A 288358-nucleotide genomic window follows, 5' to 3' on the forward strand; every position below is an offset into this window, starting at 1 on the left:
CAGTCTGGCCACACAAAGCAAAACAGAAAAGTTTTCCAGGAATACAATTAATATTTGAAGCAAGAGAAGTCATCAGTCCTATCACTTATCTTCCAGAGGGGTAAGAACACAGAGAGGTAAGATACTTTGAAAGAAGACCTTGTGGTTGACATAGAAAGATGATTACTTCATGTTGTGCAGTTTCCCCTAGACCCCTAAGATAAAGCACTGGCTACTCTGTTAGGGGACTTTTGCTTATTTCTCCCCCCGCCCAAAAAAAAAAAAAAAGGAAGCCTTGTCACTATTTGTTTATGGCAGTTTGCCACAAGTTGCACAGTGCTGTTTCTTATTTGATTATGGTTGGCTAAAAGTCAACTTGTACTTGTACTTCTGCCTTCTGTAAATCTTACCTTTGTAATGATACAAGTACATGCTTTGTCTGGTATCTATAAATGGAAAACAACAACAACAATAATTCAGTGTCTAAGTGATCTTCTGGAAACCATGCTCTAAAGTATTGTGGCTTATTATCAGCTAGGAAAATTGTGCGCAAATAAAAGCACGGCTAAAACTTGTTCCAGGATTCTACCCCTTATGCCGGCCAGCCAAGAAAACAGATTGGATGGTGGTTTTGGCTTGGTTCACATGGTGAGGTGACTGGTGAGAAATCATGTGTATAATAGCTCTGCATAATTTGCAGGTTCCACAAGGATCTATGTCAATTTGGGGCATAAGTGGATGCACCTTGCTTTGAAATGATCTTTTGAGGGTCATGAGTAGTACCTGTAGCCCAGCTTCTTGCACTCTGAAACTGGTGCTGGTCTCTGGTGACGACACTGGATGAAGACAGCCGCTTCTCTGATGCAGCATCATTCAGTCATCCTTGCATTCCTAGGAGAGTCTGTGACGATTAGCTGAGCATCTGTCCTTGTAACTATCCTGCGTTGTCTCATCAGTTGTCTTGCTGCAGCTCCACTTCAGGCCCTGCTGTGGCAGATTGCACAGCTCTGGTTCATGCAGACCTCAAACGTGTCCAAATGATTGTACTAAGTGCACGTGCAGGTGGCACCACAGCCAAGTTGCTCATCCTTCTTACTGCAGAATCGAGGAAGATTTACCAGGGTTATTCTGGAAAGTCATCGGGTTTGACCAACCTCTCAGGCAACATCAGCCTTTCTTTAGCACACTTTTCATAACGCCACGGGATGGTTTGGGTTGGAAGGGGCCTTAAAGACCATCAATTTTCAGCCCTGCCATGGGCAGGGACACCTCCCACCAGCTGAGGGTGCCCCAACCCCGTCCAGCCGTGGGCGCTGCCAGGGATGGGGCACCCGCAGCCCTGGGCAGCCTGAAAAGGGCCTCGCCGCCCTCGTGGCCAAACATTTCTGCCTAGGGGCCCCTCTCCAACTTGCTCACAGCCCCCTTTACACAACGAGAGGCTACAGTAAGGTTTCCCTGAGCGCTCTCCCCCAGCCTGGGCAGCTCTCAGCCTTTCTCCTCTCCACTGTTGCCTTTTCATTCTTTTCCCCAGCGTGCTTCTTTTCACCAGCCACAACCTCCGCCGGTGCGGTGCGCGCCCTCCGGGCGGCCAAAACCCGCTCCAAAAACCCACGAAATGGGCAAAAGCGAGGCCGCCCCGGAGCTCCCCGTCAGGCGCGGGGCGGGGCGGGGCGCGGGCCCTGCCCACCCGCCTCATAGCGCGGGGCCCGCCGCGGCCGTGCCGAGCCCGTCCTGCCCGAGGGGAGGTGAGCGGCGAACGGGGCCGCGGCCGCCTGAGGGAGGGGAGGGGAGGGGAGGGGAGGGGGGAGAGGGGCCGGGGGCTCGGCGCCCCCCTGCTGCCCCTCGGAGAGGTGGTGCCCGGGGGGCTGCGGGGCGGGTGGCGACGGGTCGGGTGCTGAGGGGACCCCGCGGAACTTCGGAGCCGGGTGCGGGGCGGGGGGAGCCCGGCCGCGTTTGGGTCGCTCCTGGTCCGTGTCCGTGTCCCTGTTCCTGTCCCTGTCCCTCCCTGCTCTCGGGGAGAAGCCTCCCAGCTTCGTCGTTGGAGCCGTGCCTCCGAGCCCGGCGGTCAGGGCGGGGATGCGAAGTTCCGCGGGACGCTGTTTGTGCTGGAACTGCCGAGCCGCTTCTGAGAAGTGTTTGCAGAGCCCTCGGCGGTGCCAGCTGTGATTTCCTTGAGAGCCTGGGAACGTTTTAAAGCTGCTCTGACGTGCTGCTGCTGCTAATTTTTCGAGAAATTGAAAGGTTCCTTTTTTTTTTTTTTTTTCGACTGGTGTTTTTAAGCCTCACCTTCTGTTTTTTGTACCTCATGACAAACGCCCCTTGTTCCTTCAGCTGGGTGCTCTGAGGCCGGCCGGTGCCGTGTGCTGCCGCTGGCATGGCTTAGCACCGAGCAAACTTGAAGAGGCCGTGCTAACATGTGGCAAGGATAACTGTCAAACAAACAAAAACCCCACAGGTATTCGTATTGGAAGACTTGAGGCATTTACAGAAATTGAGTGTGCCAAAGGAAACGTAGGAAAGACGTCCCGGTCCTGTGGCGATGGGATTTTCACGTGCTGCGTGAGGAGCAAAAGGAGACAAAACGCGGCTCCCGCAGGAGCAGCGCTGGGTCTGGAGCTGGTCCTGGTCCTGCTGCCCCTGTGTGCATTAGGGCACCCGTGTGTGACACCAGCACCCACGCTGCTGTGTCACCTCTGTCCCTGCACGTCCTGTGCACCTGCTTCTGGCCGCAGCCACCCCCTCACCGCCCCAGGTGTCACTCGCTGTAGCTTTGCCCCTGGGTGTATTTATTTCCAGCAGCAACATCCTCTCCTTTACTTGTGTGCACATACACGCAGAAATATGTGCATGCAAATAATTTGAAAGCAGCCTGATAAAGCGAGGTAATGCTGACTTCTGGCTGCTCGTCTCCGTGCTCAGCACGGTCCCCAGGCACACGTCGCTGGTGGGTGAGTGCAGAGGGGTGAGGGGAACCTGGAGGGCAGAGGTGCGTGATGTTGGAAGAGCCGGTGGATGTAATTTCTAAGAGGGAATTAGAAAGGCTAAACCACAGCGGTCAAGTTACCGCTACAGTGTGATAACGTGTGTGTGGAGGTGGGGGTATGGCAGTAGTCTTGTTCAGGAATGTGAGAAAAGAGAAACCGGCCAGCAGGCTGGTCGTGGCTGGAGTGGCTTCAGGGGGAAAGTTGTTGCTGATTTCACTTTTCATCTGTATTTGACCTATATTTCTGCCAGGAACCATTTTTGGATTACTGCCTGTGGGATAGACTCAGCGGGGAGGGATGGTAACTGCTTAAAACATGAAGGAGGGAAGACTGCTGAGGACCCAACGTTAGCAAAATATGATGAGGCTGAACCAGTTCAAAGCTACATTGACAGATACTCTGGGTACTGGTGGCAAGAGTTGGTGACTGGTCTGCCCCTCATCTGGGGGGTTTCTGAGAGAGTCTGGGGACAGGTATTTAGTATGAAAAAGTGCAAAATCTGTCACCTTCCTCCTGATGTAAGCGAGTCCTGTGTGTGGTGGTCACAGCCCTGCCCTGGGGCCAGGAGCTGCCTTCACCTGGGGCTGCTGGGCAGTGGGGCTGGGAGCAGGGCTCCGTGCTGCTGAGGGCTGGCAGTCTCTGGCGAGTAGAAAAGCAATGAAATGTTCTGCCTTTTATTTTTTTTTTCTCCTCCCTGTGCAATTAAAAAAAAAAACAGAAAACAAAAACCCCAAAATAACACACACACAACTCTTGATTCCAGCAACAGGTTGTAGTGGAGAACAAAATGGATCAGCTTGAAATACGGGAGAGAACTGAGAGATACAAAGTGGTGTTTGCATGATATGTTACTCCACAGCATAGCTCAGATAAAATGGAAAATAGGAAGCATTCATCTGCCTGCTTTCTCTTTTCTCTCGGAGCAGGGTAGACGTAGTTGTTTTGCTTCCGTCTGTCTCAGTCTAGTATTGTCTTTCCACCGTGTAGAAGGCAGCCCCCTCGACAGCTCAGTAATCTTAATTTCCTCTGCCTCCTGACCAGCTTGTTTCCGTTCTTGCTGTTTGGCTGGGCTGTCTCTGGGGGCTGCAGAGGGGAATTCGGAGCTGCGTGAAGCAGCTACGCCTCGCGCTGCTTTCTGCTCTTTCAGTTGTGTAATTCTGTTCCTCTGAGCCGCCCTCTGCTAGCGAGGAGGTGGGTTCAGGATTCTTCCCTTCTCATCGTTCCCAAGGGGCGTGCGGATGTACCTTGTGTCGTGTAGCCCAGGTTGGGAGGAAGAGCGCTGAGGGAGGCGCTGAGCGGTGCCTGTGCAGTAACAAAGACGGTGCTGCGCACAGCGGCGTTCAGCGCTCCCTGCTGCAGCGTGGCTCCTTGCACGGCCTCCCCTTCCTGAGAACAAACAGCTGCCTCTTACGTGGAGCAAGGTTTTCTGTAAACAAGCGTGAGCAAGCTCACTTGGAGGCAGACTTTGCTTTTTCCCCACTCAGCTGGTTACTAAGAAAAAAAAATGTGAAGGGCCAGGAGCTGGAAGCGCTCCGTCACGTGGCAGCACCTTGGAGCACCGGGCCAGCTTTGGTGTCAGCTGCGAGGTGCAGCTGGGAGAGGACCCGAGCTGATGCGTTCCCTCTCTGCGTGGCGCAGGAAGGCACTTACTTGGCTTTCATTTCTGTTATTTGTAGGCCATGTGGAATGCATTAAAATGATGCTTCTGTTTGCTCTGCCCCGGGGAAGCTGTAAAACACCATGCAAGTCAAGTTGCATCTTCTCTGGTTTGGCCATAGGGCTTACGGGAAAATGGGGCATGGGTTCTGCCCTGGGAGCCTGACCTCACACTAATGGACAGGGTTTAAACAGCCTGAAATACCCCATCCCACTTCTGCTTTTATTCCAGTGGTTCTCCTGACGCTATAATCCGACTGATTTCAGAGGTTTGCTCGTTCTGTATTTGCGCTGGCCTGAGGCTGTTGCACTGCTGCTTTTCTCATTGGGTTAATTTGAGATAGAGATAAATAATAAAGTAACCCAAGACATCCTTTTTAACAACTGATTGAGTTTCTGGGGAGTAATGACACTGGTGTTAAGAGGTTGCTGCATTATGGATGCAATTTGGAAACTGAGTAGCAGCCTCAGTAGGGAAATGGACATAAAATTTGTGACCCACAGCGTGTTAGGCTCCGTAGTCTCATCTAACGCTCGCCGTGAATTCTGCCTTTCTCCAGGGAGGAGCTGGAGAGAGGGTGAAGGTCTTGAGCACTGTTTAAATACCAGGGTGATTCAAGGGCAGTAAATGTGAGCGTGGCCTTTGGGTTCCCGTGGGGCGGTTCTGGGGATCATTCTGCCTGCTGCCCTGTGGGCAGGCATTTCACGGAGCAGCTGGGGCTGGGGAGGTAAGCTTGGGACTGAGCTGCAGCCTGCCTTCGAGAGGTGACCAGGTATTGGAGGTGAGAAGGCACTGAGCAAACAAAATAACCTGCCGTTGTTTTGTGTACACCCCTGGGTGGCTTTCCACTGAGAGCGCTGCGGTGGAGGAGGGCTCCGGTACAGCGCTCTGGAAAAAGCAGGGACGGCGGCGTGCGCCGCGTTGCGTGGCCCTGCTCCTTCCCGCGATGGCTGTGTGCCCGATCTGATCACAGCACGCTCTGTGCAGGGCAGAGGAAAGCAGAGAGCCTTGACCCAGCGCTTTTCCTTGAATATTAAACCGCCCTGATCCTTTGCCACGCCTCATGGGCAGCAGCCGGCTGGAGGCGGCAGGGCGTTAAGAGCTAAGGCTGAGCCCAAGAAAAAAAGCCAAGTCCATGCTGCTGCTGCTTAGGGTGGGACCTCGTGGGCTGCCCACCCCGTTGACTGCTGGCATAAGGAGCAGGTAGGCTGCAGCACTGGGGGGCTGCCAGCATTGCTTTCCCCAGGCTTTCCAATTCTTTGCCGGTGCGGTTTCAAAGGCTGCCCGGGAAATAGTCATTAAATCTTGCCTTTCTAGCTGCGGGGAGGAGTCTTGTTTTGATGTTAGTGCACATTTAACGTCTGCTTTGCATTGCACAGCCAGGCAAGTTGACCAAGGCACTCTAGCAATAGGGACTAGATTGCTTTATGAGCTCCTGCCCTCCTGGTGATTGTCTGGTGGCTTTCTCTGCGTGATACAATTTGAGAAAGCTGGTCCGGGGCATTTGCTTCTTTTCGGTTACATCAGCTGCTCGATTAGAATAAACCACAGTCGTGACTGCAACTTCTTGACAATTACTTGAAAGAGGAAATGTAACTGCTTAAAAAAAAAAAAAGCCACAATGCAAGAGAATGTCCTGTTTACAGAGCTTATACCTGTTGCTGCGGAGTAAACAAATGATCTGGGCTCTTTTCACCCGGCCCACAAGGCAGGGACGTGCCCAGCCCGCCGGCTTGCTGCGGGTGGCAGCCGGGACAGGCAAACTCTGCTGGGCTGTGTAGATCGTGACTTTGTTCCTTCAGTAACTGGAGTAAATCTAACAACCAGGATTGTGAAATGTGGCGATTGCCTTTTCAAGGAGCCTCTTCCTGATGGAGACTGGTAGGAGTAGTTCTGAAAGTTTTTCATGTGTTGGCTTTTTCTTTTCACCAGTAGAGGAAAGAGTGAATAGAGCGAATATTTGTGTTTGCTTTCTGCTCTGTGGTGTTATGGAAAGTGTCTGCAAAGTGATCTTAGGTCTGAAAAGTTTCTAATAATTATGCATGTTTTTTCCATGCAGAGGGGCTGCCTTTGCAAGGTCCTTTCCTGTTCCAAGGACCTTGGCAGGGTCCTAAAAATTACTCTCTCGGACACATAGAACAAAGGTTCTAGCTGATAAATATTAACTTCTTGTTAATGTTCCATGCAACTCCATTGTCTTCTGCTTATTTTTTTTTCTCCCCCTTCTTTTATTTTTCCCAGTGCAAAATTTAGGCCAGAAAGGTCCCTCCTGGGGACACGAGATGTGATGCGATGTCTTTTACCCACAGCAGCAGGACTTTGGGAGAGGCAGCTTGCTGCTGGAGCCAACCGGGGCTGCACCTGGCAGCATCCCGGCGTTACGGTGTTGTTGTACTGCTGCCTACGTTTTCACACGCTGACCTCTCCCACCCTTCCGTCCCTTTGTCTTTTCTGCAGCCAAACCTGTCCTGGAAATCCCCCCAGAGGGGCAAAATAAGGAGCACGGGTAGTGCAGAGCTGTCCTGGTGTTTACCGCAGCCCCGTTGGGAGAGAAGTTTTTTGCCGAACACTCATGAGCCTGGTCCAACAGGGATCTGGGATCTAGTTAGATTTGTTCTTAAGCTTCTGGTGTGGCGGGGCTGCAGTGCTGCCTCCCTCACTGGCACAGACCCTGAGGATCAACTTTCTCCCTGCTGATGTGGACCTGTGCAGCCCGGGATCCCTTGGCCACCAAGACTAGGGTGAGGCCACCAGACACGCGCGCTCACGGTTTCCCAGTGCCGTGATGTGACTTGTTCTGGGCTTGTGGCTTGCTCTCAAGGCAGGCAGATGTGCGAGCTTACCTGAGGTTTCCTATATTTGTAACATCAGGCTTCATGCAAAACGTTGGTCTGGACAAAATAACGTGCTGCTTTGCACTTCCCTGCCTTTGTTTCCTCACTGCTCTCAAACATCTCTTGGATGTTGCTGGGTTCCAGGCTTGCTGCAGGCCTTCACACACAGTGCCAAACACTCATGGGCAGGAGGAGCTGCACCCAGCACTGTGTGCACGGGGCTGCTGTAGTAAAAAGCACCCCAGCAGCCCTTTTCTGCTGGCTGCAAGTGTGGCTCCTGCCTGCTTGCCAAAGCGAAGGCTGTGTGCGGGTCCCTGCCCTCAGGGCAGGGTGCGCTGGGCTGCAGGTCATGGGTGTCCAAAAAGATTTTCCCCGAGAGCCCTTTTGGCATGTCCCGTGCTGTGGATGCTGTGGGTTGCTTATGGCTGGGCTGCTCGCCCTGCACTCTGGGTGTGTGTGGAAGGCTTGTTTTGGGGCTCAGCTGTCCCTGTGGGCAGCCAGCCTTCTGTCTGAGCCCCCTGCTGCCTGCACCCTGCCCGCACTGCCCAAGGGACAGGGATGGGAGATCTTCCCATTGCAACCTGGTCTCAAGTGACCCCAAAGCAGGGAGTCAGCTCTCCTGCAGTAATCCGTGGGCTGTTCCCTGCTCAGTGCATGTGGTTTTCTAGGTTTGGATGGTTTATTGGCTTCTCCCACCCTGGCACCACGTTAGCAGGTCTGGTTCCTCCGCTGTAACTGGCGTGTGGGGCTGCACGCGTGGGGAGGTTGCTATCTGCTCCCAGTGAGCAAATTGGGAACAACTGGCTTCTTAAGGGCACGTAACTGCTGGCATGTGGCCGGACGGGTGAGCTCAATCAAGAGTGTTTCATAAAGGCACTCCCAGCAGTTGTCCTGTGCAGTGTTCACTCTGCTTGTCTGCCTGTTCCCTCTGTGCTTGCACTGAAGTCTGCTCGGCTCTTTGGGATAATAACTGCTTCAATATGGGGGCTAGCAAGATTTTCTGTTAAATTTGTTCTTTTGTATGGATTTTTATCTTCCTACCTGAAGGACATACGTGTCAGGATTTGTCTGCTTTTTCTCTGACTGTATCAGTTGATGCTTTTTAATCTTCTTTACTTTTTTTTGTACCTTCCCTGAAAAGCATGTGCTGCCTGTTCCCCAGCTTTGTCTTGTTCGCTTTTGAGCATTAGCTCAGTAGGCATAAATAACACTTCCAGCATCTGTGATTCTGGACAGCTCTGTCCTGTTCCGTACGTTTCCAGCACATCACTGGAGCCGTGGCTCTCAAAATCAGAGCGTGGTAAATAGTTTTGTTGATGCGTAAGTAGACATGAAATCCACATGCCTGTGCTGGCTCTGCGATTTTGCAGGCTGTAGAGCACAAAACCATTCCCTTTGTCATTGAACTGGCTCTGAATGCAGAGAGTGGATGTGCTGAGCAAGAAAAACTCGTTTTTGCACGCATGGTAATCCGAGTGAAAGCAATGAAACTTCTGCAGGTCCATTTTGTCATCAGTCAGATAACAGCGGGACACTGCCTACAGGAGACCTACTGGACTCCGGACTGCCAGTACTGCCAGACAGAGTTTTGAGACTGAAGAGATTTCTTTTTCTTTTTTCTCCCCCCTAGAAATCTACAGGGTGCTATCAGCTGTGTTTCCCAAACTGTTGGCCAAAGGGATGTGGCAGAGGATTTGTATAACACCTGGGTCCTGAAGGGCTCAAGGTGTTTATTGAAGTGGCTGCTGTTCTGAAGCAGCCTGGGAGGCTGTGCGCAGTGGGTGTGTGCTGTGGCTCTGTGACTACTCATATAATCACAGATTTGATTACCCCACATAGGCACTACCTGTTTGGCAGCGCTGTGGACCACAAAGATCCATCGACAGCAACAGCTTGCTGTGAGGCTGGTGGTGCTGCCCAGACAGAGCTGAGGAGAGGTCTAGCTAGACATAAGGTAAAATGAAAATGGTTTCTATTTTGCAAGTGGTTTGTTATGTATTTTTAAAGAAAAATAAGACTTGTGGAATGTGTGTATCTCTGTAGTGCTTGTCTTGTAAATTTTAAATGAGCTGAGACAATTTCAGCCTGAGAGCCAAGAAGGAAGCATGAAGTGCTTCATCAGTGTTACCAAGTTACCTCCTGGTGGAGCACGAGCTGTATTCCCTGACCCAGAGCGTGAGGATCCGTGGCCTTGATCTACTTCTCAGCAAAGAGCATGGGACTGCTGGCAGGGAGTTTCGTGGTCTTGCAGCAGGCACCTTGGCACCTTGCTGCACCTTGCTGCTGCTGCCTGGAGAGATGGTGGCCTGAGGACTGGAGGTCCTGGGAAGAGCTCAGCCTGCAGTGAGACCAGCTCTGGGTTGGAGCCGGGTGCCACAGTTGGATGTCATCAGCTGGACGGAGCTCTTGGACTTGTGCAGGTTTTTGTGTCCCGAGGTCTGTGGGGACGTGGCCAGTCCTAGCGCTGCTGCTGCAAAGCGCTGCTACAGGAGCTGAGGCAGCGAGGACACCGAGGTGTGTGCCTCAGGGCCACGTCGCAAAGCTCTCTCGGACCTGGGGCAGGTTCACACCAGCCATTCCCCACTCCTGCTCCGAGCTGGATGCGCCAGATCATCCCTTGCTCTTGCACATTGAACTTTTTAAGCCTTTCCTGGTGTTTTCTGACCTTCTAATTTTTTTTTTTTCACTTGTGCTCTGATTGTTCCATGTTCGCAGAACTGTTAGCTGAGTGGGAACAAGCCACCATGAAGCGTGAGTGTTCTGGGGGGAGCAGGGTTCCTGTTCTGTTACCAGCCCACTCCTCTAACCTGCTGTGTTTGCAATGAAGCGTAGGGTTGTGAGGCGCTGAGACTGGAGGGTGATAACAGAAAACAGAGCCAGGCCTGGCAAAAAGGAGTCTGGGGTCTGTGGGTGCCTTGAGGACTGAGTCATTTGTGAGTGGTTTCTTACTCTGTGCCCTACAACGTGCCTCTTGCTGTAATGCTGGCAGATGGAATATCCTCAGAGGAGTATTTTTTCCTTTGGCAATACTTGTGTGCCTCATAAACTTCCATGGTTATAGAGCTCTCTAATGTGATCTGTTTTTTTCCTGTTGAAAATGTTGATTAGGGAGAAAACAGTGAACTAATTGTTCTGAGAAACACTTGAGCTACATAAATATTTCAGGGGATTTCAGTAGCCTTAAAAGGCTCAAAGTTGCACATGAACAAACTTACCCGTAATCGTGGTTGAAGTTTTGTGATGTGAGAAGGCTGAAAGGAGAACTTCTCAGAAGCACGGAAGGATTTACATATGTATAACCAGGCTACGACAGCACGACACTGCGTAAGGCCATTTGCCTTGTAGATGAGCGCTAAGTTGCTCAGACACTTTAAGAGAGATTACTCATGTTTTGGTATAAATATTTTCAGCTGAAATGAAATAAATCTTGGAATAAACTCGCATGGGACGTGCTGGATGGGAGTAATGGCAGGAACACAGCTTCAGGCTTGCAGAAGCCCTTCAGGAAGAGCTGAGCTGCAGAGCTCAAAAGCAAGTGCTGGAAGGAAGATGCTTGCTCCCTGTTCAGCCACGTGTTGTACTTCATCTGGGAAGGGCAGAAGCTCAGCACTTTTGATGCCTGTTTAGCAAGAATAGGATGAGATGTATTAAATATTGCCTCTGCTATCCAAGAACAAAGTTCTCAGCCTTTGTTAACTGAGGTGTGATGGAGGGGGCAAGAGGCTAGGCTAGTGTGTGAGCAGCACGGTGGCACTTTGCTGGAGACCCTGAAACATTGAATAGATAATATCTGGGCTTGGTCCACACAAAACCAGCTAAATCATTGACGAGTGGATTCTTTAGAAGCATTTAATACTAGTAGGGTTTATTGTCTAAGGAAAAGTAATGGCAACCATTCAAGTGTCAAATCGGGGGTGATTTAGAAATCCGAAGATGTTTTAAAAGGTCATAAGGTTTTTCTTTGGTAGTTGGAAGTTTAAAAGTGGGGGAAAAGAACAGAAAGAAGCTTGTAGCCCCTTTTTCTGTCTGTCACCATTTGTGACTCTTCTGGTTGAAAATTTAAGGCTTGATTTATGAATAAGCCTGCACCCTTCCCTGTGTGCTGCTCTGAGCTAATGCCTCTATTGTCTGGTGTGTATTATGCCTTTCCCTTCCCTTGCCTTTCCTTACCTTATTTGCTAATCTGTCTTCTGAGCTCTGTTCTTTCGTAATGTCTTTGTAAGAGGAGCTTCCCTTCACTGTCCTCTAAGCAGATGTTTATTTCATGTGATAGTTGAGCTGTGGGGCTCTTTGCCACAGGATACTGTGGGTGCTAAAAGACTGTGTGGGCTCTGGAGGGATCTGAAAAAATTGATAGGATGTTGTTAAATACCCCTGTGTCACCTTCAGTTTAGCATTTGTTTAAGCTGTACACCATGGGATGCTGGAAACATGTTGAGGGTAAATACCCGGTGTGCTCACCTTACGCTTTGACCTAGGTAGCCACAAGTGTCAGACTGAAAATCTTCTTGCTGTTCCCTCTGTGACTGCAGTCTCTGTGATCTCTCTTCGTTTGCCTTCCCTTTATTACAGCCTGCGTGAGACACCCGAAGACTAACTTCTGCCTGGATAAACCAGCTCATACTGTTGGTGTACTCCTGTCGTGTCCTTGGCTCCAGAAGAGTGGCTGGAGCAGAGCTTTGGGCGTTGATGCATGTGCTGCTGCTCTTGGCCTGGCAGTGATTTAGCAAGTATCTGGGCAGCTCTGTGACACGGCATCACTGCGCTGCTGCAGAAACCATTGGGTTTGTAGGCTGGCGGTTCACACAGAACAGTTGGCAGGCTGAAGGGGAGGCAAGGTGCTGGATGTCACACCCTGGGCTTTTGCTGGCTCAGCGTCACGGTTTGGTAGTCCAGGAATGGTGATTTATGACCTGCCAGCAGTTGTGCCTCGGACTGGCTGAGGTCTGCTCCTTTGGCTTGCCCCAGCAGCATGCAGGAGGGCATTATTGTTCCCACCGTGGTGGCTCCCACCTGGTGCTATCATGTTTGGCTGGTGAGAGGCTGCGGTGTCCTTCCCAGGTGCAGGCAGCCTGCAGGCAATGCAGGGCCAGTGCACACATCTGCCCCCCAGACGTATTTCAGGCACAGCGCTCTGTAACCCGGGGATTTGCATGAATGGATTTGCATGAGCAAGGGAGTGAAGCTGCATGCACAGCCTTCAGACTTACCGTGGGTTTGGATGCCACCTCAGAAAAGGTTGCATCGCCACTGCGTGATGCAGCTGAGCAATGGAGGTGCCTGTGCTCACCCCTCAGGAGTGGCTTTCTGTGTGCAGGACTGGCTCACGCCGTGCAGACAGCAGCTCAGCCCCTTCCAGCCTTAGCTTGGCAATGCCAGGGGCCTGCTCTTTGCAGCGCTGCAGTATTTTCCCCAGCTGATGAGGCAGGGACTCTCAGAGCTGCTGGGGCAGTACCTGCTGTGTTCATGCTTTTCTTGTACTGTTCTCATGGCCTTGTACCTGCAGCTGTGACAGCACAGGTATGCTGAGTGCTGGTGAGATTCACCCTTCTTCCTGCTGTCCCTGCCTTGTCTTGGACAACTTGGTTGTACTACAGCAAAGCAAAGTTATTAGCATTGCAGGTAACAGTTATTTAAATACTTACCAGTAGCCAATGTGTGTGTGCAGGCACTGAAGTCAGTGGGCAGCACTTGCTTCTGATCAGCATGCACCAATTAGCATGAATAGTAACAACCAGAAGGGAGTTGGAGCAGATTCCAACAAGAAGTGCATGTTACTGGGGGAAAAGCATGGCATAAAATGTCATCTTTGTCTTTGTCCTTGCCACTAGCTGCGCTGGGGAGAGTGCCCAGAGCAGGATGTTCATCCAGGACCTGTCGTTGCTCTTCCGAGCTGGCCATGAGCCAGGGAAAGTTTTCCATCCCCCCAGTTCAATACTTTGTTAATTTGTGTGCTCTTCCTTCAGGCAAATCTTAGTGAGTGCTGTCACCTGTGGCAGCTGGCACACTCAGCTGGGTACAGCTTCCTGCGTGTGCTTGCAGGTGAAGAACCCTGGCTGTCGGTGTGCTGGGCAGTTGGGAGCAAGAAGCTTAAGCAGTATCAATCCCAGCGAGTACTGGCTTTCCAGCAAGAGAGGGTCTTGATTCCCCAGTATGTTCGACAGAATGACACACGGGGTATCACTGTATGGCCTTCTTTATAACCATAAACCAGTTGAAACGTGTACTTAATCCAACTGTCTGCTCTGATCCTTAACCAAAATGCATTTTTTAAAAAGTAGATCTGGCTGCTTATGTGAACAGTGCAAAGTGGTGACCTGTAAGAAGTCCTCCTCTGTACTTCATGGGCTGCTGCTGCTGTGGTTCCCCTGCCACCCCTTTCTGTGGCCTGGGCTGTGTGGGGCTGCTTTGTGCTGCCCCACCAGCGCTGCTCCAGGACTCAGCGAGTCCTGAGGAGCACGAGGGCAGCCACGGCATTTGGGGAAAGGGTGCCAGCTGTTGGGGCTGGCTGTGAATAGCTTTTGCTGCTTAAACTCACCCCTGTTCTAATCCAAACTAATCTGCATGTGTAGATGAGCACTAGGAATTTTCCTAGTTGTATTTTGGTTACCTCATAATTAGGCTTTTATTGGACGTGGGGACAGTTGGGCAATGTCCTGGCTTCTCTGAACTGCCAGGTCATCACTGTGCACGCTCTCCTGCATCCTGCTGAAACCATAATGTTTATACCATACTCCTCTGTGTTGACACATCACACGTGTGTCGCAACTGCTCTGCGTTTGTGTTAATTGAAATGCCAGTATTAATTGTGGAAAGTTGGTCATAGGCAAGGCAAGCTAAGCTGGAAAGGGAAGCTTTCTGACCCGGCTGTTTCATAATTGCGTGTTTTGTAAGTGCTGAACTCTGTGACGCAGGAGGATCGCGGTGATGCTCTGCGGCGGGGGGATCCTCCCGGGCTCTGGGGTCTGAGTTAGCCTCAGCTGCTTTGGCAAGGAACTGGTCTGGTGCTGCGGGGGAGTCGGGATCAGGTGCCTGGGAGAGGTGCCAGGTACTGCTTTAAAAGAAGCGGGGCCACCGCTGGGAGCTCAGCGCCCTCACATTCATCAGAGCAAGGTAAAGGGAGGAGCAGTGTCCGTGTGCCTCTGCTTTCAGTGCATGAAGGTGAGGGATGCGCTGCTTGGGAAGCGTGCTCTGGAGCAGGATGGGTCTCCAAAGTATTGCTTGTGTTGTGATGCCTGGTGCGTGAAAAGGAAACTGTTTGTAGACAGGTTGCCCAGAGCCTGGCACCCTGTCCTATCCATTCTGGCTTTTTCTGAGGCAATTCCTTTAATTGAAAGTCAGACTGGATTTTCTTGGTGGTGTTGGGGTGCCGTTCAGAACAGTTAACTTCCCCCATACAGCTATATTTGGGGTACTTTTAGTGGTATGGGGTAGATTTAAAGCAAAATTGAAGACCAATGTATAGATAAATAGAGAAATGATAGTGGCACTTACATGCCACCAACCTTCTTATTTTCATATCATTTTCATGGAAATATTTATATTTTCATAGAAAATTTTCATATTATTTTCCTGCATGTACTGCAACTTGTGCTTTGTAGGTCACCAGTTACAGATGATATTCTGAGTTCTTTGTGTAAACATTGGCCACTTTTTCTGAAAAAAGTGTGGTTTTAAAAAAAAAAAAAAAGCTTTGAAATGCTAAATTAGCCCATTACTTCCATGATGCTTCCAGGGTGTATTTAATTTATATTTTAGAGTGGCGCATTCTTACAGCTTTTAAATAACAACAAAAACAAATCTGTGTTGCTCAAAGATACGCACCGCATGTTGAAATACGGGCAGACGTAAGGCTAGGGTGGCGTGTGGTCAGAGCTTCCTGAAGTAGGGAGCCTGAAAATATCACCACCTTGCGTCACGTTGCTTTCATTCTGCAAGTGCTGGAAGGTAAATATTTTGCTGGCTCGAGGAGAAGGCAGATACTGTCTTGAGTGTCCCTCATCTCTGCTGTAGCCTCAGCCTTGGGCAGCAACGAGGTGCTGCTGTAGAGCTCCGGCTGCTCGGGGGAGGCCAGCTGGGGTGCTCTGTTGGCTCTGCGTGGGGTTCGTGCCACGTCCTCATCACCATGGTGAGGTGGAGGGTTGTGGCTGGACCGGAGGGATGGAGGAAAGCCAAACGGGGTGGGAGATGCTGGGCTGGTGAACGATGTGTGCAAAATAGGTGTGCTCAGCTAGTGACGAAGAGGGGAAGCTGTGCTGCTGAGGAGGGCTTGTAGCGAGCTGTCTGAGGGCGGTTCTTGCATTGCAGGGCTCAGTTCAGAGCCTAAGACAACATCAGAAAATCCTCTGTGAAAGCTCTTGGTAGCTGCATTTGGAAGGCGAGGCTTGCAGGAGAGGGGAAGGCCGGGAGGCCTGGGGATGCGGGTTTGGGTTCGGGCATTTGCTGGTGGCTTCCCGTGTCAACGCGGCCCAGCCCCGGCGTCTCCTCAGCAGCGCTCCTGCTCCTTCAGGAATGCCGTCAGGTGAATCCGTGCACGTACAACGTCATGGTAACAGATAAGCTAAAATAGCAGTCCTTGGTTAAGCCACAGGCTTCCTACAGCCGCTTGCCAGCACCTGCCCTGTCCCTGAGCTGTGCCCCTCGCTGCGGTGGGCGGGCGGCCTCCAGCTGCGGCCTCCACGCGTCCGCCCCCACAGGGCTCCCGTCATGGTCAGGGGCTCGTGGGGCCGAAGTTACGAGGCTGTTCATCTGCCAGGGCTGTGGGCAGAGAACAAAAGGCTATTTGTACAGCGAAACAGTGCTTCGTGTTCCACACCACGTTTTAGTTTGTGTCTACAGAGCAGAGGACGCACAAACTATCATAAATGGGAACAGTCGCCTAAGTTAGCGCTCTTCTAAATCCTTTTAGCCTGCTTTGTTTGTAAATATTTGTGGCTCATCTGTGTTGTAAAGAAAGGAGGGAAAATTCTGCCTCTCTGCCCTTGTTTTAGGATGGGGACCGACAGCACTTTGTGGTTGGCTTGACTACCCTGCTGCAGACGGGGGAAGAGATCTGCACTTTGCTCATCACCTGACGAGCTGCTTTATATTTAGATGAGAGAAAGCGTGTGGTTCTGTGAAAGCTGCGTTCTCACTCATGCAAAAGCTCAGATCAGGTGCTGAGTTGTCAGAATGCAGTTTTAATTGTTCATTTTTTTTCCTGCAACTTCTTATAGTCCTGCAAATTCATAGCATGCTTTCATTGACAACAAGATGCCCAGAGCAGAGGCCTTCTAAACTCTGATGAGACTTCCACGTACAGCCAGTGCAGCAAGCCTTTTTCCAGGAGGTTTGGAAAATCCCATCCCCTTGGTGTTATCCTCTTGGTCGCAGCTGAATGTTGGCCGTAATGCTGGGCAGGGCATTATTGAGTGGATTGCAAATGCCATCCGTATTTAAACAATTTAAAGCCATGCTTTTGTTTCCAGCTGAGCTGTTGTGCTTGAGAGCAGGGTGGAAAGCTCAAGCTGGTACACGAGGGAACATGACTATCCACTTCCACCTTCTCAGCACCCTGAACAATTAAACATAAAAGCCTTTGTTCCCTGGTGACTTCATTCTTAAGAGGCCTTTTTAATTTTAGTTATTAGTTTCGGGAAGAAGTAATGGGAATTTGTCATTGACAAGAAGGCTTCATGTCAAATGTTGTGTGAGGGATCCACTCCATAATTCATGGGCTGGGGAGTGTGGGTGTGGAAAGGAGGGTGCAAAATGGTGATGAGAGATGGCAGTTCAGTGAGACTATTGGCCCTAAAGACAGCTTTTCATGCCTTCGTGCTATTTTCTTGACCCAGATCACCACATATTTTGCTAACTCATCCAGTTATTTTTAGATTTTCTTAAATAAGAATGTGGTGGGTTATAGGTTAATTTTGAATTGCTTATTCCCCTTCCACATCGGAAGGGGCCTTGCACAGTAATAGCAGAGCAGTGCTGATTTACTTCTCTTCTATCTGTCCCTGCTTACACCTGTAAGCGTATGCAGAAGTGCTGCTGTTTCTCATGGATTCTGGGTTTTGCGTGCTGTGCGATGAGCCATGTGTCACTGTTGCTGTGCTGAGAAAGGGACCTTCCTCCCCTGCTCTAGGACGTGAATAAGAGGAAGTCTGGCTTGGGTAGTGGGGAGTCCAAATGCACTCACAGAGTAGTTGTAGGAAGACCATAGCAGACGTAGGCCCCCAAAGCACCCTGTGGTGTCTGCCAGGTCTGCAGGCCGGCGTGTTCACCTCCGTGCAGTCAGCCACTGCCTTCCAGCTCTGCTGGCTTCACACATTCCCCATCCCTGGCAGAGTAAACTAACTGTCTGACCCCAGCTGAAGTGAATTAAAGAGCACTTGTGTCATTTTCATCTTCCAGTCGAGCTGAAGGTGTTACAAGCTGTGCTGGAGGTGTGCTAATAGCTGGGCAGCAGCCACAGTGAATGAAGTTAGCACTGGTGATTGCACAGTGAAGATAACCTCCAGCAGTGGAGATGTAGCCTGTATTCCTGCATTTCTTCTTGTGGTGGTTCTTTCTTGTAGCACCTGTTTGTGTGCACTTACAGGAGGCTTTGCAGTGCTGTCAAACCTGGCCTGCCTGGGGCACGCTGATGCCTGATGTTGGGGCTGAGCTCTGCTTTGGGAGCCATTGCCTGCAAGGGAGGCAGGAGGAAACAAAACACAATACCTCGGGTTAGCTGCAAAGTGATCTGTTTTCAGTGGAGCTGCCTTCTACAGTTTACAAAAGCCGTGAGCTCTCTAAAAAAATAAACAAATTGAACTCACTGACACAGAGCAGGAGATTTTGCTGCAACTATGTCTGCATGTACGTCTGCAGGAAATGAGTCATATTCTTACAAAATCCTAAGCTGAAGAATTTGTGACTTTATATGAAAAATTCCATTCTGGGCTAAGTCAGATCTCTTCCTCTCTCTAGGTTTTTCTCAGGCGTCAGGAATGTCTTCTGACACCACTTCACCCACCTTGGAGCAGTCCTCCTCCTCTGTGCACTCACCCAGTTCCCTTCATTTGCCTGAAAATCGCAGGACAAGAGATCGCTCCCCGTCTCCCATGAGAGGGTACCTCATTCCCAGTCCGCTGCCCACCCGGCGGACCAGGACATTTTCAGCGTGAGTATTGGGGAAACTGCATTTAGTAGGCACAGCCAAATGTTTGCTTCTGGGCAGATTGCTTTCACCAGGGTGAAGGGGGGGGGAGTTTGTTGTGTCTGGAAGATGCTTTGGAATTTTACTGCTATTTTCTTCCCCCCCCCCCCCCAGTATTCTAATCCTACTAGATTTGTTAGTCTAAATTGCCTGTAGTTCTTCTACACTCTGTTTGGGTAAAGAATATTGGAAGTATTTTCCCCTCTTTAAGACTAGAGATTTAGAGGGTGAGGAAAATATACTGAGGCTCTTCAAAACAGATTCCTCTTAAGTTTTGCTCCACTTTGTGCATTGAGCTGAGGCTCTTGGTGGACCAGTTCCCATCATTCAACAGTGTTTCTTTATCAGCCCAACCTCCTCCTTTGACCTAATCTCTTCACCACCCCTGAAGGATTAGTTCTTTCACCCCTGACACCTGTGCTGCCATCAGTCAGGGCTGGTTCATGACCATGGCACTTGTCAGAGGGCTCATTTCTTTTTAATGCAGCTTTAACATCTGGGGTTTGTTCAAACAGACATGTAAAAGAATGCATTGGTTTTCAAGATATGAAGGCTAATCTCTTTGATTCTGTAAAATTATGTAGTTTCTCGTAAAACAAGGTGTGTTGCTATTTGCAGTCATTAGAGATGGTGATCCTACAGCAGAGGTAAGCTTTCCCCAAGCTTTCTTGTCTGCAGGTACAGCGTGAAGCTCTGGTCAATCCTTTGTGTCTTTGGCACAGTCCTACGGTTACCTCTGTGTATGGGTGGTCTGGCAGTGCTCAGTGAAACATTAGAAACAAGATCTCAACCCAGCAACTAGCCTGTTCTGTGCTACATAATTTAGTTGGCATGTTTATTTGTTTTTTCCCTCTTTTTTTCTCCTTGCAGTTTTACCCAGCTTTTTTCTTCAAAAGCGGTATTTAAAAATGTGTGGATAAATTTCAGTGATGCTTTGTGTCATCTCTCTATTCAAAATGAGGTGAAAACGCAGCAGCAGCAGAAGAGAATTTTACTTTGTTCTGAAAGGCTTCAGATACCATAAACTTTGTAATGAAAGTATATTGCTGAAAAGAACATAATGGACTTGATAATTGGGATTGACCTTAAAAACCAGTTCCAGACTAGCTTGTCTCAGTGGTGTTACTGATGAACTCTTTGTTATTCTTCTGAGTTGTTAATCTTAGTCTTGTTCCTACAAAATTAAAGAATTTGGTTATTTTGCTCCCATAGTTCTTTAATCATTAATTAGTGTAGAAATCTTGCTGTATTTGCTAGCCCTGAAAACCAAAATGCTTTTTTTTTTTTTTTTTTGTAGTCTAGTCTTTAAACAAGAGGCTTAAGTGAGCCCTAGCCTCACAGTTGTATGGAAAAGGCAAATGTGCCAGGCAGTGGTTTATTATTCAGTGGGATTATTTAATTTTGGTTCATTAGCAAGTGTGGGGTCTTATCCTTCACAGTGCTTTGTCTCCTTGAAAGATGCAATTGAGCTTTAATGGCTTATTTAGGGCAGTGAGTGCTTTTCTGTGTAATGAGCACTTGGGGGGGTTCAGGTGTGTCGACAGCTTTATAGAACTGGAAATGAAATGATTTAATGGAAATTTAACCCTTTCAACTCCAATTTCTTTAATGTTAATATAACTTCTGCAGCAGAGCTGGTTTTTTGTTGTTGTTTTTTAATTATTTAAGACTTCAGGAAACTTGAAACCTTATGGAAGTAATCTCAAAACTGTCTCAATGCATATAACCAGTAACACCACAATCTCTTACTGAGGGTTTGGTTAAAAATGTCCCACAGAAATCATCTTCTAACATGGAAGTAACTTACTGGATAATCATGTCGCAAGAAGGTCCTGATTTAGTAACTCCTCCGTGTAAACTATGTAAGATGTCTAAGACAGTTGGCTTTGTTAATTATTGAATTTGGATCTCTGAAGATTCAGTATATTTAATGGGGCGGGGGGGAAGGGATTTAATCACACAATTGTCAGGATGGGTTCATGTAAGTTGTTTTTCTTGATGGTGGTAAGTCATCCAAAGGGTTTGTCTAAAATCAGTGTCATCTTAAACACAAGCCTCATGACAGTGGATTAAGAGATCAGCCCTGAGTATGGGTGTTGTCCATACCAGTTAGCCTGCTGGAGTCAGTAGGAGGTGAAATACTGACTTCACTGATCCGAGTTTGGCAGGATAGCAGCAGACATTGCCTGCAGAAGGGTGTGCGTGTACTTATGTACATACATACAGAGACATTCATGTGTGCCTTCATGCACTGCATTCTCTCCATAGCACATGCACACGCTTATTTGTAAGCTTCTGGAAGTGCACACAGCACCCAGATGTACACTGGACTGCCAGAACTCCTATAATATATAAAATGCTTACGTTCAGATACGGTGTCTGAGAAAAGGCAGGACGATGCAGTAGATGGACTCAAGATGGCAACTGATGGATTATAATTTTAGCCAACATCTTCATCGCTTTTATCCCACTTTCAAAAGGCTACAGGCAGAACGTGTGCAGCCTGACACTAGTGAACAGTTGCTGCAGAGGAACACACTCACTGGGGGGCAAGCAGGGACTTGGCTGTGCTGCCTTGCTAGACATGCTGCAGCTGAAGCTGTCACGTCCCCGCTCAGCAACAAACCACTCTGTCTGCTATGTTTTTGCAGAACTGTGAGAGCATCGGAGGGCCCCATCTACAAAGGTGTCTGCAAATGCTTCTGTCGCTCCAAAGGCCATGGCTTCATTTCCCCCGCAGATGGAGGACCTGACATCTTCGTACACATTTCTGAGTAAGTTGTCCGGGTCACTGAGGAAGCTGGAGCTCCAGTTTGCCTTGATTATGGAAGGCTTGTGACACATCACGTGCCAAGAATGGTTTGTAATCTGTCACCCTTATCTTAGCACAGAGCAGTTCTGTGGATGTTACGGAAAAAGAACAGCATAATCTCTGACTGCCAGTACTATTATAAATCTGTTCAGTTGAGAACTTGTAGATGATCCTGTTAGATCTCTTAGAATAAGCTGTGTGATTTCACCCAAACAAAGAAGCTTGCATTTATGTGAAGCAAATCATCTAGGCCGTACCCTGCTTTAATTTAAAGTTTTCTGACACTGAAAATTCACTTTTTACTTTTGCACTGCTTGTATCATTACTAAAGTAAAGGTTAATTACCTCCACTGTTAAGAAAAGTAATTTGCCTAGCTTCAGTCTCAAGCAGTTTATGGCTAAACTTTCTCTGTTAACAGGTTCATTAGTACCCCCGCTTTTTTTCCTTGAACACAGATTTATCACTTCTGAATATACCTTCTGAAAAATTGAACTTTTCAAGTTCCTCATTTTTTTTCTCCAGTCTAAAACAATCTTTTCTTTTCTAACTGTGCTGCAGGATTTAAATATCACTTAAAAATAATGAATATAAATGTATGGATAGTTTCAGGATACAGAGATAAAAATCTCTTCCACGCTCCTGCTCTGTTTCTCTTTCTATATGTCCCATAATAGCATTAGCCCTTCTAATCCCTAGTCTTCTGCTGAATTGCTTATCTGCTCTGACCTCTGCATCCTCTGCAGTGTGAGAGTTTGGTGCAGTCCCAGATGCAGTCTGTCATCCCCTGGCAGCAGGGTCTGCATTCCTGGCTCCCGGATACATGACTTCATATTTGGTTGCACTGCAGCACATCTGACTGGAACAGGCCCTGCTTGCCAAGGCATCCAGATTGCTCTGTGACCACGCTGTCGTCTTTATTTGTTTGGCTCATCTGCAGCATTTAGTAGACAATTTTATATTTGTTTCCAGATTGAGATGTTCACCAGCATGGAGGCTGAAACTGTTTTCTGCGGGCCTGTATTAAGATCACTGAATGTTTATTTTCCAGTAACCTCTTTTAGATCTGTCACCATGTTTAATCTGCCTATTGCTTACTATGTTGAAGCTGTATAATCCTCGTTTTTTGTTTGGAGTGGTTATCCGGTGGTAAGTCAATAGAAGCCTTACCAAATTATCCAGGTGGCCCCAGTTATCTTTCCTGCTCATGTGGTTAGCATGTGTCCTTTGAGCACGTTGGCCTTCTTCCAATTTTTCTGAAATGTTTACTGCGTGATGGACCATTCTGGGTACACGTGCTGCTCCTGCTCTCAATCCCACTCCATTTCACTGTTTCTGTTTAAGACCCCAGCATGTCTCCTATGCTGAGGACCTATATGACTTTTTTATAAAGGTTATTTTTTGACTGCAGTGCTTTCAGTGGCCTGTGTGAGAGGCCCCATCTCACAGGTGGCCCCTCTTGTGGGCTCTGCTACTAACCGTATCAATCCTGGATGCTTTCAAAACGCTTTGACTCTGAGCCATCTCTATACTATATTTAAATGAATATGGCCTGGATGTGGCGTGCCATCTTTCCCCTTTCTTCCACCCAATTGATCTATCCTAAAAACAGTATCGAACAAGTCATTGTGGTTGTAAAAGTTCATGAGCAATCGCACTTCTTGATGTATTTTCAGCATGTTTATTTTGCTGACGTGTGTCGTGTTCTCTGTTTACCCTCACTCGGCCATGCCCTCAGCCTGCCCCTGCAACAAAAAGCTGGAGTAGATAAAGGATGAGGGGGGGAGAGCTGATGCATGGGCAGGGCATGGCAAGCTCCAGCTTCAGCCTAAGCTCTGGCTTCCCAGGTCTCAATTTGGTGTCCTAGCCCTCAGGCCATGCTGCTTCTCTTCAGGTTTAATTGCTTCATTTCAGTGTAATTCTTGTGCTGGTGGAGAACAGCCCGTCTCTGTGTCACTCTGTACAGAGCAGGGCATGCTGCAGTTTTTCTGTAGCACAGCAGATCCCTTAAAACAGAGCAGGGGTCTTCTGTTTACCATAGATGAGAAGATTGGAGGGGACCTCCTCTGCCCTGCCTGCTGCTGGAGGGTGCATGTGCCTTTCTGGCAGATGCATTTCCCAACCTCCTCTTAACAATTCCAGTGATGGGGTCCACTGCCTCCCTGGTTGATCTCTTCCTATAAAGAACAGACCTGGTTCTTAATTGTTTCTGATGTTTAACCTCCCTCTCCCTTGCTTTATGACCCTTCACTCCTTCCATCTCCATAGCAGGTGGATGATGTCTTTCCTCTTTAAGCATATAATTAATGCGTTCAAAGACTATTTTTCTTGCTCTTTCAGAGATGTTTTAGCAAGGTAAGTTCATATGAATTTTGTAAGATTGAAGGATGCACTTTATGCAAGTCTTCTAGGCTAAATTCTCCTCCTTTGAAGTCAACAGGATTTATTTATTTATTTATTTACATTGAACCAGGACCGGGCCATAATTTTTAGGATATTCTATATAGGAATAATTGCAGAGCTTAGACTCAAACATAGCTGATGTTTCTGCCTGAACATGTTATTACAAAGTGCTATCATCAAAGTACTGAAGTTTTCAGCACGTTATTATTCTTTAATTACTCTGAGTGTGTCTGAATTAGTTGGAAACAGCTTTTAGTGCTAGAGGGTGATGGTATCACTGTCTTAATTCTGGTGCAAGGTAGCACTGGAAAGATGAATTAATAATGTCTTTCATTTCAGTGGAGTTCACTGTGAGTTAGAAATGTTGCTCTTTACTAATGAGAATTGCTTTTTACAGCAGCATGCTGTAACCATCACCGTGTCTCGGGAAGACTCCAATGACTCTGTGCATAGTGTGGGTTTTGAGATACTGCTTAGGTTTGTCATGCAGTGCTTTTCTAGGTGTTTTCCGAGGTTAAACCTGGATGTGGGATAGACATCAACCTGTTCACTGTCTCAGTGTGTTATAGACATCTACTTGTGAAAAGAAAGAGGATTGTTTCTGCTGAATCAGTTCTTCCTGAAAGCTAGGATTTCAGGAACATGATTACAATGGTCTGCCAGTTTAGATCCAGTAAGATTGTGAAGAACACAGCAGAGGGCTCTATGTTGTGGTGATCAGTGAATGCTCTGAGCATCAGGAGCAGCTGCCAATCTTGCAGGTTAATAAGATTTTAAACATAAAAATTTAATTTGAAAGAATAATTTTTTCCCCCTGAGCTTTGGGAAGCAAGGTTACACTTCAATGGAAATGCCTTCTGTGAAATGGAATCTCTCTTTCCCATATCTTACAAAAAAAAAAGGGGGGGGGAAGCTAATTATACTTAACATGATGTTTACATTTCCATAAATGAATGAGTGTTAGCCTAAAAATAAATTCAAGCATGTGTGGCATGTGGCATTCAAACTCTCGCTCCTTCATTTGGCATTGCAAAATTTTTAGTTTCAGTATCTGCTGGAGTTCAAGGTGAATACTGTGCTTCTGTTGTGTGGGTGTGGTTTATGAATGGAGTCTGCAGCAAAGCTGTGTTACTGGGGAGCTGGATTTATCGGGTATGGGGAAATACAGCCTAAAAAAGTCAGTTTAGAAAGCAATTACTGAAGGGGTTTTGTCAGTGTGGCTTTGTCTGTGTTAACAGATAGCTCTGAGGAGTGGAGAGAAGAACTGTGTTACTAAAACCCAACCCAGACGCTGTGTTGGGCTGGTTCCCCTTTGAACTGAAGAGGTGCAGCTACACAGAAGTGCACGGTGAGCCAGGGCAGCCTGCAGTTCTCTCGAAATGCCATTGTCTGCGGGGGGCAGGTGGTGGCATTTCCTTCCAAGCCTTCCTCCTGTGGCAGATAGTGAGGTGTGGTGGCAGCTCTGGTGACAGTCACTGCAGGCGGTGGCACTTCCCTGACAGCACTCGTGGCACCTCTGCAGGCTGGTCTGGGGATCAAGCATCTGTGGCTGGAAGTGCACCGCAACAGCAGCGCTGACGGTGCTCCGATGGGCAGATTGCAGCCAGCTCTCGTGTACTGACGCACATGGCTGCTCCTCTGCACGTCCTGGGGCTGGTGCCGTGCTGGCGGCGTCCTGCCCCTGCCAGCCAGCTGAAGGAGCAAGCCCCAGGCTCATTGGTGCTTCCTGTGCTATGTGCATGTTGAGTGCTGCTTCCTTGCACTTGCTGGAAGAACTTCTCAAGTTGGTACAAAGGGTTGTTCTAGGGAAATGTGGGATTTTTTTGGTTTTATCGTGCTCAGTTTAGTACTATGCCCATCTCCAGAACAGAAAACAAAATGTGCCTGCTAGTAGTGGATGTAAAACCCCAGCTGGCAGCGTGGGGATGCAGCAGTCACTGAGATTGTCGTTCAAGATAACGGCGCTGGAAGCAAAGGAAAATGAGTTCACCTGGTGTAAATTTTTTTGGTAAACCCTTTAGTAAATTTTAAAATAATGTACATGTTAATCTTAAGGGTCTTCTCCAGCCTCTCTGATGCTGTGCCCCACTGTCACTGATCTGATGGTGGTATTGTAGTGCCAGTGCTGAGAACTGTACCATCCTCAACACCTCGCCTCCTCTGCTGGTGTTTCATGGCTGCAGTAACTCAGCTCTCACAACTACTTCATGTTTTGACCATCACTGGAATGTAACCGCCCCTGTGGCTTCAGTTTCACTCTTCATACACTTCCTGCAGAGGTGGCATGTTTCTGGAGAGCAGGCTGGGGAATCCCCTGGGTGGTGGCTCTCAAGGTTCCCCGCAGCTTGTGCACCTTGGGGTTGGGCTGCGGGGTGGAGAGGGGCGAGTTGGAGGTGCCTGTGACAGTAGGTCAGATGATGTGCTTTTGGGCAGCACACAGGAACCGCACACATCTGCTTCCCCAGTGTGTTTGGGGGTGAGCACGTGCAGGAGTCTCGTTTACCCTCGGGGCCTTCGCGTTAGGCTGGGATTTGGCCTGGAGCCTGTGTACCTGCAAAGGCAAGGCAAGGAGACAGCAGCAGAGAGCAGCGAGGAATTAATGACCACGCTTTTTAAAAAAGGAGTTTCATTTGAAAAAGTGGCTGACTTCTTGGAACAGGAGAAAAAAAAACACGTGCAGTGCTTGTGGGTTTTCTGCAGTTTGCTGGAGCTTGGCTCTGAAGGGGAAAATGCTGCATTGCAGAGAGGCCTTCAGGGTGCCCTTCAGGCCACTTTCCTGACCCCGTGTCTAATGATGGCTTTGTAGAATTGGCGCTGTACCTCCCCCAGGGCTTCGCTGCACAGCACCTTTGGGTCCCTGGAGAGAGGCAGCGTTTGCTGTGCTTTGCTCACACGGTGTGCTGTGACCTCGGGAGAATATGCTCCTAGGGCCCGTAACTCGGGAGTACTGGGGGAAAAAATAAGCACAGAAATGGTCTCCCAGCGGGATCCCAGGTGGAGATACGGTCCTGTTCTGCTGCATTTGGTTTCTGGCTGTGCTGGAGCCATGCTATCAGCAGCGTCTTCCTGCAGGGAGGAACCCAGCTGTGTCCTGGCCACTGTCCCACCGCATCGCAGAGCCTGGCTGTCGGAGCTGCCCACACCCATGGAGGCGTCTTATCGCACTGCTTGTTTTCCTCTGACTTGCCGCCAGCTCGCTGTGTTTAATGCACAACATCAATGCTGACATCTTCATGCTGCTGCTCTCCTAGTGGGGCGTAACAATACGGATTGGAAATTAACTGGTAATTAGAAACAAACCCAGGGCTGAATGTGAGCTGAGGGAGCGGACCCGTCCAGCCCCTGTTCCTTTCCTGGGAACGAGCAGCGGCTTCTGCTGGCTGCAGGCAGCTGTTCTGGGGCTGCTGGGAAGCCGAACCTGAGCTTTCAGGTTTCCTTCCAAGTACTCAAGGCACTCGATGACTTGCCTGCTTTGAGCACACTTCCTTCCTGATGCGCTCCCCTCCTGGTGCCGTGCTGCCACTGTTGAAGTGCCTGAAAGCAGTAACTTGTTTGCTGCAGCACAGCAGCTCTTGCTTGGGAGGAGTTTGGATGTTAACAAAACACGGGCAACCTTTTCCTTAGGGTTCCCATCCACCCCCAGGTTGGCTCAGGAAACTTGCATGCTGCAAGGAATGCCAGCTTGGTGCGGCCACAGTTGTAGCACAGCCTTTCCAGAACCTCCACCTGAGTGATGAAAGCCCTGACAGGGAAAGCTGAGACTTACACTGCCTGCAGGCTGGGCAGTGCAGGAGGCCGTAGGTGCCCGAGGATGGAGCCTCTGGTTAGTGAGCACAGAAGACGACTGCATCCAGAAGCCAAAGCCCTGGTTAAACGGGAGGTATTGCTGCGACAGAATCCAAGCTGGATGCTTGTAGGAACAGGTGTTTTCTATACATCTAACTGAGTCCTGGTGGGCCTCTTTGGAAAGCTCTGCCTGTTGCGATCACCACTTCCTTCTTGGTGCCCGGTGGGCTGCTTGGTGTTGAACTGGCTGCTGAGTGGGCATGGAGGTGTAACTGTCCCCAAGCATGGATTCAAAAACCATGACTGGAGATCTGAGTGGGGAGATGTGGCAGCACCTGGGAACATCTCTGCAGTGGGCCAGATCCCCCAGAGACCAGGGCAATCCTATAGGCGAGACCTTGGTTGTTTACAGCTGGGATTCCTCGGTGCTTGGACCTCTTTCACACTTGTCTGTCCCAGCTATGAGTGTGACTGGTGGGTGAGAGGCAGCCGTGCTCCTGGTTTGCCTGCCTGCTGCCTCCTTAAAGTCATTGCTGGCATCTTTGATACCTGCCGAGACTGCACGGGAGGGCATTCAGGATCAGTAACTCAGGATGGTTCACTTCTGTTTGGGTCTCCTGTTTAGTAAAAACACAAGAGGTCTGGGAGGCATGCTGAGGAGCGAAATGAGCTTTGAGAAGCCGCCAAAATAACGCAGCCCGTCGGTCCGTGGGAGCTGGCTGCGTGGTGTGAGCTGTGGCAGCCTCGTTGACCAACACGGCTCTGAATTCCCTGAAAACTTGTGCTCGAAAATGTTTCCATTTGACTTCGTCTTTGTCCCAGAGGGTTTAACTAGTGCCTTGGAATATGAATAACAGCTGTGAGGAGGAAGAGCTAGAACATTTCTTATTTAGGTAATTTCCTAATAACCTCCCAGCTCCCTAAAAATAGCGCAAGATAAAAATGCTCCACCGCACCAGACTGGCACTGAGCTGGGAAATGGGAGTTGCTGGATAATCTAAAGCTTGCTGTATTGTGTCTCTCTCTGACACAAACATCAGGAAAACATTTCACATTTTTAGCTTAATTTATCAAAGTGTCTTAAAGTTCCTGGATACATCAGTAGGCATTAGTTTGAATAGGAATATGCGTACAAGTCTCCTAATGCATTTGTCTTTAGATCAACATTAAATAGAGTAAAAATAATTACATGGATATAAAACATGTATTTGTAGAAAAGATATAAAATATTTCATCAACATATAACATCAAGAAGTCCATGTTTAATTTCTTCTAACTTGTCTGGGTAACTTACATTGTGTACAGAGCAGCTGCTGCAGACAGAATCTGTTCCAAGATCTCTGTGTACGTTCCCCAATCTCCCCCAGTTCGTTACCTCCCAGCACTTAAGGCAATTGCTTCCTGATGGAGGATCTTCCTGCAGCTCTGCCATCCAGTGTGGAGCTCTGCCATCTCATCAGCTTTCAAGTGCCATTACAGTGTTCTTTCTTGACACCACCAAAAACACTGCGTGATCTGGATGCTGTTCGTTCCTGCTTCTAAGCATCACTTAGCGATACTGCTGCTGGAGCCAGCCTGCATGTACCCAGTACCACTGTTCCACAAGCAGCATTTGGTGGGCAAACACTGTGCTCTTACACTGTTCACAAACAGGTGTAATCAGGCTGCAAACCAAGACTTTTGTCCTCTCGCTTTTCACATGCACTGGGGACAATGAGTTAATCGTGTATTTGGTAGGCACCAAGAGTAACGAGTAGCCAGAAGGCTGCAGGAAAAAAAAGGATGTCTGATCTGTGGGAGACAGGCATAAAGGCTGAAAACAGAGTATGAAATTAAAGCTGCTTGTGTGGCCACAGCCTTCTCACATAGCTGTGCAAAGGACAGTCCTGGTCTTGATCAGGTCGAGCAAAAAAAGAGACAAACTAGGGGATGAGAAAAAGGAGTGTTGGGATGGAATGAAGGTTTTATCGCAAGCTTCAGTCTCTTGTAGTGTCAGTTTGAATAAGGTAAGAAACCAAGAAAGGATCTGATGCTGTCAGAATACATGTAATGCTTAATCCTGTAAGAAGTGCTTTCTAGTGGAGAAAAGTGTATTTTTCAGGGTAATCCTTAGGGCTGTGCATTTTTCAGGGCTAATGTGACCTCACAGGTGAAAGGAACAGCAGTAATTAACCTCATGATTCAAGCTTAAGAATCTTGGGTCAGAAACTTGCCTTTTTTTTTTTTTTAATGAGTTAATGCGCTTTTTATTTTCTGTGCAGACGAGGTACAGTAGATGATACTCCAGCCAGTGGTCTAACAACTGCCGAGGGATGCGGTGGCTCTCAGTGACAGCTGAGAGCACAGCCTCTAGTCTGGCTTGGTCCCATTGCTTTTCCTCTCCCTGACTGCAGGCTGTTGTATGTCAGGCATACCACTGCTGTGTGCGTACCAATTTGCTTGTTCTTATTTTCATGGAAAAAACAGCACCACTTTGGTTACCAGGGCACCTGCAACCCCTTTCTTACCAGAGCTCATCCTGGTATAAATTCATATTTCAATTTCAAGCCAAACGCATCCCAACAAAAGCCACGTCACTTTTAGCTCTTGAGCTGTAGTCCTTCCTCACTTGAATATTCAAGTGATATCTAATTGCTTTTTGTTTTTTTTTTTTTCAGGAGCTTAAAACACTGTCCTTATGTATGGGTATGTCTCTGGCGCTTCAACAGACAGCGTGACTCCACTTTCCTTCTCGCTTAGCCCCACCTACTAATAGCTTTTGCAGTTTTCAAATGTTTATATTGCTAACTGCATCTCATCCTGTTTTACAGGAGCTTTTAGAGAACATGTAAGGTTCCTGTTTGTGAAAAAGACTTTTCAGCCAAACTTCAGATCTTTTCCTGGGCAGGGCATCCGTTTTGTTTGGTTCCTGCAAAGCAGTGACTTCCGAGCTTGCTGCTTGCTCTGCGTGTTCATCCTCTGTGCAGGAATCAAAAGTGAGGCTCGGGGTTGTGGGGCGGGCAGCCATAACATCAAGAGGAGACGCTGCTTTAGCTCCAGCTTCAAGTAACAGCTCTGCCTCTGCTCCCTGAAATCCTGTCTGCAGATGGTCCTGCTGCTCGAGGCCAGATGAAGAAACACGTTTTGTTACAATTTGTTCCAGTGGCTCAGCTGCACTTGAGTCAATGCAGACTTTCTGCATCGGCTCGTATTGTCTACACTCATTACAGCTGAGCTGGGAGATGGTTCTGTTCACTGTTTTTTGCTAGTCCGGTGTTTTTTTTGTGTAGATAATGCTTTTGTGTGGTAGTGTCTTCCCCAAAAAAATGTTACCTTGCTCAGGTGGGACTGCTGCCCTATATGGGGTTGTGTTGTGTGTTACTGCTCATGGCAGTGTGTTTTTAGCTCAAATAACAGCAGTCCTTTGGTTTGGGGGACTGAGGGTTCATTCATCTGTATGCATGAGCACTGCAGCAGCATGATGCACATGTAGCTGATGCTCATGAGTTACTGCACTCAGAACAATCAAGTGTTCATTTGCACTTTATTTTTCTCTAGTGTTCATGTTCTGTTTGTGGTGGTGGTGTCCTGGTCCCTGCCTTTGATGCCTAATTTGTCTGTCACAGGGGTGCAGGATGGCTGGGCAGGTCTGCCTGCACTGGGTTGGCTCCTTGTCCCCAGGGTATTCCCATGCTACTCGCAGGGCTTCAGGCTGCTGCCATCAATGCTAGGCTTTCAGGTCCCAATTAATACAATATGTCAGGAACGTGCTCTCCCTCACCGAACTCTTAGTTTGTGTTTTAGCTGTGCTAACGCGGAGCAGCAGCAGGACGCCCAGCCTCTGACACAGGACAGTCCTTGACTTCATCTGTGGCAGAAACTGTCTCAAAGGTCCTGCCAGGACTTCAAGGCCAGCCAAGACATTGGGGCACGTTTCTGTCTTGCTCTGGAGTGCAGCTCATGGCTTTATTGCTTTTTTGCTGCTTTGCAGTGATCGGTAGTTGAGAAAGCATAAAAGAACCGCATGGCAATGGGGCATTGCCTTACCAGGATTGAACCTACTGGTTCATTCAAGAGATTCAGGTGGGAGATATTGTCATTTCTCTACATGGAATTCCAGTTTTAGTCAGGGCTTGACCCTCTCCTGCATCTCTTCTTGAGGTTTCATTTCCACTTCTCCAGCTGTTAGACAGTACAAGTAACCTCTTCCCATCCTTGCATGAAATCCTTTCATTCAAAGTCAGGGCTAAGCTGCAGAGCATAGTGGCAAAATCCTTTGGCAGTAAGAAAGGTTAATGAACCTCTGCTCCGAAAAGGATAGTCAGTACTGGGTGTGCAAATTCTTCACGGCTAAAAGAAATATCAGACCTGTTAGAAATGCGGTGAGGGTTATAGATAAAGGCAATAACTGAAGGAGATGGACACAGCAAGAATCCAGAGGTGGGAGCTCGACCATGGTGTGTGCAGTGTGATGCAGGGCTGGGCTGAAGGCTGGCCAGGGGACTTTGGAAGTAAATAAAGGTCAGCCAGATCAGCCTTTGTGGTAAGGAAAGGGTTGTCGGGACTGATGAAGGAGGATTTATCTTGGGTTTTTGGTAAATATTTTTTCTGCCTGCAATTTACTGCCTCTTTCCCAGGCACCACTCTGAAGAGTTCAGCTTAGGACGTGCCCTCCTGGGTCTGATTCCTGCAATCTGGAGGTTAGTCCAGGGAGATAGGACCTGAGGAACATGTTTCAAAGCACAGGCCTTGGGAATGCCTTTAACTTCTGCAGCTGCAGTGACAGAAGCATTTACAGGGTAAAATTCCTGGGTGCTGTGAACATGCCCTCAGTGAAGGCAAATAACAAACACAACAGTCCAGTCCTGACCTAGAAGACCTCTTTTTTCTTCTCCCTTTCTCTGGACTACCCCCCACCCCTCTCAAAAAAGTACACAAGCAAGTCATGTGCACAAGGCATCCAGATTTTATATTTAGCATGTTATCTGTTCACCTGGCCTGTTCTAGCTACAGATGGTATGCGGTGCTGCTGTGAGATGCTGAAAAGCCTCTAAACAAAAAGAAATCAAGAGCCTGTGTTGTCAGAGAAGGGAATCCTGAGCACAGGCTTGTGTAGGTATATTTAAAGGAGGGTGAGGTAGCATCCTGTCAAAGGATTGTGAAAATGTGGTTTTGGAAGGCATCTCTCCATGTCTGCAGTGGCACATGCTGGGATTTTTATTAAAAAGCTCTGATCTTGAACAGGGAGGTGAGGAAGGCCGTTACCCTTCGCGGTGCTGTCTCCTCAGTACGTGACTCTAGGTAGAAGGTGCCAGCCTTTCTGTCACTTCCCACTGTTTCCAGATAAGATTCAAATGCAGTGACAAATGCAGAGTGTGAGGTGTCCAGTACCGCACCTCCTCCAGTACCCCACCTCATCACACTGGGAGAGGATTGGTAGAAATGGGCGACTGGCTGCTGGAGGAGAGCTTTTTTGGTGGCACACATCAGGGCCACAGAACTAATTTAATTATTCATTTATTTCCCAGCAAGTGATTTTAAGTCATTTGACGCTGTTGTACTTGGGCTTGCTTTATTTTTTTTAAACGCCCCAGGCAAACCGCATGTGATGGGGGAGTAACCTAAAGATAAAATCAGTGACTACAATTGAACAATCTTTCTTTAAAAAGGAGGAGGGGGGAAAAAACAAAACAAAACGTCATAACCTTAAGAAAGGGTGGGGGACCAACTTCCTATAGTTAAAAAACAAAAAAAAAACAACAACAAAAAAAAAACACACACACGCACAAAAAAACAAAAACACACAAAAACAACAACAAAAAACAGAGATCCCAAAACAAAGCACTGAACAGTGTCAGCCCTGCCCCCTAGTGCTGCCAATGAGTAAGAGGTTATAGGAGCGTGTGAAGGTGTGAGTTTCATAGTAGTATTGTCCAAAGTTGGGTCCAGTGGATTATTTTTTTTTTAAGTCATATTAGAGGTTGTATGTAAAGTTGTTTATTATTTTCTAATCTGGTGTTGTTTGCAGAAATTTCATAGGATTTTACTGTGAGACAACCAAAATCAACCTCAGCTTTGATGACTGAGGGGTTCTATTAAAACAAACAGAAAAGCTGAAGTATCTTAAGCACATACAGCATTTGTGGTGATAAAACTTTAAGTAAGCGGGTGAGTTATGATTAACTGAAGCTTTCTTCCCACAGCATTGAAGGCGAGTACGTTCCCGTGGCAGGCGATGAGGTCACCTACAAGGTGTGCACCATTCCTCCAAAGAACGAGAAGCTTCAGGCCGTGGAGGTCGTGATTACCCACCTCGCCCCAGGAACCAAGCACGAGACCTGGTCGGGGCACGTCATCAGCTCCTGAAGGCGTCCCAGAGGCAGCGCCGCTGCTGCGGACACTGCCTGTGTGGGTCACTGCTCGACAACTGGCTGCAGGGAACCTGACCTAAGAATAGTCTAGGTACTGTGCGGGAGGAAATACTGCATTGTCAACAGCAGCAGCAGTAGGCCAAAATTACCATATTTACAGCAGGCCTGATTTTAAAATGAAAAAAAAAAAGGCAATCCAGATGGTAATGAAATGAAAAATACATATATTAATGTGTTCATAAAAATGTATTTTAAAGAGATTTAGTTTATGTGCTTTGAGGGGGGTGGATTTATTTTTTCCTTTATCTTGTGAACCAATTCTAGTGAATCCCCAGGGGAGTCAGGGAGAGGTTTGAAGGAGAGCTCTTGCAGCACACAGCCACAGCAGAGGTGCAGGTCCAAGGCCCCATGGGTGCGTGAGCACCGTAATCCTCTGAGCTGCTCTTCTGCAAGTGTTAGAGCATGCTTACTGCTGCAGCAGAGCTCGAATGCCTTGGCTTTAGAGTGAGCAAGTTGTTCCTTGCTGTCAGTTGTTTTCCTGATGGAGGGAAGCTCACAAACAGAGCAGCTGCTGCATGGTGGAGAATCTCCATCTGGTGGTTATGTGCTCTTGGCCATGGCTGGGTGTCCTTCAGGTGCAGTGTTTGCATATGATCTGTCTTCATAGGTGTGGAATTTTGTGTTTTTTTTTTTTTTTTTTTTTTTTTTTTAAAGAAGCCTGGATTGTTTGTGAATTTACTTTGGTGCCTTGATGGTTGATTAACCTGATTTTATAGGCCAGTATTAAAAAAAAATTTAAAAAAATTAAAAAAAAATTGCTTTAAGGTAAGTGGTAGAAAGCTGTAGTGTAGCTTTGTAGCCTCTGGGTGTATCTGAATTTATACAAATCTGAAGCTTACCTTCTTGATTGCATATAGATGATGAATGTCTGCTAGGGTTTTTCACTCGACAGACAAAATAACTGTACTTCTGCAAAGCAAGTTATATGATTCTATGATACGCTGTTTAGCTCAGTGTATACTGTGCAAGTTACTTAACAGGCTCAGCTGCCTGGGCAACGTAGATTCTGCAGCCGTGTTTTCTTGGAAGACTTGCTTGGTATGATGTGATATGGTCACCCTTGCCCTGATGCTCTGCCTGCAAGATTTCCTGTAGTTGATGTGCAACTATACTGCTCCCATTTGCCTTCCATACCTTTTTCCAAATGAAGCATCTTTCCCTTTTGTTTCCTACCAGCGGATTTTTATTGACTTTGCAAATAATAATAATAATAAAAAAAAAAGAATAAAAATAGAAAAAGATGGCATGCTACTCTTCTGTCAGTTACATGACAGCGTCACTGCAGTTGCCTCTTTGCAGTTTTAACAATAGGCACTTGCTGTCATGAAATGTCTCAAGACTCTTTCCCAGCAGATGAGCTGTTCCAAGGGCTGACCTCGGAGCGCTCAGCTCCATGAAGGTTAGTAGCTGCTCTGATGGCTTGGTTTACTTTAAGCTGTGCCTCTATTACACTGTAGTGTATACTAAGGCTGAGCCTGCAGTGCTGTTTTATTTGTTTTGTTTTGTTTTCTGACAACATGACTAACTAATGGTGGGTTTAACACTAACTTGTGGAATATCACACATTGCTTCCTTTACAATAAATGCGACCATTATAATGCTTTAATATATGTCTTCAGTCTGCTCTCTGCTTAATCTGTATTGAGGACAATTAGCATTAAAGACAGAAGAGGTGCCAGCACATGCAGACTGGTATGATCAGGTGTGTTACCAGAAGCATTAGGGAGGAAGTTAGCAAGTTTTCTGGCTGTGTAATCTATTATCCTATAATATACACTACTATTTCTGCAAATACATCTTTATATAGTATTTAATATTAGCTCTTATTTGTACTAGCATACATTAGAGGGAACACAGAGGATAGCCTGACTGCATTGACTGAACCTTGGGGGATCAAGGCCAGAACACTGCAGAAGGTGCTCCCAAAACAAAGCAGTCAGCAGCCAAAAATGCTGCAGCAAAGCTTTAGACAGCTTTCAGGGGCTGGGACCCAAGGAGCTGCTGCCAAAGGTGGGAGGGATTGTGCATGTCCTAGCTCTGTAAGCTCACGCTAGAGAAAGTACACTAGAAGCAAGGGACTATGGATTATTTTTTTTCCTCCTCCTGATAGATTGGTTGCTTCTCAGCTGGCAGTACAAGAGGCTGACAGTAACCTTACCTACTGGCAATGGCTGCACAGGACTAGCAAGGTAACTGCTATGAGGGCATGTGCACACAGACGACCATAATTGAGATAGAAAACAAAGATGGTGTTGATCCTGCACAGTGTTTTGCACAGGTTTTTGCTACTATAAGGAACAACGGTGAAGTGACCCAATAATTAGTTGAATCACACTTGTGTACATACAAAGCAGCAAATAGACTCTGGTCCTCTTTTAAAGTCTCTTCTTGCACTACAACTGGGTCTGGTCCAGCATCTGCTTCCATTAAAATGGTTGAGGCTGAATTACCCTAGGGAAGTATGCATGTGAAAAGTGTGTTAGAAGGCTAGGTGTTTTCTGAGGAGGGCATCACACATTCCCTTTCTCATCCCTGTGGGGATTTTATTTTGTACACATTTTTTTTTTAACTGTTCAGTATCATACAAACCTGACATGCGAAGGATCTGATTTAGTCATTTAATTGTACAGACAAGCAATATACAACAGATCTGCTTAAAATATTTTATTTGCCAAAATGACAAATTGTTAATTTTTTTCCATGATAAAAAGATTTTTATTCTCCTTTTCTAAATCAAACTGTTCACACAAGAGATTACTTTCCTAATTCCAGATGAGAAAAGTAGTATTAACAGTTACACTGATTGTCATACTTCAATTTGAATTTTATTTGAAACATCTTATATGTCATTTATTTTATCGTAGCACTAAAAATCTCATCTACTCATAAAGTCTCCCAGGAAAATCAGAAATGTAATTAGTGAGAAAACTGTATTTTGCTACTGTGCTCAAGTTGCTTTAGTGATAATTGTTTTTTTTTTCTCTACTGCAGAGTTAAAAACATCTGCAAAAAGTATAGGTACCGTTAACCATGCTGTGCCTTGGTACGGCAAGCTGCTGTCCTGAGGAGGTAACTAGCCCCGGCTAGTCCCGTGGGAGTAGACTCAGCACACTGTCTGACCAGAATATGTATGAGGTCAGGGACTTCTGGCTCAGTTCTGCCTTTCCAGCCCCAGAAAAAAACCCAAACCTATCTTTTACTCATCTTCCAGTTTTAAACAAGAAAATCCTAAGTGTCTTATAATTCATGTTTTCATAGCACAAGGAAATATTTAAAAATAAATCAAAACGTTTGTTTTCTTGAATAGCAGCTTTAAAGACAAAACTAGGTATAACGCCTTATGGGCTAATTTTAAGGCTATTAATTGACACCAGACAGATTACTTTGGGAGAGGGGACGGAGTGAAAGTGTAATTAATTAGCTAAGGATTTTTAGTTTTTTCCCTTTTTGTTTTTTTTTTTTTTTTTAAACCAAAGTGATGAAAAATACAACGCCGCGGTTCTTCCTTTCCCCCTGCACAGATGTATAAAGCATTTTATACTGCCAAGAGTATGTCAGACAATGCATTAACATAAAGGTTTATCATCTTTTCATGTCTTAGACTCCTGTAACATTAAGCACAAAAGCAGCAAAGAGTCAATTTCTGCTATTCCTAAGCATAGTGTCCTCGCTTGCAGTCCAAGCTAGTAGTTGGTCCATGCCTGTGGAGACTGTGCTGATGCTAGTGTAGGTGCACGTTACTCTTACCAGAAATACCGAGTTGTTTAAATGAAATTAGTTACCGTTCCCAAAGTAACACTTCACAGGAAAACACATGAGACACAATAAACCCTTTTGGCCTAACTGGAACAAAATCAAATAAAAAGAATAAAATCACAACTAACCAAAAAGTATTTTTTCCAATGGAAACCATGAAAGGATGGTCCTAAATGAGCTGTACTGTACTCTAACAGGTTGGAAAGGTTCGCTTCAGTTAAAACACTTCCCTTTGGACCTGCAAAGCACTTGTTATTTATGACCAGTTGTGAAAAACATATTATAAAATTAAGATGTTTTGAGTTATTAAGCTGTCTTAACCGTTTTGTAAGCATGAAGTCTAAAAGAAAGTCTTTTACTTAAAAAATAGTTCTTCACAGATTCTTCTTGTATCCTGTGGGGATGTGACACTGTGGCCTTGTGTCCTGGAGTCTGTGAAAATTTCATAGTCATTCCCTCCCTGAAAAGAGAAAAGGAAAGAAGTAGAAGAGTTTTTAACATTACTTAGCTTAACATATACACAGCCTTAGGGTGGAACAGGAGCACATAAAGACAATGCTGAAAAGACTGAATCACATGCCGACTTAAAAGCTTTGCTAATGAATGACAATGAGGACACCTTTAAAATAGCTACCTTAAACAAACTGAAACATTAATCAAACTGAAATGTAGGTCTGATTTAACTAGTGCCTGGTACTAAAGCAGTCAGGTTACTGCTGCAGTACTCTGATCCTGCTAGCTCTGCAGGGGCCGTTACATTTGGAACCGGTTACCGGGGGGAGGATGCTGATGAAAGAATCAGTCTTGCCTAACTTAGCAAGCACTCAGCAGTAGCCCGATTTCTTTTTGGAAACATAAGAGCAAGTAGCATAACTAAACAATTTGCAGGAAAATTTTATTTGAGGTTTCAAACAACAACAAAGAAGTTCCCTTCAGGTCAATTTCCAAAAGAGATGGCCATTCTTGTAAACTGAGGGCCAAAAGTCTTGCCTGAGATATCATCTTCCAGAAAGCTTTAAAAACAAACTGCAAACCACCATTTTGTGATTTTTTTTTTTTGCATAACATGTTTATATTACCCCTGTGCTGAAACTTCTGCAGAACATCACAAACACCTGCATGAGAACTTCCTTACCCACACATTAGTTGGCAATGAAAGAGTAGAACTCGCAGTCTAAGTTTAGCCAGGGTTTTAGTTTTGTATAGCAAACCAGTATCAACTTTTAAAAATTGTTTTAAAATTGTTTACTTATCCAGGTGTTAAGCTTGTTCCAGAACAGATATTTATAACTTACTTGCATTATCCTCTTCCTTCCAGCTTGCTTTCCTTCCTTTTTAGCTACATGACTGTTAACATTGTTGATCCTTTGCTACTGCAACACGTTGGCCTTGCTAGCTACTGGTCTGATGTGGCATTTGTAACCGGCTTCTAGTCACAGGAGAGTGACGAAAGGCTCTTTCACAGCTGGCTGAGGTGCTGCCAAAGGTGCTACCACCTGCGTGAGCAGAGATCCCCGAGAGCAGCAGCTTCATGCTACCGGAAGCGGTATCTAATTTTTGTACATTGCTTGCCACACTGCTGCATAGTGAGAAAACAGCAACTCCTGCTACTTCACAACTGAAAATGCTGCACTGGCAATTATAGAGCTTAGGGGCAGCTGATTTTAAACCCTACACCAGAGGGAAAGCTGTTTACTTTTGCAGCTGGTGTCAAGTGGGGCGGGATGACTTAATACAAAGCCTGTATTTTTCTTATGAAAGCTTGGCTTTTCTAACTTTATAAAACTACAACATTCTTTGTAATTTATAAAATTGTAAGTTCGTACAGAACTAATCCTTTTCTTGTGCAGCTTAGCCTGACACCATCCTTTGGCCATGTGCAGGCAGCCTGAATTTCATCCAAGTCCTTGTGCTTGCTACTACCCTTTGCTAGATCTAGTCAGTTCTCTGCCTAGTATTTTCAAAAGCCTGTGAAACAGCCTATTGTGTACCTCTCTCAGGGATTAGATACAAGTTCAGTTTCTCAACAGGGGACTGATAAAGTGGTTAGCAAAGATACCATATGAAATTAAATGGAAAATAAATGTTCAATAATCACCAGCCAAGAAAAAACATCCATCTACAGCAATCAAATAGGAGTATCAGTTTTCAATGGTCAAGTCATCTGTGCTTTCTAATGTAATTACAGAAGCACAATTTAAAAACATATTCCAGTACTAACTCTGTTAAGCACACTCTGCTCACTTCAGAAAACATGAAAAATCTATGCTCGTAGCTATCTCCCAGCATTATGCTGACCAGTACTGCGCAGCCAGTTAAGCACAGGCCCACGTTTACATACATATTCTGAATTCAGTTCTTGTCAGGCGTAAGGCAAGTGATTAGAACCTACAGTCCTTGCAGTTTAAAATAGCTTCTCTGAAATGCATATACAAAACAATATACTCACTGGCATAGTCTTATCTCCAAAGAAATAAATTGTCTCGTATCCGTCTTTGGCGATGATTCCTAAGCAGTACCTCTTATCCCAGCCATCTGGGAACACATCGAAGCTTATCTGGCCTCCTAGGATAGACATGAACCAAGCAATCTTTATTATAAGAACACAGTTGTTAGGAGACAGTGAGGAAGAACAAAACTGAATAACATTTTTAGTAGAAGAAACTTTACAGAAATGCTACGAGACCCTGGAATTTTCATAAAGTATTTTATAGAAGTCTTGGCAACTTCTCAAACACCATTGACTTCTCTAGAACAAATTGAATTTTTTTTTTTTTTTATTATTTTAAAGTTACATTTAATCTTTTGACTTTTGGAAGGAAACCACATGACTAAATACAGCCATTGCTTACCATACAGTGTCTTCATCTTGTAACTACTGAGAAATAAATGTGTTCAGTGTCCGAATCAGAGAGATTGCTTCATACTGAGATTTTTCTGTCTCTGTGCAAAAGCTTTTTAAGGCTTTCAAAATAGGAAAAGGAGGAACTCAACCTAACAGGTCACTGACTATCAGGGCAACATTTTTTACTTTACTACTACCAATGCTGCACTGAGATTAGATCTTAGATTTTCTTTTTGCAATGTCAAGGACTAGGACAAAATGTCCCAGTTCCAAATCTATGGACTTTATCAATATATAAGCGTATTTCCCCATTGAAGTGAGTGTCAAAAAGGTATTTACAGCATGCTTTAGGAGAGCAGTTCACTTCTGCATTAGTGATTTAACACTATATCAATAATGTCACCCATATGTCTTTTATTGATTTGAAAAAATGATTTAAAAAAGTGAAAGGCAAAATTTTTGTAATATAGTAGGGGGGAAAGGGAAAAAAGAAGAAATATAGGAAAATTAAGTCCACCTTATTATCACTTTTTTTTTTGTTTGCACTTGCTTTTGGATTTTTTTCCTCTCCTTCCTCCCACTCAACGCAGCTATAGAACTAAAGAACCACGGACTACTGAAATAGTACCGATGTATTTCTGATCAAAATTGATGAGCAACACATTTAAAAATGAGCAGAATCTGTTACACAACTAACATTGAAAGATAACAAATTGATGACAGGCAATGACGTTCTTTGTTGGTTTCACTTAAAATGCACCAAATGAAAACCTGAAAGTAAAAAAAAGCTGTACTGCATGCAGTGAGGGGATGTGATTTGTTTTAAATGAAATTTAAATGAAATGGTTTTCAATTAAATTATTTCAAATGTGATACCTATAGAAAATGTGAGGCCTTTTCCTGCAAATTCTCTTCGTAAATCAGCTACAAATTTCTCTCTTATATGTTCCTTCTGTTTAAAAAAAAAAGGGGGGAGGGGAAAAAAAACATCAGCTATGTGTCGTGTTAACTCAGGAATAAAAAGACAATCAAAAAAAACCAAACCCACCCTCAAAATACCCAAAGCTCCGGGTATCAGGACTAGTGTGACAGAGCTACATTCTGTTATTACTGAAAGCGTGCTGAGAGTATTTCCATTTTAATCTGTTACCAGCTTGTATAAAATAAGAGCAAAACTTGACATACATGCTGTGATATTTGCATTTTTATCTGAAAATCTTAGGATGCTAAGGAGTTATGCCTCATCTCCCAGCAGAGTTCAGTTTTGCAGATGGGGTGACAGGCACAGGGAGAATGGTGCTAATCTTCTGACACCGTGTATTTCAAAAGGGTATTTTCAGAATGCCTCGGGCTCTGTTAACCCAGTCACAGGCAATCACTGCTTTTAAGGAGGTAGATTTCAGTTTTTGTATCACATCAGAAGCAGTTGTTATGGTGTAGCAGGGAACAGAACTCTGATACCATGGCTCAGATTCATTTTGACCTCCCACATTTAGCTGTGTACAAAGGAAAATAAATGAGAGCAAATAGTTTGATCTTGATTTTTAAGTTCTGCTTTAAAAGGCTTGGAGAGTTGAGAAGAAAAGGAATAGTTTTATTGACTTGAGTGGATGGAGGCTGCATATACTACAGAGTGCTGCAGTTAAGTATAGTTTCGTCTATGACAGGGTTTTTCAGGAACACGTATGTGGAGGTAGGATATTCAGTACCCTGGACATAGGGTTAAAAGAAACATGAGCCAAGCCCACCTCTTCTGCAAGTCATCTCAGTTAACTATTGCAACAAAAAACTAACTACTGTATATATTTTCTGAAGTCTGGAGAAGGAAATTAGTTAAAAACACACTGAAGAAATTAAAATGAAAAAATGAAATACTGGACAAAGTATAGAAGTGGTTTTTTTTTTATTTATTTTTTAATCATAATCTGGCTATAACTGCCTCTTCCAGAAGAGTTGGATATTTTTCAAGAGTTGTACCTCACCTTATCAAGTTCATAGAACTCAATTCGTTCTTCCTGGCTGCAGCTTCTTCCAATGGGGGACACGTTCAACATCCCGTTACGGAATTCAATAAAAGTGCCCCTGGAAAAAGAAGTGATTAACAAGATAGAAAATAGATGAAAAATTGTTCAAAACACTGAGTATCATGATGAGGTTTCATTTATTTCTAAGAACAGTGGGAATCAGAACAGTGGGGCTCAGTGAGAGCCTGTCTCCTTCAGGCTCTCATTGTATGCATAAAATAAATATAGGACCCAGCATTACTGGCATGAGGGAATCTTTTGGACTTTTATTTGAATCTAGCAACTACTAAATCATCACTACTAACTTTTAAAGGCATGATTTGTTTTAAAAATGTGACTGGAGCATCCTGCCAACCAGACGCTCAGCCACTAGTACACCAGCCTGGCATCTGGCAAAAAAGAATCTTGGCAGAGTTTCTAACTAGCCTCACATGTGGGAGACATTACTGACTCAAGCAGCTGCAACCTCGCAAACACACAGAATTGATCTTAATTCATACTTCTCATCTCTGGAAAGCGTTATGCTGCTGAAGTCCAGACTTATCAAGGAATACTCCTACTCAAAAATTGAACTTCCTTCCCTCTCAAATGAGTGATCAATTGGTATTTCAAATTCTGTAGATTTTTTTCAGCCTTTTCAATCATTTTCACCTGCTCCACTTGGGAGCTTGTCTCTGTATGCATAAATTTATCTCTGTTTCGTATCTACAGTGTTCCTAAACCACAAATTACTCATTTTTTTTAAATGAGAAGTCTGCTTTACATCCCGATGCTCAACACTATAACATGGAGAACATGGTGATCCCGAGATGTGTGTATGCACATACCTTTTCTTTGGCAGTTTTATCTTTGCAATATAACTCAGGCAGTAGTTGATTAGATCTTGAAGTATGTCCTCACCCAGGTGACCCTGAATGTTCTAACAAAATAAATACCATTTAACCGAAGGTCCAGAATATGAGATTCCAAAAATGAATCACACAGAAAACACAGATATTAGATAATCAGATATGGCTAATACCACAAAGAAATATTCCTTCAATAAATAAGTCTCAAGTGAGGCACTCATGGTACTAACTTAAGGATCCCATTTTTCTTTTTGCTTACTTTGTTTTGCTTTGTTTTTTTAACCATAAAAACAAACGCTCGTTTAATATGCTCCCTACTAGTACCTGCTTTACAAGGAAACATTGCCAAAGAGAGCAAACCTAGAAAGCCAACTGCAGTTAATGGCTGCTGTAGCCATGCATGAAGAATGGAGATCGTGACTGCAATAAACTGGAAACCACCTCTCCAAGTCAGCGATTTCAGCCAGTATCTCTTAAATGTTTCATCACTATTACTTGTTGAAACAAGGTATGTGACTAAAGTATCTAGAAACAGTTGTTTATTCCTTTAGAATGCCTTCTAGCATATACAGTGTATCAGAATGTATGCTCTGAATACTAAAATGTACCTACATTAGAGTTAAAAGAAACTTTCTAAACCCTAAGGCCTAACAGCCTAGGCTAGGAAGTGCCAGCTTCCATAGGAACTCCAGGGGCAGAGGCCTGGCCACGTGTCCTATAGCTGAGCTGAGGGAAATGCTGTTCCAGGGTTTTAACTGTTCTTATCCGGTCGGATGTTCCAGGCTCCAGATGTGCTTTTGAGAATACCAGAGAGCGAACAGATCTGCTACAGAAGTAACATACAGAAATAGCAGAAATTTTGGCTTAATGAGGGTGATTATAGAAGACTGCACTGTAGCAAGAAAGCAAAATCCTGTTTAGAAAATTTCCCCTTACTGGAAATTTCGCACTTACCTGCTTGCTGAAGAATTTCCCATCTTTGTATGCTACAAGACCATTTTCTGGAAACACGTAGTCAAATTTTTCAACCACTACAACCAAACAAAAACGTAGTAACTTATAATTTCCCCTATGTTCTTCACGTAGAATTGTCTTACATAGGTTAAAATGCAGCAAACATAGATTATAAAGCGTGAAGGACTCAGCAGCATAACATCAAGCACAAGATTAAAACCACTGATTTCTCTCCAAGATTAGCACGCGCCTCAAATCACATTAAAGTCTTTCAGTCATGTTATTTCTATTTTTGCTTAAAGTCTCTTCTTCTCCTGCAAGTACGTTCATTTGCATTAAATGCAAGGGGCTGAATATGTCAAATACTGCAAAAACTCGGCACGCAGCCGGGACAGACAACAAATAAAATACTACTGTTTTAGGCCTGTTTTCTCAGTGGTACCAACCTACAGGAGATGACAGAGTTGTGAGAATCCAGCTGCAATGCAAAAGGAGATGGCTTGCTGGGGACCACTCCTACACCAAACGAATTCTGACTTACGCAGGCATCACAGGCATCAGTGGTGTCAGTTAAGTAAAGACCATTCAGGAGTCTCTCCAAAGACCAACGCAAGCATTTATCTCTGCACAGTAACCCCACTGCTAACGACATCAGGTCCTCCAGGGACGAGCTAGGACGGAGGAGCCCACACACGTGTGTGCAACGCGGAGTTACATCTCAAGGCACCAGCGAGGTGGGTGCCTTCCAGGCACTGTCACAGGGTCGGGGTTTCATTGTTCGTAGCAATCCCTTAGGAACATACGGGAATGCCTGCAGGACACAGACACTGCCTGCAGGCTGTAAATGCCTGTCAACAGCTGCTCATAAACCGCGTGCAACGTGTGTTAAAGGAAAGGTTTACAGCCAGGAAGGAGGAAGACGAGCAGGGTTAGCATTTAACCTTCAGGACTTCCTTCTGAGCAACCCCGGGCACCACATTGCGTCAGCCCCCACCCATCCTCACCGTCCTCGCCGAGCTGCTCCTTGATCTTCTCGAAATCCGAGCCTCCCACGACCCCGACTTTCACCTTCTGGCGCAGCCTCTGCAGGAACTCGGCCATCTCAGCCGTGATTTTCTAGATGCCAAAACAAAGCAGTTCGGTCTGTCAGCGCCTTGCAGCGCCCGCTAAACCCCAGCACAGCGGCGCAGAGCTTTCAGCAGAAGCGAGGGCGCCTCTCGAGTGTTGCCTTTGGCTTTGGCAGTGAACGCGGCCGGCAAGGAGCCGAGGCAGCCCGGCACAGCCCGGCCCAGCCCGCCCTGCCCCAGGGGCCCGCCGCCGGTACCGGGGCGGGTGCGGCCCCGCCAGCCCAGCCCGGCCCCGGGCACTCGCCTGCCGCGGCGCCGTGAGGGTCCCGTCCACATCGAAGAGGCAGAGCGCGGCGCGCTGCGACGGCGCCATAGCGGCACGGGAGGGACAGGAGGAAGCGAATCCGCCACGGGGCCGCCGGGAGCTCCCCGGCCGCCTCCCTCCGCCCCTTCCCTTCTCTTCTCGTCCTTCCCCTTCCCCTCCCCGCCTCCTCCCCCTACAGGCGGCGGTGCCATGGCGCTGGTGAGCGGGGAGGGGGCAGCGCTCGGCTCAGGGGGGAGCGGGGCGGCGGGGCCGAGCCGGGGGGGGCCGCGTGGCCCCGGCCGTGTCACGGCAGCTTTTGTCCCCCCTCAGCCGCAGGAGGTGCGGGTGCGAGCCCCCCTCCTGCCCGCCCCGCGGGGGGCTGAGCTGCGCGGCCGGGGCGGGTGCGGGACAGCCCGGGGGGGCTCGCGGTGACCCGCGGGGCCGTTTCCTTCCAGGCCGGGCTCTGCCGGGTTCGGAGCAGCGGCCGCGCAGCGCTGCCCCTGCGGAGGTGCCTCCAGGATGGGCTCCGGGCGAGCACGGGGGAAGCAGCGGCCGCTCGCCCTCCCCGCGTCGTTGGCTCCCGGCTGTGTGTGCAGAGCTGGCGGATCGGGGGCGTCGCTGCCCGCCCCGAGGCGCGGCGAGTGGCAGCGGCCGGGCTGTGCGGGGCGGCTCCGGCTGCTGCGGTCCGACAAGCGGCGGTAGCGGAGGCAGCGGAGGAGTTCACAGTGGTCTACAGGTTCCCGGGGATCAAGTACTGCCGGGCGCTGTCCAGGCTGAAGCTGCTGCAGACCGCGACCACCCTGGCTGTGGTGCCTCCCGTCTGCTACCTCTATCTGCAGGGCCAGGCTTCCCAGACCGTGCTCCTGTATACAACCGGCGTTGCTTTCTTCGCTGGTGTGATGTTGTACGGTATGAGCTATTTTTTCAGACGAATTATTGGATTAATCTACCTGAGTGAATCCGGCAGAACAGTCAAAGTGGCCCACTTGACATTTTGGGGAAAACGGAATGACATTTACTGTCCCATAGAGACAGTGATGACTTCGGACGAAGCTGGAGATGTCAAAGGGGAGCTACTTCTCCAGTTCAAACGATATAACAGCAAAGATACCTTGTACTTTACGACTAAATATGGCCAGGTTGTGGACAGACAGAAGTTCAGGGAAATATTTGGAGAACTTCAGTGATACAATAACAAATTCCTGATAATTCTGCTTGTTGCGTTGTTCCTTGTGCTTATTCTTCTATGAAGTCTTTGATAACCTGACATACTCGTGTCATTTTCCTGTGTGACGTCTGCTGGTGAGTGTGCTCAGCATGGGAAGTAGAAATGGTAGTGAACAATCCAATGGATTAAACATCTTTGTAGCTCGTTTATGGTGTGAGCAGATCACTTCTGTTTCACAGTGAGTGTGTGCGGTATTGCTGTCACACTGCTGTTCTAAGAGTTACAAGCTCACGTGTTTACAAGCAGTAAATTATACATATAATACTGCAAAAATTCTGTCAGATTTTGAAGTCATTGTTAAAGAAATGATACATTGACCAGCTCTTAGGAGTACACAGGGACAATGGCTGTGAGTCCATCCTCAGGGAAGCGAACAAAACTTGGCAGCACAGGGGTGCGTTGTGCTAGACGAGCTGATGGTTCAGTCCTGATGTAAAATTAAGGACTGGGACAGCACTTCAGGAGCCTCTAACACACATTTATTTCCCAGTGAAATACGGGAAGAACGTCCCTAAGCTATGATGCTCTGAATTACAGGGACAGCGTATGATCAATCCCTTGTTTATTTATTTTTTTTGATTTAGATCCTAGTAACTGCAACCTTTATAATCTGGAAATCTGGAGCTACTTGTCCTTCTTTGCATGTATTCATGTTTATGCTTGTTTTAGGTTGTATGTATAACATTTAATCACTACTGTCACCACTGCTGTTCGTGTTAACAGAGTTAAATCCAGTTGGAGGCCAGTCACTAGTGGAGTCCCCCAGGTCTCGGTACTGGGGCCAGTCCTCTTTAATATCTTTATTGATGATCTAGATGAGGGGATCGAGTGCACCCTCAGTAAGTTCGCAGATGACACCAAGTTAGGTGCATGTGTCGATCTGCTCGAGGGTAGGAAGGCTCTGCAGGAGGATCTGGATAGGCTGCACCGATGGGCTGAGGTCAACTGCATGAAGTTCAACAAGGCCAAGTGCCGGGTCCTGCACCTGGGGCGCAATAACCCCAAGCAGAGCTACAGGCTGGGAGATGAGTGGTTGGAGAGCTGCCTGGCAGAGAAGGACCTGGGAGTATTGGTGGATAGTCGGCTGAATATGAGCCAGCAGTGTGCTCAGGTGGCCAAGAAGGCCAACGGCATCCTGGCTTGTATAAGAAACAGTGTGGCCAGCAGGGCTAGGGAGGTGATTGTCCCCATGTACTCAACTCTGGTGAGGCCATACCTAGAGTACCACGTTCAGTTTTGGGCCCCTCGCTATAAGAAGGACATGGAGGTGCTCGAGCGAGTCCAGAGAAGGGTGACCAAGCTGGTGAGGGGTCTGGAGAACAAGTCCTACAAGGAACGGCTGAGGGAGCTGGGCTTGTTCAGCCTGGAGAAAAGGAGGCTCAGGGGCGACCTTATCGCTCTCTACAGGTACCTCAAGGGAGGCTGTAGCGAGGTGGGGGTTGGTCTGTTCTCCCACGTGCCTGGTGACAGGACGAGGGGGAATGGGCTTAAGTTGAGCCAGGGGAGGTTTAGGTTGGATATTAGGAAGAACTTCTTTACTGAGAGGGTTGTGAGGCATTGGAATGGGCTGCCCAGGGAAGTGGTGGAGTCACCATCCCTGGAGGTCTTTAAAAGACATTTAGATGTAGAGCTTAGGGATATGGTTTAGTGGGGACTGTTAGTGTTAGGTCAGAGGTTGGACTCGATGATCTTGGAGGTCTCTTCCAACCTAGATGATGGTGCGATTCTGTAACTCAAGTTCCAAAAAACTGCAGTAAATGTTGCCAAAAATTATCTTAGACTACATGAATTCAACAACCTTCTGTTTACTACACCACTGATAACAGTTTAGCCTGGGAACTCAGTCCTTTAGAGCACCACTTGATTTGTTTGCTCACCTGGGAATGCTTTAACATGGACAGTGCCCTTGCCAAATACCCTTCCACTTACTGGATTTGCAGACCTCCTTCCCACCCCCAGGCTGATTTTACCTGACATGAAAACAGGTAAGACAACTAAAAGCTATGTTGAATTAAAGCTGAAGATGAAACATGCAGTTTGTGTTCTCCCTAACTTGGAGCTTTGATCACCTCACCATGTGTCCTCAAGGATGTTGGTTTCATTCTGTGGTGTTAGCATGATTCCTTCTTTGCCAAAACCTCCACAGAAAAAAAAAGAAGCAGGATTAAAACCTGAGAATCAAATCTGATCACTTTTAACAGGTAAGATTTTTTTTTTGAATTGTTACAAGCAAGGTAACGCCTTACACCGCTCTTCTAGCTATTACTTCATTTGGAATTATGGCAAATAAGCTAAACTTCACAAGAGCAAAGTCTGGAGAATTCTTTTCACTGTTTCTTCCTCAGGCCTATTGAAACCTCTGTCTCTTGGTGGATCAGCAGATGCAGGTAAGTAAAATTGGCATTATAACACACAGGCTAATCATCATTTACTATTTACTCAGGTTAAACTTCTCCTAATGGGGCCCTTATTATTTTAAATTTTGGCTAATACCAAGTGGTGCAGCAATATCAAAAGGAAAGTAATTTTTCCTTGGCTTTAACACTATGGCAGCGAAATACAGGTTGACTGAAGTGGATTGCATGCATATAGCAAGTTTTCTGGAGGTTTGTCTATCTTCGTAAGAATATATTTAATAAGCACTAGTGATTCAGTTTAGGCATATGCTAGGTTTAAAACAAAGAGTCTTGAAGAACTTCAATTATAAATATTTTATTTAAGAATATTGATTACACATGAGATGTCTTTTTTTTTTATGAATCTGTGTGCAGTTACTAGTTACACCATGAAGTGTAGTTAAGTATTTGTTTAAACATTTATTTGGCACTGTCCACAGTATGCTGTAAACAATATTAACTTTATATGCTTCAGCTGCAGTGCTCTCTATGTATTCTCTAACATGATTTCATCAATATGTTGTACACAATTATACAGTTACTGAGTGTCAGTAAAAATTATAAAAACACCTAGAGTATTCATAATAAAAGTGAAGATGTGGTAAGACTTCAAATTACTGGACCTTTGCTTCTGTAGAAGTACAAGACTTGCTAGAGACATTTACTAAAACTACTGCACTGATATGTTGAACGAACTAATTCCCAGAATGTGGTCAAACACAGTTCTTGTTTTGACTTTCCTCTTGATGATAATACTCTTATGAGGACAGTGATGACAGTGAGGTTTTGTTGAACACCAATCCACCAGTCCTTTCTCCAGATTTCAACAACCTCTGTTCAAAAACCTGCCTGGGTTCTGACCAGCTGGTACCAGAATTCTGGGTTCTGCAGAGAGGTTTATAGAAATCCCATTATTTCTAAGCTAGCAGAAGTCAGCTTTCTTGAGTTGTCCAATACCAGTACTCAAAAATAGGAAAATGGGAAAACCATGATTAAAACTTACCGGAGCAGGTAAGAAACCTTTCACAGTTTGGCAGCTTTATTAAACATATATAAATCCTTTAACTGCTCTGTCTCTTATGTACTTAAAAATTGCTGATAGGGCAACTGTAAAGTCTAAAAGTGGTCCCTCTTTTTTGGTGCATAAATACAAAAGTTAAACTTGCTAAGGAAAAGTCAGATGCCTGCTAGCCAAAGAAAGAGAAGGGAAAAAAAAAAAGCACCAGAACTAGGTCAAGTCAGCCTTAAGCAAATAGTAAAGAGATGTCCAGAACAATTCTCTGAAGAGGATAAAAGTAACAAAGTGTTGCAACTTTTTCATCTTGTGGCTTTCTAGAAGACTTCTGAAGCATCAATAACTTAAGAGTAACCTATTAGAACAACACAACTACTTTGCATTATAATGTGCAGTTAGGACTAGGCCTTCACTGTAGTGGCACTGATGTCAGGTAATGGCTAAGATCAAGCAATTCTGCTGTAGTTCTACAACAGCCTTATTAATGTAGAACTTGTAATAGCTAAATTAATGGCTCTTATGGCATATTATGGGCAAATGGTAAAATAAGCCCAAATAATTTGAGATTGCTGACAGAGATAGAAATAATGTGCTTCACACAATTCTTTAAGCTTTGTCAAATTACATACATCTCAGTATAGCTTTCTCTTCTCTAATTCTAAGAGAAGTCAAGAGTTTTAAAATCCAGGACAAGGAGGGAAGGACGTCACTTCCACCCATGGCACCGCACATGTGGCTGCGTGCATCAGTGCCTCTCAAGCAGTATGTATAGGCTAATGGCTAGGTAGAGCAGTGTCATGATCCAGGTGGTATGGCAGACTTTAGTATTCAGGGGAGTAAAGCTTTAAATTATTCTGTAAAATATTGTACTTGGCAGTGGTGGAAAGCAAAGCTTTCCCTGAAACACCTCTTTTGTTCTATCTACCATTAGAGAATGGCACTTTCTGCATGGCAGGCATGTGGCTTTTAGTACTTGTTGCTGCTTCTGGACACAAGTAAAGCTACTGGGATTATCTGTGAAAACAGACTGTACCAGGTCGTATTTAGACAACTTAGTCAGGGCCATGGATGCATGGAGGACTCTGCAATTAATAGGACCCAAGGATGGAGGGCCACCGCTTCTGTGCACAGTGTAGGACAGCTGCGGGTACCTGCTGGTGACCAGTACCAATACTCTGCCTGGGTCGAGTTTGCATGGAGCAGCTTGCCTTGGGCAGCATTACAGACAGAACACAACCCTTAGTTTATGACTTTACACTTATCTTGTAAGTGGAGAAGACATGAATTAATGCAAACTAATCTCATAATCAGTTAGTTGTTCAGTGTAAGAGAACGGCTTTTTACTTGAAGTTTGCTAAGATGTCACTGAAAATGTTCAGAAAGAGGTGTGCATGGTGATCCTTGAAGATCAGCGTTGGACGAAAACGAATTGATCTGTCACCACAGCCTCCCAGTACAACACCTAAGACAATAAGAGTTTCTTTAGTCATTTCCACCATTGTGGGAACTGCATTTTCTGAATATTTGGCAATGTTCACATCACTGGGGAGGGGAAACAGAAGCTTCCCAAATCACTCCTAACCATACAATCACACAGAGCATCATCAGTTGGTGTACTGTGAAGCAAATGGCTCTACCTTTTCTCTCTGCTGGCTTAGTTTTCAAGAACAAAATGTTACTGATGTCTTACACTAAAATCTCACTGCACAGTAGTTAGATGCATCACACCTGCTTCTTTCAAGAGATGAAAGTAGCAAAAACCTGACAGCTGCTAACCCAGGACCCACAGTTCAATTCAAAGAGGATACTAGGCTTCAGAGCATGAGGTTCCCCTCCTGAAACACAGGCTTGTCTACAGCCCGTGTAGTAAAAGGGGCAGGCAGTTGTAGAGCCCCATTTTAGGCAACTCAATGTATTTTGTTATTAGGTATTACATAAAATTCCACCTCCTCCCTGTGTTTTCCTGTGTGACAGTTAACTTCATTTTTCTAGACATGAGCCATGCTGAGGTTCACTGCAGAGGAATATTAAAGTGACATCAGAAATATATGCCCTGCACAGGCCTCTTTAGTAATATCAGACCAAAAGATAAAGGTGCATGTACATGCAACTGACTGGTTTAAATGTTCATGAAAATACATCTATTTCCAGAAAAGCCTAAACACAGTTTGTTTATAATTCACTTTTGTCCTTGGATAGTGTAGTACACACAGCATACAAAAAAAGGACAATTTAAAGCATCACATATCCTGTTTGTCCTTTGAAGCTAAACTACACACAAATTGCCTTACCTTTGTTTCTGGCTATTGTAATTAACTTGTTTCTAGTTGCATCATTTGGAGTGTCAAATGAACAGAATGTTCCTCTTCCTCTAACTCTGCTGATAAGATGGGGGTAGCGAGCCTGCAAAGAGAGGTGAGGATGTATGCATGGCAGCTGCTGCAGTAGAGGGCACCAGGTGGCAAGCTCTGCCAGGCATTCTGCCACGTGAAGAACCTGCTGCCTCCTCTGTTTTGGGGGAGTGGAGCTATTGCGCACTGTCTGGACACCTGACACAACCTTGTGTGTTGTTTGCCCCTTTCTGACAACAGTTTGCGCAGCCACAGACTTCAAGTGTTTAAAACTGCATGAGGTCGGATCCTAACTGATCAGCAAATTTCCCCTTATCTACAATAAGCCTTCCAAATGTTTACCTGTAAATCCAGCAGCCCGGTCAGTAGCGCCTTCCCTGCATGGGCTGCATTGTTTAGGAGGTCTTCTCTTTTAATAACCTTAATGACTTCAGCAAGCATAAGGTTCTTGGATGGATCTCCAAGCCAGGTGTTAAAAATCCGATAAGGCTTGAAAAAGGATGGAAAGAGAGTTGCGGAACGTGTTAACAGGAAAATCACTATAATAAAAAAAAGCAAGCCATCACACTGGTCATGCAACATCTGGTACAGCTAAAAGCATGCACTAACCTCACCAAGTCCCCTTTTTTGTTCTAAGAGCAAAATACAGCTGCCCTGCTCAGCAGAAACAAAGGGCAAACAACTGCTTTATGTTATGAATTTAGTGCCTTCTATTTTGCTAATCTGACATCTCATTGAAACATGGCTGTAGATGGTGTTGAAACCAGCATCATCTATACTGGTTTTGCATTCAAGCTTTATCTTTTCCCATTTAGTTTCTTCATTTATTATATATAAAATGACATTACGATGAAGAATAAGTCTTGATAACAATTCAAAATGCTTACATATAAGCTCTGAAGATACCAACTTATAATACGGAAAAGGTAAGGTTTTATTCAAATTGTGGCTGGTTTCCTATTGAGGATTACTTCAGCAGGCTAAACTCAGCTTTCCACTCTCTCCCACCAGCTTTATGACCTTTGTGACTGAGAGCAATCAGAATAAATGTGAGGAAGTAAAGATGACTCTCATGTAAGCACAAAGCAAGTATCTAAGAAATAGCAGCTCCATCTAGCTGAACCTGCATTACTGAAAGAAAGCTTGCCTCTTCCATGGACATTACAGGTACCCAATGAAGGGGGCACCAACTAGCAGAAAGTTCAATTTTTCATTGAAAACTCTTACAGCATTTGGCCTGAACTCTTCTTTGTGGAAAAATCCTCCTGTCATCATCTTCTTACTAAATGTTACCACATCAGCTGGATCATCCAGGCCCCAATGTTCATGGGCCCAGAATTTTCCGGTGCAGCCACCTCCCGTCTGCACCTCATCCACCAAGAATGCACAGCCATGCTGTGGAGACAGATGGAAAAAGCAGGGGACATGAGTATACACTTCAAAACCAAAAATACCTCCCCTAGTGAAATGATGAATACAAGTCAATTACATTTAACATCCCTCCTTCCTCCGCCTTCACTGCTCCAAATCTCCGCTCCTCAACCACAGACCAATGCTGCCATATTTATTGTGCATTAGATTGCACAATTAGGAACTCAGCTATTTTTTCAGAAAGGCAACAGAAACATATTTTCGACCTAAACTCAGAAGCAAAATACATGTTTTTTGTATGTATGAATATGTGTGTGTGTGTATATATTTTTTTTTTCTTTTGACACAGAGATACCTAAAAACATCTGAGAGGAGTCTAGGTGGCATTGTCAAAGCCTCTGAGGGAAGTAGAACCTCATTTCCAGGAGTTTTGTTTGTTTTAGATGAGAAATCTGAGCTTCCAATCTAAGTCAGACATTTGTGGCGCAAAAGTACTACCAGCAGCTGATATGTTCAGTTTAGGGACCTAAAATGATACCGAAGGAACAGCCTTTTCAGATGAGTCTGCTGAAGGAGCTACTCATTTTAACTGGCTTTTTTTTTTTTTTTTTTTAATGTGAAGGACAATTTTGTTGAAGCTGCAGGACGAGAAGATCAAACTACATCATGACACTGTCATTAAAAACAGTTGCTAAGTACTTTTTGCAGATTCACATTTTAGATAAGACAAACCTTTTCACTTCACCTTATTTATGATATCACCCTTGTATGAGCAGCTGTTAACAATGGGAAAAGTTGCACTTTTCCAAAGAGAGTTTTCCAAATATTACCTATTCTTTTCTCTGTAAACACACATTAAAGCTTTTGATACAGATGTTTGAGGGGAAAAAAGCACAGTCTGTCTTACTGAAGGCCACTGCTTCTAAATAGGTAAGTTCACATTCTGAGTATCAAGGCATCTGCCCTTTTCATTGTTTTATTGACACATTGAAACTTACAGACAGACTCAATTTGTTTATAATTGCAAAAAGACCTGAAAAACAAGTATGTCAAACAAAAATTACACTTACCCAAACCTTCCTCTTCTAAAATTGTTTTAACCCACCTCTACAAATTGGCATTATCATTTAAAGAACACTACTATGAAATCCAGTGTAAATGAGTCAGAGCAATTTCTCTGTCATTTAGACAGTAAAAGAAAATTTAGTGGACTGAGGAAACCACTAACTGTGCACCGAATGTAAGAGAAACCACTGTGCTGACTCTAGGAGTGGCTAGTATCTCAGTACACGCACGTAACTATCCCAACTGCTAATGAGGAGGCTTGTGAAGCTCCAGAGTGGTGGCAGAAGAAGTTTCTGGAGACAGGAACAAATAATTTCATGTTTAGCTACCAGTGAGTGAACAGTGAAATATTTGATTACCTTTCTGGCAATATCTCGTAACTTTCTGAAGAAGTCATCTGAGGCATGATTGTCCCCACCCTCTGACTGTATTGGTTCTATAATGATTCCAGCCACAATCTTCTTCTTTTTCCTGTACTTTACAATCAGATCTTCCACCTGTAAATCAAACATTTATGCTACATTCTCCTTTCTGACATTCTGACATTTCTTTTCCAGAATGATTAAACCTCAGCACCAGCACGTCAACTCTTCACATTTATTTCTTGCTATAAAGGTGCCAGGAACCACAAGGAATCCACAAATACTTCATCCAGGATTTAACATTACCCTCTTGTTCCTAAATAATGAAATTTAAACCATATCCTGAACCATATTGTAACTAGTTGCGTAGTTGTCTACGATGGTGTGAAAGGTCCAGCAAACTTCAGCTGAAAGTACCATTGAATCCACTGCAGTTTGCTGTGCCACTGCTGTCATTCCACCTAACCTATATTAAAAAAAAAAAGTAGATTTGGTGTCAAAACAAAACTCATCTAATGTATTAATGAATGCAATGTGGGAAATTTGCCTTTTCTAATCACTCACTTAAGATACTTTAAAATTAATCAGATGAAGAGGTGAAGAAATCCTGTTGCTAATAAGGGGCTTTCAGAGAAGTTCTAATTAACCTTGTAGTGCCAGTTGCTGTGATTAGTAGTGTCATTTGTATTTGAAATACCACTTACAGCTTTCAAGGCCCACAACCTGTGTAGGCTGTGTAAAGTAATGATTTCCAAAGGGAGTCAGGAAGCAAATTTACAGACTTTCAAGAGAGTGTTCAGCTTTTTTTTTTTTTTTTTAATAATGGCTTAACATTTGTGGATTGGTTTTTACATCCCACTTTCCTTCCAGCCCAATAAGCTATTGTGGTGCGAACACAGGAAAGCAATTTGCTGTGCTTTCAGTTTTCCCTGAAGTTATGATGCAGGTTTGAATGAGAAGTCTCTCCAATCCAGCTTTGTGCAGCCATCCACGCAGTGCTGCTGAGCTCCATTCAGCACATCACAGCCCACTCCTCGGTGGTCAGAATGTTCTAGATGGCGCACTGTTTCTGTTCCAGCCACAGGGCACATCATGCCTTGCTCCCCAAAGCCCTCTCTCAAGAACAACCCCTTGCAAATGACAGATCCTAGATCCCTGGAAGCCCAGCAGGGAATCCCATGGTTCTGGTACTTGCAGAGTGTTTGCCTCCCTTGAACTTGGTTCTGCCCACCTTTCTCCTGTGCTAGGGAAGGCTCTGAATCTCTGCCCACTCACTCCCTGCAGCTGTAGGCAGGATCAGAGCTCTACACCAGAAAGCTAACACAGAAAACCTGAAAAAAATGAAATATTGGTACAGGTTCTCTTTGCAGAGTATTATACGCACTGAGCTCTTAGTCCACATCCCTCTGCAAAATTTGGCAGGCTAATTCACTGTGATATAACAAGCAGGTGAAATTTCACTTTAGTATAATTCATGTAGACCTTAATTCACAGTAAACTGGCTGTTCTTCTGAAAAGCAAGGACAAACTTCTAACTGTAAACAACAGTGAATGCTATTTTAATCACATGGTGTTCCAATCCCTGAAAACATTCTTTTAGTGAAAAGCAGCTAATCCTACTAACACTATTCATCATTTCAAAACAAAATAACAGAAAGCTGCCAGTGAATTTTTACCTCCTCTAAACAACGGGCTTCTTCCTGTTGATTCTCTTTCACAAAGTCTTCCAGAGGATACTTTAGTCTTGGAAATGGAGCAATAGGCCAGTCCAGCGATGGAATGTCCAGTTTGTGAATTGCTTTAGAGTGAGTTGTAGCTAAGCAACCTAAACCCAGAAACACAAGAATTAGAAAAACACCTGACTAGGAACAATACAGGAAAAAAGCTACCAAGAGGTGAAAAATTGCCTGACACCAGGACTTTCTCAACTGCTTTTCTTTTTAGGAAAAAAAAAAAAAGTCTGTCTTAATTGTTCCAGGTTTTTCTTTTCTGAAATATTGACGAATAAGATTTAGTCGAACTTAAGTGGAGTGCTCTAACTTTTCAGCATCACTTTCCATATGTACTATTCCACAAGGACAAGGGAACCTTTATCAATCTGAACAGCAGTGCTTAGTCTAGAGGGTTTCACCTGTTTAAAGAAAACCAGGTGCACAGCTCTCAATTACACACATGTTGGGTAACATGTTTGTAACAGGGACTGATCCAATATAAAATGGTACAAACGGGTGACATCACATTTTTATATTGTGGTAATTTTACCCCAGGAGTGAGGAGGGAAGGTGCTGCTGGCAGTGCTTTTCTTACCCATGGTCCTGCCGTGGAAGCCGCCCATGAAGGATAGCATAGCGTAGTCAGGGCAGCCAGGGGGCTGAAAGCAAAGCACAGTGGTCAACATGCGGGGCCGCAGGTGAGCAGTAGGGCTGCTGCTGTATGCGGCCCCCTCAGACACCCTGCCCTGACAGGGCTGTGGCCCCGAGAGGGGCATGGGGTTGGAGCCAAGCTGCTGCCCCCCACAGCCTGCCCACAGGTTGCCTCTTCAACATCACCATCAAAAACTGTTACGCTGACACATTTAAACAACACATTTGTCATCCCTTAAGATCTTCCTGACCTCCTGAAGCATATCATTGGTATTAATGAATATTTGACAATTTATACTGATTTGTAGTATTATTTTGCACATGAACTGACACGTCAGCAGAACACGGAGTACAATGCACTTTTTCTACAAACTATGAGCACACATGTACCGCGTGCCCAGGGCGTGGTGCTGGCGGCAGGGCCTGGGCCGGGGCTGCCCCATGCTGGACACAGCTGGGCCCAGCTGGCTCCAGGCCCCGTAGGGCACAGCGGAGCCCCTCGGTGCTGCCACAGGGCACAGGTTTCAGTCTGAGCAGAGCTCTCCTGGCAGGGAGAGGAAAAAAGTGCCCCAGAGAAACCATGCCTGAGACTCACACTGCAGCCTGCAGAAGACCCCAGCCAGCTACAGGCTGAAAGGTCCAAAATTTGCAATTGGATTCTGGGGAATCACTCCAAGAAAGGGGGATGAGCTGCCCTCTGAAAATTGCTCTTGCCCCTGCAACTATAAAGCAAACTCGGAGAATTAGCTCAAGTAGGAATCCTAATGTTTAGATAGCTAAACTTGGACAAAAAGTGATCATCAGTTTCACAAATCTTTAGTCATCTCACAAAATTCCTATTCCTTCGGGTCAAGATGTGCCATCCAGGCACAGCCACCTGTCTGACATGGCTGAGTAACAACTTTAAAAAGTAATTCTGAAGACAAGTAAAACCAAACCCTCTTCCTCCACATTTTTAAAGCCGAATGAGTTCCCTAACTCCATGCAAATGAATGGAATATGTTTCCCTAGACAAGTGAAAGAGTCAAGCTAAGACCAGGAGGTTATTCATTTCTAAGATATGTATCTCAAAAAGAAATTAAATTCACCATTTTCTGCTATTGCTGTATGTAAGATTTGTGACTGGCAGGAGCAAGACCACCTCAGTTGAAAGTTTATAGGATTTCAGATTTCTCAGCTGCATCTCAATTTCCTCATCCCACCCGTTGTTAACGGTTAGTCAAATTTTAACTGTCCCCCTGATGAATGTTAAGCCATAAAATTACAGCTTCTGGAAAAATAAAAAGGACTGTTAATATTTGTAAAAAGTTGCATGTAGTAATAATCTCTATGGACCCATCCATCACTTTGTTCCCTTTCTAGTGTCATTTCATGAAATAAGGGAGATCTTCCCAAAATTCACAATTAGGAAGGATGCAGAAGAACACTAGCAGCTGGTCTTGAATATTTCGGAAACGGTCTGTCTTTCACTGTTTTCTGAATTTACAAACCTTCAGGATCAGAAAGCCAATTTTCCCCCCAATATTCTTTTATAAAACCACAACAATGTTACATGCATAGGTGTGGTAAAAAAACAATGTTACCTGGTTAATCATGCAAGATTCCAGTTCCTCTTTTGTGACATTATTATGGCCCCTCTCCTTGTTCTGCAAAAAAGCAAAAAAACAAAAACAGTTATCCTTTAGTTGTAACCAGTAAATTTTTAGCTGAGTCACAAACTAATAATTCTGGTATTCCAAACTAGAGCCAATGAAGACGATGAGAGTGGTTCCTATGACTGCAATATGCATTTCATAATACAAACTATTTCAGATAAATGACAGTTTAAGATGTCGCCTCGACTATAGGAGAAAGAAGACCATTTCAGGGAGGGAAGTCCCAAGGAATACATGAGAATTTATTTTATTTTTTAAGTTAAACCATTGCTGGAAGAAGAGGAAACAGATCACACTGCACAGGTGATCACATGGTTAACCAAAGAAAGGATAAACAGTAATGCTACATACATTTTCTTTATTTTGTTTATTTTTTCATTTCTAAAGTTGTGTCAATAAGAATTGAAAGCTTAGATAAAAACTTTTAAATAGATTCTATACTATATTGAATAAAAATCACATCACAACCTGGAGAGCCTCCAAGCCTTACTCTGTTTTATAATAGCAGTCATGATAAATTCTAATTTCTACATACACCCCCCCCAAAAAAACAACAACAACAAAAAAAAAACAAACACAACAAAACAAACAAAAAAAACAACCAACCAACCAAACAAACCACTTTTAATATTTTACTCACTCTGTACCACATAAATATTGCTTTAAATGCATTTTCATTTGAGCAGGATCCACAAGACATGGTAATAACCTGTGGCAGACCCTTAGGAGCCACCTGTCAACAAAGAGAGCAAATTACTCCAAAATACTAAGCACAGCTATAGTGTAAATTGAACATATCATCAGTTTCAATATAATGGGAAACCAGTCATGCCTGGGATGAAGAAAACAGATTCTAACTACACCTGACGAAGCTCATCTCAGTTTCAGCCCCCAAAGATCTTCCAATTTACAACAGGAAAAACACACTCAACATATTCTGCTATCTCTTATGAAAGCACAGTGAACAGAATTTAGTGAAAATGCAGTGTGTTATCAGTTCTTGAATCCACACTGAAAGAGGCAGTATCTGTACAAAGCAGACACATCACCCTCTCACATCTGTCAATTCAGAGAAAAAAGGTTCAATTTCATCACTTGCTGGTTCCAGTCTCTTGGAAGAGCGAAAGCAGGTGGGAAAATAGATAATCTGTAATGTTCCTTGTTAAAATCCATAACATCCTTTGATATACCCATGTCCCTAAACAGAAAATGTGGCATCTCATCACTGCTATTTCAAACTTACTGATAACAAAGATTCCTTCAGCCTTTCTGCAAAGTTCTCTGGAGGTAAAATCCCTAGGGCAGGTCTGTTGACAAAAGTGCTCTACAAAGACAAATGAAAAGATGTTATTTTTCAGTATTACATGAAAAATACTGTGTTGATATCAAGGCAGTTACACTGAATTCTAATTACAAATACCAACCAGAAATTTGTAGTCATGGCACAAAGGGTTTTAAAACCAGGTGATACTATAATGTCTTAGATCAAGTTTTTCCATCTAGTCATTTCATATTTTATTCTTACAGGGCACCTTAGAAAAGGTGTATACTAACTGGTAATTACATTTCCTCTTCAATATTGCTGTTTTAGTCACCCAATCTCAATTTTCCTTATGCACAGGAAATATACCTTAAAATCTTAATTAATTGCCTTCAGTTGGAGTAGCTAGATCTAAATTCAATTAAAGTAACAGCACTTTCTTCATTTTTAGGCTTCTAATAAGACTATTTCGTAACACTGTGGTTATAAACATTCTCCAGATACTATTACAATGGTATTTGAGGGAACAAGACCAACATAGACGTAAAGGATAGGGACTACATCTGAGAGATAACGCACATGCAACGATCAGCAACGCCAACAGTACAAGAAAATAGATTCCTGACAAAAAACTTGTATACAGCCATGCTGTCTCCCTTCTGGACTCCTCTGGTATGTGCAGCAGGGGGCAGGGTAGCAAGATCGGCAAGAAGCTACCTTGCATGCTGTTCTCTCATTAATCTGCAACGGGTGTTTAATCAAGCTCAAGAACATTGACCGTGATATATCCAGAAAAGTTGGTGAAGATTCTTTTCAACCATGTACTGCTTTCGTGAAGCTTGCTGATTTGCACTGGAAATTTTTCCAGTTAAATGTTTTCTGTTCTAGTGCCTTCAATTTGCACAGTCACCTTTCTTAGTGCCTCAGCCTGAATTTTAGGTACATTCATTATTATGGTGCATTACAATAAAAGATTGCCAGCTTGTCGTTCAATAGTATTCATAAAATCAGAGAGTTGCAAAACACCTCTAAGATCATGAAGTCCAACCATTAACCTAGCACTGCCAAGTCTACCACTAAAGCATGTCTCTAAGCACCACATCTACACGTCTTTTGAATACCTCCAGGGATGGTGACTCAACCACTTCCCTGGGCAGCCTGTTTCAATGCTGCACAACCCTTTCAGTGAATATTTTTTTCCTAATAACCAACCTAAGCCTCCCCTAGTGCAACATGAGGCCATTTCCTCTCATCCTATTGCTTGTTGCTTGGGAGAGGAGACTGATCCCCACCCTGCTACAACCTCCTTTGAGGTAGCTGTAGAGAGTGGTAAGGTCTCCCCTGAGCCTCCTTTACTCTAGAATGAATAACCCCAGTTCCCTTGGCCACTCCCCATAAGACTTGATGTCCAGACCCTTCACCAGCTTCACTGCCCTTCACACACTCAAGCACCTCCATGTCCTTCTTGTAGTGAGGGGCCCAAAACTGAACACAGTACTCGAGGTGCAGCCTCACCAGAGCTGAGTACAGCGGGTCAATCACTTCTCTAGTCCTGCTGGCCACACTATTTCTGATACAAGCCAGGATCCTGTTGGCCTTGGCCACCTGAGCACACTGCTGGCTTCTTCAGTGGCTTATATGCTCACCTCTTCTTTTTTCCTTTCCATTTCCTGATTGAGGCCTGACCTAGTTCAGGTGCCACCACTACTGAAATAACCTCCATGGCTGCAATGTGACCCCTCCTAAAAGTGCATTCCCACAGCCTACCCAGCTGAACTCATGCCTGCTTCCCGGAATTCTTTTCTCCAAACTAATCAGTCAGCAAAACTGAATCTGTGCCACTGCGAGGGCCTTGGTAATCACAGAAGTGACTACAGGAACACAGACTTCCAATACCTAGTTGAAGGTTATGGAGAAGATGTAGCGCGGCTAGAAGCCCTTCATTGGGAACATGAGAGGCAATGAGCATAAGTCAAACCATGAGAGGTACTGATTGGGTGTAATGAAAAACTTTGTCAGGAAGAAGACAGTGCAGGTTGCCCAAAGAGACTGTGCTGTCTCCCTCGGAAGTTTTCAGGCTCCTGGGTAAAGCCCTGAGCAACCCAGTCCATCTCCCAGCTGACACTCTCTGAGCAGGAGGTTGGGCCAGAGACCTCCTAAGTCCCTTCCGACTTGAACTGTCCCACTGATTATATGAACTGGTCACGTCAGGATTCACACCTTAGAGAAAGATAATTTTGGTGTTAGTGAACAGCAGTTGGTGGAAGGCTGAGCCTGCTGCCCACAAAAGTGGTTTTCAGGAAGCTCTGGAAAAGTTCCCCTTGGTCTCTCCTCGGTCCACTAATGGAGATGAATTTGCTGTGCATATGCATTTAATTTAAATGAGGTGTCATGGATTAAAATTGCTTTATCATTGCTTTGTAGGTAATCTAATTTGCTTCACAATGTGCTACTTTTTATTTGAAACTACATTTGCTCACAAAAGGACAAGCTCAATAAGTTTGACTACTGCAAAGCATTATTTGCCCTCTATTTTTTATTTTTAGCAAGTCAACATTGAAATTACAGGCTGAGCTTTGATGACTTAAGTCTTTATGGGTCTCCAGAGGGGACAGACCTCAACCCAAACTTTTACATATTTCATCATCCTTCCATCTTTTTCCTTACTAGAGGTACTCACTCAGAGCACAGTAAGATCTGTCAGAGGTCATACCGTACACGTATGAACACGTCATCAGAACTCTTAGGCATAACCAAAAATCACACAAGCTACAATAAAGAGTGAGCTAGGACTTGGTAACTCATACAAGTGTGTTACTTCCAAAACAGTATTTGTTTCAACAGACTCAAGCTTAAAAAAAAATCATGACGTTACTGGCAGATATCCACTAAGTTTTTAATACATATGAGAATTCTTACTTTTTACTTCAGTTTAGAAGGAAATTTTCATATAAAGTTAGAAATATGAGAACATAAATCTGTCATGAATTTGATTAAGGGTTGTCACAGTCAATTGACAACATTTGCTGTTAAGCAGAAGAGTGTATTTTTCCTTTGTTGTTTATGAGATGCTCAGTACTGAGAAAAACAGAACATTGACATCAAGCTGCTATGGTCTCAAATGAATAGATAAATATTCTGTTCTTTATAGCTGGCTATAAAGAGGGTACATGAAGCATTACAAATAAACACCCCCTCCCACCAAATCTCTTCAAGAAAACACCAATTCCATTGCTAACAATAAACAAGAGCCCTACATCAGTGTGTATTGCTGGAGAAAAAAAAGAAAAAAAAGTATTTTCACAGCAAAGCTGGTGCTTTATCTGGACTAAAGGCTGCAGGAAATCATAAGCGTGCCATCAGGCACAGACAGTTTTAGCACCACCTTCTCCTCTGCATTAATGCGGGTTTCAGAAATTGGAATGGGGGGTACTAATGTTTTTGATGCTTTTATGCAGGTGAGATGGGTTTTGGTTGCACTGTGCATTTTAGACTTTGGAGGTAGCTGTTTTAATGCAGGCTTCTAGCTGCCAGCCTATTAATTTCCCTTTTCCAGCAGACAAATTAACAACTTTTTTTTTTTTTTAATTGTGTTTTAAATCTGACTTTGCCTACTGTTGCATTATAATGAAGGCATTGTTATCTCATCAGTAATCATTTTTATGAGTTAACATTAAGCATTTAGAAATATTAGTGCTTCCGTGATATCCAGATCTGCCTTTGATAACTCTGGGATTTCCTGCCTCAGTGGTGGATTTTTTTATCTTTTATTCTTTAAAAGAAGTATTTTGGTTCTGGGAAAGGCAGAGTTTTTTCTCATCCTGAAGACCTGAGAACTCTCTGTTAAGCAAATCAGCTCAGGGAACTCAAGTGTCTGCACTTCTGTCATGTGTTGGCTCAAGCTTTGCACCCTTCTGGGGTGAGCCAGCAGGCTCTTTAGGAAGGGAAATGAGAGGAAAGTGACCAATGAACAATGTGACTTGAGCAATGCCTTGCAGGTAGCATGGACACCCATTCCTGGTTTGCAGGACCCGTGGCTAACTCCCTGAAAGACAGCACAACTACCAAGGATGTATTGAATTTTAGCCAAAAGCCAGTGCAGCTCAGTTTTGCATGGCTACATTCCAGGTTTTCAGTTAAATCTCATCTCTGTGCACAAATATCTAGGTACCTTATACATAAATTATTGTGTAAAAAAGTTATAATAAAAAAAAAAGCACAAGGTGACTATGGAACTTCTGTCCAAGAAGTGAAAAAATAAGGCCTGAATTAGAACGTAACTTTATTTCAACTACTTCTGTAATTCAATCTAGGTTATTACCAAACACTGTCAGTATAGCTTTTGTAAAACATGAAGATACTTTATTTTAGAAGCACTTCCTCAGCTCTGAAATCATCCTGTTGCTGTAGTCCAACTATTTTAACTTGTCAAGGACATGTCAGTGGTTTAGTCAATTTAGTACTTCAGAGATGTGAACTAGCCACCACCTCCCCTGCTCCTCCCCAAATGAAAACAAAACAATACCAAAAGAAAACAGCAACAAAAAGAAATAAAGAAATGGAGCATTCCAGATTTAAAGTGCCATTTTCATATTCAGAATACTGTATTCTCTCTCAAGGACCTGTGCTTGCTTTCAGCATCAAAAACCTTCAGTCAAGAGCATTGTTAATTAATTGGAAACACTACGCTCAAAGTATGACTTAAAGCTGTCTGCAAACGTATCAAGTGCTTGCATCACCCAAATGTTTACTTCTTATGAAGCTTCACATACTTTTTGACATCTTAAACACTACCAATCTCTTTTCGTCTAGTGACAAATAACAAAAACAGTTCCTACCGTTCTTTAAATTGAGTCATTAAGCGTTGATTATCAACTTAAGAAAAATTGAAGACTGCCACAAGGAGGGAGGGGACGCCTTCAGGTACTTAATGTCTTGATTCACTTACCAAGTTCTGTGGCTGCTGTAGAAGCTTTATCAGAGAGGGATGGCTGTAACCTAATTAAACAGAAAAAAGAGAAAACAGTTGTATCTGGTTTGTATAAACTAATGTAGAGAGTAACCTAGAGAATAACCTCATTCAGTTCTTAATTCAATTTCTGTTTGACTTGTGTGTGTTTTAGCTATCAATAATACAACTTCTTTTGAAGAAGGACAAACCTCGTATTTATCAAAATGTATTATCTACAACTTCAGAACAAATTTGGTGTCAGGCAATAACACAATGAAATTTTGTATTTACATTTAAAAACTGAACAAAAAAAAATGAACATGATGTAGATTGTTGGACAACTGAAACATCAGTTTCCACCAAATATTGCAGGTCTGGCATTACTAAGTTAGCTTGCTCTTATTTCTTGGACTCCTGTGTACAGCACAACACCAAACCTCTCCTCTTCCTCAGCTGAGGAGAAGCCACTTCTGGCCAGTACAGCCTCTACAAGCTGTAGTTTCCGCTGGCTGTGGTACAGAGCCATGCCTGTGCTCCCGCTTGAAGCAGGCTGCTTACCATGCCTGCTCACATCCCCCTGATCTCCTTCACTGAGCTCTGCCCACCCAGCACGCATTTCAAAAACAGCTTCTGACAGCCGCCACAAGAGGGGAGCTCCCTATGCAGCTGTGTCTGTTTACAGTAGTCAGTACTAACTACATTTCCAGTCTCAAACCATTTTTTACCCTTCTTGAATATCAGATTGATCAACCCTAGGTACAACAGCAGCTTTTTTCCTTCCCCTCCACTGTGGGTTTTTTTTACTGATTGGATTTTTCTTCATTGTAAAACTTTTTTTCCCCTCTTTTAAATATTAACTAATTTCCCAAAGAAAGTTCATTTAATAATTCTAATTTCAATGCATTATAACATATCCAGACACAAAGTTAGTACCAAAATATCCGCCAGGGCTCTTTGTCCCTCAGCAGAGCTAGGTGGCCGCGCAGCGGTGCTGTGCTCAGGGATGGATTTCATCACCGATGCGTGCAGTGAGCACATGTCAGGCAGAGCCAGCAGGGACAAGCACTGGACTCGAGCAGAATTTTGCCTATGGTCTGACAGCACTCCGGGACATTCATCGTTGCCATCCTCTGTAATGCTATCTGAACGGCCCCTCTACACAAGATGCTGTCAGACTTGTTCTGAGACGTGCCCGTACTGGTCTTTATGTTATCTGGGCTTACATACACACATACATATACACTCACATCCATTTGCACCCATAGAGATGCATATTCCTCTCCTGCACACTGCAGATGTCTATGCACGACCATGAACAATCTGACCACAAGGAGAGGTATGTGGACAGCCACACACAGGCAACCCAGAAACTTGTATTTTAGTCCTGGCTTTCATTACAGTTTATGTTGAAGTATCTTTTTCAGCTGTAAACACCTAAAGCTCTACATCATTTCCCATAATGTGAGTTCCTCATGAGAACGTATTAAAATGTTAGGATCCAACTCTTATGACCTCAGTGAGAATGAATTTAGGGTGCTCGTGCAGGCTCTGTCGGTCACCGAACGCCGAGCTGAGTGTAGCCCAGGCCCGGTGTCAAGCAGTGCCAACGCTGCAGTTCAGACTGTGGGTAACTCTCCCAGCTGACACAGAAAACGTCTGCATTTTCTTTCCAGAGGAAAGAAAGGACCCTCCATTTAATAGCACTTGTCTTCTCTACACAAAGTCTTTAGTTTTCAGCACATCAGGACCTTGGAGGGATCAATTCTCATCTCTCAGCTACAGCCAATGGCCAGGTGAGACACCGAGTTCAAAACTGCTGCAACTTCCTAACCACATCTCTGCCAATGTGAAACCCCCTTGAACTGTCATTTGATACTTCCTTGGTGCCCTTTTCCTTTGGCTTCTCCTTTTTTTAAAAAAAATCTTTCTTCCTTTCTTATGTGACACAAATTCTCTAGTTCCTAATACATGAGTACCTCACCATCAACAATCAATACTTGCTCTATTTTCTTCAGCATGTGGCCAAATGTAAAGCAAGTCCACCGAAGGGATGGATTACAGCAGACTGAGACCAGTGTAAGAGAGGATCAGACCCTTTGTGGTGCTTGCAATTTTGAAATAACAAACATCAACCATCAACATATATTTTTTTTCTTTTAACTTCTGATTACTTTCACTCATTTGTCTTTATTCATCCTGCACTGGCTGTTGTCAGTATACATTTCCAAAGAAAATATATCTGTCAATGTATTTATATGGAGGAAGAAACAAAAATCCACAACTTTCTAATATTTTTATATTTGCAGTACTTTACCCTGCATTTCAAAATGTTGAAATTATCACTATGTATTTTGAAAAAAAAAAAAAAAAAAAATTAGTGACAGTAAAAGAGCACAAATGAATGAAAACCATCTACTGTACCTAGGTAGAAGCAACAGCTTTTTTAATTGATTGAAAATAAAAATGCGCTGTTTTTTATGGTAGCAGTTAGAGCTGTCTTCTAAAATATCAAGTGAGTTATTACATGAAAAATCTTAAATATGATGCGAGGAGTTTTTATCTGTTAGCACTTCAGATTTAACAAGACAAAAGTGCTTAATTTATGCTCTGTGGGAAAACTTGCTTACTTAAAGGTAAACCAATGTACCTGATGCAAAAACAAACAAAAAACAGCAATGGAACCCAGAAAAATTTATTATAGGCCTGATTTTTAATTTATGAAATGCCAAGGCCACTGACTAGCATCATCTTTTACATTCCCTTGTAGAAACAGTTTGAAACCTCATCTTCCCTACTGCTCAAGAAGTCAGCTCTAATTTTATTACAAAAGCATATCACATTCCTGAATTCCACATTCTAGTTGAATGACAACAGCCCTTATCATCCTGTCTGAGCAGCAGAGCATATGGCTACTATGTTAACAAATAAATTTTACACATTCCCTTCACATGTTTTAGTTCAAAATAAAGAAATATCCAGTATGTTTTTAATTGCACGTCATACTGAAAACAACAACAACAACAAAACAACCAACTGTTAAAATTAGTAGGAAGATAATATAAGTGGTTATTTGGACACAGACAACTAAATCCACATTGCACCTGCTGTCACGGGAAGAATTATGCTTAAGCTAGAGGGAGTGATCCAGCTGAGAGCTGTGTCATTGAGAGCTGTCACTGTGGCTACAGCTGAGAGCACCTTTGAGAGTATGTATTCATGTTTCAGAAATCTCCAAATTAAACTTAAGTTTGTTATAAATAACTACCATTGCCTAGATAGCTTAACCATTAATTCTAAAACTGCTTGTAAAAATGTGAGATTCTGCTGGTGGTGGTGCGTTTGAATGAAGAACACGAGATTTTGAAGGAGATACCTTGGTATTCACAGAATCACAAAATCACAGGAGATACCTTGGTATTTCCTCTTATGCAACACAAATTCGAGGCTGCTACTACCCATAACTGTCTATTTCCATCCACACAAGATGCTTTTGCTTCCTTTCTCTTATCTCATGCCAAGTGGCTCAGTCTTCCTCCTCCTAACATTCCCTGTTCCACTGGAGCATTATTGTATAGGCCATGGTAAAATAAGAGAAAATCCTTGAACCCTGAGTATCTGAAAGAGTAGGTCAGTGGGTAGGAGAATGCTGAATTGGTATGTGGGCTTATATTCATAAAACTAACACCAGAAAGAACTAATTGGTTAAGTAACTATTCCGTTAACTATTGTGTAACTATTGTACACAAAGTCAAAAAGCTCTTGGGCTAAGACAGCAGTGGCTTGTAGCTTTATGACTCCAGTCCTAACTACTTTCCTATAAGAAGTGACAGAGCTGGCTCTGAGAGAAGGGCACCCACTTCATCAGTGTTGCTGTGTCTCTCAATCAATGTGGCAGGAAAGAACATATCCTCAGGCTCATGAGTGTCCCTGCCTGCAACAGGAAAAAAAATGCAGCCTGCTAAATTAATGAGATGGAGGAAGCCCTAAGAAACCATTTGAACTGAACACCAGGCTGCTGCCAGCAAACCAAACCACACCTCTCTGAATACCAAACCACACCTCTCTGAATCTCCCCAAACAACAGACCTTGCCAACAATAAAAAAAAAAATTATTTCATTTGCTCTTCCAGGCAGTTTGCTAGTAAACATACCTTGCATTTGGCTCCATGGGGTTTCTAACTCATACACAGATGAGATACAGATTAAAAGGAATATGTTGTGTTACGATTTCCCAAGGAAACAAGAGGTAGAAAAACACAACAACAAAACAAACAACAACAACAAAAAAACAACTTTTGTTTGCTCTTTCAGCATGAAACAGTCCAGAACACCTTTGCCTAGAGGTTTTTTTTTTTTTATATATACTTTTTATCTCTCTACACAGTCATGTATTACCTTTCACCCTCTACTGATAAGTATATTCTAGTGTACCAAATCATTATTAAATCTTCTGGAGTTCAGACAGATTCATAAAAGATTTTATTGGATTTACTTGTAGAGATAAGCACAGGCAACGAGCAAGCACATCTGAGAACGTCAGCTCACCCAGAATTCCCAACATGATTTTCTTTTGGTGTCCTAGTCTAGAACCTCTGTCACCAAGCTGCCTCTGCAGCTTCACATAGCTTCTCATTCCATTCAACTTAAAAAAAATAATTCTGTGTGTTCAGTCAGATTTAGGTCAGCCTGTAAGTATTATGCTTCCATTTACTTGTTGCTGCACATCACAGACCCACTACCTGAGAAGCCATATAAAGCATTGTACTATAGCTCTTAGGTGACTGAGGAACGTGTCACCTGAAAAAAAAAAAAAAAAGCTTGTCTTCAAGGAGGAGGAACTAGATGGCTTAATTGAAGATCAGCTATATGTACTGGAGTCTGTCATGTCCATGTCATAAATTTCAACCAACCAGAGAAAACTGCAGAAGCCTCAGCTGTCACATCACAGGACAAGTATACCTATCTCAAGAGAGTTAATAGATCGCAGTTCAGTTCTGGTCACAGATTATATTAAAAGCAAATCTAATAATGCTACAGATGTTAAAAATAATTTATTTAAAGATAATGTTAACCAAATCAGGCATTACTGCAGATTATTAATATTACATATTACAGTGATGACTGTGGTCATAAAACAGATCCTATTAACAAACAATTGTTGCTAACTATAGTTTAGATAAGAGGAGAAAAAAAAAATAAAATAAAGAAACAGAAAAGCATTAGCCATCAGCTGCTTTAACTTACCATTATGCTAAAACTGTCAGAAAAAGCTACATGGCATTTAGGATGCTTAAACACTGAGTTGTTCAGCTATTAATAAATAGCAGAATAACAAATAGCTGAACATATTTTTAACAAGTTTTGCCCATTAGGAAAATATTTCTTTCCTCTTGTGGATGCAAGAAGATGAGTACTGCTGACCCAATTTCTAACCTCTTAAGAAGATATTCGTCCATGAGTAAGGACTACAGATCTCAACTATTTTTCATTATAAAAGTAAGGAGACTGAGAGCTTTTATGTGTACCCAGCACATTTTTATTTTTATTTTTATTTTTTAAATTTGTCTTCTCTCTTAGCTAATACCAGTGCTCCCAATACTCTGTGAGCTTTACTAAATAAGTAAAAATTGGACAACTGAAAGACCTGGCCTGGAGGGAGAAAGGGGTTCTAAAGCTACTGGCTCTAGACACTGCTTATCAGAAGTCAGCTCCTTTTGGGGAACAGCCCACTGGACACCCTGATAGTTGCAAACCAACAGATACCATCACACATTAGTAATAAATTTCACTTAAAATAATACTAGTGCTTAAATATTTTATACACAAAAACTGTATTAAAAGAGGCATGCTTGTACCATCATGAACTAATACATCAGAAAATCTCAGTACATTGTCTATACAACCTTCATTTCATTCTTTTGGTGTACTCACTGATTTGCCTTTGACTAGCTGATTACAGATGAATTTTTCCAAAACAACTTTTCTTGTTTGAAGAATGGGAGGTCTTCGAAACTAAACACACTTCCTTTCCTAGATCCCTAAAATCCAATGCCAGTTAGATGAGGACTGGCATACAAGCATCGTGCTTCTTGGTCTCATTCCTGTTTCTACATTAGTGCTGACAAAATTTTCTCAGTGTATTCTCTAAAGGGGAAAAATATCTAGAAACTGTGTTGATGAAAATTAGCTACAAACATTAAAGAGTTCTGAAATTATTGCACATTTCTTAGGGTGCTACAAGAGAGCAAACATATTAACTGTCTGCAGAGAAGACTGGGATAGTTGAAAACCTATTGCAATCTCAAGGTCTTAGATACCAAAAATGACCTAAACATCACTAAATTCTCTTTCCCAAAAGGGAAGTCCACAGGGATGCTTTTGAGTCATCATTGTTTCTATATATAGCATAACATCTACTTTTTAAACTAAAACAGTTCTGCTCTTTTTGCTTCTGCAGAAATACATTGTTAAGCAACTGAGAGGAACCATGGAACAGCAACAAACAAACTAAACACCTACCAACACCTGTATTCTTTGCAGCTGGGACCTACATCTCTGCCCATGGTTTTTTCTTCTTGAAATGCTCCACAAACATCAAGCAACTTTCCCAAGTACTTGTTAAGTCTCTTGTTTGGTCCTTGAGACCAATTAGCCTGCCACCCCACCTTTGCTTGAACTCTGCAGCACAGGTTCAGTGTTTGGCCTTGTTTCACCTTATTGGATTCCACATAGCCAGCTTCTTTTTTTCAGTTCTTTTGAGACAAGTATGTTAACTAAAGTGCAAAACATGTTTTCATGTTAAAATCATTAAGTTATGTTTGTTATATTAATGTTTAAAAAAAGTAACAAACTATTATAGAATCACAAGGTATACAAATGCAAGCACAGACAGCCTACATTGTGGAATTGCATATATAGATTAAAATTAGTATTAGAGCTTCTTCCAGATACCACTCTGTGCTCCAAGTGAATTTTAACCCCATCTCCCCAGCTACTAAAAAGCACCACTGCATATTACATAGCAGTGTTGTACTGATTACAACAAGACATAAATTGTGTCAGCTTTGTGTTTTGTTGTTCATCAACCAAGTTCTTTGGTAGTGGCTGAGAGAAGAAAACAATGGCTTGAGGACAAAGCAAAGCATTGGTATAGCTGTTTCCTACCTATTGGGATGGATGAAATCTGAGAGTAGAGATCCAGCATGCGATTGCCATCTACATCTACTAGGTAGTTCCCTCGGCTCTCTTCATAATTGCAAAAAAAGTGTACAGCTTCTGCATTCTTAAAGAAAAAACAAACAATGAAAGCTTTAAGTAGCAGCAGTGTGGAGGAAGCAACAGCAAAATTCGATAAAAATATCTAGTGATAAAATGTAAAGACACATTATATCCATTCCATGGAATTAACTGTACAGCTATTTTTATAGAGACTGTTAAGAATCATCTGTTCTAATGAAAAAAGGAGGCAAAAAAACGCACATTTCTAACATCTATCAGCTAAGTAATATATAATGACTGAACAACTCGGAGTGAATAAAATAATTCTGCCAATCCTCAATAACTAGGTAGTTTCAGATCTGAGAATATAACTTAGTCTTCTTTATCCAGTGAACCTCCACATGATGCTTGCAGTTATATAAAAATACAGGCTGACAGCCTTTTTTTGTTATGAAATCTTATTTTCAATAGTTTGTGAAGGAAGTTAAGGGCAAGCACGCACTTTGAGGAACTGCTTGTCTTGGGAAGGCAATATGCACTTAGGTTGGCATACTTTTAAGACCAAATATACTTGTGTTCTCACTAGCTACTACATAACAACTCAAAAAGCACATAAACTGTTTAAGTAATTACAGAGAAATCACTGATTCTAGCAAAACCATTCTGCTGTATTCAAAATAGACTAGATTTTATTCAAATGCACACATATACCATGTCTAAGCATTCAAACCCAATCTCAGTCCTCCACCTTATTTTTTTGAATTGAATTAAACATACAAAACAGGATTTTAAAGCAAGTTCTGAAATCACCGGATGGATACCTGCCCAAACTCAGAAAATTTGACAAATTACCTGAATTCCATTCAGCTGTTTCATTAATTCCTGCAGATAAAATATAAAAATAAAAAATCAGCCCCAGGTATGTAATTACCAAACACTGAAGAAAAACATGTTTCTTTTACATGACCACAAAAATTGTGTGCAAAACTTGCCATCTTAGATGCTTCCCAGGCAACTGCACTTGCCACGTGAATTTTCATAGCATATCTTGCACACATGACACTTAAATTGTTACAGTGGCATGTTGAGCTGCATGAGCTGCACACACTGTTCAATTATAAATCTTCAGAAAGGAAAAGCTGCCTGTCCTATACTGATCAACCAAACTGAGAAGAAAAGAGACAAATGGCATATGTACAAAACATATGCGGACGTGATGCTGGCACACTGGTTCTAGAAATACAGTTTTAAAAAATTATAAAATCAGTTTCTTAACATCAAGACTAGCTATGCCAATTGTATTTGTGTTCCATCCAAATTCCTGTGTTTTGCAGAGAGCTTGCAAAGGAGGCAATATGGAAATTACTGAAGAGCAATTATTTTGACACTGAAAGCATTTTAAGTGCTTTAGCTCTAAAGCTTGTTAGCTTTCCTGTGCTAACTGAACAGCTTCCGTATAAATACTGACTCTGTCAGAGTAAAATTGTCCAGCAAACTGAAACTTTTGATTCATTTCAAAACCAAAGCATTATTTTACATCATAAAGTCAACTAGGTTGCTCTTTTTCAGCAGGAGGACAAGTAGCCACGTCTCTGCACCAGGCAGATGAGAAGTTTCAGCAACTTGATGCTCTTTTGTTCTCAGTAACTTCGAATAGGAAGTTGGCAGTTGAAATTCAGGTGAAATTTAGATGTCTCTTTGAGAGAGGAGCAAGACAGGCTTCCCCCCTTCCTAGCTTTTCACTCTCAGCATCTTGATAAAAGTGGGCATAGACTGTTGTAAAATGATATTTATTCATATTGGATTTAAAGTTTGGAATTAAATTTGTTCTCTAGGAAGTTAAACACAGCTAAAGAAAAAATATACAAGCCATTATACTTTGAGAACTTACTCTAGATCGTGGTCCAGGAACTTCTGTCTTCATTAGAGGTCCATCATAATCAAAATCCACATCAATTTTAGCTGCAGCTTGACTGATGTATCTGTGTCCTGTAGGAAATAATGAAAACCTGAGTACAGACCATATTTTTTGTGTTCTCCTTCAGAATAAATATCCATACCTTATCTGACTGAGAACACTTGACAGATGAGACCAATTACGTTGTGCTGTCTGAAGTGAACCAAATACCTCATCTTTGACAAGTGTGAAATAAAACTAATACCAGTGAGGTAGCTTTAAAAAAAAAAGAAGTGAAACGACAACACAAGCCTAGAAAAACAGGCAAATCCTACTGTAAAAGACACGAGGACTAAGAGCACATCTGTTTCCATCTCCACTGGTAAGTCTGCTGATACACCTTGAGCAAGCCTTTGCTGGGAATGCCCCATTCCTACGCAGCGAAGGCTCACCACCAGTAACAACCAAAAAGCTTCATTGAGTCCACTGGTAAACAGCACTGCAATGTTCTGCAATAGCTCCAAGAACACTGCTTGGAAAATATTAGTGCCTCAGAAAGGAAAATAGGTATGTTTAAAATAAACTGAAAATCTCATGTGAATCCAGCATCTTGCACTGCAGCTCTGAAACCCGGGTCAAAAATAGCAACACAACTTTTGCTCTGTCCTATGCCTCGGTTGCTGTTCTTTATCCATGTATGTAATGGGGATATCACAATAAACTTTATATCCGTAACAAAGCTAAAAGGCAAAACCTCTTGAATTTCATCAGTAACATGCTCGGTTCCCATTTCTGAAGCAACTGTACCACAATGCAGTGTTTGGGCATAGCTCGTAAGAGAGAAAGCAGCTTTACAAGTCATCTTTACCAACACTTCAGGATACAGCCTTTCGAATAACGCAGAAATGTTACACGATATCGGTGGGGTTCAGCCAGCAGAGCTGGAAAAGCAGAGCTGGAAAAGCAGCTCTCTCAACCTTGTCATCTGAAATCTACATGTACAAAGCTCTAACCCCTGACCCCGGCAAGTGTCAGTGCCCAGCCACAAAGTCATGGCAGCACCTTTCGGTTCTCCAGGCTTGTTCTCTCCACCCAAATTGGGGTGTGTGAGAAGGCCAGAAAGGAGCAGTCTACATCGATTAGAAACAGATAGGGCACAAATAGCCTGTTAGCTCAGAGGAGTGCTGGATGTACAAAATAAAGAGACAGGCCTATATCCCAGTACCTGGTTAGCAGTGCTAGCATGTGCACACAGCAGTCCCCACAAACCAGCACCAACCCAGTGCTGGAGGCCGGAGTGACAGTGAGACCCTGCTGAGTGCATCTGGTCCCTCCCAGCCCTGGGCTCCCTACACGCCTGAGCGGCAGAAAGAAGGGAAGTGAAGGACGTGCTTTGGACAAGCAGAGCAGAACAGAACAGAACAGAACATGCTTTGCTTACTGCCATGCAAAAGGGAAGCTGGGGACACGGCCTACCCACGCCACCAGGCTGATGTGATGGGGAAGTGTCAGGAAGCACCATTTCAGTAATGCTAAGCATCCATTTGGAGTACGTGTATGTTCCATTCAGGGGTTTAGGGGATAATTGCACGTTTGCAACAGAGGAAGTACAGACTTGATGGCTTTACTGAGGCGCCCAGCAAGAGACTATGAGCTAGCTCTGCACACTGTGACTAAGTGCTGGACTGAACTAACCGTCTGACAGTCCTGTGACTTTTATAATCAAGCACCTGCAAGGCCTCGCACAGCACGGTATCAATGACAAATTGGTCTTAATAAACTCAACTTAGGGGCATCGCTCCTGCAGCAGATTAACACTTGAAAGATAAGCGCATCACCTGTTTTGGGCTGCGACGGGCATTTTAAGATGGTGCAATTTGCAAAACCTCACGTGAAGATCCTCAGCTCCCTTTCTCTCAGAGGAAGGCCGAGTTGCAGGTCAGAGGGGTGATGGGTGGCTGAAGTAAGGTGACAGAAGCACCTCTGGCAGCGCAGTGCTGGTACAGCACACCCCATGTCACCATCACCCCTGAAAGGCAGGCACCAGGTGAGGCAGGCCGCGTCCATGCAAGCAAAGGGCAGTGGGACATCCACAACTGCCCCTCACAGCCACAACTTCATTTAAGAAAATCACCAGAAGCGTTCTTGTTTTCAAATGATGGTTGTCAAATAAGTATTTATCAAAGAAAGAGAGGCTATGCTTTGAGAGTGCTCAGCACTGCTTTGAACATCGCTGTTTGGCCAAGGTTTGTAATTGTGATTAGAGACGTTGTCTTTGGATTTGGTAAGTCCAGGCTGAGATGGGCACAAGAGGCAGTGGGCACAAACCAGAGCACAGGAGGCTCCCTCTGAGCACCAGGCGGCACTTCTGTGCTCTGTGGGTGCTGGAGCCCTGGCCCAGGTTGCCCACAGAAGCTGTGGAGTCTCCTCCTTGGAGGTCTCCCAAAGCTGCCTGGACACGGGCCTGGGCCCCCTGCTCGGGGTGGCCCTGCTGGGGCAGGGGGAGCAGATGAGCCCAGGGGGCTACGAGTGAGAGATGTGCCAAGCAAGGCTGATTCTGAGAAAGTTTATCTGCAAAATCACAGCCCGTTGGAAGTATCTCTAGCTGAGCACTTAAACTCACTGCTCATTTTGGGAAAACTTGGTCTGCAAAGAGAAATCTTCTCCCCAGCTTTAATTCCAAGTGTTATATCTGAGATGCGTCACTGCCTCTCCGCGAAGCTATTAATAGGTTTTGTTACAGCAACACCACTTCATTTTTGTGTCATTCTGTTTAGCATTCATGTAAATTGCAGACTGCATGGCAACTGTTCCGCCAGAAAAAAAAGCTACTGCAGATAAAAGATCAGCAGAAGCTACATAATACAGAGCCGATTAAGCTGCGGATCCAGTAGGCAGCTTACGAAGTCTACAAGGGGAAGAAAGAGACCCCACCAACCCCTCCGTGCCCCCAGCTCCTTCCTGGATGGGAGATCACAGCAAGCCAGCAGGAACATTTCAATTTTTTCTGCATCACCCAAGCCCCCGTGCTCTTCATCTCCATCCCTCCCCTCAACAAGCTCTGCTCTCTCCCTCCTATGGAAGAATTTACTGTCCCCCTGCATGTCACAGGGCACTGCAATATCCCCCTCCTTTCCTTTTAACCTTCTTTTCTGCAGAGCGGGGCTGGGCCCACAACTTTTCTGGGCATCCCTGTGTCGTATGGTGCAGATGGAGGGCAGGAGATTCACTTCCCTGCCCTCTGTTCTCTTCTCTCCCTTACCAGGCTCTGTGTGCTGCTGTGTGGTACAGGGGAGAGCACCAAGAGAGGCACAGAAAACCCAGGGCGTTTTGGAAGTCAGCAGTAGCATAAAAGATATGGAAAAAAAAAAACTGGATCTGATGCATTTAGAAATATAAGCATGAAAAAAAAAATGGACTATTTCAGGTCTTTAAATGTAATTATTTCATGGTAGGTTAATCTGCTTCAATAAATAACAGAAAAACAGCATTTAGTTTGTAAACCTTATAAAGTAATAAATAAATAAAAATCTAATGAGCTTTCAAGAAGTACCACCAATAACCCTTCTGTTGGTGTTCTGTGCAGGTATTTTCTGCTTCAAGTACTCTGAAATACCTGCACAACAAAGATTTACTAAGGTTTATAATGTTGCCCAGTAACATGCCAAATAGAACAGGGGTGAAAGGGAAATAGCTTTACAGTAAGACACAAATGTTTTATTGTACTCTGGTATTACTTTGCTGGTGTTTTTTGTTAAAGGTGTGGAAGCACGTTCACTTATCTCGCACTTGATGCTTTTGAACTATGGTTGCAGGGTGTGTACAAAGCAAAAGGAACACACGCCTGGAACCCTCTTTCTAACTAGTCATAGCCCAAGCTGCCATTTCCCATAACAGATGCAGGGAACTTCATTTTAGCTTTTACATTTTGTCAGGTTTAAAGCTTTACCATTATTTTTGAAAGTTTGACTTAAACATACTTGTAAAATGAGTTTTCCTCCAGACGTAAGGGAAAAAGTGAACTTCTTTTAGTTGTTTTAATAAGCCAAAGTCTTTATTGTTATTTCATTATTACAAATTCTGTGGCCCCAAACTGTTTTCTGAGTCATTTAAAAGAAAAGACTTGCTTATATTATAGTCATGCTCGACTGCAGGTCAGTTCATTCCTCTGCTGAAAAGGAGCTAATAGGAACATGTAATTCAGGGTGTTTCTGCTGGAGAGCTCTAGACCCTGTTCTCTGCAGTGACAGCCTCAGCAGGGAGTTTTGAAAAGCCAAAACACGCAGCACGTATGAGCCTTACTGGGAGGAACCTTTTTGACTTGTTCTGCAAACAGCAAATGTTGCCTTCTTCTCCAGAACTTTCTCCAACAAGAACTTTTCTCCAACTTCCTCTCTGCTGAAAACATATGGCAAGTACACTTTTGACAAGTTTGACAAAGCTGCACATCCAAGACAGGTGAACTAGGACCCACATGCACTTTCCTCTTCTTCCACCATCGCCAACGTTCCTCCCATTTGGAGCATCAGCTGCCCATCTCTGGAAATCAGGCCACATTCCCTGGGCACTAACACCTATCTCAGCGTAACAAAGCGAGTCGGCATTAGGAAACCCTTCCAAGACTCACAGCCTGTAAACAAGTCTATCAGTAACGTGCACGTGCAATCTTCCTGTTAGGGGAAACATTTAGCACACTGTATTTCTGTGATTTTTAAATAAAGACTACTTTGGGGAGAGGGCAACCAGCCTCCCAGAAATGCTCAGTAGAGCAGCAAAGACCACAGAAGCTAGTAGCATCATCTTTTTGCTGCTCTTTATGCAACAGCCTCATCTACACTGATATTTGAACTAGATATGTGTTAAAGGCACACATGAGCGATTAAAAATGAGCAGAGCTTTGCTGTGTGGTGCTGCATCAATTCACACTGGCACAGCTTGTACCTGTCAACAGACGGGTTTTATACACAGCAAAGGTTGCTCAAGTGAAACTAAAGCATGCCAGTCTTCCCGAAGAAGAGTTGCTTTAAAGATCATTTTTATTATATTAGTGGCGTTGGTCAATTTATGAGACAGATTACTTTGTTTTAAACAGCTTTCAGGAGCAGCTTAGCCAAACCTCAGTTACTTTCAGGATGTCAGTGAACCAGAGTCACCTAAAAAAGGAGCAACACAAGTGATCTTTCAGCTGATTCACTGATACAAATTTGATTTATACATTTGCTTTCAAGAGCCCACGGTGTGTATCATTTTATGAACACCAGTATAAGGACAGCTTTACCAATTTACTGGTCCTTGTGCTTGTCAAAGGGTCATTCCACCTCCTAGCTCAGGCTAATGCTATGGTTTGAATCTGAAGGAACAGCCTGCCATGAAGAAAACGAAAATGGCTTGTGTTACCTCATCCTGCCAACACATTGGGAAGGAAGGGATTGCTGTGAACAGGCTCTCTAGGCCTACCTGCACCCAGAAGTACTGCTCACTGACAGCATGTTAACTGGTGGGCCTGGACCCAATCCTACACCTGAAATAGGATTTTTCATTTGAAGGAAAAAAAAAGTTGTGATCACACGTATGGCAGATGGCCCAATCTGTCACGATAAGCAGCAATTGTGTGCATAACCAACACACAGCATGTTTCATGGGCACAGAGAGACACACATCATATCTGAGTGCATGACCAACACCATGGTGCACAAGCACATCTATCGTTATAACAAAAGCAGAACTATGTAAGGTAGCGTTCCTGGGAAACCAGGTGTCCTGATGTAACACAACTCAGCTTAGCAGGTAGAGAAGACTGAAGTGCACAAGTAATTGCAGAATAAACTCCAAAAACTGCACAAGTCAGTAATGCCCTGTCCAACGAATGGAGCTCAAGTACTCTGCGAGCCTTGCAAGTAAATCAGTAGATCAAGTAAATCAGACCACTCACTGCAATGCATCCCTAGTTAACTGTACCATGTCTGCTCAGCTGGAATTTCTCTCTCTCGAAGGCACTGAATGTATGTTACAGCTTGGATCGAATTACTCCTGTTTGACTTTTTAATGTCAAGTTACTCTGCAACAGAAACTCTGCAAATGAAGCTACTCCATTTTGGGACTGATGAATTCAGGTCTTGGTTTTGAATGCTCCACTTTGCATCTCCAGAATATATAAGTGACAGATTCTTACCAGGTCCAAGCAAATATATATATATATATATATATATTTATTTTTTTTTTCCTAGATGTATCAATATTTATGCTCTTGAGCCAATGGACCAACTCAACCTACTGACTTTCTGTTGAGGTCTGTGATCAAACAGCAATGGAAGAAGAGTTTCTCATGGTATATTAACTTAGCATAAGAACAGGACCAAATAGTATGACTCTTCCTAAAAAAGCATTATGAAGGCTTTTAAATTACATGTAGCTAATAAGACTGAACAGAGTATCTCTTAACATCAAATCAAAAGTCAGAAAACAAATGATGCATGATTAATGAACCTAATTACCAGAGACCACATCAGCTAAATGACTTGCAGAGAACTTTTGACCCCTCTCATTTGAAGATGGTGGGTACAACAAATTAAATTCTACTTTTCTTGCTTCTGGCAGACTCTTCAAAGCTCTATACAACATATAGCATCCTTCTAAACACTTGAGTGTTTAACATCAGCAAATTATCATTCTTCCTTTTCATGTAACAGGATGTCATCATTTGCCAGCAGACAGAAAAGCTCGTATTTCAACTCCTGTTTTCTAAGCTATCTTCATCACTCACCAGGTGTCTCACTCAGCAATTTTTAATAAAGAACCACATTGCTATAGCAACATAATTAATATAATTACACCCTTCTAACATTTGGTGATGTTAGCAGTCACAAAGAGCGCTACTGTTAGCAGGTCTCTGGTGTAAGCAGTGATCTCTGACAGGTAGGTTTACCAGAGGCCTAGGAAGTACTTAGACCTCTGATACGCTTGACCAAACCACTCTCTATAAATACAGTTCCTGAACGTACAACAACTGGATATTACCTGAGAGAAACTCCAGAGGAGGCACTGTAATTTTATCAGTGTAATTAAGAGGAAGAACTATCCTAAGGCAAAAAAGAAAAGATAGAAAAAATAAATGCTGACACATTTCTCAAATTCAAACGTTTTGCTGTGAAAGAGTGTAGAATGAAAGATCCCCAGTCCCAAAGGAGGCACGTTACATGTGCCATACACTGCTGCCCTGTACAAGTGCAGAAAGGCAATTTCCCATGCGTGTCTGTAACTTCTACTCCATGGTGTCTCCCAAACCTCCTTCCAGATTGAATTTTTGGAGCATGGAGGCCCTGACAGCCTAATGTAGGAGGACTGTGATTTCCCCCAAATACTATTTTAGGTGTTGCAAGTATAATCTGTTACTAACAGCTCTTGAAACGCAATGGCAAAAGCCCAGGCTAACTAGAGGTGTTTGGAAAGCGAACATTGCTGTTGCATAATATTATGAAAACTGAGACTGCTATTTACAGAGTGCTTATGCTGTAAAATCAGAAGCTGCTCCACATGAGACTGACTGGGTTTCAGGACTCCCACATACACACTGGAGATTTTATGGGAAAAGGATTCTCCAAAGACCAAGACAAAATCTGAAAACAAAGAGGGTGAACAGGAGTGGAGGCTCCCAAAAGAAAGCGCAAGAACAACTCCCTCCCCCCAAATGCACCATAATCCCAAATCAACTCTTCAGCACTAATGGGAACACCAAGCTGCTAGTTGTCCTGCAGAACTTGTGATGTGAATCAGCCATAACATTGTGCCTCATTTGCAGCCCAGCAGACCACAGTAAGTGAAAGTTCATCAGGACCCCTCTAGAGATTAACAGCCACAAGAGAAAACAGCCAGCATTACCATGGCTGCCCCGTGTGGGACAGAAGGAATGGGAAATTAGATGGGGATGTCATGGGCCTTACTTGTCCTCCTTCGCCTTAAGGAGCTGAGAACTGCTGCCCAAACTTGGCCTTGCAGCTCAGCCTCCTGGCCAGTAGTTGTCCAGCCACCATTTTTTAACCTGAGCATTGCCATGTATCTCAGCTTTCGGCAGAACGTCTGATCAGGCTGGGAAGAAAAGGTTCCTCAGGCTAGCAGGAGAGGTTGCACCCCAGGTCATCAGCAGCTGGTTCTCAGGGCAGCAGCTGAAGGTGACCTCAAGTTTGTGCCCTCTATCACCCAGAGAAGGGATATGATCTTTGCTTCTCCCACATATCCCTCAAACATATCCAGTTTATTCTCTCTACTGAAAGAGAGAAATATTATCTGGATGTAAATAAGGTTTGCGTTAGGCAGAGCAAGACCTCAGACCACTTCACTTCTTGTCCTGATTTCCTAGGGAAACTTCTAATGTATAAACAGAATTAAAAAAAAGCAGTAAGTCATAGCAAGGATTAATACTGGAGACAAAAGGATTAGAGTAAACCGTTCTCATGGTTTTCCAACCTCAGATAACTGTGATGGGGACAAGTCAAGAATGAACATGAACATCTCTCAGTCTTCACTGCAGCATGCCGGTGAGATAAGGTGGTATTATTCTCTGAAGAGAGTGAGGAAATAGGCTGAGATATGTGAGGTATGGCCTCAACTAGAGTTAGTTCACCTAGGGCACTGCAATAAAAGTGCTGAGAAACTGGAAGAGAACAACTGGATCTATGAATTAAGATTGAAATATTATTTAAATCATTTGAGACAGAAGTACAAGGTTTTGGGAGAGGTAATAGGTTTCAAATATGTAGAAGGCTGCTGCTAAGAAATAATAAACATTCCAGCTTCCAGGTCCACTGAGGATAGGACAAATAGTAAGGACTTGACTTTTCCTGTTTTTGAAACTTAGGTTAAACACTAGGAAAAAAGCTCTAAAGATAAGGGCAATTCAGCAACAGAGCAGATTGCCTGGGGAGGCTGCAGAAGCCACACCGCTGGGGGCTTTTAAGAGCAGGTCAGCATCCTGGAGGAGCATGTGCGAGCACTAATGGGAACTGATGCCTCCTTAAGGCAGAAGACTGGCCTTTTGGCATGCTTTCCAGTTCAAGAATCAAAGAAGAATTCAACCCCTCAGGGTAATCAGCAGGAAACTGAACCGAGATCTCTAGAGTCCTCATAACTGTGCTGCTGCTCTACCATCTAACAGCAAACTATGATTTGGCCCACCTCTGAAGCACAGAAATGGAATAGTTTTCCCATCAGACACAGCCGATCAAACCAGAGGTAGCACGAAGTGAGGCTAGTGTGTGATTCTGACTGTCAGCCCTAATTAACCTGCAGCATGGAGACTGCTGATGGCAACGCAGCTGTGACTGCAGCGCTCAGCTGATGATGTACACTGAGAAACACCAGTATTTCTTCAGCATCAACTGCCTCTCCTGGGCTTGTCTCGATGTTGCTGTACTGAGAGCACTATGCAGGACTATTTGTTAAAAATATATATATATATATATTATGCTAGCTACTCTGTCTACCGATGTTCTGCCACCTCTCAAATTCTATTAAACCGTACCTTAGATAGCAAACTATCAAGTACAAGAAATACATACAGACAACAAATTGATACCTGATTACAGCTTATTATTATTTTTCAGGAAAGCATAAGGACTCCAAATTATTACAGGCTTTACATGTATGGGGAAGATTTAACTTGTATGTTACATCGATACATTTCACTTAGCTTTTGCATTTTAATCAGCTTAAACAATTTTCAGTTTTCGTTTTGTAGTTATCTGGCCATGGACTAGCACTGTGTTAGGAATTAGAACACCACAAGCAATGGTCAAGTAAAGAAGATTCTCCTCCCAGATGCTTAACTCTTATCCCACATTCGTTAAAAGATTTGAGGACTTGAAATCTATCTCGATTAGAATTAAACACCATCTCCCACATACAACCAGAGAAAAAATTCCTAGAAATATTTTGATTAATATTGAGTTTAGTTTCCTTTGTTCCCATGTGTTTTACAACAGTGAATGTGGGTACAATTCTCTGCCACAGTGAATGCAAACTTGCCAACATCCTTCCCTTTTCACATGCCCCTTTTTTGTCAGAAACCAGCATAGTTCATGCTCAGGGCCAGCACAACGCTACCACCCACATTTGCTTTAAAAATAAGAAATAATCAAGGAGGAAGACTCTCTTTCTGTAAATAAATTTATAATAGATTCAAGCTGCGCGAATTATTGCACTCAATGCAGACACGCAACTGAAACATCACAGCCCACAGAAAGACTTCTACCAAGAGGCAAGCTATACTCTCCACCTCCCCTTTGCAAACCCTGCCATTTCAGTATCTCACTGAGAAAAACAGCAGACCAAATGGCACTGCAGGAATTTTGTGGGAGTAACGTATGAGGAGTCTTTCTCAGTCTGTACAGCTCGGAGTTTGCATGCTCAAAAACATGTCGGAGGAGAGCACCCTGAGGCAGAAATTGGACATCCCCCTCTGCATCTCCCTAAAAACAAGCAGCGACCATCAGTGCTGCAGCCTCGGCTGGTACTCAGCAGGAAAATGACCCGAAGCTCACATTTTTTCTACAGCTGTCAGTCTCCTGCCTATTGTGTCAGCCAGGAACGTAGCAGGCTAAAAAACTACCATAAGACAGTTCCTTCTGGTAGGGGCTTCTGCTTTTGCTCCATGTTTTATCTCTGGAGACATGCACCCAAAGCAGCATGCCAGCTACACAACCTGCCAACAAGGCCCTCCATCCTTTGCTATAAGCCTGCTTTTAGCAGCCTTTCCACTTACACGTTTCCGAAAAGGATGGCCTGATGGGGCCCAGAGTTGCATTTCTTTTGTACTGCTGCCCTTCATTGCAATGGTGAGAACAGAAGAGCTATCCCACCTGCACTTCAGGGACCTCAGGTGCACTGCACAGCTGTAGTGATTTGTCTTCCTGGGCAGGGAGCATCAGGAAGTGTGCAAGATGCTGGGAGAGACAGGGAGTGTTAAGTGATAGCGAGACAACAGATGAGCTCAGAGGACTGGCAGCTGCTGAGGGCTTACTTGCTGCAAGCACTTTCCATTGGCCACTATCGACCAAACGATCACCGCTCTTGCACAGCTCGGGTAATCAGTGCATCACTCCCATACATAAAGGGCATCCAGTCCTGAAACACTGACCTAATACTTTTCCAATAGCTACAAGACCAAACGTTCTGTTCTTTAGCCAAAGGTCAGTTGCTCCGCAAAGTTTATTGTTTAAAAGGAAATCATTTTTTTTTTTTTTAAATTTCTAAGCAAATGGAGGGGTTCTGTGTTTGCACGGCAGTGGCACAAGGAGCACACTGGCTCAGCAGAAGGCCTAGAAGAAAAGAAACATTAATATTTACTTGGTCACAGAAAAAGCCATTGAGCCATACTGTATTCAGTGTAACAGCACATAAAGTGGACGCTAGATCTTAAGTTCAACACTTTGTCCAAAAAGACCAAAAGAAATTTGCACTTTTAAAGCATAAGACTGAAGTTTGCGCATGTATTTCATGAGACTGGAGGCTCAATGTACATGTGCTAACCTAGGAGCTGGGGTCTAGCAAGAGCTTGTCATCATACACTTAGGAGAAAACAGCCTGAAGCTGTGGGTTAGGCCTTTATTTTACATTAGAGCTAAGTGCAGGCAGAAAAATACCCCCACCAAAGGCCACCTGTTGGTGTCAGTCACACAAAACCTCCCCACAAAGAAGACAGGCAGGGGCACGCTATGATGGCAAAAGGTGATTTTGATGGATGACTTTTTCACCTCTGCACCACGTAGCATGAGAAAGTAGCCCTGTTAGAGCAGAGTTCCAAGGGCTGATGAGCTTTGTTTCGTTTAATAATTTGCACTGTAAACGTGCTGAGTCCTTCAATTTGCCAAATTAAAAAACAAACAACAACCAACAAAACAAAAAAAAAATCACATAAAAAACCCCACAGCATCCCTGTGTGCCACTTCTGTACTACAACTGCATCACTATCCGAGATGCAGAACGCAGTATCGTTCAAGTTTTGAAAGATGCAGCACTAGATAAACGCCAGCAACTTTCAAACTGGAATCTTCTTCACTAGCATAACATGAATGCTACCAAATACAAACCAAATAGTACAAAAGCCACTTACCAAATACAAGCAGCCTGGAGTTCTGCTGCAGACAACAGCTCAGCTGACGACTAAGCAACATTGACGCCATTTTATGTTTTCTTTACTCAAAAAGACTCTATCTTGAGGCTGATGTTCTGGAAGAAAAAAAAAAAAGAAAAACATTTATTCATGTCCCTGTGGATGCAGCTACTGTGCCATTCATTTCAATTTCTCCTTTCGGTATCAGGACTGAGACCTGAGTCTGACACTAGGTCCTGTTAAGGCAAATGACTACCAGAGTAAATTTGTAACTCCCAGCTTCAGTGGGGCCAAGAGATAAAAGATCATCATTTAGCTTCCCTTCTTCGCTTGCTCATTGACTTTCTGCATGCATGTTAGACTAAGTTAATCATTTAATTTTTTTTTTCTTGTCAGTCTCTCAGGACAATGTGTTACTTAGACTGAACCTATGTTCATGATAAAAACTTCATCTAAACCAAAAAGACAGCATGAGAAACATTAGAAAATAAAAGAAAAACAATTATTTGAAAACACAGTTTCTACCAAGCAATCTCATCTCTCCAAAGACAGCCTGTGAGAGCCGGGGTTGTTCAGCCTGGTGAAGGCAAGGCATGGACCTGACGGAGGGCGCAAAGAGAGTCAGGTACCTCCCAGTGCTGTCCAGTGAGAGGGCAAGGCAATGGGTGAAAAATGAAATACAGTCAGTTCCACCTAAACCATAGAAGAGGTTGTGGAGTCTCCCTGCTTGGTAGTATTCAAAACTCAGCTGGACACTGCCCTTGGCCATCTGCTTTGGGTGGCCCTGCGTGAGCAGGCCTCAGAGCAGCAGGCCTCCAGAGCTCCCTTTCAGCCTCAGCCAGTTGGCGACTGCCTCAGCCAGCTGTATCAGAATGACTTTGTCAAGTCCAGTAGCACGGATGCTAATATGACTCCTTTTTCATTCTGGATTACCTGCACAGAAAGCCTGTCTGGAAGGCACAAGTAGATAGAAGAGGTTATTAAATTATTATCTATGATACAGGTTCAATTCAAACCTTACGCTTCAAAATCTGGCGTGTTCTACCTAGGACTTCACAGGCCCTGCTTGTCTGTGCAGAGACCGTGCTGACATTTTCCTCCTCACTGGGTGCCCCTGTGCCCCCAGTAGCGGCAGGCCATCTGCTGGCAATGGATCCAGGCTTGCGGTCCAAAGGGGACTGTGGCCACCACCCATACACCTCCTGGGAAGAGCTCCATGGAAAGGCGCTGCTCCTCCCGCAGAGCGAGACCACAGCTCCCTGCCAGCATCCTTCTTGTGCCCTTGGTACAGCACGCAAACACTCCTTGGGCACTGGATGCAGGGAACACACCAAGCTGCCATGGCAGGAAGCATCTCTTATCCCACAGTAATGTATCAGAAGTTTTATTTCTGTATCATCTTTAGTCAACACACCATTTGCTTTCCTTCACACTTCAGATTTTTCAGAATTGGCAAAATAAAGCAAAAAAAGACATCCTCACCTGCAGAGATCTATTAATTCACAGACAACATTAATACTTTGGTACAAGGAAAATTCCCTGTGCCTTCCCAGACCACTGACGCAGCACTTGGTTTCTTGCAGTTTGCTCTGAGTTCAATTTAAAAACTGATGTATTTTGTAATCTGCCAAGGTGAGCAAACACTTGCACAACGTTTGTGCGCAGTCTACAAAAAGCTTGCTCAGCTTTGTGAGGTTTGGAACGTAGAAGGAACTAGACTTATGAAAATCCCAATACCATGCATTTCTTATCTCACAGTCATTCTCCGGCAAAAAACAAAGGTGAGTCTGAGTCAGTGAAATCACCACAGTGGAAAAAAAGCTGCTAAAGGGCCAATCAGCCCAGCACCTCTCACAATGATTAACTACCTTGACGTCCTCTGCTCAGAGCTACTCACCTCCTCTGTACTCCTGCAACCTTCAATTTCCTCCTTAACTTTGCTCTGCAAGATTTAGAAGTCTCCAGGAGCCTGTTAAAAGCTAACTTGAGCACAGCTTTGCAGGAGCCAACAACTGGAGCAGTGCAAACGTTCCTATGAGAAAGCTAAAACGTAACCCACCGTGACTCACTTTGGTGTTCCGCTTCCCTTTAGAGTCATCTCCTGTGGGTGTTTTGCTACAAATTGACTAGTCTACCTCGTCCTTAATGAGATGTCTCTTCACATCCAAATCAAACCTACCTTCCAGTCTCACCACACCATCCTATCTGTCAGTGACCAGGTCTCCTTCAGCGATACCCCCTTTCCCTTTCCTAGGCGAGTCATCTCCTACGTGTTTGCTCCTAGAACGTTACTTTACCTTTCACTTCTATTTAGAGTTTATCTAAAGTCCTTTAACATTTGAAATACAATATTCATAAAAGGCTCAAAATTACATTTTGAAAAGGTATTGGCTTTCTGAAGAAGTCATAGAAAATATTATTGCAAGAGGTTTAAAAATAAAGCAGCTTACCCCTAATTTTCCTTGGCAGCTGTTATATAAAAAGTTTTACCATTTTCCAGTCCAGAGTCAGAATAAATCATGTAATATCACATTTGAGCATAACTAAATTCAACTTCTTTTCCATCTCCGTTAAGTGCACAAATTCTCACTGTAGATTAGCTGATATGACTGGGACATTTGTCTAAACACGTGTTATTTGGTTGCCATAATAACCAATTGAATTTTGCCTTCGTAATCCATCTCTTGATCAATTCCCACTGGCCTTGCTTGTTCTAGCGCTGCAAGCAGCAGGGGCAGAATTTGGAAGCCAGCAGAAATCAGTGCTCGTGCACGTGCCAAAGCTGCAGCAAAGTGATGCTCCATCAGCACTGCTGCTCCGCAGCAGCTGCTTACAGCTTCAGATGTGTTAAAATCTAGGCAAAATACGCCTGCCAATTTCAGATATCAGATTGTAAATGGGATGTGACAAACAATTTTTTTGATTAGCTTTACAATTAAATGCTAGCTACCTTAGATTTCAAAGAAGTGAGACTTTTCCAGAAAAAAGATTCACAACAGTCATCTTTAAATATTTTTCCTCTAATGGCAACTGACTGAGCTGGAGGCTAGAGCTCACTATACACAGCAGCTATTCTGAAGTGAACGGTAAATATATCAATTTTGCAGATATTCTGGGTGTTACATATAAACTGTGTTTGCCAATGCATGCGTAAGTCACAAAGTTGCATTCTTTTAGTAAGAAAATATATTTTCAAAGAAGCAGCTCCATTAAGTCTACAGAGCACATGAAATGGGGATACATGGATTTTTTTATGCATACAATGTAAAATTGGATGTATTGTTTTTAAAACAGCATCTGCTAAAATTATGTACTAAGTGATTATTTCTGACAGGCAAAATTAGTTACCAGGAATGACAAACAGTCATTCAGCAGTAGTAACAGCAGCTTATTGCAAGCATATAAAAGACAAATTGTTTCTGTAAACTCAAGATGTTGGGAGAACCCCCGGAAAAAATAAAACAAGTTAGGGAGGGACCCCAACATTTAAGGCGCTTGATCCAGACGCTTTTTACAAGAGCCAAAAACCACAAACGAGGACTTTGTATGACCCGTTCTCTCTTGCTAGCAGAGAAGCTAATGCAGCATGACATCTGCGTTTCAGACTGCAGCTTGCAAAACCTGCCCCGAAAGCATCCTCGGGATAGATTCAAAGGTAAGAGGGTAAACAGAAACATTGTAAGATGTGTAAGTCAGCACTGCAGATTTTTATCTCCTTCTTCTAGTTCATGTCAAAGACATGGAAACCCGTTTTAAATTCATGGGAGCATCTATCTCTCAGCTGTTCCAAACCCATTTACCAGGAACAATTAGGTGCTTTAGAAACAGCAGCAAAAGCTGCACACTGCAATTACTCCACAAAGTCTTCCCAATACGTATTTGGCGGAGGTAAAGGCAAATTAATTACATCTTTGGTGTTTTCCTTCACTTGGCTTTTCTATAAGTTTGACGTGAAAACCAAGCAAAGTTTGCTTTCTTTTGAATTAAAAGTGTATTTCCTTGGCTTTGCAGGACAGCAAGTCCAAATAACGATACAAAGACCCACCACATGCTAAAGCATTCATGGTCCAGTCTTTTGTAGCGTTTTATCTCCTGTGAGCTCTTACTTCTCCTTTTCTAGTCTCCACAATGTTTCCTCAACTGCACATGGGGGCTCTTCAGACTGCTTTTCTGGAAGAAAGTCAGACTTGAATGATTAGAAGCAAGTTGGGAAGAGTTTAGATAACGGGGCCAGGACAAGGAGGCTATTAAGGAAGCGTCACAGACCCCACCATGCAAGCAGGGACTGTCATATGGTCAGAGATGGGATAAGTGGTTCTGAAACAACAGGAGGAAGGTTGGAAGGCTGAGAAAAAGGAGCTGGATGGGATTGCAGCTTCTGACATGAACAGTTAAAAAAAAAAAATAAATATCCAAGGCCATTTGTTAAACAGTGACAATTCTCCAGGCATTTAGTGCTCATGAGCAAGCATCTTTCATGGCTTAAGTGATGCTGCTCAAGCATTTTGCTCATATAAACAGCTCAAGGACATCCCAGAGTCTGGAATATCCTTGAAATTTCATGAAGATGTAAGTATGGGTGAGGTAGAAGAGAATAATTCACCCAGCTGGCTCCTCACCCGCTGTGCTCAGCTGGGGGCCACCAAAGCGGGATGGTCACAAAGTACCCCGGCCCCAAAGGCCTCACATGGGCCTGCTGCAGCCGCTGGGCCCCACTCCGCAGCAGAGGCCAGCGGGACGGCCCCCACCTCACAGCAGAGCCCCCCAGCTGCTCAGGAGCTCATCCCTACAGTTTCACAGACAGCAACCCAGAAAGTGGGCACCTGTACTGGCAAGTCTGGCCCTGGGGGTCACGGCTCGCCAAGGCATGTACCACCGAGCAGCACCAACAGTGAAACAAGTGGCGGGTGTCTGCAAGGGGGAGCGTGCGTCTGCCACCGAGCTGGATTTTGGCAGGCAACAGTTCACGAGCTGACAGTTGCTTTTGACGTTTCTTCCTCTAATAACCTTAGTGGCTTTGTGTAGAACAGGATGTAATTGGAAACTCCATGATTGTACTTAAGTCACCAAGGACACAGTTGTCATAGTTACAAGTAAAGCTCAAGTGTCTGTTATTCGTGGTTGCTTATTTATTTATTGACACCCACAGGATCAAACGCTCCCACCACTGTTCAGAAGAACAGAAATGGGGAGACTGGTTTTGACTTTCACGTCTTGACAAAACAGTAAATACTGCACACGGCAGCGTAAGCCTTCCCTAATAAACTGGCTTTTTGCACAGCTACCTTCTCTCCCTCTACATTCAGCTGGCATTTCAGTCAGTCTGTTTTGAAAACAGCAGCGAAAGCACGAAGCAAGATGCAACACGCAAGACAAAACCTCGTGCCTATAGCTTGGAAGTACCATGCATGATCCATCTTGACATAGCAACACCGACCTGCCGAATCACACCAACAATCAGGTCACGGCTGAGGCAGCAAAGAAGCTAGGACAGGAGCCTTCAGATCTGCCGTCACACTCACCCACAGGCAGAATTGTCATTATTCTGTCACTATTCCCATGTGCCCAGGTTCTCCTCTTCAGATGTCTTCTAAGCACACTTGGTGGTTGGATACAGATATGCCTTACTTATTTACTTGTTTAATCTTTCTGCCCTTGTCTCTCCTTGTTTTCCCTCTCTCCCACAAATATTGGCCTGACAAATGATCCCTGGTCCAAAATCCAACGTGTAAAACCAGGTGGAAATGTTGCAATTATGACACACCAGAATTCAGGTGACCCACCAAACCTTTCAGCAGCTCATCTTTGATTCAAGAACTATTGGAGCAGCTAAAATATGATATGTGCGTGAAAGAAATGCATTGTCTCAGGAAAGGAAAAATGGGGGGCCTAGAAAGCATCTGGTAGGAATTAAGCAAATTCTAGAGCCACAGGTAAAAATACCTATAAAACTGGCATAGATTGTATATTAGAAGTTTGTGTATAAATAAATGTTGGTAAAAGTAAGCATGACAATTAATATTAGCTGAAATGTTACTTCTAGTGTTAGTTTTTCATTCTTTAATAGTTCCCACAGCAAGAACTGCACTTGGATATTTCACGGTACCATCTTTATTAGTGAGCTACCCATCAGAACCTTTCTTCTAGCTCACATATTTTGAATGCGTTATTTTAAATGAAGATAACAAGATATCTGAACCTTGCATGTTATCTCCTGACATTTCCTCACCAAAACAGGCAGTCCAGTTCTCAAAGGGTTACACAGCTGAAATTATGACACAGCTATGCTTTTCAGATCAGCTGCTCCACAAACACTCTGCAGTTGTGAAAAATTATAGTATTCCAAAATAACCTCAAGCAAAGCTTCCTTCTAAGATTTTATTCTTCATTATCCCATCACAGTCTCCTCAAGGTCACGAAAACAGCATCCAGTAAACTGTACTTTCAAAGCACTATTTATTTCCTGAGGTCATAAAATCACTCGCTTGGAGATAGCCTGCACCAAAGCGAGGGAAACATCTCAAATGGGAGCAAGCACTCCAGCTTCTCAAGGTGACCCCCGCTTCAGCCAAAGACACAGAAAAGCAGATGCATGCAGGGGATTTCTTTCACAAGGGGTTCAGTGAGCCAGCTGCATAACAGCCAAGCATGCATATTCATGGGGGCACATTTTCACACCACACATGCCTGCTTGCAGAGACAAACCCACCCCTGGGGAACCAGGGCCCCTGTGTGCGATGGTACCAAAGCCCGAACGCGGGCTCAGCACAGTCTGCACTAAGCCCTACCGCGCGGCACACGCCAAAGGCACTTACATGGCTTGGATGAAAATGTGCAGCAGCCAGCTTGCCAGCTTCAAAACCCGCTCTCCCCTTCAGTTTAAAGCGGGCCACATCCAGGAGCAGTGCAGGAGCAGCACCGCTGCCGTCACTCCCTTCAGCACCAGCCTGCGACTGCTGGCAGCAGGACCGGGCATCCGTCACCCGGAGGAACCCCCAGCCCGAGCTGAGCTGAGCCGGGGGGACACCACTAGTTAATGAAACCGAACCGAGATCATCTGACTGCCAGCCACCACTCCACTGCCTCTGACGTGTAGGTGTAGCCCATCAGCTCCTACCGGCCGAGTTCATCTGCACGCTTTCTCTGTGGGTTTCTGAAAACAGACAGCTGAGACGCAGGGCCTGGCTATTACAGCTCGAAATGCTCCCCCCTAGTTTTCAAGAACTGTGTGAACTTAAGAACAAGGTTTTGTCTTTAAAACCCCTCATTTGACTCCAGTTTGCAAATATCCCCAGGGTAACACCCAGGGAGTACCACAAAACCACCTCGGCTTGTTTCCTTCGGGTCCTGCGCAGACGCAGGGAGCACAAGAGCCAGCGGGCACCGTAACGCCACCTCCCGCGGAGCGCTGCTCGGGCAGAAAACAAAAACCCTGCTGCTGCTCTCAGGGACTGAAAGCAGCCCTGGTGCCACTGCACCCCTGCAGGCTGGGGGCCCAACAGGTTGCCATGACACTGGGGGGGCACAAGGGAAGATGTGGGGCCTGATGGGTTGCCATGGTGCCAGGGGGGCCGGGAAGATGTGCCCGAGCCGCCTCAGTTTTAAATCCGCATGACAGCGTTTCAACTGAGCTGCTGCACTGTTGCCATGGCAACCGATGGGTGAAAATCACGGTGGAAATCTGTAATTATTACAAGCGAGGCAGTGACTTACCCGCACTCAGGGCATCGGAACGACTCAGGCCGCAGTCTGAGCTGCAGCACCCATGCCACGCTGCATGCCTTGTGGGTGCAGACGGGCGATACCACATCTCCGCGTGGTGCCTTCTGAGGCAGAGGCCTGGGACAGAGGCCCAGGCCTGTGGCCGTGCCCACCGAAGGAGCAGCCCGATGCCCCCGCAGCTGCACTCAGGGTGCGGTGCTGCGAAGGGGCTGAGGCACAGAGGGGGTACCAGCAGCAGGCCACAGAGGATGCGATGCGTACGGGAAGCAGCTGAGATCCCTGGTGATTCACAGACCCTACAACTGACGCTACTTCGTGCTGCAGTTACAGCAACATGCCTTGTTCTGTCACCTTCTCTCAGCAGTGCTTATTTGGCTGGGATGGATGCTGTGGTAGTTAGTGTGCTCAAACACAAGTACAGCAAGGGACGAAGTCATTCAGACAGACCAGACACACCTTGCAGTCTCCCTCCACTGACATATCATCCGGACACAGGCAGTTTACACACTGACAGAAGCGATGCCAGCGTCCACACGCCCCATTTGCACCCACTGCAGGAGAACGTGGCTTGGAGTCACTGCAGGGCTCTCCGGAGCTCTGCTGCACTCAGCGGGCCATCGGCCACCACGCCAACACACCACTACCAAAACCACCGAGAGCCCACCGACACCGTGCTATTCCTAAGTAACAGGCTGGGGATTCATAACCTGAAATCTGGTATCATTCACCTACGCAGACTGTTTTTTCAAACCTGGTGGTTATCCCACGCTCCATAACTGTGCCTCAAAACAACCCCCTGAAACTGGCCTGCACTGGCTGCCAGGCAGTAAAACAATCCAGCTTTGAAGTCAACTTGCCAATGCTCACCTGCCGCAGAAAGTTCAGCAACTCCATGCAGGCGGGGACATATCACAAGGCACGGGGTAAGGACTGAGAGTACTTGTAGGTGTTCACAGTCACACATACAGAAAGCTGGATGTGAAGGAAATGCACATCAGCAATTTCTTACTTACTCTAAGGTAAACAATCAGGATCACAGCTCCTGAAGGTGCACTCTGGAGAGAGAAGGAAATTTCAGTGCTTCTGCTAGGGGCTACCGTGCAGGATGAGGCTAGATGCATTAAACAAAGCTGTCCGGGATGAAACACACTCCTTATGGTGAAGCACTACAGTGGTGCTAACCATTTACGTGACAACATGACTTAGGGCCTCCAGCCCGCACAGTGCCCCGTCAGGCTAAGACACGTCATGTCCAATTGCTTGGAAACCCATCTCCAGAGAAGGCATTATTCAGCAGTGAACTTTTATTTCTAGTGGCTTTTTGTGTTTTAATCCTTGGGTTAAATGCTATTACAGGTGGCTGCTTTCAGCCCATTTATTACCTACAACCACCCTGCCTGAAAGGCTGGCTGCACGAGGGGGTGACAATGACTTGTGCCAGCCAGCTACAGGGTGAAGACCACTGAGTCCCAGCCACTGCTAGATCAGTGATTTGAAGTGACTGTAACTGTTCAACACTTCAGTGTTGAAAGTGTGCAGCTCACTAAATTGTGAATTGCAACAAGAAAGCCACACACCTCCATGTGGTTTAATCAAGAGAACATCGGTTACAAGATCTATTCAAATTGTTTGTCATTGGAAGGGACATTGCTGACAGCCCACAATAACTCTACAATCTGCATTGATATGCACTTTTCCAAGGACGACACGTTATACAGCCCTCTATTGTTAGAAAATAATCTCCTGCTTTAGCAGAATTCTTGCTCAAAAACACGTATTTCCACTGTTATACATATTTTCATGCATCAAGGCTACGCACATCCTGCTGAAAAGCATTACAATGATGCAAAGCCAAGTGGGGATCAGATTCCGGCCAGATTGGTCCACAAGACAAAGTAAAAGCACAAGGTTAGTATAAAGGATATTTGGATTTTATTCAACATATCGGAAGGTTTAACTATGTTATCAACTGCTGACTTTCACTGCAAATGATGGTAAATTTCCCCAGAAGCAACTGCACAACCTCCCTTAATCACTGCCTCATGCTCTAGAAAGCCTCCATGTTCTAGGAAGAACAAAGCTTTTCACCTAACACACAGCTACAGTGCTCGAGAAAAAATCAGTACCCAGAAACAACAGCCCAAGGGTAGAAACGGTGTCAAAATCCTAAATGTCATGTATGCCTGCATGAAACAGGAACCAAGCATACCAGCCTCACAACGCAGAGGGCAAGGCAAGTCAGAAGACACAGCATCAGGTCCCAGTCCTCCTGCAAAAGCCAAGGTTGTCACAAGGTCTGAGACCCCCAAACTTGCATGGGGAAGGAAAGCAACAGCCATCTCAAGGGCCTGGTGCTCTCGGAGAAGGACTAACGCATCCATTGCAGTGCTAGCTCCACTTTTAGGGTGCTGTGAGTGGCAGCCTGGCTTCAGCTAAACAAAAACACGCTGAACCCAGAGGTCTTGTAGGAAGAGGCACCCTAACACAGACCAGCAGGTAAACACTCGCGTCCATCAGCACGGGTGTCATAAATTACTTTAGAAAAGCCAATTGGTTTAGCATTGGAAAAGCAAAATTCTGCTGTTCTAAAGCATTTCTGACTTCGTCACCTTCACGTTAGTCACCTACGGTAACTACAACTGATGGAACCACTAGCTTCAATTTCAAATATATTCTAAAAATCTTTCAATGCATATGGAAGAAACCCCACATTGAGACTATAGAAATGTCAACCACAAGCTAGTTATAAAAATCTGAGCAGGTGATTTACAGAGACAAGAATAAAAACCTTATTTGGACGAAGGCGGTGACCACGAAAGGCGTAACTGCTAATAAAGAGAAGGACCAGGATAGCTCAGATCGGTGGGAAACCCAACACCCTACAGCTTTTCCAGCCTGTGGCTGGTCCTAGGACCGCTTCCCACTCCACCACATTCAATAAAATCACATTAAGCTTGCGGAGGCAGGTTTTCCCCTTTAAAAGAAACAAAAACCAGCAGTGAACAGCGTGGAATTTGCCACGAGCAATACCACTGAACTCCAGGCATCTCTTTTGGTGGGCACATCTTAAAAATAAAATCACCTGAGCTGGGATGTGTTCAAGGACACGGCTGAGCTGCAGCACCCGCACTACTGACAAGTCAGTAACAGCAATACCTCGTACTGACATGGGGAGAGGGGAGCCACCCTCTCTTCAGATGCCATCTACTTTACTTTGCATTAAACGGAAGAACGCCACAGCTGGGAGGAGAGGAAAGAAAAGGGAAACAGGAATTAAGCACAATTCCGATTAATTTCTGCTACTGAAAAGTCCTGTCATTGCCTGATGCTCAGGATTCAGTTAAACAACATCACTTGGGCAGTTTCCAAAGCAGTTTAGGGAAGAGAAAGACACACGCAGCGTCAGTTTCAATAGACTGCATGGCTCAGTTCCCTAGTATATTTTGACAATTATTTTTGGGCTCCAGATGGAGAAAAAAAAAAAAAAAAAAAAAAAAAAAAGAGTTCCAACCTGATTCAGCAAGATACAGACTTCTCAAGTGAAGTCCTTTGGTTTCACTGGGCCCATTCACAAACCTGAAGCTGTGAATGAGCCAAAGGGCCTTGTTGAACCGAAAATATGGCAGGAAAAATCATTAATGAAGTCCTGTTTGATGTTTACCAAAATCTGAAAATTACCCACTAGAGAAAAAACACAGGGCTTCTGCTCTAACTGGGCTTGCTTGATACCTATATACTTGACCAAAATAATAAAGCTGCTGCATTACAACACCTGACCCAAGCAGCAAATGCCTGGACACCAATTTGAGGAGGGAAATTGAGCTGCGCTGAGTCTGCTGATGTGTGCATGGCCAAACTTGGGGGTTAAGTCTCATGGAGGCACAGCTGTGCTGCAGCCTCTCCTCCAGTGGCAGCACCAACACCCGCATAGGAGACCAACTTAGCTAAGTATTTGGGAAATAACCTTTTCTGGAATATCTACTTGTTGCAAGGAAATATTCTGCTAATATAGGCTACAACTATGAATGCTAAGCAACAAATCAATCAGCTGGCAACAGCACTAAGTTTGGGTGATGGGACAGGTAGGAGACAGTGTTGTCTGTCAAAAAAACAACAACAACAACAACAACAAACATAAAAATGCTGTGGCAAGGCCTGAGAAAAACATGGCAAAGTAGAACTTCCAGCGGCACGGGGCAGCAGCTACCCTTCCTTTCTGTATGTCTCAGCCTGCCTCTGTGACTGCAGCGCTGCCAGAGGCACTAGTGAACACCAGGAAGGACGGGTCCTACCCAAACGATACCAAGGTGAGTCCACTGCATGGGTAATTTGAAACAGCTCCCCCAGGTTACACCAGGAATAGTTAGGTTAAACAGCTTATTTAATAAAAAGGGAGCTGTTGACCTTTCTGAGGGCAGTTCACACAAGCAAGCAGCCCCACACAACGTGAGCAGAGCACACCGGAGCGCGGCCCCCAGCCTGCACAGCCACCAACAGGGCCCTGCCATAGCAGCTCCAAAATGAAAGAAAAAAGGCAAAAATTATCTTCTGCACAAAATCAGGGCTTCACTAAATGGATGCAGCCACAGGATTTAGCAGTAATCAGACAGATCTTTGTAGAAGTTACCAACTCATGTGCTTTGCTAGCTTCAAAAGCACTGTCCCTTCCCTCTCTGCTGATAACTACCGACAGTAGCCGAAAGAGATAACAGAGGTTGGAGTTTCGCAACAGAGGAAGAATGCAGCTGCAAGCCTCCACAGCTTGCTTACCAGCCAGAACAGAGCTCAGTTATGCAAGGCTGCCTATGGATTTTGACCAGGTGTAACAAACTGTTCCCTTTTTTTTCAGAAAAGTAAAATCGGACCCATGAGCCATTTCTCACCATTTATCAGATCATTCTGGAACACAATTTCCCCTGCATATTATCTGCACGTTACTTCGTGCTGCAAGATCAGAAGTAAAAGTTATGGGTGAAAGCACGACTACTGCAATGCAAATACACTTTATGTAAGTGCTGCCTCTAGAAATTACGTGCGGTGTCACCCAACCAACCCTGGGTTTGCTTAAAAAAACCAGCTGGTTTAAAAAAAATCAGCTGGATTAATTCCTCAGCATACAGCAAGGACAAGTGTTAAGAAAAGTGTTAAGAAAAGAAATCTAAAAAGGAAATCTCTAGGGACCTCTAAGCTAACAGAAGTTCATTGGGTCGTTACACTTTTTACACAATTAGCCCAGGAATTTCAGAAATAGAGGACTACCCAAATGGAAGGAGAACAGATAAGGACAGGCCTTTTTTTCTGATGATTTAATGCGTGCAGGACCTGGAAGACTCATTTTCCCATCTTCCCTCCTTCCTTGTTATTTGTTTTTCAGCCTTCTGTGTTTCCAGTTCTTTTCCTAGTAGGGTTTTCCTCTCTTCTACTCTCCTCTGCCTCCACAGGATCTACCCCGGCTTCCAAGGACTTACAGAGTTGCACAGGCGATTATTTCTTTTTCTTTTGGTCTATCTGACTGCGGGATACCACTGCAGTGAAAAGGTAATTAAGGCAGCATTCAGGAAAATGATTTTTTTTTTTCTCCCCCCTCTTTCTTCACCATTGTTCTGCTATGCTGAAGCTGCTGTCCTGGTGAAGACCTGCCTCCCTGCTACAGGGTCAGTCACTCTGCAGCTGCTCCGTGTGCATCAGGAAACCTGCCCTGCCCTATGCTTTGCAAGGGTAGTTGCATCTCCTTCGCCTCTGTTTTAAGGAAAGCCCCACTTTCACCTTGCTCTTCTGTCACCTGCACGGTTGCAGCCTCCCATCCCCACCAAAGAACGTCCCAGTTTGGAGAGGAGACACCACCAAACCCTCAGCAGCATCCAGCTGTTCCTCCCAGGAGACGAGGAGGCACCTGAGAGACAGGAGCAGCCGAGCAGCACGGGCACCACGACGTCCGAGCAGGAGAGCCACCACCCTGCACGCCGGGTTGGAATACCAGCTAGCCATGAAGCCACGCTCGTACTGTTTTGAACAGAGTCACACTATGCCAAGGTCTAGAGAAAAGCAAAGAACAAACTCTAAGCTCATCCACGGGCACACAATGGTCAGATGAGCAAACGGACATACTGCAGGTCACGTCAGCAGGGGCAGCTTCCAACCACAGCCTTGGCCAAGTGGAAACAAACCTTAGGCAGGATTTAAGCAGGTGGTCACTGCTATTGCTAAAAGGCTCTTCTAAAAGAGCTGGTGTTTTAGACTCTACAATTGGAAGGAAGAAGCACAATGAGATTTGTCAGCTATAGCTCCTGCAACGCCCGGGTGGCTGCCGGGATCTTCCCAGCTGCAGGTCCTACAGCATCACGATCCAAGCCCCCAGCACCGCTCGTTGTCATCTCCATGCGCCACCACTGCCTCCCCCAGCAGCAGAAGCTGGCCCTTCTCAGGGTTTTCTTCAGCTGCCAAGGTACAAGCCCCATGTTAGGGCAGCTACGCCAGCCCCTTCCAAGAGGTGCAGCCCAAGCCCTGGAACCAATCGCTGTCTGGTCACCCAAGAGCAGCCTGGGTTTCTAAATAGCTTTTTAACCTGTTGTATTTTCTAATCCCCACCGAGGTTTAGCATTAGATTTATAGGGTGAGATGGTCAAAATGCGTCAGTACAAACTTCCTCCGTTATTAAGTGCACATCACAACAGTAGCCTCAGCCAAGCACTTGGCAAAAAAAACCCCGTGTCATCCATGCAAGAGGCAGAGAGAGATGACAGGCAGGACAGCTGGTTGTTCAGCACCTAACGTGAGGAAAGCCGGACAGACGGATATGGAGGAAACGCAACACAAAAAAAATCACTGTTAATAAACGACACCAAACTGCAGATATTTAACATTGGTTATTCACATTCACATTTCTCTGAATTCTGAATTTGGATTTCAGTTGTTTGCTGTCAAGAGATGCTGCCAAGAGTCTCCACACGCTCTACCCTTTGCTAAAAGAGGAACCCAAAACTGGCACGCTGCTGTGATGTTCAAAGTCATTAATCAAGACTGAGCTTGATGACATACAAATACAAACAAGCGATATTATTCTTTCCTTTCCCCACAACTGCTGTTTTTTTCCTACTCTCTCCAGGGCTTCTGCAAGCCTCTATGATTGCATTATTTCATTTACAAAGCAAAGAACTAGAAGGGCAAAAGGTGACAGCATTTGCAAAAACATCTACAGGGCTGTTCATATGCTGGGTAGGGAAGAGGAAGACGAAGGATTGATTTAATACCAGGATTACAGGCAAAAACGTTAGCATGGAAGCCTCCAGCACCAGGGCACAGACTTTCTCTGCCACTGTTCTTTGCCTGTTACGAGGCTTACAGGTGGAAGCTGGATACTTGAGAACTGAGCCAAGCATCAAAAACAGATGATGAAAACATCGGCACTAATTGAGGTCTTCTTCCAACACCCACTGCTTTGCTCTGTGAGGAACCAGAGATGAAACTAAGGTTACGAGGGGAGGAAAAGAACAGAAACCCTCAAAGAAAGAAGAAGAAAAAAAAAAAAAAGGCGACAACCAGAAAGAAAACCTTGTGGTAGAAGCCTGCCCCCCGTTAACACTCTTCCATGCCTGTGCATACAGCAGCTGCGGGCTGACGCCAGCCAGCAGCACAGGCAGGACAGTGCCTCTCCTCGGCGCTTCTTGCACGGCCACCCGTCCTGCTGCCTTTCCACAGGAGCAGCTCCACCTCCTGCAGTGCTCTTCTAGTCAAATGCACCTAGTTACAGAACGGACAGGTAGGGCTGAGAGTCCTTAGAACAGATCTAAGACACAGAAAATGAAAAACCAGTGACTGCTACCGTACCGTTGATGCTAGTGTAGTAACCAGTACTACTGAACCAGTTGCTTTTAAGACAAGAAGTCTTAAAAGAAAGATGCTGCTGGGGACAGCAGCACCCACGCTCACAAACAGCCGACAGAGCTACAAAACCTGCACTGGCAGTGCAGAATGGAGAGCAGGTCTGAAACCAGGAACCCAAATCCAAACCTCTCAGGGGACTCTGAGAAACAGCTCATGAGAGAGGCAGCACCAACCAGGGATGCTCTGTAAGCCAGGGGAAGCCTGTGCGGGTTTTTTCCTGCAACAGCAGCAACAGCAGCCCCCTGGGGCTAGGGAACCACCACGTACCTGCGATGCTCGGCCAGGGCTTGGTTGGCCTCCGCCAGTCTCTCAGCAGGTGCCAGACAAGAATTGCTTAAAGAATGATCGCTCAGTCTCCTCACTATCCTCGCCAGTCTCCTGCCCCAGATCTAGCTAGGGATGTATTCCAAAAAAAAGGGTACTTGAGACGTGCCAGGTTTCAAAGTCGAGGCATTTTGAGGACATTCTTAAACCACGCCAACATAAAACAAAACTACATACAGGTACGACATTGCGAAGCAACGTATTTTCACTTGTAAAAATTAAACTGAATTTTGCTTGGGTCTGATGAGGAATGCTCCATCAGAAAGAAGGCTTAAAAATAATCCTCCAAGATAAAGGAAACTAGAGACAGGTTTAGAAGTGGTTTTACTCTCAGAATTACAGCTGGACAGCCAGCAGGACAGCTTGGCATTTCATCCTGCCATCCAAAGAGTACTTGAGATAGGCTGACTTCTTAGAAGAAATCCCTAGCAAGCTGCATTACCCTAACCCACCCCCAGAACCAACAGAAGAATTAAAATTTAATTTTTAAATGGCAACGCTTCACAAGAGTCATAAGATGAACACATCTGAAAGAGTTCTGCTCCCTGCCAATGCTGAATTGTTTCAGTGATATCACAAAATCTGGATGAGAAACTCCGCAAGCTGAAGCTTTGTCTGTGAAGTGCCTCGTGCCTTGCCGCACTGCCTTTTAGCCAGAGACTCAAATGAAATGTTGAGGTAGTACAATAAGCACTCATCTACACAAATGCTTTTTTCTTGCACTAAAACCAAGAGCACCTCTCAAGGAATTGCACCAGGCATCATAAAGCAGAATCACCTGAGTCTGAATAAGGGAGCCCATTCCCAGCCCTTTTTTTGAGGCTGGCAGCATCTGCTCACTGAAGGCTACACTTCAGCTGAGTGTTTTAGTGCTTTCTCACGTTGACTAGCACAGTGCAGCTCTACTATTTTTTAAAAAGCAAGTTCATCACTAGGGCAGGACTGTGTCCCTAACACCACAGGTGCAGCTTTCAGAACCAACTCCAGCATGCCCTCACAAAGGCGCCTAAGTGAGACCAGCTGTCAAACAGGGAAATGACTGCTCAGCCTGAGCTAGAACATGCATTCTTCTCCTCATGAGGGTTTACAACTGAGAAGCTGCCAAGCACAAAACAGAAAAATACTCCAAATCCACAAACTAAGACAGAAGGACATAAACTCCATGCTGCAAGAGGTGTGATTTTTTCAACCGAGGTACGAAAGGCTGACAACACACAACTGAGGTTCCTCCCTCGTTCTTCTACTGAATTTCTAGCATCTGGCTCCCTAAGACACAGGGAAGGAACGGTAAAATATTTGCAAAAGGAAAGATAAGCAAAGTAATTTGAGGACACAGCACAGAACTCCACTCCCACCAATCAGACAGGAGTCTGACAGCCACAGAAGCCGCTTAGGACAATATTCCCCATTTTGCACGCTTTGCATGCTCTGGAAACCCCCCAGAATACTGTTATTTTTGCACAAACACCATCTGGCTAAGAAAACATCACTTTCCCTGTTTTCCTGGCCCACAGCCGTCATTTCAGAAAACAGGCCTGGGATTTGACAAAACAGATCACAAAATACAGAAACAAAGAGGGGACGGGGACGTAACACATGGCTTTCAAGCCACACAGCAGCTGCTGGCAGAATTATCTCTTTTAAGCTGGTTGCAGCTCCAGCCTAAGGCAACCTCTTCTTCATTGATAAAAGGAACTCAAACGGAGATCAGCTGGGAACAGGAACCGGGTGTTTGCAGCCTCTTGGAAGACAAATCCATTACACCAGCTTTAAAGCACATTCATCCTTCCATACCTGGTGCCAGTGGATCACTTTTTGTGCCTCGTGCTAGCGGCCTTTAAGCTGCTGTGCTCCTGATGTGGCTTTTGGCCCTGCTTACCAGTAGTTTCACACCTTTCTGCATGCCAGTGCCAGCTGCCCTGCTTCTGATGGAAGACACAGTCCAGCTCTTTTCTATTATTTACTCTTTCCAAGCAGATAAGGTACTTCGGTTCTGGATTCAGACTCAGCATTGCACCTGAAAAACTCCTCAGCACTTGTAGAGAACTTCAAGGAAGAGCAGGCACTACTGCAAAGCTTGCTCGAGCAAAAATGACGCACAAACTGGAAGTTTGCAACACACATGAACAAATCAATTGATATCTGAAAACAATAAAGAGCAGAAATGTCTTACATGAAATCTGAGAATTACGGCAGAATGACCCCATTGAGACGTACTCCTTTCTTCCCCATGTTCCCCCTTGCACACAAAGGCAAAGACAAGAACAAGGGAGATTTGTTCAAGTTCAAAGAACCATCAATTCAAAAAAAAATTCTGATATACAGCCAGTACATTAAGACTTTAAGATACAACCGTTTTTGCTCTTGTTGTTGTAAATAAACAACGAATGCCGAACTGTCTGTACAGTATGGCCATAATCACTATCAAACAGCACTTTTATTCCTGAGATATCCACAGGCTGGTACCATTTTGTTAAGAAAGGAAGGGAATCTTAGCTTGTACTTGAAAACAGCTAATCATTTTTTCAGTGTTGCTTAAATAGACCATCAGTCCTAGAAGACACAGAGCAGAGTTGAGAGGCCAAGAGCCAGCCCAATTTGTCTTACGCCAGCTGCGAGCTCCTCCTAACCCTGCAAACTCTCACGCTACAGCCTCCCAAGGCACAGGGCAAAGGCCGTAGAGCTGCGTGCCGTGATGCGACCTGAGCTGCTTTCATCCCAGCCCAAGCAGTTGGAGCACAAACCAGGAGCTGCTGGAGCACTGCACAAAGTTGGCAGGAGTCAGCCCAACCAGCACTGCCGTTGGCACAGCTGCTGCCTACGTGCACAGGTCACTATTGCTGAGCATGCTGACACAGGGCAGCCCTGTGTGCCAACTGCTCCGACACCTCATTGCCAAGCACCGCTCCAACCACGGTGCCGTCAGGTCCAGCGAGAGCCAGTGTGGATGCCCTCTGAGCATCCCCATTCCCCTCCGCTTCCAACACAGCCCCTGTCTGGACACCTTCCTCTTCTGAGGGCAGCACAGCTGCCAGCAGGGCACCCACGGAAGCTCACCGCCCGCTGTGCGCCCACCTCCACCTCCACCCTCTGGTCCAGTTCAGTGCCCCCGGACACTCAGACCCCTGGCTGTACAGCGTGTCCCCAAACCCAGCACTGCCCGGGCCCTGACACAGCTGTGCCGTGCCTCATCCCCACAACCCGTACAAGCGGTCAGCCCGTGCGTTAACCCAGCGCAGCTCCAGCTGGGGTTTCTTGTGTCTCCAGCTGTCTTCCGCACCCCCCGTTTTCCAGGGGTGCAGAATATCGCGGTGTTAGCGGGATTCCAGAGCTGGCCCGCTCCGTGCGGCGCTGGGAACCCTTCTGGAACCTTCTCCCGCACCGCCGGGCTTCGTCCGGGCTCCCGAGCACGCTGCCGGCGGCTGCTGCTGCCCGCGCCCCGCCTTTGGACCGCGGGGCACAGTCCGCTCCCCGCCGGGCTCGGCGACCGCGGCAGCGCCCGGAGACTGGGAGCGCCAACGGGGGAGCCGCCTCGCCCCCAGCCTCGCCCCCGGGGCCGCAGGGAGCCGCCGGCCCCGCCGCTGCAGCAGGCTCCGGGCTCCCAGCGCGGCCACACGGGGCAGCGCCCCCAGCCCCGAGCCCCGCAGCCCGGCGCGGCTCCCCCCGGCCCCGCAGCCCTCGCCCTCGCCCCCCCTCCCCCATGGCCGCCGCGCAGGGGCCGCCCCGCTCCGCCCCCCCCCCGGGTCTCACCGCACCCGCGGGGCTCCGCAGCTCCCGCCCGCGCCGGGCCCCGCGCTCGCTCCCCGCCGCCGCGTCCCGCCCCGCCCCGCCCCGGCGCGCCGCAGCCAATCGCTGCCGCCGCCACCGCCCCCCACGGCCAATGGGGGGGCGCGGCTCCGGCTCGCCCCCGGAGGCGCGCAGGGGCCGTGAGGGAGGAGCGGGAGCGCGCCCCCCCCGCAGCCCCCTCAGCCGCCCCGGCCCCTTCGCCTCCAGCAGCTGCCGGCCCCTGCGGGCAGAGCTCTCGCCGCCCTCGCAGCCCGTCACGGCGAGGACCAGCCGGCAGCACAAGGCTGCGAGGGAGCCGGCGGCTGGGCCGCTGCCCGCCAGCCCGACCCCTGCTCCTCACAGCACCCCTCACGCTGCCTCTGCCCAGATCACCCTTCGCCTGCTTGCCAACCTCGCGTTATTGCCCTCAGCCTTGAGGCAGGAGTTAATGTCAATAATTATCAACTGCCATCTCACTAGTCCCCATCTGACCCACTGCATTTCCCCCCCAGTCAAACGGGAAAACGAACGGCATTTCTCGAGGAGCGGAGGAGAGCTGATCCGCTTGAACCAAAGCTCCCAAGGGAGCACACGGCACAGGCTCCTGTGCTAGCAACACGCTGCACTTAGAGACTGGGAAGGCATCTTTGGGCCATACATTGCTAAACTGTCTTCTTTTTCCAAAGAACACACTTTCTTTATGGCTGGTGCTGTTATTATTTGCACTGCCTGATCTGCTCAAACCCTTGGAACAAAAACATAAAACAAGACTCACGCTCTTTTGGAATTATTACTAATAATAAGAAACCAGTGAAAAAGACCACCCGTCAAACGAAGATAACTTTTACACAGTACAACTTACTGCCATTACCTGTACCTCAGAAAAGCCCTCCTACAAAGGAAGCAGGAGCTGACAGAGCACGCTCAGCTTGCTGAAGGTCCCTTTACATCTCCTCCTCCACACTTCTCAGACCGGCCTAGGCAAGCAATCTGTAATCACACACACATGTAGATGTTGTGACTTACTTGGGTGATGGTATTGTTAAAGGGAACTCCATGTGCCATCTGCTGGAAGAAGCCACCTCTGAGGCAACACACTGTACCCACACACCTGACTGACCTGTTGGAAACGCCACAGAGTTCTGGCCCTCTCTTGGCAGGACCTTCAGGATGAACCTTCACCCTGCTAATGCACCAGCTTTCAGTGTGGTATAAGCTAGGGACTTCTCTTTATTTTCTTTTAGCTGTGCACAACACAATGTGCTCACCTGGTCAGTCTTTAGGTAACAGCACATTAAATCAACAAATTATATTTTGTCCCGTGAAAACCACTAAATCTTCTCTCTAGAAGGTAAGAAAAAATGAGGAAGGAACAGGACTTGAACTAGACACGGAAGAAGCAGAAAAGAAGCAGCTTCTTTGCAGCAGCTTTCACAAATCCCATTCAAGACTTGAGCCTGATTGTTTTTGCTAAACCATAATAAACTTCTCACTGACCGTGTCATCAAATGAACGAAATCACGTTTCAAAATGCAGGGAGAAATGGACAAGTATTACTTCCTACCTTCATTCCTTCCCAATTTTCTATGTCACATCACATGGGTCTTAACACATTTTCAGTCCCTTCCCTTTGGGATTAATATACAGAAAAGCTTTTTTTTTTTTTTTTTTTTGCCAGCTGTGTTTTCCAGGTTACCACCACCACCACCACACTCACAAATTGAACTGCAACTTAAAGACATCTCATAAGCACAAAGAGAATAATTCTCAATTTACTTTTATATTCAAAAAAATCTCTTGAAGTTTATGACAGGCAACTGTTCTTAACATTTCACAACAAGCAGATACAGAGGAATTCAATATCCATCTTTCAGAAGCAATCTTTAGTTTTCTAGACCCAACACTCAGCACCAAAACTGCCTCTAAAAGCAACAGCAGCATCTGGCATCAGCACTTCTGGCAATCTGACTACAAGTAATACAGCTCCTAAAATGCCATGTGCTGGTGCATTCATCCACACCTGTTAGGAGAATGGTTTCGTGGAACTCCAAAGCCAACCCAGCAATCCATTGTCTTCAGAACACGTGGTCTGCTTGCTCGTTGTAACCTCAGCAACAAAATTCTGCTGATGACCTTGTACAGGAACACAGGAGTCAGCTGGATTAGTTCATTGAGCTAATAGAGAAATACACCTGCAATTAGATGCCCTTGGATTCGAAAACTGACTCAGATTGCAAAACTGCTATAACCAAAATTATGGAAGTGGAAAATATACAAGTAAAATAATAATTAAAAAAAAAAGTCCAAGGGGGTTGAAAGCAGGACTGCTTCTACTGCAGCTGCCTACTCTTATATCAAAATAAAGCATGATTTAAGACTGTACCTGTGACCTGTAGCTAACAGAGCAAAACATGATGCATACCCTACAGTGATCACAGTTCAGACAGGCACAGGCTGTGTGTGGCTCAGCTACAGCCCCATAGCCCATCAGCTGAACTAGGGATCTTCAAAGGCAAGCAAGCCAAACCTCAGCACACGTGGAAATCGGCTTCCAAAAGTGCCTTTCTCACTGCAAGGAATGAGGCAACTGCACAGATGGAATAAAACAGAGGACTTGCTTCCTCATTTTGTCCCCAGCAACCTACCCTCTTTTCTCTCCAAAAAGACAATTACTTATATCTTCATCTTTTAGCAGGCTGCTACCTCTACATAAAAGGACATTAAAGAAAAAAAATAAATCATACATTGTTTACTTGTATGCATAATCTAGAAATTTGGGCTCCTGAATTTCCCCTACTGTTTTCAGAAGTTCCCCATCCCATTGCTTCCTAGGAGTTTCCTGTGCTGCTTCCTGACAAACCCCACTTTGCTGTGTAGGACTGCACCCCCCACCCTGATCCCCCCAACTCCTGGCTTTTAATGGAAAGCCCAGTGCTACTTTCTAAGATTTCCCTCAGTTCTGTAGGATTGCTCCTACCCCTCTAAGTCCCACTGGCTTTCCAAGAATTAATTCCCTGTGCTGGTTTCTAGGATTTTCTTTGATTCTTTCTGTGAATCTCCCCCTCATTTCAGGGAATCTCATTGTCTCACCAGGACTCCTCTCATTTCTATTTGTATAATTAACATGATTTATTTGTAAAGGACCAGGAAAAATACAGTAATTAATATTGCACTATTGTATTGTATTATATTGTATTATTATATATGTGTTATATTATTGTGTATGTATTGTATTATCCACTTTGCTATTTCCCTTCTCTTTATTCTATTTAAGATCTCTAGCAAGAGGTAGGTCTGTGCTTCAGAAACAGCAAGATGGATGTTTATAACATCATTTAATACTGCAAGGTCTCTGCTAATGTACACTTAAGGTTTTCCAAAATCAACTCCAGTCATTTTTATTGTTGCGAAACAATCGATTTCACAATTTACTCCGAGCACATTGTGCTACCCCACTGGAGACAGTCCAGCATTACGTTGGCTCTCTAAGGAAAGATGCTGGAGTCCACTGGCTTATTGATCTTTACATGAAACAGAGTACAAATCTCAAGCTCACAAAATTTTCTTCAGTTTTCATGAAGATGTCCACCACAATGGAAAAAAAACAAACACTGCAAAACAGAAATTCAACCATAAGAACGGAGGAAAAAAAAAAGAAAAATAACAGAAAGGCAGCCGTGAGGGATAGACCCTCAAGTCTCTGGTGAAAACGCAAACCAAGTGGAACCAGTGGTGCACGTGAAAGTTCACCAGAACAGTCAAGTTAAAACAACAAAGAGCTGATCTCATGAAATTTAGCTGCTATAACTTGGAGCTCCACTTTAAGCTCTGATTTTCTAACAAATGACAAGTTCCTAGCACAGACCAGACCTTATGTCCGCTACTCCCTAAAATGTTGCCTGAGAATCCCAAACTGCTGGAGGCAGCATCCTAAAAGTACCATTAAAAAGTTAGTAAATACACACTGCCTTTCTTGTGATTATTTCCACAGTCATTTCATCTCTAACACACACATCTGCAAGTCAGAAGTGCAGAACTGTGTATTCAACCTAAACTGTTACACAAACCCACAATACTGTTAAAACAGAAAAGAACAGAGTGTTTAACAACAAGGGTGTTTAACAAGCTGCAAAATGTTTTGACTCAAAGTGTTGCACAGCAGATGGAGCTGCAAGTATGATGTATGAATAGCCACCTACATGTGAGAACTAAGTTAATAAACATCTATAATGCCTCTAATAAAGCAATTATCTCATTTAACTTTTCTTTCTAATACAAAAAGACACACTGAAGTTTAGTTTCGCAAACAGGAGTTCACAACAGAGCTGCTGAGTTTCACGTTGACCAAGAATGAAAAGAAAGAAACGTTACCAACTTGCAGGGCTCATTCAAACGTCACATCAAATTCTTCTTTTGACCAGTATCTAGAATTGTCATCTGTGTTCCTTTTAAGAGAGAAAGACAGGGATGCTAGGCATCTTCATCTGAGCATGGGGACCAAGGACAGGCGTATTATTTCAAAACAGATGAGGGACAGAAGAAAAGTCAGTTTGTTTCCAACCAAAATCCTACCAGAAGATCGTATCTACTATTACTCTGCTTCCCAACAGAAGCAGGACACTGCTCCCTCACCAGAAGCACTGCCCTGCAGGGGTTGTGCAGGCTGCCCTCCACCCTCACCACGTGTTTGGCTGACCAGCCAGCAGCAGAGGTGTCCCAGGAGCCGACCACCTTTACTTAGCTGAGGAGTAAGGCGGTTTTGTGTGTGAAACCTTTCCAGTCTCAACTCCACAGAAGAGTAGAAACATTTGGTGCTGAAATGGGTGACACAGACTAGGAACATTTACTGGTTTGCAAATAAAAAAAGAAACCTTTTTATTTTCCTACTCACTACAAGGTGATCAAAAAGAAATGTATGAGTAAGCCAGCAGAGCTCTTAAGTGTTTGACAATAAAATGTGCAAACTCTTTCCTTGTAGCTCACAAGTCCAAGACAATCCAAACTGATGCTGAATACTTTGACTTTTCTGTAGGACCTGAAAGCCACATGCAATTTATACTGGAGCGCTGTCCACACACCAGTACACTCCCCTGCCCCCAGCGTATTTTCTCTTTTATGATTTTAGAATCATGGCAAACTGCATCAAACACACAGCAAAAAATCACTTATAAGACAGGACTGGCAAAAATCAAAGAACATTACCTGTTGGAATTTTTCAGAATTCAGATGCACCACCCCACAAGCATACCATTTTTAAGAAAATCACGCTTTATTAGGAAAAAAACACAACACCATCTTGATCATATACATACAGGTAACATGCCAGAAATATTATCATTTTAGGCACTAACTTGATTTCCAGTCATGATCTGTATGCTTAACACCAAGCAATTTTCCACTTTTAATCATCCTAACAAAAAAGGTGTAAATTCATGTGATGAGTTCTAAAAAAATACTACCATGTCAGACCTATTTAAAGCGCGATTAAGAACAAAATTGAAAAGGTCCTCACTAAGTATCCTTAAGTAGCAGCAGCCAGTTCCCTGGCAGGTCAGCCTATATTTCTCTCTCATTTATATTGCAAAGCCAAGGCATTCTAACACTCTTTGCAATTCTTGTGTTCTTAGAATTACTGCCTGGTTTTGACTATTCCTTATCATTAGTGATAAGTGTCACATCCAAATTTGCAAGCTAAACAGAGACCTCAGTCACCGATCCCCCAAAGAAGTTGTTTCCCTTCAACAGAAAGATTAGCTTTATGTCTTTGGGAGGAAATTCTATTCCAGCTTGCTTCCCAAGCAGCAGCAATGTTCATATTTACTCAAACAAAGACACAGGTGTATGTATGTGTGTGTATATATATATATTTATTTATTTATTTATTTATTTAATGTATGTGTGTGTATATATTTTTAAGATGCTAATTTAAGCCAGTTGTGGTAAAGTGACTGAATTCTATGTTGAACAGATTTCGAGTACCCCCCTACCTGGATGAATTTCCGTTGATAATTCCACAGGAGTTCAGAATTCCCATGCAAGTAAAACTCTTCTTTAACTACATACACAATTTCACATCAGTTCACACTCATCTCTTGCTATAACCTTCAGAAAATCGCTAGTTAAATGAGCAGCTACATTAAAAACAGTTTTCTTCAGTTAATTTGTCACAGTTAATATCACTGCAAAACAAACTTCGGTTTAACCCCAGTAGGCAGCTCAGCACCACACAGCTGCTCTCTCACTCCCCCACGTGGATGGGGGACGGAACTGGAAACGTTAACATGAAAAAATCCATGGTTTGACATAAATACTGTTTAATAGGTAAAGCAAAAGCTGCGTGCACAAGCAAAGCAAAACAAGGACTCATTCACTGCTTCCCCCTGGTGTTCAGCCATTTCCAGGACAGCTGGGATTCACCACGTGTAACGGCAACTCGGGAAGACAAACACTGTACCTCGGAACGTCCCTCCCACCTCCTCCTTTCCCCTAGCTTTTATTACTGTGCACAACACCATGCGGTATGGAGCATGGCTTTGGTTAGCTGCACTCAGCAGTCCCGGCTGCGTCCCCTTCCCTTCCTACTCACCAGCAGGGCAGCATGAGAAACACAGATGACCTTGATGCTGTGTAACCACTGCACAGCAATGTCTAGAACATCAGTGTGCTATCAATACTGTTTTCATCACAAATCCAAAACATAGCAGAAGCTACTACGAAGAAAATTAACTCTATCCCAGACAAAGCCGGTAAAATATCCACCCCTCATTCCACACCATTTACATTATGCTCAGGTCCCACCTTATCCAGTATGTGCTCACTGATTAACTATCCTTCAACTTATACCCACGTATCATTCCCTTAGTCTATGAACCACCCCTGTGAAATGTCCATAAACTACCCACAGAGTTGATTTAGTCTATGGCTTAGGTTCTAACCGTTCAGATGCTCATTTAGGACAGTGGAGGTGGCATGTTGCCAAAACCACTACGCACCAAAACCCAGAACTCTGGTTTCGGAATCTTTGGATTAAGATAGAAGGTTTTGTTCGTTTGTTTTATCATTCAGCTTTAAATGAGGGTTCTGAGAGAGTTCTACAATAATCTAGGCAGGTATACACCAACATAACGTATTTTTTACTTTGGCTATACTCAAAGGAAAAGGCCATCTTCATCTAATGACCTTTCACCTCGTTAAACAACATGAAAAATAGAACAAGTATGCCTTCATGTAGATGAGCATTAAGGTTATGAAATAATTGACCTAAACCAACCAAACTAAACCAAATGTAGAACAGACTTCCAAGAAGACAACCAGATGCTTCTAATGTAATGTATGCACACTCCCACGAGTCACGGGCTGGGACAGCTTTATCATAACATTCTTGTAATGCTAAAGAATCCAGTAGGCACAAGAATTTGAGTGATAGTGTACATATGGCAAGTGATATAAACATGATAGGACACATAACATTTATAGTAAGTACAAATACTGTGAACTTTGGTTTCATTAATAACTCAGGAGAGATCCGATAAGTATGTTGTACTTCAATCCAAAAGCTAAGGCACTGATAGCCCCTCATGGGCAAGACATTGTGGGTCACCTCCTTGTCCCCTGCCTCACATGTATACATTCTGAATTCCAGCTTTTAAAGAGGGGGAGGTCACATCACATGGCACCTTCCTATCCTCAACCTGGCGAGCACGGAATAGCTTAAAATGCTAGCAGGATAATATGGCTCCGAGACCTATGTGGAACATTTTTAGAGGCTCAGACTAAATGCATCTTGTCTCTTTTCAGCTGAGACAGTTGCCCTAACTAGCATGATTTATGCAAACCAAAACCAAAGAACTACATTTCATAAACAGACTGTTTAACAAAAAGTTCATGACAGAGGACTGTCTCACAAGTGTCCATAAATACATACAATAATGTGCAACTCAGGATAAGACAGAACAGTGTCCAAGTTCAGAAAACCCAAGGGGAATATGCATGACATCTGCAAATCAGCCACACAAAACAAGGTTAAATACCTCTTTGTCAGAATCTAAAACCTAAGCCATCAGTCCCGGAGAGCTGACAGTACCGTGCCACAGCCAGCTTCTCATCCAGCATGTACTCGGAAGATCAACATTAACCAGTTTCATAACGGAAGCAAAGAAGCTATGTCCTAAGTGCCAAAACAAAAACTTATTGAGGTAAGGCAAATCTGCGTGGAATTACTTTCTGAGAACTCAGTTCCAGCAGGATTTTTTCTTTAATAAACATTGGAAAAAAAAAGGTCATTGTCCTTAGATAAGTATCTTCTATTTTCTCATGTCCCTGTCACGTTAGCTGATCAGCAATAATCTTCCACAATTCCTATACGAGAAAAAATATTTATAGTTAATTTCTCAGGCCAGCAGACTGTTATTTGATAATGTTAAACATGCACACTTTAACACAACTTTTAAGACACACTCTATACTTTATAGTCAATCCAGCTCTCTAGTCTCTTACAATGACCACCAAATTGTCCTTGAGACAGAGCAACAGAACTGAGTCCTTTATTCCTGCAGCATGGATTTTATTATTATTATTATTATATTTTATAATAATAAGTAGTATAATTCAGGTAGTTTCTTAAAATTATTTCATCGGTCTACATAATTTTCTGCAGTATTTTGACTGAGAATCTTGCTCTTATCTTAGCCTGTGTTGACAAATGCTTCCAATAATGCCAATAAAGATACAACTGAAAAAGTACTTGATGTACCGAGGAATCAAGGTCCCACAAGTGCATGTTTTATACACACACACACACACACACACTTCTCAATCCACTGTACAACAAAGATGAAAAACAGAGCACTTCATTTTTGTAGAATAAATCAGTATAAGCTTTGCCTGTCAAATAAAGATTAGCAATCAGACTATCATATACTCATCACCATGACATCTTGAATTGTGGCAGTGTACTTCACAATAAAAAAACACATGTGTGTTTTAAAAAATGCATCTATTTCAAAGACCAGTAGCAACCTTCCATAGAAAGTATGCAGGAAACGAGTTTACACATTTAGATATAACCTGTATTATATTTTTACACTTGTAAAAGTTGTTATAAATCATACGTGCAAAACTTGGTACCTGAAGGTGTAAGCACTAACTAGAAAAATAAATCAAATCTCACAAAACAACTGTGGTCCCCAGAATCTTACTATGCACACGTACTGTAGTAGACAAAGCAATAGCACGTTGACTACATGGTAATAGATTTGCAATCCACTATAGGACTTGCAAATTCTCCCAAAAGGTCAGTTAATTTGTATCACTATAGAAGCTAGCAAGCTACTAGCTAGCCTGCACAATATTCATAAGAGAAGACAACTGAGGAAAAAAAAAATAGAGAGAGAGAACCATGAATGCTTGGAATGTAATTAGAAAACCAGAAATAATGTATGTGATACATTTCTGAATACCAGAAGTTTACTACTAATCAACTTCTTCACAGGTATTAGAATATTATTACCTTAACCCTGAGCTGAGAAAGGAATTATAAAAACTATAAAATGAAAGCTCTTTTACAAGCAAATAAATGAAAAGAGATATTGGTCCATTTTCTAGTCAATCGCAACACATGTATTTTACAAAGTAATGGAAATTGCACTCATTTCCTCAGAAGTTAAGAAACAATCTAAGCCATTGTATTGCTCCATAATAGCAAAGGGCACGTTATGTCAATTTAGTATAGATTATGTAAGCACGGACAAGAATTATTTTAAAATAATAAACAGCTAAATGGAAATAAGAAGGTAATATTTATTCTGCTGTTCTTACTTCATATTAAGTAAACAGCTAAAATCTAATTTGAGATTATTAGCCCAACACATTACATTTATTTTAATGAATGCCACTTACCAACTGCTCGATCCGTTCATAACTGAGAAACTGGCAGAAATCAGGCTTAATGGGCTCCACAATATATTTCATTTTTCCATCCTGGAGATTCTCCAGATCATTTAGAGTATTTCTAAAGTGGCTGTAGGCTTCGCATGTAATATCCATATGTCTTAAAGTGAAGTTCAGTCTGGCAACAAAATATTTAATTTAAAACCTTTCTCCTATACTGGTTTCTTAAAGAGCTATGTGACTTTCCTCAGCTAATGGCAAATGTGGGTCTTCTCAGTGTAATTAACTCTCACAGTCAAAGAAGTAACCCCTGCTGTCCCCAAAAAGCTGATGAGACATGCTATCAATAAGTCAGGAAGTTTTGGGTGAAGCTCTCCATTGATTTTAGCACATTTTGCCTCAACAAAATCACTAATTTAGCTTCTGGGAGAAACGCTTTGCAACAAATCATATGAATAGCTACTGCTTACACATCTTTACACATGGACTATGTATACATCACTTCATGAACGGACTACAACATGTGAGTACTCAAAAACATACAAAGATTCCTTCAAAGAAAACACAAGAGAAATTGTTATGGAGGGATGCAGGCTGGGAGATTATGTCCTCATTCTAAGCTCCTTCACTCTACTCGACACTTTAGTCCATGACCTCCTAAATACACAGCACACTTTACACACAGTACACACCAAGTACTGCAGATCAGACTAGCCAACTATTTGCACATATTTGCACCTTTATTTGCACAGAGGTTATCTATCTGATGCAAGACACAAGTAAGATCACAAAAGCCAAACTCTTCTGGAAGTAAAATTCTGAACTGATAAAAATTAAATAAGTATAAAACCAAATGCATTTACTGCAGCCTTGGATCAACCAATTCAATAATCATAAAACAACCTTCAAGTAAATCAGGGTTTTTTTCCAAATAAAGGTAAGCATGTAAAATTTTAGTGCTTCTTGGTAATACTTGCCTCTTTTCTATTGCTAGGAAAACTGTGCAAGATTTTTTCAAGTTGTGTGTGATTCTATACAGCGTTCTGAACAAGGCATCTGTCAGGTCATCATCATAGAACACTACAGGAAAAAGAGCACAGAGTATGTACATTTAAGAGTAGTACTTACTTAAATCTCAGGCATGGAACAACAACAAACCTTAATTAGATCATTCTAATCAAATAAGTCGTTATTTGAGCTTTTTATAAGTCATTATTTTAGCTAAATCCCGAAGTATTATATTTTTAATGGCAACAACTGACCCTATATCAATATCCACTGCTGCTCTTTATGTCAGACGTTCTTAAAGATTTCTCTTCTGTCTATGGCAATCTCTTCCGTCAGGCAACTTACAAAACTTTAACAAAAACTCCCTCATCCTGGAAATATCTTACCACAAAGCTAAAAAAGGCATGATATCACAGTGTATAGGGCCACCTTTATTTAATAATAAGAATAAAAAAAGCAGTAAATTATACCACTATGAGCGTATCTCTTTGGAAGGCAGTTTTCCAATATCTTTCAATATCATAACTAAAAATAATCCTCCTTTGCTTAAATATTAAAAGAAGTTTTTCTATACAGATAAGCTAGCTCGTCTTTTTTCTTTCCATTAAGCAAGAATGGAAAATAAGTGAAAAATGTCCGAAGGGACACACTCTAAGGGTAAGTGCAATGCTTGAGACTTCTTTTCCACATTACAGTACACGCGATTTTGACCATCAATCTTTATTTGTATAGAGGTTATTTGATGAAAGACAAAGGTAGGACAACAACACTTAACTCTTTTTTTTCTGAAAGTCAATTTCATCACTTATATGTGATTATGTTCTCTGAGTAATTTATTTAGTTACAAAAAATTACCACATAAAACAAAAGAAAAGGTTAGTGGATGTTTTCAGTGTCTCTTCTCCTATTGCTAATTCAGATTGTAAATATAATTGTTTAAAAAAAAAATAAAGACAAGAACATGTGGCAGAGGTTTGACAAATTACGTAGGGATCTGATCTGTTAGATTTAAAAAGCAAAATAGGCATGGTTATGTTATTTACTCGTGTTTGATGTAAAAAGCTTACTGTTTACATTTTCATACCATCAGCTGCCATTATCACAGTGCAGTGGTCATGCAAATCAGCAATCTCTTCTTCAGACCAGCTAAAAAGAGCTTCCGGATCTGTAACAACAAAGATGGCTTTGGTGTACAGAGTTAACTGGCTCAAGTGTTTGATAGACTTAAAAACAAACAATCAAACATTTTAACTCCTCTGCTCATCTGCTACTCAGCAAGCAGAGCATCCCACTACAGGGAAATCACAGCCTCCATTTGTTCCCTAAGTTCCCTGCAGTCCTTTGCTTTCTGTGCCATATGTCCAGTCCTCTCAGGATCAATTGGCACGAGTAAGTTTTCCTTGACATAAGAATTTACAACCAATTACTACCCTGTAGGAAGATCACAGATTTAACTAGAAAAATGCATTTTCATGCAAAATTTGATTAGGATTCCTGCTTAGTTATGCTTTCTAAAATTTAGACTTGGTTAAAATTTAGATGTTCTCTTTGATGGTCTAAAGATCACACAGCCTTTTCAACTAGCGGTATTAAATGCTATCATTTCATGAAAATTTCTAAGGTCCTAGAGAGGCTTTTGAAAGTGTAAAGGATGATTTTACTTCCCTACTTAGATGTTCTATTTTTCGAATCATTACATCGAACTACTACAGTTAAGTGATACCAAAACCTAAAAAGCAAAGCAGGATTCATACACCCAAGTGCTATAATTTTGTGTTGACCTTAAATTTCTTTTACAAAAGGTCTATATTTGTAACTACTAGACAGCTTTACTGATCTGCTTTACTACTGTTAATTGCACTTTTAAAATTACTCATATTAACTGCCTTTTTTACTAGAAGTAGCAAACCGTATTCTCTTTCCAAATATGTAAAATATAAAACATTCATCCCTACATTTGGAAAAAAGATTTACACACCTTCAAGAGATCTTCTGTCCTCCCCCCCACCTTGCATTGTTTTGTATGCAAGCCATCATAAGCAACACAATACCATCACATCACAATCTGGATTATACAAATCCACATCATTGTATTTGGATTTTGTTACCACCACATAATGACACACTGTATTTGCACTTCTGAATTTTGATCTCACTAAGCAAAGGACAACCACTATTCACCTATCCTCAACCTATCAGTAATCCTTTTCTTACTCATTAGCTAGCTGACTACATAAACAGTGAACTTTTCTTGATGGATTTGAGAGGAAAAAAAATCATCACAAAGGACCCGTTACAACTACCTACCAGTGCAGAATTCATCTTTCAGCCAGTCAAGTTCCTTTACTTTAATTTCTCCTCCTGTGGGTGAAGAAAGACCACAACAGTCACAAACAGCCCTTCAGCCAGTGCTGCAACAAGTGATAAAGACGTATTATGAGGACACATGAAACAAATAAGGTTGAACATCAAATCATTTACTTTACAAAATCAGTTACCCCTTACAAAAGGAATGTAAGATGAACTTAAAGATCAGAAACACCCCACTTTCTCTTCTACGTATCTCAGCTGCTAAATACTTCTCAGAGTTCCACCTCTGTCATTTACACTCTGTTTACATGACCCTTGGCACCTAGACATCTGTGATCCTCCAAATACCTCAGTGAAACTAACACAATGACTAGAACCACAGCTTGTCTTAACTGCTGACCAAAGAAAGATCAAGTATTTTGCTCTTTTCCAAAGGAAGTTGTCCCATTATGGACCACATATAGATTTCTTCTATCTTTCTAAATGAGTGACTTTTAACCAAGACAGAAGTTTAATTTTACATGTAAACACGCCACATTGCCAATGACTTAAATTGATTAATCCCAAAGGAATTCCACAGATAGGCAATAGTACAAGTATTGACTGCACAGCACTTACCTCCTGGCTCCATCAAATGTTTGTTTAATGCAACATTTTGTTCACACATGGCCAGAAGATCGTCACCAACATCTGGAAAGAAGCAGTGACAATATTCAAAATAAGATTATTTTACATGTGCTGCGTGTGTCCCTAACCTCTCAGACTAACTCTCTAAATTTCTGTCAAGCTCATGAGATTACGGAAAATTCAGAGCAACTCTCTCCCTTGACAACTGCTTCCCTAGCATTCTTCTTGCTTGTGTCTTTCAGTACTAAGCTCTGAGTCATCCTTGAATAACGACATTAGGTTGCTGTACTTTAACAGGCAATCTATCCTTAACTCACAACAACATATTGTTTTTTAAAACGCTTGCACCTAGAAATATTACTGCTTTTTCATCCTGTTGTGAAAGTTATTGCTACTTTTCAATAAACACAATTTTATACACATTGATAACAAATTATTAATTAAAAAAAGAATAGATGAGGATGAAAATCCCAGGATGAAAATACTGCTTTGTGGAGTTTCATGAAAATATTTCATTAAAAGCAAGTGCCTTACCTGTGCAATAAACTCTGCTGGCAACTGTTCCCATGATAATGCTTGTAACTCCAGTGCCAGCTCCAAGCTCTAGTACTGTGCAACACCTGAACATGTCCCGTTTAAACAGAACGTAGTCAGCAAGAAGAAAAGCTGCACGCCAGACCTTCAGATAAGAGATGCAGTTACACTGGGCACATTCTGAAGCACAATCCATGAACAGCAAGATAATACAAGGTACAATACCTACTTGTTTTCCAACATCTTCTAAGGGGGTTGCCATAGTATGCTCTGTGAAAATGGAGGAGGAGCAGAAATAATTGTTTTAAAACATTTTTCAAATCAAGCTCCATAGGAAGTAGCAAATTTGAAAAGTCAGTTCATGCTTCCCTTTTAAATCTAGAACTAACCACTGTTCATTTTAAATAGTAATGCTAGATAATGCTGAAGACCCCACTCTAGTCAAGTAGAAACATTCCCCTATGGTATACTACTGCCCAAATCACTTCTGGAGAAAAGCAGTTTGTTTTTAAAATACTTACAATATCACAGTATTACATTTGGTTTATTATCTCCTTTCACGTAACTACTTTTGTTTAATTTATAAGAGCTATTTTTCTTTTGTTTTACCCAAACAGATACTTATCCCATTTCTCCTTGAACATAAGCTTACTATTTACCTATTTTAACAACATCAGTGCAAGTGCATTCTTGTTCTTCGTCTTCAAAAGCATCTTCTTTCCCTTTCATCAGAATTACAGGATATACCCTATCCCTTGAAAGATCCTCCGCCTCTAAATCAGAAGTGCTTCGAGGTCTTCTGACCACTTCCAAGTCTCCATCATCATCCAGCAGAGCTTCTAGTCCTTCAGTATTCGATTCCCTTTCATTTTTTAGATTATTCCTGTCCTTGTCACACAGTTCATCTCCACTGCTGTACTGGTGTTCCCTTTCAGCTGTAGCTTCTCTTCCAGATTTCTCAGATGCTGAATCATCTGTGTTCCAAAGGAGTTTGAAATACGACAGGAATACTGCAAGAACATGGAGCAGGAGGAGGAAGAATTTGAAGATTAGCACTAGGTAAGAACAGAATCTGTAGGCCAATTTCCAGATGCATGACATTTTGATGTGCATTTCACATATTATAAAAATATAGAAGATTGCAAATCATACAGGTATATTGAAATACAGTTCTATTTGCTAGGAAGAAATATGTCTGCTACTAATTTCTGTCACAGTAGGAATAAATGAAGCACTTCCACAGTCTGCTGGTTGACTCAACATCTACTCAGTCAAGTTTATGTTTTCACCTGATATAATAACACCTCTTTTAGCAACTGGGAAAAGGAATGCTTTTTTTACATCCTTCAAGAGAACTTCTGCTGAGACAAGCTTAAACCAAGCTGAAAGAAAAATTAATATCATAAATTACAATTTGTATCTTTATGTTGATTTAATTCCTGTTTTAAAAGAAACTAACATGTTCTAGTAAAAAGTAAACAGAATTTCTTTTACTATTTAAAAAATCTTTTGAGATTCACCTAACTTCTTACCTTGAAATCAGCTTAAAGCAGAATGAGACAGCACAAATAGGCAACCTGTCTTGTATCAGCTCAGGCTGAACATACTGACATGCTATCACTTTTTTTTTTTTTAAGCAAGAACATGACCAGTGAAAAAGGTCAATACCAGCAGGATTCTAAGAATTTCTTACAATTGTGTTTATTCTTATCAAAGGGAAACCAATTGCCACTATTGCTTTCAACAGCTCGACAGTGTATGAAGTTCTATTGTCACATTTGTTAAGCTAAAGCTGTCACACTGCTATCCAGTTCTGACCTGGAAAATTCCTTTATTTCAGAGTACACAGCACTGACTCTCATTTTGTTGTGTTGAAAGGATCTTCACATCAAGAAGAATCACAGCAAATGAATGCTAGTCATTGTGACAACACATCACAGCATTAACTACCTGATTTTGACCTGATCAAGGTCATAATTAGTTTCTACTTCCTTGGAAAGCCTTTTGACCCTCTTGTTTCTTATACTTTTTTTTTTTTTTTTTACATTAGCATGCACTAGAATAACTGCAAGATTTTTTTATTTGTAAAGTCTCAACTAGGTTTGAAAAACAATTAACACTTTTGTCACAGCACAAGAGATACTTTTCTGCAGAACATTTTAGTAACAGCTTCAAAGTCATTTTCCCTGACAACCTTACAGAAGCCCACAAACTGGCAGAGGCATTCATTTGTCAATTCATTTTCACTACGGCCTTGACTCTTCAAATTATACAAGCCATTGCTAATGTGAGTCCATTGCTATACTGAGCTTTGTCATTGCTTTTTTTTAAAAAAACAAACAAGCAAATAAGCAAACAAACAAATAAATAAATAAGCTGTTAGGTTCCTCTGGAACAAATGGTAAATCATCACTTAAAAATTTTATAGAAATCATGAATAATTATCTTTTTATTTTAAGTGATAATATTTAAAACCAATAGCTTCTCAGCTTTGGTCTACATGTAAGAAACATCCTAACTTTTTAACATGATTCCCAAGGTGCTGTCCTGAGATTACAGATAAACAAAATTAAGCCGTCATGAAGGTTAATGTGGTTACTTCTTCTCAGAAAGTAACTTGTGGTTTTTTTTTAAGATGGGTTGTCTACAAATTCCACATTAACAGTTTTAATTTATGTATTTAATTTCACAAGGACAATCCAGTTAGCTCTCTTCCTAAAGACTGAGCAGGAAGCAATTCTGCTTCTAGCCGGAGCAAAATATGTACTGATTACTATCAACCATTCAAAAGAGGATTCAGCCATTACAAAGATATTCAAATATACTTAAAATACAGTTCCATCAGTCTAAATACACATTACCTGGTTGTCCAACTGCATTCAACCGTACCATGAGATGTCTCTTGTTCGGACAGTGTATGTGAACGTCAGAAAGCACAGTGTCACTTTTGAACGTGAGGCTATCCATCTCCTTCTCTGTCACATCTCCCATGATACGCTGGTGAGAGGCACATTTACAGTAACCAGTTTCCTGTGCTGTGCTGTCACGAAGAGACCCAATAGTTTCTGTCAGCAGGCATCAGGCAGCAGCTCTGCTCGGTGAGACAACCTCACAACGCAGGTGCTGAGAAGAGCTCATGCAAGCTGCAGTTATGCAAGCTCCCCCAAGCTCCAATACGACACCAAGTTGTGAATCTGGATATTCAACCTAAAACCAAATACAGACAGCTTTTAGTTATATAGTGTTGTTCCAGCAGCATTTTAGAAGGTTAAAATATGGTTTCACTGGACTATAAAGTTGCAATGCTTCAATGCTCTCGTTAGCAATGTTCCACTGTACCAACTGTCACCTGCAGCTTGCTGGCAGATACCACGTACTTTAGGTAGTAGAGCTGCTAATTAGCTAGTCTTAAATACTAACAAACCCGTGAAAAAGGAAGTGTTATTGCAAATGTACAGTTTGACAAAGCCAAGTCTTCACTGAAATGACTTGAGCGCATAGCTTGCCACTCAGCAGGTAAGGCACCCTGCCTGCCATCCCCGCTCTGTATTTCCTCCCAGAAAACAAACGACCGAAGCCGCCCTCGTTCCCTCACACCCACAGCTCCGCTGGGGCACGAGCGGGTGACTGACCCCCCGGGAACACGGGGCGAGAGGCGCCGTTTATTCCCCACACGCCCCAAACCGGGCGTTTTGCGGGGGGCTCGCGAAGCGCCGCCGAGCCGCAGACGCCAACCCAGAACCGCGTCCCACGCCCGGAGGCCGCAGGCTCGGCCCTCACGCGCCCCCCGCTACCTCCCGCAGCCCGGGCCCCGCCGCCATGGCGGAGCCGCCGGCCCCTTCCGGCGCGCAGCTGACGCGAGGCCGCCGCGGCGCTGAGGAAACGCCGGGGCCGTTCGTGCCCGCTCCCGAGCCCTGCGCAGCTCCTCACAGCAAACGCTGAGGTGGCTTCGCGCTGAGGTTCTGTAATTAGCGCTAAGCCCGAGGTGAGGTGCGGCACGCTGGCAAAAGGAGACGCCAGCGGCTAAGTTCTGTCAGTCCCTAAAGCAGCCCCAGCGCTTAGGCAGTGAACCCACGCTCCCCACTGCCGCTAGTTACTTGGCTCAGAGCTACGCTGCCTCGCTTCATACCCAGTTCCATGCAAAACTTCAAAACACGCCAGCACAGAACAAAACCAAAGGGGCAAGCGGGCAGAGCGCTTTGTAGCTGGAGAGTGTCAGAGCTGCTGCTGCCGCAGTGGAGTTAGATGGAGCAACAGCGGCAGCCGTGCACTGACTGGGGGCAGGAGCTTTGCTTAATCCCAAAGTTTTCACCAGGTGTAATAAGCCAGGTAAAATAAAGAAGCCCGAGTCTGGTGTTGAGCAGGAACACTGTGCCAGAGCACTTGGGGAAACTAGTAAGAGATGTAGGCAACTTGTAGCGTTAGGCACCCGCTGACTAGCAGCTTCTATTACCCACACCTCGGGTCTAAGGGTCCAGGGCAGGCACAGCAGGGCCTGGGACAGGCTGCTCTCACCTGGCAGCCTGTGGGTGCCATGTGCTGTGGTGGCCGGGCTGACCACCCCTCTGGTTCCCGGTCTCTGTGCAGCATCAAGCATAGCTATGCTCTAACTCCTATCTGGATTCTAGCTCAGTTCCTCTTCAAGGGCTAGTCAAGCTGTTCCTATCTTAACTGCTGGAGGACGTGTCTCAAAAGCAGACATTTACATATCAATTACTTGCTATATGATACTATATACTATGATAGAGTTGCTACGCATGATCCTTGTATTTTTCTTGAGTGGATGCTCGTAGCGAAGAAAGATTTTAAATCAATACTCTTAGAAAAAACTTGGAATGTAATGCAAAGTCTGTATTTTTAGACGTCTTTCTGTTTCTTGTTATTTGCATCTATTTATAAAGGCTAAGAATTATTAAGAGAGTGTAGCAATCTTTCCCTGTATTTACAGTCTAAGTGGTAATGAAATGGAAAACACAGTGAGCCATTCAGATCTCTCCTTGGAGTGTCTGTGGGTGAATATCTGACAAAATGCTTCGGAGATTTGTTTTCCTTTTGTCTGGCTCCTGTGAAAGACCAGAATATTATTTGCTTCCTGTGGTGATACTCTGCCAGTTAAGTTATTACTGCAGTCTCTCTCTGCTGGCATATTCTCCACTGCTATAAAGCACTAACAACATGCAGACAAAGCAGATATTTGTCACAAAATCTTACCAGTTTGTAGTAAGAGATGCTTTACTGGTGTGCAGACAAAGTTTGTAGTTTGCAGTTAAAAAGTTAGGCAATTCACTCCATTACACAGGTGTTTTAAACACAAGAGCATATTGTATGACAAATGGAGCTGTTATAATTTATTTTCTAAAAAATGCAATTACCTTGTTTCACATAGATAATATCATTAGGCAAAGCAGGAATAGCTAATGGCTGCAGAAGGTCTTAAAGGAGCCACTGTGGTTGCAGACATTCTAATGCAGTTGACAGCTAGCTGACAATCTAGCTGTGCAGATGCAGTTTCTGGACTACACACAAGAGGGCTTTAGCAACAAGGCAGTCCATGGATGAGTAGGAGCTGTGGGCTGGTAACAGCTGCAGGGATACACCTAAAAAGAGGAAAGCTTCAGACCAAGAAATGCCCGTGAAGCTCTGAAGGGATGCCCCACAGCAGAAGGCAGATGGGTTCAACACTCATCCTCCCTCTCCACTGCAGCATAAAGGTTATGAGGACACGCCGAGAAGTGAGATTTTGGCTGTGTGCACTTCTGGAAGCAATGCAGATGTGTAGTAATAACTTAGCGACCTCAACAACTCCTTGAAGTTGGTAAAGGTATTTAGTTTATAAAAACTTTACCTTTTCTGAGAGGTGTGGGAGGGAAAGCAAAGTCTGGGCTGGCCACATCTGGTGACAGAAAAATTAAAGTCATGTTTCTTCTTACATTTTCCCAGCTCTGGCTTGTAATTTCTACTCCCAGCAGGACAGCTACAGTCACTGAACTCACTACAGTCATCACTCAGAATGGCCCAACCAAAATGACCTCATCTGCATCCACTCAAAACTTCTGGCTCCCGCTTCCTCCCAGTGCTGTACTTTGCCCCTGACCAGGCTACTCCTGCCAGAAGCAAAATGAAAACTAGCTGCCTTTAATTTCAATTGCCATTCTCTGTTCTTAGTCATGAACTGCTGGTGTGGAACAGCAGCATGAGTGACAATGAAACGCTGGTGAAGACAGTGCATGAAGCTTACAGGCCAAAGATGCACAGTCCCTTTCATAGGGATTATACTTGTTTTTCCTGTGTCTTAAAAATAAAAATCTTCTCTCTTTAGTAACATTGTTTGCATCTTCCCTCACCATTTTCATGGCAGTGTCTAACAAGGAATCTCTTCAATTTTCAGTTGCTACAAGGCACATGAATTTGATTCTAGCTTCATTATTTGATCCTTGTAGGCAACGATCCTCATGTTCAGTACAGCTTACAGTCTTGCTAATGTAGCTCTACTTGGTTTCTAACATAGTTACACATATTAAAAGCTCTATTTTTCCACTGCAAGTCTTGGAAATATTTATTGCTACTTCTGCCCACAACACATATTGTGATTAGAAGAGCACCAGGAATTGCCACAAGAATTTCACTCTTAAAATTCAAGCTGCCAAATTGGTTTGTTTTACAGTCACGAGGATCTCAAGAACCTGAACTGTATTTCAAATTCCTGAGATCTACTTATTTTGTAAAAGACTAAGATGCACTTCAATTTTATGTCTTCCTCGCAGCCCCATGAACTAGGAGTTTGCTTACAGAAGGCAACCCCAGAGCATCCCATTTTCGCCCAAACCTTTCATGGCCCATAGGACTGATAGGACAATGTCCTTGCAGGATGCCTTCTGAAACACCAGCACTGCTGCATGAGGTTCAGAGAAGAGGAAAACCAGAGACAGCCCTGAAAAATATGTATCACGGGACAAATCTAATTGCTTAGCAATGTGTAAGAGAACAGAGCTGATTCTAAGACAGAAATAACCAGACGAATTATCACTACAAATAAATCTATCTGATCTTGTACTGTTCAGTAGTTTATCCCTGATGGCTGATGGTATCTTTCCAGTACTTACTGTACTGTCTCTTTGCTTGTCTTCTTTTCTTTCATTACATGCTTAGCAGACAGAAACACATTCAGTGCTTTCATCGGGTCAGTAAAAACAAAAAATAAAACCAAAACCAAACTGAAGGCTGTCAGGAAGAAGAAATACATCGGCCCCCATCCTTTCAATCCTACTATACCAGTGCTGTTGAAAGGAGATACGTGGAATTAGTTTTCACTACTTGTTTACATCAAACACAGCCAACTTAAACGTGCACCGTAGAATGCACAGCAAAGAGAGGATAAATTATTCAGCATGTAAGAGCTATACACAAAAAAAGCACTCAAAGTAGCTGTATCTTATCTGTGCCTAAGCTTTTACTAGATCCCTAACAAATATCTGCTTAGACAAACATGGCTTGAAAAATCATCAGTCCAGTGGAAAGAGAAAAGGAGTAAAAAATGGGTCAGAGAATAGTGTGATGCTCATCGTGTGTGGTCTTTATTGTCTCTGCCTCCTACCCACTATGCATCCACCTGAGATGCAAACCTTCCCTGACTGAAGGCTTAGTGTTTGGTTTCCATAATCTTGTATGTATTAATCAATTTAATTCAGATGTCTCCAGGCCTAGCCCCGAAGCAGGTAACGCTGCGTGTCACAGCACATACCACCTGCTCTCTATCTGCCCCATTGTTCCCGCTGCAGTGCAGCCAAGACTCTCAGTTTAGCCTATATGAATTTTTTCATCATAAGATAATGTCACCTTGATACCTATTTCATTCTACCAGATTTATCAATTCTGAACTTTCTCTTTATGAACATTTCACGTCCATCTCTTTCTAGCAGCTGTTAGCTTATCTGTTTGAACTAGTAGTATAAACAAGTGCAAAGGCATATTTCATTTTAAATACAAATTACAGCGCAAATGAATGGAAAATGCATTTGTATTTTTTACTGGGGAAGCTGAAGGAATAACAAAGCCAAAGCAATAAATAAGTGAAGCTGTCCATAAACTTAACAATATGCCTATGATAAAGCATTTGCACAAAACAAAACTATCCCAACACCAAAAATAAAATCAGAACAAAGAAGAATCAAATTAATTCAGTCTAGTTTGGCCCGATGTGGAGCTCAAGGACAACTATGAACCTGCTAATGGCCTGTCTAATGGACTTGATTCTAAGCCTAAAGACATCATAAAAGGAAACAGAGGCATTTATGCTTTCAGAAATAAAAAGTCATCTTCCAGCTGCTTTCTCAATTTAAGTTAATCATGCATGAAAAATATTTAAAAACAAATTCAACTGAACCACATCAATTTACAAAGCAAAACAGTACTTCTTCATTAGAAATGTAAAAGCAAGATTCTTACTTTGATATTCCTGGTTGAAAAGATTCTTGAAATACCATCACACCAAAAGAAAGGATTTTGCTAGCATGCCTGTCAGATGAAGAATAGCTGAAGTGACACACTGTGATTTTGCAGTACCGCGACTATGGCTGGTAGAAAAGCCTGCAATGGGAGGAATAATAGAAAATTCCAAGTTCTGCGGATTCAGGGAAAGTGAAACTTCAGCTAATACACTGTTTGTGAATGCTGTTGTTATGGAGCTGAAGCAGAGCCAGAAGATAGAGAAGCAATCCTTCCCTCAGCTCAGTGAGTGCTGCACCCCGTGCTGGGACCCCAGTATGAGAGAGACCTGGGCACACTGGACAGAGTCCAGTGAAGGGCCACACAGACGATGGAGGGACGGGAACCTCTCCTGTGAGGAGAGGCTGACTGAGCTGGGCCTGCTCAGCCTGGAGGAGTGGAGGCTCAGGGATCTCTCGCAGGGTGCACAGAGCCAGGCTCTGCTCAGCGGTGCCCAGGGCCAGGCCCAGAGGCAGTGGGCACAGACCGGAGCACAGGAGGCTCCCTCTGAGCACCAGCACCACTTCTGCACCAGGCAGATGATAGAGCCCTGGCACAGGCTGCCCACACAGAGACTGCAATCTAAACTCCTTCTGTTGGGACAGATGGGCTCTTTCTGTTTAGCGTGCCATGCCTTTGTGTTGTGCCCTGATACCCAGTCTTCCTGAACTTACTTGTCCATGCCAGGCCTGTCCCTGTTCAGTGTTTCAGGTTATCAGCACCTGTTGTACCAGCTTAAAAGCTACACAACTTCTGCTTCGCATGCTAAATAAATCCCTGATTGATTAAGTAACACAAACTTCCATTTTTACTTTGTGTTTTCTACAATTTCCAGTAGATCAAATTGTGTTTCTCAGGGTTTTATGCAGCGCTTTGTGTGTGGTCACATCAGCATTCAACCCAGTGCTCCACAAATTCATCTCCAGAGCACACAATTTGCAAGAGGAGAGAAATGAGGAAGGCTGTTGTTTTTTATTATCAATACTCGTATCTTTTATGTCTGGCATCTTTCATGAGTAACTGAGTGATTTGAGGCTCAAGACTACTTTCTTTTTTTTTTTTTTTTTTTTAATATGTTTAAATACAGCATTTAAGCTGGGATGCACCATGGGGGAACAGTGCTGCTATCTCTGGGGACGGAGGTGAGTTGGAGGCCTTACTACAAACTGGGAGAAGTGACATATAAAAACAGCACTGAGGTTTGGGTCATTTACAGTGCTGGAGATCAAAAATGAAAGAAGAAAATGTTGGAAAAATTTATATTCAATACAACAACAAGGAGATCATTTTCAGATATTGTTAGGCAGGATTAGAAGTAGAGTGCCTAAACCAGGAGCTTTTCTTTCACATACTTGAGCTAACACTGTACGTTCAGAGCAATGGATTAACTGTCCGGCATGCTTACAGTTACCATCTGTCTATTCAAAGAAAGGCTAGATAAAAAAGGTATTTTTGGGGGGCTTTAAGGACTTCAAAAAGGATGAGATGTGACTAATCTCTTTATTGAGCGTTTTGTACTGCCTGAAAACAGAGAAGTATTTGGAAAATCTTAACTACAAAGCTTACCTAAACCAGCCTCTTGAGATTCTTTAGTTCAGTCTTTTTCATGGCATCACCAAGCATAAGCATGGATAACCAAAGCCTTCCCACGTTCCATTCTCACACAGTGAAAGCAGGAAGGCTCAAGTTCACCCCAGTCCAAAGGAAGATGCCTAAGCATGATGTGACTAAATTCAGAAGCACACAGGTTTCTCCTTTGGGAAAGCACTGTGATGTAAACTAACATGGCACACTTCTTCAAGGTCCTGGCAGACCTATCCTCTTAGGGCATTGTGCAAATAAAAGCATATATCCTGTTGGGATCAAAGTGCTGCTCCCTGCAATGGGAAGCCTTGAACAGCATAACTTGACTTCTACCTTCACAGTGTACTTCCAACAAATAATTCCACAGTCACGCTTCTGGAAGACTTTAGTCTCATTTAGGTTTTGATCATGGAATTACTATTGATGTACACACATTTGAAGTTATATGCTTTTTTTTGGAATGTTTTATTGACCCAGAGCCTATGGGATATGTGAATCAGTAACTAGAAAGATGATGTTCCCCCCCACCCCCCCAAAAAAAAATAAAAAATAAAAAAAGTTTAGAAACCTATTTTCTTGCTTGGTAAGAGATCTCTGTAGAGATACTATTAGTCTACCTCCATTTAGACATGGATGATGCTGTCTCTGCACAGACAGAAGATTCTTCCCTAGCAGACAGTAAGCAAAATGATAGGTGATGCTACAGAATTTTTTGTTGCTGCAATTTTCAGAATAAAATTGCTAGAATCTGTTGCAGATGAGATCACGGGATACAATCTGTGCAGCACTACAGAATTTTCAAGCAGATGAGGATGCCACGGTCAGCTGGCTCAGAATGAGTTACCTACCCTTCCTACTGTAACCTCAGTAACTAGTTTTTCAACAGAACAATTTGCAGCAAGACTTGAAAAAAAATTAATTGGTTGCAATAATCTGTGCTGGGTACTTCAGCCATGTCCCTCATGTAATTACCCTTTTAATTCAATACCACATAACTACACTATGGGTTCTTTGGCAGACCAGGTAATACTGAGTAGGCGTGAGGACGTTGCGATGTACGCCCTGTATTCTCTTGTCAAAGATACAATTCTGACTGGCCTGCCCTCTAAATTCACTGCAGGCTGAGGCTGTTCAAAAAAATGAATGTGTACAACTGCATGAAAAAGATTAAATCTGAGAAGTAATGGTCAAACCTCAGATCAATCAGACAAAAGCTAGTAATTTCAAAGGACACTAACTCTAAAAATTGTAATACCATACATTGCCTTTTAGCTTTTCTCTTTTTAATCACAGAGAAGTAATTGCAGTAACCTTTTAATAGCTTAAAACCATAATAAATTTCAGAATCCAATTAGCTTTACTGGAATGCTGAATAATAAACTCTTTTTCTATTAAATTCCTCAGCCAAGAAAAAAAAATAGCAGACAAAATAGGACATTTCCTGGTGATGGCAGCAGTTATGAAGACAACCCAACCATGAGAAAATAGTGACTTAAAACAGCTGCTGAACACTGACAGGAGAAACGTCTGCCAGGCTGGGAACCAGGCCTAGGAACTCAGCCTTCGGCTTGGGAAGCTGGGACATCCTGAGAACTGGAGACATCCTACAGATACCATCGATAAGGGCAAAGCAAGAAACTGAGCAACAGCTTATTGTCTGAGAAAGGATGGATCAGTTTGGGAAAATATAATTTTTGCTTAAGAAAATGAAAGAAAATGGGTTCTTCACAGAGAGGGTGGTTGCACACTGGAACAGGCTCCCCAGGGCAGTGGTCACTGCACCGAGCCTGTCTGAATTTAAGAAGAGATTGGACTGTGAACTTAGGCACATGGTCTGAACTTTTGGGTAGACCTGTGCGGTGTCAAGAGTTGGACTTGATGATCCTTAAGGGTCCCTTCCAACTCAGGATATTCTATGATTCTAAAATAAGAAATATCATCATCTACTAGCTGTCTCAGGAGGAAGATGGAAAGTAACAAGATCTGTTAGTCATCAGAAGTGGTGGTGTGCTGTATCCTCTCAAGTCTCAATGAAATAAAAAGAGCCTGAGACTGACTCCCAGCTCTTTGATGCTCTACACAACGTGGCATGGTTCAGCTTCGAAGTGAGACTGTGAACGCTACTGTGGTCCCATGTCTGGGCCCATTTCTGGGGGTGGTCAGTCTCCTCTGAGACTGTTTTTTAAATCACACCCTTTGAGGTCAGTATGACCTTGCCCCCGCTTCTGGGGTCAGCCTGCTGCATTTGGGTCTGGTGAATATGTAGGTGAATACGTATATACATGTATGTAGCCTGTCATAAGTACAGTACTGAGAAGCATGACCTACTGCACGCGTAGTCTTGATAACTATGACCCACCACAAGCATATTCGCTGCTACAGAATTGGTAAGTTCATAATCTTTAAGTCTATTCACTGCCATAGTGTTACTGATGTTTGTTGAACCTGAATATCAATCCAGATTTGCTGCTATACACTACTTGTTTTTACAACCTCTCATTGCCTTTCTGCTCCCTCTCATGTGAGCTCACAGCTGTGATCTCCGTATACCTGCAGGGCAGGGAACCCTGCAGCTCATTACTTGGGGCAATGATTCTGAATGATGCTGGATGAGTTGGCATTACTCGTTTTGGTGGAATTACTTAAATTCATTGGTGCACATTTATGGTGTCTGGCTTTTACCTTTTTTGCAGTCATATGGGTAAACATTGTGAGAAACAGATTTTCATATAATTTACTGTAAGTATATCAAACATCTCTTTCACAAATACAGAGTAGAGAAAATACAATAAACATTAGGGAAAACTGAGAAATTTATTGTCTAAGAGCCTTTTTAAAAAAATAAAGGTTTTTATAAATGTCCTAAAAAGCCATTATTGAACTTACATGGATAGTTTATATGGTTTGAAAAGATAAACACTGACCCTATGAGAGGAATGGCTCTTTTAAGACCAGATAGAATTTAAGTCCAGACACAAGGTAGATGTTTTGCCGACAGCAAACATGTTTATAATGGAATTAATAACATGCTGCTTCCTACTCAAAATGCTCATACTCAGTAAACCATTTAAAAGTTCCAGAATGACTGGCCACAGGGTGCCAAATCAATGTCTCTGCCTTTCTTTCATCACTCGTTTCCAGCAGTAACACAGTGAGTTAGCACAGCACTTCCTCAGCAGCTTTACCTCAAATAACTTTTTGGATTTAGCTGTTAATCTATGAAAATAACTGGGTTGGGGCCTCTGCTGCACCAGTACAATATAGAATCAGAGCATCTGAGAAGGAACTGCAATCTAGATGCATTTTGCCCAATAAGGGCCCTGGGAAGCCATGCTGAGGGTTTCAGAGCAGAACACACCCTGAATCCTTCAGCAGTGTCACCTTGCAAACAGAAAGGGTGAGGTAGAAGTTACTTAGAGAAGCTCTGGTATATTCAGGCCAGAGGACTGCTAATTTTGGTACATTGCACTCCATGGGCTATTAATTGACTGCAAATTTGGCAGCATTTTCTGAACGATCTCTGGTATTCTGCATAGCAGGTTGATGTCAGCAGATCTAATCAACAGTTAGTCTGTGCACACAAAGCATGTCCCTCCTTTTCCACAAACATAAGTCTGTATTAAAATCTGAGCTCTTACCCTATATTGAAAATCCTAGCATAACTTCAGGAATTTGTGTTATTTTTAGAGATCTCGGTAAATTGGAAATTGTATCTCTGGTGAAGCCAATCTGTACTACTGTCTTTTTCCTTTCATTATGAACCTTTCCTGGCAAATACAAGAAGATTATTTTGATGAACTGTACTTTTTTACTTTTCTGACTTTCTTCATTTTTCCTCAGCACAAGGATGACTGCCTAATCTGATTATGCTGACGTGGAAATTAAATCTCCGCATAGAGTTGACTTATTCTGGACATAAGCTTTTCTATTATCACAGTCTGGGCACAAAAGGATCAGGAGTTAGCAGGCTTTGGCTTTTGTTTACTGTAAAGTGAATCTAGACAGATTCGACAAGGGCTTCCGCATATTTTGATGACTAAAACAACTTACTTGTTTCTACAAATAAGCATATAGCTAGAACTTCGTGGCACCAAAATTAGTAAAAGAACTGCCCAGGACACAGATGATCACTTTATAAAATCCTCAATTTGCAGCTTGGACCTAAGCGGATTGCACGTTCCTGCCGCTTTGCTCTGTAACACCCTTTGCCTCCCCTTGATTTTAACATGAGGGCTTTTTAACATTTGTACAAATGGCTGATCATCACAATGGCGTGACGGTTCAGATACGAATGGCTCTGATGCAGGCCTATGAGAAGAGCGCTGATAAAACACCCGCTCAACACACGATGCTTGCGGGGCCAAGTAAATCTTTCAAGTAAACTGCAAATAGAGTTAGAGGAAACAGATGAGCTTGAGGTCCCAACTAAGACATCCCAAAACTCATTTGTTTCTCTTTACTGGATCAATTGGTCTAACAAAACTTATTTTACTCTCCTCCGCAAACCCTGTACGGCTTCTGTCCTCCGCCCTTCTCAATGTTACCTGGTGGCAACAACTGCTCGGTTTGCAGATCTCGGCGGGCTCTTACCCGTATCACGAACACATCCCGGGCACGTAGAAGACAGCGAAGGCGCAGAACAAAGCTGTCTGTTTGCAGCGCCCCGCCGAGCGGCAGCACCGCCGCTCCCTGCGCCGACGGCCGCTGCCCCGCGCCACCACGTGTGCGGCCCCGCGCGGGAACTGCCGGCACGGCGGGGGCGTGGCCCGGGCGGTGGGCGTGGCCTCGAGGAGGGGGCGTGTCCCCGGCGGGGCGGTGGGCGGGGCGTGCCGGGCTGCCCGCGCGCCGTGGCGCGATGCGGGGCGGGCTGGGCGCGCTGCCGCTGGTGCTGGCGCTGGCGGGGGCCTCGAGCTTCGTGCTGCTGGCCGTGGCCATGGCCACCGACTTCTGGTACATCATCGACGCCTCGCGCCTGGAGGCGGCCGCCAACGGCACGGCGGCGCTCAGCTCACACTCGGGGCTCTGGCGGACCTGCCGGCGTGAGTGGGGCGGGGCCGGCGGGAGGGGGCGGGGCTTGAACAAGGGGGGCGGGGTTTGAGGGGGGCGTGGCACTCGGAGGCCCCGCCCCTCTCCCCCAGCATCGCCAGGGGGTGCCGGCTGCGGGGGCTCCGGGCACTGCCCTGGGTCTCCCGAGTACCGCAGCGCTTGGTGCGCGCTGCAATAACCCCAACCCCAGCCCCAACCCCATTGCTGCAGCCCCGTCCAGCAGAAGGGCAGGTGACTGCCCGGGATGGGACCCCAATGGTTGGCGCTGTTACGAAGGACCCCACAGCCACACGTGGATGTTGCAGGGTTTTGCCCATTTAGCTTCACTGCATGCGGGGCGTGTTGCTGTAGCACTGGGGTTAATCTGGGGTTTGACTCCACCGTTAGGAGTGTGGAGTAACCGATGGGCATCGTAGACGAGAAGGACATTACTTTGGTGGAGCGCTGAAAATCCCCTCCTCTGCTTCCCTGCTAGGAACAACTGTTTGCAAAGGAGAAGATAGCGTATATATTGTATGCACACACACACACAAAAGGAAGAGAATATATTGCTATATTTCATTTTTGTCCTTTGCTTTTTTCTTTTTCCCCTTCTTTATCAGTTAGGAACAAATGCTACCCTTTGATCAACCCCTTCTGGCATGGGAATGCAAACATCACCGCCTCGCACAGACAGCTTTTATGTGAGTAACGCCGTGTTATTTCTGTGCTGCCATCCACCCTTCCCTCCCTTCTGAGCCACTTACACGGTCCTGGTTCTGATTCGGAGGGGAACTCTTCAGGCAGGTGCTTTGGCTGCTTCAGTGCCAGAGCTGTCACTGCGTGGCATCCTTTAGTGTGACTTCTGTTGATGGAAGCATTTATTTCAGGTCAAGTTCCGCTAGTTTTTTCCAGGGAAGCAAGATGTTTCTGTCTGGCATGGCTCAGGAAGGTACCTGATTGCTTAAGCTAAACAGCGAGAGTGTTCAAAATACCCCTCCCAAATAGTTTAATCCCTTAAGCAGACAGTTAAATTGCTGTTTAAGACAGATACTTATCTACCCTGTCATTGGGATCCTTTGCACTGAAAAAATAATGAGTATGCAGGAACTTAATAAAACAAACCGGTAACTAAAAGTGTTCAAACTCAATGAAGAACATCGTGTTCAAAAAGCTTGCCTGAAGTTTCTAATTACACATGCTGGTATTCCTTGCCTTTAGATTCACTTGTCAGTATCAGCATGTTTTCCGACAGTCCATACTAAACACTTTCAAATGCTTTTGGGCTTCTCATAAAAGACGAATTAGCTTATTTGCATCATCTTTAGCATGATACTGTTCATACAAGAGTTTGTATGTGGGCCCTTTTATTTTATTTACCTCTCCTCTCTGACCCTGTTTGTTTTCCCCATACAAGCAGAATATATGCTTTTGTCCTGTGCCTTAAAGCTGTATTCTCTCCCCCAAATCCATCCATCTCCCCGAGCAGCCCTTCCGAGAGGCTTAGAGTGTCTTTAGTCTCTCGGAGCAGCATCTCCAGACAGAGCTAAACATGGCAAAGAAAGGCTACGGTGCTATCGCAGCTGTGCTGCAGCAGTGGCTGCGAAGTTAAAGCAGCAGCACGACCCCCGTGGGCTGCTGAAACTGTGGGACTGGCGGATCAACAGGCTTAAGCCTACCAGCACAGGTTGTTCTCTGTGCTTCCCAGTGTAAAAGTCCCATTGCTGTCATCTTCCTTGCATAGGAAGACGCAGGACCTCCGCTGCTTGATGTTGGTGAAAACTGTGCAGGTAACTGAGAATGACTGTCTGCTGGATCATGTAATCCTCTCCGGCTAATTTACCCCAAAGTAATATAATTTTTACTATTATTTAATAGTTCACTGAACCTAACCACACTGATCTCATTTTAAGTGTGGGTACCTCAACTAGCAAGTTGGAGGTTGTCTAAAATTTTAGGACAAAATTATTGGCACTTCAAAAATTGTGTTCATATTTGCAAATGCTACATCTGTAATTCTTCTCAGACAAGGAAATTTTAGATTACAGCTCTTTGATGGAAGCTGAATTCTGCCAAAACAGAATCAAAGACTATTATGGAGCTCTTTTTGATACAAAAATGATGTTGGCTTGGAAACAAAGGACGTCTTTGGTAGTCATAAAGTGTAAAAAAATAATGAATGGGAAAAGAATGGATTCATAACTGTGTTTACAGACTCTTCAAAGCCTCAGAGAAAGTTTGTCTCTCACATTAAATACTATTCTTAGGTTCTTGGGCAAAGACCACAGGCTGCAAAGACACTCGTGTATTTTCTTATAAGCAGGTGTAATATGCCTAAAAATCAGGAGGTAAGGAATTAAGGACACTTTAGTTAGAAGAACCTGTGAGGTTTGATTAGAACGTGTTACAGAGTGAAGTTTTTGATATTTTAGATGGGCAGTTTCAATGCAGTTAGGCTACAGACCACAGCAATAGCAGCTGTACTTCTAGGAACAACAGGTATTTCTAAGGGTCATCTAGATTTGTTAAGTACTGAGCTTCGTATTTCTTCCTTAGGTATTTTCTGCCGGTGGTCACTGAATCATATTTCAGCTAACCTTGACCTAGAGTAAATTTTAACTAGAATTTCAGAGGACAATTCCCACGTTCTTGATTCCAGTGTAGTTAAGGTAATTTCTTCATGTGTTGCTACAAGGGGCAAACAGGCTAACTACACAGCTTTAAATGCATTTTTTTCCTTTGCGTGCCTGTGCCGGTGTCAGCATGAGTCACATTCACACAGAATTAGTCTCATCCTGTCTTGCTGTACACCCGTATCTCTCCCTGTTTGATTGGCAGACTGCCTTTCAGCAGCTCTGGTAACATCAGGCACATTTCTTGCCTTTTATTCCTTAAAAATCTGTAAAGGGCTGTCTCTTAGTGCGGGCACTTAAGTCACACATCAGGAATCCCATTCTGCTTTCTTCAGTGTTCCCGTGCTCTTCCTGGCACATCTTAACTAGACACAAGAGCCAAAAAGATGAGGGAAGGTCTGTGCCCGTGTGCATAGAGCTGAGTCTAAGTGGCAGCTGACGTGCTGGTCACTGCCTGAAGATGAACCCTTTGTTAGGGAATGAAAAGCCTGCACATTGCCTCCCTCCACATTTCCAATCCCTCCCCTATTCATTCCCAGCAGTTTCCTTTGAGGCTTACTGCATGCTTCAGAGGGAGCTCCTGACAAATTAGAACAATTGGGCGTACAAATTAAAGTTCTGTGCTACCAGCAGCATCGCTCAGGCAGTCAGCCTCAGTCTTGTTAACCCCGAGAGTATGATGGATTTTCACATCACTAGAGCACCCCCGAGCAATTTCTCTAACAGATTAGCCACAAGCATGCCTTCCCCTGGACATTAACCTTCCACTGCTTTTCCTACCACTCCCTCCAGCTGAACATATGACATACACCCCCCCTCCCCAAACCTACAATGTATAAAATGTTTTCCCACTACAGATTACATTATGGGATGAGTCTATTTGTTGAAAACATCAGCCACCATCCAAAGAAAGATATGACTTGACTACCTGCCAGGAGCTTTTTTGAATTTTCTGCATTTATAAAATGCATTTTTGCCAGAGGTGTTTATTTTCCTCTGCTCCATACGGGACTTTATGAAATACCATGAAAAGGTATCTTTCTGAGGGAAATTCCTCTATGCTTTCATAACATAAAATTAACATTATTTCTTTTTTCTGGATCTGCTCTGCTAATTTGGTGTAATGGAAGCCCATCAATTTTGTACAGAAACTGAAAAACCTCTTTATTGCATTTCTGGGCACTTTCTAACATGGATTTTCACAACAGCAGCTCAGGCTGCAGCAGGTTCTGCATGTCTGAAAGACCTGAACCATGCCTGTGTTTAGCAGAACTGCTCGAATCTTCCTAGTGCTTTCCCTCTCCAAATGATGCTGAGCCAGGATGACTGTTACCCCATCCCAGATGTCAGAGGTAATCCTTTCAGCAAAACCTGACAGAAGCCAAAGCTTCCACTGTTACCAGCAGGTAACATTCAAAATCACATCTAAGATGTTGAGGATCACATACAGAGAGAGGGAAGGAGTGGCAGGATTTAATCAACTGAAAAGTTTTCCCCAAGAGTTGCTGTAAAATGATTTTATCAAAAAAAAAAAGGGGGAAAAAAAAAGCTTTCAGTGGGAAAAGGTTACTCTTGGGAGTTTTTGTAATACAAATATTTTTAACTTACCAAACTCGGTATTGTCATTTAAGTAGTAATTGCCAGTATAAATTTAAATAAAGGTGCACCAGTGTAATCTGAGCAAAATGGACAATTTTGTAAATATATATATTTTTTTAAATCAGAATTAATCAGTACTCCAGGCTGGGTTTGAGTACTTCTTGTAGGACAGTTAAGCTGTCAAAAGAAAATCAGTAATGTGTCAGCTAGGTACTGAAGTGTCTTGGCAAGACCCTTCTGTGAACTTGACTTTTTGGAAGCTCAGAAAACCTGTTCCTATGTGTCTCAGTTGTGGTTGGAGAGTGACCCCTGCCTGGTAGCATACCAATTACTTCCAGCTACATTCTGAACCACATGCAATATGATTTGCTGATCCCAGAAAGCTGTCGCAAATGTTTTTCCAGAGCATGGTGGAATTTGTTAAATCGTGGTGATTTATGTGTGTTGACTCCCCCTGCCTTGTTGAAAACCAAAGTGTCACAGAACCACAGAACCTTTCTTTCTTTCTTTCCTTCCTTTTTTTTTTTTTTTTCTTTTGGCACATCAAAGCAATATCCATAATGTGTTACTTGGCCAAAACTTAAAAGAGGCCATTTTGGTCCAAAGATGGAAGCAGATGCAAAATTACCAAATGCTTAATTCCTCTTAAAATCTCTTAACTTTGCACCAATAGCTGGTGTTGGGGCCCATTTACACTGCAGAGCTGGAGCCAGTGGTACAAAAATAACGCTACAGGAACTGTTAATTACTGATGGCTACCTGGTTTTCCCCTTTATTTAGTACTATTTTCTTCCTGAGCTGTCCTGGGATGGTCAGGTAACGTCTGTGGCTTCCACTTATACGCAACTGAAAGAAAATGCATGTAAAACCAAGATGGGAGTGTGCAGCTGCCCATCCACAACTGCTGAAATTATTCTCCCCAGTGTATTATTATTATTTTTTAAAGTCATTAATTTACTTGGACCCATGAGGCTGCAGACAAGTTAGTGCTTCCTGCAGGGAACTGGCGCTTCCTGGAGAGAAACAAGCTTCGCAGTAGAGTCAGTTCCTAAAGACCTCCGTTTTAATGTAACAGTTGCCTCAGTTTCTTCCTCAACAGAATTACTTTAATAAGACTGGATTTCCTCCCAGCATGCAGACCCTGTAACAGTCACTAACCAACTGCTTTCACTCTTCTCCCCCCTCTTAATAGTCCTGCTTCATTTGTACTGAGTTAAATGATTGTACTCATGGTGCTATCCTGGAATGACCATTTGTTTGGCTGCCATTGCATATTACCTGGTGAATTTACAGTTCTCTGCAATTTTTCTTTTTGGTTTCAACTTATCAAAAAGAACAGCTATGGTTGGACTACCCATCAAAAGCCAGTGTAGGGGCCATGTGAAATAAGCCCCAAGTGCAGTACACAGAATTTCTGTCTTCACTGATATGGCAGATGTATACCCAAACAGATCGTTGTTTCTGAGCACCAGTGCAGTGGTTCTTCAGAGGGGCTCCAGTCCTCACAGTAGATATTATAGTAAATATGTACAGAAATCTGAAATAACAGAGAGTGACAATTTCAGATGAATGTTCTCATTTTCCTATATCATTGCTATCATAGCAATAGAATTTGAACCGTGTTGCACTGCTTATGCTTACCATTCCATCCATTCCTGGCATTGAAGCTTCCCATCAGGTCAGCATCATTATATTTCTACTGTCTTCACTTTGTCTTCCAGTTCAGTTCAAAGATTTGTTAGCAGAGAAGAGCACAGAGCAGACACCGCCAACCCAAAGTCCAGAGCCTAGCCAATTATCCTGGGCCACCCTAAGCTGTCAGCTCTCCTCCACCACCACCTTTTCTCTGCTGAACAGGAGGGAATCCAGGCCCTTGAGTCCCTGGGGTTCTAGCCCAGAAGCCTTACATCCAGCCACAGACAGCAGTTCTTTTCTATTGCTTGTTTCTTCAGGTTGTTTCCTTCCTTCCTTTTGACCAGGTCAGGCTTTCTGAGTGCACCACTTCATCCCCCCTGCCAAACCTTTCCAAGGCAGCCCTGCTGGCTGTTGCTCCTGCCAGCGTTCTGCTGGAGCTGCAGGCTTCTGTGCAGCTCCTTCTGAGGGGCTGGTTAGTTACTGCTGGGGAAGGCAAACAGGTCCCTAATAAGGCTCTTCTGAGCTGCTGCCATTTGGATTATTTCTGATGAGATGACTGTTGCAGATTTCTAGAGGCTCCTTGCTATATTATAAGCTGTGCAAACAAATCCAAAGTTAGTTTGCAGCAACAAAGCTCCATCAGGTTAACAGGAGACGATTAACAAAGCTGCTAGACCTGCTGTTGGTTAGCTCCGATACCGTTCAATTCCTGTACCTCGTCCCAGAGGTATCTGTTACAAACTGCTCATCACCAACGGTGTCAGATGGTAATTTAGAAATGTCTGCCAAGCACAGATCTAGATGCATGCTGCGTGTGGACAGCACTCTTAGAGGCATTTGGTCACAGCTCGAGTAAAGCAGCTTTGGCTAGCTGATGTAAAACCGCATGAAGACACAGCAAGCGAAGTACTTTTTATATGTTAGTTTGTTTCAGGATTGAATCTTCTGGGCTAGACTGACAGGGAACTCGGGCATTATTGAGAAATCAATGTGGAAAACAGATCTACTTTATGGGAAGTACACGTACCTGTTGTGCAAAATAATTGTTTTTTCAATACTGATCTTATCAAAATAAAGAGTTATATGCATAATACATAACAGAAATGTGTATTTCAACACAACCTAAACAGAAAAGTTTGCAAAGTTTGTGTTTGAACTTCTCTTCCAGGTAATTATTGAAGGCAGAAATACAGTAAAGATATTTTAAGTCATGTCCTTCTATAAACTAATTCTGTCCCTCTAATCAAGGCATATAATGGCATAATATCATATGCCAGATGGCATGAATTCAAATTCCTGAGTGGTTTCCATGGCAGCATCTTAGAATAAGTTTTCCAGGCAGTTGCAGATTACACAGAAGAAGCACAAATGGGTATTAGGTATTGAACTAGAACACTCAAGGTGATAGAAGTCCTGTTTAGCCAAATGCAGCCCATTAAATATTTGATTTTAAAACAGCCACAGGTGATTCATGAGAAACAATGATCCCAGCTGTATTTAGGAAAAGGCTGTTAAGTGGGATGTGTGGGGTTTCACCTGATATATCCCTAAAACATACATACCTTCACTGCAGAGGGCCTAAAAATCTTTATTCTGATGTTGCATGCAGTTGTCACAGATCAGTAATGCAGTTTATGACACTCCCCAGAATAACAGTCTGGGGTATGGCTTTGTTCTCCCTTTGGTTCAAAAGAAAAGACACTCAGGGCCTGATTGTCTGCACTTGTCCTAGCTAAGGTTACAGTCCCAGCTGCAGAAGCTGAAATCACACGGTGGAAAGGAAAGTCAAAGAACGAGCAGCTGTCAGCACTTCTGTCCTGAGGAGTGGTTTGGTAGCGGTGAGGGACTGGTGAGGGATGTGACAAAGCACAGGCCCTGTGGTGAGCGTGTTGACGTGGCTACCCTCCCACCAAAGCCAGGCCTAGGGACAGTTGCACTATTCATACTTTTTAATGTTAATTGCATCAGCTTTCCTTCCTCCAACCCCTTCTCACCTCTTACCCACAAGACTAGTATTACTAAAGCCAAGAGGACACATAGATATCAGGAAGGTGGAAGATCAAAATCAGGCCTAATACCCTCAGGAAGCACAACCAGGGCAGAAGACGAGCCTGTTCCTGCTGCCTCTGTAGAAAATGAGAACTCAGTTGTGTACCAAACCTCTGTTCTGTCATGTCACATTGCATTGTGTGCCTGACAACCACTCTTACTATGTAAAACTCCTGGGCCAAGTTCTGTGCCTATTCCTCCTTTTGCCAACAGCTTTGGCATTCTGATTGATACGCAGTGAGCTGAATGCTGATTTGAAACTTAGCACCTGAGAACTCCTGCAGGTTTGTGTTTCCCAGTCATCAACATCAGCCATGGGCCAGCTTTGCTGAAGGAAAGGCCAGGCACTATCCCCAGACTTAGAAGCAAAGAGAGAAAGAGCTCCCTTCTGCACAGAATGCTGAATTCCTGCTTCCTGGACATCAACTGATACCAATGGAGGGCTACGTCGGGCTCATTTAATACCAGAAACTAATTCCAGCATAAATGAAAGGAAATGGAGGAACAAAAGGGTGACCTCCCAAAACTGTCATGTGCAACATTTTTCCTTGGGAGCATGTCATGTACGACACAAAACGACTACTTATGTCTTAAGACCACATTCCACTCAAGAAATGAGGTGTCTGCCCTGTTCCCATGCTGGCTCTTCCGAGCCTTCCAATGTCTCCCTGAGCATAACTCGGGGTCTCCAGAACACCAGAGTAACTAGAACTCACATCATGCTTTCCAAAGAGAATCCAAGCTTTCTAGTAGGTCACAATATTTCATTGCCAGTTCATTGTAAAACTGAATGCTATCTTTCTTGCTTTTGTTATAGTTTTATTTCTGGCTTCCCTTGAGTCATCTTTTCATTTATCTCTATTGCTTGGTGCATCTTCTAGCTGAGGCAGTTTGCTCTTTTTTTATCACATTTGCTTGAGATTTTTCCTTTTCTCCACTCATCAGGTCCAAGGAAAGTCCAAGCTACAACAAATAATGACCAAAACTACCAGGACTTTCTTACATAAAACAACAACAACCACCAATCAACCAACAACAAAAAAAACCACCTTGCTATGTTTGATCAGAGTAATCTAGTACTTTGCCTCAATATGTTTCGTTAACTCACTGGGAATATTTGAGAGGATGCTTCAACCATTAAGAGCTAAACAGCTAAGTCCTTGACACATTACAAGGCACCATCAAGATGACTGAAAGAGCAGCTTTGTTCTAGAACTGAACCAAGTTACATTTTTTAATTAGCCTTAGAGCAGATTCAGTTTTGTTTACACAGACATTCTCCAACTCGCTTCAGTGACTTTACAGTAGTACAAATGAGGAATAAGATGAATAAGTTACTCCCATTCATAAATTTTCTCCGAGTAAAGCTGAAGGGCAATTTGCAGATTCTTCTTTATACAGAAGGTAAGGAGGAACAAATACCTATATTAATGAGGTAATAACAAATCTTTACCTAATTATCAAAGTCAAGTGGGTGTTGCAGTTCTGAGCATCACTCACGAGTCACAGCTCCAAAGACACAGACTGAACTAACTAATTGAAAGAACAAGCACAGAAGCAACACAAGTTGATCCCTGACTGTGTGCAATCATTACAATTATACTGAAGAGGATAAGCTGGCTTCTTACCCAGTGACAAGTGGTGTACCTCCACTTAAGCAGGAATTACGGACACTTAAAAAAAATGATCTGATTACACACAAACTCTGATCTTCTGACTCATTTTCCTTGGGAACTAGCTAATGTTGCATTGTTATTTATCTGTGAAATTAAGTAAGTCACTGAAGCCCAGAACCCCTCAGAAAATGGAATGTAGGTTTCCTTTCTCAGTAAATTTTCTCTATTCAGGTATAAAGTAAGAGGGTGCTGGAAATTGCATTTACTTGATTTTTTGTTATTATTCTAGGAAAGGTAGGGTTGAACACTGTGAATAGATTGCATGAGAGAGAATGAGACAAAGATGGTTTATGATGGAAAAACAGCATGATATGAAAAATACATAGCAACCCTCTGTTTACACAGCTATTCAAACGTTATAGGGATCAATAAGGACTAATGTAAAACATTTAGCATAGGAGGAAATAAACCAGCAGAGGCTAATGTCCTTAGTGAAGCTGCTGTAGAAAACAATGACAGACACAGAATGAGAGCTGGGTAGGGAAATTTGCCTCTACTTCTTGTTCTGCTGCAACAGAGGAAAAGGTCAACAGTTTGGTAGATCAGCAGAGGGTGTGACAGAAAAGAAAGCGTTTAAGCAAAGCATCTGCTAGACTTCACCAGCCAAACAGAACAATGCCACTCACTATGATAGGTATGATTTAGATAACCTGACTGCTTTTTATTAAGGTTGCTAGTGACTACCAGATGCAATGCATCACCTGCTAGCCAGCTAGGTTTAATACCTGGAAACAGATTTATTGCTTAAACATGTCCACGTAGATGTATCCTTTATCGTCACAGTCTCTGAAGCACAGTCTGTAAAGGGCTCCCTCTGAGTGATGCCTTTTTCTCCATATCGTGTATTTGTCCTGCCTACTTAAACCGAGAACCCCAGAGATAGGTCAGCTCCTTGTTCGTGCTGCACAGAAAAAGGCTTTCATCCTGATTAGGGGCCCTGCTCTCAATAATGATTGATTACAAGTTATTAATTATTAATTATCCAGTGACACCACAGTAAAACATTATGATACTAACATTCTCCATTTTTCTTCAGACATGCATGGGACATTTGTCATCCTGATGCCCCTCAGCCTGATATTGATGATTTTTGGAGGAATGACTGGATTCATCAGTATTCTTGCCAGGGCCTACCTACTGCTTCTAATGACGGGTCTGCTTTTTCTTTTTGGAGGTACTATATCAAACTCCTGGCTTAATGCTTTTAGATAATAAGAGATTATATCTGGGAAACATCACTTTACCTTCCAGAGGAAAAGGTGAAGCAAGACTTCGCTTTCAGAATAATGCTGCTGCTCATTCACTTGGTGTCTGTGCAGCTCCTGACAGGGCTCTGGAGTAGAAAAGCTGCCCCACAGAGCCAGGAGTGGCTGTGAGCACACACAACCATACATCCACATGGAGCAAGTCACACCCTGAACATATGACTGCTCTGTCCATTGACAAAAAAGATTAAATACCTTCACAGCACAATGCTTGGAGTCTTCACAGGTGAGGTCTGAAATCTGAAGTTATGGAGATGTGATTTTGGTATTAGTAGAGCACAGGGTTTGATAGGCTGGCACACACCTTATACCTACAAATTAAATGATGTATTTTCAAAGGAGTTTGAATAGAGTTCCTGAAGAGGGTTTTGCTTGGTATTCCTGGGTTGGCTTTACTGCTAGTTCTGAGCTGGAGTGTTGTCTCCTAACTGTTGGGGCACAAAGCCTTCAGCTCGTTGCACCACCCCAGCACAGCTTGCCACAGGCAGCTTCAGGTCACAGCAGCAGGTTCTAGGACTTCAGTGGCTTGTGAGAAGGCCAAACACCGTACAGGGAAGACGCTGAGGGTTATTTGCCCATCAGTCACATGCTTAAAGTGCAACACTGACTGAAGAGGTTTGTGCTCCTCAAGGAAGGTGCTGTAGGGAGCATGTCACAGAAGAATTTTCTGATTCGTCACAATCGCCAGTTGTACAGCATATTGTTTGAAAAATATGATGATTTTATATATATTTCATTATTTTTGCTCTATGGTAACACCAGAGTTCCTCTTTAATCCTTGTGGACCAGGGCTGTGTCTGCACCAGTGCAGAGCTGGGTTCTGATCCCCAGTCCAAATGTGAGTGAGACCAGAGTCTCCCTCAGCCCGCATTGGGCCGACAAGGATCCCGAACAGCGCTGCTCATTGAAGTTACCCCTAAATAAACCCCTTCCTCCTTTCCTGTTGGTAGCTGGACTGAGAACAGCAGCACTGTTCACATGGAAGATAAGTGCAATTACTGCAGTTCACCCAAAATCCAGTGAAATGCACCCAAACACTGCTGCCACCTGAACCACCTGTTTGTTACTCACCTGTTCCTGGCCCTTCTGCCCATGTCTTCATGTAGTAGTGGCCTGGTTACCAACTTCTTTACAACCAGACTTTTGCAGGGGATGAAAGCTCCATTGTTTTTATTGCCCCCGTTCAGATTACTAAACTGAAATCCCATGTTTTGAAATTCTTATGGAAGGAGCCCCCAAAGAGCTGTTTTAGTTGGTGTAACATTTCAGTTTGAAGCTCATCAGATTCTTTTAAGTTTTGTGGGGTTCATTTCATCATTATTTTTGCTGTAACCACAACCTCTGCATTTTAAAAAGTCATTTATGAATTAAAACAAAAAACATTATGTCGAAGTAGGATAACTGGGTTTAAACTCATCTCCATTTTTCTCCCCCAAAGATATATTCAGTAGTGTTTTGTGAGGTACTTGCAATAGAAATTTTCTCCCACAGAAAAGGGGATCGTCAGTATTGGTCCACATCACCTGCTCCTATAATCCTGTTTTTAAGAAGAGAGTGAGAAGAGATTCTTGGAAATAAATGTGCTGCTGTCTCAAAGTCTTGACTGAACCTTTCAGTCTGAAGTTCTTACAAAGACCAGCCACCACCCATAATGCTTTTATTCTGAAAAACAAACAAACAAACAAACAAAAAAACCCCAACAACCCTGTATGTCCTATTTCCTTAGAACATCAGAAAGCTGAACTCACTAAAAAGGCTTAGGCTATTTGAAAACTACCCTAAATAGTAAGTGAAAGATGAAAAGCTGTGAAGTGCAAAGCACGATTATCCTATTGAGGAGTGGAGTACTCTGCCTTTCTAAGACACACAGGGTTGCAGAGAGGGAAAGGAAACACAAAGACATTACTGGGGAAGGGTGGCTACAATTCGTTCTGAACCTGCAGCTAGTGTTGTTTCTGAGGTCAGCGTGTACAGACTGACACGAGACCAGAGCCTCCTACTCAGGCAGTACTGTTTGGCTCTTTCAGCTGCACTGAGGCTTGATGTATGTAACAGGTCTATACGATATTCCAGTTCATGAAGCTTGATATTGATTAGATAGTTCTGTCCTGCCAGAAGGAAGTATTTTAGGTTGTAATTCTAGAAATGTGATTATTTGGGAAAATAGCAGAACTGATATGTTCCACATCCCAAGACATAGTATTTGGTTCCACTTTTTTTTTTTTTTTTTTTTTAAATGCAGTTACTTCAATGAAGCAGTCACTATTTCCATTTCAGCTCACAAGAAGTATAGAAAAGTTTTTTGTTTGTTTGTTTGTTTGTTTTTTTTCCTCTTGCAGAGGCCTAGAACAAGGCACAGACATAAAAGTATGGCTAAAATCAAGAACATGAGTATGAATTTTGACTGTTGGATAACCCAATTATCTTCTGTCTTAGTCTGCCTCTACTAAAACTTGTCTTTCTGGCAAAACCATAATCACATCTAGACTTACACTGTGATAAAAGCCCAACTGATTTTTGTATCCCTCAGAATCAGATAAGACACCGTCTTTTCCAACAAATGTTCCAGTGACTCCCACTTCTCCTAGACCACAGTCCTCAAATTATGGGCCTTCCTCTGTCTTCTTTCTTGCCACTGAATGAAGTCTGAAGTTTGTACATGTCCTTTGAGTGAACAGATGATAATCCCAGGATTTAGCACGTGCTTGTGCTAGATGTACAGTTCCCCAAGTTTGCTAGATTCAGTACAATCCTTTCATTCTGGAAACATCTGGCTTCTTGCTTGAGAGTCAACATTCAAAACCAGCCTAAATTCAGGTCACTGACCTGAAATGCAAGAACCTCTTGCCATGGGCTTTCTTGCGTAAACAACTGTACATGATGCACAGCAATGAGAAATTAGGATGTGTTATAACGTACAATGAAGTCGGAGATGCATGAGGTACCCGTAAAAGACATGACTAGATTTCTATTGCAGAAGGCTTGTTGCTACACATTTTGATTCAGTATTGAACACGAGAAACTCAATATATAGAAAAATAATACTTTTTCTCTCACCCTTCCCTAAAAAACAGCTTTGACACAACTGGGGAAGTAATCAGAGGCTAAATGGTAATCTGGCCTAGGTAGATAGAAAGGAATGGCAAGGAAGCCCAAAGTGCAGGTATTTTTACTTTCTGCAGTGGATCCTGATTAACTGAATGTGTTTTTCTTTCCCAGCTCTTGTTACGCTTACAGGGATTTGTGTCTACATCGCATATTCAGCTGCTGCCTTTGAAGAAGCTGTCTGCCTCCTGAGGAGTAAGGATGTCCTGGTAGAAATTGACATCAGGTTTGGCTGGTCTCTGGCCCTAGTATGGATCTCGTTTGTCACAGAAGTGCTCACTGGGGCTGTATTCCTCCTGGCAGCGAGAGTCGTGGGCCTGAAACGGCGGCGTGAACAGGCGCTATGAACAGCAGGTATCATTGCAACAACAGAACCTGGCAGAGCACAGAAATGTGGATTGCTTGGTCTGTGTGGTCACTGGGGGTAATAAAAATGGCAAGGCTGTGACTAAGTATCTTGCCAGCTGCCATAAACTCTCCTCAAAATTATCTACAAAATACAAAAATTCTGATAAATCAGTAAAACATTTTTAGTGTTGTCAATAAGGAAAGCTTTGTAGCTTTAGAAGAAAGTATGCTTCATTGTTAGTGTTTTTAAAATAATTTCAGCTGGTAGCTCATACGACATCAACATTCATTGCTTAGAACAAGACAAATTTCTGGCTTTCTGTTGTCTTTCTGCTTCCCCATCTGTTGTCCCTCAGAGTACCCTGCAGGCCAGGCTGCACGGTCCACTTAGCTTCTGATTTCTCCTCTGAGACTCCTAATGGGTATGCCCAGAATTCCAGGCACATTGGCAGCCTCTACCATATACGAAATATGATGTCTGTATACCTGAAGCCAGGCAGAGAGTGTGGGGGCTAAGAATCCTCCATTCATACTGCACACTCCATACGGCTTTGTTGCACAAAGCAAAATCAAATGTAAATGTCCAGAATAAGAACTTCAGAGAATCTGGAGAAATTCAGTGATAATCTCCAACACCATGGCATGGCTAGGATATCTAGTCTAGTGTCCACTTCCCACATTTATAGGATCTTTCTTTTCCATAGCATCTCCCCAAAGAGGCCCTCCTGGCTCCTCTACCACAACCACACTACTGCTGTGACAACACGCAAAAATGATCATTTGAGAGATCAGAGAACCCCAGAAGCCTACTCTATGTCAGCTATGTCTAGTGACTAAGGAGAAACACATCATCATGCCATCTTTTTAAGAATCATTACTCTTATGGTAAAAATCCCCCAATGCTTGTGGCATAATGCCACTGGATAACCCTGGGGGAAAGGGGCCACAGGAACAGAAAGTCCTAACAACTCCAGCCTTTAATAAATAGTTAAATGGAGGACAGCAGTATAAAAGTGATGCTGGGCGGACATTCAGGCTTTGACACTTGCCAGGCAGAAAGCTCCATGTCATCCTCACATTCTTTGAAGTGTGGAAAAGATTGATTAGGGTTAGTATAGGAATAATACATGAGAATAATTGTTGTAGAAATGGCTTAATGATGGGACTCTGTAAGTCAGGTTGACAGTTGGACTTGGTGATCTTGAAGGTCTTTTCCAACTGAAATTATTCTATGATTTTCTAGAAATGAGTTTTGGTGCTGTGAAGAAATGAAAGGATGTAAGGCCTAGATACTGTGAATGACTCAATACTCGTTACCCTCCAGACAGCCCTGACTATGTCTCAAGGGCAATATAACGGGGTGTGTACTACTCTCAGAGAAGCTACAGCTGCTTTTCTGGATGTTTTAATTAACCACTGCAGCCAGCCCCAATCTATCATATGCTTTGGGCTACGTACTTACCCCCTTCAGCTCATTACAAGCTGCTTTTCCAATCTGGTAACTCAGAAGACATATCTAATAGATTTCCCAATTGTTACTTCGCAAATTTGATGCTTCTTTCTCATGAAAACACTAACATGCTGCTTTGTGCTACAGTATGTTTAACCTGTGCCCAAAACTGCTGAGTAAAACTGAGCACACAGGATGCCTGAATTTTATCTGAAGGGCCAAGCAATTTAGTTTTCATTTATTTTACCTCTGGGCAATTGCACTTAAGTGAAAATTTACTTTCATGCCCTCTGAAGTTATTCAGGAAATTTTTCCTGACTACTGTGGCCTGACATAAAGACCTGAAAGTGTAAAACTGCCCTGCTACCTTTCTGTTCTGTTACGGACAACTTCAGCATATTACAGCAGCTCCAGACCGTGACACAGGAAGGCACGCTGCCATTGGGCAAGTCCCTTGTGCTTCCTCCAGCAGCGCAAAGGGCATCATCTACCTACCTTTGTTAAACATCAGAACGATTTGATCGTTGTCTTTTTTTAAAGATTGCACATTTACTGAGCTTAGTCCCACAGTACCAAGCACTTCACGAAAAACAGCAGTGAGCTTTGCAGGTAAAAGGAAAGGAAAACATTACAACGCTGCTGTGAATGGGGAACTGAGGCACAAACACTGCCCATGCTCAAGCAGAACCAGAGGTTTCCAAATCCCAGCCTAAGACCTTGGGTGGCAGACGTGCCATCAGAATGAAGTGAGATTAGAAGTCCTGAATGGAGCAAGACGTAGAAGTCCTGTTAACAGCCAGTACAATTTGTAATTCTCGGTTGCTCCCACATGGGTTTTCACGTATTTTCCATGTTGCCTTGCGTTGGGGCAGTGTAATGGAGTCATTTGACAAGTTAAAGCATACCAAATCAACGCTATAAGGAGGATAAGAAAAAATCCTTTGTAGCCAAAATTCCACCTGAATTGCTCTTTAAGTGAATTATGTAAAGTGTAACACTTCTATATTTTGGTGCTGGTGAAGTTATCTAACATAGTACAATTATATGATGTTAGTCAGACATTACAGTAAGCTGTAATAGTAACATACCATCTGAGTTATTTTTCAGTGTTTATTGCAGATGTTATATAACAGTGGTTTTGAATGGTGTAAAATTAAATAAAATGACAACCCAGAGCTGGGAATTATTTATGAAGACATGGAATAACTAAGATGTACATATATTTTTCTTTATCTTTTTCTGCAGATCTATTCTACAGTTTATGTGATGCTTTTGAAGTACCTGTGTCACATGTGGTAGGTATTTATAAGATACTTACGCAGCTACGATATACAGTACTCAAGTGATCAAACCTAATTAGAAAGCCAATGAATCTGTTATTCAATTAGAGCAATTCACATTTCCATGGCTTTCCTGAATTTCTCATTCTGACTTCCTGCAATATCTGGCACAATGGTAATAAAGAGTAATTTTGGCTCCTATACTTGCATAGCCCCTGATTTTTTTTTGAAAGTTCTTCTGAATACAAAGATTGTTTTGAACAGTCAACAAAACTAGATAGAAATAATAGAAAACAATAGCTTTAAACAATTTGAAATATTATACTAGAAAGAGAAAACATCCTTGAAAAGACTTTATGTAATTCAATCCAAGTGATCTTATCAGCCTCCTACTTATAATGAAACTAATATTTACATGATACCCAGTTCTTTGCTGTATTTTTCCAAAACGCACTAGTGAAACAAAGAGACTTGACTGCTCCCAGTACCTCCTGGTGAACTGCAAACTCATAGGTAATTGGCCACATTTAAAGTGAAGAAAAATAAACATTATACTGAGCAGAGCAGAGCAGTAATTTGAACTGATAGAGTGCACAGAGCTACTGGCCAATGCTAGCCATGCACGGGCTCCCTCAAAGGATGGCAGATTAGGATAGGAAAGGTCACAGAAATCCATGGGGGTAGAAAAACTTAAGACTTGTAAGAGCTTTAGAGGAAAGGCCGGTGAATATAATGCAGACATGCAACCACAGGGAGTCTGGGTCTGTTCCTGAGCTGGGTGCCATAGAGCAGCATTTCTACTTCAGAAGTCTTGATTTCCCTTTTCTCTGCTTCAGTTTACAAATTTCTCTGAGTGAAACAGTGTCCCAGTATATACCAGTAAAAAACATGTCTCCTATTAACAGATGAAGTTGCCTCAACTCTCCCTGGAACTGGCATAGCCGTGCTCCAGAGTCTCCCCTGTGCCCCAGTGCTCCCCGTTTGTTTGCTCAGCAGGCACAGTCATTAGCTCCGCAACCGCAGGCGCTGGGCAGATGTTCTTGGAGGCCAGGCAACACCACCCCGAAGGCCAGTTCAACCCACAGGCTTTAGCCATCCTTCTTTTGGGTTATAGGTCTTTAGCTACTAAAATACGTTATAGTTAGGTTAAAAACAAAACAAAACATAAACAAAAACAAAACATCATCTTTTTACTTTTACTGAAACATTATAGAGCTGTCTTACTGTAGTAACTTTCTTGTACTTTCTACAAGTCAGTTTTAACCCTAACTGGGCCTTCAAATGTTTCCCCCCTTTTGCCAGCACTTTCAGCAGTAACGCTACTGTCACATTCAGTCTCTGGATGGACATCAGCAGTGGCAGTATCCACCACTGGGTCACATCCCAAGTTGGTGACACGTATGTAATGCTAGCAAGCAGACTTTGAATGCTGAGTTGAGACCTTTTAGTGTTTTACACGGATTTGCACAGAAGCAGCAGTCTCTGCTGACATCTTGTGACAACACTGAGCAGTTGGCTGTATTTGGAAAGAAATGGTTCATTTCCATACATGCTACTTTTGGTATGGTTTGAAGAGAAGAGGAGACTGCCACATTCACGAGGCTGTAGCTGCTCTATTTTAAAGCCTACAGAATCCCACCTAGGAACTGCTGTATCCAAGACAGTAACTCACTGCATCTGGACACATATCCCAGCTGCTGGCCACCTAAAGTTAAAATGTCAGGGGATGGAAAATGTACTGTTAACTTTTTTTTTTTTTTAATAAAAAATAAAAAGCAAACAATTTTAACTGTTTTTACTCTTAGGAAATAGAGCAATGGTATTGGGTTTAGTTTATTTGTCACAAATGTTGAAATTATTAAACTCAATCAAAATGAATACCTGGGAATATAAATTATAAGAGAAAAATAAATACCTTTATATCATGGCTCATTTCCTGAATATGATGGACTGACTAAGGATTGAACAACTGAACCAGACAGATTTCAGGACTGGTATAGGAAATGTAAATGAGGTTGTTCAGGAAACAGAATGCTATGGTTTTCTGTAGCTCTTCAGTTCTTAACCCTCTCTCAATGACAACAGTTTTTTTTTTTTTTTTTTTTTTTTTTTTTTCCCCACCAAAAATCAGTCAATTCTATTCTGAGCACAAGATGAGCAACTTCAGTGAGATTCACCAAAGCATCGAACTTTGTGCAATAACAAAGTAGAAGAGATGAACTCTAACTTTCCACCTCTATTAGATTAGATCAGATCTTCCTTTCTTGGGGACTGTGGTGGCATTGTCCACTCCTGATCTATGAACATATTTCCTTGTAGACTACTTGGAAACATCTGTAATTTTTCCAGGCCAAAGTACAAAGGCAGAACATCTCCTGTTCTTAACAGTGGTGCAGGATCAGGTTGGTAGACTTATATGTGGGATGAACACTATTTTGGGATGGCTCCTCCATGGAAAGCAGTTAGCTAGCAGTCTGCAGTTATATGGACTCAGGTACTCAATGGAAAGGAAGAGAAATGCAATGTCACACCACACTGAAACTGAAGCAGCATTGACAGATTGAAATCTCCTGTGACATGCAACCTAGTTTCCCAATCTATCACCTAAGAAAAAACATCTGTCTGATCTTACTGGAAGCTTTCAGGTGCCATCACCAGTGAGGACAAGGTGCTGAAGCTGCTACTTCTAAAACCATCAGAGAAGAGGGAATATGAGACTGTAAACACACAAGTTTTCATCAGGTAATGAGTATCTGTGTATCTCTGTGTATCAGCCAAGCTGTCACAGCTGTATTTATATTCTCAAGTCATCTCACAACAGTCTTGAGAATTAAAATGCATTTATTTCAGCACACCACCTCTACAGCCTGATCCTATTCCCCTGGTGGTTTAAGTTAATGGGTTTAATCTGGAGCTGACCAGAGCTGATGAACAGTGAAGTGTTAAAAAGCAGCGTCTTAGTCCTTGAGGGAATTTGCTTCTATCACTCATTTCAAAGCTAGCTTGAAGACTCCTTGCTTGGGGTTGGAAGGATGGCAGGCAGCTCCCTGAAGAGCTTTTGGCTCATTATTTTACTGTTTTCATTTTTGCCAGGGACAAGGCAAACACTTGTCATGGAAGGCTGGGACTCTCCCAGTGTAGTGCTCCCTAGGTGTCGAAATGGATTTGTCTGCCAATAGCCGAACAGCACTTGCTAATGGCTGATGCTTCTGGACAACGCATCTGGCTGCTGGAGGAGCTGGCATATTTCTCCATCCAACCTGGGCTCCTCAAATATTTATAAGCTAACGTTGCCTGTAATGCCTGCAGCATACAGAGAGACTGAACTGAACTGCACTGTGGAGGAGTCTCTTTTCTACAGCCTGTTGGAGTTGGCTGCATCACCGCTGTGAAAGCCCTTTGGCATCATAAACCTTTTATTGCCACAGCTCCCACTTGACTAGTATTATGCAGTGAAGCATTTAATTATGCAAGAAAACACACAAAAATAATTTTATAACTGTCAGGCAAGAATCCACAGAAACAACAAACTTTGCTGGACTTGCAATAACAAGTCTTCTGAGCTACCTGCCTTTCTGTTTAGAAAGGCAATACATTACAAGTGAGGCAACAGCTGGAGCCAGCAGACTTGGAAGCTTCCTGTCCGTTACATCCCATGTGACAGGGCCTTGATTTGGTCCTCAGTACTTCTAATAAAATGGAATATTTCTCTGTAAGATGGAACTGAGAGGACTAGGCCTGTTTCATTCAATGAAGAGACAAAAAAGAAATTGTTTTGATACAGCGTGCAGCATAAATTTTTTCCTTCTCAAACTCACAAATAATGCAGTATTTCATGAAAACAAAGGAAGGAAGAAAGTGCCTCAGGGTGCTCTCAGCCAACACAAATTAAGACGTTCACAAGCCTTTCTTCTAGATTCAAACCGCACTTACAGGATCACCTCACGTCCCGGCATTCATTGCTTAGGTTGCCACTGGAATTTATGCAAAAACCCAGGTGGCAGGACTCATAACTGTGAGTTGATTTTTGCTGAACAAGGCACAATATAAAAAAAACAACTCACATCAGTCAGCCCCCAGTCACACGCTGGTCTGGAGGCATGCAGTAGCAGAGGGGTTGAACTGGCTGTCACCGAGGTAATGAGTAGGAGAACCACCACCACTGCCCATGTCTTACAGGGAACTGCTCTGCCTGACTTCTGTGGCTTGCCACAGATGAACCTGTTAGCAGCACTTGGTGTCAATAAAGCAGCAGAGGAGCAACAGCTTTTCTGAATGGTCTGATTAACAAAAAAAAGCACAGCATGATGTCTTTATTGTCCTACTGTTTGAACACTTGCTTGCCACATGAGTGTACAAAGACATGATTGCTTCGTGAAACTAGGATTTGTTTGGGGTAGTTAGCCAGGTGGCTGTTACACCAGTTACTGTGTGAACAAAGTCTCCTTCCAGAACAACTAACCAAAAGAAAAATCAAGCACCGGCTCCCAAGCCTCTCCTGAGCACAAACCTGCCCTTCAGAGTCTGCCCGGGGTTCCCTGTCCTGCTCTGCTCTTCACTGAAGTCCCTTCCTCTCCTTGGCAGCAGGACCCTGGCGGTACAGCTCTGTCACCATAACAACTGGATGGCTGTCTTATAATTCAAACGTCCCTCTCTAACTTCAAGGGCCTCTTCCTACACACAGTCTAGAGCTCATCAATCCTTCCCCCAGCAATTCTCCATTCTTTATTGGAGCAGTAACTCCCACACCCGCTCTTTCTGAAGCTGCCTCTCTGCCATTTTATTTCCAAGAAGCCTGATGAACCGTGTACTCGCCCATTTGGGAAAAGAATTGAATTCAATACAGGTAAGCCTTCGTCTTTTCAAAGACCAGCTAACCCTGTGATTAACCCCAGTGTCTTGGGTTTGCCTGTGGGAACGGCTGCCCCAAAGAGTTCAGAAAATAATCCCACGGAGAGCAAGCTGCTCACACAGCAAATCCCCTTGTAACTCCTAGTTCCTATGGAATTTAGACAACATGGCAATAATATAACAATGGAGGCTTGTGGAAAGCAGCATGTACCCCCAAAATGACAAATGCCACCCCCAAAATCTTACTTAGCCACTAATTAATTCTGTGACCTCAGACTAACTGATAGCCATTTCTGTACTTCACCACCTCTAATGGCAGCGTTCCTATTCAACTGCCTCAGGTTGAATAAATGATTTAACTAAACCTCCTCAATAGCTCATTTAGAGATTGAATAATTTTCATCACATTTTCTTTCATTATATGCAGAGATTTCAGCCTGCACTGTCAGCTACAACCTGCACAAGCACTGCAAGTCAATACAAATATTTTCAACTAATTTGGAAATTAGGTTAAAATGTGATTACCCTGTAAATAGCACTGCTACATGAGAAATGAAGATAAGATATAAATTAATGCTTGAAAAGCATTCTGCAGTGCACATCATCATAACTGGGAATTTCACCAAACTCATTGATTAACTGCTATCACGATATGGCCACCCAACAGCTATATGCCCACATGTAATTTTGCCCTGTTAACTTCTCTAGTGCTGTGCTTTCTCTGAGCAGCCACTGCACGTCACTGTTGTTCCATTGAGAAGACTGAAAAGAGCCTCGTTAATAAGAGCAGCTTGCAGGACTCAGGGAGTCTCTCTGCATTTTCAATCAAGGGAAGAAAATATCCTACAAACCAAGGGATGGAGCTGACTGAAATCAAGAGCAATTTTTTAATTTTTATTTTTATTTCCCCCCCAGGACTGAAAGGAGGCCATACCTGTTGCTGTTTTGCTGTCTCGTTTGCATGTGCAAATAGACTTTCTCCATCTCTGCTCTTTAGAGGTGTAAAAAGAGACTGGCTGTCAGCTAGGGACATGGAACTGCTTGCTCTCTGTAGGCTCTGAGGGTGAATTGCCACAAACAACAAAACCCCCGGTACCTGAGTTCTGCACCATGAAGACAGAAAGTAAAAGATACGAGATGCTCAGATGGCACTGTAAAAGCCACAGCATGTATACCCATTTAGATTTCTTTCGTTCAAGTGGAGGGGAAATTCTGGACCATTGCATAGCAACTTTAAAAATAAAGAGCTTGAGAACTTGGCATGATTTTTAGGTATAAAAAAGCAGCTGCAACCAGGAAGCTGAATGATGTTTTAGAAGCATGACATTCCCAAAGAAGCTGTGTGAACACCTCTGTCAAGCCACATCAGCAGACTAAGACTAAGCTCCTCCTTCTAGTCCTAGCCACAGAAAATGCAGAAATATTCCCAGCTTTTCCCAACTTTTTCCCAACCTTTCAGCAATTGCCACATCGTCAGGTTGCAACGGGGAGTCTTAATTCTTTTTTCAATAAAGTTTCATACAAAATCATTTGGAAGAGAAATGAAACAGCCAACAAAGGCAATTCCTTTAGAAGGCAGAAAGGAAAAGGCTAAAGGATAAAACTGAAAATAAAACATGAGAAGACTTTAAGGGGAATTAACATTAGAAGAGAGATATAAACTGAACAGAAAACGATTTAGCAAGTAGGGCCCGTGTGGGATCTTCTGTAGCACTCAGCCCATTAAAAGCAAATAGTTCCCTATCCATGGGCTTTCATATTGTGCTTGCAACCTGCCAGTGGCAGCTGCGCTTACTGAACCTGCTGCTGCAGCCAGCCTGGTTGCCCCTGGCCCACGAGCTCGCCTCACGGCAGGCAGTCCCTGCAGGGTTGTGAGGAGGGGGCTGCCCTTCGAGTGGAGGTGACACTGAGGTGCCCCGTCAGCAGGCTTCTGCCAGGTTTACTTGTCTCACTCCAGCTTCAGCGTGGAGGAGCCGTGCTGCTGCGGCCCACGGCGAGTCCCATGGTGCTGGGTTTTTCCTGATGCAACTCCCCTGAGTTAGCATGATTACAGGTGCTTCACAAAGGCTTTCCCACACCTTCAGTCTACAGAAGAGGTACAACCTGAGAAAAGCATTCCTGTCGTCTTCCCTAGTGCCCTGCTAAGGATGGCAGGAATCAGGTGCTTACTTTGTAAGGTTAAGGCCTGGCATTCCCTGCACTGGGACCACGTGCACGGACACCCAAATTCCTGCATCTCTCTGGCAGTGTTAAATGGCTAATCCTCTACGTGCTGGACTGCGGTGCTGCCGTTGATCCTCTGCCACAGAAAGGAAGAAAATTCCAAAAAGAAATTATCCCGAGGCCTCCAGCCATGATCTTAATCCTTTGAGAAGCCTAAAATCAGGCCAGAATTCTTCATGCAGCAAAAGAACAAGGAGGTTTTGTTTCTGAGGTTGCTAAAGCAATGTTTATTTCATAAGCCCAGATCCACAAACATGAGAGGAGAAGAGATCATACTGCCAGAGGGAAGGAAACCCTTTCCTGAAGCAAATGACTGGGCTGTAACACTGCATCCTACAGAGACAGGGATGATTTATAAAAGAGAAAATATACACAGCTTGGCGATCAAAATAGTTGCCTCAAGATTGCTGAGCTGAGTGAAGAAGTGAAGAGACATAGAAGTGAATCAAAGTCCAGAAATGAAGGCAGAAGACTGCAAATATCCATCCTTCTTCAGACCTTGAGAGAAAATAACGTTACCTTTGCCTGCAACTTTTGTTCTCAGGTTTGTGTAGCAGCATCCTGGGCTGCTAAGGGATGTGTTGTTTCAGGTACCTGGGTCTCTGCTTTGTGGTAGCACGCATTGGTCAAGACACTGCCTGCTGCTGTACTGCCCTAAGTATACTTGACCTGCGGCTGTTTTCTCTCCTACAAATAACAGATGAAAGAAATCTAACCAAAACAACAGGCTGGGTTCTCCTCTCAGGCAGAAGCCTTGGCAGAGCAGGTGGGGCCCTGGGGAGTCAGCACGGCTGTGTAGTGGTGTCCTGGTGCCCATAGGCCCCTGAGCCTGATTGTCTGCAGGTCCCTGCCCCAAGCAGGGAATTACCATCTAAACCAGAAACACCCGTTTTTACCAGACAAAAAGATGTAGTGGATGCTCTGCGAGTGCACTTTTTAAACAGGCAGCTCTGAGCAGATCCCGTTTCCTTGCGAATACCACACTGCAGAAGGACTGGAACCAGGGAAGCCAAGCCTGGCTCTGACCCGCCACCATCAACTGTTGTCTCATTAATTGCAAGATTTGCTTTTATTTTATTTACCACATGAGCCCAAATGGAAGCCTGAGGATCTATTTGCAGATCCAGCTATCTAAAGCTCTTCAGCATACATGCTTGTAGGTCCAGCTTTGTATTATTTAGAGCTTTTGCTTGTTGTTTTAGGTTTAATGTGTTTGCTCTCTTGATGGCTCCGTCAATATACATTCTGCACTGAAAAAGTTAAATGTCAATATATATATAAAAAAAGACAGGGCCAAAAATACCCATCCAGAGTTTGGAGATTGAAAGCAAATTGTAGCTTTGTCAATAGTGTGTTTGGAAGCATTTTAAGTAGTGAATCACTTGATGCTAGCTATTGTAAATATTGGTTTAAAGGCGCTATAAAATAGATGGTGCATAGTTAAACCTTCCTCCAAATCCTGATCTATTTACGCTACATCACTTAGTTACCTCAGACCCAAAGACCACTGAAGGTAACAGGAGTTTTTACCAAGTCCTCTTCCAGCTTGCTGTAGATTCAGAATATGGACATAATCTTGTGGTAGGGGTGCAGGATGTTTCTTACAGTTTTCATGACATTAAGCATACAGCACTCCAGAACATGCCGTTCATTTTTATTTAGTGCCAGCAGAGAAAAATTGTATGGAGTGACTACATTCAAAAAAGAGTATCGCTCCATACCCTACCTGCCCAGCCTTTCATGTATGGTTAGACACTGAAAATGGTATTCATCTCCCATTACAAAGCGTAGCATGGGACATGGTGACTGAGGTCTGAATCCTGAGCAGACTTGGACTGAGTATGACTGAGCAGCAATCGGGTGAGTCTGTTTGTGCAGAGTCCTTCACTGAATGCTGGATTCAATCAGTAAAGCATTTGAGCTGTGATGCCAAAACAGTGAACCTGAAAAATGATTAATGTAACTTCTGCCCAAGTCTAGCCCTCACACTGAAATTTGAAGGAATTCTTTATCACGTTGGCACTAGTCTCTACAAAATCTGTTCTTATTACGTCTTCTCAGTGACATGTAACTGTCCCAATATCTGTACCTTAGATTAAATCCTAATTTAGATTCCAAGGCTCACTTCTGAAGGGCAAGATTTCACAAAAGGTTTCACCACAGCCCAGCCAGAATTTCTAAGGATTTAATGTATTGGATGCATTTGGAAAAGGCTGTCCAGCACAGCCTAGCACTGTCCACTGCTCTTTATTTTTTTTTTTTTAAATGTAGATACCTAAGTAGGAGAAAAGGTTTTAGTTATGGCCACTGCCTTAAAGTCTGGCTGAAGAAGTTCCTAAAGAATAAAAAGGAAAGGGAAATCGGAGTTTTGATGTTGTTGACCTGAGTGGACCTACATGTATGCAGGTAGGTTTAGAGAGCTTTGCATGAAAATCCATTCTTCAGTTTTACAGCATGAACCTGATCCAGCCCAAACCTTATGACACCTTGATCTTTGCCTGGACTACTAGTACATGTGTGCTTTCTCCACACGGGGAAAGGAATTTAAGAGGAAGAAAATCCAACAGGAGCATCATTCATGCTCATTTGCTTTTGCTGTAGCTGTCTATTTTACTGTGTCTGCATTTTTACCCTGTCTTCCTGTTTTCCCCCCATCTTTTTCCCAATGAATAAATTGAAAACAATTCTGCTGTGGGCAAGTCTGGAACCTGTCTGGTTCTTCACCTGTGGTTTCCATCACAAGGAAAACTGTGATTAAGGGTGACAGGGCCCTTCGGAGACTGGAAGGTGAGATGGCAGCTGGAGAAGGAAATGACAGGCCTCTAGAATTATCTGCTCCCATAGAACAGGTGTCGGCAATCGCAGAGAAGGCAATGCCTGAAAGTTTCAGTGCTCCAGGCGGCACTGAGAGGGGAAGATGTGTCTGCAAAAGGGCATGTTCACTCAGTTACAGAGTGCATGTGTTGTGCTAAATGTCCTTAAATCCCTCTGGTAATGCAGCCGTCTGTAACAATAAATAGCAAATAACTATTGTCTCCTCTGGGACTATAGCTATCATGCTTCCAAATAGGAGTCATCCTGCTCTGTGTGGAGGTGTAAGAGATCATATATTTACCGTAAGTTCTAAGGAAAAATGCACATAATTTAACCTGCAATCTTAGATTGCTTCTGTTTACACAATTTTGTTTAAAATCAACACTTAAAAATCCCATACAACGGACTCCTCCCAATTGCTCTAAGTTTTAAACACCTGAGAGGTAAGAAATGCTTTTGTGTTAGAAGTGAATGGTGTTATTATTTGTCTCCTTCCATTTGCCTTCCTGCCCTCTTGTTTCCAGGGTCCTTTAATCCCCCCCCCCCAAGCAGAGATACAATTTAAAATCCTTCAGTGTGCAATTTTTGTGATTGGTAGGAATATAAGACCATGGATAGAGCTAAGAACTGAGGAATCAAGCAGTTTATGTACATACATAATCTTTTAAGGGTGAACAGCAGCTCACCTACTTTGTTTTAAAATATTCGTGAATATCTCTGGAAATGAGAACATCTAATAATAGCAAACGGTTTTATAAGCTAAGCCAAGATACTCAGTGTCTTGAAAGTATTTTACAACCATGAACATAACTATTCTTCATGATTCACCTGTAAGGTAGCTATCATTATGTCTCTTGTTCAGATGTGGAAAATGGTACCCAGAGAGACTGCAAAACTCAAATAAGTAACATACGGTAACAGACTGGCAGAATTAAAGCAAAAAAAAAAAAAAAGGCCTAATAAATGACAATTATTACTTCAGCTCACTGCCTGAAATTATCTGAATACTAACATCGCCCCCAAAAACCCCAGACCACCCTTCACCCCAAAACAGAGAGGCAGAACACCCCTAAGAAAGATACCAGTAGTTCAGAGGCTGTACTGAGGTTTTCTAAGCTGGTCACAAGTCTCAAACCAGTCTCAAGCCAGAATAAAAGAATCAGAAGCTCTCCAAAATCTCACATTGTCCCCCATTCCCAGTTATCTGACAGTTTCTTTCACATGTAAACCAGTATTTCTATCCCAGATCTGGGAACAGAATTCAGAAACGTAGATGCCTGTTACTTGATTGCTGTTTCCCGATTAGGCGTTCGAACTCTCCAAAGGTTGCAGGGATTTAGAATCTGAATGGTAATGTACAATGGTTTCCATGGTTTTGAAGCAGTCTTTTAGAGACACAAAACCTATTAGATGTGTTGCTAGTAAAGAATGTCTTACTGATCACTGAGCAATGGTGTACTACCAAAGGTCCTCAAGAAGCATGTCACACACACAGTTAAAAGCTGAATTTTGCAGGACATCTGGTGAAGGACAAAACTAGTCTTCCCAGAAGCTGGTAAAAGCCTTCTAAGGTTACTGAAGAGGCCTCAGATTAAGTTACTCATTTAAACCCTTCTTCCAAAAAAATGTTTTTCCTCTTAAGAGCCTTGTATTCTAGAATCACAAACTAGGTAACAGTCCTAGATAACAATCACAAATTGTGTGGAGTGTAACTTAGAATTCCTGTGCACTTCATTGATGTAATGCATTCGGTCCTTACAGTTCCAAAATCAGCGTTTAGCAGCTTGTCATTAGAAACATGAAGGCCTACTTGGTGTCTTTTCCTGTGCCTCTGTAAGAGAAGTGAAAAATGGTTTCCTTCTGGCTAGAAGTCTCTTGTGTCCACTGTCATGCTCGTCTCAGACATCCAAACAACCAGTAACTCCTTCCTTTCCATGGGATGAGGATATCCTTTCCACTCAAGTCTGCCTTCAGGAATGGATCTCCCAAATTATGCCTTTACCTTACATGAAAGTGCTTCTGACTGTAGTTGTATGGAAGCACTGAGCATTTGTTTCTTCATCACACTTTCTAACAGCTTGTGATCAGCCAGCACACCCACTTGGTGCCAAAAGCCAGTCACAGAACTGTTCTGTTCCAGACACCACAGCCAAAACCTCCTCTTCTATCTGTCCCCTTTCTGTTTCTGTCAAGGCATTTGGAGCAAATGCTTTTGGCTCTGGATCCGAATCACTGTGACTCCTTGTCTGCCCTGAGATACATCATACCGCACCTCCAACCACACTGTACTTAACCAGAAGCGAGCTGTAGTATTGCCTCTCTGCAGACTCAGGTCACCACTCACCATAACCCGATGAGGATCATTTACTGCATTTCTTATGGTTTCGTGGGGGCTCTGCTTCAAATTTCTAGAAAACCTGCTCTACTGATAGAAGGACATCGAGGTGCTTGAGCGGGTGCAGAGAAGGGCGACGAAGCTGGTGAGGGGCCTGGAGAACAAGTCCTACGAGGAGCGGCTGAGGGAGCTGGGCTTGTTCAGCCTGGAGAAGAGGAGGCTCAGGGGTGACCTTATTGCTCTTTACAGATACCTTAAAGGAGGCTGTAGAGAGGTGGGGGTTGGCCTGTTCTCCCACGTGCCTGGTGACAGGACGAGGGGGAATGGGCTTAAGTTGAGCCAGGGGAGTTTTAGGTTAGATGTTAGGAAGAACTTCTTTACAGAAAGGGTTGTGAGGCATTGGAACAGGCTGCCCAGGGAAGTGGTGGAGTCACCATCCCTGGAAGTCTTCAAAAGACGCTTAGATGTACAGCTTAGGGATATGGTTTAGTGGAGGGCTGTTAGCGTTAGGTTGGAGGTTGGACTCGATGACCTTGAGGTCTCTTCCAACCTAGAAATTCTGTGTGATAGGAAACAGCTAGTTGATGATGCTTGGTGCCCAGCTTGACTTTCCCCTTCTTCACTCCAAAGAAGTCCCACCAGAAGTTAACAACCACACACCAAACACCTTATCATGACGGTCCCTTTCTTTGCTGACTCACAGCTGGTTGGAACAGCTTCCACAGTTTTTCAGGAAGAACTCCTGACATCAGCATCATCCGACTTGTCCCTGTAAATATATATTTGCTTTTTTATCTGTATATGTCATGTTCAGCTGTGCACACAGAATCAATACTTGCTTCAACTGCTTCCATGCTTGCATTGTTTTATTTCTCTGGAAACTCAGTGCTTCTTATGCCCTCCTCCCCCCCCGGTCTGTAGTCCTCTTGTTCTCTCCAGACATTTGCTTCCTCTTAAGCTCACTATATCGCTGCTGTAGCTGAGATTAGACAGTTTCTGTCAGTTTTATTTCCATGTACTGCATTCCACATAGTGGAGAGGGTCCCGTGTTTTTCAGAGCAAACTGTCTTGCTATTAAGAGAACTATTTGCTCAAAGGTCACCATGTGCACACAGGCCAGCCTGTGCTTCTTTCAGAGACTTCCCTTCTGCATTTTCTTCTCCTCTCTTGAAGTTTTTCATAGTTCCTATATCTAGGTACACTGAAAAAGCTTGACAGGACTGTGCCTTCTTGGGAGATTCAGAGAGCCACAGGAGGCAGAGAGGGGACATGGACTATATCCAGCCTTTTTTTTTGACCACATAGGCTGTCATCTCAGCCTGATTCTTCTCAGGCTTCTGAAAACATCTCATTTACAAGGGGTGGGCTGCAAGGCTTAGAAGGGATATTAGCACAGTCAGTTCCACTACAAGAACATGACGTGTCTTTCCCTCCCATGCCCTCCTTGCCTTCCTGCTGATTGCTCCTAACCCCACAAAATCACTTCCTATTTTCAGCTTTTTCCAGTAATTTAGCACATACCTTCCACCTCCTTCCCTGTTCCCACACCAGTCTCTTTCCTACGCACTTTCTGTGGCATCCTCCTCCACTCCCCTTCACTGTTACATCTCGCTGTTTATTTTATCTTTCTTATTTTTTTCCTTCTATAATTTTAATTCTCCCTGTGTTTCACTTTAGCTCTTCTTTACTTTTATTATTGCTTATCAGGTTTTGAACTACATAGGTCTTAAAAATCTTAAAGTGATTAAATTATATCCATATATTGTATATTATGATTAAACTCATATGAAAACTGAATATTGTAATGTTTCAATGTAAATGCCTTGGCAATGGTATCAAAAAGATCAACTTTATCTTAAAGTACTTTAATCAGTACTACAGTTGGGAAGAAGAGTAATCATTTAACAAGACTCACAGGTGCATGTGTGTATATATGTACATACACACAGATCCATATGCACATACACTCAGAAATAAAACACATGAGGCAGACATAATTGAGTGAACTGTTAAACTCATGGGAGCAAGACGCTTTCCTAGATGTTTACAGTACATTGAATTGTCCACAAAGACAAATATTCACATCCACGTGCTGGCTGGAAACTGCACTTGTGCTGTTTAATGTCTTATTTGAATAGGCAAGAATGTTTCTGTCCTTTTAAAACACAGGGACAGAGACAACCACCCAAAATCTCCTCTCACTGTGCACCAAGCGGTAATTTTATTAGTCTGCAAGGAGGGTATCTTTCACATGGTCAGATAGCTCTCTAAATCCCTCTCTCCCCTCCCCCCCCTGCTTTTTTTTTTTTTTTTTCTTTTCTGATCCACCACATTTAAGACCAAAACCAAAGAAAAGCATCCAATCTAATTCTGTAAGGCTCCCAAACCATGGAGACCAACAATACTGGGATGAGATGTGGCCCCAGAGAGCAAATCATTATACGTGTATGTAAGAAAAAGTAAACCCCACTGATTCTTGTTTACTTTGGCTAGATACCGGTATCCTGAAACAGTGTCAGGGAGATAACGGGGAGAGATCCTTCCATATTTTGCCTCAAAGAGCTTTTCCAAATATTTTGTGTTGATTTTCCCTTGTGCGTAAGCAGTTATACAGCTGACTTGCCTAATGTCTATATTAATTTTGGTACGTTTTTAATTAGCAGATAGCTAATTAACATAATATAAGGTTATCTTGTTAAATGTTAATTGGATATGTAAACATTCTTTACAAGTTAATATTCAGAGGAAAAACATGTAATATGCATTTGCTGCCTGTGTCATTCTGAATTAATTACATGACAGCCAGATTTATCCCTTCCCAACTTGAGAACCCTCAATAAGTACTCTTTAAAGAATCAATTGATACTTAATTAATATGTACTGGCTGTCCTATTTAATTTAAATGAGTTCTTTCAACAAGTTACAGTGTTGCAGAAAGACACAGCATTCCCCCAGTGACACGGAGCATTTTCTGCTGAGAGCACACGAGGGTGCTGTGAGAAAAGGCTCGGTGCCGCTGGCCTATATTTCATCAGTGGGCACACAGCCTCCTCCTTTCTTCCTATCAAAAACAAAAGCTACCCACACAGAAATCTTTATGAAAGTTGCATGTACTGTGCTGTATCTCATTCCGTGGGGCTTCATATTGCTCGGGGCTCTGTGATAGCTCCCTACCTGGATGGTGTTTATTACATTAGATGATGAGGTCAGTAACCTTCTCCCCCGATCAGGTAGGGAGCGAGGTCCACATTCCTTCACTCCCCTTTTATGTTATCTTCATAACATCCACTGATGAGATACGTGTAGATTTAGCTCATTGTTTCGGTGCATTGATATTCCTAGCTACAGGAGAACAGCATGATTGAGTCCCTGAGGGGCTGAATTCTGGGATGGATGCATGGCAACGATGTTCACGTATAATTTATTATGTGTATGAAATCCTTAACATCAGCAAAATGGTCGCAGAGTTTGCCTTCCCTTTCATCATGCAATAAGGGTGTTAATGAATAAGAAACATCTCTGCATGCTGCAGTTTAACACATTCCGTGCCCAAGCAGCGGCAACAGGGATCTGAACAGCTAGTCTGTCTGCCCAGCTACTGATTTCTTCTGCTATCTGGCTGCTGCAAATGACTGTGGTTTTAATTTCTGGAGGGTTTTATCTCCAGCAATCCCTAAGCACTTTATAAATAACAATTAACTATCACCATGCTTGTGTGGTAGAAGTATTACAGGCAGGTTAACTGAAAAACTAAGGTGAATTTTCCTGCCAGAAGTCACAGTGTGATACAACAGCAGCTCCCAAGAACTCTGACTCAGTTTCTCTAAACACAAGACAACTCTTCCTTGTACAGGTAGGTGCACTCACAGTCCTCTCTCAATGACAGGTGACCTGTCATGACAGAAGAAATAAAACCCTATGAATTCATACTGGACCCTGTAAGTGAGGGCCTGGCCTGACTCTCTGAGGTCAATACAAAAGATCCTTTTACCCTCATCTGGTTTCAAAGAGAAATGCTGAAGATTAAGGGCCAGATTTTCCTAAGCACACAGACCCTGGGCCTGCAGGAACTTCAGGGGGAGTTTTAAGTGCTCAGCCTTTCCAAAACCCCATCCAAAGGCTTGCCCACAGTCACACAGGCCACCTTCAGTGTTATGGCAGCAGTAAATCTCTCCGATTGTCTTGTCTCCAAGCTTGCTAGTGTTACTAAATTTTTCTCTAAGGAGCTTTGCTCCAGTTGTTGTAGCTGAGGAAGCTGTTCTTTCAGCTTGAAGCAGCTGAAAGAATCTGAATACCTTGTATTGTAATCACTAAATACCACTTTTCTACTGGATGTAAGCAGAACACCTATTTTTAGTTAAAAAGCTGCTGTTAGGTTACACAATATCTTTTATGGCTAAGTAATGCAGCAAGCTGGCACAAACCAAATGGTACTTGACTGTTTGCAAATTGAACAGCAACACAAGCAGCAGGTGGTCACTCACCTCCAGGCTTTCATGCCGATCACCACAATAACAGCTACAATAATAATACTAAACAAATAACATTCAGCAATCTCTTTTTTTTCTTTTCTTTCCTTTTTTTTTTTTTTTTTTTTTTAAGAGGGTTTTTAATACTGAAGACTCACTTTTACAATCCATTTTCAGACAGTTACTACCTGTAGCTTTAAATTTATTATCACTTTCTCTATTTTCCTATTGTAGAAAGTTAGAATTAGTATCCCTGTTGTCAAGGCCTTTAGATCAGCTACATACCTGGAGCTCCAGGGTGCCTCTTTATTGTACATCACTACTGCACCAAGTTTTGTCTAGAGAGAATTTTTTAGTCTTGTAAGCCCTGAAAGTAGGAAGGCACGGCCTACTTTAAAACATTCAGGAATCATGACTAAGAATTGCTAAAATAGGCATATATGACAGCACTATTCTTACTGAATTTCTCCCAGCTTCACTAAGTATTTAACTTATCTATTTAACTTTCCGATGTCTATAACTCTAGGCAGGGGAAGAACTGAATATTCACTTACTCTGGGACATTTTATAGACTGTCTCTGTGTAGATACCTGTGAAGAAATCAGATTATCATGGAGCAGCCAGGAATTTTAAACTGGAAACTGGAAGTTAGGTTGAGAAAATCTTGATGCCCAGAAATGCTGAAAATGTGCCTACCTCCATTAATACCAGCCTACCTTTTATTATTGTTATATTATTATGACTACTTTTATTATGATTACTTTTATTATTATTACATACAGCCAGACTGCTATTTCTTTGTCCCCGCTAAAGAGCACCAGTGACCATGAGGACTCCTCAGGGAGGAAGGTGCTGGTCAATGCAGAGATGGCCCAGCCTGCCCCTGAATCAGGCTGAATGCAGTTTTCGTAGTTCTTACCATTAGGCACTTCAAATGTCTGCCGTTAGATTTACTGTGGGGAGAGATTGCCTCTGCAGTCATTTATTCTAACAGGACACTGAGAGTATATCAGTTACAGACCAACAGACATCGGTCCCTATGTGACAGTTCCCACGTGCTTGTCAGACTCCCGTCCCTGCTGATGCTGATGTGCACTAACAGCCCAGTACAGGAGGATCCAGCACTGTAATAGCATTAACTGCTTGGTTAAGTCCACCCATGTGGTGAGGATGACACTGGTGCAGAATGAAAGGTCTGAGATAAATGGCAGCTCAGGTGGAGAAGGAATAAAAAGAAGCTGATGAAGGGAAATTCTAAAAGAATCTTCTGGGTCTGGAGGAAAAGGGTGAAAGCAAACATTAAAAAAGCAAAGCCAACGGAGGATGTATCTCAACAAAATTTAGTTTTATGTGTACAGTAGTATTTATATTGTGCATAAAAGCCTTCCCAGGGGTGCTACAAGGCTTACCCTAGAGTAATGCAACACCTAATTATCACTATTAGAAAACAATGAAAGATGATATTAATGCCAAACATATAAAGCAGTTACAAAGTTTAATTTTTAATCATTCTCACTGCATTCCCATGAAATTTCAGATCCCCAGAAGCAAACAGCATACAAATGCATCCTAACAAGTGTAACATAGCAGTTTACTTCTGTTAGAAACAAGCTAGTCCTTCATCTGAATATTGTTTGCCCCAAAATATGCTTCCAGGAGTCCTATGACTATGAATTCATGCCAAATATCTTTTGTTGAACAAAAGAGAAAAGACTATATTGAAAAATATTCAAATGTTGTTTGAACTGTTTGAAACTGGATTTCCCTGATCCACTAAAAATTAAAATATGTACAAAACAGGTTAATATGGGATTTTCGGTCTGAGGTTCTGAAGTAAGAGCGAGCAATCAGAGATGCAGTTCCAGAGCACACAGATGGGACACATCCACATGTAACACAACTGCTGCTTTTGCACACACCTGGTTGGTGTAATGAGCACTTGGTACCAACAAAAACTAGCCATTATTATAAAGCAGGGAAAAGAATTAAAAAGATTTACTGACTGCCCTTGAAAGCAGATGCCATGGGATTGCAGATTACCAGCAGGCCAGCCTGAAAAAGAAACAGATATTGTACTCTTCCCTGTGTAACATACACGGAGATTGCTGAAACTGCTCTCAAAGAACTGTAATTCCCAGAACTGCCAACCCCAAAGATCATACAAATACTTAAAGTGAAGCATTAAACAGGGTCTTGTCGGCTGAGTGGCATGTCTGTTAAACCTTCTAAAGCAACACAATCAACTACTGTCAGAAAATTCAGATTCATATTTGTGTCAACATTTGTGCTCTCCAGTGTCAGCTGAGATATCCTCTTCTATGCTTGTCTCCTGAAATGATTAGTAGACCTTGGGAGAGTGAAAGCTATTTTTTGTGAGCAGCTGGTTCTGATATTGTAAAATGAATCCACTACGCATTCCTCTCAAATCTAGTGACAGGTGGGATTTAAATCAAACATGTTTGGCATTTCATGGAGAAGGGAAGAAAGTAGGGACTTCTACACCAAAGGCTGTGTTTTTCAAAAGCTCTTCCATCTCCGAGGCAGAGAGGGATCCAAAGCGCCCACATAGTCCCCTTCCTGGAGTCTAGCACTTCGCTTCAGGAGGTAGGAGTTGTGTCGCTTGCCCCAGCCTTGCTGTACACCACTGAGTTTGGTCCCTGCCTCCAGAAGGGGATAACACAGAGGTGGGTTAGCAGATGGGCTGGAGCCGTGCTTATGCCTGCCTGCGTAGGGCTGAGGGAGCGCATTTGCTGAGGAGGCTTTGCAGACCTACCACCGCCTACTGAACACAGTCTTCACGACACAACGTCAGCTTGAGGACACTTCCAGGACTAAAGCAGGGAGAGGGCAAGAGTGAACAGAGTGCAGGCAGGACATAGCCCTGAACCAGAGCAGATGCTGCCCCTCTTCAGGAAGGGCGGCTGTGTGGCCATGTGGGTGCTCCTCGGGCTTCACTGGCTGCCATGACACAGAAGCTCCTTAAGTGGAATTAAAAGCCCTCTCTGCCCTTAACATACATGAGAACAAAATTAATTTCTTAAGCAATATGCTCTCATTTTGTGAAACTTCAAAGAAAGCTCAAACTCCTTGTTCCTTCACGAATAACCCAGTTTGACTATTATAATATTAATAAATGCATTAGAACTATTTTTAAGTAAGCAAAGACTGAATGATAGTCATCCAAATTAATGAAGGGTATGAACTTAAAATTGATTATGTAAACCACACTAAATCCCTGCACAGATTTAATGATTTAAATTCAAATTTAATTTAGATTTAACTCAAACACCAACTTGAATTAAAGCCACTTTAGTTCTGAATGAGAGTGCCCAGAATGGGCTTTAGTATAGGTTAACAAATCTGCTCTGTGCAAAGATTTTCTTGAACTGTGTTATTTTTCCTTAATGCCATTAAGTCAGTAGTCAGAAGATTGAATGCATTGGGCTCTGAAAGGCAGCCTGTGTTTGGAAGTAGAGGCTGACTCACCAAAATGCATAAGCAGCCCCTAGCTGTATGCGTAGAAGACTTACTGATGTTTTTAAGCTACTTAAATCCCTCAAACAGACCTAGGACTTGCACCTCTTGAATGAAGAGGTGCAGTGTGCTCTGAAGGACAGCGGGCTGACACCCTTTTACCACAGCATGCTTCCCCACCATAGAATCATGGAATGGTGAGAGAGCTAAAGGCTTTAGGCTAAAAGACCTGAAGAGAGTGTTGCAAAGGAAAAAAAGTTCCCACGTCACTGAAACAACACCACACATAAAAACCACAATAATAATAATAATAAAAGGCAACAAAGGGAAACTTGACTGAGGTACAAAAGAGACAAGCCCCGGATCTTTCTCTGCTGCAAGAGCTTTGCTTCCCTCACTTAAATGTCTTTATATATATATATATATAATTATATATATTATTTATTTTACTGAAACATTTATCTTACATATTTAGTTCACTGACCAGGAAAGCCATCAGTATATTTCTAGTAAGTTCCTCACAGACTATGACCTGGTAAGACAGCAGAAGGTGCACACAAGCCATAGCTTCAATGGTAGCCAGAGCTTATTTCTTAGCTGCGCTCTGCAGTTGCAATCGTCCATCGGGATTTAGTTGCAAGCCTGTTTCACATTAGCAATGCAGCATTGTACTGGTCCTACCGTGTGCCCTGGGGTGCAGTGCCCACGGCAGGGCCTGTGTGAGGAGAAGCCCGAGGCTGCCCGCTGCTGGTCCCAGCCTGCTCCAGGCCCCAGCCTGCTCCAGGCCCCGCAGGGCACAGCGGAGCCCCTCGGTGCCAAGGGGACACAGATGTCAGCCAGGGCAGGGCAGGAGGGGCTCCAGGCACAGAGATTCCCCTGCAGGCTGAGCAGGCCCATGGGGGAGCAGGGCAAGGAGCAGCCGGGAGGTGCAGGCACAGCCCCATGCCCAGCCCTGCTCGGGCAGGGGGAGGTAAGGTCAGGAGGGAAGGCATGAGGCTGAGCCTGGGGAGAAGGAGGGTTAGAGGAAACGTGTTTTTGTTGTTGTTTCTGCTTTGTTTTTAACTGACAATAAATTAATTTTTTAATTTCTTGAGTCCTTGTTGCTTCTGATGGTAATTTGTAAGTGACCTTCCTGCCTTTATCCTGACCAGCATCTCCACCTTACTCTCTCCCCTGTCCTGCTGAGAGGCAAGGGAGAGCCCAGCCGGGAGGGGGCCAGCAGCTGGCCATGGCCACCCAGCCCCGGGCTGCATCGTGGCCAACTCAGCACAGGTGTGCAGGGATGCTTGGGAAGCTGTGACAGACACACACACCTCTGTCTCATAGCAAAGATACGGGACAGTGCTCTGGCAGACACCTGGAACGACCTCCTGAGGCAGCAGGAGGGATGGGTACATCCTCTGTTCTTTCTGGCTTTCTTTTGTGTAATCAAAACAGGACTGGGAGGAAGAGATGGATCAGGGCCATGTAAGCCATAAGCTGACACTTCCTTAGAAGCTGAGGGCAAGACAGCTTCCACTCTTTCATGGAGAGGGTTTTGCTTGAATAAGTTTCTGGCTCAAGTTTCTGGGGACAGAACGCAGGCTGGCAAGGGAGCCTTTCCAAGCTGCCTACCCTGAGCAGGCTGGATTTCTCTTTAAGAAAGCACACACTGTACTCCGGGTTAATGGTACGTGTTAAGCTAGAACATCTGCTTATGAAGAGATAGATATGCTGAAACATTTACTGATGTTTTGCTTCCTCCCCTTGTGTCACCTGAAATCTATCATCTCACTACGGTATCCCAGTGCAGTCCTGCTTACAAATCTAGGGAAGCGGGGCAGTGGTGCACAGCTTTTAGAAAATGATTAGTGATCTGTCAGAGTAATGTCTAAACATGGGCACTGACTCAGATGTGTTACCTATAAATCTGTTCATCAGCAGCTGAGGAACATATGTGCCTCTTCTTCCTTAAACATAAAAACATTAATTACATTATATTGTACCACAGTAATGGGCAATGTGGTGACAGAAGCTTGCCAAAACTTTAATTTTAACCATAAATCTGGAGGGTCTGAAATGGCAATTCAAGCTGCTTTAAAAGATGAAGATAAAGCTTACGTCTGGTGTGTAGGAGAAGTTGATGGGGGGAGGGAGAAAGGCATGAAGAATTAGTGCAGAGGCTGAAACATTGGAGAGTACCATGGTAAAACTACAGTCTTCCCTGGGCCAAGGATAGGAAAGAACAAATTGCAGTTCACTAACAGCTACTCTTCTGACTTTCTCCACTTGTCCTGGGGTAAAAAGGTTTATTCTCTCCTACTATTTAGTCGTGTTTTCATACTGCTTGTTTTGGCTGCCCCTCCTTTTCTCCTCCTCAGCGTAATCACAGAGGGAATACTGGACAAGCAGCTCTTGGTGTCGTTTCTGTGGCTAAATTTTTATTTTGGACAGAGCTGTTGTGGAGAAAAGCTGAGGCACAGCATGGAACTCACTCTGTCCTTTGTACCTGGATAAGGAGCATCCAGATTATTTATCAACAGAAAGAGAAGAAATATGGAAATGTATGTATACTATTGAATATGAAAGGCACCACAAATACATGCTGCTGCATTACGTACTGTTCAAAGGGTTTATAAGATGAAGCAGTCCAAGCTGGGAAAGACGATGTAGAAGGCAGCAGCTGCCAGTGCCCCACACCACTGCTTTTCCCACGTGTACTCATTCCAGAACTGAACCGATCCTGCCTGGCTGCAGGTGTTGTAAATCAGCTGGTGCCTCTGACATCAGTGTGAAAACGGACGGGCTAGAGATATCTGCTGCAGTGACCCCAGTCTGCCCCATTATGCCACAGGTAAAAGGGCAATCACTTCTCTGTCTGAACTGACCTTCATTTTAGGATTTGCCTGCCGTGTTTCAGAGCCATGTGGCTTCTTAGGTTACAAATCTAAAATGTGGCAGCAGCCTGTATCAAACAGAGGGCTGGTTTTGGTACTGGTTCTCTAAAACCTTGTCTCCCTGTCCCTTGTGTCCACCCTTTAAAGAGGGGTAAAATACACTGGAGATGGGCTCTACTGAAGGGAAGCCTATACCCTTGTCATTTATTTTTTCCCTAATTCTTCTCTCTCTCATACCAATGTCACCTCCGCAAGAGTGATAAAGATGATGCCACTTGTCTGCATAAGAAAACAAGCACAACTAAAGCAGAACAAACTGTTCAGTGTAATGCCTCTTGTGGGCACAATTCCAGAAGGACATTTTCCCTTTGGAAAGGCAGCTATGTAGTCACTATTGCTCTACAGTCCTATTCCTCTTTACTTTACCTTTGCTGGTCATTTTGCTTGGGTAAGAAGCCCTGCAGCAGGTTACCTTTTTGGCAGTTTGTGAAAGGGAAGGAACTATTTCAAACAGAGCATCACATGTTTTTAAAACAACAGAAACCTACAGACAGCTTGTATTCACTCAGAGGCTGTTTCCCTGCTCTTTGCTCCAGGATATGTCTCTCATAAGTAAGTATGTGCCTTCCATCTTCTATAAGTAGTAACTCAACCCCTTCCATGCTGCTGCTTCCTTCTGACAGAAAAAACTTTCAGAAACTCAGCAAGCATTTGAACTACAAATGCACTGGCCCCGACCGAGCAGTGCTTTAATCCGTCTGCATTCAGCTTCAACTAGTAATGTTTCTGCAGGTATTAAAGGGCAAAAAGCTGTAGTTCCATGTACAAATAATCCAGGCCCAGGCTGCACAGGTCCCAGATAAAATATGTAGCTATTAAGAAATTCCATAAGGTCGATGATTTTTTTTCCCCCCAAAGCAAGAACCATGACATGGAAAATGCTTTCTATTTGCCTCTTGGCTAAAGCAACTTCACTGGCTGCCAGCTCCATTAGCCTAGAGAAGAGTGTGCAGCGGCCAACGACAGCAACCCATCTGACACGAAGCGCGGAGCGGGGTGCGGGGCAGAGCTTGCAGCTGCTGTGTGGGGCGTTCCTCCCCTGTCAGATCAGCGCGGGATGTATCTATCATAAAGCAGAACACCGAACAGTCACTGTGCACCGGACAGCAATATTTCATTTCATGCATCATTAAGAACCTGCATTGATTCCAACTAGTCATATAACCTCATAGTGCACTCACTTTAAAGCAAAAAGGAAAAAAAAAAATCTCTCCTTCCCAAGTCACTAGATAACTTTAAAACTTGTGTACCTGAAGAAATTGGCTTTCTTAGCATCATCTGTCTTGGGGACCACGACGCTGAGTGTGGTACACTATGACTTGGAAAACAGCAGGGACCCCAGGCACGTTCTGTGTTTCAGTGTAGCCTGGGTTTGTTTACCACATTCACTTTGCTGTCATGTGTTTGCAGGAGGTCTTATCTACTCACCAGTTTGATTTGGAATAAAGCTCAGTTCAAATGTAATAAAAAGAGAAGAAAAATATCACAAGAGAATAAAATGTCAGCTTAACTAGTGCTGGTGTCCCCAGCCAGCTGAGCTGGCTATGAAACACGTGCCGCTGGGCAGACTTCTTTGGCCCACTTGTTCAGTATCACCAGGTGACAGCACTGAGGACAGCAGTAAGAGAATTATCAGCTTAAAAAGTAACACCACTTCCCAGGAGAAGGCAGAGTGCCCTTGTGCTAGAAGTGTAGAGGTTACGGAGCACCCCCTCTCTTTCCAGCCTCCAGGAGAACGGTTGGACCATGTATGATGGCCTTCCCCAAGGTCTTCTCTGGCCTGAGATGGCATTTTCAAGTCCACTGGGAACTCAGTTTGAGGTGAAAATGTGCCAGTGTGATCTGGGAAGACAGCTGGCTTCAAAAAAATATCTTCCTGTCTCTTTTCAGCGGTCATTGCTCACTTCGAACCATGGTCTTTGGCACATTACTGACCTTTCTTACTCAACTTTCCCCACACACCTGTTACTATCAAAAGGAACCTGCAAATGTTCATCAGTTAAATAAAGGAAGTCTGAAGACTGAAAGTGCCATACATTTGCTAAACTCAAGCTATCTAGGAGGAATGTTCCTGCTTGTTTACACTAACAGTCCCTCCTCCTCAACTTGAGAAATGGGGCAAAAAGATGAAAGTCTCACCTGCTTCATTACATCAGCTGCTCTTATGGCATCCGTCATCGCAGCAAGAAACAATCTTTGAGGGCTTATTAGCTGTCTTCAAAAGGAGAGACTGCCTCTTATCTGTACATCACCCTGTCCCAGCATGTGGGGCAGTGCGCTACAATGAACAGTTTCACTTTAATATATTCTTTGCTATTTGAATGAGGCATGATATTCTTTATAAGGTACGTGGCAAAGACTGGCAGAGGCGCTAACTCAGTGATTGAACAGGCTGGGTTTACTGTATGTAACATAGTCCAGGGTAGAATAAAAGCCTTGCGTCCGTTTGTCTATAATCTCACAACAAAACTTGCCTTTTCCCTCTATTTTGTTCTCATTGCCAGTGTTTGACTTTTTTTTTTTTTTTCTTTTTTTCTTTTTCTCCTATCTCTTCAGGTCCCAAAGCATCTGGTGGCAAATCAAACATGGTAAAATGTTGGTTTTGAGCTTAATAATATTTTCCAAGTCATTTATTTACCAAATGCTCTTGGTGGAAGTGTTTTGTTCTGTATGTTAACAGGTGGTGTATACTCAATCTGAATGTATGGGCAATCAAATCATAGCAACAGGGGAGTCCCTCTGGGTGCTAAAGTTGGACAAGTCCTCATAAATTCAGAGGCTGAACATTTTGAGTACCTGAGCCTCCTGGCCACCCCTGCTCCCAAGCACACGCATGGATTTCATTACCACATTCCTTTAACTGTTCTGGCTTTGCTTTGCGGTGCCTACTTAATTTATATTGCAGACCTCAACAATCTCCAGAAACAGTCTTCAACACTGAAGTTGCTGCTACAGAAACAGCAAGAGCAGGAATTGACAGCCTCTATCAAAGAGACCAGCTAATGGTCTCATCCGATACAAAACTTCAGCTAAAAATTCAGCTAGGATTCAGCTAGAAAGATGCCTGCTCATCTTTCTTCAGCAGATCCAAGACTTTTTGTGCTGTCTCCTTGGAAAGCTGAGGTTATTTTTAGAGCTTGCCAGATGCGTCTCAGTCTTCAGAGGAATTCCTTCACATTCTCCTATTTTAATAAGTACAGCTCTCAAAAGAAACAGAAATAACAAAAATGTTTAATTGCTATTCTATCTACTTCAGCCTTTGGATGAGTTCACAGCTGAGTACAAGCTTCAGCTAAATTCTATATGACAAAGAAGATGAACAGAAAAACATTACAAGCAAAGTAGCATTTTTTTTTTTAAATGCTAAAACCACATCTTTCTTAGAGTATTTTGCCTGATTTCTTATTCTTAAGAGTACCTGCAGAAATGTGGAGTTGCCCATCATAACATCTCTAACACCAAAACATAAAGGGTCTTTGCAATGTTCTACTCTTTATAAAAAACACTAGAAAAGTTGTTATGTCCCTGTTATTCAACAAAAGAGAAATTCATTACACAGGTATCAGAGGGCTTGTCATGACCCTTCTAACTTCAGAAGGCTGGAAAAAAATCAAACTCTAAGCTTAGACATGGAGTTTTTTTTTCCTTCAATCCACCAAACAACAGGAGCAGATGCAGATTATTTTTTGGATAAGACATCCCTGTTTTGGAACGATTTCACATGCTAACTTTGCTTGGGAACTGCTCCTGTTGGTGACCATGTGTTCAGCACATCTGCTTTGGCTTGTTGTTTTCTCTGAGACTGACAATATTGTGGCAAGACGTCAGAGTGAATTGAGGTGAAGAAAAAGGAAAAGGAAAATTAACATGAAAGAGCTGCATTGCAAATCCAAATGAACCCTGAGAGACTTTCCATCCCTTGATCCTCCATGTGTATATTAGGCTATGTGTAGAGGGATTTGAAGAGGTGGGAGGAATTGACAGGCTTGAAGTAATATCTGGGCTTGTCTTGTCACAGTCAAAAACTCAGCTCGAGCAGACATGCTGGGAGGACATTTCTGACTTCTTGCCCATGGGAGAGGATGCCTTCAAAAAGTTGGGAAAATCCTGCCAATGACTCATCAAGGCTAGTTTCACTGTTCACTGCATAATGCACTCATTCATCAAACTGAAAGGATTTCAATCAATATTGTCAAACTAAAAAGTTATGTATTATATACACATGCACACACAAGTGCACTCAGTTATGCATAACATATGTGATGGCCATCATCAAATAAATTACAAAGCTGGGTGCCAAACTGAATTTACCAAAAATCACTATCTCTACCTGTCCCTTATTTGCACTGAAATTCCCATATAAAATTCAGTAATTCTCATCTATTTCAAAGAATCATCAATTAATAAAAACATTTGAAAACTAAAACAAACCAGGAACTTTTTATTTCTTTCTTTAGCCTATAGGTCCTTTACCAAAATCACACCTCCAAAGATGTTTACCAGGCAGCAGTCAGTCCCACCGTGGAGCACGTCAGATGCCAAGTCAGCAAAAGCTCAGTTTGGGTGACAACATGATACTCTGAATAACACAAACATTTACCCAAAATCCAAGGCTACCTCTAGCCTAGTAATAGTTTCAGAAAACAACCAACAGTAGGTAACTGCTGCCTGAAATATAGCATTACACGATCCTTACTTGTGGAAACGTGGGTGTAAGCAGGGACTGAGTGACATGAGCAGGAGGATACAGGAGCCCTGGGTTCTACTCCTCATTCAGTCTCTATCCCAATGTCTGTAAAGAGGGAAGTGATAAGAATAAATATTGATTCTCGTAACACTTGCCTCCTTTGGACCATAGATAAAGCTGGTTGGAAAGAGAAAAAGGGATAAAATAAGGATTTTCTGTGGCCATTACCAATTCAAGAAAATTTAAACAGTGCTTGAAAAATAACCTGATTTTCCAAAATAAAGGCCACACTTTTAAATCCTTCCCCTGATTCCTGGCACCTCAGCAGCTCTGCTTCATGGCAACATGCCTGATAAGTAAGAGCCTGAAGACCTTGTTTTAACCATTTGTGGCTCCTCAGACGCCCAGATGTCCAGGTCCTGCGGGTGCCAGCAACCCTCAAAGGCCCTGAAGCACCTCAGCAGCAGCCTCCACCCACACCCATGGGGCGCAGAACCCGCTGAAGCTTGGGCCCTAGAGCCCAGTCAGGGCCTGAGCTATGCTGTAGGGCACCAGCTCCTATGGGCTGCTGCTCCTGACTCCCCAGATGGACTCAAGGCCTGGCTCAGCCCCTCACCTGGCCAGGGACTGCTGGCGGGCCCTGCTACCAGCCCTCGGTTCTCCCAGTTGCGCTCAGGCAGAGCTGCGCTGCCTCGCCTTCCTGGCTGCTTCTCTCACAGAGCTGCCCTGCTCTTGCTGCTCCCTGACACTAGGGTTTGAGGTCTGATGCAGCCAGCTAGGCTGTCATCCGGGGTTTCAGTCAAGAAGCTTGAAGCTCGGGGTGTTAATTGTGACTGGAATCAAACCTTGGTTTATTGCTGCTGCTCATGAAACAGAATTGCAGACCTTCTGTGATCTAATCAAACATCAGGCAAACATGGTCCTAGATAGCAACGTGCCTTCCTGTGTAATCATCAAACGTCTGTGAAAAATTGTAAGAGCTGGTTGGCCTAACAGCACAGTTCTGCTGGATTCTGCCCACACAGCAGCCCCCAGCACTGCCAGTGGGCAGGGAGCTCCTCGCTGACTTGTTGGTGTCTGCTGGCAGCTCCTGCCCTTTGGGGAGATGCCATACGTGCCCGCAAGACATTGCTCCCTGGAGAAAGCAGCAGCACGGGAGGCTGATGGTTGGCTGGTAAGGGTGACCGCTGATACAGGCAAGAATTGAGTAAAGAATTTGACCACCAGGCTGAAATCTCACTCATACGAAACATTTTATATGGGGATCTCAGAGCATCTTACAGGGTAGATATAGAAAAACATAAAAAGACATGAGAATTGAAAATTTTTTTGTTTGTTTGTTTTTAATATGCACAAAATTGAGGGGCAAATTGTGTAGTAAAAAATTGATTTGACATGGGATGTGCACTACAGTGTTCAGTCTAGAAAAATGCTTATGTACAGACTTAAATTTAAGCATGTGAATAGACTCATTGGAGTTAATGTTGAGCGAGTGCATAAGAACTTTATTTGCCTGGGGATGGGTGCACTGAGCATCCTTCAGGAAAAATACCTTTCATTTGCCTGCCTGTATGCTCAGACTGAACGAGGCAACCTAAGTTGTGCTTCCTTGTGCTTTCTGTGGAGGGCACTACCCTGACATCAGTGTCTGCAGACTTCCAAATTGCTCATCCAGGTATCTCAAACAGTTAGGACAAGACCTGGCATTATGAAAGGAATGTCAGAATATTGAAAACCCTACGAAATTAGAATCGGGCAGGTTATAACATGATTGCCTAGCTATTCTGTTGTAGCCACCATCAGTGTTTATTAATTCGGGTCTTTCTAGAGGCAGTTTCTCTCTTCTTATCCCCTGCAGCTCTTCTGTTTTCAGAGCTTGCTCCCCATCTCTATTCATGTTCTTTCTCTTTAGCTTTGCACCTCCTGAGCCCTATCACCTTTGCGTCTTGCTCCCCGTAACACCTGTGAGGCTCCTGTTGGGAGCATCCCAACAGGACTGCATCCCTCCCTGCCAGATGGAGCCATGCACTCGCTTCCAGGGGAAGCAACATTCACTCCAGCAGTACTGGGGTCCCTCCAGCCCTGGGGCAGCTGTGAGTGCTGGGGGATAGAAATGTAATCTCAGCATGATTCTAGCTCAGTAACTGATGTATTTAACAATAGAAGTGAACAATGCTGTCTTTTCTCTGTATCTCCTATTGCTCTGTGTTGTCACACAGCTCAGCTCTGAGTCGACTGAATGAATCTGATGGCTGGATTCCCAGCTAGGCTGGTGGCATAAGTATGATCCCAAGCCCTCCTTCCAAGCTTGTGAACAAGAACACTAGCTTTATCTCTCTGAAGTTAAATACAGTTCTCCCAACACTTAATGAACAGCTGCCGAGTCAGACTGCATTAGTAACACTCCCCTCCATCCTTCAGCACATCCAGTATAAACACTGCATCTTTCAATCTTTCCTTAAAAGCAATCAAGTACCAAACACAGAGACAAAGCATCTTCCAGATGAAAGAAAAAATAAAGTGCATTGCCACCCACAGGCTAAGAAGTTCTTACTTTCTGGAGTAATTAGTTCCTAAAAAGATTAATACTAACTAGCCTGCGCATTCTACATTTGAGAGACAGAATCAGCAGTTTTCCTGCTGAATGGATTAAGTACTTTATAATACCAAAGTGTTTGCACCACGGTCAATCTTAATTGTGAGTTCCCTCCTTGGAGAAAGTTGAAGGGCTGTATCAACAGGTGCAGATGGGAGAGGTTTATTGCACATATGGGAACCCGTATGATGAACTGCAGTGCTAGGTGATGTATTTGCTTTAAAATTTAGCTTTGACTCACATGTCTGTGGGCTATGAATTCATTCCCAGTAGAGCTATTTTAGTTTTCCAGGCACCTGAAAATTTTCAGGCAGATGTCACTTTAAACAAGACCAAAAAACTCAGAGAGGTATCTGCTGGTTCTTACTGGTGTCTGAAAGCGCTAATTTCTATTCTAAAAATTCTCTTTCTTAGAGAGGGATGGGCTCCAATATCTGACCGCTACCAATATATATATATTTTTTTTTTACATTGAAAGACACAAATGTGGAAAAGGGAGGTTTATTATATTGCAGGAAAAGAAGATGGAAGTGAGCACTTGGGTTTACTCCTGGAATACTCAGCTTCAAACTGGGATGTGTCTAGATATGAGAAACCTTCACATAGCTCCTTCTTTGCACCTCACTCTGGCAGTGAATGAAATTATCTAGAAGGTGAATAGAGAAACACCTATGCCAGAAACACTGCTAACAGTTTAAGAGTTTAAGCAGGGAGCTTAGCAGATGGTTAGCACATGAAGACTTTCAAAGCCTTTTTGTCAAAACATGGTTATAACCTCCCCCTTGACCAACTCCATATTACAAAGCTTGAAACTGAAGGGTCAGTGTATCTAGCTCCCTTGCAATCTAATAAATTTCCACTACTCACCCAGCTTCCCAAACCAGTTGAGAACAACTAAAGAGCTAACATCATCCAGGTGTGTATGCCTTTTGTTCCCTGTACACACAGGTGACATCCCTGTTCCCCATCCCCCCAGTTCTGGCTGTTGCTGCAGGAAGGTTCAGGTGATCACTTGGTGTGGTGATGGCTGCAGTGCAGCCTGGCAGGTCGCTCTGTCCTCCTGCACAGCCTCAGGTCACTTGGAGGTGGGCAGAACAAGAGGTTGGGAAGGCTGACAGCTCTGTAAGCAGTGTTCAAACCGCGTGCTATCAGGCCTGCTCCTTCATCCCTACCACTACAACAAAAGGAGAGCATAAGCACCACTTTTTCCATCTTGTTCATTAAACAGTTAAGAAAGAAAAACACATTTACAAACTAGATTCCTGCATCTCTCCCTGGATGTCAAGGTGGTAAAATATTAAGAACTTTGCTGGCTCAGTCAGGTCATTCCTTGAGCATCAGGAAATCAGGCAGTGGACTGTGCTGCCCATCTGTCAAGAAAGTTATGAAACAGCTTCCAATTAGTGATTTTGAGGAGGTACGCAAGGGTCAAATTGTCTGCGCTCAGGACAGCTACACTGCAGGCCAGAGTCTGTGCTCCATAAAGCCATGTTTTTCCAGTGAAATCAATGCAACCGTGTGGGATTGTAACAGCTGAGGATCTGGCCTACACCATTTTTTGTTTAAATCATTATACAATAAAACACTTCAGTACATGATGAACATTAGGTACATTGGCAGTTCCAGTGAAGTGCTGATATTCTGATTGCTTAGATTAACTCCTCAGTGTCTGAGTCTGCATCAGCAAACTATTAACACTCCAATGAAATGAGCTGTGTATTTTATGCCTTCTCCACTTAGATGGAGAAAATGGTTTGCAATAGATACAGATACACAAAAGAACTATGTAATAGGGTTAATATATAAAATCAAACCCTGTATCTATGAGTACATGAGAAGATTTTGAGTTGAGAGGAAATACTCATACAGAGCACTGCACATGCATGAAAAACTCACAAAATGTGATGCTATTTATGACAGAAACTTCCCCAGACATGATTTTTTTCAAGGCTCTCTTCCTTGCACTGTCATTCTCAACCTCTCCCTCCCTCATAGGCAGGCCAATTACTGGGATAGCTCAGAAGTTTCTGTCACAACTTGAGCAGTTTCTGAAAACAAGTATCAGCTTAAAAAAGAATAGACGTAGGAAAGCAAAAAACTATAGGGATATAGCTGGAGGGGGAAAAGGGAGGGAAAACCAGTCCTCTACTTCCAAAGCAATTGTGGATATGGATTGCATGGAAGTCTTCTCATCAGCAGGGAGTCTGACAGGTCTATCAGAGGAGAGTTCATCTACTTCTATAATAGTAGTTATTTGAACCACTCCAGATCAATATAGTTTCTAGGGGAGATGTTGCTATTTATTGGGAAATAAGACAGAAACATTGGTAAAAGTTTCCTTTCTGTTTCTACAGTAACCACCATAGGGAGGGCTGTACACGGTTGCTTAGCTGGGGTTCACATTTAGGTTCAAACCCACATGGCTGCAGCACCAAAGCACTCTGTGGACGTCACATATGGAGTGTTGCTTGCTTTGCTTTTGTTTCAGAGCTCAGAGTGGTCAGATTTAGGGCAGTAAAGTGATGACTTAGTATCTGGAGGAGATTGCTTGTGAAATAAGAAGTGGTTCTGAATTCACACTGGCCTCTTGGTGTTTCTCTGGCCTTATTCCAAGGTTTCTGTGCACAGCTTGGTGTGCAGAAAGCAGCATGGTATGAACCCAGGAATCCTATATTGCTCAAGGTCAGCAGCTTATTTCTACGTAGAAAGCAGAAACATCCTGATAGATGCTAGGCCAAAAAGAGTGTAGCTCTGAGCTTCCTTGAGAAATGAGGTCTATCATCTCATTCATTGCATGATTTTGGTCTGTCATCCCAAATGAAGGGGGATTTCAAGGTGCCCTCCAGCACCTCAGACTCCTTTCAAAGAAATTTCTGCAAGCACCCATCACAAAAAAAGCAACACATTTATGATGGGAGCACTTAAGGACTGGGATCTGGCTAAGTAATGACTAGGGAGATAATGAATAGTACTGCGTGATGCATCATCACAGCCAAGCAGGAGCACTTCTCTGTTAGCAAACATACCTGCAATATCTTTACCTTAAATAAGCTATAAAGTTGTCTACATCTCCTTCACTGTTTGCTTTGTGTTACCATTTTCTGCACATGCTGCAGTATTTTGCTCCTAAGAGGTGCGTGTGATAAGCTCATGAATAACAAATGAGGATTTATGTTTGTGGATTGTGAAATAATATTAACGTGACTATTACTTTTAATCTTTGCTTTTGAATGATGTATTGAGCTGCAGGTAATCCCAGGGGGATGTTATTAGGGTATGAGTATTGAAAATGTCTCCTTTTGTCTTCCCTGCTATCAAGTGTGGAATTGAATGTAGAAAAGTGAAGAAAGTAGGACAAACACAGGCTCTCTGCTTTAATGTCTTATTTTATAGCCAAAGAGCCCCATCAGCTGCATAATCTAATGGGGGAGGGGGAAATCAGGAGAAAAATGAGAAATTCTGAAAATCTCAACACAAGCCACCTTTTTTGAGAGGAATTACGAACATCTCTCCATGCTAAAGCTTGATTGCCAGTAACAAAGACTGAAATTAGCTGTTTTCAGGAAACTTTTATCCATTTTAAAAGCCATCTTCCTTGCTGTTTGGAAATGAACACATACGTTTTCTTCTCTTTACAGCCTCTAAGTACCAGTACTGGAAGCTGGACTGAATTTTGCAGCCCAACACTTGAAATAGTAGGACAAAATGAAATGCTTGCAATTCTATTGGAACAAAATTAAATAAACTGTCTCTTCAAATTTACCCTTCTTCATCTAACTGATAGGATTATGCTTCTTTAAGAGGATGGATCTTTGAAACATTCTCTAGTACTGTAAATATGAGAGGAAAAATATGTCTGTGACAGTTTCATGCAAATATCCCCCCCAATATTTGGAAGTAAACAGCAAACCTTGCTACCATTCATTTCAAGACAAACAAATATCGTTCATTTCCTTTGCATATCAGTAATACTGCCGCAGCACAATATTGTTGTGTTGCTGTTTATGGAGCTGCCTGGACAAAGAGGACCTTTGGGGACACAGAGAAAGCCTTGATAATACTTTCATTTTCATTCCTTGTTCAGCCAGTGCTTCTCCTGAATGTCTTTCTAAGCTACCCATCAAAACCAGCTCTGGGCAGCCCACCAGGGTAGTTCAGACCTGCTAGCGCTAGCAGCCAGGCCTGGGTTTGTACTGGAGCACAGGCAGCAGCAGTGCTGAGCACCCAGCTGCTGTCCTACGCACACCCTGATGGTGCTGGGCAGAGAAAGCAGGAGGGTGAAGGCAGAGCAGCAGGCACAGGTGGGCTTCAGGGACTCAGAAGGGCCAGCCCCTCTGTTCCAGAGGTGGAGGCAGCTGCTGTCCCTGTGTGTCATGGCAGCAGCCTGTGGGCAGGAGGAAAACGCTCAGCTCCTGGACCAAGATCTCTTAAGCCACAAGGGGAAACACGGGGGGGGACTGCAGAGAAGCCTTCTGCAGCCTTGATCTAACTGGTGGGCCACTAAGCCACACCACAATGGTTTCACTTCCTAACAGCCTACAAAGAGAAGGCTCTGGGGTGACATCATTGCGGCCTTGCAGTTATTAAAGATCTATAAAATAGATGGAGAACAACTCTGCTCAATTAGATAATGACAGGACAAGGGGGAATGGTTTTAAACTAAAAGAGGGAGATTTAGACTTGAGATTAGGAGGAAAGTCTTCACTTCGAGGGTGGTGAGGCACTGGACCAGGCTGCCCAGAGGTTGTGGATGCCCCATCCCTGGAGATGTTCAAGGCCAGGTTAGATGAGGCCCTGAGCAACCTGATCTGGTGAGTGGCATCCCTGCGTAGGCGGGGGTTGGAGCTAGATGATTTCTGAGGTCCCTTCCAACCCAAAGCCATTCTATGATTCTAACAGATGTGGCATCACTGCTCTTAACCCCACTAACAACAGAAACGCAGCCCTCCCAAGACATGGTTAAGTACAAGACCAACTGCCAGCTTGCTGTGCTGCGCCTTGTCATGATGCAACTTCCACTAAACACTGCAGAAGAGGACAGCACAGAGTCCTGCCTCCTCCTCCTCCTTTGGGATCTCCCCCACCCCCACCCCCCCCCAAAAAAGAAAAAAAAAAAAAAAAAGCTTACAGCAGTTAAGAAGCTTCAAGTATAGAAAATAAAACGTGGCCCCTACTGTATGCCAGGGGACATCTGAACTGAAGGAAGCTGTGGTGCAAGGCTGGATGGGAAGAAGCAGTGACCCTTTTCCAGGAGCAAAGTGCCCTCAGTTCTGCAGTACTTGTGTACTCACAACTCTCAGACCAGTAAAAACCATGGGTGGACAAGTGAAGATCAGGTCCCTTTGTCCTTTCTAAGTTTACTCTGAGAAACAGTTTAAATTTCAGTGGGAGTTTTTATTCTTAAAGATAAGAGTCCTGTCCTTGAAAGTGGGTAGACCTAATTACGAGAGGCTTATAGGGATGGCGAATAGATCATCTTTGCTTCTTGACTTAATCTTGATATATAATGTATGGCAAATATTGTCTTGTTTCTTTTAAAAACCATCAGCGAGAGGAAATCCAGAGACGGGAAATGCAATCTTTCAAAGGATTAAGAGAGAACTAACTAACATGAACCAGATCATTAGCTTTGTATTTTCTGTTCCACCTTCTGATGCCCATATTTCACTCGTGAGGATGAGTTGGAACAACTCCAAAAACTAAGTGGAAATTAATTTCTCAAAGGCTGATCTGGAAGTTAAGATGCATTTCAAAATCTCTTGCTGTACAGATCCCATCCATTTGCCCTGAAGAAAGGAAAAATAATGCTTTATGTAGCAACACGAAGTACAAGTTAAAATGATTACAGCGGAGCCACTACAGGAGGCTCGGGAGGGAGCAGCCAGCAACCCAGTGCTGCAGTGAAATGTTTCATCAGCTCCTGCGAGCGTGTATTTAGCGAGTTTAAAACAGATCTTCCAAAGAGGATTTTTAGGGAAGTTGGAAGGACTGTGCAAGGAAGACTGTACACCATGATTTCCCAGCAGATTTTAAGATATCAAAATTAGGTTTTTGAAAAGACCCCAATATTCTGAAAACCTACATCATAAAAAGAAAATCAAAGGCTTGATTTTGCATTTAATATTGTGTTCTCTAACTAGTCAAGAGTCTATTCTCAAAATGAAAGAAACATTGACAAAATGTTAAAGCTCTTTTCCTCTAATGCATAATTTTTATGGTGTATATAAATTGTGATTTTTCTAAAATATCAAACTTACAGAATACTTCATTAGTACTAGAACAATATTTTGTGACAGAAAACTGCTTTGAAGAAGGTTTGGTAAAGCTGTTTTGCAACTAGCTTTAACATATGAAATTTCAATTGCAAACAAAAAAAGAGAGGAATCTAACCAGGAGTTCTTAAAGATTAGAAAGATTTTCTTCTGATCATGCCCAAGCTCCAGATAACCATGGCAGAATCTGGGAAAAGCAGGACTTTGTTGTGAGATCAGATTCTAGGCCCAGCCTCAAATAATGTGTTGAGAAATAAAGGGTAAAACATTGGTGCTCTGAGTTATGAATACACTTAAAATCTTTGCTGAACTATAATATAAGACTAATGATAACAAATATTGTGAAAGTGATTAAAGCATGATTGCTTAGAAATACATTTGTATTGTTAATATTAGGTAATTAAGATCCTTAACATTATTCTTAGCTGTGCTTACAGGTAGGTAATAGCAATCGCAGTGGCACTGATGACTTCATTTTCACAACTGCTGAAAAACCTTCTTCTGCTACTCCTTTCTGTGTGCAGTCATTACATTTAGCACCTCCAGATACCTTGCTCGAAGTCTCTGGGCAGCTGAACACTGGCATAAATCATCTGGATTCACACCTAATCCACGGATCATTTTGGTAAGAATTTCTCCGGGCATGGGATGGGGAAGGAAGGATGAAAGACTGCAAAGATAGTACAGATCATTTAATCACAGCACTTTGTACCTTGATTCACACGTCAAATGAAAGTGTGCCTTAGGGAGGTAAGGAAAATGCTGACTCTGCAAGAGGAAGTGTCAAAATCAATGTGGATTTTAACAACACTGGATGTTAGCACAGACATTTCAGTGTGACAGGCTTGTGAGATGAGCTGGCACATGCTTGTCTAATTAAGAACTGAAGGGGAGTAACTTGCTCCTTTCCGCTTTAGGGAAACACCACTAAGAACAAGAAGGCAAGCTGCCCAAACACTATGGAGAAGTTTTGTATAAATACAGAGATGAAGTTTCCAAAGCTGCTGTTGAAATACCTTTCCTAAGGTTTAAATTAATTTAAGACAGAAAATGCAGTATCCATGAAAAAGCTTCCCTTGATTCCAGTCTTAAAGTGTGCTTTTTCATCCTGTTGAACCCATCTGTACTGCCTTAAAGCAGTAATTGCTAATGATTCCTTTGGTTCAATGTTATCCTGGAAAAATTATGGCAATTATCTAGATCACAAATATATGTAACAGTCTTTGATACTTTCTCTAATTGCACTTGAAATTCAAATGCCTGATATTTAATATGGCTTGTTCCATTAAGGTTTCTTCCAAGTAAAGTCAATGGCAGAAGTCCCAATGACTTCAGTGGTGCAGGTTCACACCTTACATATAGTTCATCCTACTGTGGAGGAAGATCTTGTTTTCTTTTACTTCACTAGATGGTAGCAGTGTACAAATTGTCTTTTTTTTTTTTGTTTTTTTAAATTAGTTTCTTTAAATTCTAATCAGTCGCATTTGGAACCCTCCTTCATTTTCTAACTCATTTTTTCTGAGTCTTGCAGAGGCTTTGAGGAGAAAAAAACAGCAGTTTGCTCTGTTATTTGGGATCTTCTGAAGTTTGTGGATTATTCCTATTACCGCAGTGCTAGCTTTAGCCAAAAGTCAATTCCAGAGAAGGGGCTGTGTTGTCAGAGCCTACCTCTAGCTTGGTATTGCATCTTATCAGCCACTGAGGGGGCTCCTGCCCGAGGCTGCCTGTCCCATCTCCAACATTCACAGTCAAGCAAGCTGACTCTGCTGGTGCAGAAACTTGAAACTAGCTCAGTATGTTTAAGTACACAGCAGCCCTACCTCCCAATTTCATTCCTAATATTGGTTCTACTATAACATATCAGACATGAACTATGGAAATTTGAAGCAGTCTATTGGAGAGCCATTTTTTAGCCTAAAAATACATAATGCTAATAAAGATGAAGATATTTATGTACTGACAGACAATGGCCAGAAGTAGCAGAGAGATGATTAATGCAATCCTCCAGTGAGTAGCTTGAACTAAGTGCAGTTACTCAATATCCCCATCTGAACCTGGTGGGATGCAGGTAGGAGCCTTATCGCTAGCTAGAGCAGTACTGACTGAATCAGACAGACTGATCCCGAGATGGCTTTGCACAAGTTGCTCTATATAAGGCTTGTAGCAAACACTATTTTCTGGCAGTACAATGAGATAAATCCAAAGGACATTTGCAGGAGAATTTTCAGGATTCCTCCAGGCAATAGATGTGAGACTGTAATGTAAGTATACTTTTGCTTTGTGCAAAGCAGGATGAGATAGGCAGAATTAACATTGACAGGAGAAAGCACCTTCAGTTTTCATGAAGATGTTTAAACATCTGATATTATTTTGCTAATTTGAAGGATTGAGTTGCAGGGATAGCTACTGGGTTTTATGTTTTATTTTTGGCAGATCCAACCAATTGAGATACTAAATTTTAAGATGCACATGCAGAGGAAAAAAGTTACGAGCACCATACTTTAACAGTGTGCCCACTCTGTAAGTCTCTACAAAATGCCATGGAGAACAGAAAAAATCCCAGTTAGGGCCACAAAAAATCATCCTAAAATATATGATAGAAATGATGATAACACAAGTCAATCAAGATCAAATTTCCATTTTCTTTTGGTTCTCAGTATTTCACAATTGCTAACTAAGCTTAAAATGGGGGTCCTAATCTAGAATTTCAGCAAGGAACTGATTCACACCTGGAAAATAGAAGGCTATGCTAAAAGCATTGAACAGAAGGTATCAATCTACCTTGCATGTATGTGAATGAGAGGGAAGGGGGATATATGCCGATTCTCTGTCATACTAATTCTACAGCTATCACTTAGGAATTAATAAAACATTTAACTCGACTCTCTCTTGCAGCTATATTCCTGCTGGCTGCTGCGGTGGTACATTGCAATAATATGCCAGTGATGATATTCTAGTAATAAATGATGGTAATATACCATCAGATCGTCATCACTCCAGTGATGTACTATCGCAATACATCATCAGGCAATGGAGTTTAAGCATTAGTGGAAGAGGCAGACTTCAATATACATTGACTGAACATGGTGTGCGATGAGGTACCCTATGTATTGTGTATGATTTTTCAGCAGTAACTGTATATGAATTGTATGCCGCATATACAGGTTTTTCTTACCTAAATACTTCAAATAAAAAGAGAATGTAAGTGTTCAAACAATGTAATCATACATGGAAAGATGCATGTTGCTGACTTTATGCAGTGTGCTTTTATGTATGCACTGAGACGTAAAAAGGCACACACGTACTTCCATGCAGATTTAGAGACTCAGATCCCTTTGCTACCAGCACAATGATATGAAAATTACCCAAAAATATTAAAGAACTTTACAGACATCAGTAAGTCAGTCACTACATCCAACAGAGGCAAACAAACAAGACTCACTCCCACCTCCAGAAAAACAGTGATAGGGCCTGCTTGGCAATCAGCTTTCCAGATTTTCACTGTCCTGTTTTCAATAAGCATTGCAACACAAGTGTGTTGTATAATTGCCTCTCATAGTATTTACCCACCAATATGATATGTAGTGCCTTGGCATGACAGGTCATGGTCAGCAGTTTTTTGATTTCATTTGCAACTGCTTCTCAGCTTGTTCCTCAGACAGTGATCACTGCTGGAGGACCCTCAAACTACTTTGTGAGTACCAACCAACTCTTTGCAATAATGGTACAACACTACACCACATATGCATGCAAATGGCCAAGTAATTGAAGGAAAAAAGTATAGATCTTTCTCACTCCTTATTCCTTCTTTCAGCATCTACCTTCACTGGAAGCCAATGCAGATGGAAGGCATCACGGGAGTGCCTTTGCACATGACATAATTCATAGCTTAATCTCCAGTGAAGTTTCCTGAAGAAGTGCATCCTAGTTACCTAAAAGTGCTATGAGTTTGGGGAGTCACACTGAGTGACCCACCCACCTATAGGTTTAAAATGAAGGGAAGTTTTACCTCTGAAGCCAGATCAGCAATACCAGGACATTACAGTCAAGGGAAGAGACTCATTTTAAGTCAGCAAAGTGCAGTTTGAGAGGTTCACTTTTGATGACAACAGACCACAGAATGAAGCTATACACTTTAAAGATTTTTCATAGCTTTTTGGATACTGAATTTCTCTAGAAGAATTCAGTACCAGGCAGCTCTGTAATCAATAAATATGCTATTGATGGAAAATGAGGAAAGGACTTAAAGAATCATTAAAGGTCAGTTGATTTGTCCCTAAAGCTCATATGCTCAGCATCTGTTTACTACTTATGAGTCACAGACTAAGACTGTGAAATTCATCTGGGAAAGAAGTTTGATTTTATATGGCTGGCTGAAGTTTTTATCTCCTAGCATTGAAGAATATTAATTTCTAGGAGCTGGTATGAGGAGCTTCTGCATGAGTTGTGAAATTAGTCATTTCTGCTTCTACTGTTCTTTGAAGTAAAGCAAGCAAGATCTATTTGAGTTCAAATAAAAACACTCAAGCCAAGTGAAGCATCACTCACAAAGCTCGGAACACTGTAGTAACATTAGGTTGCCCAGGACACTCAACATGCTGCTACTGTAAATTTGGTTCAGCTAAAAGACTGCATCTTTTAGTACATAATAAACTTTTTAGGATACTATTGCAAGAGTCAATGCCACATGCTGAAAAAAAAAAAAAAAAAAAAAAAAAGCAAGCAATTAGAAGAACAGAAAGCAAGGGGAGGGTGAGGATCCTCAAGTGCCATATACATGTATCCCAACTGAGAAACCAGAGTCACAGGGGCAAACTGCAGTTCCTGCTGGGCTTGAAACATGTGGAACATGTGGAACTACAGCCTCAGTTAGAAAAATAACCATCTTTAATATAAAGATTTCTAGTGATGAAAACTATCCCAACCATCATTACATTATTCCTCTGCTTAGGAAGATTCCCTGTTAGCAACTTGAAATACCTAACTGGAATGTATGCAACTTGGGTTCTACTATAGATTTCCTTGTTCAACGGAGATTCTTCCCCTTTTCTAGGTACTTCCTCTATAGCCAAGGTATAATTTATCTATTCTGTTAGACCTATTACTAGACCTAATATTTTCTTTTAATCTTTTGAAGATCATAGTTTTATTTTGTCATCTATATTTACTAAATGCTTTTCCTATGTCAATTACACTTAAAATCAAAGAATTTTCAAGTTAGTTCAAGAATTATTTTCCATAAAGACTTTGCTGATTAGCATTAACTATAGTATGCAGCCTCCAGTCTCTGTTAATTAAATTAAATAAGTTTTTCTATGGTTTTCCCATATTGAAGTCAGTTTGACAACCTCTGTTGTCTCAGCCATCTTTCCCAAACTTTTTAATAAGATAACAAGGAACTAGCAGTCTTTCAACTTTCTGGAATTCTCCCTTATCTATGGTTTACTGAAAAATCAATATTAGCTGCCAAAAAAGCTCCTTGGCCAGCTGCTTTAAAATTCCTCAATGCAAATTACCCAGAACTTCTGATTTAAGTATGCCTAACTACAGTAGCTGTTGATTAATATCCTCTTTAGTTACAGTAGGAATAGAAAGTATATTACCATCATTATACAACAAATACATCATCCTTTACCGCCACTACAGAACAGACATCTTTACTAGATTCTTCAGCATTGAAAAAAAGAAGTATCTACTGTTTCCATTTGTGAACAGACCTTGTGGTGTCTTTCTAGATTTTTTTTTTAAACTCTAGAAATATTTTGCTAAAACCTTTCAATTAATAATATATATATATTTTTTTCTGTTGGCTTTCTACAATTTCTGTCCTCTCTTAATATCAAGCTTTGTCATTTTCATCCTTATCTGCAGGACTTATTTTTATAACTGCATTCACTTCCTTCCTGCTTCCAAGGTTTTTGATTTATTGTGCTGAGCTTATTCTGTTGTGTTTCTACACAGATACAGCCTTCTTTCTCGTGTTAAAACATGGTATTCTTAAGGAGTTTTTATAAAGCTCTGATGTTTTCCGCCTTATTTGCTTCTTCCAATTGATATTGCTCGAGATGGTTTTTGGCCTTATAAAACCAACCTTCTAAAAGCCCAGTATATCCTGTACTGGTTCACATTTCACTTTGCTTACATAGAACAATATTAATTGAATTATTACCACTCATACATCAAAAAACAAGACAAGACTGGTTGAAAGAACTTACCCTTTAGCCAAGGGCAGAACAAAGATGAACAAAAACCACTCATAAAACAAAATCATTCACTCTTGACACTGAAGCCTTCCTTTCCCGTAAAGGTTCATCATCTTTCCCAGAGAAAAGCTCTGGCTGCAGAGCTAAACCAGGAGAAGTGCCAGCCTCACCAGAGGAGCTTTACAGCTCCCTTGGGGCACAGCAACTCACTCCAGCTGGGCCCAGGCACAGCCTCCCCTCCCTCCTCCTTCCCCTGTGGCTGGGTTCCCTGGCAATCTCTGAAACGAGGGCAGGCAGCTGTGAGGTGATCTCTGCCAAGAGAAGAGGAGCATTAACCCTCGTCTTGTTGCCTGCCTGATGGGGTCTGTAGGACTTAGAAAGTTATCTCTTCCTTCAGACATAAGGAAAGAATGTTTCACAGCGAGGGCTGTGAGGCCCTGGCCCAGACTGCCCAGAGGAGCTGTGGGTGCCCCAACCCTGGCAGTGCCCAAGGTCAGGCTGGATGGGGTTTGGGCAACCTGATCTAGTAGCAGGGAGGCTGGAACTGGAGACCTTTGAATGTCCTTCCAATCTGAACCATTCTATGGTTGTATGATTCTACGGATCCTTCAGAAACCATGGCCTCTGCTCCAAAGCTGCCTGGCATCCAGGGCAGCCTATCCCCACTGAACTCTGTGGTGGGCTGACAGCAGACCTGTGCTAATGTTGGAGGTGAAGGATCAAACTCGGCTTCTTAGCAGACTGCATTTTGCTGTTTCTTTGTTGGGATGCTGTTGGCTGAGAGAGTGTGCTGCTCGAAATATTTGTCTGTGTGGAGCAGATTCAGGCTTCCTGTTGTTTCAGCCAAGGAAGAGAACAACCCGATATTCCCCACTGCTCCCTCTCCTTAGAGCCCAATGTGATGTTCTCAGAACAATAACCCAATTTAGTTTGGTTCCCTGGACTAAAATGTCTGCACACTGTTTTACTCACTTGCATTTGTATTTGGATCTTTTCTCATAGCTGTCGTAATTGAAAATGGTTAATGTGCAATGGCTTCACTAGGTGGTTAACAGAAGCAATTAGAGCTGAGTTCAATATCTGTTAGGCTGCTTTGCAGAGGCCCCAAACTAGCTTACATCTTAACTTCAAATGATTCTGGGAAAAAAAAAGAAAAAAGAAAAAAAAAAAGACTTTCAGAAGCTCTCTCCCAGTGTATCTCCCCTGCCCCTGAACATGCTTGGGTTTCCGTACACATCTTTACCTGTCAACAGCAACAAAACTGAGCAAAGGCAAGGTGCTCAAGTGATGCAACCAACCACGAAGCAGTGCTGCTGTGCTCAAATCCCAGCGTGCTGTGGCTCCAGGCATCTTTAAACCTGCCCTGACCCAGAGCATGGCCCAGCTTCGTGAGCAACCTCTGTGCTCACAGGACGTGGTAGCTGTTGGAGCTGAGCGGGCACCAGCAGCCTGCTCACTTCTCTCAGCTGAGCTTCCCGGCCCTCATTGGGGCTGAAGTTGGGCTGCTCATCCAAATATGACAGCGTGGTATGCCAAACACATTTACAAAGTGTCCTAATAGCAGATCTTTCCCCTCTTCATCCACAAATGGAACAAAAAAATTGTACTATTTTGAAGCTTTAGACCGTGGGCTTAAATACTATATATACATTAGTCTTCAAGGTGCAGTATGTATTTTATAAAACCATGGCAAAGAAAATACATTGAACGTTTGCCAGATTCCTCCCCCTAGTCCTGCCTCTCACACAAGACATCTACTGAGGAGCTAGGAATACTCCCTCCCGATACGCAGGTTTTAACTATAGTTTGTTTTTGTGATTGCAAGTGAGCCATAAAATGAAGAAAGGAAAGGAGAGAGAGAGAGAGAAAGAAAAGAGTTACAGAAAATTAGTAAGTCTCCTCTGCTGAATATGTTATTTCTATTAAAATTTTAGAAGAGTTTGAAGTGACAGTAAATGTGGTCTTATTTTAGAATGGTTTCCATAACACTACACAACAGTTGCCAGTGGCACTTACGCCTTTTCGTACATACACACACAGCTATTTAGCTGACAACAGTGTTTAAGCCATTAAACAAGATAATATTGCAACTGTTATGCAATGGTAAAGCTCGCTCCTAAAAGAAGGATTTGGTGTTTTAAGCTGAAAGTCGACATTTGTTCCATATTCATTTATATTTTCTTTATTAGAAATGTATAATTTAATGTAATATTTAAGGCCCTTAGGGTATATGCTCTGTTACCTATAAAACATTCATGCACATTGAACACTTTTTTGGTGCCAGTTCTTGGATTTGTACATCTGCTATACAATACTGAGTACTCTAACTAACAACAAGCTTTAATTGAGTTTAGGTGTTTGAGTCATTTATTTAAATTTAGTAGTGTGAATAATTTATTTCAATTTACATTTTAATTATTTTACCCACTTTTTTGGGAGTAACCTCATTTTCTAGCTTCTAAAAAAATTATCGGCATATGTTTACTGCAGCAACATTCACACTTACTAAATTCTCTGAGAAGTTTAGCTCCAAACTGAGAAATAATAATGAATTATTCATGCATCAGGCATTAGCCAGAATTAAATTAGGATGTCCAGATCTAAAAGAAACCTGACCTTCTGATACCCAACAGTCTCTGAGGATTGTTCATCTGCCGTGGCAGGTTGGACTGAGCTCCATTTGGGTATGGCCAAATACAAAACCTTCTGCAGTCAGTGTGGGTTTACATGTTCTTATTTATCATCTCTAGTTGAGCAGTGTGCTGAGGTATCCTGTGTGGCACGGACTTCCTTGTTGCTGCTGTGCTTCTGTAGGAATATTTTTAACCCATAGGGAAACCAAAATGTTTTTGTGATATATTAGTTTACTTTGCAAATGTTGACTAAATAAGGTGTTCCCCATGTAATTAACAGAGATGGAAGTTCTGAGATAGATGTTCCATTTCCAGCCCCTTCTCAATGTATCCTGGGACCTCACAAGGGAAGAAATGGAAACAGACACCCTCCGGGAGATGCATCTCATCTGTGACACCCTCAAACATTCACCAGTGTACCCAGAGCTCAGCTCCATTTACACAAGCTACAGTGTGGTGGCTGCTTGGGCATTTGCTAAAAAAACTGCAAGAAGTCCAAGCTCTTTTGTACTCAGAAATGAATGGGGACTTTGGTGGGAAACCAGCAAAAATTTTGTGATGGCATTCAGCCTCGGGCACTGAGTCCTTATGTTAAGACAGGATATGAGCAGATTTCAGAGGACCTCAGGATCTATGAAAATACCTGATGTCTGAATCCAGCTGTTGCAGAACATCCCTCACTGGCAACTGCCTGTTGGGTTTCAAAGTGTTAACAGGAGATGCGCTGTCCTCATTTCATTGGCACCTGTTAGTGATTGAGATGGCTAAAATAGTTTTATAAGCAGAAAAAGATGCCTTCAACAAAGGGCAATGAAAACCACTCAGCATTAAATACGTGAGGATTTTTCTTTAGTGGTAAAGTCAATTTGTGACATTTTGCCATCAGTCCTGAGCACAAGCATGCATATACAAATGCACCTGTGCCTCCCTAGTCATCACTTGTTATTTTTTTATGGTCTTTTCCAAGTACAATGTAAATATAAGCAAAAACATATGCATTGGTTTCAGACTGAATGTCTTTGTTCCCTGGATTTCTATGTATACATATATTTTATTAAGCACTGTCTTTTTTTTTCCTCATCCATACCTTTTCACACACACAAGTGCCCTCTCAGATGCTATGATCTCCCTTGCCTGTTGATCCATAGCTACATAAATGTTTCTCCAGGTAAATAAATTTCACCACATTTTACTTTAAAATGTAATTTTTTTTCAAATCCACTTTTACTGCTAAATATAGCCTGTCCATAAATGAACACCTTGAGAATGGAAAATAGTAAGCTGGAAATATTAATAATAAAAACTTTTGCATTTAGCTACAACAAGCTTCGTGAGTGTCTTTGTTTGTAATATCATTTGTGACACTGTCCAGAATAAGGCTTTTCTGTCATTTCAGCTGTAGAAAACAAACAAACAAACAAACAAACAAAAAAAAACAACACAAAATCAGCTGAACAGAATTTGGGTGGGCTCTGCAGACAAGAAGTGATCCAGTGGGTTTTCATACAGGTGCAGCCTCAATCGCCTTAGTTAAAATTACAAGTTGTGGCTTTGCAGAACAAACCATGTGAACCGAAGAGGCAGCAGTGCTGCTAAGAGCTGTGCTGAATGGCACTTCTCTGCTGAGCAGGCAGCCACCCCAGGGGTGAGTCAACGTTCACGCTGAAGTCAGCAAGGCCTCAGCTTGGGAAACCTTTGACGTGGCTTGTCGTGGGGTGCAATGGCAGTTCCTGTGTCACAGCCTGCACGTGCCAGCTGAAATAGCCATTTCGTTTGGCAGATGGTTAAGTACCTCGCTGAGTCAGAGCCAAACCTGGTCCCTACGCAGAGGGAAATAAGCTGGGGTACAAGCATGAGGACAGGGGCTTCTGAGAAGCAAGGCGGCCCAGAGCTGCAAGCAGGCCACAACAGGGATGGGGACAACACTCTGACCACAACAGGTTTATATTTGTAGTAATGACAGCGTGCAGTACGCAGCTGCTGGCAAGTGGTGGTGAATATGCAATACACAAAGTCTTTCAAACCTATATATACTACAAATAAAAGAATTTAAATTTGTTCTGGAAAACATGACCTCTGTTTTGAATGCCACAAACAAAAGACCTTTCTGAAGTCAAGACAGAATTCTGTTCAGATGACATGGATTAATTCCTGTAATAAAAAATTCCATCTTTAAGCAAAACAATAAAATAAAATAATAAAAAATATAACTAAATAATAAAAAATAAACTAAGTTTTAATGAAAATATAACTAAAAGCATGAAAAGCAGCATAAGTTGTTGAAAAATAAAAAATCTTGCTTCACACAATATATATGTATTTTCATATAGTGAAAATATATATGCAAATTTGTGTGCATTTTGTGGACATCTCTGGAGAGCAGTTCTTTGTCTCACTGCACGCAGTATGCAATACTGTGCATATGCAAGGAATGCACAAGTAGGAAGACTGGAAGCGAGAGAATAGTTGTGAAAACATTTTTTGGGCCTTGTTTGACTGTGAATGGCTTTTCAGAGTTACTCCAAAGAAGGACTAATATGATAGGGATGTCTACTTATTTGATGGTTCTGAACCAACCCCCTCTCCTCTCCTTTGTGCTAGAGGCAGAGTGGATATGTTGGGGGAAGGATCATGCCTTACTCCTGCTCTAAGCCTCCACTGTTGGAAACAGGATATTAAATGCTTGGCAATAAAGCAGGTTCTGCTTGTTGTTCAGTAACCTTGTAGCCTTCAGCCCTGCTCTAAAATCTTACAGGAGCTGAGCTCCCAAGCAGGAATCAATGATTTGTATCAGAGAGGAAGGAGATATTAAAGATACACCAGAGAAAACAAAAACAGAGAAGCTGACCTTGAAGCAACCAAACGGGTAGAGACCCATCAGTTCAACTTCTAGCCCTCATTACCTGTCCCTTCCCATTGCTGAATTTAATCTTCTTTACATAGTTCTTGCCAGCTCATGTTCTGGCATGGCAGGCTGCCTTTTTAACTTGATTAGTGGCTTTCATCACAGCCTCACTGGGAGGGGAGTCGAGGCTGGGGCGCGAGATGAGGCAGTTGGGGAAATAATGCTGCTTTTCCATCTGGGCTCCAGCGGGCCCTTGTGGATGAAACCTATCAATCATGTGAAAAAGGTTTATCAGTGCTGCCAGAGCTGAGAAAAGAATACAAGTTGTTCCCACCCGTGTTATTAGCCCACCCTGTGGGCGCAGGGCTGGGGCCCGTCAGGAGTGCCCAGGAGGAAGGCTGCCATGGGTTGTGGTGGCCATGGAGGTGCAGAGCCCTGAGCTGCTGTTGCCCCATGGCCACAGATGGCAGTGCTGGACAGGCCTGCAAGGCCGCACCACAGGAGCAACAGCCCAGAGGGGTGTCTTCCCCTCTGGCTTTGTGGGCAGTCCTCAAACACTCCAAGCAGTCCTCTTCTGCCTCCCCGAATCCTTCCTTGTCTTTAAAGACAACTCCAGAGTGCCATTCAAGCTGTGGCACCCTGAGTGCTGTCCCTGCCAAGCGGGTGCTGCTCCCTGTCATGACGTGGCCCAGCCCGTGGTGCGGATGCGGACAAAGGCCAGTCAGCTCTCACTGGTACTTAGCACCCCGGTGGGCCTGGAGATCAATCCTTATAATCTATAACTGTACCCATCACTGCGAAATCAATCTGGAATGCTAAATTCCTTCCAATTAAATGCTGAGCATCCAAATTAGTCCAAGTGTCATATAAGAATCATTAACGAATTCCAAACATTCACGCTCTCCTGTCCCTAGCAGAAGGCTGGGAGAGAGGCTTAGTGCTTTTAAATCACTCCACTGTGCTCCCTTACTAAATACCACAGTTTTCAGCCCCATATCGCATTATTACCATTGTTGTCATTTAGGGGTTGATGTTAATGATGACTGAAAGAGCTTAATGAGCATGTGCCTTGAATAAGCTCTTTATACACCTTATAAAATAATTACTCACATTTTATTGAACTCCACAGGGCCAAGCTCACAGAAGCAGTCAGGGGTGCCAATTTAATACGATACGGTACACTGCTTTACTCAAATAAGGCCCGATCCTACAGAAGTTCACCTTCATTGCCACAAAGGACAGCAGAATCACACCTGCAGCTGCTGAGCACAGGGCTGCAGGGTACTTCAGTCCCTGGACATTGAGGAAAGGCAATTGAATTGAACGATCACAAAACATCCTCTTGGACTGGAAGAGATGTTGTATGGCAAGAGAAAGAGGTTGGGTTCTAACAGCACAAAGACAGCTGATGATCTCTGATGATAAGTGACTTGTCAATAGCGTGTTAAACATTTTTTTAAATAGTGGTTAATGCCAGTGAGCTCCTTTTTCCTCTCTTGTTCCCATCCAGCACAGATCAAAATCGTTGACCCATTAAAAAAGGAAAGATATTCACAAGAGAATGCCTTGCGGTGTCTTCTGGGATGCAGTGTGGTCTCTGCCTTTAACAATGCACAGCAGCGACGGCTCTTGTGCAGGTTACAGGAAGTTTTTAAATAGGAATGAATGACAAACAAAGAGCCTATTGAGTCTGCAACAGGGTACATTTCTCATCATGTGAATGTTTCACGTTTGCCTGAGGAAAATGGCTATGTGATTCACTGTAGGTGAACTGCTGTTAATACATTTGGTTAGAAAATTAAAATTTGGAAACTTATTTTTCATCTTTCAGCAACAAACTTTCACATCCATCATTCAGGAAGTATTCTTTAAGTCTGAAGAAAACAAAAGAAGTCTAAATGAAATACTCCCATAATGTGTTTTGACTGTACTGAAACATAATTTTCTGGATGAAATAAAAACCCTTGTGAAAATATTTTCAACCAGTGCCAGCTTCTAATTATAGTTATTTATATTGCTGAAATGCTTAAGGATGTCATCATTTCAGAAACTGGCCTTTCCATGTAATGGGCCCTTTTTTACTAATGGACATATGAAAACTTGCTTCAAAATTTCTACAAAAATATTTACTAAGCATGTGCAAGACACACATGTATCAGAACCCCCAACGACCAATGTGTCAGCGAAGCCCTTTGCTCTCTGTGTCTGTCTGGGCAGGGAGCATCCAAATTGCCAGTAAGATTTGAGCCTCAGCAGACTGGCCCAAAAAACAAGGGAAGCCAGATCCCTAACTGCTTTGTGGGCAGAATTCTCATTTAGTTCGTTAATGCAAAGTCAACTCAGAAAATCATAGGAATCTTGTGAAAAATAATGAAGGTGAAAGCCTGGCATAATTTTTTTATGCCTTATTTTTTCTGAGTCTTGCGGTGTCTTCTGGGATGCAGTGTGGTCTCTGCCTTTAGTAGACTAGTGTCATGCCTTCCATTTTTTCCTTTGCAACCTTGAAGGTTAAAAATATGTTTTAAAATGTCACATGCATGAATAATTATCAATTTCCTATTATTCCTATGACATTTCCATGTTCCTATCGATGACTGCTTATTTCTAGCCAACCAGCCAGAGTTTCTGTGCCCTCAGCTAAAACAATTCTCCCATACTGCTGTTTTAGCTCTTGGTACAAGATCAGGGTGGGATGAGGGGTAGGGAAGAGAGAAACCCTCCCAGAATGACTCAGCATCACGGAGAACAGGAATGTTCTCAGCCCACAGAGAATGCTCTGTAGGAGGTTCCCACCCATTCCTCTTCTTGCAGCGCTTTATGGGGCCGCCACATTCGACTGCAAGCTTATTCCCAGACGCGCTGCTGCAGCTGTTAGGAGGAAGCCACCTGCAGGGGAAAGAAATGTTCATCAGGGAACATTGCTGTTTCACCCCTACTACTCCAGTTTTCAACAGGGAGCCAAAACAAGCCAAGGGAAGATACTGAGGATGTCACCTCTCTGCTCAGTGTCTGCACAGAAGAACATTTTTCATGGGCTGTCACCAAGGTAATGCTTTGTGTGTGCTCAGCTAAATGGTTTGAGCACTGAACTCTGAAGCCAGCCCCTCCAAATGTGTTGCTTGTGTGCATTCAGTGCCAGCAGCCGGGGTTACACTCAGGTGCCTGTCTGCAGTCTATGAGATGGTTTCATCAGGCAGGTGTGAGGTACATGAACAGTACAGCCCAGTATAACACAATCATCATCACATTTTGATTCCCCTGCCTATTGTTTCCATTATTTATCTTCAAAGACCTCTTGATGAAACAGCTGCTTAAATTTAATTAAACAACAGCATTATATAAACAAGTCCCTTTGTTTTGGGCGCTGAACAGGGTATTCTTCAAAAGCTTTTCTGCCAAAGCTGGCCTTTCTGCCCCTTGACTTGTCGTTACTCCAATTACCACTCCAGTTTAGCTGATTAATTTGTAGCCACTGGCAAACATGCACAGTTGGCAGGACATCATTCCATTTCAGTGACAAGCACTATAAAAAGATCATTATTTTCATTAGCATAAATAACTGCATGTTGATAGAACTCTGGTTTCTGAAAATAGGTTAAAGTCTTAACTGTCTTTATTCATTACCCAGATATAATTGGAAGTAAAATTATCACGTAAGTGAACAATACGCTACCCATGTATAATGTTTAATGACTGCACTCAGTTCAGTTAGAGTCTGGAAGGACTTTTTTCTTCAAATGAAACATTATGATGCAAATGTCCATATAGACACAATCTAATTTATGACAAAACCATAAATATTTGATAGCAAATGAAAAGATCCGGTGGAAAAAAAGAAACACGTGGCAAATAAATATATTTTCTTCTGCATTACTACAGTTCACATAGGGCAAAGGACATTATTTTTCCAGTCACTGACCCAGATTGGATGCTTTGAAAGCTCAGACTCGATGAATTTCTAGCCTCCCGGTGAATCACATTCCCCATAGTTTTACCCAAACAGGGTTTTTAAGAGTTAATATTGCCTAGCATGGTCCCTTGAGATTAGAGGCTTGGTTTTCTCTTCCATTCTCTTCTCTTCTCTCTGCCATGCTGACTCTGCAGTCTTGGTGGCAGTTTTATGCTAGCTCAGAAATGCGACACCCGAGTCACAGTGGTTCTAGCACCGGCTGTGCTTGCAAAGCAATCACCCCCAGCGGGCCCCTGCTCTGTGATGATACCTCCTACATGCCAAGACAACAACAATAATAAAAGAAATCAGCAATAATAAAAAGCAGTTTTTGAAAGGTGGATGTTTCAGGAGTTTTAGACCCTTATTTGGAGCTCAGCAGCTCTTCAGGTGAAAAAGCCTATCAGTACACAGGATGTGGCTGTCTAGATGCTGTTAATTTAGATGCTTTTTAACCCACTAGCCCAAAGAGAAAGTTTTAAATGAGATTTCTGCTATCAGCTCTTATTGAGTATTTGGTTTTGTTTCCCCCCAAAATCTTTGGAAAGTTTGGATGTATCTTTTGCTGCTCTAGCAGAGCAACTACTCAGCAACTACTGACAGTAAGTAGATGGGTAAAATTAAGTTTTCCTTAGTATGATTTAGTAAAACAAAACATCAGATAAATTGCTACTGCAAGATGGAAAAATGAGAGAAGCTGCCTTCACTTTGCTGCCATCAGGAGGCCTTGCCACTGCTTTGAAATGTTGCCCAGAACATTTCTGGGTCCAGCTTGTACCTCGATACGTGAGTCAGAAGATGACTTTGAAAATTAGCTGTTTTATATAACAGACAAGATCCAAGGGCAATAAATGCAAGAGCAAACGATTATCTTAGTATTGAATACTGTCCAAAAAAAAAAAAAAAACAAACACAAAAACAGAGCAGAATGAAAGGTGAGATCAGGTTGGGACTCCACGCCAGCCCCCACCTGCCAACACTCCTGGGCCAGGGTGGGGATGTGTATGAGAGCTGAAGGAGCTGCCCTCTTGGCACAACAAAAGGAAGGTGTCTCACCAAACACTACAGTGCTTTCTGAGACCTCACAGCCTGGGCAGGTTGCTGGGAGGAGGAGGGTGGATGGTCGGGCAACACAGGCAAGCATCCAGTTTGGCAATGGGCTGATATGATGAGATGATAAACTGCATTTTTTTCTATCGAAACCACTCTTTTGATACATGTGTGCTTCAAGACATTATACAGCTCTAACTTTAAAATATGGATTGAAACATTTTGTCAAATAAATAAATGAAGAAAAAACAATCAAAGTTTTTTTCAGGTCTTGCTTGTACTTAAAACAACTGCCCCGAACTAAAGCACTCCAGGCATGGTGTCCATCCCACAGGTCTTGGGGCACCAGTGCACTCACTGGGTGCAGCTGGGGCTGGTAAAACCCCTGAAAGGCAGCAGGAAGGGGCCAGCTCTGCCCTAGGCACTGCACAGAGGTGGTGCTGAGGGGATGGCGGGTGAGGTCCTGCCCCTTCTCTGCTCCTGAGAGCGACAGCAGCGATCCCCACCGCCTCCTCGCCAGGTAAGTGTTAGGTGGGACAGGGCCTTCGTGGCTCCTGCACTCCTGTGGCAGGAGCAGGCTGCTGGAGAGGCAGCAGGAGGCTCCTTCGGGCACAAGCAGGAGAACCCACTGCCCGTGCCCCACGAAGCATGATGAAGTGTAGTTGATCCCCGTGTCTGAGATATGCTTTTCAGCAACAGAGAGTTGGGAAAGTCTGGTGTTTACTGGTGAGACCGGGAGCCAGAACTGCAGCAAACTGTGGTTACTTACTGGGGAGGGAGGAACAGGTTAAGGATTATTTGCAGTAGACAGCAACCTGCAGAGAGAAGCAAACAGACTTTTTTTTTTTTTTTTTCCTTTTCTAGTTATTGCAAAACATCCTTGGGGGGTCACTGTAAATACATAACAATTTGGATCCAGCTCCTTGGGGTGTTGCTGAGTTGGATTCATTATATGAACAAGACAACAGGCACCAGAAAGTCAACAAAAGCTGGGCTTTAAGGCTGAGTACAAACTTGCCAACTTTATGTGTCATGAAAACTGGAAAGCTGAATAATTAAGACGCAATGCAACTGCTGGCATTTTGAAAACGCGAACAGAAGGCGATACAGTCTCAAGGAATGATTTTTACTTGCCCTAGCTGAGGTCCCACTAGGCTGGTGCTGTAGGACTCAGCAGAAGAGCCCCATGCAGAACAAAGAGCGTGGGTTAAAGCCAGCGAGGTGCCTGCCTGCCAGGTTGGCACTGAATGGGCTCTGACACCACTTAGGAAAGTGCTGCTTTTGCTGTGGCAGCAAACCTGCAAACAGCTTGCCTGAATTTAATGAAATAAAAAGACTCTCCTTATTTTAGACTAGTAGCCACTGCTGAATTTTGGTAAGCATGAAAATTCATTCACCTGAATTGTCAGTCACAAATGGCTCTATAATACCAATTAGCAGATATATGGGAAAAAATGAAAAGAGAGTGGAATAGGTTTTTATAAAAAATAAAAAAGCATCAAAGTCAATGACACATGCTTGGAATAGAGTCTGCAATGCCTTACTAGACCCACTGACCAGCCAAGACATCCTCCAAAGCACCTGCCTCAATCACAGGATCACTTAAGTTGGAAAAGACCTTCAGGATCATCAAGTCCAACCGCCAACCTGACCTAAACCTAACTTGATCAGCCAGGACAGTAACTGCTTTGTTTTCTGTAAGTTTACGGCAAATTACAATTAGGACTTTGTGGTAGGTGCTAAAACACAGGGCTTTCTTCCCTTTGTATGACTACTTCTGTTTCACTATGGTTATCATCGTAATTGTGCCAGAAAACACAACAATTTTTTTCCTTGCAAGAGCCAGCACTGAGGACTCGTTCCAGCGTCCCACTCCTTTGCTGAGCAGAAGATGCTTGTGTTTGCATTTTCTTCAGCTGTTGCTACCCTGGCTGCCAACATGGCTAAACTCGTGATGGATCAGACTCACTGCTGCAAGATGGCTTGCTTGGAGTGAGAGATCCAAAATGCTTTAAGAGGCAGCCATGCTGCTCTCTAAGTATCACTCTGTTGGCTGCCCTCCAGTAGCCTTATCTGGTTAATATAATGCTGCAGAAACCAAGCTGTAGAGGTAAAAAAACAGTGCACGTGGATGTGGTATTGTAGTAACACCGATTAGGGAGAACACATCTTTATGTAATGCAGGTGACCTAGAGTATCTTTCATTCCTGTGTCCATTTCCCCATACGTAATACAGCAGATTTCAACACGTTTTAGTCTTTTGAGCATGGTTTTCTGGGCTGAGGGATCACAATGAAGTTTTATAGCCCTTTCTTATGAAGTGTGGCGTTTCTGACATTATTTGATGTGCAAGAGCAACTGCATTAGTCAAAGGCTACGCTTGAATAGTTATCATTTTAAGCCCATGCCCTGGGAGTATTGTATTCAGTTCCCTCATTATTTCCAGCCCTGCAGGTTATACCAAGAGTTGCTATTAGTACATTACAATCATAAAATGAAGGTAGTCACTTTCTATAAGGGTCAAGTTTGCTCCAAGAAGCTGGCAACTTCATTTTGCAGCTTGGAAGGATGGGCAGTGCCCCGTTCCAAGCCACTCTGCTGCCTGGCTGGTTCTCATGCAGCCTTGCTCTATGTTCTTGGGTCCAAGACTTGCTTGGAAAACACTAAAACATTTAACAAATCTAACACTACAGCATCCGTACAATACAGCCTGTTTACCTTACACAAACTCCTACATCACTCACAAACTGCTCACAGCACTGTACCTGAGGAACGTTTGTGTCAGAGCCATGGTTGTAGCACACTGCTATAAAAGAGAAGCATTTCAGGTACACTTAGCACTTGATAATACTGAAGAAGCGCAGTTTTCAAGTGGATGGCATCTTGTGTTTGGTGAAGTCAGCGTGCCTTCCAAGTAGTCTTAACCTTCAGGACATCTTGTTGGATGCCACTGGACAGATAAAAAACTACTACAAAGTACTTCAGTGTAGCACCTGGCCCCGGGCTTCACTTCCAGCCCACTGATGCCCATGAGATAGGGACACAGCTGTGGATACTCCAGGGAATCACAGGGATCAATATCACCAAGACTGGAGGAAGATGCTTAGAAAAGAAAGGAAGAATCATGACACCAAAGGCATGCTACTTAACCCGAGGCTGTTACTCTCTCTCCTCAAGCTCCTGACCCAGGCTGCAGGTGGAGCAATCGCCAGCTGCAAGCTGCAGGCGAGGCAGCACAAACTGCTGCGGTTCATGCTGCTCTGGGAATTACCTAGCTGCAGGGGGGAGAGCAGTGGTGGAGGTGTTGGTGACTGTGTGTACGGGAGGGATACTGCTGCTAACTGGGCTGCTATAAGGGAATGTCTTCCCACAACTCTTTGAGTAAATACACATCTGAAAGCAAGAAAGCAGGCAGGTTGCCTGGGTACCTCTGATCACACATATGCTGCTGAAAAAATCCTAATGGATATTTGGCGTGGAAATAAACAACTGAGTTGGAAAAGAAACAGAACAAAAACCAAAGAAACATATAATCTTTATTCAGTTCTCTAAATTCAGCTAATTTGGTAAGGCAGGTGCTACAGGGATCACAGAAGGTGCCATGGCCGCATGATCAGTGCCTCCACCCTGCTCCCCCCGTGTGGGAGCTGTCAGCTCAGCAGCACGGTGCCCCACCGCCACAACCCAAGGCACAACAAATAGCCATACAACACTGAACACGTCAGCACTGTTGTGCATCAACACTGGACAGAGCAGCACCCACCAAAGCTGTAAGTTGTGGCACAGAGAGCAGAAGGGATTGTGGCACCCACTAGTGCCCCAGCTCCCACCCAGAACGGAGCACTCAGCGGACAGAGATGTCTGGATGGTCCTGAAGGAAAGCACATGCCTCTCACTGCAGACAAGGGAGAGCACACTGGAAGTACAAAATGTTTTTCAGGAGAAAAATTTCCTTGACCCCAATAGTCTGTGTGTTATAACAAGCAAGCTGCACCTCCAGGGAACAAACAAAATTAAACAGAAAAGAACAAGGAGCACTGTCCTCATTTGCGCTGCGCGCTCACTTGGTAGAGCTCTGCAGTTGTGTTATGGTGAGCATATGCTGTGCTCCCACATGATGTCTTTCATTTATTGGCTATTTTTTGCAAAAGTAGTGAGATCACTTTTGCTAAACTGTTATTTAATGGAGGTGACTCACATCTGATCAAAACTAATCAGTGGAATAAAACCCATCATCTTAATGCTAACATGGTAAGGATAAGATCTTAACGCACCCCTTTGATGGTGCTTTGCCTCAGAGGCAGAGGGAAGAACATCATTTGGGTGGGTTTACTGTCCACATTCAAAGTACAGACGCCTGGCCTTTAAAGGTGGCAACTTTCCACATAAATAAACCCTGTGCAAACATCAAAACCCAATTATTTCTTTATTTTATAAATGAGGAGACATTTCTTCTCAGAATGAGTGGTCAGGCACTGCAACGGGTTGCCCAGGGAGCTGTAGGAGTCACTGTCCCTGGGAGTGTTTAAGGACAGGTTGGACGTGGTGCTTAGGGACATGGTTTAGTGGGTGGCATTGGTAGTAGGGGATGGTTGGACCAGACGATCTTGGAGGGCTTTTCCCATCTTAATGATTTGATAAGAACGTAAGTAGAACATCAGGTTTACATATTTACCTCTATATATGTTTTTATTTATAAGTATCTTTCTAAAATGTACATAGAGGCTATAAGTATGTCTAGTACACACAGAAGTATTCAATGGATATACCTGATTTTTGTTGTTTTTATGTTTTATGGGTTTGGTAAAGCTTACGATTCAGAACATAGCCAGAACAATTTCAAAAGGTTGAGGAAAGACTACGAGGTTCTGCTGTAGCTACTGCTGCAATAGCCAAACAGGTCGACACGTTATTTACCACCATGGCCTATGGTCCTCTGTCATCTGCTGATGTGCTTGTAACTGTAGGTAATGCACAGTGTTTCTGCTGAATATATTTATACCTCCTAGGACGCAGGTATTAACCTCAACATCACACATGCGTATGTAACCCTGATATGAAATACAACCCTTCCACTGCAGGCTGTAAAGCCCAGCTTTCAGGAAAGCTGTCCTTCAAAGGCCAAGAATCCCCAAACTGGAGCATACATTAAGATTGGTGCTAACAGCACCAGGAGCAAGGAACGAACGGAGCGTTCAGACTTTAAATACGACTTCAGTTGAACTAATTGACTCATGGTGCCAGAAGAGCTAAAACAGCATGGGGCTGTGCCCCTGCTAACGTGTGCGTGGGAGAGGAGAAGCCCAGAACAGCCACACTGCATAACGACCCAGGAGCAGTAAAATGATGTATGAGCACTCTGCTCGTTTTCACAAGGCAGCAGTGGAACACTAACTTGTTTCCATGGCAACTCTGAAAAAGAATTACAGGTTTAAAATTGACTGAATGGTAGCCCCATGAAAAAGTAAAGGGCAGACCATATCTTTCTAAAATATAATTTAGTACTAAGTCACCTGAACAGTATTAGCTAAAAGGATTTCGGCAGTAGACTTGGGAAGTGACCCATTTGGGATACGGAGTGTTAGGCTTTTCTAATGGTGCGCTTTAGATATGAAGGGCCTGGCGGACACACTACTCTACAGCATAAAAGAAAAGGGGGGAAAGCAAAAAAACCCTTTCCGCCTGAAATCTCTTATCAGAAAAACAAGAAATTATTGAGGTGAAGGGGAGGGGAACAGCCTGACAGATAACTGGCACCTCTGTAAAGGAACACAGTAACACACGTTAAGTGCCTAGTACAGAAATACACGGGGAAGGGAAGAGAAATGTTCTGGAAATTAAACAATCCTTGGGATGAGTAAAGGAAAGATTCTATATTTAGACTGGAAACATGTCCAGTTGTTAGAACAGGAGGCCAGCATCTTCCTCTAGTTTGAGGCATTATTCTGCCCTAGAAAGCCTGCTCGTGTCTAGTCCTGAAGTCCCTGACAATTTCAGGAAGTTTTCCAGCAGGAAGAATTCCCATTAACTTCAGGGATTTGGTCATTTACGTGGAGTTCTTTGAAATCGGAGTGCTGGTGAGAAGGGAGCGGTAATTTGTACGTGCAAGATGGCATTCCTTTAAATTGCGAGAGTTAAAAGGACAAGTCACATCTACATGTATTATAGGAGACATATTTGGGAAAGCACAAATCTAAATTTACTGGCAGAGAGTTATCTTTGCAAACAAGAAAAAATTAGACATCTGCAAAATCCCATGTACACCAGTTACAGATTGAGCATTAACCCAAAATTTGGACAGTGCACTCCTATCAGTTTAGAAAGGCAGATCTGCAGTTGTTATAAATTGACAACAGAGACAGACAACTATATAGTGAGGATCTGGTCAAGCAAACTTCACTGCGTGTTACAGAAATCAGTATTTTACTTAGAAATACAACCAATACATGAGTGGGACCAGTGTAACAACATGAAAGCAGACTCCTGCTCAGCTCCTCCTGGAGTCAGATGTTACCGTATGAGTTACACTGAAATTCTGCTGCCCCGATCTCTTTCAATGATTCACAAAAAGCAGCCATCTGTAAAACCCCATTGAAAAGTGTTGTTTAAAAAATGAATACAAGCAGTGACCTCGGTTTCTAGAAATGGCCACAAGAAGGAATTATTCCCGTCTGGGTGAACAAGGGATTTAATCTACAACTGGCTTTTTTTTTTTTTTTTTTTTTTTTTTCCCCAGCAGAAACTGCACAGATATGTTTTCATGAAATCATTGCTTTTGAGTTTTAGCACAACATGTGTGTTGATTCTCAAGAATGATCAACACTCTTAATCCCTTAGGCTGGGATTTTCAAAAGAAACAAGAAAGAAAACCTCCACAAAAGAAAAAAAGCCCTCTCAGGCACCTTGGCCGTCCCTGTCTGTGGGCCCCGATGCTGGCACCCAGCAGCAGAGAAGCCCAAGGCAGCAGTGGGGTCCCCTATATACAGGCTCTCTTTGCCCTCTTCTGGGAACACTCACTTAAAACATCACATTAAGGTATAGGTTGAAACAAATCACGAGTGTGCTTAATAACGTATAAAATAGCTTAGTAAAATTGTCATGAAAATTTAAAAGCTTGGGCAAAAAACCTACACCTCTACCATTTATACTGATGTCAATGATAATGAAAAAAATAATGATGTTTTAACTCACCCATCAAAAAAATTTATTCACCCTGAGAGAGTAGAACTATGCAAATCTGGTAGAAAGATATACTTACCCTGAATTTATAAACTGCTCCTCAGATAAAGAAATACAGGATAAGGAGTTGCCTCATTTGCATTCATTCAGTCACCTTTAGCCATTTTTTAGCCATTTTCTAGCCAAGTGGATGCAAATTCTTTGAAGTTATCAGAGCTTTTAAGAGAGAAGACCTAAACCTGTGCCTGGTTTCCCTGTCCATCCATGTGTCCATACACCTGAGACAGCGACGACTCCTTGGGCACACCAGCTGCCAGAGGCGACCTGCAGCACCGCGGGGAACCGTGCTGGCAGCTCACTGACTGCACCCCTCCGGTGCTCAGTGTCAGGACCTGGGGAGACGAGATGCTTCCCCGTGATAGTGGTTTGTATGGCCTGCTTAACCTAAGGCCACTTCACAGTCTTTCCACTTAATAAAAGGTGGACAATTTGTCCATACTTCCGTGGGTACATTGCAGATGAAAAACAAACAAACAAACAAACAAACAAAAAACACAGAAATTAGGTAATAATTATTAAACTGAACAGACAATTGCAATGCAGCTGTTTCTTGTTGGCTGATGTCCAGAGAAAGTCTGTATCCTGAACTCTACCATCTATCAGGTCTTAAAACAGAAAAAAGGGGAAAAAAGAAAAAAAAGATATTGTTTACTCTTATAATCAGATACTGAAAGACCCAGAAGGCACAAAATGCAGCAGGGGACAATAAGGAGATGGCAAGGAGACGAAACCATTTTGCAAGGTAGGTGTTTCTATCTTGGCACTGTTCCATGTCACAGAAGAGGTCCAAGCTGGCCAACGTCTCACATGGCTTCTCAAAGACTAGCCTGAGCGGGCACTTCTCTTTTATAGGGCAGAGCACAAGGTGTTTGCAGCCAGGGCACACAAATGGGCGTTCAGCCTTCGATTTACTGAAGGTGGTGGTGTGGCAAGAGAAAAGGTGAGAGGACACTTTGATCTGTGGATGGCTCTGCTTTGCAGCCACAAGTTAGGGATACAGAGATGAGAGGACTTTTGGGAAGGTTGCTGTGCTACAAGACGTGTCCCTTTGAGTGTTTATGCCTTCCCCTCCCAAAGATAAATGCAAAGCAGTCCTTCCACATTGCTTCCCAGTGATAGCCCGTGGCCTCACCAGGGCATCATCAGGTATCCTTTAAGTTAAATAAATGCACATATTTGGCATTTGACCACATCAGGTCCAAATTTCAACTTTCTAGTCCTGTGGAAAATGGTATGGCTAACTTGCACAATTTGCCATTGCACATAATAAGAATCCCACCAGCAAATCGCTCCTTGCAGTGCCCAGCAGCAGACCTTGTAAATGACTATGATTGAATCTATTCTAAATTAATTTGGAAGCATGTGGGATTTTAAGACAGAAGAACTCATCACGGCGCAGTTAATGGGGCCTGCCCTCTTAGCCCCATGCCCCGTCAGCCTGGCTTAGCAGCTGTCCCAGCAAGGGGAGAGAGGAAGTTGAGGAGGCAGGCAAAAAGGCCTGACAAGAATTTAAATGAAATAAAATAGCCAAATTCTCCACCCCATTGACTGCAGTAGGGTTAGGTCTGCAGAGAGCTTGAACCAAACGCCATAACGAATACAAATAGGAGAACAAGCCCGCTGAGCGTGGCATTTCCACTGTGCCCATCTCTCCGAGCACTCCTGGTCCTGGCTCTGTGAGCAGGCGCTGAGCTCTCTGCCCTGCAGAGTGACTTGCAAAGTATGTCTGCGGCTGCGTCTGTCTACGTTTTGGACAACTATAGGGTTTTGGTGTCCCTTTACCCTGCTAAAAGTGAGGGGCTAATGCAGGCACCAGGCAGCCTCTCCTGTGCTCAGCCTCAGTAGCTCCTGGCGTTCGCTGCGAGCCCTGCTCACGACGCAGGGAGCTGGGACAGGAGGCCCCCGTCCCAAATAATCATTACAAGTCCCACATAAGCACTGGGGTGTGACAGACACAGTAATGCCACAGCATGCAGAGCAGGAAAGCATCGGGCTTTCAGGGAGATTTACTGTCAGAGAGGCGCGAACAGCCTCCTGCGGCTGCGGGGGGAGTGCAGCGCAGCCCTCGAGGGGCCCGAGCCACTTCTTGTGCTCCATGCTCCCGGCTGAGGCCCGTAACGACGTGCCCAGCAGAGCCTTTAAAGCAGCTAATGGATGACAGAGCAGGAATCCAAGGTAAATTTTCAGAGCTGATGAGCGAAAAAGAGCTCCCATCGTTATGTACCGGCTGAGCACATTTAGGAGAGATTCACCAGGGTGCTATAAGCACAATTCCACATTATGTCAGTTTTAAGAGTGAAACTTCATAATCCTTGGCAACCGCTGCATCCTAAAAAGCAGGGCTTGAGAAGTTTCCGCACCTGGCATATCCAGGAGACTGCCGCTGCTCAACCCTTGGATGGCCCTGTGTGAGACACAGTCATCCGAATGCTCACCGGCTGCGCAAGGCCAACGCGAGAACTGTGGCAGGTCGGGGCTGAGATGGGGCTGTGGCAGGTCGGGGGCAGCAGCAGGGGGATGAGATGGGGCTGGCTCGGCTGACTGGCACCTGGCCCTGGCTGAGCTGCCTCCCCGCGCTGACCTCCCTAACCCGGGGGATACAACAGTGCAGTCCCTGTATGAGCCATACTCGCGTGCGCAATGACTTCTCCCGACCTTCTCGTGCACATGCTGACAATAAGTGTGGTAACAAGTCTGGAGAAATCTGAGGATTTTATCTAAAGTCTCTGTTTGAGGACCTCCTGAGGCTGCCAATGTGAGAGAGCAATGAAAACCCTGGCAGAGTGTGGAATGTGGGATGGGATGGGGTGGGATGGGATGGGATGGGATGGGATGGGATGGGATGGGATGGGATGGGATGGGATGGGATTTCGCCCCATTCAGGAGGCTCCTGCAGAGCTGCACGCGTGAGGACCCCCGGAGGTTCCCCAAGGACAGCACAGTCCATTGTCCCCTGCCCCGGGGAGGACCCATGTTCCCAGTGCCTGCCAGCACAAGCTGCCCCTGCCTGGCTAGCTCGGGACTCGCATTTGTTAAACCTGAACAATTCAGATACAAAGAGCCTGGTGAGGTCTGACTCAGGCACAGTATATACAGGAACCAAAATCAATTAAACATTCTAGAATTTTTAATTTTAGACAGCAGCTCATCCTGCACTAATTAGTGCAAATGAAGGGGAGGAGGGGATAGAGGAGGGAGAGAGCAGAGTTTAAACACTACAGTGACAGATGCATTTTATAGGTTTTAATGATTCATTCTGAGCTACAATCATCTTTTCAAATACTTATTACCAGCCACTATTCAGAGGAATGTCTGTTTTCGGGGTTATACTCACGATAGGTCAGATCCAAAACTACTGAAGATAATAGAAAAACATAAATGCCTTTGATGAGGGATGTAATTGACATGCTGAGAAATAAATCTAATTAAATTCCCAGTTGTATGGGTACGTATATGCAAATGCAGATGTAGAAAACATTCTGTAAGGTGAGCACGGTATCATTTTGAACCTAGCTGTTTTCTCTGATCATTGATGAGGCATTGGCTAACTTCCTGCTTAGAATCAAGCAGGATTTCCAAATAGCAAATCATGATCCTGGCTGTCCAGTCCTCTCGGAGCGATGTTCCTGCAACCAGTGTAGCTGAGGCTGATGAACATCCATCTTGTGCAGACTGTGACCCTTTTATACTTCATACTGACTTTTTAGACATGAACTCAGCTAAAATCTTTAAACTAGTTTTGAAGATTTCAACCATATCAGAGCTATCTACTAAGTTTCTTAACTCTGTTTCACGAGGTTCTTGTAGACACTAGCAAAACACTCTTTAAGGCAAAAAGAAAAACCAGAGATTTCAGAGCAGAAATTCAGATCTTCAGTCCTGCTGAGTTATCACCTTACTTTCTCCACCTTTCTAGTAGTCTGTAGGATTGTTGCATATTGCACTCAAAAGACCATGATCAAGCCTAGTTATACAAATTACAGCACAGGTGAAGTCTTACACCGTGGGTATCTCAATCACTGCTAGAGCTGTGTATCAGGGTACTTAAAAAAAAAAAAAAAAAAAAAAAAAGATGATAATTTAGCCAGCACTTCAATGTAAGTGACACAAATTTAGCCTCTTTCATTCCATTCTTTATTAATAGGCATTCTCAGATGGGATCAGACCCCAAATCCACTTAGTCCAGCTTGCTGTCTCTGAGGACAGTGAGCAATAGATGAACGGGAGACTGAGTGAGAGCTGGAGGTCACGGGGATAATGTGTCACCACATAACTCTCCTTGTGATTTCCAATAACCAGGCAAAGACTAAAGCCAGCCAAGACACGCTGCAATTCTACGGCTGCAAACCATCACACCACAAAGTGAGCATCCTTCCAACGTGCAAATTTCACATCCAGAGCCTGTCTTGTTTTCTAGGTGGCAGCTGGACCCAAAACAACCTTTGGCAAATGCAACACAACGTACATAAGCTGGTCTTTCCTCCAATTTCATCTGCAGTGATAATTAATGAATCTGACAAGCACCAGACGCTCTCTCTTTGCATCGTCTTTGAATGATTTGCCACACAGAGGGTACATCACTGCCTGAACACCTCGCCTACCACCATGGTGAATATTTATACAGATTTGTCACCATGAGCTAGCGTGATTTTGCAGTAATCATTAATCTGCTATCTAGTGTTTAATTGCTCTTATCTGCTGCTGCAGAGAAAAAAGAGCAGTTCATTAGGCAGAAGCAGTTCACTGGCAATGCATCTCCTCTAACCCTGGCCTGGGGCCGGAGGGTGTCAGACCCCACACCCTCCCTTCTGTGGCTGCAGGGATCCATGGTCTGCGGATCACTCCTGCTGGAAATCCAGTGGATTCTGGGCTCCTCTGGATGCTGCCCCCTGCGATGGGGCTGCTGCTGTGCTGGCGCGCTGCCTGCATGCTGCAGCAGTGCCACCTCTCCTGTGGCAGCGGGGTGCGGGGGAAGTACAGCACTGACCACACACCTCTCCAGCACTCTTGCCAAGCAATTGGCAGTCAGGCAGCAGAAGGCTTCAGCCAAGTCTTGCCTCAGCCCAAACCTGCCCAGCCTTGTCCCACCCTCCCCTTTTCTCCCTGGGCCCCCAGCCCAGCAGCCCTCACTGCCCAGGTCAAGGTGTGGCTGGAAGCTTTTCCCCACAGCCTTGCCATGCATCACCCCTACACGTGCTTAACCTGAGGACCTGACTTTTGTCAAAAAACACAACATGAGGGGCTAGTTAATTTGATTGGCTACCAGCTCTTGTTCTTCATGCTAAGAGCGTGAAGTATGTGCCTGCCAAAAATAACAATACCATATACACAGATACAACTTAGCCATCAGATAGGAAAAACCCAGCAGCTTCCCGGTGAGAGATGTGAATACAGCCCTTCTGAAACAGAAGGAGCAGAGAAATGTAATATCTACATAACTGGGTTTTCTCTGCTGTGTGCTCCAAATGACACCTTTTGCTCAGAGGCCCTTAGGCACAAATCAGGGTAGCTGGGATGTGTAAAATAATATGTTTAGTTTTGGGGTAATAATATGTCTTTCAAATGAGAATGGCCTATTGCTGCAAGCTTCAAAGAAGCAGTCAGTGCACTTTTTAAAGCCCAAATAGGCATTTTATGATGCAAAGGATAAATCTGTCAGTAAAGATACTCGTAAGTCAAGTAAATACAGCTGTTCTCTTACATGAAGAGCTAGATATTAGTACTGTGGGGAAAATTCTGCCCTCTCTTAAAAGGGAGCAGAGAAAAAGGGAAAAACAGAAAGGGAAAAAAGGTGAAGTGATTTTCTACACCCTGCAGCAGCAAGCTGCAATCAGGTACACCTTGACCGGGGGCAGGCTCCAGCACCGTTACCGTCAGTGCAAGTGGTGTGTGTGGTGGGGGAGGAGGACGTGCCCCTGAAAACAGTCTGTTTGCTCCATCTGAGCATCACCTGGTCCTTCAGTGCAGCTCCTTTGGGAGCAGCAAATTCCTCAGATCTGTGGCAAACAGGAAAATGCTAGTGTGGCCTAGGAGTCATGTGGATGTCGTGTGACATGTAGGAGATGTTGACGTCCAGAAAGGCAGAGCAGTAATGTGGGGACAGAAAGGGAAGCCAGTAGCAGCAATTTAACACTGGCATAGTTAAGCAATATTTGGAGAGTAGCCAAGAAGGCACAACTATTTGGTCTCAAACTTTTTTGGTGCTCCTCTTGACAGGTAGAGAAATTATGGTGAGTAAAATGAAAAAGTTCATGGGTCAAGATAAAGACAGGGAGATCACATACCATTTACCATCATGGGTGAAACAAATTTGGGGAAAATAAATTTAACTTATTACTAATTAAAAATAGAGTTGGACGGTGAGAAGCAACAACAACAAATACACAACCAAACAACCAAAATCCACATTTCCTACCACCCCCTGCCCGAGCAGGGACAGGCCTGGGGCTGTGCCAGTGCCCCCCTGCTCCTCCCTGCCGCTCCTTGCCCTGCTCCCCAACAGGCCTGCCCGGGCTGCAGGGGAATCTCTGGGCCTGGAGCCCCTCCTGCCCTCCTCCTGCCCTGCCCCAGTTGACAACTGCGCCCCCACAGCAGCACTGGCGGCACCGAGGGGTTTCGCTGTGCTCTGCAGTGGGGCCTGGAGTTGGCTGGCACCGGCATGGGGCAGTCCCGGCCTCTCCTCGCATAGGTCCCACGAGGACATGTACAGAGTGAGGCTGCTATTCATCTGTCCAGCACAGCCCAATCTTAAGTTCTGTCCCTACATTAGAGACACAACTGCATACACAAAATTTCATTTTTCTATAGAAGTGAAGGCCTAATGACGCACCTAAGTTAAACCCAGGCACTTTACTGAAATCACAGAATCACTACGGTTGGAAAAGATCATCTGGTCCAACCATCACCCTACTACCAATGTCACCCACTGAACCATGTCCCTAAGCGCTAGGTCCCACTTTTCCTTGAACACCTGCAGGGATGGTGACTCCTACACCTCCCTGGGCAACCCGTCCCAATGCCTGACTGCTCTTTCTGAGCAGAAATGTTTCCTCATTTCCAACCTAAACTTCCCCTGGTGCAACTTGAGGCCCTTCCCTCTAGTCCTATTGCTAGTTACCTGTAAGAAGAGGCCGACCCCCAGCTCCTCACACCTTCCTTTCAGGTAGTTGCAGAGAGCAATGAGGCCTCCCCTGAGCCTCCTCTTCTGCAGACCAAACACCCCCAGTTCCCTCAGCCACTCCTCACAGGACTTGTGTCCCAGGCCCTTCACCAACTTTGTAGCCCTTCTCTGGACACATTCCAGGGCCTCAATGACCTTCTTGTGAAGGTCCAGTGAGGGGCCCAGAACTGAACAGAATACTCAAAACAAATGCTTGAAGGAGCAGAGTTGGGATTGTTTCTTCTGCATCAGGCCTAACCTGCTTAATCTTTTAAAAATGCCCAGAATGTGAATGCCCTCCCAGCCTCCCCTCAGTGCACTCCCATCAGACGAAGAAGCATTCCCTGCAGCTCCCTGTGCACATGCCAGCCCTTTGAATGTTGCCAGGAGGCTTTCATGGAAAATGCTACCGTCTCCAGGACAGCACATAAGGGATTTAGGTTGGATCGCAAAGGAATGATAAAGCGTATCATTGTGATTACAGAAATAGGCTTATCCTGTGGGTTTTCCCTTCATAAAGCAAGCTGCCAAAGGAGCAGTGCTCTCGCAAAGAGTGCAGCAGGAGCGGTGGCTCCCCGGCCAGGCCTGCTCCGCCATGGCACGGTGCCTGCAGCCTCACTGCAGCAGCCAGCGCTCAGCCCCATGGTGGCTACGTGGCCAGCGCTCCTGTGGGCAACTCTCCTGCCATCAGCTCCTGCTGTAACACCACCACATCCTGGTGTGGCTGCCTGCACAAGGGGAGCCGGGGTAATTGGGCCTGGATGCAGTGCTTCATTTGTAGAGGAGGTTCTGAGGAGGAAGGTTTTAGCACATGTTTGTTCAGGATTAGTCTGCCTGTAATTGAATGAGCTTCAGTGCTGCGGGGCTTGTTCCTCCAGAACAACTCCAGAATAATTAAATAACAAATAGGAGACCAAACAAAAAAGCTGTGGGATTATGTGAGCTTCAGATGTGTGCTGTCCCTGTACTTTTTTGCAGTCCCAATGCTGCGTAAAACAGTTTAGCAGCTGCTCAGCCAGCGCTAGCAGGCAGGTGAGGATGCTTTAAATCCCCACTTGTGAGTGGTGCTCCCAGTTGCTCTGGTGTGCTGACACTTCAAAAGCAAAAGATGAGATAATGACAACTCACTTCCATCAGGAAGCAATTCAGTTTGTGTGGTTTTGAATTGTGTCTGCAACAAAGAAACCACATCACAAAGCAGCTTTAAGCAGAACGAGCAATGGAAGAGCTAGAAAAATAACAAAACTCTATCTGATCCAGCGCAACTTTTCAGGCAAGCTTTTTTAGAGAGAAGCCCAGGTAACAAATTTTCATAATTTTGAAGTATCTTATAAATATTTACTGGTTACAATGCTTGCTAGCAAACAAATAGTAGATAAAGTCCCCAATTCCATCTTCTTCATTTGCTCAGTAGTCTTTCATTTGAACAAATTCCTACTGGGTTGTATTTCCTGTCCATAGCTTCCACCCAAAGATAATAATTTCTGAAGAGTTTCAGAAAAATCACATAGTGTTTTTTTGAGTTATGGGAGGAAAGGGAAACAATATGCTTTTCCCATATGTTGTGATTGAAATGTTGCATTTGCATAAGTCAAAACCAGCTGTACCTATAAAATTTTTAACTTATGTTGATTTATTGCCCTTACTGAGGAAGGAAAAACAAAATACATCTCAAGACTCAGTGGATTTTGAGTTAGGATATGAATGGTTAGGTCTGGCATATGTGCACTGCAATATTTTCTAGCAGGGTTTACCCAAAGCTCTTGAAGAACATTTTAACTTGCAAAGCATGCACTGATCCAGTAGTCTTAGCTGAGGGTGACTGCATTAAAGGATACTGAGCATTAGTTTGCGCTCAGAAACAATATTACTGCTTATTGTTGTTTATTCTTCAGTAGTGTTTAAATGTTCCACAATCATGTGGCTCCAAGTTGTGACGGTATCTTTACTTGAGTAGCATCAGTAATAGCCTCGTTGGTTTCAGTGGGACCACTGACAGTAAGATGCTACTCAAACTGACTCTGGCAGTGTGACCTCTCAAAAGCCCTGCCCCAAAGATCAAAACATATTAAAAGCAGATACAAGCAGAAACAGTGTGGAAATAAGGCAAGGAACAGAGACAGACAGAGAATGCAGGACAGTTGAATGACACACCATTTCCTGTACAAACACAGGAATTGTTTAAAAGCAGCTAACTAGTTTTCAAAATCTGTTTTAATTTTTAGGCTTGAGAACATCCTGGCTTCTCACAGAAAGAAGCATATTTTGCACTTAGATTTTTTTTTTTTTAATTTCAATTTGAGTCTTGATTGTTCGGTTTCCTCTCCTGTCTTCCATTTTTCATCTTAGATGCAGTAAGACGAACTCACACAGCATTGGTGTTCCCTTTTCCTCTCCATGTACTGTCAGAGGAGTCACCCTACAAGTAAGAGATGCTATCTTGCTCCTCTCTCCCTGTCATTGCAGTGAGATAGGAAAGGGAGCTATACTCCAGAGCAGCTGAAATCTGGTCATTGTGAAGTGAGACACAGAAATCTCCACGAGTTTTGATGGGATGGGTTAGCAAATGACAGAGGAGACTGAGTCACTCCACTCATCTCCGCTTGTAGAGTGCTTTGAGTTACTTTGGGAAACTCGCTCATTAGTGATTAGAATCTGCAACAAGGTAGTCGTTAGTTATCAGTAGGACAGTGGGATAATGCTGAAAGTAGGGGTTAAAGAACTGTATTTTTGCCAGCAGGAAGATTATACAATCAAAATCCCATCTTGCTTGAGAGATCTCAGAAAGGGAATAAGCCCATCACATAGCCATTAAAGAAAATATCAGATTAATGCTGAAATGAACTAAATGATACTGAGCTATAGCCACTGAAGTGTAGCACACATCCTTGCAGAGTGTTAGGCTTTGACACCTTGTTGCCTTCTTGCTCCCAGAACTTATTTTGCAAATAAAATCCTGGGGGGGGTCTAAGAAGTAATTGGGGTCTGCATGAGAAAGCTTGACTGTCCTCACTGCGGTGGTCAGGGTACTGAGGGCACACAGGATTGGTCCTGGGACTGCAGTTAGCGCAGCTCTATCTATTCAGCTTTCTGTTCCCCACCCCATGCTCTGCAGGTTTTGCTTTTGCTGGCAAAAGTTGTTTTCTCAGTGTCAAAAAATGAGCCAAAGTCTACAGTGTAAAATGATTTCTTTCACCTCTCTCACCTTTCCATGGCAATTGGCAGGATTTGCAGGTTTCACTTTAGGTGTCAAGCTGCTTCCAGAGGCAACTCCCAGACTCTTAAAAATCAATGAACTAGATACAGTGAAAGCTCAGGAATTTCTTGCTTCATCATGTACTATACAGCATATAATGGTGTTTTAAAAGAAATAAAACAACATGTATATACATAAACCTACCCAGAATTACAGCATCTCTGTGTTTTGGAGTGCTGAATTTCTGGGGAACTTGATAACATGTCTGCCTGCGTTAAGGCCAGATCTTACTAGCATAGAAGTTATCAGCTAGGAGCTGTCCTCAACATTTAGCCTGTGCTTGAGTGGAAATGAGGGAATTTGCGAGTGTGATACCAGCATTAAAGTTCAGGAATTGCTTTGGTCAACACTGAATGTCATCTCACCTACATGTCCTGGAGAGTACTAGTCCATTGCAGTAAACTGTGGAGTAGAACTGAACCTGTGGTGAGACCCAGTCAAAACAAAAACAAAAACAAAAACAAAACAAAACAAAACAAAACAAAACAAAACAAAACCCTCAGGTTAATTCCAAACCTGAACTTCTTAGTGCAAAAATGTAAACAAGCTCTACTCGTGCCTGTTCAGCAGCGCAGGGGCTCATGGAGATCCAAATCTTGGAGGAGTTGGGTTGGAGGTCGGTACAGGCAGCTGCTCTCCTGCCTAAAGTGTCCATACCCTGCTGAGGAAGGAACTGGTGGGTTTCCATCTACCTCTCTCATCTGACATACTGGGAAGGGACAGGTAATAAGAAAACAAGTGACTTAAAGGAAAAAAAAAACAACAAACAAACAAACAAACAAACAAAAAACCCAAAAACAAAACAAACAAAAATACCCCAACTATCAGACAGGAAGATGTTTACTCATTTGGCTAGAAAAGAAAATCTGAGCTACCTGTTCAAGCATTTCAAGAAAATCTGTTTTCCTCTGTTGGCAGAGTAGTGAACCACCATTTATTTACATAAGGGAAGTAGCACCTTACAGTAAATGGATGGAAGTGGAGACTAATTTGAAAGTGTCATTTTGTGAAAGATACCAGTAACATATGTGACACATTCTAGTTTTTGACCATCTGGCAATGGTAAGGGCTAAAGTAATGTATAACCTCGAGAGACCCCATTTGTAGCAGGAACTGCTTTAGACTTCAAATTTTTAATGGAGTGAGACCTCAAATCAATGCCGCCCTAATAATGCAGAATGGATTTGGGCCAGGACACAGCGCTGTTTATACTGGCTTTCTCGGAGAGGCCAGAATTACAAATAGAGAGACTAAATCTTTTTCTCCTAAATTGAAAAAGATCTGTTAATAATTATTGTGCACCAAGAGAAAAATCCAGACCTCTCTGGAGACAAAAAAACAGGCAAATACAACCAGGAGGTCATTAGCTTAAGCTTTGCAATTGCTATCCAAAGGGTCTCTTTTTCAATCCTACCAGGAATTTCTTTACAGCAGTTCAGCTATTCCAAAAGAGGTCTGCTCAGATATTGCAAGGCAGACTAACACACAAAGACGTGGGGAAGAAGACAGGAAATCTAGCAGCCAATCTTAGTGTGAGTCCGATGACAAGTGTCTAAGGAACAATGTGGGTAGGTGACCAGCCTAGGAGTGGGGAAGTGGTCTGGGATGAAGAGAGCTCAAATGAGTTTCTACTGCTGGGGCAAGTGTACGACCAAGCCTGCCTTAGTTTCCCCTTCGCAAAACAGGGGTAATGACAGTGACCTTGTGAAGTCTTTCCCCTGATCCCAACACACACCACAGATGGGAAGAGCTTACACAGGGCAAGTGCTGCTATTTCGGGATGAGGGAAGTGAGGCACTGAGCAGCTGAGTGACTTATCTGCAGGCACACAGAGAGTCAACGGCAGCTCCAGGAATAGCACACGGGTCTCTCGGCTCAACAGGAACAGATAATGCTTAATAAAGAATTTAACACAACAATTAAGGGCACACTTCCTCCACCTTTACATTAAACAAGGAATTCCACTGTCTTCTCTGGAGGTGAATACTATTCAAAGTGAATCAGGGGTGCAGACCTGGGACTGGGAGAACTACTTTGGACAATCAGCTTCACTTGAAGTGTTTTAGCAAGCAAAAACCAAAGTCAGTGCTGAGGATTAAGATTTGAAAGCACGTGCTGACATACTGAGGTCACTGGAAATTTTGTCTGTGAGGAAATCTACTGTATAATTAAATTTGCAGTTTCCTTAGTGGGACCGTCATTTCCTTCCATGAACAAAAAGATAAATTTCTTAGATATTCTGTCATGGAGTCTTCTAATGTAACGAGGCTTGACAGACTGAATAAGTAACTCCACAGCTTTTAAGAATAATCTTTTTGATAGCAGCGATTCCCTGAGATGATAACCTTCCTAAAGACAACTAAAGAGTCTACCAATGAGCTGAGAAGCATGGTTTTGCCAGCCACAGAGGAATTGCAGTCGTGACCTTGTCCAGCCTCTCTGACAGGATTTTGGCAATGACTGCAGGAACTGGAGGCTCGGGAGGAAACACAAACTTCCTGGTTGAAGTGCCAGTTGATAAGCAATTCAGCTGGAGTCCCTGGACCAAGCTGGAGGGGATGTGGATGGCAGCAGTACATTCAGATAAGAAGAGAGTAGTGGTATTGTCACAAAGGTGTCCTTTATCTGAGGCAGGTGGAGAAGAAGAGGTCTTTCAGGAAGACCTCTTCTGAAATACGGCTTGTCTGTTACAAAATACCTGTAAATCACTTTAGTCTTTCTGTGATGCAAGTCAGCCAAGAACTTTTAAAAAATCAACCAATTAGCAGGTTAGAAGATATCAAAGACTTCTCTCTGATTGCTTCCTCTAACAGATCCCATTTGTAGCTGCCGTTTATATGGACAGGGCTGCTGCCCTCCAAGTACTTACAGCTGAAAGTACTTACAGCTTTTTTTTTCTTTTTTTTTTTTTTTTTTCAATTTATAAATTAGAATGGCCCGATGAGCCCTGGATCCATGAGGGCATGCAGTTATTCACAGAAACAGTCCCATTTGTGTCCTTGGGTAAGAAGGTTTAGTAGCCTAGGAATTATAACCGAATTCAAACCTGCATGCAATCTCCACCAATTTCATCACAGTCCTGATTCAACAACAGCACACAAACCATCTTTATCAAGGAGTGTAGAGTTATGGAGTTACAAAGATACAGGTGGGAGGTTTGCACCATGGCGGCTTTCAACAGCTGTTCACGGTGGCAGAGAGAAGCAGACTGCTCCGTCCTCACCCCCTCTGCCTCTCCCCTCCCTGGCTCAAAGGTCACCCCAAGAAGCAAAGCAAATCACTCTGTATATCCAGGTTCCTCCACATCTGAGGCAGCTCGTAAAAAATATTTTTTTGGAAGCACAAACTAGAAGTATCTATACAGAAACAAGCTTTAAAAAAATGCCCAGTTATGCCAGGTACTAAGCCAGATTAAAACGTTCTTTAGCTATGCTCAGAGGAGCCTCCTAGTCTGTGCTGACCCCTGATGTTGAGAGAGGCAATTCATGCTCTTTGGGGGCATTTAAATGTATGTTTGGCAGAAAATGACCCTCAGTACTGGAGCACTAGCGCGACTTGCCAAGTTTGAATGCTGTGCTGTAGCTGGGAATCACCCTGCCGTACCTCACCCCTACAAGACTAGGCTGGTCCTCTGCTCACTACAGCCAATCTTTTGGGGTGGGATCAAGCTCTAGTTGTTAAATATCCAATCACTTATGGTTTAGTGAGCCAGGAGCCATGCAGGAATGGGTCATTTTTGCCTACCACGTCTCTCTTAGTCTGCCTATCCTAAAGCAGGGTCTCCTGCATCATGGTTCTTCTCCCTTTAGTGCAAAATCAATCCTAAATTGGCCTGCACTGAACTCTGGTTATGTGACAGGTGAACACAGGCAGAGCTGTAAACCCGTGTCAGAAATGCTCAGTACTGCAGCTGAGAATAGACTTTCAGAAGAGTGGATATCCAGCCTCACAGCAGGCATTAGGGTCTCTGGATCCAGTTAATGTTAAATGCAGTCCAGCCCCAAATATGTTTTAAAAGCTGGGCCTGCCAGCTTTTAAAAGCTGGGCCTGCCTGCATAAAGCAGCCAAATCTTGAGAAAATGGGGCATCCTCTGCGGGAACCAGGCTTGTCTGAATGTCTGAACAGGTGCCACATGTATGATAAACACTTCCAAAGCCAGTTTTTCCCTTTTTACATCTGTTTGGTAGCTTATACGAAATAAACCATTTTTTTTCCTGCTAATTGAGTTCATGTAACAAATTTAGTTAAAATGGAATTCTTCTAGGGAAACAGATGAACTTACCCACAAGATCTATATAGCTGAGTCCCAGGAGAAAATACTTTGTTACATCTGAATACTGTTTTCTGACAGGCTGCCGTGGCGCATTCTGCTGGCAGGGGTCCCTCCATAAATCACATACTACTGAGTGTAAAAAAATGAGTATTTGGTATGTTACCATGAGATTCCTTGGCAAATCTATGTGTGAGAACTACTTCATGTGCCTTGGCAGCTATCTATTGATAAGGAATGAAAGATAAATTCACAATTAGGACCGTTAGGAATGTGAGAGAGACAAATGGTTCTCTGATTACTGTGAAGCTACTTGGGGATAGAGAAAAAAATTGTCAGCAAATTTCGGTGAGCCAGAAATGTATTCCAAGAGAATCTGAAACATATCTGTAACCTCATCCTGCCAGAGGGTGAAGGATTTGGATTTAAGCCCCAATCCAGCAAAACACATCAGCGTGAATATGAACTTAAAGCATACAGCAACTTCAGGGCCATGGAAAGAGGTACAAAGCATAGAAAAGGGAAACCACGAGATCCTTTTTGCCATTTGTCCATAGCTGGAGAGCAGGAAATATGGTCATCAAACAGAAAGCAACATAGTTCTGACAGCTACCAGCAAATCTGGTCACTCGACACATAATGAGACTTTTGGGCCTTATAGCAGTAAAACATTATACAATACAGAACACTGCTTTATTTTGAAGAAAATTCCTTTTTTTGTGTATGTGTGTGTGTGTGTGTGGACAGTGTACTCGTGGCATTGCTGGCCTGCAGACCACCATGCCTGTAAGTATCAAGCCATTCTGACCTAAATCGTAACTCAAAATGGATTTTGAGGAAACCCTTTCTGCAGTCACTGCCTTTCCATGTCTCAGATGGAGGCAGAAGGCAGTATTGGAAGGAGTGGTACAATAATCCTGCTTTTGTACTCATAGTAGGAACAAATTTCAGTGCGTGACCTTCACGTGTGACAGTCCACACAGCTGGATAGCTGCAGTAAGCCTTTTTGTCTAACTTCATTTTGAGTCAGTACCATCACTCCCATTAAGGATCTTCATTGTAGTTAGGAATGAATAATCTGCTGTTATCGTACCACAAAACTAAGCGCGTGCCATGGTACGCCAGATGTTAATGGCATTGTTGTATGGGAATATATGGGAGCATAATGGCACCTCCCTGGCTCTGCCAGCAGTTGGCAGTCCATATGGTGGTGGCACACACCCCATACTGATGGATGTTCAGCAGATGCTCTTCAAGAGCTAAATAATGCAAACAGAGGCTGGTGAGATCGATATACAGCCCTCATAGTTCAGGCACTGTTCACAGCCAACAAATGCAGTAAGTTGAGGGGGAAGGGACAGCTTAAAAAAAAAAAAAAGTCTTAAAGAAAAGACCCAAAAAAGCTTTTGGTATTTTAAATAAGCAGTTACAGGCACTGCTGAAGAGAGTTACATTTTGTTACAAAGTGTCTGCACTTTTATTAAATATATGTACAAATATTCGGGAGCAATTTCTTTTTTAAAATTAATTCTTAACCTTCAGAAATCTTTATTTTTCTACCTTTATCTGAGATTGTCTTCAAGACATCACTCTGTGTGCATATGTATGCTTATGTGTCCACAAAGTGCTTTTTCTCTTGTCTGAAATCATTGGGTCCCTTGGGACTAGGACCTTCAACTTGTGTGAATGTAATTCCTCAGCTTCTCTGCACTGCTCATGCAGTTACATAAAACTACCAGAATCTGTATCTTCCTTGGAAAATCTTAGACTATTTTTATTGTTGTGGTTAAAGAAAAATGACCTCTCTGCTCATATCAATATTTTAGCGCATCTTCAGTGGCTGAAATTAGGTCAGGCACAGCAAAACTGCTGGTAGTTGAGTGAAATAAAGATCAGTAAGGTTACCTGAGACATAGACAGCACAGCCAGCAGCAATCATAATATTAGCACAATATGCATCAAAATCCACTTATATGTAGGAGTTGCAAGGAATGGAAACAAATACCAAAGCCCACACAGAAGACATAATTTATGATTCATGGGATGAGACAGGAATGCAATTTTCAGAAGAACACCACTGAAAACAAAACAATCTAAAGGAAAATGCATTAAGTATCAGTCCATTGGAAGGCAAAAGGCATATGAGCTGCCAGCATCGCCCCGTACCTCCTCCATTTTGATATAGCAAGCAGCCACAGGGAAATAAAAGTTAGAACTTAATATCCAAGGTCGTTAGTGTTCTCAATAACAGATTATCCTTGAAAACATGTTAAAGAAGGAAATTGTTTTAAATATAAAATTAGAATAAGCCGAAATTAGCCCATAAACTTGAAATTAAAAAAAAAAAAAATCTTCTATGCATTGCTAACATTTGTTAAAAAGAGCAAAAACTGTAAGGGGTTTAATGCTTAATGTGAATTAACTCAGCCATGTATATTACATAGCCAAAGCCAGAGAAATGGCCATCTAAATTGATTCTGGAACTGGTAGGCCTGCAGCAGATTTGCAAATGATAATGCGTATATTAATAGATACTTTCACTAATTTCACTAATGACTAATTTTAATGAGAAATTTGGCTTTCTAGATGAACAGAAACATTCCCATTCCATCACTTGTACACGTGCCAAGAATTCCACATCCCAGGACAAAGGCTGAACCAGCCACAACACAGACTCGTCCCTCGAAACCCACGGCCACTGCTGCCAACAGGGTCACCCCTGGGGAGCTGCAGCGGAGTGATGTCTTGCAAAATGATGCTTGGTTCCAGAAAACAGATTCCTTGCAGCTTTAAGAAACAGGTAGCTAATGACATCTGTTCATGGAGTTGCTGGGGAAGCAGACACATACTGAATTAGCTGACAGACTGAATACAGACTCCTCAAAAAGCTGCAGAAAGCAGCCCCCGAGCTGCATGCACAAACCAGGTGCTTGTGCAGTCCTGCGCCCTGCTCCTTGCATGAGGCTGGGATACTGCTTGCAGATGGGCTCTGAGCTGCCCCAGGGGAAAGGCAGCCAGCAGCGCAGTGCGGCTATGTCCGATTTATGAAGCAGGCACAGTAAGGGATTGTCTGTGCCACAGAAAAGCTCCTCAGTCTGCATCCTCCCACCATGCAACTCCATCAGCCAAGACTGGCCCATGTTTGCAGTCCAACAAGTGACACAAGGACCTGGAAAACTCTGATAAACTCCCTGTGTCAGGGTCCAGAGGAAAGCCACCCAAAAAGAGCAGCCTGGTGCACCGGAGAACAGTGATACTGCATGCAGCATCTTTATTCCTACAAGGCATTGTTAAAGAAATAGAAACAAAAATTATACTTCCAGACTGTCCAATTGTCATTGCCAGTTACTGCACAACCACACAAATTCCCTGACTGATGTCCTGCTCTACCATTTTAGTCTTGTCTTCTACCACCTCAAAGATTCAATGTAAACCCTATGTCTGAATGAATGGAGAAATTATTTCAGCTGTGGTATTAACTCTGGGATCTTAAAGCTTCCTTTTTTTTTTTTTTTTTTTTTTTCTTCTAAATTTGCTTTATCTTGCAACTGAAATAACTTTAGAGTGCACACATGCAGAGGCTCGTTATCTCTGCCTTCAAAAGACTCCAGGAGTTCCTCAGACCCATTCAAAACCTCTTCCCCTTTCAAGTGCCATCAAACATTATTCGCTAACTGTAGCATGAACATCCAGACACAGTGGCTGTGTCTGATCTTTCTGGGCACCAAACTGTTCCTTCCTTCCTTCCTTCCTTTCTTTATATATATATATATATGTATTTTTAAATCTCTGCTTTCACATTTCCTTCTAACTAGGATGCTTTTTTGGCCAGCATAATTTTGTTTGTATTTGCATAATTGTGCTTTCGTCGACATTCACTAAACCATCCTTGAAAACTTCCAGCTTTTATTACATCGGTGTGACCAGTCAGAAATGCTGAACTGCTACAAACTTTGGAAAAACAACAACAGCTGCTGACTGAGGCTGGAAGGGACTGCGGGAGGTTTTCCAATCCAACCTCCTGCTCAGAGCAGGGACAACAAGGAGTCCATGCCTATGGATGCCTTATTCCACGTGCACTGAGGAAAGGTTCAGATTATGAACATCTAGGAAACAGCTACCACATCTGAGATAACTTGTCCCTCACACTGAAATGCAGTATTTATCTCTTCTATGAAAAGGGTTCTCTTAACCAGCCCTTTTCTCTTAACCAGCCCTTCACCCAAGAATCGGGCAGCACGCCGTCCCTCTTTAGTCAATGGATGAAAACTTATACAGAATGTTAGGTAGAAGGTGGTGGATATTTCCTAACAGCTTTTTTCTCACATTCTACCCATGCAAAACTTTTTCTTTTTTTCTGCCCAGACATATATCAGCATTTCTGTTTCACATCTGAGATCATATACAATTCCTCAAAGTATTTGGACTCCAGCATTGCCTTACAGATAGCCCAAACCATGCCATTTACATTTCCATTTGTGATTGAATTTGTCATAGCCCTAAAGTTTGATCTGTAAAATGCTTTACTGGAGCCAGCTACTCTCCAGCCTTTCACATAAACACAGATCATGGTACAAGCACTCAGCAAATGGGAAGACAGAATTCAGAGAAATGGTGGGGTCTCCCCTCTTCATTCTTCCCACATCCCTCCCAAGGAGCATTCCCGTAACTATTAGCCATAATCCTATAAATCAGCGATGAATTTGGTTGTGACAGCTGTGCCATCTTGTTTTATATATTACCCTGAAACACTTTCTGCTAATTTCAGTTTTATGAAAAAATCAAAGTCTTTACAGGCTTCATATACTGACCTAGTGACTTGTATGTCTCTGCTTTTTGTTAGACTGTGTTCTTGCTTTCCTCCTTTCCTGTGAAATAGGTAACTAAATTTCCTTTAAGAGGAAGAGACATTAAGTCCAAACACCACAGAGCAGTTTCCATGCACAAGCAAAGGATTAAAGTTTCCCTCTAACGGCCTTCACTAGATCGGGGTGCTCTTGGTCCCAGGGAACCATCCCGCTTCTCTCTGAAGCTGCAGCCCCTACCACAGCTGGTGACCCCATGGGAAGGGGTCTTGTGCCTTCTTCACAGCCATTAGACATGAAGCTAAATTGAAGCTGTCAGAGAGAGGACTATGCTGAACTGCTTACGGATGCTAATATTAAGCTCTAGACTCATAACCTTCAAAGCTGTGATGGTTGTGAACAAATGGAGAAGGTGATAGTTGTCTAACTGTATGCACAGACAAATGGCATTAGGAATTTCTTCTGCTGGCATGGTTACTAAAAACACAACACACCAAAAGAGTCCTAAATAGCTCATTTAGGAGACCATTTGAACTTGTTTAGTTCTAAGGATGCTCTTAAAATCATCCCTGGTAAACAAAAATTCACCCACCACCAACAAAAAAAACACCACAACAACTTTGTGGAGTAGCTTAAGGTTAGCTGGGGCCTTCTGCAAATACAACTATCACATGCAAGCACACCGCTGTTTGTAAATCCAAAGGCACATGACACTCGCCTCTTATACGCGTGTGGGTTTAGGTGTCATCAGCTCTGGATATTTCTCAAGGAAAATATTCCAGAGTTCCTGTAATTAATGCTGTTACCACTGCTGAAGCAGCAGATGATGTACAGAAGCCAACTCTGAATGCTGCCTGGAAGACAGCATCTAGTACAAGGGTGTTGTAGACTGTCCAACATAACTGAGAAACCATATTTTGACCAAACACACCAGTTTTAACACAAGACTGTTTTTATGCAGGAAGAGAACTTTACTTCTCTATGCAGAACAGACAGGCTCTTCTTTTCCAGTCAGGCATAAGAGATCTCCACCTGCAAGGAGTTCTGTTTACTACATTCAAAAGGGTGAAGGACAGACTTGTCATTTCTTGGACTCTTCTTTATGTGTTTTAAACCCAAGACTTAAGCTGAGACTACTAGAGCATCCACTTGCTCTTACAAATGCTGCATTGCAGATCTTCTTTGCTCTGCAGGTCACGACACTGAAATGGTGCCAGAATCTTTTGTATAGAAGCTTGGGGCAGAAAGCCCAGGTTTCATCTCACACTGCCTTACTTGGCGTCCCAGTGGCAACAGCACAGTGATGACATGAAACTGAGTTTAGCAGCAAATCTTGGTCTCTACCAGTGTCCCCCAGATTGGAGTTAGGTTGCTAGATATGACACTCAAGAACTTAGAACAGGTCACAGAAAACAGCAAGTATGAAAGTGAAGCATATGAAGTAAAATCTCTTCAAAAAAATTATTTTTTTCAAATTTCATTACAAGAGATGCCAAGACACTAACTTTGAGCAAATGGCTGAATGTAACAAGATTTTGGAAATCTGAACCAAAAAATTAAAGAGGACACCAGAAAACATAATACCAACATAAGCTGAGACGTTCCCAACCTAGCTGATCGATAACTTGAAAATGATACAAAGACAACTGGCAATAGATCAGCAGTAGACTTTTCCCTTAAGCACCATGATAGAAATTTAATCATAGATACAGCACCTTTCAAGATACCAATGCAAGCAATTTCTGAAAAGATGAAAGATATTTCTAATAAACAGCTGGCAGAGTAAATATTGAAAAGTAGAAAGGAAAACAAGCACACAATAGATGCAAGTTTACACGAGAAAGTTCAAGTCATGCTGGTTCCTGCTGCTGCATAGTAGAATGAAGGAGATTAAGGTAAGGGTAACTCTTTATGGGACTAGTGCCAGAGTCAAAGGTACATAATATAAAAGAGTATATTGGGTAAAGGACACCACAGACTCTGCACTCTGATGCAGTTAGAATCAGAACCTGTGAACAATGGAAATGTACAGAAAAACAGCTATAACAAACACAGTGGATGAGATCAGAAGAGATGCTATTGCTGGAAGATCTGACAGTATCGGATGGATCCCAAACCTCCCTCTAAAATAATCTATAACAGGAAACCAAGCAGGGTGCAGGTAGCCCCGGAGAGACTCTAGCAGACTTCTGTTCAATGAATTCTGTTACCCAGATGTTCCTTTGTAGTTCTCAAAAACCTTTAAGGCTCCTGGTCAGTAAAGAAGTTTGGAAAAGATTCAAACTTCAGCTCTGCAGTGTCAGCATATATTCCTGTCTCTGCTAACGAAAGCACAGCGTTAGCAAAAAAGCAGGTCTGTAAAACAATGCCATGAAATTCCTCTTTCATTCTTGTTGTAGGATTTCCAGATCAAGCAATTAATCCCCCTCAAACCTTTCTCTGGTAAGTGCCCCTTACTGGTGCCAATGGAGATTACCCAGTTGCCTGGGAGCTGTTGCATGCAACACCAAAGACCCAAAGCTTGAATTCATGTGAAAGGTACAGAAACTTTCAAACAAGAAATACCCCCAAGAGGGGTGAAGTGGAGACAAGGACTGATGAAAAGGAGCCCTCAGTTCTGGGAAGACCTTAAACCCCAGACTTGTCTTTACAGCTGTCTGAATCAATGGGATACAACATTTGCACCAAGGTCCATATATAACATTCCGTTCTGGCATTACGTGAAGAGTAACTGTCAGGCCACAGATGCTGCAAGTTCACATCACAGTGAAACTTCACGTGTTCACATGCGTGTAGCAAGAAACAAATAAAAAGAACCAGTTAGCAGTGATGTACTGCCTGCTCAGGAAATCACAAGCCCCAAGCGCCTTAAAAATGTGCTATTTTGGCTGGTGATCAAACTGAATTATAGGTAAATGTAACAGGCCTAAAAAGAATTAGGGAACACTCAGACACAGGCAGAAAAGTCATCTGAGAGAGGAAAAGTTAGAGAAAGATGCATAATATGATGGGAAGAAAATGCTGCAGTGTTTGGAGACCTGAAGCATAATCCCCCCTCCCTTCCTACACATCCTTTTGTTACAATAACAGTGCACTGCAAGTCTTCCCAACAGATACAGGAAGAGTCTTCTGGATGTTTTTTTGGTCTTCTCTAATCTTAATCTTAACCTTGGAGATGTAAAATAGAGTATTTACCAACATATAGTTATCTCACAACTGCAGTACCTCGTGAGCAAATCAATATAACAGTTAAATGCATATTTTTTTGTATTACAATGCATATTTTGTATTACAACTAGTTAACAGGAAGCTTTTGAAAGAGGTAAAAGTATATCCAGAAATAAATGCAATGCTGAGATATTCAGCAGAAAGGGAAGAATAGATCAGACATGCAGGAACACAGCAGGTATCTGAAGTATGAGATTAATATTGGATCTATTATTCCCCACTCCCTTTGCATATCTCACATAGCAGAGGAACACATCCAAATAACAGATGGAGATTTCTTAATATTCAAAGTCCATCTGCATTTGTGTTTTATTTAGAATTTATATAAACTACCACAATCCCATTACACTGCAAGTCTTCGCAATTAGTAGCTTGCAAATGCATACAGGTCCTCACTCTACCAGTGTGCATGTGTGGTGTTGCTGGGGAGAAAACTTTTGGTTGACTTCCTTATGTTAGGAAAATTCAAACTGTTGTGACCTATGGAACTATAGTGCAAGAGCAAAGCAGAATTAAATGGCACTAATTTCTGGATCTCCCATTGCACAGAGCAAGTAGAGGGGGCCAAGAGGTTAGTGCGGTTTGGAGAGCTGGGAGTGCAACAAACAGAATTTCAACTGTCTTCACAAGAAGGACTGGTCAGCTGGGGTTTGGAGTTAATTTGGTTTCCACCCATTAAAATTATATGTTCCAAACATAAAAGTCATAAAACGCCTATAAAAGGGAGAGCACTTGCACACTGCATAACTCTGGAAATGGGGTTGGCTTGCGGGTGAGGTGCAGCAGGCACAAGGGCAGCACAGACATTCGTCTTCCTGGGGAGCATAGGGACTACTGGGTGTGCAGGCTCCCCCTAAACCAACTACTTTATGTTAGCAAAGCAATGCGTGAGATAGGACACAAAGAACACAACAAGCCAGGGTGCTTGCCCTTCTTCACCAAGGCTCACCCTGTGACCCCAAAGATCCGGTTGTGGGTTTGCATGCGCTAGAAGCGCTCTAAGGGCACACTAACTTCCGCGTCCTTAAAGAGCAGGCTGCTAAAACATGCAAAGGGCTGTGTCTTCAGATGATGTAAATCTGCTCAGCTCATTGAGCTGCAGTAATTTACTGCAGCAGAGGGATGGACCAAAGGCATTTATTAAGGCTGCAGTGTATTTAAGAACAAGCATAGATCAATAGTCCAACAAATATTCATTTCACATCACTCCTTTTCAGAAGAGAGCTCGGGTGGATCCTTAAACATTTGTTTTCTAAAGTTTCAAGCAGAGACCAGTGAAAGCCAGTAGTTAACCCTGCTCTGAGGAGGCACTGGCAATGAGGAACAGGCAGGAAGCACACAAACCCCTAGTAGTTCTGGCTCACAGGTGGCTCCGAGGGCTAGGAGAGCAGGACTGACCCCTTGAATTGTCCTCTGGGAAGCCTTCTATTTCATCACAGAAAGGCCAGGCAGAGTGTCTGTAATCAATGAACAGTTTGACGTGTTGGTCTCAAACTAAAACAAGCTGAACTATGTTGTTTTAGAACTCAGTCCCTTTCTCTGGTTATTTTTCATCTTAACGGACATTCCTTCAGTGAGCGTTGTACTGGTACTGCTCTCTGCCTGGTTTTAACTAAGAGATACAAGCAACGTTACAAGGAAAATTATTCTCGTGAGATTTCAAACTTAATTATGCAAACCCAAGACAAAGTTAAGATTTTAATTAATTTTCCAAGTGCACTGACATTCTTAAACACAAGGTAACAAACCTGGCTTTGCGGGGAATGCAGGGCTTGCTGGGATGCCACAGCACACGCAGCCCACAGCTGAGCTGTCACCCCAGACCCTGGAACAACTCGTGGCAGCAATCTCTGTCAGCAGAATGACACCAGAAACTGCAAAACCCCAACACCTCTCTTAGAGAAAGAAAAAGAAAAAAAAGGAGCAATGTGCATTGGATGCTAAAACTCAGGGGTGGCACTGATGGCAATTTCTTGAAGTTACAGTAAAAAGTGTGAGCAACTATACGTCAGGCTATATTCCAAAATATGGAATGTTATTTGTCTCACAGGCTGGTTTTAAATTAATCTCCCCACCAGATCACTCTATTTTGCTGTATGCTGGTCTGTTCTCTCCATCCTTTTTGGAGTAGAGCTCTGGCAGCTCTCCTTAGAGCTCACAGCAGTGAAAAAAAAGCCAGAGGGCTTTAAATTTTTAAGTCGGTGTTTTGAAAATACTGCTGTATGTATTAGGCTTCTCCTGTTTTAGAGGCCCTTTCCTGGAGAGTCTTCCAACAGGAATATCATTTACATCAGCAAGGCTTTTTGGCAGTTTTTCTTTTTTTCCTTTTTATAACCATGTTGCAGTGAGACATCAGTTTAGGCAGCCAGCTCTGCAATAAAACTGACAACAGGTTTATTCTCCTGCTCCTCATGGGACCGATAGGAATTTTAGAAAAGAAAGCAGGAGGGAAGGAACAGAAACAACATGTGCCTATGATCTGCTTTGTCCCAGCATAGCGATTCTGCTCTTTTCATAGCAAGTCTCATTTAAAGACCCAACTTTTCTCTTGTATTTCATTAGATACTTTATTCCAATAAATATATACAATATTTATTGGATAGTTCCACAGGGATGATGTATCTAGAGCTGAGGAATTAGGAGGTCCTGTTGACTTCAGTATTGTCAGGACTTTACCTCTGGGGTCACACTGGTCACTGCCTTGTTCTTGCCAACCCACATGAACCACTGGGAAACGTGATCCAGAAACGTACCCCAGGGCTCTTCTGCCAGAAGGAACCCCCACAAAAGCATTCAACAGTCAATGAAAAAAAAAAAAAAAAGACAAGCCCAAACCAGTCCTTTCAGTTTGTCATGGAAGATGCTTTAATCCAGTAAGGATGAAATCACTGAAACCTCACCCAGCTGTCATGCCTTAGGTCACACACGTCCAGCCTCTGCTTCTGCCCCAGGAAGGGGCCCTGGGTCTGGGAGCACTGGGTTTTCCTGGATGGCCTTTGCTGCCCACGGGAAGCTGATCATCCCTCCCTCATCATCGGGTGAATGACTCAGACTCTCCTGAGTTTTGTTGTCATGCAATGATGGCCTGGGTTTCCACTCAAATCTATTTCGTTCTCCAACTGATACCGGTGGAAAAAAAACAGTGAGCCCAATACCCCAAGGGCTGGAAGAGGAATGGACCATTTGGGAGCTCTCCTGGAGGTCTCCTGGTCACGCAGGGGGTTTGCTTCCATGCTGCCTGCAGCCAGGGGGCTGCATCCCCCTGATTAGCTGGCTCTGATGCAGACCAGCATGCTGCCATAGACATGCAGTAGAAATTCCACCTTGATTTAGTGGGTATGGTCCCAACAGCCTAAGATGTAATTAAATCTTTAAAAAAAATAAAAAATAAATCCATCCTTGCTACCTCACAGTTATCATCCCCAAACATTCATAGATGGAGTGTGTGTGTGTGTGAGGGTATGCACACACATTTATTTAGAAGAAAATCCTGTATTATTGGTAGGAAAAAAATCAGGTTTGCTTGGGCTTGAAGATTTTCTCTTATGCAATTGCACTTATTCCAGTTGCTGACAGACGTTATGCCCAGATGGTGGCGCCTACAAATCACAGATCACTTCCCCGTAATTATTCAGTAATTCACTTCTGGTGGGTTACACACTGTGGGCTTTATGGTTTATTGCAGAGGAACACAGAACTCTCATTGCACTGCAGCCCCGCAACTATCAACCCCCCAGCATTGTAGCCCCTACCCTCCTTTCCCCACAAACCACTGACTGCATCATGTTGCTGTGTTAGATCAGCTTTTACAACCATCTTCCATTTGGGAAAAAATAGTGCCAGAATAAGATATACATGTGTGTGTGTGTGTGTGTGTGTGTGTGTGTGTGTGTGTGTGTGCACGTGTGCGTATATAAAAACAAACCACAAAGGTTTTAAACTAAAGATTCTGCATCCCATGGGAAATGCATAATTCAAGGTATTTGTAAATGTTTCGTGATGTGCTGAAAAGCTGAACTGGAACAAAATAAATAAAACCAAGAAATCAGACCTGAGAATCCCAATCTTTGATGGAAATCAAGCGAGTTTAGATGTGTTTGTGAGGGGATTGTAGCATTAGGATCTGCTCACTGAAAGCCTGTCCTGGTCAGGGATAGTCTCACAACCCCAATGAAGCTCTGAAAGTCTGTTGGTACAGGCCAGACAGGTACAGTGACTACTTCATATAGAGGGAATCCTCACTTTGGAGGGAAAAAGGAATTAAAGCTATTGAGAAAATAAGAGTATGGAGGGAGGCAAGATTAATTAATTCCAAGTGAATCACCAATGTTTCAGGGATTCGGAGCCTGCACACAGAATAAAAATAAAAAGTTTCAGACAATGTCTGAAAATTAGCTCAGTAAAGCACTCAAGTTTGGATGCTTATCTTGGATTGGTGTTTCCAGACACAGGGTCCTCTGTGAAGATTATCTCAAACAGATAGGGAGACTAGAGCTGCCAACATGCAAGAAATCGGTGAGAAAATCCTGTTTCCCGATATGAAAATGTTTTATATGAATTTTGTGATCATTTCTAATAGAGGTTCAAGTTTAACATACCTTTTCCTCTAAATGTATGTGTTCAGATACCTAAATGTTAATTCTGACCTTTGACTACTAAGTACATCTAATGTTCCTCACATATTTCAGTCACCTATAACAAATTACCCATTCCTTCCAATTCTCTGTGTTCATCGTCCTTCTAAAGATGCCCAGAAGAGGGAAAAAAAGGCTGAGGAGCAGAGCTACATGGAATTGATTCAAGATTTAGGAGCAATCACACATTCTTTAGGTTGTTCCTTGCAAGAGGAAAAAATAAATCAGTAGAAAAATAATACAACACCTTCATGAGCTTTTTTTTGGCTGGGAGGGTTTTCACACCAGATTTCAGGATTGCCGTTTGTTGGCCCTCAAGCATATCTCTTCTTGATCTTGTTCATAAGGAAAAGAACTTGTCAAGGTTGAGAGATCACTAGATCCCCTGAAGCTCAAACATCCCCAGCCTCCAACCAGAGCCTTGGCAAAAAGTAACTGCTAACCACCCTTTAAGTAAAGCTCCTGGCAATACTGAACCTCAAAACTGTTACCGTTGTGACCAAAAGGCAAGGCATGCTGGTGCTACCTGCCTCCCTCCTCTTCTGCACCTCCTCGCAGGCTGCAGGGTGCTCTGACTGCTGGACTGACTTGTTGCAAGGGTTTTCCTTGCCTTCTTTCTGGGTGTGAGGCCCCGATAAGCAGGACCACTGCTGCTTCAGCCCAGACCCCCCAGCTCCATGCCCTACAGCACTGCCCCACTGCAATGGGCCGTGCTGCATGGGAAGGGACATCACAAGGTACAGCCACACCTGGGGTTTGTGTTTCAATTCTGCAAACACTTAGGTGTGAGTTATAGCTCCTCTGAGACCAGCCAACGGCAGGTAACATGCATGAAGTGAAGCAAATTTGCATGTGCTTGTCCTCAGATGATTTCCAGCTGGAATTCTTAAGAATCTCATTCTTCTCGGCACAGCTAGCATCCGTGGCTGCTACAGGTTGGGCAGCAGAGCAAGCATAGCTCAGCTTTGCTACCTGGGTTGCAAACCACACTGGAGCTAAATATATATTTCAGTTTCAAGATGTAGAGTCTGTATATGGTTAAAAGCTAGAGTCTTAGGAACACATGAAGGCAGTAGTTAATTTTATGTGTTCATAAGCAAAGAGATGCAGTGCAGAAAGATTCATTAGGAATGACAAATATTGGAATATTTCCAGTTAGTTTGTATGACATTCGATTAAGTATTACAGACAACTTTGGTTAAAGAAGCCCTGTGCTTTAAGATCAACATATTTTTATGCTAATAGTGACAAATGTCATACATATACCCTCATCTGTCTTTCAGAAAAGTCAATACATGGGCAGTGTGGGCTACATGTGTCAGCGATTTTGGATGGGATTCCCATTTGCTAACTTAGCACCTACCACCGAGCACCTGGAATTACCAGTGGGCTCTCCTCACTGTAGCTTTTCCAGGGCCATTTCAAGTGCCATAAGCATTATTGCCGAGGATTTAAAGATAAAAACAAAAAGCCACAAGGAGTGCACCGTTTAAACCCACAATCCTGTAAATGCCCTAGTGTGAATTTCTTTTACTAGCACAAATGATGGATCTATTAAATAAGTTATTTTCTCTTCTTAAATGTTGAGAATAGTTTAGTCCCCAAATGGCATCTTTGGCTTATTTAAGCCTCTTTCCATCTGAGCTTTGGGAATGCATATTTTTTGAAAGAAAGGATCAGTTCTGATAGGCTATTTCAGCATCTAGAAAAAATCACTATTTGGGTTTAAAATTAATTCCAAAAGACAAATTCAACCAAAGTGATGTAAGAGGTAGAAAGAGAGGTCTGCTTAAAAGAGTATGATCAATGTCTGAGAGCTGTGCCGAAGAGTGCTTTTCATCAGCTCAGTGTGGATCCAAACTCCCCTGGCACTCCAGAATAAAGACGATCCATTCAATCAGCAAAAGAAACAGAGAAATCCTGCTCCTTATTTGTTGGTGCCTCAAAAAGTGATGACTTAAAAAAAACAAACAAAAAGCCACACACACAAAAAAACCACCCACAATCAAATTATACTAAATTATACTAAGGATTTTAGCTGTCCACTACTAGTGGACAAGAAACACACAGAGTAATCCCATAAACTTAATTTCTATAGAAAGGCTGGCTGTAGAACTTCCTGCATTTGTCAGAAGTGGTAAGAGATTTTTAAGAATCCAGATAAAATGTACTTATAAGATTTCCAAAGACTCCATTCTCAGCATTTTGTAACAGTTTGTAACTAAATAGACTTCTTCAGTTTGGTCACCAGTCACTGAGAATATGAATGATACCTCGGGAGCTGGAATTTCCTTTAGTTAATGCATCCAACAGGAATTAATGCCACTGCTGCCAGCAATGCTGATGGCAACACACAAGCAAAGCAAGACTAAATATTCGTGTCTAAATAAAAATATCCACAGTTATAGAAGGAGATACCTTTATTCTATTCTGCTGACAGAGAAAAACAGCAATACTGGATTCTACAAGCTAGCCAGGTATTGCCAGAAGTTTCCTGTAATGCTTTGCAGCAAGCAAATACCTGAAATGCTGGGCATAAGGCCACACAATCGAGTAGGAAGGGGGGAAAAAAGGGAAAAATAGGGACAGACTGTCAGGAAAACCTTACATAGAAAGAAGCTGTAAGAAGTTTGTAGGATGATCTGTGAAGAGAAGTGTGGAAAATCCCACTGTTCGTGACACATAAAGCTGGAACTGGATGAGACAATGCCCTTGAAATTTTAACTGTAGGAAAGGCTCATGCTTATTTTTTCTTGGCTGTTTTAGTCCCACTGAGGTGGCCACAGAAGCAAGGAGGATTTCGGTCCGCATGAACAGCTGAGATGATGATCCTTCTATTTGCACGGTAAAAATGCTAAAGCTTCAAGATTTCTCTTGTTCAGAAAACTTATTATTATCGGTAATGATGTGTGAGGCAGAAAGAGCACAGCTCGACAATGAGACCCCAAGCTGAGCTTACAGAGGGGAGCAAAAACCCCACTCCTTACACGTCTAACAACAACAAACTCCCCACTAAAAAAAATACTGCAAGGCACTAGACATGGAGGTGAACAATGGCTCCTACTCGACCCCCCGTTCCAAGGCGACCTGATTCTGCAGCCTGATACCAGCAGGTGCTGAGCGATGCTCGTGTGCACGGCCTGCCCGCGGGCAGCTGCTGGGACTGGCCTCAGGGCTCCCGGTCCTGCCTCCACTGTGCCACATGAGGAGGGGTCAGTGGCAGGCAGGATGGGGTGTGGGGCAGCTGGCCCTCGGGGCACCTCCGCTGTGGGCAGACCCCGCTGGAGGGGCTGCACTGCGATGCTCACCTATGCAGTGGGACAAGTACTCCTGGGGCACTGGCATCAGCCCTTCAACACCCACTGGCAGGCAAAGCACCATTTCAGAGTGAAATGAAAATAATTCAGGAAATTAAAATAAAATGAATAAAGTTTGCAGCAATGGACTGACTCTTTATGTGAGATGGTTCTTTTTAGGTGAAAAAAAAAGTTGCTCCTAAAGAATCCCACTCTTTTTTTTTTTTTTTTTTCAGTATAACTGCTGCTTCTTAATGGGGTGACAGACTATGCTGTCTGTATTAGTCAGCAATAGATGTAAGAGAATAGCTTTGCCTGGTGGTGCCAAGCCTCAGTATAATTTCTGCAGACATCCTCATCTGAAAACACCTCGGGTGACAGTTTGGCAGGCATACTGGCATTTCCAGCCGAGTCCCTGCTCCTCCTCATTGAACTTCAGCATTGCCTAAAGTCACTAAATGAGACAGAAACCACTCCGCGGTCAGAAGGCACTAACTGAGTGAGCTAGTCTTTGTCTCTAAATAAAGCAAATAAACTGTGTGTGGAAGGGGAAAGGAGATACGGAGAGTGTGGCCAGAGGTACCACCTCCAGTCCGTGGCAGGACACAGCTTTCTGCTGCACTTTGCCAAGGACTGCAGGGATGCTGGAGGATAAGCTGCTTTTCCAGTACTGCTTCTGTGTCCCCACTGCCATGCTGAGGTGGTACCAGCATCCCTGCTGGCAACATCTCTGCTTGGCTAAGCCCTCTCCTCTACCTGACGTATCGTTCAGGTTATCAGCATGGTTTCTGCTAAACTCGAAGGAAACACTGTTCTCACACATTTCTGTGAGCACTGCTTTCTTGGCCCCATCAGTGCTCAGACACCGAGGCATGGATTTTGCTTTAGAGACCTGACAGCCCAAGTCAGGCCTCTTTCCAATCTCACTATTCCCCTTGAGCAGCAAATGCATTTCTTTTGAGATTGCAGGAAGCATTCAGCCCAGCTTCCTGGCCTTTACCAGTTGCAGATGCTTTGAAATACTAACTTCTGTTAATTGGGAAAAGACAAACAAACAAAAAGCCAAACAAACCTTGCAAGTGCAGGTCTTACGCTGGCCAGTTCCAAGGGGGAAGAGGCTCTGGAAGTTGGCTTACCAGACACGTTTCCAAACCATCACTTGAATTAAAACAGACCCCATTTATTTTACATGCCTGCTGAAAGCTACATTCCCAGTGAAAAGAAAGTAACATATTGATAACAGCATGCTCTGCCACAGGAGAGAATCGAGAATCACCCACGCGTTGCCTTGAAAACAAACAACCCCCAAACAATTGATCAGTCACTGCTAGTACAGAGACAGTCTATTACAGAGAAAAATACAGGTGGAAAAAAATCACCAGGGATGTGCAAATACCTTTATTTAAATTCAAGCAAAGCAAGCTTAGCTCCCATAAATGGGAGCAATGGATTATGGATGCATTTTGCTCAAGTCTTGCCAGACAGGGAACACATTTCCAGGCTGGAGGAAACAGAAAACCAAGCCATTTCCCTGTCAATGCTGGGATTTCTGAGATGGCTTAACCTGACTGCCAGGAAAGGTGGAAGTGCATCAGAGACTACTGTATGAACTGTTGCTTTGGCTTCCTGCACATAGTCTGCACAGAGCCCCACAACTGAGCTCTTTATCCAAGCGCCCTAGGAGCACTGCAGCTCGTCTGCCGAAATACAACTATCCATGGGGATGCCGTGTGGCATGGTGTCCATCACACAACGAGCCATGATCAGGCTGACAGACTTTCACTGCATGTGCAAAATGTTCAAGGAAGAAAAAAAATAAAAATAAGAGGCTAGTTCACAGAGCACCAAGGAGCAATCTATGGGAAAGGCACCAGGAAGGATGAGAGACCATGTACCTACAGGAGGGTGTGAAAAAGAGTGAGCAAGAGCACCTCGGCCCCTCACCTCACTGCCTACCAGTTCCTTTTCTACCCTCTGCTGCAACCATGCATATGGATGAGGTGCTCCTCAGAGGAAAGGCAGAAACTTGTGCACAACCGAGTGACTGGCTCAATACTGTCCTGACCTCAAGCAGTCCTTGTCTCGAATGAAGACATTAGTGAAACCTTTAAAAACATAGGTTAAAAAAAAAAAAAAAAAAAAGCCAGCTGAGAGTGACCACAATACCATTATTATTATTATTATTATTATTATTATTATTATTCATTTCCTTTCCTTTTTCCGCTATGGCATATGGTACAATGTCTAATTTTAGTCTAGTCTATCCACTGCCTACCTTCATTGCTTCAGGAATCCTCATGGAAGATCTTCATCTCAGGGGAAGTACAAATTTCAACTCACACAATCAGACTATGGCTGTAGAGCCCCACCACTTTCTACCTGACATTTTGGCCTAGGAGTGAAAGTATTACAAAATGCATCAATTAGAAAGGAATTATGGCAAGAATTCATTGGCTATCACTCATTTCCTTGTGCCTGGAAAGGGGAACACAGAGAACTTCAGAGAAGTGATAAATAAATAAAAGCACTAAATGTCATTCCCCCTTAAGCCAAGGAAAATGAAAGAACAATTTCAGTGTTTTGGCTTTTTTTCTCAGTCATGACCGTGCAGTTACCCAAGTGTTCTGGGTTAACCTTGCCAGGCTGCCAAATGCACTCTCTTTCTTCCCTCCTCAGCAGGATGGAGAGGGAAAATAGGATGGAGAAGCTTGTGGGTTGAGGCAGACATTACCCACTTACCCATTACTATAATCAGCATTTTTTAACAAATAATATTTTCCCCATACTTGCAAGTTGAGTTCAGTTCCAACAGGCATTAAAAGATAATAATTCTGCTCTTTCATTTCTAAAATACTTCTAACGTAATCCCCTTATTAAATCTGTCCTATTGTTAAAAGCTACATGAGAAAAGCATTCCAAATGATTTGGTTTATGCTACATAATTCCTTTCCTGTAGGACCATTTCACCCCACTCACTGACAGATCAGTCTGCTTTCAGCTGAAACTCTTTGTTGGTTGTTCTGCTGGTAGTGGCTAAAAAGTCTCCTTCTAAACTGGCAATGACTTTATGACTTTTTAGCCACTTTCTTAACTTGAAGAACTTGAAGTGTTTTTTTTTGGAGAACTGGCTGACACTGAGACCTATCAAATTTAGTGTATTTTGTAGATCTCCTGGTCGAACACAAGCTGGTTAGGTAGCCTGTAATGACTACTAGTATTGGAATTGCATAATGTGTTAAATACTCTTATGCAGTGGGTGAAGAATAGAGTTACCATAAAACGTCCTCTGTACACACATGTGGTCAGAAATCCTTCCCTATGCATAGGCTGGATGACATAACCATAAACTCAATGTGAGTGATTCCTCTGTGAGCAGTGTGGTGGTCTTGCATTGAGATGGAGCTTGGGTGAGCTTGGGATTTCAAAAGGCTCTCTCCCGTTTAAATCTTCAAAGTACAACATTTCATCCTAATATTTAACGGTATCAGAAAGCAGTGATATCTTTTTCTTTTATTATTTTTTTTATTCTTCTCTCTTGCTCTTACCCTACCACCTATTTTCCTTCTAGTATGCACTGCCCCAAAAGCACTGAAATGATCTCTTTTAACTTAAAAATGTATTTTTTTTTTTTTTTTTTTTTTTTTTTTTTTTTTTTTTTTTGCCTTTGGATTTCTTCATTTCTTCTTTGATTGCAGCAAGACTTAATGTGAGTAGTCATTTATTTCTGGTTAACCTGATAAGACTTATATCCTTCTCTCGGATCTTTGCCTCAGTTTCTGTTGTTCTTGACTCTATGAGCTGTTCCAGTCAACAAATGGAAGCCGTAACAAAATTTTAGAATGAAGACAGAAGAGCTGACTGCTCTACTGCTCTGCTTGACCACCATGCCATCATGCTTTTTTTTTTTTTCTATCCCCATGTGCATATTGTTCTTATATTGCTCCTTTTTTTTTTTTTTTTTTTTTTTTTTTTTTTCCCCTCTCATTGTTAGATTGTTAGCACTGTCAACATTCAGCTCAGCTTGCTCGGAGAACTGATCTGCTTATTTTGGAAAGGTTAGTCTGAAGCTATAGCTAACCCAGCTGATCACACTGCTAAATGAGCTCTAACTCTGGTAAAAGTGAGGATGTTTAAACCATTTCTGAAGGTGTTGCTAACTTCAGAATACACAAAATCTCCATGAATAGAAATTTTTGAAGCTACACAGCACAGAGAACATTTTCTGCACTGACAAAGAGCTACCTTAAATGTCATTATTTGGAAAGCCATTGAAAGAGTGATGTGGGTTCTCTCATATCCCTAAATTATATAAAGTTGATTTTTTTTTTTTAATAACAGTAAATCAATATAAAACAAGACTATGGCTATAAATGGAACCCAGAAAAAATTATCACCTTGTATTCAATCAGGAAAAGAAACTACACAGTCTGCCAATTTTTGGCCTTACTACTTTCAGTCCTACATTCTTTTTTCCAGGAATATCAAAGTCATCAAACAATATATGGCATTAGCTGGTGAATGCTTACACTTTAGTGTGGGCACATGATGCATCTTGCCTTCCCTTGCTTGGGGTCTATTCCATCTCCACCTCTGCAATATCAGAAGCATGAAACTCGCAAAAGTTCTTACATTAAAAATAAGGAAAAAGCGAGTTATTCACTTTAGCTGAAACAGCAGGATCCTTGATGAGAAATCATAAGTCAGCAATTTCTGGGATGACTTCCAAAGGCACAAATAGGTGCTAGAGCTCATAATCATGGAAAATCAAGAGTCATTGATATCTTCATTGCACCACTGTATTTAAGTAGTGACAGTCCCACTAAGCTGAATTACCATTCAGCTCTGGAGAAGCTGGTAGCTTGTTACCCTCCATGATCTCTCATCATCTCTTCCTCCAAATATTTGAGTTCTGTATAACTCTTGACTTTTAAAGATCACAGAATGGCTTGGGTTGAAAGGGACCTTAAGGCTCCAACCTCTGCCATGGGCAGGGATGCCTCCTGCTAGATCAGGCTGCCCAGGGCCCCATCCAACTTGGTCATATATACATAGATACACTACAGCTTCCCCTGCCCTTGAAGATCAAACCATTCTGTCAGTGGGGAAAACCACAAAGTGCTGTAGGCGGTGTGGGCTGCAGTCACTACGCTGCATGAAGGCTAGCCTTGGGCAGGGACACCGAGAAAGTGGGGCAGGGAGAACTAGAAACATTAATGCTGATAGTCCCTTGAGGATATGCAGAGACTGCAAGGATACCTTTGCTGGTGGTATTTGTCTCTGTACGCCTTCATCATGGCATGCCTGATAAAAGGGCATTATTCAGTTCTTTATGTCCTTTGCTCTTTGAAGAAACTGCTATGTTCATTGTTTGTGTAAAGTTTTTTTTTTTTTTTAATAACATAGAGGGAAAACAAATAAAGAAAATAAAGAACACCATGAAAAAAGAAAAAAGCTCCTGCTCCCTGCCAAATCTGCCAAGCCTGGCTAACAGCGAGGTCATCCCTTGTTTTGGTTCAAATTCCTTTCTGAAAGCTCTATTTTCCACAAAGAGCCTTCATTCAAATATGCAATTAAATATTGCTTTCCTGAACAGAAGTGGCCACATAGAGCATGATGTCAACACATCCCTGCAAGATTTCTCCAAGAGTTCAGCAGAATAATTAGCTTTGGTACTGTTGCACAGTAGTTTTTATCTATCAGAGTTTTATCTCGCCTTCTCTCAGTGGTGAGTCTAAGAGAAATGCTGAACATTTGCCTCATGGGTCTAATCATCTTATTGACGCTCAAAGCGTTTAAAAGTGATCTGCAGCTCCTTCACTCTTTGACATTACAGTTCTTAAAAAAAAAAAAAAAAAGGCAGATATTTTGGCAGGTGCTTAGCTCAGACTTGTTCTTTAGGCTATAAGGCTTTTGCCTGTCTAATTAGCTGTGGCAAAAAGCGGAGAATGTTGACAATCTGGGGATGTGAGGTAATAAAAAATAGATTATTTACCAGCAGCAAATTAAGCCCTCTAAGAACCAGTGCGATGAGTTGTGCCCCTCTGACAATTCCCTGTAGCAGACAGATACTACTGTCTCCATCTGTCTATCCCGTGCGCCGCGTACCTGGCGGCATGTTTGTAATCTATTTTCCCATGCAAAAGAATTGATTCGCCAAAGCCTTTAGAGACAAAAGAAAGAAATCTTCCTGGTGTCAGGAAGAAAAACCTGCATGTTTCAAAGCTGACTTTCCCAGTTTCCTTTGGGGCAGTGCAAATAATTGGCCAACGTCACCTCCTGCTTTTCACTACTGGAGATGCGGGGTGGTTGCGCCTTCTTGATTGGACTGGCAGACGAGGACATGGAGGAAAAGGCAACTATGAATTATGGATGAAGTCCAGCTCCATTGCTCAGGATGCTGTCTGCTCTGCTCAGTGGCAGCTTTTGTTGAGCACTGTCTGTAAGGAACCCAACGCTGCTGTGGGGCCAGGGGAACAAACAACCCTCTAAGCTTGAAGGCAGAAAGCCAAGCCCTTACCAAGAACATTAGGAACACAGGCTATGTGACTTCTTGCCTGGGCACATGGCAAGAAGCAGAGTGGAGAGGCAAGCACACGGTACAGAAGACTCTCCCCTTTTTAAAATCTAGAAGGCGGCTAATAACAACGATGGCCTAAAATCCAGGGCTGATCAGGGTAGTTGCCCTTCCTTCAGCCAGTTCATCCCAGCTGACGATCGGTCTTGGCTTTCCTCCTTTTTCAGACCGCACTACTTCTCAAACTCCTGGAATGCATTTTAGGTAATGTAGCCTTGGAATACTTTTTGGTTTACTTAAAACAAGGATCCTTTATAAAATATACCACCTTCTCTTCTGTATTTGTTTAGAAATGGATTACCTGTATATTTTTATATATTTTATATTTTTTATACTATATTTCCTGTGCATTTTCCCCAACACTTTATTTGCACAAGGCATTTGACGAACTTTCAGGTGCCGTACACCCATGCAGTAATCTGTTGACAAAGGAAAGGCAGCAAAACTTCTCTGGGTTTCAGTACTGCTCCTTCCTCCAGAAAGTGCTGTAAAGACCACCTTTGGATCTAATGTCTGGTTACATGCTGCAAGGAATCCCCCAAAGTCCAATTCTTTGTCAAGGTTCTGTTTTTAAGAGTATTACTGTTGTTTGAGAATTTGTTAATCAATATGGCTGGAGTAAATGGTGTTGTAAAGCTCATACACTTCATTTTACATGAATCAGAGATGACAGCAGACCTTCCCTTTAGAGAAGTCTACTGAGACATCGATGCTAATATAGCATCTCTGTAAAGGTTGCACGCATACAGATATTTTGCTAATGAAAGACTGCAAATTATGTAGCATTTTCAGTTATACTTCTGTCCCATGTTTGGGCTTGTCTCATTGTCTAGGAAAGCCAGATATGATGTCAAGGCTTATTGAGAAGATCAAAAAACAATATTTATTTTAGTTATGTCTGAATAAGTTGAAAAAAACTCACAAATTAAAACTCCTTGCAAACACCTATGCTAAATTCTAGCAGAATTTCCTCCAAGATGTGGATGAAATGCTATACAGCTAAATTCTTGCAGGGATGGACAAGAAAGCAAACTGCAGTTTTTTCCATCCAGGTAATAGGCTAAAAGTATCGGAAATCTCATGAGTGTGATTGTTGCCAAGAGGCTGTCAGTTCAATTTTAGAGATCAAAGACAATATAGGAATGTTCTGTAACTCTGTTTTTTAAGCAATGTGTAAGGACCAGGTAGATATAATTTAGCTCAACAGGCTTCAGGAAAGGATTGAACATTTCTGTGGACCAGAACATCTGCAATAATAAATAAGACTACTTAGAAAAAGCCTATGAGTGGACTGTGGGCAGAGAGCCCACACAGATTAATGTAAGACTTTCCATTGACTTCTGTAAGCTTTGGATCGGGTGCTAATGGGAATCAATTAGGAAGAAGCTTGCTTTATAGATAGGTTATCCATAATTTCCTGCTGATAGAGGTTCCCACACTTCGAATCACTTTCTCCTTTTTCACCAAGGATCCAATGGGAATCTGCTGAACTTTGAACAGAAAGAAACAAATTCCATTTAATAATAAATGGTATTTTGTAAGATATTTGCTGAAATAAATTTCACCAAATCCACTGCCTCACTACTGATCACGGTTAGTAGTAAATGTTCAAAGCACAGGGAACAAGTGAGCACAGAAATCCCTGTTTGATTTTCAGCTTTTCTTTCATGAAAATAGTGGAAGAAACTCGAAAAGCTAACTTTCCAGTAATACAATTAATTTGAAAGGAACTTAGGAAGCTGTCTGTGTTTCGTAAGGCTTTTAAAACAAACACTAGTAATGAACTTGGCAGCTTTTTAGAAAGCTTCAACATCGTGAAAGAAAAAAATAAATGAAGAGAACCCTTCTCCTATGTGCAGTTTAGTAACAGAGAAAGTATATTCCCAATATCCGACACTAAGTTTCATGCACTGAAGAAGCTACACACTGAAGAAAATTAACTGTCAAGGGGATTTTACCAATAAATAATTGAATACAACTTTCAAGAAAGTTCAAGGCTGGTACATCTTTCCCTGCAACTGCAGCAGTGTGCTGTTCTAAGCACTTAGACTACTACCGCATGTGAGACATCACCAAACCTTGGCTGGGGAGGCAAAGATCTGCTATGTGGAACAAATTTGGAACTAAGGAAGAGAAAAAGAGAAAAGAACGGAATGAAGTTGTAGTTTCATTCTGGCTTCTTACAGTTATATCGTGCATGCTCACCTGTTCCTCATACCTTCTGAACCTACTGACCCATCTGATCCATATTTCAGAGATGTGTGGCTACCAAATCAAGTTGTATTGTATCTGCAAACACAGATAACCTCATTGAAGAAAGAGACCTTACTAAAGGGACAACTACTATACGATACACCATTTACATAAAAGAGTATATGTGCAAAGGGAAGGAGTAGAGGGTGGGCGGAAGGGAGAGAGGCCGACCCTAAGTGCACTAACAACCTGAGAAGGAGCTTACATCATCCTGGACACCAGGGAACCCAACCCCTGAGATAGGAATCTACTGAAAAGCAGGCTTCATTAGTTACACTGCTCAAGGAACTGCATGTTTACAATATGGGGGAAATGGTCTGAAACTGAAATGTTAAAGAAAAAAAAAAAAAAAAAAAGATGGTTTAATGCAGGTTTATAATGTGCTCATAATAAAAACAAAGCTCCTGGATACAATTACAGCCATCACACACTTAGGGCAGTAGATATTTGCTAGACAGGACACCAAACAGAAAGGTACATCATTTTAAATTGCAGCAGGAGTGGTTGAATTACCTATGGGGGAAACTCCTCCCTGGAGCTGACTGCTGGCTGCTTAGGCTGGCTGCAGAGGTTCAGCACAGACGCTCCAGAAAAGCTCAGATGAACGTCTGGGATGTCACTGCCAGGGGAACCAACCCTTGGGCTCCTGTTTAGGCAGGGGACTTTGAGTCCAACAAAAGGTAAGCAGCAATATTATTGAGGCTCTTATCTCCTTTAGGCCTATGTAAAACAGTTTTGCCTGTTCCATATATGCTGCCTGATCATTCATTCACTTGGTGCCTTTCCTATCTCCTTTACCAGAAGCAGAGGGTGAAAAAGGCAGCTCTTGAAGAGTTACTGGAGATCCAACAGGACCTGAAAGCTTGTTCCCACGGGAAGCTCACACTGACTCTTCTGCAGGACACTCCCTGCCTGCCCGACACACCAAGCCTGCAGGACTGCAGACTGCTGCAGGGACTCCTTGTGCATCAAAGACGTGAAACACACGTTGGGGGTGGTTTTTGGGTGGTGGTGCTCTGGAAGAAGCACTCAAGTCTTTGTGCTCAGTGGCTCATCAACCCCCACACCATTTTTTGAGGTTTCTGGAAGGGAGGTGTAATTCCCTGGTAACTCGTTAACCTGGCTGATGGCTGTCTTCCCATTTAGCATCATCAGTTTGGGGCAGGCTCCTTCCAGACAGCTTTATGTACTGGATTCCTCCTTTCTCCCCCTAGTTACATTAAATTCATGTTCTTATTTTCATAGTGGTGTTTCCCAGGGTGTTTGCCAAGGGTGGGCTGTACTGGTACATCACCACCAGTAAGTGTGTCGAATCTGGTGCGTGCCTTATGCAACCAAAACCAACCTTTGCAACTAAAAGGAGACAAAATCATTCAAACTACAATTTCAGCTAGTCTCAGGCACCCACTGCAGCAGCATTCATTAATATTAAAAGCAAAGGCATCTTAAAAAGGATTGTACACTTAAATAATTAACGATAAAAGATATATGGAATTGAAACAGTCATGCTTACAAAAACAGGCAAAAACAGAAAAGAGGAAAAAAAATCTCAGCTACTTTGGGATGCTTCATGCCTCAAGCTCTATAGCACAAACAATTTCTAGAAAATGTAAAATGCTTTCTTTTGTGCTGAGTTTTTTTTTTCCAAAATGGTTTCTACAGAGTCTCTTTAGGCTGCTAGTATGGGCTGATGCCACAGACATCAGCCCATTTTCTGAATCAAACAGGCCACTGGCATAACCTAGTAAGGCTACTCTGACCTAAAAAATAATCCTGAATTTGGAATGGCACACTGCTCAGCACCAGTCATCTCTTACAGATCATAACGCTTGCAACAAATTCTTCATACAGACATCAGCTATGGTGTAAAGGATAATTCCCCCAAATTTTTCTGTTTTCCAGACCTTGCACTGTAGAGGCAGAGTAGAAAGCAAGGCACAGGTGGCAATGTGTAATGCCTCACTTCTGCCTCAGACTATGAGAGAGGGTAGGAAACACATTGTTTTGAAAGGACCAAACTGAGCAATAGGTCTTTGTATTTTTCCTATTTTCCTTAAGTATTCACACCGCTCCAGCACACGTAAGCAGGGTCCCATCCCAGCGCAGGTGAGTGCTGCTCCCCAGCACCGAGCAGACACAGCAATGACTGGGGCTTCTCAGGGGCAGCCGAGCTGAAGCTGCCCTGTTTGCAGCCCCAGGTGCAGACACACCTTCCTCACCACTGCAGTTGGCTTAATGTGCTCTGGCACATCACCATCTCCAGGTGCAATGCAGCCAGGAGCACCGTGGAGCACAGTGTGGCGTGAATTAGTATCCTGTTTCAGGCAGGAAGGGGATTAAGAAAGAGGCAGAAAAACAGCTGATAATGACGGTAACTAAATTAGTCAGCAGGAGCTGAAGCTGCTACCCTAAATCTTGGGAACTTTTTTTCACTTTCCCACGTGCTTTGGTGAGGGAGAACACCTGAAGTCAGCTTTGCATGTGGCTGGGAGGGCTTTAAAGCACTTTTGAGCAGTGCTGCTCAGCCAGTAAGAGGCTACAAAGAGTAAATGCAATGCACAGCATTCCCTTCCCTCACTCCTTCTCCTCTCTCCACCCTTTGGGAAACATTAAGCAGCAGCACAAAGAATTTCTAAGCAACTGAAGTGAAGCGCCGGTTAAAGAACAACTACCAAAAACACAGACGTACTGCTCAAAGGGATTTTGAAAGAAAGATTCTTAATTTGAAAGGAAAATGTCTCTAAATCCTTTAAGCTGCTTTGAAAATCTCAGCCTCCATGATATGGTTTACATCTAAGATAACAGTATTATTCTGAACATAGGCAGAAGACAACCGTTCCTAAAAGGAGGAGGGAGAGAAAAAGAGAGATTTCTGCTGTAGTTTGCTTGTTTGTTCTTTAGGCATGGAGTCATTTTATTTAAGGGCAAACTGAAAATCTGAGTCTCTGCTTTCAGTATGGGAACCACTTTGGCGCAGCAGCATGAGGACACAGGCAGTGCCCAGATAAGGGCCACAACAAAGGGGAGCTCCCGGGGGGCAAAGCTCACAGCAGAGATTTAAGCTGGGCTCAAATGGCTGCGATAGTCTGAAGTACCTCCAGCTACATAGGAAGCTCAAGATTTGGAAAGAAACTTTATTGTCAGAAGATTATGTCACTACTTAAGACAATTTAAAGCAAAACTAAATACTACGGCAGGGATTCAAATGTGAACAAAGAAAGTCACACAAATGCTTTTATTTATACAGAAGCCTGCTGCACTGGCACTGTGATCTGCAGCTCTCACACACCGTATACAGGGACGTGGCATGTACATAGATCTCTCTGCATCTCTTGCATTTTAGACACTGTTTATGTATGCATCTCACCATCCTAGCAGTAAAATCTCATCTTAATATTGCATGTTTCTTAGGACTAAGTTGATTATTCTTTGAAAGAAAGGGATAAAAAAGAAGGGTAGCCAAGTGTTATACAGAGGGTGATGCTGAGGATGTATTTAAACGTAATCTGGAGTGTGAAATAACCAGGGTGTTCAGTATTAAAAATGTACGTTCCTCAGAGGGGATGGAGAATAGTACAAAGAGAGATTTAAGCTTCGCTTGTGTTGGAGGATTTATTAGTTCTTGAAAAGGAAGATTTCAAAGAAACTAGTAATGAACGAGGGAGTAATTACATACTGAGTTTGCAGAGAATAAACTAATTATAAAAAAATGGTATGTTATAGGCCATCTGCCCCCTCCCCCCCTAAAAAAAAGAACTGAATTGTCAAATTACTGAGCCAGAGATGACACATTGTAATTATACTGTTACTGTGCAAGATTTAATACAAAATCTAACAACATTTTGCAATAACACCCATTTCTCTCTCTTGTTTGAAAATGAGAGTCATTATATGCTATCATGAGATTTGACGTTGCTTGTCAGTATCCCAATGTGTCAGGATAACTACATAACCCATCTTTTGGAATGAGAAAAGCAAGTGATAAACCCAATGGAGGGATATTCCAGTGCTAACATGGGAAATAAGTGAGTTTCACTACCAGTCAGAGCACAAAGTAATCGCTTAATAATCTAAACCAAATTATTTCAGTCTATGATTAGGTGAAAAGACACTCAACAGAATGCATCAAAATGGCTGAGTGTCCCAAATAATTTCTTTTTGCCTTTGGGCTTTATTTTATTAATCAAAAATAGAGATAAAACAGATCACTTCCTTTCAGTCTTTCTGTTATTTGAGTCCCTCCTTTGAGAATGTTCACTTTAAATCCATTTTAACATCTAGTTTAGGCACAAAGATAACAACCCCTACCATCTTCACTTCACTGGCTTAGGGTCTTCACTGGGTCTCTCCTGGCAGTAAAGATGCTTGGAATCTGGTGTCCACTTGCAGCCATTAGCAGTGGTAAATCACAGCTAGGAATTAAATGATTTTAAATGGTGAAGCCTACATTTTATATTGAACCAGATTTGTCTGTTATTTACAGGTCTTTTTTTCACCTTTCATGACTCTTTATGAAACTCAGTGCAGTAATTTTATAAACTTTCTAAGATTCAGTGCCTACATATCCAACATATAATTTAGCTTTAGTACAGTCAATGCTTTTTAAGGATTTCTCAGAAGGCTTTCATTTCCTATCGATGAGTTTTGGCTTTCCTGAAAAGCACACAAGACAATAATCAAATAATTGGTAACCATTGCTAATGGCAAAAATAGCATTTAAAAGAAAGGAAAAAAAAAGAAGGTACTGAAAGCCCATATGGACTGTTTTCTCTTTTGGTTGCAAGTGCTTATGCCATGACTACAGGCACCATCTTCTCAGACAAAATTGTGGCTTTGCTTTGAAGCTTTGTACAGCCATGAGTCCGTCACCTTCTCCCAGTGTTTTTTCATGACTCATTGACATTTTTCCTGGACCTCGTAAAGCTCTTAGATTCAGGTGGGCAAGGAACCCTGTCAAAGACAGCAGCCTCCTCATGCACTTACAGTATCTTTGCTTGTCTCCTTTCTCATATCTCAACACTTCAAAATAGGCATTTGAACTCTAAACCTGAAGAAAATTACAGAACATATCATTTTTCATTATCTAGTGTTGGTACCCTGAAAATCCAGGTCCCCAATCTAATTTTGAGCCATAAACCAGAATGTTTCCATTTGCTTCACTGGTCTTTGGGCAAGAACCAGCTGGTCATAGGCAGGTGCAAGTAGGACACGAGAGAGGAGGACATTTTTAAGCAACGTGTTTCTAACACTAAACTACTTTCTACTATGGCTAAGAGAGCGTCTGCTTCATTATCTGTCCTCCTCTTCACCAGTGATTTAAAATGGTCATGCCTATGTCCATAATGTATCTGCAGCAACTACCAGAATTGCTTATAAAGGGAAAAAAAATTGAGAACAGATTTAGGTAATATTTGCAATTCCTGATGCTACACAGAAGTACAAGGAAAATCTCCTTCCAAGCAAAAGTTTTTAACATATTAAAAAAACAACAACAACAACAACAAAATAAACAGAACCAAACAACAATAAATGCAAAACAAAACAACAGCACACAGAAAGAAACCATAGAAACCAAAGAAATTTTCAAAGCCTTTGATTCTTAGCCATAATTTTCTTCAGGCCTAAGACATCCTCGTATGGTTGTGGTTTCCTCTACCTGCCTAAATCCTGCTTCAGTTCTCTAGCAGCAGTCAGGGCAGTGACAGGGGAGAAGACAACGCAGTGCCAGCCACACAGCTGAACTCAGCGACTGACCCCTGCATCTTGTCATGCTTTTTTGTTTTTTTGGCCATCTTGAAGATATCAAGATTTGGAGGTAAGTTTGCTGTAATGAGTATGGTTAATCCTTGTTAGCCTTAGAAGTGGTTCAGCAGGTGATTACATACTGTAGTTTGGTAAGTAATTACACACTGTTAGTGCAGGCCAGTGTGCTGTGCTTTTCTTCCTGCAGCATGGACGTGTACAAAATCAGTGAATCCATTCATGCAGATGTCTTTGTCTCATGCTGTTCTTATTTGTACCACCCTCAAATTAAACATTTAAAAGTCACTTAATAAGCTAACAGTTAGATGAGCCAAATTAAATAGAAGTGCTGAGGAGTATACTTATTATTAAAAACTTATTATTAGGCTTATTATAAATAAAGTAACATATTCTTCCATTTTTTTTGTTTCAGGAGAAGTTTCCACAGGACTCCAGTATTTAACTAAATTCTGAAATAATAGCCATATTTCCAGTACAATGAAACAAATTGCGATATTTCTGTACCAGAAGATGTGAAGCTGCCACTGTTTTCAAAGAGATACGAATTTCCAAGAAGTTTAAGGTATTCAGACTGGCTTTGCTCATTCAGCTCATCTCCCAGGTGGGAAAGTAGACTGCATTTAACAGATCAAAATAATAAAAAATATATTTATGCTGTATACCCAGCTTATTAAGTTAAATTCACACTCTAAGTCTTCCTCACACATAATATTTATGTAGTCCCATACATGCCAGTGCAACAGGAGCATTCTGTTCAGTCTTCGGATTGTGCATGCCACCTTGGTTAGGTGCAATCAGCTGGTAATTACTTTTTGAACTGCTAACATTGTCCACAGAACAGTATTTTTTTTTTTCCATTAGGTGGACAACCCTTTAAAATTAGTATCCAATAACACAGCTACATGTAGATTTTTAGAGTGGACGTCAAGCCTAAATGTCCAGTACTCCAGAAAAAAAATCCTTTTGGTCTGCACCTTACCCCCAGTGCGCTTTGCACACAGGACTTGTCACGTCTGCAATTTTACACGTGTGAATAGCAAACCAATGTCATCAACTGAACACAGCCCTAGATGAGATTAATTGAAAAGCAAACAAACAGCCAGAAAAACCCTGAAGAGAGATTTTCCCCATCTCAGTATATTAGAAGAGGGATTACTACTGACAGCAACTTGAGAGAAGAAGAAATAAAGGACAGCGAAGGGGGAAGTAGTTTGCAGCATTCAATCAGTATGCAGCATCAGACTCTTAATTTGCAAAAGCGCTGCTGTAGATGACATTCCAGCATTGCTGATAACCACTTTGCTTCCAATGACTGTAGCTACTGCAGATGCAGCGTAATGACTTGTGTAGTTGTGGAAAGATTTCCTCAGATGAAGGAGTATGGTAAAACTTTGTTTCCCCACTCATTGTTTAGTAAGACAGAGCACACACGAAGTGGAATCCACTTCTGTAAGTTCTTGCTAGGCATTTATGTGTGCACTCTTGTCTGGGACACAGCTTATGCTCAGCTTGCTTGAATCAGCTTTACCTCTCTTGGTGTGTAGAGCAGCTTCTGAAGGCAGAAAGGCACAACAACTGAAATTGTGTTCTTAGCTCCATGTCAGAGCATCTCCCTGTGAATCACCTCGAGGGCACCGGGGCTCAGGCATAACCCTTTCCTTCCTCATTATTCCAGCCCTAGTAGCAGGAGGGTAATACAGTCTCCCAGCGAGCTGTATTAACTGAGGCTTGGCAGGGAAGGAGGCTTGCATGGGATCAAAGCTCTAGCCACTGCTCGTCCACCTGCTCCTGGTTGAAAAATGAGGTCACCTGGTTATGTTTTTAAAATAACCGCAGCATCTGGTTAGCCTGTGGTACAGAAGGGTCCCAGGGAATATTTTAATTTCCTTGCACAGGAACGGAGTAGATCCTGCTGACCTCCAGGAAAAACCAATAGCCACTATACCAACACAGTTACAGTAATCTCCGTCTGACTTTTCAGTAAGACGATACGAATTGAGGTTAGAAGTCTCCCAACACTTTTACTCAATACAGACTCAATTACAGACCTACTGGAAAAGACTGACTCCTGAAACCACGAAAAGCAGCGATGAGCTCACCCACTGCTGACAGATGCTGGGCACTAGTACACTGTGAAGTTAATAAAAAACTGGAATACGTGCCCAGACCCTGGGCTCTGTACCTTCCCTGAGCTCCGGGGAGGTACTGTGGCATGAACAGAACCCTAGCTCACTGGATTTCTCTCTCTGCCCTGATGGTTTAACAAGTGTTTTCTACTGGTGCTAATCCCAAGTGAGTGCTACCAGCATCACTTCAACCTTGAAATGTCTGCTTAAAATGCTGCTCTTCCTCTAAGTAAAATCATTTTGATCAGATTCTGTCCTCCGCATTTCTCATCTTTCCCTAAACTGAAATGTGAAACATTTTAAACAATAAAAATCACTGTACTGGAAAGCTGCACTGTTTATTTTTTGCACGCCGCATGCAAGTGCACAGCAGACCTTTAAGAGTTCTAAATTCATTCTGACCTTCTTTGTTGGTTATTTACTTTGGGCCTTGAGGAAATGCTTAGTTTAAATGGCCTTTTTCCCTTTCAGAAATCTAATCTTCCAGAAAAATTCCACTGGACAGCAGGTTTTGTAATGGAATTACTGTAGTTAATTCCTATCACAGCGGTTCCTTAATGAAAGGCTGGAAGAAAGTCAACAGGTACAGTATTCTGCAAAAGGTGTCGTAAATATGAGTGTCTTAGTTTGAAAAGGTGTGTCATCCCCTGATCAAGATAATTAATGGTCTCTTGAGCCAGGCAATTAAAGGTTGCGATAATAATCTATAAGATATCTCCCTTTGTTTCCCAATTAAAACTTTTCAGACTAATTAAAACACGCTTGTGTCATGCAGTGTGGTGGTTTCCAACCGGCACAATAAAATAATGGGTCTCAGCCAGAGAAGATAAACGTTTGAAAAAAAAGGTGCCCATTTAGCACCATCTTATGTCATCATTGATATATGAAGTTTTGCTTCACATAATGGAGGCAACCCTCTTTTCTTGAAGGAAACCCTGCAGTAGCTTTCCTATGAGCTGAGAGCCTCGTCTCACTGCTTCTTTTCAGGGAAACCTTTATACGTTGAAGTCCTGTAACCAGGAGCCAAGTGCTTGGGTTCCACAACAAATGAGCCCGAAGTAATGCCAATTATATGAGAAAGGACAGAAAAATTAATAAAAACTTTTCAGAAATCTCTTCAATATCACTGTCTGACGTACTTGCTATCAGCAGAGTTCTGTCTTCCATCTAGCAGCTTTAACAATACAGCACTTAGAGACTGTTCCTAAGGTAATTATGTCAAATACACTGCACACGAAGGGAAGCAATTGGTATTAGTTTCAGATTAATCACAGAATCACAGAATCATCTAGGTTGGAAGACTTCCCAGATCACCTAGTCCAACCTCTGAACATCTCTGCGCATTCTGGCATTCCTGTTCTGCCTTCAGAGACCGAGGTCACTTTATCTGTCTTGCTGGTCAATAGGTTTTTCCCTTTCTGGTTGGCTTTTCTTTTCTGCCAGCAGGGATCCCGCAGAGACACTGCCTCCCATTCAGTGTTACAGCACAGCTGGAGGAGTCCATGGGGCAGAAAGCAGAATGGTGACACAGTCTCTGAGATGGGGAATAAAGATGGCCCCATTATCTGCACACTCAAACGCCTCCTGTAGCCTTTGCTGGCGTTAGCATTAAATTCAGAATTACCATCCTCAGGCTTCAACACCTCTTCACGTGCTACAGAGATCTGGGGATTTCCTGTCCTTGTGGTATATTCCACTGGTGAATACTCAGCAGCGTATGCTGGATGTCTTCTGTCTCGATTTCTAGCCCTGAACTGGCTACCTAATTAGTTGTAACTAATTATGGTAAAAATGTTGGCATCTTTAACTAAACAGATGCGTGTCATCCTTTCCATTTTTTAAGAAAAGGAGGTGGTTGTATCACACATAAATGTTCTGCATGGGAACATCCACCCAGCTAATCATAGGGAATTTGGTTTGTTGGTGGGGATGCGAGTCTCAGGCTCTCGGATCCTTGTGGCACTGAGCTGAGCTTCAGCACATACAGGACCAGGGGCTGCTGGGCGACCCAGGGAAGCAGCAGAGCTCATTCACATCCTCATATAATTTAGAGCGTTAGGAGCATCCTGAACCCACTGGACAAAGCCTCTCCCTTCAAGACCACCAGCACCCACAGGAGGATGTTTCTGTCTTCCCACAGCTGACAAGCCAGGATTGGAGATACTGTCATTATACATGTACATGGAGACGTCATTCTCTCTAACCAGCTCCCATACCACTGAACTGTAATAAACTTTACATGACGAATACTGAACATAATCCAGCTCGGGCTCTGTTTAAAGCTTTCTTGCACCTCCTTTCTGTCCACTCTGCCATTTATCCCCTTGCTGTCTTGCCAAGGAGGGCAGTGGGGGGTACCGCTATGTGGCAGAAGCTGGCAGCAGAAGTCCCCAGGTGTAGCACCAGCAGTGTCAGCCTCTGCTACTCTTCTCCATACAAAACTCCTCTGCTCATAGATTTACTTGTCATTTGTCAGGCTTCCTAAATTTTACTGCCATAAAGACATGATTCCCAATATACTTGGAGATTTTCATCAATGCTGCTGGGAGAAACCAGAAACCACAGGAGAAAAAGAAAACCACCAAATCTGGACAGTATTTTCCTAGGTCAGATTCTCTAGGAAACTTCATTTTGCAGTGTATTAAAATAACTCACTAAGGAAAATGTAATTGCTCTTTCTCCAGAAATATGATCTTGATAAAGGAGTCTGACTAGAATTACCCATATGATTCTCGGTATGGGGTTTTGTGTGTGTATAGCACCAAGTCTCTGAGCCCCTCGGAATTAAGTAGGGTTTTTGTTGCTTTTATCGGTGACATGAAGCAAGATCAGTTACTCTCAAGTGCAGTGGAAGGGACAGCTTCAGCCGGCGTTCCTTTTATCCTATTGCACTATTTTAATGTAACACCTCTTACAGAAAGGCAAAAAGGAGAAATGGAGGACTCAGCAGAAGGCAGCTAGATGGCTTCTTTGAAAAGGCCAGCCATTGCTTTTAATTGATAGCTACAGTAGATCAGATACAAACTTCACCCTTGGGTCTTTCAGACAGAACCATGTTTATACATAACTTTAGCTCTCAATCTATGAAAAAGAAAGAGGTTCGGTTCTAATGTCTGAAAAAACTGTGAGGTTACTGGCCTGACCAAATCTCTTTATTCCTATATTGTTGTTAAGACCCAGCCCTGGACTGACTTACCTGTGTGAAGAGGCCAGTTTGCATTTATAACAGAGAAAAAGAACACAGATTTCTAGTTCTCAGCAATGCAGAAAAAAGACATAAAACTGAACCCTGAATACCCAACTACAGTGAGAAAAATAAAATTTTAATGATCTCATAAATTTGGAGGCCTTAACACTGTTTATTGAATTCTTTAGGCTAAGCAAGAAAGTATGAATGAACAGTATCCAATTTCTAGATAAAATTTCAAGGCAAGAAATTTTATAAACCTATGTTTAAACAACCAACACCTTATGAAACAGGTAAGTGGGGACACTGCCATAGGCCTCTTTGCCTGTACCTCTGTCTTTTTCCTGGTCAGATTCACATCTGGCACAACTAAATCATGTTCCCTCTGTCTTTAAAAGCTACGCTAATTATGTGAAACTCCTCACAGGCAATTCTTGAGAACAGAAGTTGGTTAAAGTGGAACAGAATTGTTTGCTGCAAATACTGCACTCAGCGCTGACCAGGAGCTACTTCTCACCAAGTCTGAACCTGAATCAAATCCCACAGAAATGAGGGGAAGTCTTTTATTAGTGGGAATGGGATATAATTTTAAAATTCACTGTTACATGGTGTTTCTGATGCATTTCCCCGTGCCCACTAAGAAACATAGGGTTTGTAAATAAATATAGCCTGGAAAAGGAAGGGTGTTTTTCAGCCAGTCTGGTAAGTAAATATAGTATTGGTAAGTAAATATAGTCCGGTAAGTAAATACAGTCTGGTAAGTAAATATAGTCCACAAAAGCACAAGTATCTCAACTTCCTAGAAAGAAGAATTAAACATAACTTGCTGGGAAAATGAAATACTCATTATTACCATTTTCAAAAATGACCTTGGACTGAATCCTCATCCTGGTGTCAGGATCTGTCCTTCGGTGCTGCAGGGAATGATTGGCTGGAGCTCTGCTTTTCATTTTTCTCTCTGTTTTTAGTTTAATTCACTGTCACTTTTCTGGTTTTGTACCCAAGGACAGCTGTATATCCATCCCAAAAGTGTCATACCGTTAAGCTTGTTGGCTCCTCTGAAGGTGATGTCATTGCAGAAGCAGGCACACAGCAAACTTCACTGGTGAAAATTCCTTGGATTACTGATGGCTAATTAATCCAAGGCTTCATGGAGAGATATGGACACATTTATAAAAAACAAACAAACAAACAACAACAACCAAAGAACAGATCTCTAGCCTACTGTATTCCTTTATACACTTGTTCTTTTACAGCATTTATTATGTCTTGATTGTGCACCGTCATCCATGACATGTTTCTGATAATAAATTGTCCTGAGGCTCCAGAACTGTCTCAGAGACTGACCGAATACCTCAGGTGTAGTCAATCCAGGGTTTGTTGAAGTGGATAATTGTTTAAAATGGATAGAAACATAAACTTCAAGTAGGATTCATGAACTGAATCTGTCCACTCAGGCAAATTTAAATGCAGCTTCTCATATACTGATGAGGTCTTTGAATTCAAACTCAGGAATTTCTTGCTTAAAATGCAACCAAATGCAACCAAAGCTGGCAGTTGCATTGATGTTACCAGCACTGGATCAAGCTTCAATTCATGAAGGATATACAAAGCAGGTTTGGCCACTGTGGTCACTGCTTATACAAGCTCAGGCACACCTTGCTGCAGGTGTCAATTTTTTTTGTGTTTTCAAAGTAATTTTTGTAGTCTAAAAGACTTCAGCTGTTAGCTTAGAGAAAAGCTGAGGTTCTGGGTGAGAAGTTTCCTTGTGAGAAGAGGTCTTAGCCATGTCCCAACCTCCAGGCAACTTTCCCTAACGCTCATCAATTACTGAGCTGAGAGCATCTGAATCTGTACTTGCCCTGTGGTTCTAATTCCTGCTTCAGTTGTGGACAAGAAGGTAGGATGAAGCTTTCTGTTTATGTAACACGCTTTTCATTACAGGATCTTCACTTGTTTACTAAAAGCTTTGACAGATGCATTACCTCAGCTTACCACGGTACTATGAACCAACTGACTTGCTGTAACCACAAATGTTTTCTGTTCTAAATCCACAAAAATAGGATGTGAAATGCACTAGTCATAACCTCTTTCACCAGGTGCAAGCCAGTGAGGTTCACCTCAACTGCAGGGGCTAAACACATGTATATGCAATCAATAATGACATGGGTTAAAACTCATTTAGTGGGGTGATCATTTTTCAGCCCTTAAAATTGAATCTACCTCTACTAACAGGGAATGGAGACATCAGAAAGAGAGACGTACAACTCATCCAAAGTCATGTACGGCAAAGCAGTCCTAAAACTAGGCATGTAGTCAAGGTGCTTTGTTAGGGACACTTTTACCCCTTGTTAGTGCCTGTTGGAGCAGCTGGGTTTGAGCAGCCTGGTTTGGGAAGCAGGAGCAAGTTGCCCACATGCACGACATGGGCCTACAATTATACGGTCAGCTGCAGATTTTTAAAGCAATAAAATGATAAAGACAGAGAGCAAGGCAATCAGTTTTGAACACCGGAGTCTTCTGGGATTCAAACCCGTAACTTTTTTTATTTCCTTCCTAAAATGTTAATTCAAATGTGCAACTAAGTAAGTGCCAAAATAACTTGTAAAACTTTTAGTAACCCCACATTGACAGAAAAGATATATTGCGGAATGTGCTTCATTCCCTTTGATCTATGATTTATTGATGTACAGTATGAAATATTCATTAAAACAGACTGCTGTTTCTCGTTGATTTGTCATGTTTTTAATTCATATTTTAACACATTAATAAAACTGACACTATTAATTATTTTTTGAAATACCAAATATATTTGAGATGTAAAACTGGCATGGGTTATGTTTGATATTAAAATAGCAGGAGGAATTAGTTCAAGCAAAATATGATCTGCATGTGCTTGTAATGGTATTCTATATCCTATAGCCCCAAACAACTCCCTCGTTCCCCTCACTACTTTGAAACAACTTTAAATTACAAATGCAATCTTCACGTAGAAGCAGTTTTAACATTAAGCTCATGCTGCTTTGGCATTTCATACAGATACACGTGTTCCTCAGTCTTTGCTTTCGATATAACAAGCACATGTACTGGAGGGGCACAGAAGCCTGCTTTTCTAGAGTGATTACTGATCTTGGTCTTCAGTGGGGTTTTTTTCTTAGAAGCAGGTTGGTTTAACAATCCACAAGGCAGCTCAGTTCTGCCACCCCATCTGCTGTGTAGTAATAATCAGAAGGCTTATTGGCTTATTCATTTTTAAGGGCACCATACTCTGCCTTATAAAAGGCAGATTCATTATTACCACTTCTAACTTGGAGGGAGGCATGTTAAAATGTGTCTATGAAAAATTAAAGTTCATATATTGGTCAGGAAAACATAACTGAGGCATTTCCATTCATGTCACCCAATCATTTGGCCCTCAGAGCTGAATTGGAGCGTATTGCTCAAAATCAGAATGATCAACTTTTAGGACTGCGCCGTTAAACTGGTGGTATTTGAGATCTGGCTAATTCTATTTACCATTATCTTATTTTTCTGGAACTGAAACAGGTCTATTCATTTGTTCATTTAATGAAAGTTACAATTTCAAATAAACAAATTATTTTAAATAGTACATCATATGAACACTCAGAAATCAGTTCTCATTTCTCAGTGACAATTTTCAAGAGCTAGAACGAGAGAGAAAAGAACTAGAGAGAAAATCTGGAAAATATGAGCAACCCAAGACCACTCAAACAGCTCCCCACCCACTATTCCTGCCAAAATTATGTAATTAAAATAATTACAATCTTTTGGGTTTTGCTGGAGCTAGACTTCCCTTTAATGGTAACTCTGAAATGTGAGATGAGCGTAACTGCACTGTACATTACAAACAGCAGTATGAGAGGGTTTTTGTCTAGCCCCTTTACCAATAAATGACCACAAGCCACTTTCTAGGTTATCTGGGTTCAGACCTAGGGGCACGGCTTTGCAACCATACTGTACCTAGGTCACTGCATCCCAGGCAGACCTGTGAACAACAAGACAAAAGGATCTCACGGACAGGTCATCTTGCAAGACAAAGTCAGTTACGAGGAAATCACAATAACTGTGCATAAACTATTAAAGATGCACAACTCCAACTTGTCTTTTCCACCATGAGATACGCTACAGAATATTAAATTTAATCAAAAATCAAAATCCCCACCAAAGGAATGGAATGTGAAGAGAGCCCCAGAAGGACAGCGGTTTCATGAGAAGGGGAATCCAGCAGCGCTGAGCAGGAGCTAGGAGCCCATGGGGTATGGCAGCAGCTTCTCGCTGGCCGTTTCCTGGGGCTGCCCACCTCCTCCCCTGCAGAAGAAAAGCAGCCCACTGTTTCTGCTGCAATGCCAAACAGGAACAATGCCTTAATATGACTAATCTCTGCCGAGGCCTGAACTTCCAGTGCTCCAGGCTGCTTTCTCTAGCTTGTTAATTGCTATTTTAGACAAGAGATGTCCAGAACAGAGCAAGGACTTGGAAACTTGTCTAGGCATCACTGAAAGCTCTGTACCTGTGTCAGTAGCATCTTTCCCACATGGCAGAAAAGCAGCAACAAAGAGCTTGTCTGGAGATCATGAAAGCCAAACCTGCTACTTTGTGATACGGCTCATACAGAGAATTGCAAAATCAGCTTTTACCTTGGTCTCTTTGACCACTGGGTATCCACTGAGACCTCCTTATGAACACTGAATGCCTTATGGGAAGGAGTGTCCTGTAGGTCTTATGCTTTGGCAGAGAAAGAAAAAGAATCATAGAATCACAGAATATTCAAATTGGAAGGGACCATCAGGATCATTGAGTCCAGCCTCTGGAAAAAACACCCAAAAAATCAGACCACATATCTGAAAGCACTGTTCGAATGCTTCTTGAGCTCCAGCAGGCTCAGTGCTGTGACCACTGCCCTGGGGAGCTATGCCAGTGCCCAACCACCCTCTTGGTGAATAACCTTTTCCTGATCTTCAGCCTGAACCTCCCCTGTCGCAGGTTCAAGCCATTTCCTTGGGTCCTATCACTGGTCACCAGAGAGAAGAGATCAGCAGATAAGGTATGTCCTCTTATTACACAAACACATTCTCTGCCTGTCTCAAATGCATGTTTTCTAACAGCAACATGGAAGCTCAACTTTATCATTTTTTTTTCTTTCTCTCTCTCTCTCTCTCTCCTTTTTTTTTCCTTTTTTTTTTTTTTTTTTCTATTGATTTGTTTTATGGTAAATCAGCATTTCATCTGACCTTTAAAATTGAAGAATCCATGGTTCAGCTGCTCCCAAAGCCTTTGGCATCATGTTATTATGGAACCACACTTCAGGTCTGTTTAGCAACCGACCTCAGACAGGAAGTTCTGCAAATACACTGTAGCTGCTTCTTTATTAACTGTCAGCAACTTCAGCTACTGCAGTGCAAAATCCACCAAAATACAAGAGAACCATTAAGATCAGTCTGAAAAGAAGACAGTACAGCAACGGGCCAGGGTCCTACAGAGCATTCAGCAAGGATGTGCCTGTGTGCCCCCTGATGGTGCACTTACCGTGTTGTGTCTATTTCAGGGCCAACCCAGCAAGGGGACTGCACAGATTTCACTCTCAACAAGGCAGTGACACCAGAAAGAACTCACTGATCTCAAATAATCATCCTTTTCACTACTGTGTCACAGAGAAGGCTTTAAATGGGAGCAAGATCAGATCCTTTACTGGGATGGAATGGATGATGTTGAATTGTCCTGTCAATTAGCATTTTGTGTTCATCAGAATCTAACATAATTGGAACACAAAAACCCTCGAGCTGTGTGTAAAGTTTATTTGAAATGTCATTATAAAAGGAAAACAGTCCCTATTCTAGTGAAATTAGGTTTCTGGCTGTATACATACCATTTGTGCTATGATGAGGTGTAAGGACATCTGAAGCCAGCTTTGAATAAATAAATTACAGGAAACAACTGCAGCAAGAGCTCGAGGATGGAAGTTATAAGTCAGTTATAAGTATGAAAACCAACTTTGCCTTTACCAATAACTTCAGTTCTACAGTGAAGCTGGGTTTCAGGGCTGTGCCTGTGTGCACACCCAGGGTACTTGTACCACCAGCTCCCAGGGACACCCAGGCACATCCAGCCAGTCTCCACGTAGCTGGGACAAGGGATGGGCTCGCAACACCAGACCAGCTGGAAGGGAGGTGACTGAGCCTTCACAGCTCAAGTTTTGAGCAATTGCTATAGGAGCACAGGGGGAGGGAACTGTGGAGAGTTGCAGAGGCTCCCCCAGGAACCTGCTGCTGTGCTGGACCCAGGGTACCAGAGCCTGCTGGTTAACATCCCACATGGGGTGGGGTGGGCAACCTGGCTCTTCCCTCCACAGACTGCTTGGTGAGAACAGAAAGTGCATTGCTAAGACATCTGTAAATAGTTGGTAGGTAGGAGCACAGGCCAGCTGAGTTACAAGTGTTTAGCAGCACAGCACTTCGTAGAGACTCACCTAAGCCAGATGCAGATGGCTGTGCAAGGAGACTTGCAATGGAGACTGCCACCCGCAGCCAGGCAGCCACTGCCCTCCTTTTCAGATTTGCTTCCGCAGATGAGTTCTACCTTACGTGAAGACCCCAACAAATGGCATTCCCTTTTAGCATTGTGAGTGCTTGGGCAACTCAACCCAAACACAGTGGGCTTCCGCATGTGCTCTGCTTTTAGTGGCCAAGGCACTGCTTGGGAAACATGCTTATACAGCCCTGAGCACCTCACAGCACCCTGCATGGCCACATCGCTTTGTATTTGCCCCAGTTTCCTTCTCTGTAAAAGGAGGAAATACACAGAACTTAGAATTTGATGATGAGAGGGTTATTTAGGAGCTCTACATTGTTATTGCTCTCCTTGTCCAGCACTGACAACCAGTGATATTAGGTCAAAAGCAAGGCGAGTTTTCATTAATGAAACATGAATCTTTCCCTAATATGGTGGGACCGAGCAGTCTGTAGGATGATTTTGTTGTCTGATATCATTACTCTTTATGATCCCATATTTTATGGTAGTTAATGCCATTGGAGGAAAACACGATTAAGAGCAGAAAGCAGCTTCAAAGCAGCCATTGCTTAGTGCATTCATCACACTTGCCGCATAGCTGGATTTTTCCTCTCTACAAATATAATCAATCAGAGCAGGTAAAGAGTTAGTTGCAAATAGAAGCACTTTATGTGAACTACTGTGTATCCTGTTTTTATCAGTGTGCTGGGAAGTGTAGTTAGAGTGGGATAAGTTATGTGGTGTGGGCTTAGGCATTAATGAATATGAGAAACTAAATTATTGAATTTTGCAATGCAAATTATTTTTTGAGCACAAATTCTTCATTTTTGAATGTTAAGAACTCATAAAAAATGTCAATGGTTTATGAATTAGGCCATTAGCATGCAATTTGTGATTCAAACAGTACCACAGCCCCATGTAATAAGTGACTGAAGAAAGAGCAGCATTGCTTTCCACACTTGCAAAGTACTTTGCCAGAATTTCTGAAGGCGAATGCAGAGGGATGGCACACGAGGGACTCATTCACTCCCTCTGGAGCTGCACGCTTACACCATGGAAGGGTCCTGTGCACATTCCTACGTTCAGAGCCTGGAGATGCTGTATTTTTGTCGCCCATACAGTCATGGCTATGGGGCCACAAGTAGTGCGTCAGTACAGATCAAACAGAGCTGGTGCTTTACAGTCACCTTGTACCAGCTCAGGGGTATATATGCACGTACACAGGCGCTACGACCTTGGCTTGTCAGCAATAGCTCTGCCTTTCACTAGAAGTAAAACAAGTTTAACTGTCTTGTGAATTCTCTTGACACTTAAAAAAAAAAAAAAAAGAAAAAAAGAATAATATCCATACCTACTGAGATGAACGTTAGAGCTTTTTGAATAAATACAGGTATCTTGATTGCAAATATCGAGAAAGAAAGAAAGCTCATTCTTCCTAGGCAGTGTTTGTGCTGAGCAAGCGTATCTGAGAGCTAGGTTACCCTGCGTGGGATGAGGCAGCACAAGGTCACCTGAAGCCCCTGCAGGTCTCCTGAACATTAATGTATGCTGGGAGAGGAGTGTCATTGAGGCAAGTGATTCCCGATTCAAACAGTAGTGCACTTCTGCTCTCCAACTGGTAATTCCAAAAGGTAACAAAAATTCACAACTGCTATGGAGATAAAAATTCCTACTTGCTCACGATGAGAGCAATTTTGGAGACAAAATCCTAAATGTGAGAAAATGTCTGTGGCAGGTTGAATATTGCTGTTATCTGAAAGATTTCAGAATTTGTGCTTTGGAATAAAAATTCACCAGAAATAAGAGAAAGCAGAGGAACAGTTAGAAGAGGTATGTTAAATGCTTTAGATATATAATGCACGCTCCTAAAATAGTGTATATACATATAATACATTAAATTGTGCTATATGTAACTCCATGAAGGTAAGGGCACTGCCAGTTTGAGACTGCAGCTCTGTTTAATTTGTGCCTGTGGCATCAGTGATCCTCCCTTTCTCCTCTTACAAATCAGTGGCATAAGGCTGAAGCTTATTCCATTACAGAACCTGACCTTTGATACGGTCTCTAATGAGGCAGAAGCTATCAATTCCATGGACCTCAGTAGGGGATGTGCTCTTCTTACAATCCAGCTGCATTCATCACAGTGCTAGTAGCAAAAACGGATAGAGGCTGATCAGCTGGTGGCAAAACAGAGGAGTGGAAAGAAACCTTTGATTCAGAATCAGAAACTACAAGGATTTTTGGCTGCCCCTGCTGCTGGCTGTGGTTAGTACTTAAGGCAGTGCATCTTTTCTGTCTACCTATCTTAGCTGTGTTACAGAGCTTGCCATGGGCCATATCCCAGAGTCTCTGACCTGGCTTTCAAGGCTAGAGCAACACATCCTGGATTTTTTTTTTCTCTCTCTCCCATCTTACAACTGAGTACACACACATTATGTATTTGTATGTACACATCCGGAAATTAGAGATCAATGTGATGGGAGTCTTTGGAAGACTGATGGATCAGGCCAATTTCACATTTCAGACCACCACCAAATTAACATTAACTAACAGCATATACTGCCAATGATTAATTATTAGTCTCTCTGAATAATTATCATCACATATGCACATCTCCTCTACTCAGCACTGGTAAGCCGTGACCTGTATCCAGTGCTGGACCCCCAAGTACAAGAGACACCTGGACATACAGGACAGAGTCCAACATAAGGCCACAAGGATGATGGAGGGGCAGGAGCCTCTCTCCTGTGAGGAGAGGCTGTGAGAGCTGGGCCTGCTTGGCCTGGAGAAGAGGAAGCTCAGGGGGATCTCACCGATGTCTACAAATCCCTGAAGGCAGGGTGCACAGAGGATGGAGCCAGGCTCTGCTCAGCAGTGCCCAGGGCCAGGCCCAGAGGCAGTGGGCACAAACCGGAGCACAGGAGGCTCCCTCTGAGCACCAGGAGGCACTTCTGTACTCTGTGGGTGCTGGAGCCCTGGCCCAGGTTGCCCACAGAGGCTGTGGAGTCTCCTCCTTGGAGGTCTCCCAAAGCTGCCTGGACACGGGCCTGGGCCCCCTGCTCGGGGTGGCCCTGCTGGGGCAGGGGGAGCAGATGGCCCCAGGGGGCCTCTGGCCTCAGCCATGCTGTGATGCTCTGATCCTGGGTGCTTCGGATGTTAGTTGAACAACAATGTTTGCATAGCTTATCCATCATACATAACATGGCATGTAAGCATTTTATTTCCTATCACAGTATCACACAATAAAGTAAAGCATGTTACATTTAAAATCTTGTCTATGGGTAAAGAGGATGGTTAGTAAATTGTTGTTATGTCTCCAGTGCCAAGCCTTTACCCCATCTCTTATCCTCCCATGTCTGCAATCCTCCGTGCTGCACCTCTCCTCCTTGGTGCCTCTGCAGTCATACCAGGCAAGCTGGAGTCATAAATATCTCGTTCTGCCCAGAAAAATTGCTTGTTACTGCCATCTATACAAAACTGCAGTTGTCTGTCACGAAGATGAACAGAAACAAAAGTGAGATAGACAGCCAGTGAACTAGAGAAACTGCTGCCACTGCTGAAACAAGGAAGGTGGACTGAGCAGAGTTCAGACAGGGTGGGCTCTGACACTTCTGGCCCGAGGCCTGGCAAACTCAGGACAAAGTTTATGGCCTCTGACTGGCAATAGCAATAGGGTATTACAGATCGACATGGTTACAAATCAGGAACTAATTGCTTTTTTGTTCTGCTGTGTCCACTTACTGACCAGGAAGAACCTTCCTGCAGATCTCTCCGTGCTGTCCTGCAGCTCAGCTCGAGGGGCACAGCTGGAGTCAAAACGCACCACGCTGCATTGCTGCGCCGCTCGGGCCTAACCGTCCTGGAAGAGCTCAACTACAACACTTGTATTTCTGATGAGACCAGTGTTTTGTTTACAGGAGTGAATATGTAGTTGTAAAAAAATAATGAAACAAAAGTATTATTAGCCAAAGCCTACACATTGAAATGAGATCTGAAAAAAATGGGTCAAACGTTCTTTCTTGGAAGGCCGGTGTATGCAAGTGTTGTTTAAGTGATTAGTCACTACATACAGGGCAAAAACTCCTTTCCTCCACAACCAAACAACATTCTGGCCTTTCAAAGCAGCAGTCACATCCTCTTTCTGAGGAATGAGCGATGGTTGCCTTGTGTAATAAAATATTCAACTTCACAACGATGCTTTATAAAGAAGCAGGTTCATGAATTTTTAAAATTATTTTGTAAATCACTCTGAAAGCTGACAATGAAGGCTAACACTTTTGCTGGTGTACAAGTGCCAGGTTATCATCATGCTCAGCCTGACGCCAGGTTTCATGGGGAACTGCTCCCCACCAGTGTGTCAGAAACCCCGTTCTGTTCCTGACGGGAGCATCACCCCCACGGCACAGCCATCCCATGTGTGGAGCTGCTCAGGCACTCAGGGCAGCTCTGTCACAAGGGGATGATTTGAGGGACACCCGAGGGGACGCATCTGTCTATGAAATAGAGCCATGGGATGAACAGTGCTGCTCGGAAGCTACTTCCTGGCAGAGTCCCCAAAGAAGAACCAGGCAGGGGTTCTTCTTTCAGAAGTGGGTTTGTTTTCCAGTACCCATGGCTGCCTCTCTTCTTGGAAAGAAACTGGTAGGTGACTTAGTTTTTGTCTACAAATGTTACCAGAAGTTGCAGCAGTGTCCAGATCATTTTTAGTGGAATCAGAGAAGTCCAGTACTCGTGAACAACCTCCCCCCATAAGGTGCTGCCTCTGCTGCCCTGCTCCTCACAGCCCCTGGCCTCGCAGGGCAGCAGCTGCTCAGGACGAGGCACTGCCCTGGTGGCTGTTCAGCAGTGCAGCAAGAAAGGAGGACATGACCCCCCAAAAATTTAGCAAGGTGAGCAACAGCACCTGGAGGAAGGTGGGAAGCATATTCACACCTCATCGACTCAATATACATGAAAACTAAAAAAAAAATAGATAACGTAGTCACTGTGGTTGCACCTGTGGAAGGAGCAAAAAAATCTATGCTAAACTGCAGGAAGTACTTATCTGCAGAGGTCTTTTGCTTTGACTGCACTAGGAAACCAACTGGCAGAATTTTTATTACATGGTGCTGGGGAAGTGAGACACCCCTCCCTCCCCACCTCCTGTAGTGAAGAAACACAAGCGGGAAGGGGTTCGTTGTGCGTCTCCATCCCAGGGCTGCTACATAAAGGGCTGACAGCCTCCCGGTGCTCGCAGCACCGCATGTTCTGGGTTCAAACCCTGCTGGTGACCCAGATGGAGAAGTTGTTATACAACGTTCTTTAATTGGCAATTTTCTGGTACGTTCTCTTCTGCATCTGTTATTTATGTATCACAGCTTTCCTGCATGCTGGTAGACAACAAGGAACTACAGCAGCGGTATCCTCTCATATTTAAAACATTTAGACAGACAAAAGCCCCAAATTCACATAACATTATGGTTCATTACACTCAAAGGAAATGCTGTTGTTTTATAGAACACTTCTCTGAGATGATGAAGTAAGCTCACATGGCTGCTGCACAACTACTGAGCAATGGAGGAAGAACAGAGAATAAACCAAACAGCAAGATGCTCAGGCAAAGATGCTGACCCAATACAGAAGCTTCCAATGCGTGGAGCTGCAACCACAGCACAGCCTTGGCGTTAAGTGCCGATGAGCTTGGTGTTATGCCAACAACAGCATCAAGAAGCTGGATCTCTCCTCGTTATTAAATTGGGCAAGCAAACAAATGAAAGGAATCAAAGTAATAACAGAGGGCAGATAACCCCTGGGCTATCTCATAAGCAGTGGCTGACAGATGTGGATTACTGAAAAAGTAAAGAGCTTGCCACTTGTATGTAATAAAGCCACAGGGACTTCAGCAATACCCTTTTTTTTTAAAGAAGAGCAAAGGCATATATTGTCAAAACCATAAAGCTTGCCACAGTGAACCACTGTACTGTTTCTGAAGCCATATAAAGACATCATAGGCTTACGGTTTTGAAAGGAGTGACAGCTATTACATGCCGAAATGTTTCAGGGAGGCACTGCATGGAGTAACTAAGGATCCTGCAGGGAAGCATCATCTATTTGTTCCTTGACAAGAACATCTGGATGACCTCTCTGAACCGGTCAGTTGCACTTACTGGCCTGGACATTTATCACTGCTATAGTTTCTTTTTTAAAGCAAGATCTAAGAAAGCAGTATTTTAGTTTTGTAAAGAACCCAGAGGTAGAAAAAAAATGTTGTCTTGCTTGTTTTCCATGCTTGTGCTGACCAGGTATAATTTGTCATCTGAGGATGCAAGCTGCCATTTGAACTAGAGCTTGTCCAAATTTTGGCACAAATACTAGCAGAGCTGTAAAAGCTCCACCTGTCACCATTTTCACTGCCTAGTCAGCTTACAATGTTAAGGAAGCGTTAAAGGTCTCTGAAGAGCTCCTGCCTTTGTTGCTGTTGTAATGGTCTTTAAGCCCTTCTCTGTCAAATTCAAACACAGTACTTTTTTTTTTTTTTTTTTTTTTTTTTTTTTTTTTAAAGACTGAGATATTCCTATCTTATTTAACCCATTTGCAACTGTTAGTTTCCGTCTGTGAAGAAATGAATGTGATGGGTCCCAAATAGCAGCCTAACAGGTGACTTTTTTCATGCCGTGACTCGATGCATATACATGATAGAGGCAACACACAGAAAACCTAGCTGATGAAAAATATGCTCCTCTCTCCCCCATTAATCTGTTTCCATTACATATACCTCTAACAACTGAGCTGAAAATCATCTTGACCAACCTGACACTTCTTAAACCTCCCACAAGCCTCAGAGCAGATCCTTCTGTTCCTTCCAAGTATTGCTGTTCAGCCTTTCACATCATAACCCATGGTTGTTACCACTGGGAACTTTCAGAAGGGCTAATTCCCAATGATGTGAGGCATGAAACTTGACTCTAACCCAGAAAAATCCCATGATGTCCAACTTCATACTTCCCTGTTGATAGCGTAGGAACTTCTACTGTGGTGATTTGCAGGAGATATTAAACTACAACAATATAATGTGCAGCTCCAATGTTTCTAAGATTTTCTTTTACCTGATATAAATCATAATCCCACAGCTACACATCAGGTCCCACTGCGTCACATTGAAGAACATGGAAATCTATCTATTTAGTTGGCTAATTACTTCTAAAATATGTTTCTGTTGTATCATGTAGACCTAGAAATTGTCTAGACAATTTCTTTGTACTTATCAGGGATAGCAGCTCATAAGGAATTGCCATTGTGTGCCACTCTGTCAAAGTTGACCTCATGTCTTTGCTGATGGTCAGCAGAGCAGAAGGTAAAGCAGGTCTACTCTTATACACTCCCTCTCTCTTGCCACACTGGGATATTATCAGCATCCAACCATTTAAAATCCAGACCAACACAACCTTTATACCAAACTGTAATGATCTACAGATTAAATCAACATGCATTATGTCAACTATCTCATGTAGTATCTTCCCCTTTTTCTTTCATGTCATGCCTAAAGAAAGCTTAAACATGAGATGTCATTTCTACCTTGGAAAACGAATAAACACTGATTCCACTCTAATCAAACTGAGTGGAGTAAGAGAGCCCAAAGATTTAGAATTAAACAACCCTCACTACAAGAAAACATTACTAACTCAATACAAAAGATTATTTTTTCAACAGTATATATATATTCATTATAAGTTTTCAAACTTTGACATATTTTTATATTCCTTTCTGCTATTGCTTTCTGAATCCAGAGACACAAATATTTTAGAAGAAGATACTTTGACATTAATGATTAAACTGCCAAAGACTTTCAGCTGAATTGGGTTACTAATCTGAGTAATGATGAAGCTCTAAATGTTTTGAGGTTCACATATTGCTTTTCACTGAAGTTCGCAGAATGAGTATGAGAAAGAGATAAGAAAATAGCAAGCCATGAAATAACTCTAATACATAAAGAAAAATGCTACATCATCATTTATATAACTTCTGAAGTGAACAAAATATGTGAATAGTGAAATAAGTAGTCAGAAAAAAAAACAATTTTGTTCATTCTGAAACAAATTTGCAGCAACTACTTCTAAAAATTACCTAAGCTAGAAAATATTGACAATAACTAACTTTAAAATATATTAAATTATCAAATAAAACAAGTATTACAACCACTTTAATAGGCAAAGTCTCTTGTTTCCTTAAGACATTATATGATAAATCTCAGCCCACACATCAATTTGTTAGAAGGCATGTCAGAACAATAACAAAGACAAACAGCCATTAGTGGACAAGACAGTTTCATCAAGCAAGACCTTACGAATAATATATTGTTGTTTGTCATCAAGACACTTTTAATACACCAGAGTCCTTTCCAAAAGCACCTATAATCAATTCCTTCTAATTTACAAACTCACAAAGACCATGAGAGTGATAGTAATTTCATATTTTACACACCCACAGAGGTTACGACAATTGATTCAGTTCAGCAAAGTACTGTAATGACTTTGAATGCACTTGAAAGATTTTTGCATTTGTTTTCTAAAGCTGTAAAAAAAAGTAATTCAAACTTGGCCACATGGGCACAATTTGTAAAGGTTGTACATGAAAAGTATGGATTCAGTTCTCACAAAGACAGCTCTTGTCTTATTACAACCCATCTGCAAGGCATGCTGGTCACTGCACTAAAACACTTGGCTTCTCTTTGTTTGTACTTTATGTGGCCTGAATAGATTTCAGAATTTCTACAGAAAAAAGAGGTGGAATGAAAAATGGGTAATGCTTGAAAACACTTCAGAACAACAGTTTTTTAGTCAATTACTTCCATCAATGCTAAAAGTAAGGACACACAACCTCTGCCCTTAGATTAACAGCCCCCATTGAGATGAAAGCAATCAGGACCCTCCATAGCTCAATGCAAGATTTTTGCCCATAAAACAAGATGAATGGGGATGTAGCCCGCCTTTCATTAACTGTTCACTAGTCAAATTTCTCTAGTAATGAAACAGCAGCCCTGCTATTTCTGCCCTCAGAACAATATGAAATAGCTCCATTTACAAGTTCACTGAATAAGTTTTTTTTTTTTTTCTTTTTTTCTTTTTGTTCTGAAACTTTTTGAATGGGTTTAGTGACCAAAGCTGTAGCTTCTCAGGGGTTAAGGCCTCAGAACAAAAAGACACTAGCAGCAGACTACAAGAGAATAGTCCTCGAGGTTTTGATTGCTTTCTCAGCATTTCAGATGAGCCCTGCCAGATCCAAACTAGGAGCAGAGAAACTTCCTCCAGTCTTAGTGCCAAAGGAAGGACTTGGGTCATCAGTACTTGCTACAGCAGGGAAGGAAGGAAAGAAGAGGATACTCAGACATCATAAGGCCACAACGCAAGACTTTGTATAGCTGTTTTAACATATAGGGGAATCTCCTGGTTGCTGAGCCCTACTTAGGAACTGTCTCTAAGGCCTTCTTGTCTGTTACAGAGAAAATGATGAGCAGATCACTGCAAACACAGGCAATGCGCACACCTGAGGCTTCAAACAGCAAAAGCCTTGATGGGATCGCTTGCCACAGAACGGAATTTCTTTTTCCGCACCCAGGCTTCTGCGGTAGTTTAAAGGATGTTTTAAGCTCTACTTTGGGGACAGAAGTGCTTACTCTTAATTCCGATGCTTGATGTGGGAACACTGGATGCACATTTGAGCAAGCTCTTCTTTGCGGGCAGCCTTCCTTTTGATGTGCACCATCTGCTCCAAGCCCACAAGGGAAAGCATTCCCCTGCAATGCCCCACATACGTGCTAATGAAGGGAAAACAGACACTGCCTGAAAGGTTTCAGTGTAAAATGAAAAGATTTGTAGGTCCTATCTATTCACCTGAAGTAAATCACTGTTAGTCCACTGAAATCAAAGGGACTGTACGCTGAGGTGTTCACCCATAATTTCACATGAAACCTTTTTCATCCATACCCAAGACAGCTTTGGCTTAAACATTAAGCCCTTTGAGAACTCCATGCCACTGTGAAGACACCAAGCAGCAAGAACTTGAGACCAGGAGCTGCACTACTTTTCTAGTACTCCTTGTCACTCTGTCCCAGCTGTCTGAAAGGTCTTTTGGGTAGCTCTGATTTTGATATTAAGGGATGATAGACATTCTGCCACAGTGGAATGTGATCTCAGGAGAGGCTTTTTAGGGCTGTCACATCTACAAATGAATGCTGCAAGGAAGCTGTAAGAAAAAAACAATTCAGAAGCTCTAGGTTTGTACTTCAAAATATGGCATTTGGGGTCCAGGGAAGACTAAGGCAGTTCTGCATTGTGCTCAGCAGATCCAGAATTTTACATACAGTATTTTGGGGTTTAAAAGCTTGCCTGGTTAGACAGCTCATGAAGTGCAAAGAAGAGATTGTTACTTTTGGCCAGACCAAGGGAATCAGTGTCATGGAAGACAATGTAGTACCAAAGAGATGGTCCTGGTAAGTCAGCACGCTTGAACAATTTTTTGATGTATATTCTCTTCCTTATCTGTGACAACATCCATTCTCTGAAGATGAAACAGGAAACATACAGCTGCCGCACACATATATTTATTTTCACTGTGTTCTAGCTTTCAGAACAGTGCCCGTGTCCGCAAAAATAATATCCTAGGGAAGCAAGAAGAAAAGATGCAGTTGCACTCAACCTGTAAGCTGTTTTCCTTGCAGCTGTGGCAGAAAGCAAACTGCAGCCTTTTGTTGAGCTGTAAGTTCCTCATTGCTACCAACTAATGGTGTATCTCCAGTGAATGGACAGGATCCTCACTGGACTTGTGGAACACAACATGGCATTCATTTATTATTCACTCTTTGACCTTATTGATATGGCATGCACCTTTATGTTTTATACCTTATAGAGTGTACTAAGAAAAGGTGCTGAAAAAGCAAAATCACCTGCCTAAAGTCATGGTGAAAGAGAGCATAAAGCACTGTAGTAAACCTATCAAAAGTCAGGAACAGAATTTAGGAGCCAAACTTGTTCCTCTTGGAGAAGAGATAATATTTCCTTTTGGGGGGCACGGCTTGAGCACCTCTGCTAGGTACTTCAGCATAGATGCAGCTGAACTTCAAGAAATGAAGTCCCCATGACAATCAGTTCAAAACATTGGTCCCTTTGTTTGACATGTAGACTCCTAACAATTTAAGGCAGTTGATGTCAAATTTGCATTACAAAAGTTACAAAAATCATATTCTTCTTTCCATGTACAACTAGGTTGAGTATTACAATAATTACAGCCTTTGATTAGATACAGAAAATAGATTAATGGACCATTATCAACACCAGTCTAGCAAAATCACTTTGTAAAGGACATCCTCCAGCAGAGTCCAGCAGTGTTCCCAGTGCAATGATCCCCTCAGCACATCATGAAGGACCACGTCCCTAACCAAAATTGTCAGGGCTTCTATAAGGTTGCTTTGAAACCAGAGTAAATTACTCATTCTTTTTCAAGACTCCTATAAGCAACTGCATTAGTGCAAAATCTGCCTAATTGGCTCTCAGTACAGAATCTGAGTCTAAAAATACATACAAGAATATTGGAACTTTTCTTCTTTCTTTCCCCAAGACACTTGTGATACTCACAAGCCTGTTTTAAACCTTTCTATCTTTTAGAAATGCTTTGATAAATGAAGAACTTAAGATGTTTCTTGGAGATCATGATATACTTACTGAGTGACTTCCAAGTCTGCTTTTATTTCCTAAGTTACTGTGATGGTTGGAAAGTGGTAAATGATTTTTTATTAGCCATAGACTAAAACCAAATTTGTGCCTCAATCCCCATCAATCTTAGTGAGACTGATACAGTGATACTGTTTTATTGGCTAGACTAATGAACATAGGAGTCAGTTCCTTTGTCCTCAGTTGGTTAAAAAAGTTATTCATGTCCTGCTTTCAGTATTTCCAAAGCTAATGGTCTGATTCCTGCCATCAGGCTGAATCCTGAGAGAATGACACTGACGTTTCCTTTCTTCTCCTTTAACTGCTGTTATTTTATAGAACACAAGAAATAAAATTGCTGAAGTTTCACTACCACAGCATCATTCAGTGTGTTCTTGCTCAAGCTGAGTATACATCATCTTTCTGTTTTGTGACTCTGCCTCCTGGAACTCAGTTAGGGGCAGGGACTTACAAGGAATGATAACATCAAAAAGAGGTGAATCACTGTCCTTGCTCCCCTCAAACAAAACATAAGCCACTGAAGGTAATCTGTGCGAGCCTACCGTACTTCATCTTAAAGGAGCAGGTACTGGTACATCGTTACGCACTGAAATTCATTGGAAGAGCAGGAGCTCAAAGCAAAGGAAATTCTTAATCGCTGTGACTCAAGCCCTTTACTTGAAGGTCATTTGCTATTTACAAAATTAAGCTCTTTCCACAAAGGCTCTGTTCGTTGTCACATAACTCAAGCAAGATGGAGATCCTTTCCTTTGCAGGGTATTTTAGAATTAGAGAACGACTAATGACGTGTTCATTCTCCCTGTGGTCTTCCAACCAAAATACTGCTTCACAGTACTTGAAATAACATCTTAGCATGTAATGTAGAGAAAAAAAAAAAAAAAAAAAAAAGTGAAGAAATACACTCACCTTTTTCCTTCAGTCATATATGTTAAGTGACCCTTAGCTTACCATATTATCACAACTTCCTCAATCTAGTTTTTGTATTTGTTGTTATTTGAGGAATATATTTGAGGAAAAGTTTTGCTTTGCAAAAACATTACGATGTGGGATGGTAACTCATTTGCAAGAAATAGTTTTGGAAATTGAAATCTAAGCTGTGACGTTTTACAAAGCGCATACGCTCTGTTTAAAACTGATGGATACAACTTTTAGAGACTTGTATGGAGCAGTGATTATGAACAAAGTGCATAGGAAGCTGTCCACACAAAAGTGTCAGGGTGAGAATTAATAATGTTCGTGTGATGCTATCCAAACACAAGAGATTTATAGTAAACAAAACCAAACAAGCAACGCCCCCCCCCCCCCCCCCCCCCCTTTTCTCCCTCACCCCAAACAAAAACCAAGGCTAAATATATTTATAAAAATCAAACTAAGAAACTAACTTTTCCTCCTTTTTATTTCACAAGGTGACATTTAGTGCACAGTTTCTTGCACGGAGAAAGTGAAACATGAAGAAATTCGAACCACCCAAACATCACATATTTTTCTTTTTAAAATCATTAAATGAATGAATGTGTTCTCCTCTCCACATAGATCCAGCATAACAAATACAGCTTTTAGCCATGGCTTAAAATAATTACCCTAAAAATTCCTGGAAGTGTTAATATTTGCTTCCAGTGGAGATTCTGATGGCCACTTCTTAATACCTGCTCATTTCATTATCTCTCGCCACGCCAACTCAGCATGCCTCAAGTGTCCAAAACTACTGTTCTTTAACAATTCACCATGGAAGAATGTATGCATGTGTTCAATTACTCTCTGTAGAGAAGTGCAAGTTTCCTCATTTAGGGAACTTCTTTTCTTCCTTATGAAACAACAAACTGCCTCTCCTTGCATAGCACTAGAACCTTTACAACTGAGTAAGTTACCCAAATGTTCTGCAGGAAAAGTACTTCTGCCCACCTACAGCCAAAGGAAACAGATTTATTTGTCTTTTTTTTTTTTAAACAGTCATATTCCAGTAACAGCAATATTTCTGAACCTGAGGGGGGAATATCTACCTCACTTCAGAGGCATTAAGGATGTCTGTCAGCTGTTTGCACCACAGCAGAATGAGAGTAAAGCTAACCTGGCTGAAGAACAGGCATCCCAGGCACCGACAGCAACAAAACCTGGGGGGTGATGCACTGCTTGTGTGTGACATGCTCACAACTGACTACGGGGATTTGTCCCTGAAGTTGCCTCGGGTTTGGTGCTGTCCCTGCCAGCAACACTCGCTGTTGAAACAACGCAGCGAGTAGCAGCAGACATTTCAGGATGATGGAGTTTAATGAGAATTGGTCTAGAAAAGAAAAATATGCCAAAAGCTTTAGTTATTGTTTCATGGGGATTTATAGGGATAAAGCACCATATATCACCACATGCACCCTGACTGGAGTCCTTTGCATTTCCTTAAGCCCTCTGTGCACGCTGTGGTTACTGGGTTCAGGACCACCTCAGTGCAGGTACAGAAACAGTGGGGCTGGGTGTTGGGCAGCCCCACTACCTCTACGGGATGCTGGCCATGGACTCTGCTCTTGCCTCCCACGGCTGCATGCTGGCTTTGTGGGGGCTTATGCAGCTCTGGGGTTTTAGCAATGTGCGGCATTTCTGCTATCAGGCAGCTCTTTTGCTATGTTCTAAGTGAAGAAATTAAGGAGCAGTACCCACCAAAATTCCTGGCCCTGCACTGTTATTTCTACTTGGTTTAGAAATAGGTCACACAAACAATCACCTCCTTCTGAGTAGTAATTTATGTGCCAATTCTTTACCAGCATTTAAATCACTACAACTACTTCTAACCAACTATTTTTTTGCCTTGAGTTGTTTAATTATTACAGGATAAATGGTACTATTGAGTGATTCATGGGGAAAGAGTAATTAGTGGTTCCATCTATCTCAATGAAAGAAAATATTATTATTAATTAATATCCATACACGGGAGCAGAAGGAGTTTTTAAAAATCTACAATAGAGATATCTACAGGGGCCACATTTGCTCTGAGTGTCTCTTTGACAGGTACCCATTTATTATTTTAACAAGCTGAGATTGTCTGCATCTTCAGTCATAGCAGGTCAATCCTTCATTCCTGTCAGATCTTTGATAACTCAAGTGTCTGTATTAGTAACTAAAAACTGAAAAGAACAAGCTAAGAGACGCGTGGTAGCGGGTCACATTGCTTGAAATCACCAAATGGCAGTCAGTTTGTTTTGCATGAAGGAAAGAGTTTATCACTCTGTGCATGGTGGTAATTATTTATATGTGCCTTGGCACAACTTGGCGACCTCACAGACCTTTCCATTCCAGCAGCCTTCCTTCCTACCCTAGCAGCCTGATTGTGTGGAGGAAGCCATAGCTTCACCTGTGCAAAGGGGAGAGGGATTCTTAAATGCCCGAATGCTACCTGATCCCCTATAATATGTGTGTAAAATACACAGACATTGGGCACCTTGGCAGAGTAATGAAAGGGACACCAAGAGTTAAAGGTTTTCCTAGATTAAGAGGTGAATGTTTTACACAGATTTTTAGACTATTAAATTGTGTCCCAAGAGGACAGTTTGAAACTGCCCCAGGAGTACAACAAAGGCAAATACACAGATTTTCCATGACTTTACTGAGAAATCTCTCTTTTAAGAAAATGGCACATAAGTATCCTATCCTGTTTGGACAGGGTACTGTTTTGGTGCTGACAGAGCTGAAAGGAAATTTCCAAATGAAGTTTGCCATGGACAGAGCTCAGGACCAAACTTGAGGTGATGGGCTCCTGGAGTGCTTGATGCACTCAGAGGCTGTCATGTCATCACCTACATGTTAACATAAACACTCTGTCTAAAAATCTCAAAATAGTATGCCAACACAAGAGACCAGATCCTGGCACTTATCAAATACAGTCTCAGCAGCTTGCTCAAGTAGAGGATGAGCAAGCCTCTCCCCATCCCATGACGCATACCTATGGTGTCAAAAATGATGTAAAAACATCTTCCACTGATCCTCTCTCACACTGCATCCAACCTTACAATTAGTTTAATTCTACATCTTGACTTCAAGAGATTTTCCTGACTTCTGCAGACTCTTTCTGCTGCTGCCATCTCAATCTTTATCAACATCACATTTTTTGTGATCTATCTAATTAAACTATAAAAGTGTCTGGGTTTGCAGAACCTCCCTCCATGGCTGCCCTCAGTGTTGGGGTGAACAAATGCAGCTCATTAACCACAGCAGTGACCAAGCTACAGAGGAAGAGAGCCCCCAGCCTTGCTGCTCTTGGATGCACAGTGAGTACTGGTGAGTACTAGCAGCTCGTGAGGATGCAAGATAAAAAATAATCTAATGTATATAACAACAGAGGAGGAAAGTAGGTGTCATATACATTTCATTATGAAGTCCTCCAGACTACTTCCTTTGTCTATGAATGCAGTGTGTAACAGTTGTGCAGGCTTCACCTTGGCCATCAGTTGGACTGAGTTTAGCACTGGGTGTATCAACAAGGCTGACAGCAGTAAGAAGGCAGCTGCAATGAGACAGACGTACAATCAACTGTAAAGTACTCAAGTGTAGTAAAAATTAGAAGAAAACATGAAAAATCTTGGACATATCTGGATACGGGCAGCCTTAGTTTTGTTCCTGACTTGTCTGGTGGGCAGCTGAGTCATTTCTCTGTCTGACCCGTCTTCCCCCATTGTAAACTGGGGTTAAAATGTTGGCCTCTTTTGCAAAGCACTATGTGAGAGCTGGATATTATCATTGCAGTTCTAACAGAATCGCTTATTTTTTAATGGTATCTAAATGGTGTAGGTACCGTACAAATGCAAAAAAAAAAGGTACAGTTCTAACTCTGAATTAAAATAGTAACAGGGGGAAAATAATCATAGGATTGCACAACCATACAATGGTTTGGGTTGGAAGGGAGCTTACAGACCATCCAGGCCAAGCCCCCTGCAGGGAAGCCTTCCAGGCTGCCCAAAGCCCCATCCAGCTTGGCCTTGAGCCCTCCCAGGGATGTGGCACCCACAGCTTTTCTGGGTGACCTGTTCCAGTGCCTCACTGCCCTCACAGTGAAAAATATCTGCCTTTATATGCTATCTGAATATCCCCTCAATCCTCACCCTTACAGGGCTTGGTAAAAAGTCTTTCTTCATCTTCTAATAACAACCCCCACTTTTTCAGCTTACAGATGTGGTTTGGAAATCTCCCAAGAGAAAGCCTTCCAGCTAGTGTGCGAGAAAATTTCCTATTTTTTGGATATACTTGAAAGTTTTAATTAAAAATGAATTGCTTTTCAGTGAGGTTATTTTAATGAGTGTAGCCCAACAAGGAATAGTGACTGTTCTACTGCAAAAGGAAGAATACAATAGAAAGAAAATGCACTGCTCAGAAGGATTTTGTCCTTCTCATGTCTTTCACATTACCTCCTCTTCTCATTTCCATATTTTTGTTTTCTCCTTCGCTTCACTCCATAGCAGCAAATAATGCTGAATACTGAAGTAGCTGTATTCATTCATTTACAGATCATTTCTCTGAATACCACACACAAGTGCTCAGCTTTTCCAAATACAAATCAAGGCTGGTTACCTGAATTACTCATGGATTTCTGAGGTGCACAGGTGAGATGGGCTTTCATCACCCCTGTCTATGTTAAAGGAAGTAGGTAAATCTACATATTCTTTCAATGACTGCTCGATGCACGGTGCTAGCACAGATGAATCCTTGTCAGAAATAATTCAGTTTGCCTGAACAAGGAG

At 43.1% G+C, this 288358-nt stretch overlaps 6 protein-coding genes and 2 long non-coding RNA genes across 24 annotated transcripts in view; 3 read left to right on the forward strand and 5 right to left on the reverse strand.

Annotated features, from left to right (window-relative positions):
• The first annotated feature begins 1579 nt into the window (after positions 1–1579).
• On the forward strand, positions 1580–35651 carry CARHSP1 (calcium regulated heat stable protein 1). Of its 2 annotated transcripts, none has more exons than XM_084536864.1 (4): positions 1580–1724; positions 18408–18600; positions 21288–21410; positions 33818–35651. In XM_084536864.1, exons 1-4 carry the CDS (start codon positions 1595–1597, stop codon positions 33978–33980), a joined length of 609 nt encoding a protein of 202 aa, XP_084392990.1. In that variant the 5' UTR covers positions 1580–1594; the 3' UTR covers positions 33981–35651. The 2 variants fall into 2 exon arrangements, with proteins under 2 accessions (XP_084392990.1, XP_084392991.1); XM_084536865.1 differs by lacking the exon at positions 1580–1724 and adding an exon at positions 6386–6501.
• A 1043-nt stretch (positions 35652–36694) lies between these two features.
• PMM2 (phosphomannomutase 2) lies at positions 36695–45977 on the reverse strand. The gene is made up of 8 exons (XM_084536863.1): positions 45844–45977; positions 45477–45588; positions 44473–44549; positions 43498–43589; positions 42629–42728; positions 41523–41598; positions 40251–40366; positions 36695–38261 (listed from the first exon to the last, which is right to left on the reverse strand). Exons 1-8 carry the CDS (start codon positions 45910–45912, stop codon positions 38157–38159), a joined length of 747 nt encoding a protein of 248 aa, XP_084392989.1. The 5' UTR covers positions 45913–45977; the 3' UTR covers positions 36695–38156.
• Positions 45280–47215, forward strand: TMEM186 (transmembrane protein 186; the record flags this gene model as incomplete). Its single annotated transcript, XM_084537009.1, has 3 exons — positions 45280–45400; positions 45716–46062; positions 46299–47215. 3 exons carry the CDS (start codon positions 45280–45282, stop codon positions 47028–47030), a joined length of 1200 nt encoding a protein of 399 aa, XP_084393135.1. The 3' UTR covers positions 47031–47215.
• A 2552-nt stretch (positions 47216–49767) lies between these two features.
• ABAT (4-aminobutyrate aminotransferase) lies at positions 49768–106829 on the reverse strand. Of its 3 annotated transcripts, none has more exons than XM_084536868.1 (16): positions 106763–106829; positions 87083–87198; positions 74971–75068; positions 73932–73961; positions 73026–73143; positions 65859–65908; positions 60893–60973; positions 60290–60382; positions 59578–59640; positions 57939–58002; positions 57308–57456; positions 55629–55766; positions 54061–54228; positions 53176–53322; positions 52774–52885; positions 49768–51944 (listed from the first exon to the last, which is right to left on the reverse strand). In XM_084536868.1, exons 2-16 carry the CDS (start codon positions 87150–87152, stop codon positions 51823–51825), a joined length of 1503 nt encoding a protein of 500 aa, XP_084392994.1. In that variant the 5' UTR covers positions 87153–87198; positions 106763–106829; the 3' UTR covers positions 49768–51822. The 3 variants fall into 3 exon arrangements, with proteins under 3 accessions (XP_084392994.1, XP_084392993.1, XP_084392992.1); XM_084536867.1 differs by having other exon boundaries at positions 106768–106827; XM_084536866.1 differs by lacking the exon at positions 106763–106829 and adding an exon at positions 93898–94373.
• A 5193-nt stretch (positions 106830–112022) lies between these two features.
• METTL22 (methyltransferase 22, Kin17 lysine) lies at positions 112023–135933 on the reverse strand. 7 transcript variants are annotated; one of them, XM_084536778.1, is made up of 11 exons: positions 135757–135933; positions 124006–124351; positions 121804–122154; positions 121374–121414; positions 121145–121289; positions 120602–120673; positions 119981–120034; positions 118758–118838; positions 117643–117745; positions 116675–116843; positions 112023–115135 (listed from the first exon to the last, which is right to left on the reverse strand). In XM_084536778.1, the coding sequence occupies exons 2-11, from the start codon at positions 124133–124135 to the stop codon at positions 115100–115102; spliced, it is 1182 nt and encodes a 393-aa protein (XP_084392904.1). In that variant the 5' UTR covers positions 124136–124351; positions 135757–135933; the 3' UTR covers positions 112023–115099. The 7 variants fall into 7 exon arrangements, with proteins under 7 accessions (XP_084392904.1, XP_084392908.1, XP_084392909.1 ...); XM_084536782.1 differs by having other exon boundaries at positions 135803–135906; XM_084536783.1 differs by lacking the exon at positions 135757–135933 and adding an exon at positions 129590–129710.
• A 94-nt stretch (positions 135934–136027) lies between these two features.
• TMEM114 (transmembrane protein 114) lies at positions 136028–155982 on the forward strand. Of its 5 annotated transcripts, none has more exons than XR_014698187.1 (6): positions 136028–136251; positions 136861–136941; positions 146866–147003; positions 150314–150553; positions 153243–153292; positions 155923–155982. XR_014698187.1 is itself a non-coding variant. In XM_084536785.1 (5 exons), the coding sequence occupies exons 1-4, from the start codon at positions 136068–136070 to the stop codon at positions 150544–150546; spliced, it is 636 nt and encodes a 211-aa protein (XP_084392911.1). In that variant the 5' UTR covers positions 136028–136067; the 3' UTR covers positions 150547–150553; positions 153243–153478. The 5 variants fall into 5 exon arrangements, 2 of the variants coding, with proteins under 2 accessions (XP_084392911.1, XP_084392912.1); XR_014698188.1 differs by lacking the exon at positions 155923–155982 and adding an exon at positions 154580–154857; XR_014698189.1 differs by lacking the exon at positions 155923–155982 and adding an exon at positions 154183–154326.
• On the reverse strand, positions 137078–196414 carry LOC311445082. 4 transcript variants are annotated; one of them, XR_014698190.1, is made up of 3 exons: positions 142111–144628; positions 141913–142006; positions 137078–137102 (listed from the first exon to the last, which is right to left on the reverse strand). It is a non-coding gene; the product is annotated as an uncharacterized lncRNA (long non-coding RNA). The 4 variants fall into 4 exon arrangements; XR_014698191.1 differs by lacking the exon at positions 137078–137102 and adding an exon at positions 196150–196414 and having other exon boundaries at positions 141553–142006; positions 142111–142699; XR_014698192.1 differs by lacking the exon at positions 137078–137102 and having other exon boundaries at positions 141553–142006; positions 142111–142699; positions 143667–144628.
• An 87602-nt stretch (positions 196415–284016) lies between these two features.
• LOC311445392 overlaps positions 284017–288358 on the reverse strand; it is a 13672-nt gene continuing 9330 nt past the window's right edge. Inside the window, exon 2 of the long non-coding RNA XR_014698377.1 lies at positions 284017–284919. This is a non-coding gene — a long non-coding RNA (uncharacterized lncRNA). The remainder of the gene's footprint in view (positions 284920–288358) is intronic.

This window comes from Aythya ferina, assembly GCF_964211825.1.
Source record: "Aythya ferina genome assembly, chromosome: 15".
In the NCBI taxonomy this organism is placed as follows: Eukaryota; Metazoa; Chordata; class Aves; order Anseriformes; family Anatidae; genus Aythya; species Aythya ferina.

Bases quoted from the DNA above. Each gene is read 5' to 3' on its own strand.
- CARHSP1 (XM_084536864.1), top strand. From the start codon at position 1,595: ATGGGCAAAAGCGAGGCCGCCCCGGAGCTCCCCGTCAGGCGCGGGGCG. The intron at 18,601-21,287 runs GTGAGTATTGGG...ATGTTTTTGCAG, and splicing joins CGGACCAGGACATTTTCAGC to AACTGTGAGAGCATCGGAGG. The intron at 21,411-33,817 runs GTAAGTTGTCCG...TTCTTCCCACAG, and splicing joins ATCTTCGTACACATTTCTGA to CATTGAAGGCGAGTACGTTC.
- PMM2 (XM_084536863.1), bottom strand. From the start codon at position 45,912: ATGGCGCCGTCGCAGCGCGCCGCGCTCTGCCTCTTCGATGTGGACGGG. The intron at 42,729-43,497 runs GTATGTGCATAC...TTCTTTTTCCAG, and splicing joins ATAAAACTGCCAAAGAAAAG to GGGCACTTTTATTGAATTCC. The intron at 40,367-41,522 runs GTATCACATTTG...TGTCTATCCTAG, and splicing joins AGGCCTCACATTTTCTATAG to GAGGCCAGATAAGCTTCGAT.
- ABAT (XM_084536868.1), bottom strand. From the start codon at position 87,152: ATGGCGTCAATGTTGCTTAGTCGTCAGCTGAGCTGTTGTCTGCAGCAG. The intron at 57,457-57,938 runs GTAAGAAAAGCA...TTCTGGGTTTAG, and splicing joins CTTCCACGGCAGGACCATGG to GTTGCTTAGCTACAACTCAC. The intron at 55,767-57,307 runs GTAAAAATTCAC...TTTGATTTACAG, and splicing joins AAGCCCGTTGTTTAGAGGAG to GTGGAAGATCTGATTGTAAA.
- METTL22 (XM_084536778.1), bottom strand. From the start codon at position 124,135: ATGGGAGATGTGACAGAGAAGGAGATGGATAGCCTCACGTTCAAAAGT. The intron at 120,035-120,601 runs GTAAGTGCTGTG...CTTCACCCACAG, and splicing joins ACATTTGATGGAGCCAGGAG to GAGGAGAAATTAAAGTAAAG. The intron at 115,136-116,674 runs GTAAGTGGCATT...TTTCTCGTATAG, and splicing joins ATGAACGGATCGAGCAGTTG to GAATTGTGGAAGATTATTGC.
- TMEM114 (XM_084536785.1), top strand. From the start codon at position 136,068: ATGCGGGGCGGGCTGGGCGCGCTGCCGCTGGTGCTGGCGCTGGCGGGG. The intron at 136,942-146,865 runs GTGAGTAACGCC...ATTTTTCTTCAG, and splicing joins CTCGCACAGACAGCTTTTAT to ACATGCATGGGACATTTGTC. The intron at 147,004-150,313 runs GTACTATATCAA...TTTCTTTCCCAG, and splicing joins TCTGCTTTTTCTTTTTGGAG to CTCTTGTTACGCTTACAGGG.